The sequence below is a fragment of the Hippopotamus amphibius genome, chromosome 16, assembly GCF_030028045.1.
Source record: "Hippopotamus amphibius kiboko isolate mHipAmp2 chromosome 16, mHipAmp2.hap2, whole genome shotgun sequence".
Taxonomy (NCBI): domain Eukaryota; kingdom Metazoa; phylum Chordata; class Mammalia; order Artiodactyla; family Hippopotamidae; genus Hippopotamus; species Hippopotamus amphibius.
In genome coordinates this window covers 12,301,810-12,578,318 of record NC_080201.1, presented here as the reverse complement: position 1 = coordinate 12,578,318, position 276,509 = coordinate 12,301,810, and the positions used below count along the sequence as shown (strand labels likewise).

Below are 276,509 nucleotides of genomic sequence, written 5' to 3'. Positions count from 1 at the left end.
TGGTCCAATGAATAAATGCAAAAAGCATATGTCATGCCCTCCCAAGTGCTGTCTACATCAAAAGGATGCCTTCTGTGACACCAAAAGCAATTTCTAAAACTATGCAAAGTCTTTAGTTGTAATTCTTTACATCCAGAAAGAAATACAGAATCACTAATAGTTCTCCCTAAAATCCCTTGCTTTCTTTCTCATTCACCTATCACTTATTATACTCACCCAATGCAGCCCTTAAAAATCTCCTCCAGGGACTTCCCTGGTGGTGCAGTTGTTAAGAATCCGCCTGCCAATGTGGGAGACACAGGTTCCATCCCTGGGTCAGGAAGATCCCACACGCTGCAGAGCAACAAAGCCCGTGTGCAGCAACTACTGAGGCTGTGCTCTAGAGCCCACGAGCCACAACTACTGAGCCTGCATGCCACAACTACTGAAGCTCACGCCTAGAGCCCAATGAGAAGCCCACACAACAAAGAGCAGCCCCCACTCGCCGCAACTAGAGAAAGCCTGCACACAGCAACAAAGACCCAATGCAGCCAATAAATAAATGTATTAAAAAAACAAAAAAGAATAGTTTCTAGGTATGTTTATGCCATCACCTAGGAATGAATGAATTGGTTCATTTTTTTTTTAAGTTCATTTTATTTTATTTATTTTATTTTTTGGGGGGTACACCAAGTTCAATCAACTGTTTTTATACACATATCCCCGTATTCCCTCCCTTCCTTGACTCCCCCCCTCGAGTCCCCCCCACCCTCCCCGCCCCAGTCCTCTAAGGCATCTTCCATCCTCGAGTTGGACTCCCTTTGTTATACAACAACTTCCCACGGACTATCTGTTTTACAGTTGGTAGTATATATATGTCTGTGCTACTCTCTCGCTTCGTCTCAGTTTCCCCTTCACCCCCCACCCCCTCCCATACCTCGAGTTCTCCAGTCCATTCTCTGCATCTGCGTCCTTGTTCTTGTCACTGAGTTCATCAGTACCATTTTTAGATTCCGTATATGTGAGTTAGCATACAATATTTGTCCTTCTCTTTCTGACTTACTTCACTCTGTATGACAGATTGTAGTTGGTTCATTTTACACATCATATTCTTATTTATTTGCCTATTGCTTAGGATATAGTAGGTGCTCAATAAATATCCACTGAATGGGTGATTAGGAAATTGTAAGGTGTAGCTGTAACATAGGGTAGATGACAGTATGTGACAAAAAGTACAGCCAGAAAAGTTGAAAAGGGCTAGTTAGAAAAGGCCGTGCTTAGGCTTTGAAGTTTTATTTTGGGTAGAGACAGAGATAGAGACAGAGATTTCAAAGCTCTCTGTCTATCTATATATAGCTTGGTAATTCCTTTCCCACTAAAACCAGTAGGACTGCCCCTGTACGAGCATCTCTGCAACCCTCCCCCGCTCCCACCTCTTTAGTTCATTTTTGTCTAGTTCTCAAAATCTGCTTGTCATGGTTATTAGGTACAGAAAGTACTTTGGGTTTCAAGTCCTTGGTTCTCTCTAATGTTTTCTTTCTTGAATGTGAAAAGGGCAAGGTAGAATTTTGAAGAGAAGGACCATGAGCCCCTTTCTAACTGCCTCCTCAGGCCTTCTTTCCTTCTCCCACCCACTCTGTCACCACGAAAGAGTAGGGACTCTGGAGCTAAGTGTAGAGCTCTCTGCTTGCTTCTTCACTACTGTGCTCCCCTGATATCTGCATATGAATGTCCTGTCTGAGTCAGAGACTGGAGACCAGGAGGGGTTTCTTGTCAAGCAGACCTCAATCTGCTGACCTGGCCGCAGGGCCCTTATCACCAAACAATGTCTTTTCAGAAGGTCACTTGCTAGCCATGTCACAGGAAGGCAGGGTATGTGGCCAACCCAGAAATCCAGGGCTCTGGCTGGCTCTTATCAGCAACTAGCCTTGCAAGTCTGAGCACCATCATTTACCTTCCTGGTCCCCTGTTTCCTCGTCTGCAGAATGTGGAGTTAGCTGACCCCTCAGTCTCTCTGCATCTGGGAATCTTGGAATCCTCCCCTGAGTTCTACCAGTAATCTCTCTCTCTTCATCAATCAACAAATATTTGTGGATGTGCTCACATGCTCTAGCTCCTTGCTGCATGCGTGGTTGATCATCACCCTGTTTTTCTCTTTTCAAGCGAAACGACTAAAAACCTAAAGAGCTATGAGAGGCCTGGGAGGAAGTTTCTTACTTGGAGATACTTGTCCACCCCCAGAGGCCATGGGAAGTCATCCCCACCCTGGCTACTTCCCAGGAGTAGGCCCTAACAAGCCATCTCACCCATTTTCTGAACCCTTCAAGTCCCAGACTTACATTCTTCCAGGTGATGTTCAAAACTGGGATTTTGCAGCCTTGTTATGCACTCACATTGCAAAGGCAGATGGCTTTGGCAATGCCGATTTCTTTTTAACAATTGAGGTGACTTCCCTGGTGGTCCAGTGGTTAGGACTCTGTGCTTCCACTGCAGGGGGCCTGGGGTTTGATCCCCGGTCAAGGAACTAGGATCCCACATGCCACACAGCGTGGCCAAAAATAAATAAATAATAAAAATATTTTAAAATTGAGGTAAAGCTGGTTTACAATATTACATAAGTTTTAGGTGTATACCATAGTGATTCACAAGTTTTAAAGGTTATACTCCATTTATAGTTATTATAAAATATTGCCTATAGGCAATGCTGATTTTATCAGCTCTCTCTCCTGACTATTCTGGTAGGTGGGTTAGTGATTTATTAACCCTGTTTCACAGCTGAAGGAGAGCCACAAAGCAGTTCACCCAGGGTCAGTGAGAGCATGAAGATAAAAAATAAAACAGAGGGGGAGGGTGGGGGGGACTCGAGGCGGGGGGAGTCAAGGAAGGGAGGGAATACGGGGATATGTGTATAAAAACAGATGATTGAACTTGGTGTACCCCCAAAAAAATAATAAAAAAATAAAAATAAAAATAAATAAAACAGAGGTCCCAAGTCTAGCTGGGGCCATTCTTGCATCTGATATCCTTGCATCAAGGGTGTCCAGAATGGGGAATCCCCTGGTGGTCCAGCAGTTAAGACTCTGTGCTTCCACTGCATGGGGCACAGGTTTGATCCCTGGTTGGGGAACTAAGATCACACGTGCCACGTGGTGAGGTCAAAAAAAATTTTTAATAAATAAATTAATTAAAAAAAAAAGAGAGAGTGTCCAGAATGACTTGCCATTCTCTTCAGACCTGTTAACTGTAAATCAAAAACCCTGGGGGGCTTCCCTCGTGGCGCAGTGGTTAAGAATCCACCTGCCAATGCAGGAGACATGGGTTTGATCCCTGTTCTGAGAATATCCCACCTGCCTCGGAGCAACCAAGCCTGTACGCCACAACTAGTAAGCCCGCGAGCCACAACTATTGAGCCCGATCTCCACAACTACTGAAGCCAGAGCACCCAGAGCCCCTGCTCCACAATAAGAGAAGCCACCACAATAAGAAGCCCATACACTGCAATGAAGAGTAGCCCCTGCAGTCTGCAACTACAGAAAGCCCGCATGCAGCAACAAAGACCCAATGCAGCCAATAAATAAAAAATAAAATAAACTTTAAAAGGTATTTTTAAAAAAGAAATATTGGGTCCTTATTCCTAAAAATAAAAATAAAATAAAACAAAACAAAATGAAAATAAACCAAGAACCCACAGGAGAAACTTGGAGCAAAATACATGCAAGACTTTTGATGCAACAAACAATGAAATGAAGCTAATCTGAGGCTTCAGGTCTCAGTGTATGCCTGTTGCTATGCCATGAGTCACTCTTTCTAAGATGTACAGGATGGACTCAAGCTACTGAATGAACAACTTTCCCTGCTCTGTATCTTAATATTTTCATTTCAAGGGGAAATTTGTCACCTGAATAACTGCATAAGGGGATAACAAGGGCATTGCCTGCGGAAGGCTGTCACTCAGGGTCCCACAGGCCACCTAAACTTAGTATCATCACTTTGCAGACAGCGGGGGCCTCACATTTGCATACCAGGTGCTCAGCTGTTCAGTGGTGCCAGATGTGGGAGAGACTGGCTTATGATAACTAGTAAACCGGAATATACACCTTAAGGACAAATTATTAATATACAAAAAGAAATAGAGCTGTTAAGCAGATCTAATCTTTTTCACCCCACTGGAAAGCATAGAGAGAAAATGAAATTGTCATGCAAAGATTCCTTGATGAGCATGTACACTGTAAAGCTTAGAATCCTGCTTTGCTCCTTCCAGTGTGTATGTGACTTTTCAGTGTGTATGTGGTATATACTTTCTATATACTGCTCTCTCTTCTTTTCTTAAATAAATTTATTTGTTTATTGGCTTTGTTGCTGCACATGGGCTTTCTCTAGTTGCAGCAAGTGGGGGGCTACTCTTCATTGTGGTGTGTGGGCTCCTCATTGAGGTGGCTTCTCTTGCTGCAAAGCACAAGCTCTATGCACACAGACTTTAGTAGTTTCGGTACATGGACTGAATAGCTGTGGCTTACGGGCTGTAGAGCACAGGCTAGGTAGTTGTGGTGAACAGGCTTAGTTGCTCCAAGGCATGTAGGGATCTTCCTGCACCATGGATCAAACCTGTACCGCCTGCATTGGCAGGAGGATTCTTAACCACTGCACAACCTAGGAAGTCCCTACCTCTATCTCCTTATCTATCTCTCTCTGTTTAAATTTACATGGCTCGTGAGGACTTCCCTGGCGGTCCAGCTGTTAAGACTTTGTGCTTCCACTGCAGGGGCATGGTTTTGATCCCTGGTGACTAAGATCCCCACAAGCTGTGCAGTGCAGCCAAAAAAAAAAAAAAAAAGATAAATTTACATGGTTCAAAAAGGTATATAATGAAATTAAACATTTCTTATCTATTCTATCACCCAGCTCTTCAGTTCCTACTGCCCATCCCCCAGGAGAGTACATTACATGTTTTCATGTTTCCATCCAGTATCTTTATGAATATGTACCTTTATTTGGGGAGAGGATAAATTTCTTAATTTTTCAAGTTGGAATCTTCACTAATCATTGGCCTTATTAATCATTATTTTTAATGCGAATGATGTTGATAAATCTTTCCACAGCTCCCCATCCCCGCAGGATATGGTCCATGCTCCTTGCCATGGCTCCCTGGACCCTCTTGTCAGCTCCTGAGGACCAGCTTCATCTCTGGTTCCCACTTCCTCTCTTTGCAGCTCTACTGCATCTTTCAGTTACTTCAAACATGCTGTTCCCTTTGCTTGGAACAGTCTTCTCTTCCTGAAACACAGCTAATCCCCCACCCCACCCCGCTTTCCCTGGCTAATCTCCAACTCATCTTTTAGGTCTTGGCTTAGAATTACTGTATCTGTGCCTGTCTCCTTCCATTAGCACCATGGTCTTGAACTCTCATAGCACTTAGTCATTCATTCATTCATTCATTCACTTCATAAACATTTATTGAGTGCCACCTACTTGCCAGGCACTGTTCTAGGCTTATCTACCACACTGTATTGTCACTGCCTGCTTTGATACTTCATATTGCACTGTAATTTATATACCATCAAATTCATCCTTTTAAGTGTATAACTCAGTATTGGTTTATTTTGTTTTTTGTTTTTGTTTTGTTTTGTCTTTTGGTATATTCACAAGGTTGTACAACCATCACCATTATCTAATGCCAGAACATTTTCATCACTCCAAAAAGAAACCCAGTAGCGGTCATTCTCCATTCTTTCCTCCACCAAGGCTTTCTGTCCGAATGGATTTATCTATTCTAGACATTTCACGTAAGTGGAATCAGACAACATATGGTCTTTTGTGATTGGCTTCCTTAGTGTTTTCAAGGTTCATTCATGTTGTAGCATGTATCAGCACTTTATTCTTTTTATGGCTGAATAACAGTCCATTGTACAGATATATCACATTCCCTTTATCCATTCATCAGTTGATGGACATTTAGGTTAGCATTTCTTCTGAAGCCCAATGAGAACAAGATTCCACATGTCTTGCTCACCATCATATCCCAGAACCTAGGGCAGTGCCTGGCACTTATTAGAATTGGGAATTCCCTGGTGGTCCAGTGATTAGGGCTCTGTGCTTTCACTGCCGTGGCCCAGGTTCCATCCTTGGTCAGGGAACTAAGATCTCACAAGCTGCGCCAAAAGAAAGAAAGAAAGAAAGAAAGAAAGGAAGGAAGGAAGGAAGGAAGGAAGGAAGGAAGAAAGGAAGGAAGGAAAGAAAAATTCATATTTTCTTCAACATTAAAAAAAAAGTGTTGAATGAATAGGTAAATCAAAAGCTAGTTAGATGGTTACAATACTTATTGATAATATATTTGTCTCCCAACAGACATCTGTCAAGGGATCTAGTATCCTCTTTTCTGCACAGTACTGAACTACCCCTCTTCTTTCTTCAGGGAGGAAATTGGGTTAAATTTCATTTTTAAACTTACTTGTTAAAATCTTGTTTTTCTTCAGATCACACACATGGATCTTAGGTGTACACATTTAGGCACTTACAGATTACTTCCTGGGTATTAAAACATTCTGTTTTTTCCTACATCATTTCTTATACAGAATTCTCAACTTCCTTCTACAGGGCTTTTTGCTCAACCCCCAAGTACTCCATGCTTGCACATAGCCTTCTTCCTGTTTCTTGCCAAAGCTTGTCACACTAAGACAATCAATATTTGTGACAGATCAATGTTTCTTTTTTTTGGTTTTAATATTTCTTTACACCCTGTTTTGGCTCCTTGATTTGCAAGTACCTAGAGGACATTTAGAGCAAGGAAGTCAGTTAGGCCAGGGACTGGGTGATGCTCATAGCCAGCACTCAGCACTTGAAAAATAGTTGTTGAACGAATGAATGAACGAATGAATGGATGATGAACGAGTGTGAATATGTGAGAGAGACATATTGCAAAATGCAGTCTTGGTCAGCAAATGTTTATTGAGCACCTGCTGTGTTGCAGGCCCTGTGGTGCGTGACAGGATAAATGGTAAACAAAACAGGCGTCCTGCCTTGGACTAGGGAGTTTCTAAAATCACTACTTCTAGCTGCATTATTCCATTTCCATGTCTATATCCTTTCACTTTTTATTGTGCACCTAACGATTTTCAAGATCACATTTTAGCTAAGGAATCTACCCATTTGCTTAAGCCCAAAATAGGAAGTTCTGATCTACTGTCAGCAAAATCTGGAGTTATAAGTGCCCCAGTGTGCTGTTTACCCCCGAAAAACTAAAAATCCCCTAAATGCTAAGCTTCCTGATTTAAGGGTTCTAGGATGGGGCACCTCCGATAGAACGGACAACGTGTCCACCAGAGGGTGCTGTGGGGGCAAATTTGTGCCGGGAGGGGAGCTTGACCAGTGACCCTCAGAGCCAGGCTGGCGTCTAAAGTAATTTTTATCCTTCCTTGCGTTTCCTTCCCACCCCTCGAACCATCGTCGCCCTTCCCCCACAGGTGGTTCCCCTCTGAATTATCAGCTCCTTTCGGGGGCAAAGAGGGCTTGCTTGGAAAGACGCCTTGCTTCTGTTCCTGACGCCCCACGGCTCAGGCCACTCAGGTCCCAGGCAGGTCGGGGCGGGCTGGGTGGGTGGGACCTCCCGGGCGTCAGCAGCCGGGCGCCAGCAGCCGGGCGCCGCAGGAGCCTCTAAGGGGTTAACCCGACGGGGGGGGGAGGGGGCGCGGGCCGCGCCTGCGCTCTGCCGCCCTCCATTGTCTCCACGGCGGCGAGGAGCGCCGGCGAGCGCAGCCCGGGACCGAGCGGAGCGGGGTGGCGCGGCTGGCGGGGCCGGCGGCGGCTGGAGCGAGAGCGCGACGCGACGCGACCGCGGCCTCCCGAGCTCCGCCTGGCCGCCCAGCGCCGCAGCCCGCTCGAGGCCTGGAGGGGTCCGGGCCGCCGTCCATGGTCGCGGCGTCCTGAGGCGGGGGACGCGCCCGGCGCCCCCAGGGCTCCTCCGCCTCCTGCTGTCGGGCGGGCGGCCTCCTCCGGCGCCTCCCTGCGCCCGCCCGCCCGCTCGCCCGCCCGCCTGCCGCCTCCCTCCCTCCTTCCCTGCAGCTCTCCCGGCTTTCTGGAGCCCGGGGGCGGCCTGTGGCGCGCCGAGCCCGCGCAGGACTGCGCCTCTTTGGACCTTGAGGGGAAACATGCGTTTGGCTTGGATCGTTTTAAATTCTTAGTTTGGGATCCCCGCCCGCCTGCCTCTTCCGCCCGCGGGTTTTTTTTTTTTTGTTTGTTTTTCTTTTTTCTTTTTTTCCCCCTTTTTCCCTCCCGGTCTCCTTTTTGACTTCCTCCCCCTTTATGCTCGCCCAACCCTCCCCGGGCTGCTGAGAAGTGGGGGAGGGTCTCGGCCTCCAGGTTCCCGCCCCATCGGGGCCCGGGCGAGCATGGGGGGCAAGCAGAGCACGGCGGCCCGCTCCCGGGGCCCCTTCCCGGGGGTCTCCACCGATGACAGCGCCGTGCCCCCGCCGGGAGGGGCGCCCCACTTCGGGCACTACCGGGCGGGCGGCGGGGCCATGGGGCTGCGCAGCCGCTCGGTCAGCTCGGTGGCGGGCATGGGCATGGACCCCAGCACGGCCGGGGGGGTGCCCTTTGGCCTGTACACCCCCGCCTCCCGGGGGACCGGCGACTCCGAGAGGGCGCCGAGCGGCGGAGGGTCGGCGTCCGACTCCACCTATGCCCACGGCAATGGTTACCAGGAGACGGGCGGCGGTCACCATAGAGACGGGATGCTGTACCTGGGCTCCCGAGCCTCGCTGGCGGATGCTCTACCTCTGCACATCGCACCCAGGTGGTTCAGCTCGCACGGTGGTGAGTCCGCGGGTGGTGGGGGCCTCGGAGGGTGGAGTGCAAGGGAGGGCGCGCAGGGGCGCCCCACACCTTCGCGCGCGTGCGAAGATTTGGAGGTGGGGTGCGCGACCTGGATCTGTCTGCCTTTCCCTTGGTTCCCGAAGCCAAGGGATGAATGGGATACGGGATAGCCACCCTCTAGAAAAGAGGCTTTGTGAGAGGCTGCGGAGCCGGGCGTATTAGGACTCCAGGCGTATTAGGACTCCAGGCGTTGGTTCACTTGTGGATGCCTATTGAAGTCTCATTCATTGGCATCCCCATCCTCAGAGAGGTCTTGCCTGGCTTATAGCAAGTCAGCCTCGCCGTTTCCTTTCTGTTATTGCTGCATTCTGCTTGCCTCACCGGTAACAGAGAGAATGATCCAATTTAATCAAGCAGTGTTTCCCAAACAAAGGGTGTGAAAGGAAAATTGGGGCCAAGTGGCATTTGGATTAGGGCTCTTGCTTTTGCTGAGAGAGGTGGGTGCCCAATTTTGTCACCCCGCTGGAAATCTGTTTGAATTGTTTAAAATGGAGCGGCCGCCAGGCTGCTGGCATAGACAGGTGTGGCCTGCTGGATGGAGGGCCCAGCCAGGGAGCCTCCCTGAGAGGCTTTGCAGGACCAGGGCTCTGGTTACCCATGCTGCATGCAGTAGCCTTGGCTCAGTGACTCTTGCATCCCTCCATCTTTCTTCTTCCCCTCCATGCTAAGTGCTTGGTCTTCCGGGTATTCTGCATCTTTTTGTAACCAAGAGGTGACATTTTATTGCCCCGTCGTTGGCACATGTCAGCGGGAAGGGAGGATTCAAAGAACCTGGATGAATTCATTTTGTGAACTTCTGGTGACAGGTCAGCGAAAAGCTGGAGATGGATTTCCCAGGCTCTAACTGGCAGGGCAGAAAATGCACTGGCAGGAGCTTTGAGAGGAAAACAGGTCTGTCTGCTTAGCTAACCAGAGAAGCCGGGTTAGGCTTCTAGAAAATTGGTCAGAAGGGGTGTGGGGCCGCTATTTACTAATTGGCAAGTTGGAAGTTAACATATTCTTACTCCTTTGGGAGACTTCAGAAAATTTAGATACTGTGTAGAAGAAAGATTGCTTTATGGGTGATTTATATGTTGGATCACTGTTCTAGCTATTGTGAAATAGGGTAGACTTTTTGGATCTCTATTTCTGAAAATAGTCTTACATTTTTTTCAATTCTTTAAAATAATTGTGAAATAGTTTTTAGGGGGAAATAGTGACTAATTTAGGGTAACACTCGACAGTGGCTTTTAATGGCTAGAATGGAATTTTAATCCCTGAACAAACCTCTAGATATCATTGAAACTTCTCTGACCAGCATGCATCCAGCTCTGCCCAGAATGAGATGCAAGGCATGGTTACCTTTGCCACTTTTAGACATTTGATCAGCTTTAGACATCTTGAACTTAATGATCTTTCTTATAAAATTTGGTCCAGAAAGAGTCGGGTGTATTTCTTAGATGATTGTAGTTAAGTTTTTAAAAGAACTGTCATTAGTTTCTGATTCTAAACTGAAAAGCACTATAAGGAGGTCTCAAAAATCACAGGTAGAATTTTGTGTGTTGCAAAAGTATAATCTTACAGAGGTTTGTCTGGAGAAGGAGTTCCCTTTTTGCTTCTTGTCTGTCTCTTACTAGAAACATCTTATTCCTGATTCCACCACCAAGTTCCATGCTGGAGTTGGGAGCTTACAATTGGATTTCAGAATTCTGACACCTCAGCTGTAAAACCTAAATTTTTTTTCACCTAGTCGTAGTGAGGTTAGGAAGAGCCACTGAACCGGGGACTACAGGAAAAGTTGGAGCATATTAATCCCTTGAGAGATTAATATTAAATGGGGGGGGCTGCTGTTAATATTTTGGGTAATAAAGTCGTTATAGGACCGTCCTGTCCTTTTGCAGAACATCGAATATACCTTGCTCTGCGGGCTCAATACCCTCACAAATTTCAAAGTACTCTTGGTGGGGGCAGGGGATCACCTGATTCAAATAAAGTACTTAAGTTTTTCCTGTGCAGCTCATTTGAGAGGAATTTTGATATTTCCACTCTTCTGCAATGGTGGCTCTATCTCAGCTTCTGGAACAGGCCATAGGCTCTTCCTTCCAGGACATCCCTTTCCTCTCTTGTTCGTTGCTGTAAGAAGAGAAATTTGTTTATTTTGGAGCCCTTGGGTAAGGTCCCAGCAGTTTTCACTCTTGTGTCTTAAGAGTAGAAGAGTGAGGATTTCAGTGCACAGTTGACTGAATGCCTGGATGTTGATGTGATGTCGTTGCTTGTGTTTTCAAGGTGCTTTTGGAACTCTTCATGGGCACAAAAAACAGTTGTCAGTGAAATAAGTGGGGGTGTTCAGTGAGCACAAGGCTTCCTCAAAGAGTGAGCTGATGTTGTGCCAGGAGGTAGAATACTGGGGTCCCAGCTTCTCGTTGGAGGAGCTGTGACCTTGGACAAGACACCTCACCTCTCTTGAGCCTTATCTTTGTTATTTTTATTTATTTATTATTATTTTTTTAAATTTATTTTTTTATTTATTGGCTGCTTTGGATCTTCCTTGCTGCGCGCGTGGGCTTTCTGTAGTTGTGGAGAGCGGAGGCTACTCTTCCTTGCAGTGAGCAGGCTTCTTATTGTGGTGGCTTGTCTTGTTGTCGAGCACGGGCTCTAGGCACGCAGGCTTCAGTAGTTGTGGCTTGCGGGCTCAGTAGTTGTGGCACATGGGCTTAGTTGCTCTACGGCATATGCGATCTTCCCGGACCAGGGCTTGAACCCGTGTGCATTGGCAGGTGGATTCCTAACCACTGTGCCACCAGGGAAGCCCTGTTATTTTTAAAATACAAATACAGCCAGCCTATAAAAGTTGTTCCCCAAATCCTGTGAGGATACACAGAAGTCACATTTGCCTTCCCCAGGCTGTGACCATTGCACACCCTGTTTTCTTTGCCTGGAATGCTTTTCCTTCCATTCTGCACATGGATAGCCTTTTATGATCCGTTAGGGCTCAACGTGAATTTCTCCTTAGAGACCACTCTTAAAAATTGGCTCCCTCCTGTCAGTCTCTCCAGTCACTCACTGTTACCTTGATAGCACTTAACATGCTTTATTTATCCATTTACTCTTTTTGTTTAATTTGACTAAATTTTAAGCTCCATGAAAGCAAGACTGTGCCTCTTTTTTCTTTTTTTAGGCTCTTTTTTGGAATATAATTGCTTTACACTCTTGTACCAGTTTTTGAGGTACACCAAAGTGAATCAGCTGTATTTAGACAAATATCCCCATATCCCCTCCCTCCCACGACTCCCTCCCACCCTCCCTGTCCTGGCCCTCTAAAGCATCACCCATCATTGAGTTGATCTCCCTTTGTTATACAGCAACTTCCCACTAGTTAGCTATTTTACATTTGGTAGTACATATATGTCTATGCTACTCTCTCACTTCGTCCTAGCTTCCCCTTCGCCACCCATCCCCAACGCCATGTCCTCAAGTCCATTCTCTATATCTGCATCTTTATTCTTGCCCTGTCACTGGGTTCATCAGTACCATTTTTTTAGATTCCATATGTATGAATTAGCATACGGTATTTGTTTTTCTCTTTCTGGCTTACTTCACTCTGTATGACAGTCTCTAGGTCTATCCACCTCATTACATATAGCTCAATTTCATTCCTTTTTATGGCTGAGTAATATTCCATTGTATATATGTGCCACATCTTTATCCATTCATCTGTTGATGGACATTTAGGTTGCTTCCATGTCCTGGCTATTGTAAATAATGCTGCATTGAACATTATGGTACATGTTTCTGTTTTGGTTTGTGGTTTTCTCTGGGTATATGCCCAGTAGTGGAATAACTGGGTCATATGGTAGTTCCATTTTTAGTTTTTTAAGGAAACTCCAAACTGTTTTCCATAGTGGCTGTACCAGCTTACCTTCCCACCAACAGTGCAGGAGAGTTCCCTTTTCTCCACACCCTCTCCAGCATTTATTGTTTCTAGATTTTGTGATGATGGCCATTCTGACCAGTGTGAGGTGATACCTCATGGTGGTTTTGACTTGCATTTCTCTGATGATTAGTGATGTTGGGCATCTTTTCATGTGTTTGTTGGCCATCTGCATGTCTTCTTTGGAGAACTGTCTATTTAGGTCTTCTGCCCATTTGTGGATTGGGTTATTTGCTTTTTTGTTAATAAGCTTCATGAGCTGCTTATATATTTTGGAGATTAATCCTTTGTCCGTTGCTTCGTTGGCAAGTATTTTCTCCCATTCTGAGGATTAAGACTGTGCCTCTTGATCACTGTTGTAACTCCTGCATTCTGTGTGCCGGGCACAAATATTTGTTGAGTGAATGAATTTGAGTGCCGTATGTTCATCATCTCATTTAATCACCACTGTAACTCTAGGAGGTAAATTGTTTTTATTCCCATTTTACAGGTGGGGAAACTGACGTGTCAGGGGAGGTTAAGGAACTTACGCAAGGCCAGATAGCTAACAGGTGGCAGAGCTGGGATTGGAATGCAGGTCTGCCAGTATCGGAATCCACCTGATCTCTTAGCCATCACCCTGTACTGCCTCTCTACCTAAAACACGAGGAAGCTGGGTAGCATCATGAAAATTGCACTGGCTTGCGTGTCAGAGGGCTAGGCTCCTCTCCTGGTTGGGCTGCTAGTTAACTGCCTGTCAAGTGAGTCATTTAGCCTCAGAGTCACCATTTCTCCACCTGTGAGATGGAGATAATACCTGTTCTGCTTACCTTGCCGGGTCACTGTTGTGATCTCATGAGATGGTGTTTACAAAAGCCAAGTAACATAGGAATGGGAAGTGGTATTCTCACAGGGGCACTTTTGTGGTTCTCTGCCTTCTTTCATCTCCTCACACTTTGCTGGGCAGAGAGATTTAGGATCATGTGAACTCTTTCCCCAAAATGGAAGCTAGTGCTCTCTTCTGAAATCTGACCTGTATTGAGGGGGCTGACCATAATAAGAATGCCATTTGAGAAGAGCTGCTTTATAGAATCCGAGTAGAGTCCCTTCTTTTCCACATTAAAATGAGTTTTGCTGTAAGGTGTTGACTCCTAATGGTTGTCTGGGTGGTATTCTGGAGGTCTGATCATCCTTTTGTAGTCCTGTTTATCTCAGAATACAGATTTCTAGATGTGGGGGGAAAATATAGAGGATCCACCACGTTGGAAGGAAGAAGTTGCCTGTTTCCTGGGCCCTAATGTAAAATGGCTGGTCATTGAGGTTTCCCTCCAACTTCTTAGTCGTGTGGGTGTACACGTGCCTGTGCAGAAAACTAAACTGTTCTCTGTTGTCACCAAGCCATCAACAGGGGCTGATAGAAGGTGACTTTTTGGTAAGTCTTTGAACATGCTAGCAGGATATCTCATGGGTTCTATTTTGCTGCCACTCTAGGGTTCTCAAGTGACTTAATTTTCTCTACTCTTAAACAATTAGGGAGAGTCGCCAGTTCCATCAGAGTGGGTCAGAAAGCCTCTTTGTGCCTCACTATAGGTGTGCTGGATGTAATGGTCCTTTCCATGGTTTCTGGAAAAGGAAAAGCATTCCGTGGCCTCCAGATAACATGATGGGTGCCTGCCCTGCAAAAGTTCTATTCTTCATGAAGACTGTTTGTGGGTTTTGGGGGAAGACTTTTTAAAAAGCAGAGTTTTTAGTTCTCTATTACCATGAGGGCTTATTTTCTGTAAAAGAAAAAAAAAGTTCCCCTGAGGAGAAGATCATTTCTTGAAGGTCACAGTTAATTCTTCCTCATTGGGGTTTGAAAGGTGTTGCAAGAAACAGTGGTTTCACTCTTAAAGTGTGTAATTTATAGGATGTGTACATTTTGCCATTAAATAGAGACACACCCCAGATAGGTCACAAGGAATACTCTCTGAGCCAAGCCACTCTTTACCAGAAATGCGATTCTAGTTCCTTTTGGGGAAAGGAACATGCTTTGTATTTTTACAGATGTGACATTCAACCCAAGCTTATTGGGCACTTACATTTTAGCGGACCCAATTTTAAAACTAAACCTCAATTTTGACAGTTCCAAAATTGGAAAAAACGTCACAGGGAAGTGGTGGTAACTTAAATGGGCTCTTGGTCTTGCTCTTACTAACCCTTAAGTAAGGGATGTTTTTAATGACTGAGTCACTGAGGTTGTGGTACCAAAATCTTGAAGTTAGTTCAAAACCTAAATCATATTCCCAGTCTTTTAGAGTGATGGATGTGTACAAATTTCCATCTGTTTCTCCTCCAAGCTTTGTCATGGCCTCGTCTCAATCAAATGGTTCCTAGTGATTACTGTGGGTGTAGGCTTGAGTATGAGAATGGTCTTCTCACAGACCTGGCAGTTTTCACCTCTGAATCTTATTTTCTCATAAGAACACAGGTTTGTCCTTGAAACCAGCAGTTGGGTTCTGACTTTGATAGGCTAAATGGGTGAGGGGTGAATTGTGGGTGTGAGTGAATAACCTGAAGACCAACCCTCAAGTGTGAAGCAAATAAAGAACTAAGTTTAATCTTAAAGCAGCATCTGGGGTACTTTGTGGACAGATGAGACTGTTTACCTTGAATCTCCCTGGGGTTGTTGGAATTGAGAGTACAGCCTTCCTCTGTTGGGAGTAAAGAGGAAGAAGGAATTCGCTGCTCCCCGTAAAGTTAGAGGAGGCATGGTGAGAATTTATAGCACACTCCTGGATCTGTAAGGCGAAGGAGGCAGATGCGTAGAGGAGCTCTCCTGATTTCTGTGAATGGTTCAAAGGGTTTTCAAACTTGACTCTGCCCAGTATTCTCTAGGGCCTCTTTAACAATGCAGATGACAGGACTCCATTCCCAGAGTTCAGTAGAATCTGAATTTGTAACAAATGATTCTAAAAATGTAGTCAGAATACAGTCTGTATCTGAAGCTCACCCCTTACCATGGATTTAATTTTTCTCTCCCCAAACAGAGAAAGAACCCTGAATGCTTTGCTCATGCATTCATTAGTATTACTTTCAATGTCACTAAACAAGTCAGATATTTCCCAGGCAGAATCCATATAAATCTTCTTTTCTATTGCTCCCAGAGGGTAGATCCACCCAGCAGGAGCATTGTTCACTCTTTAACCGTTTTCTTTTACATGGTACTAAGCATTTTTGTCCTACAGATAGTCCTGAGCCAATCTGCCTTGGTTCTGAGTTGCTCCGAACAGAAGGTGGTTGTGGCAGGGTCCCCTATCCTTCTGTGCTTGTCTTCCCCTTGATTTTTCTCTGAAGGCACAGCTGCCGTTGGCTGCTTGTGCTACAGAAGGGCTTCCTGAGTTACATCCTCTTTCTTATATCCCCAGCCAGGCAGCTAGACAAGCCAAAATCTTAGGATGAATCCAGACTTTAAAGTGGACAAAATTTTATTTCGTTCATTCGTTCTTTTTCTTTCTTTCTCTTTCTTTCTCTTTCTTTCTTTCTTTCTTTCTTTCTTTCTTTTTCTCTTTCTTTCTTTCTTTCTTTCTTTCTTCTTTCTCTCACTTTTTTCTCTCTCTCTTTTTTCTCTTTCCCTTTCTTTTTTTCTCTCTCTCCTCTTCCTTCCTTTCTTCCCTCTCTCCCTCCCTCTCTCTCTTTTTCCTTCCTAACTTCCTCTCTTCCTCCCTCTCTTTCTCTCTCTCTCTCTCTCTCACTGAAAGTATGAGGCTTTGTGTGCGTGGAGACCTGTTGAGCTAAGACATTCATTTATTCAACTGAGATTGATTGAGTGCTTCCAGTGTACCTGGGACCTGTGCTGGGAATGTATATTTATTATGAGGTGATTAGCATTACTTTGTACTTTCTAAGAATTTTTGCTTCCTCACTCCTTTAGGACAGAGCCTGAGTGTTGCAGCTTGTGGAAGATTTTACCTTCTCCATCAGTTGCTCTGTTGAATAAACAGACAAATTCAGGTGCTTGTCCATGAGGCTCTACACGGATGGTCTCTTCTCTACTCTTCACTCACACTGTTGTTCCTTCTTAACTGAGTCCTCTATCTGGGCTGGCGCAGGTGATCTTTTCTCTGTGGTTCCAGTCAAGTACCTGCTAAGAAGAAATTCCTTTGACTTCAGTATCTTTGTCATCCCTAGAGCCACTTTTCTTTCTGGTCACTGAATACTGTTTTCTAGAAGCCCGATCCGCCACTTTTTAAATCCATCTCTGCAAAATTTATCCCAAGCCAAAACGTCCACAAGGAAATGTAAGAGTTTTCTTCCTTGGTCTTGTGTTTGTCTCTGAGCTCCACGACATTGACACTTTAGTGCTGTTTTAATTTCTAGAGCCTTGTTTATCACAGGCAACACTAGTGATGGAAATGTCATTTCCTCCTGGAATAATTATTAAGTCCATGTTATAGTTGAGTATTTTTTTTGCCCAAAGTAAAGAATTTAGAAGAATGTTCTGTGCTGAGAGACTTTATGCAGGCTTTGACTGTTAAGGTGATACCTTCCTCTCTGAAGGATAACCTTTGGAGAGGTCCCTCCTTACATTTCGGCACATGTGGTGCTCTTGGTCTTGGTGAATTAGACTTGGCTAGCATGGCTCCACTTTGCTTGTTGGCAGTACCTCCAGCCCTCTACAAAGTGTAGTTAAATAAGCCATGCTTCAAAAAGAGTTGTTCCGAAATTAGTCATCTCCGTACTGTACAGTATCTTTTAAGCTCAAAGTCGATTTGTTAGCATGTGGGAGAAACTTAAATCTGGAGTCACCCAGGTGATCTGAGACAGACTAGGAGGAGAATGCAAGACTGAGACCCTGAGACCCCGACCAGCTTGGTCATTTTGCCCATATTTCTCCAGTCTTTAGAGATCTTTTCATTTGTTTCCCTCTCAAATATCACCCCCCCACCCCACCCCCACCCCCCGCCAAGGTGCTTTTCCTTAGAGAAAGCTATCAGGATTCTTTCATCTTGATGCCTGCCTAAGTACCCCAGGAATCCTACAAGGATTTGAGAGGGCCCTTGTGATTCCAGCCTAAACCAATGAAGTATTTGGTCTACCATAAATTCAAATGAGCTTTCTGTAATATTCTTCTGTTCTGTTTAGATCATACACACTTTTAATGCCCTCACAGGTATAGCACCATCTAAGTCAGCTTTTCAAAGGAAATGGCTGAAACATTCATACCATTGCGGCCAGTTGCCCTGGCGAACTCTGGTAAGTCCAAGGCCTGTGACCAGGGCTGGCTTGCAAGCTAGCTGCCTTCCATCTTCATATCTGACAAGCCCAGTCATGTTGGCTGTGTTTAATGCATCTGTTTCCTACCTCCTCTCAGCCCAGAGGCCAAATGCAGTGTGAAAGGACAGTGAATCTAAGCATCTCCAGTATTTTGAGGTATAGGAATCTCCTATGAAGTGTAGACCTTTGAGAAATAGTATTATGAGCTGTTCTGTTTTTGCTCTGGCTTTGGAAAACCTTTGGATTCTTCTACTGAACATTTGTTTGAAAAAAAAAAAAAAACTTTTTAATGAAACAGTGTGAGTCACAAAGCAGCCACTCCTTCTCATAATAGCATTTCTCACCAGGGGAATTTTTGGTAGCTTTTGGGGGAGGGATTTGAGTAGGTTGTGGAAGATAAATCCCTCTGTTGAACATAACCAAAGGCTGCCATATCAGAACTCTGGTGCTTTCCGTGCTGACAGCAAGCCCTGAATTCAAAGTGCAGGACAGCAGAATAGAATGGGGAGGCCTGTGCTCAGTGAATTGTCGCAGTAGCGTGACCAATGAGATTGGAGTTTCGGCATTCAAACTCAGTTCATTAAAACTCTATTGTAGTGTAAAAGGATCATGAAACGGAGGCCTTGGGTCAGAGGGCCTGAGACCATTTACAAGAACAACATTATATTTCTGGATTAAAGGATGGCTGCGGGCGTAGTGATGAGAATATAAGAGCCATGAGTGTGCCTCCTTTTTCCATATTGTGAAATGGTGGCATGGCGCTTGGCACTGACCGTGGGACTACTTGACAAAGAGAGGGTTCGTACAGGGTCTGTGCTCTTAAGACTTTAGGTCTAGTAAAGCCCTTAAAATGACATCCAAAGTGAATGCTTCATCCAGTGTCTTTGTCGGAGGATGAAAAAGACGTGCTGGGTATATTGAGAGTTTAGAACAAGCCAGGATTATATGACCAAAATCCAAAATGCCTGTCCCCTGCCTCTCTGCCTGCCGGAAACTGAGTTTTCACTGTTTCCAACTTCAGTGACTTACAGTACTTCTTGCGTCCTCATGTCTGAACCACGTCTTATGTAAGCTACAGACAGAGGAAAGTCTGAAAGGTTATTACAGCTTGAGATTTACTTTCCTTTGGAAAGTCATAGCTGTCTCCATTCCGTGTTTTCCTGGCTTTGTACTTTTCTTCAAAGTCTGTTACCAGTTCCAAGTCTCCAGAGCTCCATAAATGGGAAAAGGAAGCCAGCATTTGATGCCTAAGAGCCAGCAATAACTAAGAGAAAAGGGCAGAACCACGGAACTGGGAGGGAGAGTTCTGGGCCTTAAAGGTATCCAGGCCTCTAGGATTCTAGATACATCCTGCAGAGATGACTTTAACCAACTTCTTCAAACAAGGAAAAAGCAACAGGAACCTCTGTTCTGAGAGGACAGATTTCTCTTAGGTTATATAGTAGAGGCTCAACATTTTTAATTGATGGCATAATTACAAAGTATCTTTTGCCTAAAGAGTTCAAAACAATTAAGAAAAAAGTGATTATTACTTTTATAAAATGGCAGGAATAACTTTCCTCTCTTTTCCCTGAGGGTCCCCAGGGTATATCTTGTCACGGGATCCAAGCTGGAGCCTGACCCTTCCTTTTCCTGTCCATTCACATTTATTAGATGAACTCTGTAAAGTTTCAGTCCTGTAACTGCAAGATGGAAGGGTCACAGGGGTTTGTGCTATTTCAATTTTGGTTTCACTTGCACATTTTAGGAAATCAGATAGTGGTGTGACTGAATAGGAGTTCTTGTCTCTTGGAATCGTTTCAAAAAATGAACTATTTCAGGCCTTTGAAAGAGATAACGTACTTACCTACCAAGCAGATTGATATTGGGTTGGCCAAAAAGTTCGTTCGGGTTTTTTCCATAACATCGTATAAATAGAACAGTACAGATGTAATTGTATGGACCTCGCTCATTCCTCTTTTTCTGCTTCCCTTCCCAAAAGTAACCACTGCCCTGAGTCTCCTGTTGATCACCCTGTATGTGTTCATACTTTTTACTGCCTGTTTCTATCCAAAACAGTATTTAACTTACATAAACTTTACATCTCTATACATCTCTATCCTTTCATATCTCTATCTAAAGATATACCTCAAAATGGATTTGAGATCTGTAAATCCATTGTGCAGTTTGCTGCTCTAACATGTTCATTTTTGCTGCTCTAGTCTATTGTACAGATATACCACAAACATCACCATTTATCAATCCATGCTCTTGTCAGTGGATATTAAAGTTATTTTCAGTTACTTCGAGAACGTTTTGCTGTTTCCTTGTGTAGTTGAATGAGAATCTTTCTTGAGTACATCCTTAGTCATGAAATAGCTGGGTCATAGGCTCATCTATGTATATCTTCAACACTTGATTAAATATTGCCCGGTAGATTGCCAGTGTGCTTGTACCAATTTATACTCCTCAAATAGCACATTTTCACTTGTCTCATGTTCTTGCCAACACTTGATATTGTCATACTTGAATTTTTGGCAAGCTCTGGTGAGTGTGAAATGGTATATCATTGTGATTTTTGTTATTTATATTCTTGATATAATATGTATTTACATATAGTGAATATCCTAATGTTGTATATTTAATCATCATGCTTGTTCATGTCTTTTATCCATGTTTATATTGGATGCTTCATCATTTTCTTACTAGTTTGTATGAATTTGTTTTTGTGTCATTTTGTTTCCAGATATACATCTGTATATTCCAGTTTGTGGGTATATCTTTATTCTCTTTGCATTCTTACTGTTAACTTACCTTTAATGTAATTGAATATTCCAGTGTTTTCCCTAATGGCGTGTGCATTTTGTGTCTTAAGAAAGATTTTCTTTCCCTGAGGTCATAAAGATTGTTATCTTATATTTTCTTCTAAAAGTTTTTAAATTTTGCCTTTCATATTTAAGTCCTTAATCTATGGAGAATTAAATTGTTTGAATGGAGTAAGATAAGGATGTATTTTCCTTCTTCCATATGAATAACCAGCTCTCCCAGCAGCAAGTGAGGAATGGTAAGTCTTTTCCTACTGATTTGCAAAGCTACCTCTATCAAGTTTCAAGATACCTCTATCAAAATATCAGGTTTCCTTCCAGGCATGGATTTGTTCCTGGGCTTTTTTGTTCTGTTCCATTGGTCAAATTGTCTATCCTTGTGCTAATACTTTCTTAATTACTATAGTTTTGTCTTGCTGTGTAGAAGGGCAAATCCTTTCATCTTGTTATTTATTCTCTTTCAATGCTGTGTTGTCCAAATAAAGCTTTCTAGGGGACAAATAAGGGAATCCGGATAGAATCAACAAAATGAGTACAGAGTACCAGAAACTGCTCTGTTTATAGCTGTTATTCTTAATGACAGGACATCTGGCAGACCGACCCAAATGGGCAGTTTCAAATTTTTCCCCCTACTATATTGCACAAACAATAACATTTCCCTATGTCTTTGTATTGCAAACAGCAGAATAAACAGATCTCTGTGTTACAGACAACAACAATAAAAACAACAAAAACTGGTTAGCTATTTTTGGCGCTTTTTGCTTCCAGATAGATTTTAAAATCAGCTTTGTCAACTTCTATGGGGGAAAAATTGTTAGGATATTTATTGGAGTTTTATGTTGAGTTTATCAGTTGCCATCTTTATAAAATTGGGTCTACCCGTGAACCTGATGGGAATGGACTTGGATATAAGAATAGAATTTTCTTACATTTTAAAAAACTTTGAAATAATTGCTGACTTACAGAAGAGTTGCAAAAAATGCAAAATAAATATTGCATTTCCGTAGCCAGAATCTTCAAATGTTACCAGAAAGACATAAATAGTTAATAGTCCATTAAGATCTTGACTCTGCGAAGCAGCTTAAGGTCTTAATGAAATATCTCAAGTCTGAGGAGTCTACATTGACCTGTTGCTAGGAATGGGAAAGCCACATGATCTTAAAGTGACATGGTGTCTGAAGGGATGGCTAGGCCTAGTATGGAGATTTACTTTCTTCAGAGTTGTTCTGTATGCTTATGTGATTTAAAGTAGATCAAGTCCCAACCTCTGCTCCTGCGGTGTGTGCTGGTATCTCATCTGATCGAAAAGGGGCTTCTTGCCCTTCAATTGAGAATCTTCAGTTGACAGCTGGAGGCTGGGTAATTTGGGTCAAGTCTGCCTCAGTATCCCCTGAGAATGTCTTCTGGGGGTTTGGCTTGGCTGAGCCAGAGGTACCTGCATGGGAGGTGCCTGCAATGAGACACCCCTTCTTGGAAGGCAGCTATGCTTATCACTATACCACCAATGCACACAAGAAACCCCTTTTTGGGAGAGGCAGTGTGGGGTAGCGGTTAAGGTGAAGTGAGGCTTATAATAATTATGTCTATCAGATAGTACTATTGTATCAATTAAATGAGCTTATAGGCATATCCACATCACTCAAAACATTGCCCAGCAGATAGTGATCAGTAAAAGTAACCTCTTATTATTATTTAATGTCTCTGGGTAAGTCTTAGTAATTATCTAAAGATCTTGATTTTTTTTTTTTGTTAGATCTATCCCTAGGTACCTTATAGTTTTTTTGTTATTGCTATAAGTAGTTTGTTTGTTTATTTATTTATTGACTGCATTCGGTCTTCATTGCTGCACGCAGGCTTTCTCTAGTTGCAGTGAGTGGGGGCTACTCTTTGTTGTGGTGCGCAGGCTCGTTGCCGTGGCTTCTCTTGTGCAGCACGGGCTCTAGGCGCATGGGCTTCAGTAGTTGTGGCACATGGGCTCCAGTTGCGGCACATGGGCTCAATAGTCGTGGCTCACAGGCTCTAAAGCACAGGCTCAGTAGTTGTGGCACATGGGCTTAGTTGCTCCAGGGCATGTGGGATCTTCCTGGAGCAGGGGTCAAACCTGTGCCCCCTGCATTGGCAGGCGGATTCTTAACCACTGGGCCACCTAGGAAGCCCCTAAATAGTATATGTAATATTTGTTATAATTATTTTGGGTTTCTGGTATATTCAGCAGACTTGTTGGGCTCTTACATGTCTAATAGTTTTAATGGGAAGCATCTATAGGGGAAATCCAGGAGAATCATGTTGGTAAATAATGACTGTTTTGTTTCTTCTCTAATTCTCTGTGTATCACTCCTCTTTCTTACTTTAGGATTGCTGGCAGTTTCCTCTGGTGAAAAGTTTATTTGACTTTATAACTATGGGCATCCTTATTTACCTCCTGTTAAAGGAAGTACTTCCTTTTTTTTTTTTTTTAAAGATTTAATATTTATTTATTTGGTTACACTGGGTCTTAGTTGTGGCACATGGGCTCCTTGGTTCTGGCATGTGAACTCTTAGTTGTGGCATGCATATGGGATCTAGTTCCCTGTTCAGGGATCAAACTTGGGTCCCCTGCATTGGGAGCACAGAGTCTTATCTACTTTGCCACCAGGGAAGTCCTAGGAAGTGCTTCTTGCATTGGAAGTATTGTGTATGTTTTTGGTGGATAGCTTTTATTCCCTTCTATTCTCAAGTTATTAAATTAAATATCACAAATGGCTATTTTATCAAAATTTCCTTTGCTTTCATATTGTCTTTCTCCTTTAATTTGTTACTGAGGTGAATTATATTAATAGATTTTGTAATGTTAAACTATCCTTATATTCTTTAAATAAACTCTGCTTGGTTGTGATGTGTTCTATTTTTATACGTTGCTAAATTTAATATGTTAATATTCTGCTTGGGATTTCTGCGTATGTTATAAAATTTCACTCATTTTTATACTCCTTTTCTTGTTATTAAAGTTAATGTAGCCTTTTAAAGGTCATTTAGGAGTATATGTTCATTTTTTTCTTGAAGAGTTTGTATAAAGGTGCATTAGAGTTCTGGCTGCAAACAGATGGCACACTCAGAGAGGTTATTGAATCAAATTTAATTGAACAGACATTTTACAAAGGTGTGGGCAGGATTAAAGGAACTAACAGTAGATGGTAAAGCACCTGGAGACTGGCCACAGTGGGAAGCTGTCATATAACACCTAGCTCTGAAGTGCATGGGGAGGGAGCCATTACCAAATATGATGAGAACTGTAGTCCTGGGAGAGATGTCCCACAGAACTAGGAGAAAGAAACCACTGCCATACCATGGCAAAGCACAGAACGCGCCAGGTAATAAGTACTCCCAATCTCTCTATCATCTTGTCCTCTGATCTCCTGCTTCCCATTGGCCAAACACAACAGGAGTTTGGGAGGCAAGGAAACCTTGTCCAGACTTGTTAGCCTTCTGGAGCATAGAACAGAGAGGAAAGTGGATCTGGAGGAAACAGATAGAGACAAAGGAAATAGCTATATTTTGAATGCTTGGTGGAATTTACATGTAAAATTCTCCTGTAAAATGGTCTGGGCCTAGGACTTTTTTTGTTGAGTAGGCTTTTATCTAATGATTCAAGTTCTTCAGTGTTATTGGTCTATTCAGGTTTTCTGTTCTTGTGTCATATATTTCAAGACAGTCTCTGTGTCTATCTCTATATTATGTCTCCCTTTTCATTCCTAATATTATTTGTATGTTTTCTTTTTATTCTTGATAAGTCTTGCCAGACCTATTTTTTATTATTTTATTTTCAAAAGAGCAGCTTTTGATTTTGGCCATTGGCTCCACCACCCCGCCACCCCACCCCTTTTCACTGCTTTATACTCTTAACTGTATTTTGTCTTTCCTTCTACTTTCTTTTTCTTTTCTTTTTTTATAAATTTATTTATTTTATTGGCTGTGTTGGGTCTTCATTGCTGCACACGGGCTCTCTTTAGTTGCAGCAAGCGGGGGCTACTCATTGTGGTGTGCGGGCTTCTCATTGCAGTGGCCTCTCGTTGCAGAGCATGGGCTCTAGGCGCATGGGCATCAGTAGTTGCGCCACATGGGCTCAGTAGTTGTGGCGCATGGGCTTAGTTGCTTCACGGCATGTGGTATCTTCCTGGGGCAGGGATTGAACCTGTGTCCCCTGCATTGGCAGGTGGATTCTTACCCACTGTGCCACCTAGGAAGTCCCTTTCCTTCTACTTTCATTGGGCTTCCTGTTTGTGTTTTTCTAACTTAAGTGTACCCTATGCTCATTGACTTTTTAATCTCCTTTTCTAATATAGTCATTTAAGGCTCTAGAATTTTCCTCTGAGCACTTCTTTAACTGGGTCCCATGATTTTTTTTTTAATATTTATTTTTGGCTGCGTTGGGTCTTAGTTGCGGCATGCAGGACCCTCCGCTGTGGCGTGTGGGCTCCTCTCTAGTTGTGGTGCACAGGCTCCAGAACACAAAGGCTCTGTAGTTATGGCACATGGGCTTTCTAGTTGTGGCCTGTGTACTCAGTAATTGCGGCGGGCGGGCTTAGTTGCCCTGTGGCATGTGAGATCTTAGTTTTCCCTCACCAGGGATTGAACCTGCATCCCCTGCATTGAAAGGTGGAGTCTTAACCACTGGACCGCCAGGGAAGTCCTTGGATCACATGATTTTTGATCTATAGCGTTTTCTTTATCATTCATTTCTAGGTATTTTCTAATTTTTAGTATTCCTTTGATTCATGAGTTATTTATTTTAAAATTATTTTAAAATTTCCAAAAAATTTTAAGTTGGTCTCTAATTTAATTGCATTATAGTCAGAGAACAGTCTGTATAATCCTGATTGTTTGGTTTTATTTTTTTTTACTTAGTTAATTAATTAATTAATTAATTAGGCTGTGCTGGGTCTTAGTTGTGGCACACAGGATCTAGTTCCCTGACCAGCGATTGAACCTGGGCCCCCTACATTTGGGAGCACAGAGTTGCAACCACTGGACCACCAGGGAAGTCCCCATTGGTTTTTATTGATATTTGATTTGTGGCATACTACATGATCAATTTCCATAAATATTTCATTCATTCTTGAGAAGATTGTGTTCTGATTGTTGGGTGAAATTTGATTCTGATATCCTTAGATCAGGCTTATCAGTTGTGTTGTTCAAATTTTCCTTATTTTACTGAATTTTGGTGTTCTTGATCTACCAATTCCTGAAAGAACTTTGTTAAACTCTGATTGTGGCTTCTCCAACTTCACTTTATAAAATTTTGGTCAATTTTTGCTGTATGTAATTTGAACTTCTCTTAAGTATATAGTTGTTTTAGAATTGTTTCTATCCTTCTAGAGAATTGCTTTTGTAGAGAACATCTTTATCTCGAATAATACTTTTTTCTTTGGTCATTTTTGTTTGGTATTAATGCCAGCTTTCTTTTTGTAACTATTTGCTGGTATCTTTTCCTGTCCTTTTATTTTCAGTCCCTACGTCCTAACATCTTATATGTGTCTCCTGTAAATGACAGATTTTTTTTTTTTTTTTTTTGGATTTTTTTCCAACCTAATCTGAGACTTTAATTGGCAAGTTTAATCCATTTAAAAAGTGTTGTGAATACCACTGTATGTTAATTTAATATCTTATTAGTGTAAATATATTATTATTTCAAATCTTATTAAATATATTATTATGTAGTATGTTGTTTTGTGTTACATACCATGTATTTTGTTTGCATTTTTCGCCTTTCCTGCCTTCTGTTAGATAACTTGGGTTTTTTTTAATCACCATCTGGAAGCTTTCAGTTCTTTTAGAGGCTACTCTTAAATTTTTGGCCTGCATACTTGAAAAAAAATCTGATGTTAAATCATTATCTCTACTCTCCTCCCAAATAAAAAAGAACCCACAGTGTGTCTTACACATTGTTGAGATTCATTATTCTAATTCTACTTTGTTTTTTTTTTACTCTAGAATTAGTTGTTCCTGTTCTTATTTGATAAAATCTGCTTTTGGAGTCACCCACCTGCTTACCAGATTCTTTGCCTAGTGTTCCTTCTTTCATCATACTTCACCCTTCTGAGTTAAATTTCGTTCTTCCAGAGGTAGGGGTTAATTTTTTTTTTCAGTGAGAATTCATTAAACAAACACTTTTTTTTTTTTGCTTGCAAATGAAAAAGTTTTTATTTGTTGTTAACTATTGAGTGATAATTTAGCTGGGTATAAAAATCTGGGTTGGCAGTTATTTTTTTCTCAGCAGTTGGACAATGTTATTCCATTCATTATCTTTTGGCTTCTGATATTGCAGTTGAGAAGTCTGATTCTCAGCTCTTACAGTTAATTTGTTGTTTCTCTTAGCTGCTTTATAGTTTTTTCTTCTTTTTTTTACAAAAAAATATTTATTTATTTATTTATTTGTCATTTGGCTGTGCTGGGCCTTAGTTGTGGCATGCAGGATCTTCATTGCTGCATGTGGGATCTTCATTGCAACACATGGGATCTTTAGTTGCGGCATACAGGCTCTTAGTTGTGGCATGTTGGATCTAGTTCCCTGACCAGGGATTGAACCTGGGCCTCCTGCACTGGGAGCGCAGAGTCTTAACCCCTGGACCACCAGGATAGTCCCTATAATCTTTTCTTTGTTCATGGTATTATGCAAATTTACTGTTGTGTGTTCAGGGTTTGATTTATTTTTATTTTTCTTACTTGGTATTTGTCCTTGAATCTGTGAGTTCATGACTTTCCGAGCATCTGAGAAACTCTCAGCCATGTATCCCTTCAGATTTTGCCTTTGTTTTATTCTCTCCCATCTTTCCTTTTGGAAATCTTAGAATTCATGTATTGGACATTTTTTTCCTATCCTTCATGTTTCTTAAACAGTTCCATATTTTCTAACTCTTTATTTCTGTATGCTGCATTCTTGGTAATTTCCTATCTCTACCTTTCAGTACAGTAATTCTTTCTTCACCTGTTTTTTAACCTGTCCATTGAGTTTTATGTTTCATTGAACTACATTTTAAATTCCTTGTGGGTTGTTTGCTATTTACCTTTAATTGTGTAAAAGAATTTTTAAATGACTAAGTCACCTTACTTTCGTGGTTCATTTTTCTCTTTGGGAAAATAAGTGGGGTTGGCTAGCTGCTTTCTGTTCTCTTCCTGCTTGGAAATTCCATAAAGCTCTATCACTGGCATTATACTGTTGAGCAAACAAGCACTATGAACAGGGAGGCAGGAAGCTGGAAGCCCATCATCATTTTGTTCTCTACTCCCAGAGGAAGAGCAGCTCCTGAGTCATATAGGGAAATCTTTCAGCACTGTACCTCTTGGGGGCCCACAGCTGTGGCAAGAATCTGTTTCTATGGCAACAGAAGACTTAACTCTTCCTCTGTACTCAGAATATGCAGAGGGAAGTTACAGGATAAACTTTTAGAGCTTTCCATTTTCTAGGAAGGCTGGATTTATTCTCTTTCTTCTGTGCTATATAGTAGCACTGTCCAATATAGTAGCCACTAACCACATGTGGCTATTTAAATTGCAATTATTTAAAATTTAAAATTTCCTTTGAGTCGCACTAGCCATATTTCAAGTGCTCAGTAGCTGTGAGTTGATAGTGACTGCTGTAATTGGACAGTACAGATACAGAACATTTCCATCATTGCAGAAAGTTCTGTTGGACAGTGCTGTTCTGAACTCTTCCATAGTATTCTTACAGTAGACAGAGAGTTGCTAAATGTTTAGTTTCAGAAAATGGATCAAGTGAACTTGTTGATAACCAGAAACTAGAAGGCTTTCTTTAGAGTTACCACCATTCTGTACTATCTGTATGTGGGAAGAATTCAGAGGGTGTTGCATTCTGAGAATGATTTATGGGATGAAATGATAAACCCAAGCCTACTTGTCTTACCTGTAGTTTGATACCATGGGAAGATGGTAAGTAGAAAGGTGAATGAACCTGATGTTGAATAAACTTTGGGGAACATGGAGAAAAGTATTGCATGGGTCTATTGATTTTTACATAATCATGATTAAACTGAGAATAGGGAGGATGAGTTTGTGAGTGACTGGAGATAACAAGCCCAAGGTCTTATTACTTGAAATTTGACTCAGGTTGGAAATTCCTTGTAATGAAATCATCTTTCTCCACCCCCTCAAATTGCCATCTCATTCTCCTTTGAGTTGCAATAGAACAGTTAAAGATTCTCAAGAGAAAAGAGGTACCTTCTTCCTCTAACCTCCCCCTCTACATACACACACCCACACCTTCTTCAAATTTAGCAACATTTCACAGTGACTGGACTCAAGATAGACCAAAAATAAGAACAATGTGGGTCATGCCAGCCTGACCCCAACAGGTTGTGAAGAGAGGAAAGGGCCAGTAACCCTATCCTTGTTCTCTGCCTATGACAAAGAACTACTAAAAAAACGTACTTCACTCTTTATTACGGAGCTCTACGTGGACTCAGAATCCTTCTCAACACAGTGCTTGGGTGCCCAATTCAGACTAACTAGCTGGAGTTGGCATTCGAGGCTAAACCTGTTTATTGTTCTTTGCTAGGGATTCAAGGCTTGGAGTTTTCTGTTCTGAGAGGAGACATTGTTCTCATTGATTGCAGAGTTCCTATTATGAGCCAAATGTGGTAGTTGAGGAAGGTTTTTTGTTTTTGTTTTTGTTTTTTAAAAATTCTATCTGGAGTATTCATGGCTCATGGTATATAGAGTAGGTACCTAAATAAAAGTTGTTCAGTGAAGACACATATGAAGAAGATGTTAATTTTAGAGGTGAAGATAAAGGTAATTTTTATGAGAAAGTGTCCATTACTTATTAGTACATCCTGGTGGGATTTTATAGGGTTGGCAAAGCTAGCTTGGAGTTGACTTTCTGGGAGAAATTAGTCCAAAAGAAAAAGATGGCTTGTGAGATGACTGGGAAGAGTTTAGAAAGAATTCAGAGGCAGCATTTGTAGAAGAAAAAAGAAGAAATCGTAAAAGAGAAAAACGTGCTATAGCAGGTGAAAGTTGGAAAGGATGAACTAATAGGTGCTCTGCAGAAACAGAGAAGTTAACAGACCTTTGTGGTTTCTAGATTAGCAGTTTTTTGTTTTTCAAGCAAATCTGGAAGCATGGGTTCTTCTGTTTGTTTTTTTTTTCCTGATCACAGAAATAATCAGAATATTCATTGTGAAGATTTCAAACATTGATGTATTGATAGAAAGCAAAAGTTGCCCATGATTCCTTTGTTATGTATTTCTCCAGATTTTTGCCCCTGCGGACTAATAGGTATGTTTAAAACAGTAGAAATCACGTTCTGCTTATCTCATTTCACAATCTCTGTCTTTTATTTAATGTTTTCTTCATTGTTCCATGTCATGCTGTGTGCATATCAGGATTTTGTTTTTTGTCTGGTGTAATTTCTAGAAACTTGTTGTGCCTGCAGGGGGGAACCTATTCAAAGAAAATCCTTCCCACCCTCCCCCCAACCATTGTGCCTGTTTGGATGAACTCATGATATAATAGGTTGATGCCCAAGAAGTTTCCCCAAAAATGCTTTTACCCTTTTCTCTCTTTGCTAGAGAGACCATGTCTCTCATTTGGTCAAAACTTCTCTGTAAGTTGTTATAAGAATGCCACAGGGAATGGTCACATAGCCCCTCCTATAAATTTAGTTTGTTCTCAGCAGAGCAATTAAATGATAAACTATAAAGAACCCAGTGCTCAGCCTCAAATGCGGAGAACATTAGGTAAATAAATAGCACCAGGCAATAGGATTCGTAGGGCCCCTGTTGTCTCCTTCAGCCTTCAATCCTGAAACAATCTGACTCTGTCCAGCTTGTTCCAGAATTCACTGCTTCTTCCCATTTTTTCCTTCTGATGGGATGCTTGCTTCTGCCAGTAACTAGACTTAGAACATAAGAAATTTTTATCTTGGATCCACAATCTGAGCCACCTTAGAAGAAAACAACAGGCAGGGGTGGAGACATTTCAACCCAGGCCCCTACGAGGCAGCTAATCTTAGGGCTCTGCACTCAGCGGGTGCTTTTGCTTCCTCCGCGCTGCAAACAGAAACAGAAACTGTCAAACAGGCAGCATGCCGGTGGGGCCTGCAGCCATCCACTGGGACCGGACGCTGTCTGGGATTACGTCCCACAGGGGAGTCTGTCAGGTGACAGGCAGGCGAGTGTCTGACTATCCTCCCCCCTCCAGTGACCTATGGAGTAATAAAATGACCAATAACCAAGCAAGCATCTTATTTGAACTGTAAAAGAAGTCTGGTCTGTTTCTAAATGGACATGTGAAATGTTCCTAAATAAGAAAAACATTAAATAATAAGGTGGGGTTTTTTTTGGTTTTTTTGTGGGGTTTTTTTGTTGTTTTTTTAAGATGTTGCTGTTCCATGTGACTATCAAGGCCACCCGTGTGGGCAAGAAGTAAAGGAGCTGGCACAGAACCTAGAAATTGAGTTTTGGGTAAAGTTGAACCCATTACCCAACAGCAAAGTTAATGTTTGTAGAGCTCCTGTGAGCTCACAGCCCTTTTGGATGGCGCGTGCTCTTTCTTCCGTGTCCCCAGAAAGTGGAGACACAGGAGCAGAGCGGGACAAGTACGTGGAAGAATTCTGTAATGACTTGAGCCTGAGCCAGGCTCAATACTTGAGTCTTTGAACTCTTCCCTACTGAGACTGTTGCTTTTATAACAGTGTGTTTTGGTTGGTTATTGCAGCTTTTAGAAATAAGAAACATGCACAGTCTTAAACAGTAGTATGTAATAGCAGCATTAGCAATAGCGGACATTCATTTATTGCTTACTAAGTGCCGGACAGAGTTGTAAGTGCCAGGCTTCTTAGATATTAACTCTTTTAATCCTCAACCTGTAAGATGGCTATGGTTATCTTCCCCATTTAACAGATGAGAAAACTGAACCCCTGCAGTTATGGAACACGTCTGCCTAGCTAGAAAGTGATGTGACTCTAATAAATGGTATCTCATGTTAGATTGCAATCAGTTTGGCCATCAGAAATTGTTATGGGAATCTTTTTCAGCCCTGTGTCCTTCCTACCAAGTACTACCAGTGCCTATAGCATTCTTTGTATTTTCATAAAATGATGGAGAAATAAAACACATTTTCTTACTATGTCAGCCGTAAGAGTTGCCACCAGTGACTGCATTTTCCTGCTTTTTATCATAACATCAATCCTCTCAACAGGTTCCTTCTTTTTTTTTTTTTTAATTAAATTTATTTATTTAGGCCACGCTGGGTCTTAGTTGCGGCATGCGGGATCCTCATTGTAGCATGCAGGATCCTTTAGTTGCAGCATGCATGCAGAATCTAGTTTCCCAATCAGGGATCAAACCTGGGCCCCCTGCATTGGGAGAGCAGAGTCTTATCTACTGGACCACCAGGGAAGTCCCCTCTCAACAAGTCCTACAGTTCATTGATCCTGTTTCCTTCTCCATCCCTCACCCCGTCATGCCCTTAGTATTCTCCTTAAATAATGTAAGTTCCAAGGTCAGTCATTATAATCACTGCCTCTTGTAGTACACTATCAGTCCCCTTCCCCCCTTTTGCTTTGTTATACTTGCTTGGCTAAACCGTAACTCCAGTCAGATTCAAACCTCTGCCTGCTCTGTGGGTGTTCTCCTTGGCTGGAGGGAACTCCAAACAAGTTCTCTGGCCTCACTGGTTTTTTTTTTTTTTTTTTGGGCCATGCTGTGCAGCTTGTGGGATCCTAGTTCCCCAACTAGGGATCAAACCTTAGTCCTAGGCAGTGAGAGCTGGGAGTCCCAACCACTGGACCACCAGGGAATTCCTTGGCCTCACCGTTAATTCACAATCACTAACCTCAAGAAGACCCTTAGTGCTGCCCAGGAAAATTCATTCTCCTGCCATTCTAGAGGACTGTTCCAGACCTTCTCTTCTCTTCTCAAAACTCCTTTCTCAGCCTTTGCTGATGACCTTACTTCCTATTTCATCGAGAAAACATTGTTGACACTTACCACCCTGTCTAACTGCCTAGTTGCATCTGTGCTGATTCTCCCTTTCCTAGTAGGTCTGAGCTGTCCATACTCTCAGCAAAGGCCAAGGCCTCCACTTGCGCATTAGGTTTAGTTCCTCTTTGCTGAGTCAAGAGCATTGCTCCAGGCTTCCTCCTTTCTCTTAAAAGTTTTGCTTCTCTAGTGGCACATTCCTATCAGCATACAAACTGTTGGTGTTTCTTTTATCTTGAAAATAGCAACCAAAGATTCTCTTAACTCTATTTCTGCTCCAGATACCACCCCATTTCTTTACTTCCTTCTATAGCAAACTCCTTAAGAATTCTGTTTACTTGATTCTCTGATTTTTCTCCTTCGAATCTCCTTGAACCCACTGTAGTCAGGTATTTGCCCTCACTTCTCTTTCAAAACTGCTCTTCTCAAGGTCACTGAGAACATTCATGTTGCTAAATCAGTAGTCCCTTCTCAGTTCTCAATTTAGGATAGCCAGATGCATTTGACAAGTTGGTCTGCTTGAAACACTTTGTTTGCTTGCTTCCAGGGTACCACACTCACCTAGTTTGCTTCCTGCCTGTCTCACTGATGTTATCGCCTTTGCTGATTCCTCATTACCACTCTACCTCTAATGTTGAAGGACATGGAGGCTTAGTCCTTTGACCACTTCTCATTCTTTCGTATAGCACAGCCCTGGAGAAGCCTTCGAGGCTGGTGGTTATAAGTACTGTATATACACTGATACCTCCAAAATTTATCTCTCCAGCTCGATTTCTCCCTTGACCTTTTTTTAATTTAACTGCTTTATTGAGATGTAATTAATATGTCATACCAATCACCCATTTAAAATGTACAATTCAGGGGTTTTTATTGTATTAGGAGAGTTGTGCAGTGATCACCACAGTAAATTTTAGAAGACTTTCATTACCCCCAAAAGAAACCCTATAACCATTAGCAGTAACTCTGTTTCTCTCCATCTACCCCAGCCCTAGACAACTGCTAGTTGACTTTCTACCTGTATATATATGCCTCTTCTGGACATTTTAGAAAAATGGAACCATATAATATGTTTTTTTGTGTCTGATTTCTTTCACTTAGCATGATATTTTCAAGGTTTATCCGTATTGTAGCACATATCAGTACTTCATTCCTTTTTATGGCTGAATGATATTCCGTTGTATGGGTATATCACATTTTGTTTATCCATTCATCTATTGATGGGCATTTGCATTGTTTCCACTTCTGGGGCATTAAAAACAAATGCTGCTAAGGACATTCAAGTACAAGTTTTTGCGTGGACATATGTTTTCATTTCACCTGTGTACACCTTGGAGTGAAATTGCTGGGTCATGTGGTTACTATGTTTGATCTCTCTGAGAAACTCTAGATTATTTTCCAAAGAAACTGCACCATTTTATATTCCCACTCACAGTGTATGAGAGTTCTGGTTTTTCTGCATCCTCTCCAGTACTTGTATTATCTGTCTTTTTGGTAATAGCCATCCTTGTGGTTGTGGAGTGGTATCTCATTGTGGTTTTGATTTGCAATTCCCTAAAGACTTTGGGCATCTTTTCTTGTTTGTTACCTCTTTGAATATCTTCTTTGGAGAAATGTATATTCAAGTCCTTTGACAATTTTTTATTTGGGTTGTTTGTCTTTTTGTTGTTGAATTGTAAGGGTTCTGTATATATTTTTGATCCTAGTCCCTTTTCGTTTACATGATTTGCAAAAATTTACCCATTCTGTTGGCTTTTCATTTTCTTGATAGTGTCCTTTGAGGCACAAAAGTTTTTAATTTTGATGGAGCCTAACTTGTTTTTTCATTTGTTTCTTGTACTTTTAAGAAATTGTTGCCTAATTCAAGGTCAGAGAGATTTACCTGTGTTTATTACTTCTAAGAGTTTTATAGTTTTAGGTCTTTGGTCCCTTTTGAGTTGATTTTTGTCTGTAGTGTGAGGTAGGGGTCCAGCTTCATTCTTTTGCATGGGGATATCCAGTTGTCCTGGCATCATTTATTATTTTTTTATTTTTTAAATAAATTTATTTAATTATTGGCTGCATTGGGTCTTCATTGCTGCATGGGGGCTACTCTTCATTGCAGTGCGCAGGCTTCACATTGCAGTGGCTTCTCTTGTTGTGGAGCACTGGCTCTAGGTGCTTCAGTAGTTGGAGCATGTGGGCTCAGTAGTTGTGGTTCCCAGACTCTAGAACGTAGGCTCAGTGGTTGTGGTGCACGGGCTTAGTTGCTCAGCCACATGTGGGATCTTCCTGGCCCAGGGCGCGAACCCATGTCCCCTGCACTGGCAGGCTGACTCTTAATCACTGCGCCACCAGGGAAGTCCCTAGCATCATTTATTGAAAACACTGTTCTTTCTTGGTTGAATGATCTTGGCAACCTTGTCAATCGACCATGGATATATGGGTTTATTCCTGTACTCTCAGTTCTTTCCTTTGGTCTGTATGTTTATCCTAAAGCCAGTACTATCATAATTAGTATAGCTTTGTAGTTAATTTTGAAGACAGGAAGTATGAGTCCTTCAACTTTGTTCGTCTTTTTCAAGATTGTTTTGGCTATTTGAGGTTGCTTACAATTTCATTTGAATTTTAGGATCAGTTTATTCATTTCTGTGAAAAAGGTAATTGGGATTTTGATAGGGATTGCATTGAATCTCTAGATCAGTTTGGGGAGTAGTAATATTTAATAATATTATAGTCTTCTAGTGTATGAACATGGAATGTCTTTCCATTTTTTTAGATCTTCTTTGATTTCTTTCAGCTATTTTGATGTACAAGCGTTGTCTTTGCTTTCATAGTTCATTTTTCCCCTTAGTTGTTTCAGCACAAAATGTTGAAAAGAGTGTGCTTTCCCCTATTGAATTATCGTGGAACCTTTGTAAAAACTCTCTTTACAGATAAAGAAGACGTGGTATATATACAATGGAATACTACTTAGCCATTAAGTAAGATGAAATCTTGCGATTTGCTACAACATAGATGGACCTTGAGAGTATGATTTTACTCATATGTGGAATATAAAGAACAAACAAACAAAATGAACTAACCAAGGGAAAACCAATGCATAGATACAGAGAACAGAGTAGTGATTACCAGAGGAGAAGAGGCAGGGGAGAGGGGGAGGGCAAGACTGGTAAAAATGATCAACTGTATGGTGACAGAGGGAAACTTAATTTTTGGTGGTGGGCATGCTATAGTGTATACAGAAGTAGAAATACAAAGTTGTACACATGAAACTTACATAATGTTATAAAATAACAAAATGTTACTGCAATAAGAAGGAAAGGAATAAGGAAAAGAAACTATTCACCATATATATGTGGGTCTACCTCTGGACTCTATTCTGTTCTGTTCTGTAGGTCTGTCCTTATGCCAGTTCCACACTTTTTTAATTATGGTGGTGTTATAGTAAGTCTTGAAATCAAATATTGTAAATCCTTATTTTTTGAAATTATTCTTTAGAGTATTCTCAGTCCTTTGAATTTCCATATACATTTTTAGAATCAGCTTGTACGTTTCTAGGAGAAAAGCCTACAGGAATTTTGATTGGGATTGAGTGAAATTTATGAATAAATTTTAATATTGCAGCCTCCAATCCATGAAAGTGGTATTTCTCTACATTTATTTAAGTGATCTTTAATCTCTCTCAGCAGTGTTTTACAGTTTTAGAATAAAGGTTTTGCACACATTTTTAAACATTTATCTCTAAGAATTTCACATAAAAATTTTTTTTAAATTTATTGTGGTAAACATACACAAAACATAAAATTTACCATCTTAACCACTTTTAAGGGTTCAGTTCAATAGTGGCAAGTATATTCATATTGTTGTGTGACCAACAGTCAGAACTTTTTCATCTTGAAAAACTGAAACTTTATGCCCATTAAACAACAACTCCCCATCTCTCCCTCCCTCAGCCCTTGGAAACCACCATTGTACTTCTGTTACTATGAGTTTGACTACTCTTGCTACCTCATGTAAGTAAATCTTATGGTATTTGTCTTTTTGTAACTGGCTTATTTCACTTAGCTTGACATCCTCAAAGTTTATCTATTTATAGCAAGTGCCAGAGTTTCTTTCCATTTTAAGGCTGATTAATATTCTGTTGCATATATATCACATTTTGTTTAACCATTCATTCATCGATGGACACTTGGGTTGCTCCCATCTTTTGACTGCTGTGAATAATGCTGCTAAAATGGGTATACAGATATCTCTCTGAGACCTTGTTTTCAGTTCTTTTGTATGTATACCCAGAAGTGGTATTGCTGGACCATCTGGTAATTTTATTTTTAATTTTTTGAGAAACTGCCATACTGTTTTTCATAGTGGGCTGTACGAGTTTATATTCCCTCCAACAATGTAGAAGGGTTCCCTTTTCTCCACATCCTTCCCAGCATCTCTTATCTTTTCGATAACAGACATCTTAACAGGTGTAAGGTGATACTGTGATTTTGATTTGTATTTCCCCAATGATTAGTGATGTTAAACATCTTTTTGTGTGCTTGTTGGCTATTTGTATATTTTCTTTGGAGAAATTCTGTTCAAGCCTTCTGTCCGTTTTTTAAATTGGACTATTTGATTTTTGTTGTTGAGTTGTAGAATTTCTTTATATATTCTTGATATTAACCCCTTATCAGACATATGATTCGCAAATATTTTCTCCCATTCTGTAGATTGCTTTTTCACTCTGTTGTGTCCTTTCGTGGACAGTTTTAAATCTTGATGTGTCTAATATATCCAATTTTATTTTTGTTGTCTGTGCTTTTGGTGTCATATCTGTTGAGGGTACTTTTAAAAACTTCATTTTCCTATAGTTTCTTGCTGTATAAATACAATTGATTTTTCTATGTTGATTTTGTATCTTATGGCCTTTCTAAGTTAACTTACTGGTTCTTGTAGCTTTTGAGTAGTCCATAGAACTTTCTACACACATAATTACACAATCTGTGAATCAAGACAGCTTTACTTCTTTTCAAATCTGTATGCTTTATTACTTCGTTGCACTGGCTATGATCTCCAGTACAATGTTGGATAGAAGTGGTGAGACAGGCATCTTTGGCTTGTTCCCAGTCTTAGGAGGAAGCATTCAGTCTCCCATTATTAAGTATGATGCTAGCTGTTTCAAAAGATTCCTTCTATTTCTAGTTTGCTGAGAGTTGTTATTATCAGTGGCTGTTGAGTTTTGTCAAATGCTTGTTCTGCGTCTGTTGAGATGATCATAAGACTTTTCTCCTTTATTCTGTTAATATGATGGATAACATTGATTTCTAAGAGGAAATGAATCCAATTGGTCATGATATATTATTCTTTTTATATGTCATTTATTTCAGTTTGTTAAAATTTTGCTAAGGATTTTTACTTTTATGCTGATAAGAAATATTTGTAATTTTCTTTTCAAGTAATATTTTTGTCTTGTTTTGGTACCAGTAATATTGGCCTCATACAGTGATTTGAGAAGTGTTTCTTTTCTATTTTCTGGACAATGTTGTGTAGTTTTTTGTTTTTTGTTTTCCTTTCTTTCTTAAATGTTTAATAGGATTCACCAGTAAAGGCTTCTGGGCCTGGAATTTTCTTTGTAGAAAAGTTTAACTAAAAAATTTAATTTCTTTAACAGGTATAGAGCTGTTCAGGTTATTTGTTTCTTATCAAATAAGCTTTAGTAGTTTGTCTTTTTCATGTAATTTGTCCATTTCATCTAAGTTGTTGAATTTATCAGCAAAAAGTTGTTTGTATTATTTCTTTATACTTTTAGTGGCTGTAAGAACATTTGCCCGTCTTTCATTCCTGACATTGGAAATTTGTGTCTTTTTTTTTGAGTCGTCTGACTAGATATTTATCAATTTTATTAGTTGTTTCAATGAACCAGCTTTTGGTTTCATTGATTCAGTTATTGTTTTTCTGTCTCCTATTTTGACTTCTGCTTTTTATTTCTTCCTTCTTTCAGTTTAATTTGCTCTTCTTTTCCTAGCTTCTAAAGATTGATGCTTAAATCATTGATTTTAGAACTTTCTTCTTTTCTAAAATAATCATTTAAAGCCGTGGATTTCCCTATAAACCCAGTTTTATTTAGCTGTTTAAAAATATTCTGTGGGGACTTCCTAGGTGGCACAGTGGGTAAGAATCCACCTGCCAATGCAGGGGACACGGGTTCCATCCCTGTCCCAGGAAGATACCACATGCCGCGGAGCAGCTAAGCCCCTGTGCCACAACTGTTGAGCCTGCGCTCTAGAGCCCATGAGCCACAACTATTGAGGCCATGTGCCGCAACTGCTGAAGCCCACACGCCTGGAGCCTGTGCTCTGCAACAAGAGAGGGCACCTCAATGAGAAGCCCGTGCACCACAAGGAAGAGTAGCCCCTGCTCACCACAACTAGAGAAAGCCTGTGTGCCGCAGCGAAGACCCAACACAGCCAATAAAATACATAAATAAATTAATTAATTTAAAAAAATTTTGTTTTCTATAGATTTTGATATGTTGTGCTTTTATTTCCATTCATTTCAATATATTTTCTAATTTTTTGTGATTTTTTTTTTCCTATGACTCACAGGATATTAGAAGTGTCATATTTTTTTTAATGTCTTTTTTTTAAAATTTAATTAAATTAATTAATTTATTATTTTTGGGGGGTACACCAAGTTCAATCATCTGTTTTTATACACATATCCCCGTATTCCCTCCCTTCCTTGACTCCCCACCCCTCCAGTCCCCCCCACCCTCCCCGCCCCAGTCCTCTAAGGCATCTTCCATCCTCGAGTTGGACTCCCTTTGTTATACAACAACTTCCCACTGACTATCTATTTTACAATTGGTAGTATATATATGTCTGTGCTAAGAAGTGTCATATTTAATTGCCAGATATTTAGGGATTTTCCAGATATCTTTCTGGTGTTGGTTTTTAGTTTAATTCTGTTGTGATCAGAGAACATACTTTGTATGACTTGAATCCTCATAAATTTTTTTGAGATTTGTTTTGTGGCTCAGAATGTTTTCATTTGTGAACACTCAATACACATTTGAAAAGAAAGTGTTTTCTACTGTTCTTGAGTGGATTTTCTATCAATGTCAGTTAGGTCAATTTGGTTGACAGTGTTTTTCAGGTCTTCTGGAACTGTGCTGATCTTCTGTCTACTTGTTTTATCCATCAGAGAGGGGTTTATCCCTGGGATGCAAGATTCTTAAATATACGCAAATCAATTAACGTGATACATCATATCAACAGATTGAAGGATAAAAACCATATGATAATCTCAATAGATGTGGAAAAAGCTTTTGACAAAATTCAACATCCATTTATGATAAAAACTCTCCAGAAAATGGGCATAGAAAGAAATTACCTCAACATAATAAAAACAATATATGAGAAACCAAAAGCCAACATCCTTCTAAATGGTGAAAAACTGAAAGCATTCCCTCTAAGAACAGGAACAAGACAAGAGTGTCCATTCTCACCATTATTATTTAATATAGTTTTGGAAGTTTTAGCCACAGCAATCAGAGAAGAAAAAGAAATAAAAGGAATCCAAATTGGAAAAGAAGAAGTAAAATTGTCACTCTTTGCAGATGACATGATATTATACATAGAAAACCCTAAGGACTCTACCAGAAAACTGCTAGCACTAATCGATGAATTTAGTAAAGTATCAGGATACAAAGTTAATGCGCAGAAATCTCTTGCATTCCTATATACTAACAACGGAAGAGCAGAGAGAGAAATTAAGGAAACTCTCCCATTTACCACTGCAACAAAAAGAATAAAATACCTAGGAATAAACCTGCCTGAGGAGAAAAAAGACCTGTATGCAAAAAACTATAAGACACTGATGAAAGAAATCAAAGACGATACAAACAGATGGAGAGACATACCATGTTCTTGGATTGGAAGAATCAACATCGTGAAAATGACTGTACTACCCAAAGCAATTTACAGATTCAACGCAATCCTGATCAAATTACCAATGGCATTTTTCACAGAACTAGAACAAGAAATCTTACGATTTGTATGGAAACGCAAAAGACCCCGAATAGCCAAAGCAATCTTGAGAAGGAAAAATGAAGTTGGTGGAATCAGGCTTCCTGACTTCAAACTATACTACAAGGCCATAGTGATCAAGACAGTATGGTACTGGCACAAAAATAGAAAGGACGATCAATGGAATAGAATAGAGACCTCAGAAGTAAGCCCAAACACATATGGGCACCTTATCTTTGACAAAGGAGGCACAAGTATACAATGGAAAAAAGACAGCCGCTTCAATAAGTGGTGCTGGGAAAATTGGACAGCAACATGTAAAAGAATGAAATTAGAACACTTCCTAACACTATACACAAAAATAAACTCCAAATGGATTAAAGACCTACATGTAAGGCCAGACACTATCAAACTCCTAGAGGAAAACATAGGCAGAACACTCTATGACATCCATCAAAGCAAGATCCTTTTTGACCCACCTCCTAGAATCATGGACATAAAATCAAGAATAAACAAATGGGACCTCATGAAACTTAAAAGCTTTTGCACAGTGAAAGAAACCATAAACAAGACTAAAAGGCAACCCTCAGAATGGGAAAAAATAATTGCCTATGAAACAACAGACAAAGCATTAACCTCCAAAATATACAAGCAGCTCATGAAGCTTAATACCAAAAAAGCAAATAACCCAATCCACAAATGGGCAGAAGACCTAAATAGACAGTTCTCCAAAGAAGACATACAGATGGCCAACAAACACATGAAAAGATGCTCAACATCACTCATCATCAGAGAAATGCAAGTCAAAGCCACAATGAGGTATCACCTCACACCAATCAGAATGGCCATCATCACAAAGTCTGGAAACCACAAATGTTGGAGAGGGTGTGGAGAAAAGGGAACTCTCCTGCACTGTTGGTGGGACTGTAAGTTGGTACAGCCACTATGGAAAACAATTTGGAGGTTCCTTAAAAAACTACAAATAGAACTACCATGTGATCCGGTAATCCCACTCCTGGGCATATACCCAAAGAAAACCATAATCCCAAAAGAAACATGTACCATAATGTTTATTGCAGCACTCTTTACAATAGCCAGGACATGGAAGCAACCTAAATGCCCATCAACAAATGAATGGATACAGAAGATGTGGCATATATATACAATGGAATATTAGCCAGCTATAAAAAGGAATGAGATGGAGCTATATGTAATGAGGTGGATAGAACTACAATCTGTCATACAGAGTGAAGTAAGTCAGAAAGAGAAGGACAAATATTGTATGCTAACTCACATATACGGAATCTAAAAATGGTACTGATGAACTCAGTGACAAGAACAAGGATGCAGATACATAGAATGGACTGGAGAACTCAGGGTATGGGAGGGGGCGGGGGGTGAAGGGGAAACTGAGACGAAGCGAGAGAGTAGCACAGACATATATATACTACCAACTGTAAAATAGTCAGTGGGAAGTTGTTGTATAACAAAGGGAGTCCAACTCGAGGATGGAAGATGCCTTAGAGGACTGGGGCGGGGAGGGTGGGGGGAACTCGGGGGGGGGGGAGTCAAAGAAGGGAGGGAATACGGGGATATGTGTATAAAAACAGATGATTGAACCTGGTGTACCCCCCCCAAAATAAAATAAATAAATAAATAAAAGAATGAAATTAGAACACTTCCTAACACCATACACAAAAATAAACTCAAAATGGATTAGAGATCTACATGTAAGGCCAGCCACTATAAAACTCCTAGAGGAAAACATAGGCAGAACACCCTATGACATCCATCAAAGCAAGATCCTTTTTGACCCACCTCCTAGAATAATGGAAATAAAATCAAGAATAAACAAATGGGACCTCATGAAACTTAAAATCTTTTGCACAGCAAAAGAAACCATAAACAAGACAAGAAGACAACCCTCAGAATGGGAGAAAATACTTGCTAATGAAGCAACGGACAAAGGATTAATCTCCAAAATATGCAAGCAGCTTAATACCAAAAAAGCAAATAACCCAATCCACAAATGGGCAGAAGACCTAAATAGACAGTTCTCCAAAGAAGACATACAGATGGCCAACAAACACATGAAAAGATGCCCAACATCACTAATCATCAGAGAAATGCAAGTCAAAGCCACAAGGAGGTATCACCTCACACTGGTCAGAATGGCCATCATCAAAAAAATCTAGAAACCACAAATGTTGGAGAGGATGTGGAGAAAAGGGAACTCTCCTGCACTGTTGGTGGGAATGTAAGTTGGTACAGCCACTATGGAAAACAGTTTGGAGGTTCCTTAAAAAACTGAAACTAGAACTACCATATGATCCAGTAATCCCATTCCTGGGCATATACCCAGAGAAAACCATAATCCCAAAAGAAACATGTACCATAATGTTTATTGCAGCACTATTTACAATAGCCAGGACATGGAAGCAACCTAAATGCCCATCAACAAATGAATGGATGAAGAAGATGTGGCATATATATACAATGGAATATTAGTCAGCTATAAAAAGGAATGAGATGGAGCTATATGTAATGAGGTGGATAGACCTAGAGTCAGTCATACAGAGTGAAGTAAGCCAGAAAGAGAAAAACAAATATTGTATGCTAACTCATATATACGGAATCTTAAAAAAAAAATGGTACCGATGAACCCAGTGACAGGGCAAGAATAAGGATGCAGAAGCAGAGAATGGACTGGAGCACACGGGGTTGGGGGGCAGGGGGTGAAGGGGAAGCTGGGACGAACTGAGAGAGTAGCATAGACATATATGTACTACCAACTGTAAAATAGATAGCTGGTGGGAAGTTGCTGTATAACAAAGGGAGATCAACTCAATGTTGGGTGATGCCTTAGAAGGCCGGGACAGGGAGGGTGGGAGGGAGTTGCGGGAGGGAGGGGATATGGGGATATATGTATAAATACAGCTGATTCACTTTGGTGTACCTCAAAAGCTGCTACAAGAGTATAAAGCAATTATATTCCAATAAAGAGCTTAAACTAAAATAAAATAAAATGAAAAAAAGTGAGGGAAATTTCAGTATAACAGGGACAGGTGAAGACTGGGCTGTAATTAGTAGGAGGCTGCCAGTATCAATTTGGTGCCAGTTAGAGTAGAAGATTCAACTTACTACCTTATGTAAGAATCAAGGATCTTACCGGGAATCTTTGGTCTCCTACACCCTAGCAGAACTAAGCTCGTTTACCTGTTAGCATCCTTCTGAATATGAAGACTGTCTGTCCTGTTTCAACCAAAGCCTTTCTCTTTCTCAAGCAGTAAACTGAAGGCTTGTTACTTTCCAGCACTGAAGTGTTCACTAGCCAGCTCTCAGTTGTGATTCGGGATCATTAACACTTGCATAGCTGCTTTAGGCTCAGAGCTCATCTCTGCACTTCTCCTTTTAAGGATCTATCTCTAGACAAGCACGGCCTGTTCTCCAGCAGCTAAGTTATCTGCTCTGTCATTTAAAGAATTTTGGATGACCTGTCCAGAAATATGGAAGCAATTTCACTAATTTTCTTTCTTAGATGTTGAAAGTATAAACACTTAAAAGGGATAGCAATACCTGTATGGTCCTTGGATGAGTAAGATTTATTCAGTGTACCTGGATACTTATGTTTAATTCCCCTGAGCACTATGAACTGAGCTATAAGTGATTCAGTTTCTTTATTGTATTTGCTTAGAGCACATTCAAGAAAATCCTTTGGCTATGCAATACTTTATAGGTTCAGTTGCATTGATTTGGGAGGGAAGAGAGAAGGTAAACATGAACTTGACATTTTTTGAGTGTTTGTTCAGTGCCAAACTTCCCATCTTATAGGTGGGAAATGACGAAGCCAGAACTTGAATCTGCCTGATTCAGCATCTGCTTTTGCAGCCTTTGTGATGGATCACATCTTAGATGTGATTGGGTTTAAACTCTCTTCCCTACTATAAAATTGACAAGGTGCTGGTATGTAGAGGGAATAGCAGAATGGAAAGAAAGCTATGTTTTTAGGGTCTGTTTCAGTAAACTCTTAATATGAGTGGAATCACATTGATAGGTTGGTGTGTAATGGCAGTCCTGTGCCTGATTTGGCCTTTAGAAAAATATAAGAGTCATGTAACTTGATTTCTTAGTATAAAATTTGGGAAGCAACAAAATCGTTTGCTGACAGATGTGGAAAAGCCTATGAAGCAGATTGGGTCTGGCTTATGAACACTTATTTTCTTTCTCTGGTAGCTAGATTCCAGGCTTCTCCCACCTCTGAGGTGAAGAGACGAAGTCCGTACATGTTAACTACAATCTGCACACCATTTACCTAGAAAAACGTTTTAGGGCAGACTTGAAACCTATTTTTGTACTCTGTTGTTAGGTAACAAAACCTACTGCAAAACTTAATGGCTTAAGAGCACAGCCATTTTATATTTGTGCCTAATTCTGTGGCTCAGGAATTGAGGCAGGGCTCAGCTGGGTAGTTGGTCTCTGTGTGGCCACAGGTGGGGCATCTCATGAGGTTGTAGTTAACAATGACTGCAGATGGAACATTTAGGATGGCTTCACTCACACACATCAGGTACCTTGGTGGGTGTGACTAGGAGGCAAGGATCTCTCCCTCTTCATGTGGCTTTCTCGCCACTTGTCTAGCTTGGGTTTCATTACATGGCAGCTGGATTCCAAGATCAAGCATTCCAAGCAGTGAAAGCAGAGCTGAAATTCTTTTAGGGTTCAGCCTCAGAAGTTACTTGCCGTCATTTCCTCCACATTCTGTTGGTCAAAACAGGAACCTGGGCTAGGAGAGGGGCCATTGCAGAGAAGCCTGTGGGATGGACAATATCGTTGGGACTGTGTTTTGAAACATAATTTATCATTGAATCCTTCCCCTGGAGAGCTTGAGCCCCACCCCAGGCCATTTCAAGTCAGAATCTGAAGAAACGGTGAGGTGACTTGCTCTTAGGGAAATCCCATGTGTGCTCTTCTAAGCACTCAGCCTGGCTCTTCCTGGCTCATGCAGTGTGGCATTCAGTGTACGAGACCACTCCCTTTCCTTTGAATCATACTGATAAGAGAAATTGAAAATAATTTAAGCACTGTTACATTTTTTTCTAGAACACAGTCCTACCTATATAAAAATTTCCCCCGTCTGTTCCCGCACACGATGACATTGAGTACTGTTGTTTGCATGATACTAAAAAGTATGGTGAATTCCCGGTAGGAACTAGGTCTTCTGCTCTAATAGCAGAGCATTAGACTCCAATAGTCACTGAGTTGAACGGTTGAACATGGCGCTACTGCTGCTGAGTGTTACCCGTGGCCGTCAGAATTGTGATCCTGTGGATCAGACAATTACATGTCCCTGTTAAGAATTCAGAAAAACATGTGATCTTGCACCTGAACAGATTTAAAATTAGATTCAGCCTGAAAAGTGGCCTAAACTTTTTTAAAGAAGAAAATTTTTTTTGGTGTGGAGGCATATTTAGAATACCGTGAGTAAATACGATTTACTTCCCTGCAAATTACTTTATTTAGAAAGGCCTAAGGCAGAACCCCTTCTGATTTTGAACCATTTAAAATATAGGACATTTACTTGGTCATTTTCAAAATAGGAACACACAGATTTTACTTTTGAAACTACTTTAAATCATGGGAATTAATTGTATACAAGAGTGTTGTAGCTCATGAAGCCCTGAACTGAGATTGAGCATGAGATTCTCCCTATACAGTTGGCCCTCTCTGTCCACAGGCTCCCAATCCATGGATTCAACCAGTTGTGGATAGAAAATATCTGGGAAAAAATGCCAGAAAGTTCCAAAAAGCAAAACTTGAGTTTGCCACTCACTGGAAACTATTGAATATTTTATACAGCATTTGCATTGTATTGGGTACTATGAGTAATCTAAAGGTGATTTAAAGTGTATGGGAGGATGTGTTTAGGTTTTATGCATCTTATGTAAGTGACTTGAGTGAGCATCCATTGATTTTGGTATCCATGGGGGGTGGGGGTGTGGTCCTGGAACCAATCCCCTGTGGCTGGATACTGGGGGACAACTGTACCTATAAGAGGTGTAGGTTCCCAGGTTCTCCTTTCCTAAAGATTCTGTGTAATAGATCTCCGGTGGGACTTTGGAATCTGTTTTTACTGAGTGTTCCGGGAGCTTCTTAAAAATGCAAATTCATGGACCCCATCCCAGACCTACTGAATCCCTATCTGGGATGGGAGGATATCTGGGGTGTCTGTGTTTTAATAGGTTTTCCAGGTGATTCTTACATTTGCTAAAGTTGGAAAAGCACTGTTATAGAGAAATCCCTTTCTTAGTTCTCTGCCATTTCTACTAGAAAGTATCCCAAAAGGTTTTCACTGGGTATAGGAACCTGTAATTAGAGACACTCCAGATAAGGTGGGTGATGGTTGTTGTTTGTTTGTTTGTTTGTTTTAAGCTGAGGTAAAATTCATATACCATAACATTCATCCATTGTAAGTGTACAATTTGGTGATTTTTAGTAAACTTAGGGAGTTGTACAACTATCACTAAAATCCAATTTTATAACCCTTCCGTCCCCCCAAAAGTTACATTATATCTGTTTGTAGTCAGTTGTTGCTCAGTCACACTGATCTGTCCTGGATTTCTGTTTTCTGGATTTCTGATTTCTTCATAAGCGAAATCATACAATATGAAGTCTTTTGCTTTGGCTTCCTTCTTTTAGGTTCATCCATGTTGAGTGTGTTATTCCTTTTTGTTGCTAAGTAGCATTCCGTTGTATGAGTTTACCACATTTTTTTCTGTCCATTCACCAGGTGGTAGGCATCTGGATTGTTTTTAGATTAAGGCAGTTATGAATGATGCTACTGTGAACATTCATGCATAAGTTTTTGTATGGACATGTATTTCCACAGGGCAGGTCTTTGTTTAACCTTTTAAGAAACTGACAAACTTTTCTGTAGTGGCTGTACGTTTCAGCAATGGATGGGGGGTTCCAATTTTGTCACATCCTCAAAACACCTGGTATTGTCAGTCTTATGAATTTATAGCTATTCTAGTAGGTGGGTAGTGGTATCTTATTGTGGTTTTAATTTGCATTTCCCCAATGACTAATAACATTGAGCCTCTTCTCATGTGCTTAATAGCAATTCATGTATCTTCTCTGGTAAAATGTCTACTCATATCTTTGCCCATTTGTTTTTTATTGGGTTGGCTATTGTCTTACTGAGTTGTAAAAGTTTCCTATATTCCGGAAGGATATGTGATTTGAGAATATTTTCTCCTAATATGCGGCTTGTCTTTTCAATTTCTTATATGGTGTTTTTTAAAGAACAAATATTTTAAATTTTGATTGAGTCCAGTTTATCAGTGTTTTTCTTTCATTGATCATACTTTTGGTGTCATATGTAAAAACACCTAGTCAAAAGGATTTTGCCTAGTCCAAAGGCACTGAGATTTTCTCTTGTGTTTTCATCTAGAAGTTTTATAGTTTTAGCTCTTACATATGTTTCTGTTGCATTTTGAGTTAATGTTGGGGTATGGTGCGAGGTAAGGGTCTAAATTACTTTTTTTTTTTTAAAGAACCACTTGTACATTTAGTTGTCTTAGTACCATTTGTTGAAAAGACCATTCTTTCTCCCCACTGAATTCCCTTGGCAAAATCAACTGGCCATAAATGTAAAGGATTATTTCTGAACTCATTCTGTTCCATTGCTTTATATGTCTATCATTATCTTGGTTACTTACACCTTTATAGTTAAGTTTTGAAAACTGAGAGTGTATGTTCTTCAAATTTGTTCTTTTTCAAAATCATTTTGGCTATACTAGGTCCTTATATTTTCATCTAAATTTTTAGGATCAGCTTGTTGATGTCTACAAAATGATTATCTGATTTTGAATCCTGACATTTTTTATTCCGGAGTCTTTGTGACTTCTCAGAGAAAACTAAAACTGACTCTGCTCTTTGGGAGGTTATAATAAACGGTTCCTGAGAGACAGTTGATGTCCTGGCCTCTCTCCAGGTTAGGCATATAGCAGGTTGAACAGCTAATGAGAACACAAGCCAAGGCTGGCTCCTGAGTGGGGTGTTTCCCTTCATCTCCGTGGTTCACCAGTAATTGGCACTCCCTAAACACTTAATAGAAGTAAGAGAGCATCTACAATAAAGAACGAGTTGAAGATAATGCCTTTATCTTCTGTGTTCTTTTTGAGCCTTCCTTATTTTAAAGCCACCTTTGTAGCCATGAGTTGTGAAGCAGCCTGGCCAAGTCTGCTTCCCTCTTCATTGAGTTACCAGCAGCTTCATGGTTTTATCAGATTTTTTTCACCTATTCTTGCCTAAGCCTGTAACACATTATCACTCAAACCAGACATGCTTTTATCTTTTCAGAAGCTTGCCAGAGGAAACTCTGGTACTTCCCTTCCTCAGTTTTACTTAGAGGAACATTTTATCTCTGTCTTGCAGAGGATGGCTGTTCATCTTTTAACATTTTAAATGTGTATTTCTTTTGAACAGCCTGCCTTCCAGACTGTAGTTCTTATCTTCCTTCTCTTTCATAGTGCTCTTTGGGCCGGATTTGCTTAAACCCAGCTAATGTTTATTGAGCATTTGACTATATACAGGGTATCATTTTAGGCCCTACTAGATGTGCAGAAATGGCTAAAACATGGTTCTTGTCCTCATGGAGCTTACACTGTAGTCAAAGAGACAGTGTGTAGTATGAGTACACAGATAGCTATAGAAGGGAGCATACAAGAGATGAGGAGGATCTCGGGGTCGAATGGAGTACTGTTTTCCAAAGAGTCTGCCGTGAATCAGAAGCTATCTTTGGTGCATATTTTAAAACCCAGATCCAGACTTTCAGAATTTAATCCTTGGAAGTCTCTTGCGGTGGTGGTTTAGCTATCAGCCTTGCTGGGTAAAGGATAGGCCCCCTTGTCCTGTTGACTCACTTTGCTGCCATTGATTTTACAAGGATTAAATCGTTTGATGGACCTTCTGCTTTCCTTGGCAAAAAAGGCTGTATATATAACAAATGAACCAATAGTGACATACTTATAAATGGAGTAGCATAGTATTTTAAGCAACTCATCTGTTATTTAATATTTTATTCTTCCAGGGGAGCTTAACATGTTTCTTTGTCATCCATTGGCCTCTTGAAAGTGGGATTTTTTTTTCTCCAACATTGCTTAATACTTCCATCTGCAGGAGACGGTGGAAGAGGATTTGAAATAGTGAATTGTTAGCTGCCTCCCTGTCCTTTGTGTATTGTGGGAAAGCCTTGTCTTTAGCAGAATCTCCTGGCAGGTGTCCTGGTTGGATCAGTGGGCAGTGCTTGTCTGGTGGCCTCATGGATTTGGTTAGAGACATGTTCTTTGAGCACCTGTTGTGAGAGTTTTGTTTGTTTCTTTGTTTTTAATCTAACCGACACCCATGCAAAATAGATTCCCCATGCCAGTACCAGAATAACTCTGGCCAGTGCTCAAGAAAAACCTGGTAACTGACCTAAAATTAAACGCATGAACTCTCCCTGCCCTTTGCATTACAGTTTTTTATTAGGTATTCTTGACTGTTTTTCCCCCCACTTGGGAAAAGGCTAGGAAGTAGAAGCTTGAGTCATTATCCTAGGCGTAGAGAGAGGGGATGGATGAGTGGGGAAGGTTACTGCTAATAAGTATAGGTGGGGCCAGTGCAAATTTTACTGGATCTAAGATTTCTTTTTTAACCTAGCAGTAAAGATTCCATGACATTATCCATCACTGGTTTTATCCAAGGGATCCCTATTATGGTCCTAACTTGACTTTGAACGTGAACCGTATCGCACCTGGTGCCTGTAATCCTGCGTTGCTCTTTTGACTAGGCTGAATCTTCTCTTTAATGATCTCCCTGAGTACTCCCAGGAGGAGAATGTGGTATATTTATCCCTGACACCTTTCAGATTACAGGCAATGGGATACTATCTAAAGTTGGTTTTTATTCTGACATAAAAACAAGTGTCTTGGAAATTAAATTGCTTTTTTTGCTGGTTTTACCTTCCTGCTGGGGTAGTAGTAGTGTGGAAGTGAGCTTAGAGCTCATCCTCTGAAAAAGCATGTGTGTACAGATAGTAGAGAATAGTGTTGTGGAACTTTTTAAACATCATGAGCCCCGTAGAATTTAATGTTTGCATTTATCTGGACCTCAAGATTTTTTAAATTTTTATCCAGAAAAATGAAGTCTTTCAAATATACAGAACAGTACAGAAAATAATATGGCAAACATCTATGTGCCTATCACCAAGATGAAATATTTAATTATAAACACCCTTCCTGTTAATTTATCTGTGCTTAAGACATATATATACTACCAACTGTAAAATAGTCAGTGGGAAGTTGTTGTATAACAAAGGGAGTCCAACTCGAGGATGGAAGATGCCTTAGAGGACTGGGGCAGAGAGGGTGGGGGGGACTCGAGGGGGGGGGAGTCAAGGAAGGGAGGGAATACGGGGATATGTGTATAAAAACAGATGATTGAACCTGGTGTACCCCCAAAAAAATAAAAATAAAAATATAAAATTAAAAAAAATTTATCTGTGCTTATACTTATATGAGTCTCCATGATTTTGTGTGTGTGTTAAAAATGAATAGATAGGGACTTCCCAGGTGATGCAGTAGTTAAGAATCCACCTGCCAATACAGGGGATATGGGTTTAATCCCTGGTCCGGGAAGATTGCATATGCTCCAGAGCAACTAAGCCCGTGCGCTACAACTACTGAGCCTGTGCTCTAGAGCCCGTGAGGCACAACTGTTGAGCCCACATGCCACAATTACTGAAGCCCACGTGCCTAAAGCCCATGCTCTGCAACGAGAAGCCATAGCAATGAGAAGCCCGTGCACCACAATGAAGAGTAGCCCTCGCTCGCTGCAGCTAGAGAAAGCCCGCACCCAGCAACAAAGACACAATGCAGCCAATACATAAATAAATAAATTTATTTTAAAAAATGAATAGATAGAATATACCTATTTCTTTGTAATTTGCTTTTTTTTTGGTTTCTAATTCAGAGTTGTGCTTTTGAGATATATTTGTACAGGTCCAGCCCATTTATTTTAACTGCTTTGTAGTGTTCCCTTCATATCTGAATAAATATGTCTCAACTTCTTCACCTGTCTGCAAAGTGAGGGACAGTTAATTAACGTACCTGTTTGTTTTCTAATTGTTGTTGGTATATTGGGAGGGGTGCTGTTGACTTTCTTGTGCGTAGATCTCACATCTGGCAATTTTACTGAGCTTACATTAGTTCTAGCAATTTGTAGATTCTCCTGCCTTTCCTAATGCAGATAGTCATATCACACTTGTGTTTCTTCCTTTTTAGTCCTTATATCTTTTGTCTCTTTTTCTTATTGTGTTAGTTTGCTAGATTGCCATAAAAAGGTACCACAAACTGAGTGGCTTAAACAACAGAAATTTATTTTCTCACAGTTCTAGAGGCTGAAAGTTCAAAAGCAAGGTGTCGGCAGGGTTGACTTCTTCTGAACCTCCCTCCTTAGCTTGTAGATAGCTGTCTTCCCCCTGTGTGTTTAGATGGTCTTCCCTCTGAGTGTCCTAATCTCTACCTCTTATAAGGACACCAGTCATATTGGATTCGGGCCCATCCTATTGACCTAACTTAACCTTAATTACCTCCTTAAGGGCCCTATCTCCAAATACAGTCACATTCTGGGTTACCGGGGGTTAAGACTTCAACATAGAACTTAGGAGGGACATGATTCAGCCTGTAACACTATGCTGGCTCAGTTGTCTCCTACACCACTGAATGGAAGCAGTTATGGTGGGCATCCTTGGTTTGTTCTGACCATAGCGGGATTTTAAAGAGAATGTTCTTAAAGTTTCACTAATGAAAGTGATCATTGCTGTGGCTTTGTATTGATAGATGCTTTTCCCTGAATTAGAGAAGGTCCTTTCCGAACCTCCTTTCCTCTCAGGAATGGATGTGGAAGACTTTCCAACCCCGTGAGGGCCTGCCATCATCAGTTAGAGCTCAGAAAACTTAAACACCTGGCTTTCCTCACAGCAGGGTCCAGAGAGATGGCCTGTGCCCTGTCCCAAGGCTAATTTGGAAAGAGCAACTTGAGGCCATGGAAGTGGCATGTTGACAGGGTCAAATTCTAGCATGTAAATGGCATTGGGGGTGGAGAGTGTGATGGTGGCCTTTTTCTCAAGCGTCCCCGAGGTGAAAGACTCCTCATCAGTCTAGTTTTTGGTGTGGTGTTTGGCCTTGTCCTCAGAATCGTAGCTTCCCATCCATGTTACTGTGTTACCATTAACCTTTTTTCTGCCTAAACATCACAGACATTTTCTGCTGGTTGTTGTGGTTTGGGCCTGTTTGTCCTCCCTTCCCCTCTATTTGGGTTTGCTCTATAGTTCTTTACTAGGTTTTTGAGTTAGACACTCTCATGAATGATTTTCCATTTTTGTTTTCTAGTACATGCATTTTTCACAACTTTATTGAGATACAATTCACATATAAATCATCCATTTAAAGTACAGAGTTCTTTTAGTATATTCAGGGTTGTGTAACCATCACCACCATCAATTTACCCCAGAAAAGAAGCTTCACACCCTTCACCTCTTCTGTTCCCCTCCCCAGTCTCCCTGCACTAGACGATCTACTTCCTATCTGTATAGATTTGCCTTTTCTGGTATATGCATTTTAAATTTCCCATAGGTTCTGCTTTGCTGTCCCACACGCTCTTTTAATCCATAGATGAATTATTTTTTTTTATCCCCTTGTATTGTTTCTTTCTAAAAATCTCTTTGACATTACCATAAGAAGCCTTTTGCCAATTTAGTATTCAGGATTCATGGCTGTAGAATATCTAGTGAAAATATTATTCTTAGATCTTTTGGTGAAGTTGGCAATTACATTTCCTTAGATGATCCAATACAAATGCATACTATTATCTGCTCTGTTTTAAGTAGTATGGAAATGAGATCCCATCAAATGATCTCCTGGGGACTTCATTCTTTCTATAAGTTACTTGGATGGGAACCATATTAAATCATTCATTAAGTGCTTCTAGTTCTTTCATTCTTTTTTTAACCCCCACACTCATTACCATATTTAATTGCCTTGATACATACATTGGTTTTTATGTTATAAATGTATAAGATATATTTTTTTTCCCAACTTATTATTTTGAAAAATTTCAATCCTACTGAAAACTTAAAGACCAGGACAATAAACACCTATATTCCCCTCACCTAGATTCAGCCAATTAACGTTTCATTGTATTTGAACTCTCTTCCCTCTCGCTCCCTTATCTCTCATGTATAATTTTTTCTGAACCATTTAAAAGTTAAGGTGTAGGGACTTCCCTGGTGGCTGTGGTTAAGAATCTGCCTGCCAGTGCAGGAGACACGGGTTCAGTCCCTGGTCCAGGAAGATCCCACATGCCGCTGAGCAACTAAGCCTGAGTGCCACAACTACTGAGCCTGCACTCTAGAGCCTGCAAGCCACAACTACTGAAGCCCGCAAGCCTAGAGCCTGTGCTCTGCAACAAGAGAAGCCACCGCAATGAGAAGCTTGCACACCGCAATGAAGAGTAGCCCCCACTCTCTGCAACTACAGAAAGCCGGTGTGCAGCAATGAAGACCCAATGCAGCCAAATAAATAAATAAAATAAAATAAAATAAAAGTTAAGGTGTAGACATTATACATATTTGCAGGATCTGTCAGACTGTATTGTTTTTGGATTCTTGTCTGCAGTGGATTGTTTCTCCCTGTGTTTTATAATTTTTGACTGCGAGCTCATCGTCAGCAGAGTAGGAGGTACAGGCCTGCAGCTACAAGAAAGGCTTTTCTTCTCTCTGTAGCTTGAGCAGACCAGCCTCTTCCCCACCCTCACTTTCTCTTTTCAGTTCTCTTGGTTTCTCACTCTTGGGGATTTCCAGTTCTTTCTTTTATTCTCCAATAGTATTAGGTATTTGTAGCAGTAGGGTTTCTGGTTTTCTAGACTATCATATTACTGTAACTGCAAGTTCCCCTGGTTTTGATTTTCAGAATTGAGACTTGGCACTTCAAATAATTTTTAAGGCTTAGGTTTATTCTTCTGTGAACTTTCATTGAGTGACTAAAGTTGGTATCTTTCTCATGATTTAACAAGTCCTGGAATCTTAGCTCCCAAATTATTATTAATCCTGTTAACAAAGATCTTACAGATTATTTTTTCTTAATGATTGGAGAAGGGATGGGGTGGTGAAAAGTAGCAGGAAGGATGATGAAGTTGTTAAGTTGTAGAAGCCCAAAGTGTCCTGTTTTGCTTAATCTTCCAGTTCTTAAGGGCATCAGCACATCAGCATTTAAATGTGTCAGAATGGTTTCCTTTTCAGTATGATCAAGCTGGAGCAAAGTTATTACATTTTAAAAGATGAAAAGGATTGAGCTTCACCTGCCTGCTGGGGTTGTAGTTTGAAGGATTTATGACTTTTTAACATTTTCTTTTTTTAGACAGGATCTTATTTTCAACAACAGATGGAAGCAGCTGTGTCTAGGGCATGTCCCTTTCTGCTTCTCATGAAATTTACTAGCAAGTAATGGCCTAGAAGCTCTGAAAGCTGAGAGAACCCCCTTTTGACAAACCTAGATTGGGTATGATGGGTGTGAAACACTCAGTTTTTGAAAAACTTCTCGATAATTTTTAGTTCGCAAATTTGCAGCTACCCCAGTGTAACTTAGAAAGCATCTCTCTCTCTCTCTCTTTCTCTGTCTCTCTTCTCCTCACTCCCCCCCCCCCCAACTTTGGTCCACTTGACCTACCTCTTTTTCCCCCAGATTACCCATTTAGTTGATCTCAATCCTAATATTTCATGTAATGCCAAGATTACTATCCCAAGGAAGGAAGGGATGATGTCTTTAGGCAAATTGCTCAGAAATATCAATGAACATTTTTGGTAACTGATTGTTTACTTTAGTTTTAGAATTTGAAGATAAAAGTTTTTTGTGCTTGAGAGACCTCTGTAGACTTTTGATTTTTCTTCTCTACAGTAAATGATTAGACTAAATGAGTAGTCCTTAACTTCCATTAGTACCTTTGGGATGATCCACAGACCTTATTCAGATTTCACCAATTGACACCACCCGTGGTGTGTATGTGTGCTTGTGTAGTTTTATCACGTGTGAGTTGGCATATCCACCACCACAATCAAGCTATGGAATGCTCCATCATCACTGAGATCCCCAGTGCTTCCCTTTATTGTCACATCCATCCTTCTCCCTGCATCTTTAACCCCTGGCAACCACTGATCTGTTCTCCATCTTTAAAATTTTGTCATTTTGTTAATGCTATGTAAATGGGATCATATGGTATATAACCTTCAGAACTGGCTTTTCTCATTTAGCATAATTCCCTTTCCAAGTTGTTGTGTATATCAAGAATTTATTCTTTTTTTTCTTTTCTTTTTGTTGTTGTTGTTAAGTAGTATTCCATGGTACAGATGGACCACAGTTTGTTTAACACACCTGAGGAACTTCTAAAAGATACTTGTTTGCAGCCATAGCACCATTACCACCACCACCCACCCCAAATACATCTTTTTTACTATGCTTGTTTTATCATTGTGTTTCATCTTGCCACTCTTCTGTGCATCCATCAATCTAATTTTTCAACACATTTCACAGTAAATGCAGACATCTTTATACTTTCCTCTAAATATTTCAACACGCCTACCATTAACTGGTGTTCAGTATTTGTTTGCAGTTTCTCTTGGTATAAAATTCACATACAGTGAAATGTGCACATTTGAAGTATACGTTCACTGAGTTTTGACAGTGTATACGCAAGAACAGTGCAAAACCACCATCAAGATAGAAAAATTACATCACCCTGCCAACCTCAGCTTGTGGGTCAGGAGACTTTCAGTGGGGCCCAAGCATGGGTCGTTTGTAAAACTTCCTAATTTTGAGGAGGCTGATTCTGATGCTCTTGTAAAGAACCTTTGGTGACCTGACAAGCCACCTTCAGGCTAGAAAGCTTATTTAAGGTGAGGCTAGTTCTTCCGATCTCACAAGTGTGAGCACCTCCCTTACTCCTCCTGCACGGCCACCTCCATCCTCAAGCAGATGAATCCGCCAGAGACAGTGACATTGCGAGAATTATGCAGTGAACGTCCACATAACCACCACCTAGACTCCACAATCAACATTTTCCTGTATTTGCTTTATCACAGACTCTTCATCTGTGCAGTCCTCCATCAGCCCATCGTATCATTTCGATGCGTTTCACCAAGTACAGTTTTAATCTCTCCATGATCTCTGTGATTCTGCTCCTTCGTGAATTAGAAATAAAAACAGAGCTGGTGACCTGTGTGAAAACGAGGAGAATCTGAGCCTGCAGATCGGAAAAGCATTTTCATTTGCTGCCATCAGGGATATGACACACGTGTTCCCGAGGCTAGACATCCTGTGACTTGGCTCCACGAGGCGTCTGTGCTGAAAGTGAGGGAGGAACTTCCTGAGGAAACGGACTTTTCTTTTCCTTAAAGTCCTGCCCCAGGTAGGCCAACTGCTTTCCTGAAGCTCTATTCATAGATCCCAGCGGAAGTTTTGGGGATTTTTATCTCACTGCCCACGCCACCTTATAAAATTTAAATTAGTTCATGTGGATGGCTATAACCTTAACGTTAAACACCAATTATCTAACTATATGTGTAGAATGGGAACAGAGGGTCAGAAAAGAATATATTCTCCAACTTGAGGACTCCAGCTAGAGAGATGAAAACTGCAACCGTCAAGGGCTACATGTGGGCCCAGAGGTCTTCCTCTCTTTGCATCTGTCATTCCTGTCACAGGTGTGCCTCCGTGCTGCAAAACAATGCACGTATTGAATAAGCAGACGACTCAGAAATAGAGTCTTCCTCATGCGCTCAGATGATGTCTTTTCATTTCGTGCATTGGGGTGATATGTCACATTTTCAAGAAAATCTGGACTTCAGAAACAATCCTTTAGGGGTTTCCTGATTGCTCCTGGGCTCCCTGTTCAGGGTGCCTCTGCTGTAGCATTGCCCGCTGGCTCGTCTGCCTCGTCCTGGTAGCTCACGTTCTTCTGTTACATTCCCTTCAGTGACCAGTGTCTTCCCAAGCCCAGGTCAGAACTTTGCTTTTTGTTGACCTAACTTTGTGTCTCCTCCTTCAACTCATAGGTTTGCTTCCATTTTAAATCCTTTCTTCCCTCCTTGTTGACAGTTTGCTTCCTACTCCCTCTCCCCAGCAGGACCACTTAGTTCACTCTGGGTTTGGGGTTCCTGTGGAGATGGCAGAGCCCGTGTGGAAAATCATCGGCCTGCTGTGTTTCAACAGCCATAGCATTTTCATGGACGCTTTTTGTCTTCCAGAGTGTGAGGCGCCTTGTTAACTGTATTGATCCAGAAATGTGGTTCCTGGTTTGGAGAAGGAAAATAAAACCCAGCAACTGTTGTTGTGAGGGGTGGTATACTTTCAGGGGTCTGCTTCTGAAAGTCCGGTCGTGGCCCTCCTGGGAGAAGATGACACCCCTTTGCCTTCCTGATACCCTGGCTGTTCTGCCACCTTGCTGGCCTCCATGGATCCGGGGACAAGCTAGGCACTGGCTGGTGGTCGCTGGTCTAAGATCCTGGGCAGAGAGAAAGTGTGGCAAGGGCATAAGGGGTGGAGCCGGCACGGGGGAGGTCACTGGGTTTCTCAAGTCTTGTGCTGGATTTTCAGCCCTGACTCTGATCTCTGAATCAGGCATGTCTAATTAAGGGTCTAGAGTCATTGCTTTTTACTTTAAGAAGAGATTTAATAATTCACCAGTCATAATAGCAGCGTCCTGTGCTTCCCTGACCATCTCCTCCATGTCTGTCCTGGATGGCATTACTGCATCGTGCGGTGGTTCCTTTCCTGATATTAATTCCACAGGGGCAGTGGCCTCACCTATTCACAGGGAGTGTCACCTCTCCTGGAGCTTGAGACTGGCTCTGTGGCGATGGTGCCTTGGCTTTCACTGTCTCCATCAGCTGGATGATCTCAGCCCCTCCTTGTCTCTCACACCTGGCCTTCCATACTGGTCAAGGCCAAACAAGAGGGTCTGACTGTCTCCCTGGTCTGTTCTCCTGGGTAGCTCTCTTGTTTTGGGACAGTAATTAAAGGAGCAGGGTGTCTGGATTGAACCTGTTACTGTGATCTTATCAGCTTCCCAGAGAAAATGCTGAAAGAAGGCTTTGAAGGTGGCAGAGCAGGTGGGCCGACATCTTCGTCGTCCTTGCTCATTTGTAGAGCTGGCTTCCCTCTCCCAGCAGGCAGGGCCAGGCGTTGTCCTGTGCTGCGTTGATGCGAGAAGAGAGTTGAGAAGTGTGGGAACATCATTTGGGCTTTTCCCCTTGCTTCCATTTTAGTGTTTTCCAGAGGAACTATTTCTCTGGTTTGAATAAAGAGGTAGTGCTGGCTAAAGAGAACTGAGTACCCCCCCTCCCTTTGTGCGTATTCATTCCACTCTCCCAGCCCCGCCACGTGGGATTTAGAATTTCTCCCTTCTTGTGCAGAACCAGGGTCCTGATTTAACGCCATGGGTGTCTCTTGTTGGTCCCCAGCACTTGCTGTGCTGTTGGACCAGCTACAGGTCCTGTTCTGTCCTCAGACAGTGACACCGTCTTGGAAAGGCTGCGGGCTTGATAATGGCACTGCTCCCTCTGGGAGAGAGCCTTTTCCTCTGCCCACAAAGCCAGAGGCATCATGGACACACCAACTGCTGTCTGGAGCAAGAAACCCCTTCCTGCCATTCTGTAGAGAGTCACTTCTGCTGTAAAGGCATAGGCATGATGCCCATGACTTCTTCAAGTGAGCCTGGAGACAAAGGACCTTGATTTTACAGAAGAAAAACAGCATAAACACATAGTCTGTAAGAGGGTGATTACTGCCTTTCCTACCGAACTGAGCTTGCCCTGGGAAAGTCGGCCTCATCTCTAACTGGACATATCCTCGAAGGACCAAGACAATGTCATTCCCATCACAAGCTTTGGGGAAAACAAGTAGTGTTTCTGCTCTGGTATTTCCTCAGTAAAGACGTTCGGTAGCCAGTGACACAGAGCCATCCCGGAGCTGCTCAGAATCTAGATTCATCCCTTTGCTGAGCTGGCAGGTTATATTTATATGTGATAAGGACTATTTTCTGCTTTAGGAAGTTTCTGCTTTAGAAAATTCTGAGGGCCACAGCCATCTAGCTATTAATAGCTGATGGTTATTTCTATAGGTCCCCCTCCCCATTTCACTTCAGAAGTCTTTTATTTTTATTTTAAAAAATTTTTTGAAATAGAAGGTTCCGTAAAGATGAATTAGAGGGCTTCCTAGGTGGCGCGGTGGTTAAGCATCCGCCTGCCAGTGCAGGGGACACGGGTTCGATCTCTGCTCCAGGAAGATCCCACATGCCGTGGAGCAACTAAGCCCGTGCGCCACAACTACTGAGCCTGCACTTTAGAGCCTGAGAGTCACAACTGTTGAGCCCATGTGCTGCAACGACTGAAGCCCACGTGCCTAGAGCCTGTGCTCCACAACAAGAGAAGCCACGGCAATGAGGAGCCTGTGCACCACAATGAAGAATAGCCCCCGCTCACTGCAACTACAGAAAGCCCACGGGCAGCAACGAAAACCCAACACAATCAATTAAAAAAAAAAAAAAGATGAATTAGAATCTTCCTCTTCAGAGGTCAGGGCTTGTGGAACTTGACTGTGGAACTTGATTTGCCTCCTTCCATAGGTCCCAGTGGCTGTAATGTTAGTTCACGTGTCCATCTGGTGGCTCTAGTCAGAGACCCTGGAAATAAGGTATTGGGCTGAGGGTTTCATCATTTTCGATGACAGTACTGCTCATAAGTTCTAGTGGTCATGGCCAAAACAGGTTTGAAAGTCAGGTATACAGTTCTGTCGGATGCCAGTGTTTACCTTTCTTGGTTAAAGAATGAATGTGGCATAAGCACTCTTTAACAAGAGTGTCCTTGTACAGACTTTAACAACTGTGTCCTTGTACAGACTTAAAGGGGCTGAAGTTCTCAAGTAGTGCGTGGGAGGGGAAATCGCCACGTACTTATCTCATGGAAGAAACTTTTAATACCACTAAGTTCAACCATCCACTTTGGGAATTCCCTTGAGAAGCAACTAGAAAACCCAGCGCTCTCTGACTCTGGCCATTTTATTGCCAGAAAAAAGAAGGCAAACAGGATTGCCATGCACAGACATCCTTTATTTCGTAGCTGGCCGAAGTGAGAATGAGTCAGGGTGTCTCCTGGTTTACTGCTTTGAGAATCCGTTGATGTCCTCCCGTTTGTTCAGAGGTAAAATTTCCCCGCAGGCCTGCCTCTGGTTCTTGGAGCGACATTCCAGTGACAGAGTGAAGTGTTCAGTCTTTGAAGGGCAGGTGAGAATCCCCTCATGAACCCATGGACTAAGCTTGCTCAAGGACGGTAGTGAAGATGACACTTGGCTCCACCTCTTAGACCCCTGGCTTTTGTTTAAACTTTTCAGTTTTCTCAGGAAAACTTTCCTCTCCCAGTGCATTCATTCAGTCCTGTGGTTTCTTCCTGTTCAGTTACTTGCCTTGTTGGAACTCAAGACTTAGAGCTCCTGTTCTGATGGAATTTCTCCTTACAGAGTCGTGCTCTGTATTTTCTTTCAGATTTGTTCAGAATCTCCTGGGGTTTTCTTTCATTCAGAATCCGATGGCTCCAGGGGTTCTTTGAAAACCTGCACCCTGCCAGCCTCCTCCTCCATTTCCCTGCTCCTTTGACTCCTGTGTAACACCAGTGCTTGTTTTGTGCTTATTCATGCCAAGCAGATTTCTAATCTAAACAGAATTTAGTGGGTTATTCCAGTACAAATACTGGTGGCGACAGAGTGTTGTTTTGTTTGCTCATCAAGAATCACCAGGTTTGATCAATACATGGAGATTTTTTTTAATGATTTTTTTGTTGTTGTTTTTTGCAGATTTTACTTTTTAGTTTTTTTTTAAGCTCTTTATTGGAATGTAATTGCTTTACACTCTTGTACCAGCTTTTGAGGTACACCAAAGTGAATCAGCTGTATTTATACATATATCCCCTCCCTCCCGTGACTCCCTCCTGCTCTGCCCGTCCTGGCCCTCTAAGGCATCACCCATCGAATTGATCTCCCTTTGTTATACAGCAACTTCCCACTAGCTATTTTACAGTTGGTAATATATATATGTCTATGCTACTCTCTCACTTCATCCCAGCTTCCCCTTCACCCCCCGCCCCTCCAACCCCATGTCCTCCAGTCCATTCTCTGCATCTGCATCCTTATTCTTGCCCTGTCACTGGGTTCATCAGTACCATTGTTTATTTTTTAGGCCGTGCTGTGTGGCTTGTTGGATCTTAGCTCCCTAACCAGGGATTGAACCCAGGCCCTCAGCAGTGAAAGGTCAGAGTCCTAACCACTAGACCACCAGGGAATTCCCTTTTTAATGATTTTAAATGATTTAATTTGGTCCTGGATTGAGAGGGGCTTGAGGAAGACAAGTGCCTTCAGCCCCGAGACTAAAGAGCCTTCCCTTAGCCGTGAGGTTGGCTGGTTCAGGGCAGCAGGATGACCAGATTCCTTCTGTTCTTTCCTCTGCTTTCTCTGAGTCTCTATCCGTTTTGAACTTTCTTCTCGTTCAAGTTCCAGAGTCCAAAGTCTTAGGAAGTACGATTGATCATAACTTTACAGGAGAAAATGAGAACTTCATAAACAAGGGATTCGTCACTGCAGGCCTCAGGATGGTCATCCACGGCTGCTTTGGAAGGAAGATCGGTGGAGCTGGTGCTGTCTACCTGCCTTGGGAACCGCTACTTTAGCCTTGAGCTGAGTATGGAAGGGGGGGGGGCCAACCATTGTAAACCCCTCAGCAAACGTGGGGTCTGAGAGACAAGAACCTCTGTTCTGCCCTTCTGGTCCTGTAAATGCTCTGATACTTGACCTGCCCCCTTCCCTTTTCTTTCTCTGCAGGAGTGTATAGATCCGATGACAGCCTGGGGCTGTCCCATTAGGTGGGCTGCTCTCATCATGGGTGTGCAGCTTTTTGCTTTTTTGGCTTTCAGTAGCAGTGTGGCAAGGGGCGCTCTGAGACTAACACAACAGTAGCAATTCACTCCAAGGATTGTTTCCCCTCACCTGCTGGCCCAGCAGCACTGCAGGCAGCCGAGGCTAAGGGGAAGAAAAGCGGCCAAAGGCCTCGCAAAAGAGTGAGGGAAATGGTTACAGTTGGGGGCAACCTGAAGGGGAATTGGAGCCCTGCTGGACAATTGGGGTCCCAACCCTTCATGTTGCACTTGGGCACAAAACAAGCAGCAACTCTCATCGCGCTGCTTTGGACAGAAGTGTTTGGATTGAGTTTGGTAACTTGGTAAGAGGGTAGGTAGTAGTAGCTGGCAGTACTTGTGCTTGCTTTGGGTGCAGCTTTGGCTGGCTGGAGCCAGGAGAATTGTTCCCTTTCCTTTTGTCCCCTAAATAAATCAAATCTCTTCACCCAGAAGATGCACCAGGCTTTCTGCACACCTTCATTGAGGTTTCTGACCACACTGGTTTTCGCTTGTTCTGATTCTGACCTGCTGCATCCCAGGGGCAGCTGCCTGCTAGGCTTTTCACATTTGAATGTAAATGACTACATACTGGCCTTGATCTCCAGCTGGGTAACATTTGGGAGCTGTGAAGGAAGCCCTCAAAGTGTCCCAGACCTGCTGCTGCAGGAAGCACCCACTCTCTGGTTAGACACCGGGACTCCTTACAGACACCTGGCCGTTACCTTCCCCATTGCAGGCTTGGTATCAAGTATCCGTGGGATTTGAAAAAGAACCACATAATAAATCAAGGTGAAGCATTAGTAAATCTCCGGTACTGTGAGCGTATCAGAAAACGGTATTCTTTTTATTTTTGTTTGTGGTGAAATGGCTTCAATTGCCTAAGAACCAGTTTTCCTGCCATCAGAAGACTCCGGTTCTTGAAGTTTGTTATTAAGTCTTATTTGATCCTCCCAGTTCTCCATGTGAGAAGTATCTGGAGCCAAAACCTTGAGTTTTTTAAACCTCCCTGTAATGATTGGAAGTTGCATAAATCAGTTTAAAATGGACTAAAGATCTTAGGCTGACAGATTTGACTGCTCCCCCCTCTCCTTCAGGCTGGCTTTGTTTCACCTTGGAAGCCGTGTTGTTTACATGCCTTCATCTTGCCTGCCCCCCGCACTTCTCCCATCTCTCTTTTGCACTTTCAGAGTCTAGCGACGTGGAGAGTTGGGACAGGGTCATATGACTGGATAGCCTAGGTAAGTAAGGCCGATCCAACCTTGCCTGGGCCAGAAATAGGGGGATACATTCTGTCTACACATTTGAGCACCAGGACCGTGAAATCCACTAGCACGCCAGCCTCGAAGGAGAGTTTAGGAGTCCAGACACTTGGGTATTAGTTTTGGCTGTACCCTTGATTTGGGGGAAGACTTCTGAGGTTATCTCTTAATTTCTTCTCTGTACTGTGAGGGTGCTGGAGTTTTTTAACTCCATGAGGAGGAGGCTGAGAAAATGAGGCAAGAAGATCTCAGGAAGGCTGCCCAAAGGTGACCTCCTTTCAGGGGACACGGTAAATTCAGACCTGCAGTGATGCTCCGGTTTCATGCTGCAGGTTTTGTGATGGCTTAGTCAGAAGTGACTGAGGGAAGAGGACATGAAAAGTATGGGAACTTTGCAATTGATCCCTGTACCCGAGTATAACTTCCACCCCATCAACTTTCTTAACAGAATTAATCATCTTGCCAGAGCTTGGTTTAAAGTGTTAATACAAGGAATCAGCTTTGTCACAGCTTGTGACCTGGCCAAGGCCTTTTAATGAAAACTGGCCTAAGAGCAGTATTATGGTGAGAGGCTCCCCTTCTGAAGAACCTGGCTGCTGGAAGACCCTGGTTTATGTTGTGTTTCCCTCAAGTTAATCTGTGAAACAAAATGAGGTTATACTTTTGACTTGACAAAGTATCAGTGTTCTCGCTGTTGCACTGCTTAGAAGGATCTAAGCAAATGTCTGTTCAGTGACTTCAAAAAGAATCGAGACAGCTTAAAGAACCTGCTTTGACAGACCTGTTATATCTCATTTACAGTAACATGCTTAGAACCGTATTTGTTTAAGAGCATCTCAGAAGAAAGTAATGCCTTGTAGTTGTTCCAGTAGGAAGCGCTCGGGAAGTGAGGGTGTCAGAGGCAGACACCCCTTGTCTCTTCAGAAAATGCGTTTCTTAATCATGTGGGAAATACTGCTGCTCCCTCCATAGAACCTCTGTAGGCCTCTCTGAAGGCAGCTCAAGGTTAATCCTTTGACCTTTTACGAAAGTTGACCGTTTCTGAAGTGAGATGAATTATTTATCAGAAAGGGTTGATTAAAAGAACTAAGTAAAAGGGAGTGCAGATATGGAATATGTCTTTACCTTTTCATAGCAGCTTTGGCCGCACGCAGCTGCGTTCTTTGTGAGAGTCTCTCCTTCATGTCAGTGTAGGTGATGGAGGCTTCGTAAACGGGGCTGGGGGGTGGGGGTGCTGCACAGTGGTCCAGGTGCGACCTGGCGAGGTGTCAGAGGAGGAATCTTCTGAAGTTTAACAGTCAGCATGTGAATAGCAAGTATCTCCTTGCCTTTTCTAATAGGGGCTTTTTTTTTTTTTTAAACAGAGTTATCAATTCTGAACATATTTTAGAATATTTACCATGTGTGAGGCCTTGGGCTTCCCAACTCCTTTATCACCTGGAAATAATACTGCCTTTCTTCAGGTGCAGAAGAAACCAAGAGCCTTCCTTAACTGAAGGGGACCCCCAGTCATCACTAACTTTAAATCAGTAAGCCTTAGAATTAGAAGGACTCTCCGAGGCATAAGCTAGTCTCCTTGCTTCACAGGTGAAAAAGTGGAGACTCAGAAACGTCAAGATTTACCCGAGTCACACAGACCCTTGCTGAGAATGCACATATTTTAGCTTCCTGCTTAGTGCCTTTCCCACCACACAGGCTGCAAGCTGTATACTTGGAGCCTGGAGATAAACAAGGAGTGCCTTCAGGGAGATCGGGAAGGAGCCTCTAGCCTGGTGGTGGTGGTGGTGGTGAGGGTTTTTCACATTTCTGGAGGCCAGGGATAGAGTGCAGCCTAGATTGGGGTGGGTGTTGATAGCCAGGCTCCACTTGGTTTTACTTTTACCTTATCCCCCTTCATCTCCGACTTCCCTCCTGCCTCACCCCTCTGGGTTCACCTTTTCCTTGGATAGGTGTTCATGTTATGTTACTTTAAAAAATATATATGGTGGCATTTCGTGTGTATATTATAAATTTTGGCCCAAAGATCTTGATCTATACTTGAAAGTGTTCGGATTAATAAATGAATGGAGACAATGTGCTGGTGGCTTTGAGCGTGGATGTTGAAGTCTGTGAGGTCACTTTGTGAGCTCTGAAGTTCAGCAGCTGTCAGAGAGGTGGAGGCTTGTCCCCCTGCCACTCAGTTCAGCAAAGGGAGGGACCCGTTCCTATTAGAATGAGAGGAGGCAACGCTGGGCGCAAAGAGTCACTGCTTTTGTCCTCAGAAGAAAGGTGGGGAACAAGCTGGCTGTGACCTGCCTGTGTGTGTCTGCCTCCCTCCTGCCAGGTGGACTAGGGGAGGAGTGGAGGTTGTCTTCCAGCTCAGGGCTTTTGTTAAAACATGAGTCCTTTCCCCACTATCCTCATAGTTCTTCCTCTATATCTCTAGATACCCAAAGCAGTATAGAAGCATTATTGCTGACAATTTCTCCCCTACCTTGAGTCTCACATTGGCTAATCTTTGACTTAAGGGCCTGATTTTCAATCAAAACTGAGTTGCTTTGCCCTTGATTGAAAAGGGGGAACCGGTCAGAGCTTCGGTTGGCTTGTTTTATTCCTTCCTCCCTCCCCATCCCACTTCCCCATCTGGTTCTCCATGTTGTTCTGAGGTCAGTCTGCCTGGGCTGGGATTCGGCTCCACTCACTCGAAACTGTCTGACCTTCATCTCCCTGGGCCTCGATTTCCTCACCTGTAAAGTAGAAATAATAACGTGCCCAGCACAGAGGTTCAAGAGCTCAAATGCAGTAATGCAAATAAAGTGCCCCGCGCCCGTGCCAGGCATGGCTCCAGAAATGCGGGCCACTGTCCTCCTTTTCCTTTCCTCCTGCTCCCCTTCCCACCGACCTCCTGGGTAGATGGAAACCCTACATGAGCAACAGGCTCAGAGCTGCTGTGGCAAGAGCACTGAGACCTTTCCTGGCTGCTCTTGGCTATTCTTGCAGCACTTGGCACCAGCATGTCTTGCATCGGTGAGAAGCCAAAAGGGGCTCTTCCGAGGACTGACGGCCCCACCCTGCCCTGCCCTGGGCTCACTGTGCATCCTCCCTCAGCGCCACATGTGCCAGTCCCGTGCCCCTCAGAGGGCCCTGTGAACAGCGCTTGGAACACCAGCTGGTGCGCAAGGCTCAGAGCTGGTCGTGTGGGAGTGCGGTGCTCAGTGAATTCAGCCGTTGCAGCTGCTCTTCCTGGAGGCGTGGAGGTGCTTCTCACCTTATCTTACTCAAGGGATGGGCTTTGCTGCTGTGGCCCTTGCTCAGTAGCTCTTGTGCCTTTAAATAATGGAGAAGGAAATGTGCTTGCATGGAGTGAGGAACTATACCAGTTTCATTGCTTTGGTAATTATAGTATAGCACGTGCTAAAGGCAGGCAACTGGGGCTGAAAACGGGGAAGAAGGAAGCAAAAATAACATGAAAGCCTGGGGAGGCTCTGCTCTGCTCCCGCCCGGGCTTGTTGCAGGGCTGGTTGTACTAAGCAGCAACCTTGTGCAGACTCCCCTAGGATTTTTCAGCCAGAGTCATTCGTCCAGGCCCAGACTGCTGGTTTTTTCTTAGTAAGTAGTAGTTTCAACCACTATGATTTTCACCTAGATCCAAGGATAACTGGGGTGGGGCTTAGGGAGTGGGAGGACATAACAAAAAATCTTCTTTGGTTCTTGTAATTATGAAAGTAATTTGAGTTCATTATCACAAAATCAAATAATACAGAGTGTTGAAAGTAAAAGCTTGTGTCCCTTCTCCTATCGCAGCCTCCTGGGCTGTGAAACATAGGTGTGTCTGCAGATGTGTGTCCGTGCTTATGCTTCTGCAAGCATGTGTGGGTTTCTTTGTTTCCTAAGGGCGTCACAATCTACATATTGTTTTGCAACTTTTTTTTTTCAATTTGTGGACGAATTAGTATATGGAAGTTTTGCCTTTTTACTTTGGCTGTCTAATAGCCCATCATATGGACATTCCACAAATTATTAACCGGACCTCTATTAACCCTGAAAATAAGGAGATAGTGTGAAAGTCTGAATAAGGAAGCACTTACATCTTCTCCATCAGGTGACTCTCCTTTCCCAGCTCTGCAGCAGTTGGGAGGTGTTGTCTCTGGAGAAACTGAGCAGGCGTTTATGGACTTGGCCAGACACCAAGGAAGAGAAGGTGGGAGTGAGGTACCAAACCAGAGATAGGAGGATCAGATGAGAATCCATCCTGTACCAGGAAGCTCCAGACTTCTTTTCCTGTTCAATCCCAGAACTCCTAGAGTAGAGACAAGAGTTGGAAGGATCTGTGTTTGAAGAAACTGAACTTACTACAGAGAAAAGATCTATAGATACTAATGTTTGGTCACAAATGAAAAAGCTCCCTTGCACTTCTGTTACCAAAATCCCCAAATAAAATATCAGCTAACCAATTCAGTAGTGTATTGAGAACATGTACAAACAAGTACTATTTCCCCCCCAAATACACAGATGGTTCAACATCAGAAAACCTATCATATCAATAGACAAAAGGAGGGAAAACATGATCTCAGCTGATACAGAAAAATAATTTGATAAGTTCAGTAGCATTTTATGTTTTAAATAGTAAAATGATGACAGGAATTTCCTTAATTTGACAGAAGTTATATAATAGAAATCTATAGCAAACATTATATTTAATTGAAGAAGCTTTGTTTCATTTACTGGAGGTCCTGATCAACAGATTAAGGAAAGAAAAAGAAATTAAATGTAAAAGTTGGAAGGGAAGAGATAACACTTTATTTTCACATGATGTAATCAGATACAAGATGAATCTATCAAATTAAATTATATTTCCCTATGCTAGTAATAATCAACTAGAAATTTAGGAAATAATAGCAGAAGAAACCATAAAGTTTCTGGTATTTAACAGAAACAAGAGTATGAAGAACCTCTGTGGGAAAGCCAAATAAATGGAAAGGCGTTCTTTATTCTTGCATGAGATCTAATATTATACAGATCATAATCTTCCTTTCACATTGATTTATAAACTCAGTGCTATTCCGGTAACTGTGGAGTAACAAATTACTTCAAAATTGAATAGCTTAAAACAACAATAATCATTCTCTCTCACAACTTTTGTAAGCCAGTAATTTGGGAGCAGTTCTCCCAAGCATTTTTGTCTTTGGGCCTACCAGGAGGTGGCAGTCAGATGGTGGCTGTGGATGGCACCATTGCAAAGGCTTTTCACTCACATGCCAGTGCCTGGTCCGGGAAGACTCAAGTAGTTGGGGCTTGAACACCTGGGGATCCCTGGGTATCGCTGTTTATGTGCAAGCTTTGCGCGTGATCCTCCCCAGCATGGTGTCTTCAGAGTAGCTGGACTTCTTACAAGTTGGCTCAGGGCTCCCACATCCCTTGTCCCAAGAGAGAACCAGGGGGAAGCCTTTTTTGATCCAGCCTTGGAAGTCATGTAGCATCACCTCTGCACATTATCGATTCAGGCAGTTTGCGAAGGTCACTCTAGGTAGAAGGGAAGGGAACATAGACCCCGTATATCGATAGAAGAATGTTAATATCATTGTAAAAAGAGCGTGTGGCATGAAACATGTACTGGTGCGGCCATCTTTGGAAAACAGAGTCTGCCAAAATTGCAGTTCCATTCAGAATTGTAACTGGATTTTGGGGGGAAGAATTTTTATTCTTGAATGAATTTGAAATAACAAAGAGCCAACTTTTAGAAAGAAAAAGGGGACTTTTGCACCAGATACTGTAAGCTACCGAGCCATAGTACTAAAAGCAATATGGTATCTATGCAAGAACAGATAATAGACAAAAGTGGAATAGAATAAAGATCTTGGAAATAGAGCCATGTATATATGAGAACTTAACATACTATAAAAAGGTACTACATATCAATAAGGAAAGGATGGACTACTCAGTAGATAGTGTTGGGAAAATTGACCTTCTAGATGGAAAAACATAAACCAGATCACCACATAATATTACGTACAGCGGTAGGTTGTGGAAGAATTAAAGGCCTAAATGAAAGTGGTAACACCACAAAATTAATAGAGGTCCACTTTCCCTTACCCACAAATGTGAAATCCAGAAAGCTCTGAAAACCAAAAGCTCTTTGATAACCCACGTGGCAGCAAAACTTGAGTTGAGGTGAAGCTCTTTTTAATCATTTATTTATCCTGTTTAATGTGAATATCACACATTTCACTGCAGTGATTTTTCAAATTGTTATTATGAAAGCTTTCAAACGTTCAGAAAAATTAAAAGGATAGCCCGGTGGGTACCCACATATAAATGGTTATCATTGATAACTCATTGCTTATCATGTTACTGTATTTGCTTTATCTATATATGTGTATATATATATTTTTTTCTTTTTTTGCTGAGCAATTTGAAATGTCGCAAACATTGTGATACTTTACCTGTATATACTGCTAAGAATAGGTATTTCCTAAGGAAAATGGACATTTTCCTACAGAATCATAATAGTCACATTTTTAAAAATTAACAGTAATTCCATAATATCATCTAATACCCATATTCAGCTTCCCCAATTATCCCCCAAATGTTTTCCCCACTCAACACGTTTACTGAGCATTTGAACATTATTTGTTTACTGTTCATTGAATAATATTTAGTGAACATTATTGAACACCTATTATTGTAAGTCACTATGGAAAATACAAAAATAGACATGTTTGCTGTCCTTGGGAACAATCTAGTGTGGGAGAAACAAACATTCACAAAAAATAGGATGCGGGATAGGCTGCAGTAAGTGCCATAATCCTGGCAGAGACAAGACTAAGGGCGTGAAGCAAGGACTCATCGATTCCTTCCCGAGGGGCCTTCCTCCTGCTATCGCGTGTTGGGAAAACGGCTGAATCCTCTTCCTGGTCCCAATTCTTTCTGTCTCTTTTCAGACCTTAGAGTGATTCTAATTTGAGGGATATTTGGCCTTTAAGAGACCAAAAATATATTTTTTTATATGGTTTTGTTGAAGATCCAGGCAAGCAAGTTTCATACATTGTATTTTGGTTGGTACGTTTCTTTCATTTCTCTTGATCCAGAACTGTGTGTGTGTGTGTGTGTGACTTGACTTCTTGTGATGACCAGAACCAGTCGACTTATAGAATGTCCCTCATTCTGAATTTGTCTGATTGTTTTCTCATGGTGTCATTTAACCTGTTTCTCTAGATCCTATCCTTTGTATCTCTTTGTAACCTGGAAGCGACGTCTGGATTAGTTTCTGTTTAAACACCTTTGTCAAGAATACAGTGTCGTTGCTGCGTACTTCATATTGTATGATGTAAGGAAACACGTAATGAACGTCAGATTTTTCCACCGTAGTTCTGTTAAGTTTGATAATTTGGTTAAGATGGTGCCTGCCAGATCTTTCCTTTATAAAAGTACTTTTTTTTTCCTTCTTCTTTGCAGTTAGCAAGTTACTTATGGAGCGATTCATTGATGACTTGCAAATGTCCTGTTCTCCAGCAACCGAATTATTTTAGTGTTCTGATAATATCTAATGTTTATTATCCATTGGTGAGCTATACCTTAATTATTTCCTTGGTGGGTCACTTCAAAGCTATTAATGTGTATAATCTGTGCTGTCCTAGACGTTAATTAGGAGTATTACATGACATCACCTTTCTTAAATCTGGAACAATCTAAATTCCAAAACTCCTCTAGCCTCAAGGTTTGCAGATAAGGGATTATAAAAAAGTAGGGAAGAGTACAGAGTATCTTTGTGTCACAGGAGCAAGGAGGAACTTTGCAAAGCACAAATAAGGCAAAAAAACACAGATGGTATTTAAAGCTTTGAGACTCAGAAGGGAGAGGATGTAGAAAGAGAATAATAGGGGTGGGGTGAGGACTGAGCCTTGAACCATAGACCATTATTATGTGCTTGGGAGGAAGAGGAGGAAACAGAAAAGGAGACAGAGCAACCAGTGGGGTTAAGAGGAAAACCAAGAGAGTACAGTTTAGAAGCCAAATGAAGAAAGTGAGTCACAGAGGAGAGAGTGATGACCTGGCCCTGCTCCTGTGAGAGCTCAGGTAGACAAGGACCAAAAGGTGACTCTTAGGTGTGGCAGCATGGATGCCAGTGGTGCCCTTGACAAAGCAGTTTTGATGGAGTGGTAAAGGCAAAAGTCTGATTGGAGTGGGTTTAGGGTGTGAGAGAAGAAAGGCGTCATCAAGTATAGACAACCTTTTGGAGGAGTGATTGATACAAAGCCATGAAGAGAAATGGGAGATAGCTGTCAGGTGAAGCAGAGTCAAGAGAAGGCAGTTTTCCAAAATTGGAGAAATACTAGCGTATTTGTTTGCTGATGGGAAGGATAAAGAGGAAAAAAAAGTAAGAAAGTCACATAACCAAAATAATAATCCACATTTTGCAAGCACACCTATCAACCAGTGTGTGCGCGTAAAGTAGATTTAAATGCTCGCTTCCAGGGGAGAGGGTCTGCAGAGAGGAGAATGGAATGACCCTTGGGGGTAACAGGATGCAAGAGAGAGGCCTTGCTCAGACCAGTGTGCCATGAATTGTGCAGCGTGATCCAATCAGCCAGTGCACTGGGAGATTGAGACAAAGGTCGGGGAAGAGCAGCCTGACATCTTGCAGTGAAACCAGTCAATCAGCCTCCGCTCACAGACATGTGAGGGTAGAATAAAGCCATTTGCAAGGTCTCAAAATGTAAGATAATTATCAATAATTACCTCTGGGGAGTTGAATTGGGGACTTTTACTTTTCCCCTTTTACCTTTTTGTAGTGGTGGTTGTTGTAAAGTACCCAAGGATGAAATTGGACAAGTGCCCAAGGTGCTCAGGTGTTGCCAAGATGCAGTGTTGTTTCTATTACTGAAAAACTGAAGACACCCTAAATGTCTGGCTCTAGGAAAGCAGCTAAATAAATTCTATCTCCATACAGTAGGATCCTACATAACCGTTTCTTGAAAGAGATGAGGGAGATTATATTATTTCCATGCAAGAAAATGTATTTTAGAATGAAAAAAGTAGATTTCAAAATAGTGTGGATGTAACGAAGAAGAAGAAAAAAAAAGCCTCAATATATAAATATTTTAATCCAGAAATATATTTTAAAAATAAAACCCATTTCAGTCGCATGAAACTGGCCTCAGAGTTTAGAGTTGAGTGCCAGCTTTCCCCAAGAGGGCAGTATACTGGGAAAGCCTTCAACTGGAGGAAGGTGGCAGTTAGAATTGGTGAACATTTCGTAATATGCTTAAGTGATTGGGAAAAAATATCCGCAAGCATTACGCCATCCCCAGCAGTGGAAAGAAAGAAGGTGGCTTGCCAGGCCAGAGGGTCTCGGCCTGTGTGGAGAGCAGGCGGTGGAGCAGCTGCACTCCTGTGACAAATCCCTTTCTCAGGAGGCCAGGTTGGGTTCTAATCCATGCCTGCTGTTCCTTTTTTTTTTTTTTTTTTAATAAATTTATTTATTTATTTTTGGCTGTGTTGGGTCTTCATTGCTGTGCACGGGCTTTCTCTAGTTGGGGCAAGGAGGGGGGCTGCTCTTCGTTGAGGTGCACAGGCTTCTCATTGCGGTGGCTTCTTTTGTTGCAGAGCATGGGCTCTAGGCACGTGGGCTTCAGTAGTTGTGGCACGTAGGCTCTAGAGCACAAGCTCAGTAGTTGTGGCACACGGGCTTAGTTGCGCCACGGCATGTGGGATCTTCCCGGACCAGGGATCGAACCGTGTCCCCTGCATTGGCAGGTGGATTCTTAACCACTGTGCCACCAGGGAAGTCCCCGCTGTACCTTTTTTGTGGTTGACTGGTTTTGCCTATTAAAGCCAAACTCAAACATTTGTTGGTCCAAAAAGTTAAAGAGCCAGTGGTCTAGTTTTGGAGTGTGACCTCTGGAGCAAGAGAGCCTCAGATGTGTGTGGGGCCCTCCAGTACCAGCCACAGCCCAATCACTTCAGCGTATTACGAAATGTTCACCAATTCTAACTGCCACCTTCCTCCAGCTGAAGGCTGGAGTGAGGCCAAGGATGGTTTTAGGATCTGGAGTCTGTACACCAAGGTTCACATCTCTAGCCATGTATCCTGCCTCCCTCCAGGGCAGGGAATGTAATCTCCCTAATCCAAGTTTAGGAGGTTGTAAGAACATACTTCCCCTTTCACCGTGTATTTATTTCCTTACTTGTCTGATCCTTTTTTCTCTTCTGTGAAATGGACCTGAAGCTCCCTCACCGAGTTATTTTGGGTGCACTCAAAAAGCGTGGGGGTCCACTCCCTTCTCCCTGGTTTCATTCAGCAAATGGATGGAATCAGGCTGATGCCTGAGGAAGATCAATGGGGCTGGAGAAAGGGGGGAATAAAAAAGAACAAAAAGAAAGAAGGTAAAAAGAGTTGCTTTACAGATAGCTGTCTGCAGTTTGGGGACTTCATTTGTGGTTTTGGTTTTTGTTCTGGACCCCAGGGATATGTACTGTAAATGTTATTCTTAGCTGCTCCCTTTTACTTCCAGTAGCCACCATATTTGCACACGTGTTTAAGTGTGGTCCCTTCAATGTTATTTTCCTTCAAGGCTCAGACTTGGGTCCTTATGTGTTCTCCCGGACTGGGCTTATCTGTTCCCATGGCCTTTTTTTTTTTTTTTTTTTTAAACTGTTTCTGGCCTAATCCATATCTCCAGTCCAGATCTTCTCTCTGGGCCTCAGTTCCTTACACCAGATACACCAGATATCTCTGTTTCCATTTCCCTCACGTTCCCCTAACTTGACATGTCCCAAGCTGAACCATTATCTGCCCTGCTCCTTTTCCATTCGCCATCCTCCTTCTAGGGTTTGTATATCCAAGAGAACCACTGTCTACTCAATTTCTGAAGCCAGAAACCTGAGCATCATTGTTAACTACTTTTGCATTCATTTCCCCTGACCTCTAAGATAAAAAATCCAGGAGAATGAATCCATTAGAGAGATTTTTTTGGTTGTTTGTTTGGCCACACCGTGGGGCATATGGGATCTTAAGTTCCCCGACCAGGGATCAAACCCGTGCCCCCTGTAGTGGAAGCACGGAGTCTCATCCACTGGACTGTCAGCAAAGTCCCCGAGATCTTTTTAGTCCACATAATTTTCCACCAGGATTGAGCACAAAGTGTAAGGAGACACCAGAAAACTCAGTAATCAAGATAAATAATTGTTTAGAGTTGAGTCAGCCAGATGTCCCTTCTGAATTCTGAGTCCACCAGATGGCCATTGGGCAGCCAGTCCGGAGGCCCCAGTAGCACAGGGGACCTTAAAGTTTCCCCGGGGTTGGCAGGGCAGCAGTGTAGTCTGGCCAGGCCTGCTTCTCTCCATTCACCCCACCTTTGGCCTGAATGACTGAGCAGCCCCCCTGACTGTAGGAAATGGATTCATCCTTCAGTGTCCACGCACTAGAGACAGTGGCCTATGCACAAAATTGAGCATTAACAGTTTAACACATAGGATCAGCTATGTTGTCTCTCTCTCTCTCACACACACACATACACACACACACCCCGCCCCACAAAAGCACCAAGTATTAGAGCAGGGAGCAGTTTTAGGTTTAGATTGTCCTGTCAACCTCCCTGCTTCTTTTGCAGGTACAAAATGTAAACAGAGCTGTGGCATGAGTCATCCAACCGGAAGCTGGTGCCTTGGGGACCAGCAGTCCCAGGCCCACACTGTGGGGGAGGCATTGCAGTTGATGGGACTCCCGCCTTCACCTCTGAGATGCGGGGTCTGTGTTGGCTCAGTGATGAAGCCCAGGCTTTGTCATTCGTCATGCCAGCAGCAGCGAGGAGGAGTGAGGCATCCTTTTTCAGTCCCCCTGCTCTCTCCCTCCCTGGTCCTGGACCATTTGTCAACCAGTTATCTAGGTGGGTGAAAGAAGGCATTTTAAAAATTGAGATCAGGCTTCTCTTCACATATTGATCATTTGCTGGCTTTTGTAGTAATGAGCTTTTTTTTCCTATTTCCTTTCCTTTTTTTCTTTATATTAAGACCTCCCCCTGGTGCAGAGGGTTGAGTTAACACTGTTGTTCAGTTTGTGGCATATTGTCGTTGGTCTGGATAAGGCTGTTCTCTTGATTTTTGTCACCTGTACATTGATTTCCTCGCTTTTATTCCTGTTCTCCATTCCCTTCCTCTCTGTAGCTGACCATGGAAATGTGCTTGATATATATCTTCTTGTTGGTGTGTTAGGAATTGTTGCTTTGTGTGCATATGTGGAGTTTTTGGTTTTGGATTTGGATTTTAGTTGATCACGTACATACATTTTTAACTTAAACGGCTTGGAACTCCAGGTCCTTTTGTGTCTCTACTTGGCACTGTATTCAGATCTCTCCTGTGTGTGTGTTTAGTCCACTGCTGATGCCTGCCGCACAGCACTCCCCAGTGTACAGGCTCCACATGGCACTTACCCACTCCCGTTCCGCAGCCCACTGCCCCCCACTCCGAGCTGCAGTGGACTTCCTGTGCTGATTGGCCTGTGGGAGGATTTCTCAGGGAAACGCCAGAAGTGGGCTTGCTGGGTCATAGACCAGTGGACTTTCTACGACCATTTCTTCTGGGATTCAAGAGGTGATTGTATCCCATTTCTCTCCCTGTTTTCTCCTAAGTGCTAGGAACGTATGTGCTTAGATGTCCCCCGGCTTTTAGCCTGGTTCTGGAGTTTTGCAGTGATACCATCCAGAGCACAGAGACAGAGGTTGGGCTTAGTCTCTTGTGGGTCAGTTTGAAGTGTGCGTTCTTTTTCTCTGAATTGTTCAGACTCACTCTGCTCCTTCTGTGTCCACGTATAAAATGATCTGCGATTGCTGAGGGCTGTTCCGGTGTCCCGTTGTCCATGGTGTTCTAGACCTCTTGTCTGGAGGCAGCGTGGTGTAGTGGAAGGAGGCCGTACCGTGCGGTCAGGCCGGCGTGCATGAGCGCACGTTTGGCTCCTGCACGTACTTGGCAGCCCAGTCCATGAGCTGGAACCATGCCGTCAGCCCACAGAGTGGGTGTGGAGGGCCCGAGGGAAAGGGCATATAGCACAGAGCCTTTCCATGGCCCATACCTGTTCTCCCTTCTTGGCTCCCCACTTGTGAGACACGAAAGCCCCCAGCAGGAGTGTTGAGAGGGAAGAGCACAGTGGTCCATATTGATGTCTAAAGAGTGTTGAGCTGTATTAAAATCTTTGGAATCACATGGTGAAATATTTATGGATAGATTTATTATCCAGAATTGGCTTCAAAATAATCCAAGTGTCAGGGGTAGTGAGTGGGGTAAAGATCAGGTGGCCGTATATTTTGCCGTCCAATCCCAGGCATGTTTGAGACTGAAAGGGGGCTATTAATTACACCAGGACAACACGTTTAAACGTGATTGTCCCCGCAAACCGAGAAATGGACACCCTGGGGGGAAAATGAGACAGACTTGACCCCGAGTTAATCACTGTTGGAGCTCGGTGATGAGTCCCTGGGAGCTCGTTATATATATTTAATGTATATATTTAAAAAAATATATATTTTTTGTTTGTCTGAAATTTTCCATACTAAGAAGGCTTTGTAAGAGGAACTATGTCTATCAGACTGCTGAAGCGTTCAGAAGCCCCCTGTACAGGAAATGGCTGTTGCGTCCCTAGGCAGCCCCCACCTGGGGTAGAAAGCCCAGGTCACCCGGTGCTGCTCTTCCACTGCGTCTGGGCACTGCCCTGTGGAGGCAGGGTGGGGAGGCAGGGCCCTGCCTGCTCTTGTTGGCAGGAGGAATGAGAAACTTGAGGGTGTTTCAGCTCAACATGACTTGGTTTGGGGGCAGCATGGGGGTAGGGTTGACGTTTTTCCTGCCCCCAGAACTTTCAAGGCTGCCCAGGTGGCAACCGAAGCACCACATCCGCTCCACACGGCAGTGCTGGCGGCAGGGGTGCCTGCAGGCTGTGCACATGCACATGTGATGAGTACTCGCACCCTGGTCAGGACCACAGGCTTGGGCAGGAAGCAGCGTGACCGCAGTGGGTTCTTAACCGACATTCTGTCTCACACATGCTGTGTGATCTCACTTAACCCTGCCTGTGGTGTGGCAGTTGCTGGAGCCTTGAGTGGTAGAGGGTAACCTCTGCTGGGAATGGACTCACCAGTCTGACATACCCTTAATTTGTTATCTCTTTCCGGTTATGCAGCTGGACCTTTTTCGTACAGTTCCACAAAGTATGATGTTTATTCATGCAGCAGATGTTTTCAAGAGCTTATCGTATGCCACACTCTGGGGACACGGCAGTAAAAGAAAATACTGCCTTCAAGGAGCTTACATTGTAGTGGGGGTAACAGCAGATGCAGCAGTGGTGAGTGCTAAGAAGAAAAAATGCATTGAAGGGGGAGCGGATTGAGAGTGGTGGCTGTTTTAGATGGGTTGTCTAAGAAGGTGAGAGGAAACTAGCAGATGTCAGAGAGGGGGTCTTTATGGGGGACCAAAAAGCAAGTGCGACAACACGGGGGGAGCAGGTGGAGTAGGGTCACCTTTCTCAGGTGCTGCTGATTATTGGAGAATTGACTTTCGGATACCACCATGTGGAAGTCATTGGTAACCTTGGTAAAGGCGATTTGGGGGTTTGGAGTAGTTCAAGAGGGAATGGAAGGAGAGGGAGTGAAGAAGGCCATTGCCGACAACTCTCTGCAGGTGCTTTTCACTGTAAATGGGCAGTTGCTAAAGGTGGGGGTGGGACTGAGAGTATTGTGTAAGGTGGGGACTAGCACATGCGTGTTGACCCAGTAGAGAGGAAAATGCACTTGATGGACCTTGTTGTGAATGGCCCTCTGGTGTGCTTTAGCAAGTATTAAATAACCCTAGTTGTGAGGAAGAGGGCCTGGTTCAGTTCCCTCTTCTTTGGGCTAAAAGTAAGTCACAAATGTTTGGACTGTTCTCAAATATCTGTTTTAACATGCTTTCATCTTCTATTTATAATCTTTCTCTTGTTATCCAAATGGTTCTGAACTTTTGGGTTTTAAACCCAAGCCCTTTTGACAGTCGAAATCTACAGATCCGTTCCCGAGAAAAACACAACTGTATCAGCAGAACCTGGTGTGTTATTTCAGGAGGTCAGTAGATCCTAGGCCAGGAGCATCCAGGTCAAGAGGCTGCATGTCAGATACATTCCCTACACCATCGGTCACTTAGGGCTCCAAAAATGGCAGAAAAAAAGAAAGCCCTGTGGCCTTGTCTTCTCTCTTCTTCACTAGTAGATCATCAGTTCCTTGAGGGTAGAAATTATATTTAATGTTTTGCCTTGTTTCCTTACCACTTAATAACTGGAATAAAAATGAGTGAACAGACAGACTGACTCACTTGGTTGCTCATCCTACTTGAGGTGGCAGATACATAGCTGTACACTTTTCAGCGATGCCCCAAGAGAGGATGCCATATTTTGGTAATTTTCAGTAGAGCCAGGGAACCCCAACGACTTCCCGCTTTAAAAAGTTGATCCTTTAGGAAAATAACCACATCTCCTATTGTATTTTGTATTGGTTTCCTGTTATGGTGTAACAAATTATCACAACACAAATTTATTCTCTTAAGTTTTTGGAGGTGAAAAGTCTGAAATGGCCAAGGTGTTGCCAGGATTGAATTTCTTGTGGAGGTTCCAGAGGAGAACCCGCTCCCTTGCCTTTTCCAGCTTCTGGAGGCCTCCTGCTTTCCTTGGCTCATGGCACCTTTGTCCGTCTTCAAAACTGACAGCTAGCATTTTCAGATCTCTCTCTGACATCTGCTTCCCTGGCTGTGTCTCCTTTCCTTTATAAAGAGCCTTATGATTCCATGTGGCCCACCTCAATGATCCAGGATAGTCTCCCATTTTAAAATCCCTTCTTTATCACATCTGCAAAGCCCTTTTCACTATACAACATGTGCAGCTTCCAGGGATTAGGATGTGGACACCTTTGGGGGACCATTTTTCTGCCAACCAGACATTTCTGTAGCTATTTACACATGTTCTCATTTAGTGGCTAGGTTGGTAAAATTATTCTTGTTTTACAGGTGAGAAAAGGGAAGCTCAGAGAAGTTAGGTGACTTCCCTTTGGCCCCAGAATTCATGACTTGAACACTGGAATTCTGACACCTGTCCAGCTTGTTCTGTTCTCTTTGGCTGCTTGTGTTTTAATTCTCATATCTTCCATAGATTTCAGTTAGTGATATTTGTCAGTACTTAGGTTCTTGATGCCAATATTTGGGGAAGTTGATGTGCCGACTCTATGAAATAAGGGAATGTAAGACCTGTGTAAACATGGTCATCAAGGCAAAATATCAAAAGTGAAGAAAGGACTTAATTCCCAGTCCGCATGGCCTTCCCATTGCCCATAAACATACATGTGTAAGGCCCAGTACAGAGACTGCTTAGTGGTTTAATATTTTGTCTACTGACATACTCTTGATTTTCATGTTACAGCATGTTACTAATATTTTGCTTGCCAGCCAGCCAGATTACATATCATTAGGAGATCCCTGACTTTTTTCTAACCTTGAAACTATTATGAGTGAAGATTTAGGAGGTATTGCCATGTTCCTGCTACCATGCTGGAGTCTTCCTCTGCCCTCCTTGCTCCCCCAGATCCCCTTCTCCCATTTTTGTCTCCCAGACTCCAAGTAATCTGAACCAGTGTAGTATAGTAGGACACTTTACACGTCTTTTTTTTTTTTTTTTTGCAGATTTTTTTTGGGGTGGGGAGGGGGTGTGCTGTGTTGAGTCTTTGTTGCTGCACGTAGGCTTTCTCTAGTTGTGGTGAGCAGGGGCTACTCTTTGTGCAGTGCGTGCGGGCTTCTCATTGCAGTGGCTTCTCTTGTTGCAGAGCATGGGCTCTAGGGCATGCGGTCTTCAGTAGTTGTGGCTTGCAGGCTCTAGAGTGCAGGCTCAGTAGTTGTGGCACACAGGCTTAGTTGCTCCACTGCATGTGGGGTCTTCCCGGACCAGGAATCGAACCTGTGTCCCCTGCATTGGCAGGCGGATTCTTAACCACTGCACCACCAGGGAAGTCCCTACATGTCTTGATAGAAGTCATTCACTGCTTCAGGGGGCTTAGAATTGATGACCCTTCTTGCCCATGCTTTGTGTCTGGAGGGTCCCTGGGACATCCTTTTTAACTCACTGGTCAGTACCTCATAGCTCCCTAGGGTCTCCCCGTCTCTTTCTCTGTGGCACTCAAAGCTGTGGATGACAGAAAAGCAAGGACTTCCCTTGCCCTGACAGTTCTCTTTCATAGGATTGATCACTCCACTGCTCTTGAGCTCTCAAAACAACCCCATTCTATTCTTTCAGCTTCTTCCTCTTTAGATGCCGTTTCAAAGCACAGTTGTGGCCAACAGGACCGTGTCCTCTGAGTTCCTGCCTGCATCTACTTCTTTGTTGAAGGTACAGATGAGCAGAGGATGCCCTGCTGAGAAGGGGCCAGGTCTAGGTCCAGGCAGGAAGCCAGCCACCATTCATTCTGCCAAATAACCAAGCTCAGCCTGCAGTGTTGCTGCGTGCCAGGGCCCAAGCCAGAGCTGATAGTTTTTATGGAGTGAATTCAGCAGCACGTGTTCTGCATCCTGAGATTATATTGGGAGCTGTGGAGGAGCCTTCTAGCAGACCTCTGGTGACACGAAAGCCGGGGCTGTCGACATGAATAGATGCAAGTTCCACAGTGCTAGGCAAATGGCATTTTTCAGTATGAGCAGTCACTTAGATGTGAGTGTCATGTCTGTTCACCTGGTCTGTCAGATACTGGCTGAACATGATCTGATAGTGTGTTCAAGCATTTTCTTTTTTGTAAGTGAAAAATCTCTATCAGACATCTGTGCATTGGGATGGACAGTCCCTTTAGGAACCCAGAAATAAACTCTTGGTCTTGTATGGATTTTGTGCAAAAATTTCCTTCTTTGTGCTTTTTCCTTTCCTAACTCTCCTTTTCTCCTCCAACTCCACCTCCAAACACACACACACACATACCCACACACACCCACACCCCTATAAAAAAAAAAAAGTTACTTAAAGGTTGGAAACTTTAAATATATCAATAAAGGCCCCAAGACTTATGGCACAGGGAACTCTACCCAGTATTCTGTGATAACCTATATGAGAAAAGAATCTAAAAAAGAATGAATATATGTATAACTGAATCACTTTGCTGTACACCTGAAACTAACACAACATTGTAAATCAACTATACTCCAATAAAATATATATATATATATAGAGAGAGAGAGAGAGAGGGAGAGACCCCCAGGACTTGGAAAAGAAACTTGGAAAAGAGTATAGGCCAACAATAGGACTAGTCTAAGCATAGTCCCATTTCTCTGGGAAAGTCTGCTGAGGGCACCTGTTATCAGTGAGGCTAGACCTGCATGGTTGGTGTCCTGCTCACATAGCGTCCCCCTCTGGAATCTGGAGAAGTGAGGCTCCCTTCTGTTGTTAATGTGGAGGGCAATCCACAAATCTGCTGGGGGAGATAACTGCCTTTTTGGCCTAAAACCCAGATGTTACATTCCCTTTGTCTTTTTCGAGGGAAGGGGGTCCTTTCCCCTACTCAGTGCTGTAGAGTTTGTGGGGAAAAGGCTGGGGAATTCTGCCTACTCCTAAGATGTGCTCTGGCCTTGTCCAAACACTAGAAAGCCACCTCCAGCAGTGGCTGTGGGTACCCCCTCTGGCGGCATGGCTGTGTGGTGTATTGGGGATTGGAATGAAGGCGGGACAGCCATTGAGAGGAAAGCATGGCATCCAGGTAAGTAACAAGGCATTTCTATCCTATTGCTTGTAGGTAATCCCTACTATTTAAGCATTTAAAGAAATTCTGGCTTGACCCTTTGAATACTACACCATCTTCCTCTTTCAACAGATGGTCTATCCTCTAATTAAGACATCTCTAAAATAAAAGCCAGATGATCATCTGGAGACCACATCCACACTTTTTGAGTCATGATTGGTAGCCCAAGCGTGGTAGCCATGTGACAAGGAGTTATAATTTCACATTCATGTTTCCTGGTCAGTAGCTGGGGACTTGATCACTCTCACGCTGAGGCTTTCATCTTTTTGGTATTTGCACCTACGCAGGCTCAGACCATCAGACTATCATACTTGCCCCCTCCCCATAATCCCTCTTCCCAGGGCCTCTCTCTGGAAGAAATGGGTTAGAGGGTCAACGGGAGCAGGACCAATTAGTAGCTGTAGTTTCTGCTTCTGGCAAGCACTTTTCCCATTCTTCTCTTGGCTGGAATGCTGGTGTTGGGCTCCACCTGGCAGGAGTGCATCCCAGACTTGCTGTGGCAGCGGGTGGGTTTAAAGTCATCAGGCACACGTCCATGTGCACAGCCTGCAGCTTTTCCCTTTGTTCCCACTGTAGATACCTCATTGAGCCTGTTCTCATTGGTAGTAAATGAACAGGATAGATGTATTGAGTATGTGACTGGGATTCAGTCTGTATATTTTTAAAATATTTACATATGTGTTTTTCATATATTCATTGATTCTAAGGCACATATATTTCACAATTTAACAACTAACACAATTTAACTCTAAAATCAGGATGTGTCATAAAATCATGTGTTCAAATTATAATTGGCGGCTTTTTTCTCTCTCTCAGAGGTTCATAATGCTGCCTCTTAAAATTGATGGCATCTTAAAGTCCACAAAATACATTATGTAGGGTCAGCTCCTTTTTCAGTTCTTTGCCTGAAGAATTTGTGGATTTCCTTAAATAGGCAGATTTACCAGCAAGCCTTAGTATATTCAAGTTGCACTGGATGCAGCCGAGTAAGATGGCCACCTCACATTTCCCATGGCTTTGCTCTGCACAGAGCACTCACACATCCACCTCTGGTTGGGTTTTAGAACTATATTAGACAGTAGGCAGGGCACTACGCAAATATTGCTGAGGAGTTTGTACAAGGCCACCTGGCTAGGGATTGGGAGAGCCTGTTTCTTCTTGATTCCTAATATAATTTTCTTTCTTCCAAACCAGTCAGCCTACAGTCCAGAAACAGCAAAAATGTGTTGGAAGTGGAATCGACCATGCTTAGAGTAGAGAATGGAGATCACTACTGAGAGAATCTTTATAGTAGGCAAAAATTGGGAATCCGAACACCCACAGAAGAAAATAGCTAAGCACAATGTATTATCACTATAGAATGCATAGACATTGAAAATGACAAGTATGTGGATTGTTGCTAATACAAAGAGAATGTATATTTAAAAGAGGGAAATATGGATATCCAGACAGAGGATTCTGGGAAAGTGTGACCTGAATACGTGTCTCATCTCTTTGATTCTGATGCCAGCCATTGACCTCTGCCAGCAAGCAGGGGCAAGCGGGGCCCAGAGGAGTCAGAAAGACTGAGCTCCTGAGCAAATGCTAAGACAGAGAAGTTACAGAAGAGGAGACAAGAGACCCAGAAGATGGAACCAAGACACTTGACATACCAGTAATAGGAGTACTAGAAGGAGAAAAAGTAAAGGAAGAGTGTATCAGTCAGGACAGGCTAGAACTAGGTTAAAATGTAATAGCAAATGGTCCATAAGCTTAGTAGTTTAAATCAACAAGTTTATTTTTCCCCCATGATGCAGTAGCCAGTATAGGTCTGGGAGGAGGGGGCTTTACTCGTTGTTGTTATTCTGGAACAAAAGGTGATAGATGTTTTGTCTCAACACGGTGAATCATGAACTATTACTTAAAGTTGGCTTGGAAGCTCATAGATCACTTCTGCTCCTATTCATTGGCCAAAGCAAATCACAGTCCCACTTTTAACTTGAAAGGGAGGCAAGTATGGTGCTACCATAGAGCTGGAAGGAGGAAGGCTAGAAATATTTGGTGAATGGCACTCCTGTCTTACCACTAGGGGAAGTAACATAGTACTGGAAGTCCTAGCCATAGCAATTAGGCAAGAAAAGAAATAAAACATGTCCAAAATCAGAAAGGAAAAGTAAATTATCAAATGATACTTTTTCCAGTGTTTTATTATGAAAATTTCAAACATACAGAAAAGTTGAAGGAAATTTAACTTATGCATCTTACTTTTTGATGCATTTTGTTTTGATGCAGACATTAGTACACCTCCCTCTAAGTGCTTCATTCAGCCTGTCTGTCGTTAACTATAGTTCAGTATCTGTTTACACTTTTTTTCTGGTTGAGGTAAAATTTACAAGCAATGAAATCTCAAACCTTAAGTGTACATTCACTGAATTTTGACAAATGCATGCATGTGTGTAACTCAAACCCTCCTTATGACACACAACATTTTCATCATGTCAAAAGGTTCTCTGAATTCTTTTTCAATCTCTGCCCCAACTGCTACCCCTAGAGACAGCCACTGTTCTGAGTTTTTCCACCATAGATTAGCTTTCCCTGTTCTAGAACTCTGTACAATTACAATTATATGTGCTCTTTCATGCCCTTCACTCAGCATGTTTTTAATATTCATCTGCATTCCATGTATCAGTAGTTCATGCTTTTTCTTGCTGAGTAGTGTTCTTTTGCATTCCACGATTATACCAGTTTAATTATCCATTCTCTTGATGATCAGTTGGGTTGTTTCTGGGTTTTCTTGTTAAGAATAAAGCTGTAATGAACATTTTGATAAATATCTATTTGTAGACATATGTTTTCATTTTTGGGGGGTAAATATTTAGACAGGAATTCTTGGGTTAGGCTAGGTGTGTGTTTTGTCTCACAAGGAACTACCAAACCTTTTCCCAAAGTGATAGTGTGTTTTTACACTCCCTCCAACAATACGAGAGTTCCAGTTGCTCCACACCCTCACCAACATTTGTTGTCAGTATTTTACATTTTAATGCTTGGCATGTTAATAAACAAATGTGTTCGAGTTCTCCAGAGAAACAGAACCAATAGGAGTTGTTATTAGGAATGGGCTCATGCAACTGTGGTAGCTGAGAAGTCCTGTGATCTGCTGTCTGCAAGCTGAATACCAGGAAAGCCCACCAGCTTTAGTTCCAGTCCGAGTCTGAAGGCCTGAGAACCAGGAGAAAACTGATGTTGTACGGCCCAGTCCGAGGGCAGGAGAAGATCTGTGTCCCAGAACAAACAGGCAAGGAGCTTAAAATCTTCCTTCCTCTGCCTTTTTGTTCTCTTCAGGTCTTCCACAGATTGGATGATGCCAAATCATACTAGGGAGAGCCATCTGCTTTATTCAGTCTACTCATTCAAATGGTAATCTAATCCAGGAACACCCTGACAGACACACCCAGATATAATGTGTAATAAAATATCTGTGCACCCCATGACCCAGTCAAGACGACACATAAAGTTAACCAACACAACAGATATGTTAAGTACATACACAGACAGACACACTAATGTGTTAAATTGATTCTAAGTGTTAGTGTGGCTCTCTCCTGATACCTGCTTATGAGAATTTTATTAGCTCCTGGGGCAACAGGTGGGCCCCAGACCCTAGAATGAAATCTAGAGGCTGAGTCGGGAAGAGAGGTGTTGAAAGAAGCAACAGTCAGATCTGGTGGCCCTTTCGCTAGTCCAGAATGTTCTCTAGGAGAGACTGATGCAGATGTCAGCAACTTATAAATTGTACGTTGGTTTCCAGTTATTTCTGTGATGGAGGGAGGGAGAGAGAGTGAGAGTGAGTACTTACAGCCTCTGCTCTTGGGGACACATTTCTTCCATATAGAACTGTAAAAGAAAGTCATTCAGTGTTACCCCTTGACCTTTCATTTGTAATAAATCCCATTTAGCAAAATTCATTTAGTCAAGTCTCATTGAACAGACATTAAACACCACAAGGATGTGAGAGGGAAAAATCTGGGCTGGAAAATAGGAACTGGACAGTAGGGATGGAGTGTGGGAGTGGTTCTCCCTGCGCCCCTAGAAGAGAGGGGTTACATCAGCCCCTTACCTGGACGGAGGGCCTACGTGGATGGCATGGCTTCCTATACCCTGGTTGCTTCTTTTAATTCTCTGTTTAGGTGATCCCAGAGACAGGCAGAACTGGGGCATGGCTAAAATAGCGCATTGGCATAGGAGGGAGGGTCCGGGAGGGAACTGGGGCAACGTGTAGAGCACACAGTCCTGCCCGCCCTAGAAATCAGGTCTTAAAGGAGAAGATTGCGGTTTTGGAAAATGAAAAACACTTTCATTTGTATTGCAAGATAAATGCTGTAGAGGCTTGAGAGAATTGTTGTAACTTGAGCCGGTTGCCCCCAGGCCTTTACTCAGTTGCTGTCAGTCAAATGGAAGCACCTGGGTGAAGTCCAAGGGGCCCAATTGACCGGACCCAGGAAGATGCTTAATGCACATGACATGTGTACATTTCTGGGTCACTCTTGGTTCACTTGCCAGTGGGCTCACCCTGACACCAACCTCCCTTTAACCCATTGGTAACAGGGTCAAGGCCCTGCACCAGGTGCAGGCGTGTCTTTTCTCGAGAACTTCAGTCTCTGGTCCAGCCAGTCGAATGGCAAGGATTCCCCCACTTAGGCCAGACACTTGTTGAAAGACAGGAAGCATCTGGGCTCTGGCTGATCACCTCTCTCTATAACCTTGGGCTGATCCAAAAACAGGAGGAGGAAGGAAAATGAGGTCTCCATTAGGATCTCTCTCTCCCTCTTTGATTAGGGGTGGGGGGATCCTGCAGCAGCATTTGCTTGGTAGAGCCCATTCAGCACAGAATTGGGAGATTGTAGACAAATTCCCTTTGGTGTTCTGTCATTCTTTCCTCCCTCATTTTGAGAGGCTGGCAGAAAAGGACTAGGAACCAGGTGAGTTCCCTGCCTCTGCTACAGCCTGGTCGGAGCAGACAAAGGCTTAGGGGAACCAGTGTCAGACCTGGCTGGCAAGCCTGAGCCAGCCAACGCCTCCCTTCACTCTGTCAGATGTTAAAGATGCCACAGGGGCAGGGCTGCCTCTGAAAAGAGATTAGACGGGAGAGAGGAAGGCAGCTGGGCACACGTGCTGTCTGCTCACCCGGCTTCCAGGGTGTGATGGGCAGAGTCGTCTCAGTGCAGTTGGGGAGTGTCTCCAAAACTCCACCTGTAGCTTGTTTTCTCATGAAGGAAAATAAAGCGTCTCTTATCCGTGTTTCCTGAGTGCTGATGTGATCTCATGAAAATTGGTAAGAATCATGTCAGTTGGATGACTTCGCCGACCATTGCTTGCTCTTTGTTTGCAGGGCTGATTTTAATTCTGTTGGGACTTTTTTCCAAAATGGTATCAAAATTTCCTAGATTTTTTTTAACCTTCAGATAGCTCATAAAGATCACAGTATTTATAATTCCGTAGGGCTATTGATGCTGAATTGTGCATGACTGGACAATTACGAGAAAAGATTGGGACGGTAGAGTGGTAGTATCCATCTTGATCATCGGATTGATTTCTCAGGAAAGAAGGTGGGGACATTAGTCCCCCCACCTCCCCAGGCTCTCCATATTTTCAGTCCCTCTTACCTTTTGCCCTTTCTTTTCCATTTAAAAGGTAATGGGCAAACTCAGCATCTTACAACCAATGCTATAGGCTCAGTGCCGAGTGGAAAGCAGAACTCTGTCCTTCTGTGTTAACAGAATTCCCAGGAGAAAAAAATTATCAGTTGTTACAGTTTATGGGATTATCCCGGACCATGGGTGCTTCAGGAGAAATTGCTGGGGCTATATGGAAGGTTTGAGGTGAATATTTGGTGATACCTTGTGTCCGTGTAGCATTTCACGTCCTTTTTTGCCGTGTGACTCCTCCTCCAGTCAGGCTGTCCCACAGCCTGGGGAACATGGTACAGCCCAGGTGGTCAGACTCCCTGGCTCTTGTGTGCCAGTTCTGGTGCTCTGGCTGCGTTACCTTGGGCAAGTGACCTACCTGGGTGTCCTCTTCTGCAAAATAGAGTTAACATTAGTACCCATGTCATATTCCAGCAAATGAGAAGATGCGTAAAGCCCAGTGGCTGCCTCTGGCAACGTACATGTGAGCTGTCATTTATCATCACGTGCAGGAGCGGGTGCCAGAGAGGTGAGACAGGGACCTCAGCGTGCGCAGTGCCACGTCCGCTGTGCAGAAAGTGCCACACACAGTGCTCTGAAGTTCTGTGCTCTGAAGAGATGTGATCAGCAGTGATGGCCACTGGCCACCCCCAGCACACTTTTGCACCTGTGGCCAAGATGCCCTGCTGGTCTGTCACCCCCATCTCTCACCCAACTCCCCAGATCCCTTCTCCAGCCCTGTTCCTTCCTCCTCATTAAGCACTGCCAGGCTTGATGATGATGATACCACTGTTCATTTGTTTAGCTTCTTTTTAGCGTGCTTTCAGGTTTCTTATCTCATTTGATCCTCACAAGGGAGGTAAATGTCTCCATTTTTCAGATGAGGAACTGAGGTCCAGGGAGAGTAGATAATTTGCCAAAGTCTTGAGGCTGGAAAACCCAGGTCATCTAGGCCTTTCCCACTCACATAATAGACCCTGAGCTATTTTTACACACACACACACACACACACACACACACACACACACACACACGCACGCACGTGATGCAAGTGGTACCGACCCTGCTCTCAGAATATAGGTCTCTCCCTACTATAGTGGCGCTTCCTCCAAGACATAATACTTCCCAGCCCACCTCTTTCTCTTTTTCCGCCGTGATCCCTGCATTGGCAGATGGAGTCTCTTTTTTAATTAATTAATTAATTTGCTGCATTGAGTCTTCATTGCTGCACACGGGCTTTCTCTAGTTGCGCTGAGCGGGGGCTACTCTTCATTGCGGTGCGCGGGCTTCTCATTGCGGTAGCTTCTCTTGTTGCAGAGCAGAGGCTCTGGGTGCACAGGCTTCATTAGTTGTGGCACGTGGGCTCAGTAGTTGTGGCTCAAGGGCTCTACAACACAGTCTCAGTGATTGTGGCGCATGGGGTTAGTTGCTCCGCTGCATGTGGGATCTTCCCGGATCAAGGATAGAACCTGTGTCCCCTGCATTGGCAGACGAATTCTTAACCACTGTGCCACCAGGGAAGTGTCCCCCACCTCTTATTTTAAAACCCTGTTCTGATAAGCTGGTACAAGAGTGTAAAGCAATTATATTCCAATAAAGAGCTTAAAAAAATAAAAAATATAAAAAAATAAAACCCTGTTCCAAGGTATGTTTCCCAACACCACCAAGCAATTAACTTAATTCTGATAGCATCTACCTGAAGATCCCACAGGTTAAGGACTCAGATCCACAAGACTGCCCCCACTTCAGGTGCCAGTGATAAGCCCGGGTTGTCACCTCTGCTTCTGCTCAACTGGCTATTATTGGAGGTTCCTCTGCCCCTCTCCTCACATTTGTTTAATATGCTAGAGTGGTTCCCAGAACTCAGAGAAACATTTTACGTACTAACTCGGGTTTATTATAAAAGGATGTAACTCAGGAACAGCCCAAGGGAAGAGATGCACAGGGCAAGGCATGGGGAAAGGGCTCCGGGCCAACCCTGTGTCCAGGCACTCCACTCTCCTCAGATCTCCATGTGTCCACCAGCCCTGGGAGCTCTCCAGACCCTGTCCTTTTCGGATTTTGTGGGGGCTTCATTACATAGGCATGATTGATTAAATCGTTGGCCATTGGTGATTGTTCCAACCTCCAGGTCAAGGGTGTAACTGAAAGTTCCAATCCCCTAATCACAAGGTTGGTTCCCTTGGCAACTAGCCCCCATCCCTAGGTTACCTAGGTGCTTTCCAAAAGTCACCTCATTAACATAAACTCTGGTGTGGTTGAAAGGGGTTGGCTATGAATAGCAAGACATTCCTTTCATCCTTTCACCTTTGGCTCTGGAGCTATTTCAGGAAGTGATAAGATACCAAATATTATTGGTCTTATATTAGGGAATTCCAAGGGTTTTAAAAGAGCTCAATGTCAGAAACAGGACAAAGAGCAAATATATACTTCTGATTATAAATCACAGTATCACACCTGCAGTCAACTCTTTCTTCCCTAATGGCAAGGACTTCAGGTTGGGAGCTAAGAAATCTGATTCTGGTCTGAGTTTTGCCCCTCAGTTGTTTGACTGCTGGCCTCACTGGGGTCTCCTTCTTTATTTGTACAATGAGAGGATCGATCTAAACCTGGGCGTCTCAACTTATTTTTTCCTAGGACATAAAGGTCCGGTGACATCCCCTCCTAGACCTTCTTGTGGCCTTCTTCCCAGCACTGTAGCTGTAACTAGACCCCTTTCTTATACTCAAGGAATCACATTGGGATGTGAGGGTTTGAATGATGCTGTTGTAGCAACAACCATGACTCTGTTCTAAGTTTTCAGAAAGTGAGTAATGTACGAGGTGAAGGGCTTTTCTTTAGTAGGAAATCATTTTAACACCTCCCAGTGGCTGCATTAGGACATGATGTTAGAGGACCTGTCAGGAGCACGTCCATCCTGGCCTGGCCTGCCTGTAGCCCTGAGCCCTCAGCTGGCAGACAGATGCTAACTTAGCAAGTTTAAAGTCCTGTAGTCACTTAAGGTGTTGCAAAACCTTGGTCTTTTAAAAATTTTATATTATATATAATTATATATATATATATATTTTTTTTTTTTTTAATCTTTTTGGCTACACCACACAGCATGTGGGATTTCAGTTTCCTGACCAGGGATGGAACTTGTGCCCCCTGCATTGGAAGCTCAGAATCTTTTTTTCTTTTTCTTTTTTTATAAATCTATTTATTTATTTGCTTGTTTATTTATTTATCTATTTATTTATTGGCTGCATTGGGTCTTCATTGCTGCATGTGGGCTTTCTCTAGTTGCAACAAGCAGGGAGCAGGGGCTACTCTTCATTGTGATGCATGGGTTCCTCACTGCGGTGGCTTCTCTTGTGGACATGGGCTTCAGTAGTTGCAGCACATGGGCTCAATAGTTGTGGCTCACGGGCTCTAGAGCACAGACTCAATAGCTGTGGAGCACGGGCTTAGTTGCTCTGCAGCACGTGGGACCTTCCTGGAGCAGGGATCGAACCTGTGTCCCCTGCATTGGCAGGTGGATTCTTAGCCACTGCGCCACCTAGGAAGTCTTTTTTTTTTAATATTTATTTATTTGGCTCTGACAAGTCTTAGCTGCAGCATGTGAACTCTTAGTTACAACATACGGTATCTAGTTCCCTGACCAGGGATCAAATCCAGGCCCTCTGCATTGGGAGTGTGGAATCTTAGCCACTGGACTACCAGGGAAGTCCCTTGGAGGTGTGAAGTCCTAACCACTGGACTGCCAGGGAAGTCCCAACCTTGGTCTTTTGAGTCAGAAAAAAAGGGTCTCTCAATGGCTGATCATTCTGTGGAATGTTAATTAATATAAGTATTAATTTATTTGCAGGGCACAGGCATGAGGGCAGATCCAAGGGTACAGAGGGACTTAGGTTAGATATGAAAAGCATCCTGGTTCTACCAGACTCAAGTTCATTACTCACCTGTGCCTAGAAATGAGGATGTACCCTCCTCCATCACATTTCTTTCCCATCTTCTGGTTTTGTCATTGATGGATTCATAACCACCCAGAGATCAGAAAATACAGCCTTTTCTCAAAGCTTGGCCAGAGTCCTTGGGATGGTCGCATTTCCAAGACTTTTTAGCCAAGACACTTAGATGCTAAAGATCTTTGAGGAAAGGGATTGGAGGAATGGGGACAGTGCCATGGAGTCTGAGGTCCACTTTCCCTGGAGTAACCAGGCTGGAATTTCTGTCTGATCCTGTAGCTCAGAGCATTGTCTCTCAAGAGAGGAGGGTTTGGAAAAGACTTTATGCAAAGTGCTTGTGCCCTACACGGGAACGTGGGAGCCAGCTTACTTCCTGTCTCAGCACCACCAGCTGGCAGAGTCAAGGGCTTTCCATACAGAATGAGCGAGTCTCCTCAGGAAGGACACTGGTGAAGGTGTGAACTCCTCCTGGAGCAGCTACCCGTCAACATGAATTCTCACCTCATAGTAGATATTGCTGATAGATATTACCAGCTTCCAGTGAAACTGTGCATGGGACACTTTGACTAAAAATTAACAGAAGACTCATATCTTCGCAACAATATTTAGGGGTGCTGTATTTGACCTAGGAATTCCAGACTGGGAAAGTAGGGATTGTGGTCACAAAAGGGAGAAGCTGTGATGTTTAAAATTTGATGTGGACAAATAAATAGATAACTTTTCAATCTTTTTGGCAGAATGGAAAAGAAGTGATCCGTTTGAAAGTAATTTTTTTTTCTTTTTTTGGCTGCGACATTCGGCTTGTGGGATCTTAGTTCCCCGACCAGAGAGCAAACTCGGGCCCTCAGCATTGAAAGCGCAGAGTCCTAACTACTGGACCACCAGGCAATTGCCCATTCGAAAGTAATTTTAATAAAAATAAAATGGAGGAAATTGGAACTAGTGGATCTGTATTGGTAAAAATTAGATAAAAAATAATTTATAAAAAAAAAAAATAGATCAAGGGACTAGGTTTACTTAATGGAGTTCAGCTCAGAAGGTTCTCACCAAAATCTCCAATACTGATACCAATGCAACTCCCTGGGGGTATGAGCAAACTTCCTCAGAAATGAAAGGGCAGGGTCTGCCGCCTATCGATGTGAGACAGCTGTTACTGTTGGTGGCATGTGGCCAAGGCATGTGTGGCATTTGAGAGTGCTCTGGAGAGCCACCCTGCAGCTCGCACACTCTCGGAGGACAGCTGCCTGAGCCGCAGGAGGAAAGGTGCCCTGGGTGAGGGATAGGGGTGCCCACGACTGGAGATTCCTTCCACCAGGGATCCAGCCCAGTGGTTTGAGGGCTGTGAGGCGGAAGGGTGTTAAGGTAAACTCTTTCTTATTCAAAGACAGATTATTCGGTCGCCTTGTTTCCATCGATGCCTCCCTATCCCCACTGCCCACTTAGACCTGCTTGGGAAAGGGTCTACAAGAAAATAAAACTCAAATCAACTGTCAGTGACTTCTGATACATTTCAGCAAGGGGCACGACAAGGATGAGCCCCAGTGAACAAATGGGAGTTGGAGGCTGTAATAAAAAAACAAAATGTTGCCTGCCTTAGTAAAGAAGTCAGTCGTAGGGTGTGTCTAGACTGTAATTCCCCATGTTGACTCTGACCCGACATGGCCAGAGTCACAGAAGAGTTTCCACATTTATGATGGATATACTTGGTTTGGAAAAAAACATTTCATTCTATTTCCTCTTTTTCAGGTTTCAAGTGCCCCATTTGCTCCAAGTCCGTGGCTTCTGATGAGATGGAAATGCACTTTATAATGTGTCTGAGCAAACCTCGCCTCTCCTACAACGGTAAGGGCTTGGCTGGGGAGACCTCTGAGCAAGGGTCTTCCCAGCCTTGTGTGGCCCTGGGCAGCGTTTCCAACCCCCTTCTGGCAGGAAGAACAGAGGAGTGGGGCCGGGAGGAAGGCATGGGGGTGGGGTCCCGAAGTCCCTTGGGTGGCCAGTTAGCCCTATCCTTTCATCCCCCTGCTTATTTCCTCTCACCTCTGCTCGGGAGACAGGCCTTGGTCACACAGCTGACAGTAGAGGGCCCAGAGGGAGTGCCAGCTTTCTGTGGGGAAGGGGAGTCTGGGCCATGCTTTGCACGCTGTGCTTAAGCCTGACTCTCCACGGCAGAGTCGGTGTGATATGTGGACACGTTTGGGGATTAAGAATGCTGACATGCCACCTCGTCGCTGCCCCAAGCCTGTGCTGCTTCCTGCCTCGGAGGCTGCCTTGTGGCTGAGCAGTGTGTACAATGGGGGCTCCGTGAAACCCAAGTCCCCCTGCCACGGCACCTCTGTGGACAAAACGAGGGTCCGCACCTGCCTGGTTTGCTATGGGGAAGGCTTGGAGCCCAGCTGTTCTGGATTCAGAGCCTGCCTCAGCCACTTACTTACTGGCTGTGTGGTCTTGGACAAGTACTCAGTTTGCAGAGCCTTGGTTTTCTGGTCCCTAAAATGGGCATCTCAGTACCTGGTTCATAGGATTTTTGTCAGAATAAAGTGAGATGTTACACATAAAAGCCTTCAGTCCAGAGCCTGACACATGGCCAGTGCTCAGGAAGTTACAGCCGCCCCAAGAGATGCAAGGTCATCCCTGGGTTTCTTTTCATCCTTTTCCGCAGTGGACTGACGGCTCTTGGTGTTCCTTGCACCCTGTGCCACCAGTGACTCTTGGGCTTTCCATCCTTATGTGCTTAGTCTGGTCTTCAAACCATGTTCCTCAGAGGACTGTGTCTTCTACAGGAATGGGCACTGAATCTGAGAGGGGTGTACCCAACTCCAGCCCACCTCGTAGGTTAGAATCGCAGCGATGCTTAGGAAAAGAGCGATGCTGAGATTTCTCAGGGCCCGAGGACTGGGCAGGAGGTGGGCCTGTATTACCTGATCACCATCCTGTCCATGAAAATTTCCCATATCCACTCTCCTTATGAACCTGAGGCTCCCGCCTCCTCAGACCCAGCTGTGTGTTCCTTCCCCCAGCATTAGCCTGGGGAGGCCAGATAATTCCAGATTGTTCCTACAGAATTCATCTGACGAATCTGATCCACTTGATTTTCCTGAAGACGTGTCCTGATATTCTCTTATCTCTTTTCTCGTACAGCCAGCAGATTCTGGACATGGGCCGGCGGGCCGGTTACCTATTGTCTCAGATACGCACAGTCTGGTGATCTTTGCCATCTCTGCCCCCAGGTGTCCTTCCGCTTCATCTCCTCCCTGGTGAACAGGGAGCCCCCCTTCTCCCCAGCGACAGCCTCTCCCGTCCCTGGGGACCAGCTGATGCTGAGTCTCTGAGTCTTGTCCCTCGAGCTTTGGGCTCGCTGTCAGCCTCATTGAGGATGCTGGGCTCCACTTTGCTCGTTCCTTGTCTCCTCCTGGGACTGGGGAGGGAGAGGAGTCTTCTCCCAAGGCCAACAATCCTCCCCAGCCGTGGCCTCCGCAACTGTGTTCACTTATTTCCCACGTGCGCAGCGCCCCCGTGAAGGCTGCATTTTGTCACGTGGGGCGCTGGGCAGAGTTCTCTGTGGACACTGCCTTGCTGTCACGAGAACACAAAGCAGCTTCAGAGTGGGCTCACCCGACTCGCCTGGGCTCTCAGCGTCATCAGGGAGACCTCTGCAGGGCAGCTGAGGAGGGCAGAGCGCTCTTGGGGCCACTTTGGGAGGAGGACCCACACGTCCTGCTCAGACAGCGGGGGAGGTGCAGGCAGGGGCCCCTCTCCCGGAGAACTGCCCGGGGATGCCTGCAGCGCCTCTTCCGTACGTGCTGCTGCTGCCCTAGCTGTCCTCCGTGCCTTTCCTCTCTGCCTCCAAAGAGAGGCAGCCCTGAGGAGCAGGCCTGGCAGCCCCGCCTGAGCACAGGTCACCTGCAGAAGCCACACTTAGAGCCGGAGTCCCCTTAGAGGAAGCAGAGGTTGGCCAACCAGCCTGAGGCATAACTGTGGCTGTTCTTGGTCTGTTCCCACTTTTTTCCTCCTCTCATTGAAAAGTCGCCTCTTTTGTGGAGAGGGGGGTGCGTGTGAGTGTGTGTGAGTGTAAATTAGAAGCTTTAAACTGGAAGATCTCTTTTGCGAAAGCCAGTCCTTTACCACCTGAGGCAAAGAGAGGCATGTTGCTTCTGGTCCCATCAGTGGAATTTGTCTTAAGGCGAGGAAGGTGCTTCAGAAACAGTGGCCTGGCCCCTCTGTGTGCACTGTTAACATGAATAACATGAAAAACGAGGCAGGATTCCTCACATTCAGTCTTTGTCTTTTATAAAGACACCTAAACCTTCCAGATAAGAGAAAGGCACTTGCCACCTGGGGTTTGTGTGTGGCGTGTGAGTCTCCAGGCTGGTGAGGGGCCTGTTCTAGTTCAGATAAGGTACAGGCCTTTAGGGCCCTTAGGCCAAAGTCCCAGGTCAGACCTCTAGGTGTTTATTTTGGTTTTACCAGTAACATATTTTACTAATGATTTCTCATCATGCCAGCCTCCCCAGTTTCACTTTATTTTTTTGCTACCCACCACCCCCGCCAAAAAAATGAAGAGACAAAGCATTTGTGAGGCATAGAACTCTCAGAATCTTTCTGGAAAGGGGACGATCTGAGACGTTCTTAGTGGTTTAAGACGTGCTATAGTATTGTGAAGATTCACTGGAATTCCTGCTCATTCCCTGGAGATTCCCATCTACACACAGACACAGACACACACACATGCCCTTTCTGTAGCTGCTGGCACCAATCGGGGAAATTTTTAGGAAATTTATAGCGGTTATATAAGATGAAGTTTAGTTAACCACCAAAGGAAAAAAAAAAGTAGCAACCTCCTAAATGAGGCAGATAGAGAGTAGTATTTTTCTTATTATGAGGGTTGGCCTGAGCCATGGGTTGGAAGGCCTCCAGTAGCCGCCTGCCAGATTTAAAAAAAAAAAAAAAAAGCCCAGTTTAGGAAAGGCAAGACTAGTTTAACTGGTTCACCCAGTGCTCAAGAGAACTGTGAAGGCCAGTTACTGGTACTCCTGGGCAGGCACCTGGCATGTGAGACTGGGTGACCCGTGCGAGACTGGGTGACCCGTGCGAGACTGGGTGACCCGTGCGAGACTGGGTGACCCGTGCGAAGGGGCAGGGAAGGGAGCTGCACCCCAGAGCGTGGAATCTTCTATCCTCCGTTCTCTTCAGTGGGCAACTCTGAACCCAGGTCTCCTCAAAGATGAGGACAGAGTTGGGGGTAAATGCGGTCAGCTTGATTGGGCCTTGTAATTACAAGATGTTGGCCTTTCTGATATCTGTGTGTGCTTCTAAGACTGGAGGAACTTGAATCCTCAAGAACATGCACTCAAATTTTGACCGTCATACTGTTCAGCTAGCAGAATGAGCTTCAAGATGAGGGGCCCAATTCTGTTGTGAACAGAAGAGAGTCACAGTACTGGGGCAGAGGGAGCTCGTGACAGATGACCCATTGTCCGTTGAAAGCCAAGGTGGCCCTGGTTCCAGGGGTGCTTAGCTCTGGGAGAGTCTGGCCTGTGGCAGGTCCATTTGCCAGCAGTATTAAGAGAGCTTGGTAGCTCTCAGAGCAGCTTCAGAAGTTCCTCTCCGCTCAGCTTTCTCCTGGGGCACAGAGCCCATGCCCTGCTAAGTCTTAGGTCCTCACCGCCCACCCCTCCTCTCTGCTGAAGGTCATTGCCCCCAGCTTGAGGGTTCTTGAAATGCTAAATGTCACACAAGTTTTCTTTAAAGGAAAGGGAATCTGGCTCCCCCACCAAAGCAGGAATGCTTCCTGCTGGTTTACCCCCAGCCCGCAGACCTGTGTAAATAGTGCTTCTTTGGCCTGTGTCTCTGCTCTCAGCGACCCTGTGGTTGGGATGGAAGTGCCTTTTCTTGGGCTTTGGGGAGCCAAGTCCTAGCCAAGGGGTTTGCCCAGCCCGGTGGGGTGCTGCTATGAGCTATTGTTCAGTGCCTAGCAGCAGCTGAGTCTGACTGCAAGGTGTCTGTCTGCAGGTGTCTGTCCAGGTGCTCTTCCTGCAGGAGGGGAGGGAGGAGAGAGCTCCCGGCAGGCCACTTGGTGAATGAGGAGTGGGTGGGAAGGAGACCGGAGGAGAGGGGCCTGAGTGAGGTCACGGGGCAGCCTCTGTAAACATGAAGCTCTCCGGGCCTGAGGACTCCGCTCTCTGCTTGTCGTGATCAGCCCACCTCGCAGCCTACCTCACCGGAACAATTGGATCCGGAACAATTGGATCGTGCCTCACAGTCCGGAGGTTGGGGTGGAGACGCCACTGCTGGTAGGGGTACCCTCTACTCAGAGTCTCCCCTTTGCCTTGAGATTTCCCAGGAAGGGAGCTGGTGACGCCTGGTGTTGGTGGCACTGCCCCTTCCTGTTCCCCAGGAGATGGGACCAGCAGCTCTTTGCGTGTCAAAGAGGCTGCAAGGCTAGGCCCTCCCACACCTGGGCTGGAAACAAGGCTGGGGGTGGAGCTGTATCTCTGAGTCATTTGCTGGGGGTTCTCCCTCTGGCTCCCACCTTCCTTCCCACCAGGGCTGTGACTGCCGTCAGGCACCAGGGAAAGTGGGTTCTGTACAGCACTGCTCAGCTGCTGGCTCCCAGCTGCGCCACACCAGCGTCCCTCCGTGCCCGCCGGCAGCTCTGGGGGTCCCCTCGGCAGGTATCCGGCCTGCGCTCTCCGCAAGGCAGCCGTACGGCCCCCTCAGCCTGGCCTGTTCACGCCGAGCACCCAGGTTCCTCCGCCCACATTCACAAAAAGAGAAAGATCTGAAGCTGTCTGTGACACGGGTGGCGGTTTCCAGCCCCAAGGAAGAGACTCTATCACCTGGTCTTTTAAGGAAGGAGGCAGTGTGGTCAAGGGGAAGGAGTGGCGTGGCAGTCATGGCCACTTACCAGCTGCATGAGCTGAAGCACAGACCCCCACAGGGTCTTCAGGATTCACTGAGATGTGACTGTGACATTTGTGGCGCCCAGCTGGCCCCAAAGAAGCGAGGGCTCCTTTTTCTCCTCCTCCTCAATCGTTCTTTGATAAACAGCAGCTGTCAGGGAGGGGGCAGAAGTGTGCCGTCACCTCCCACCCCAGCCCCGTCACAGAGAGCATTGCCTGCCACTCTGGGCTGCTTCTCTGGTCTGGCTAGAGGGCCAGGCATTGGCACCATCAGCGCCACCCCATCAGGCCAAATACACTTCCACACTGCCCCCCGGGCAGGGACGTTGGCTTTGCACACAGTGTCAGGAAGCTGGGGGTGTGAGGGCTTGAGAGGTAGTACCAAAGAGGAAGAAAGTACAGCTTGGTTTTGTGTTCTCATCAACTAGCATTGGTTGAGCCCTGCTCCTCTGGAGACCTGGGAGTGCCCAGGAGCATTTGAGTCCATCTGCAGAGTGGCCTTACCTTGTGCCAGTCTTGGGGTCCTCGGCTTCTGACTACAAGGTCCTCCGACAGCGGACAGCAGGCACCCGTCACAAGTGTGGAAGTCTCGCGGGATCTGGGTGACAGCCGGGCTTCAGCTTCAGCCACCCCCCAACCCCCCACTAGACGCCCAGGGACATCTGGGGGCTGCAGATTCCTGGAGCCCTGGGGATTGGGACAGGAAGTTTTACGCAACCCACGCAGGCCTGTTGCCGGATTGGGGCTCCTCCTGCCTTCCGCCTGGGGAGATGCTGCTCCCTGGCCATGGCGCCGGGTGTGGTGCTGCCCCACGTTCTCAGGGCGTGGGGTCCTGGTGAAGTGTGCTCCCCGCTGTGCCAGCCTGGCGGGCAACTGCGCTGTTTAGTTATTCCCACCCGAGCCGCAGACCCAGGCAGGCTGCTGAGGCACAAGCAGTGCATGGGGATGCTTTGTAGTGGGTCGCGTGATGGCCGTCAGCTGTTCGTGGGGAAGGTAGCGGCTAGCTTCCGTGGGCTCACGTCTGAGGCCTTGATAAGAAGTGCACTGCCCTCGTGCCCTCTTCCCCTAGTGATATCTAGTGAGAAAAGAGTCGAGTCCAGGCCCACTGAAGAAGCGAGCCCCAGGTCTCCTCCCTGTGCCTGGCTCCCGCCACCTGTCCCAGCGTGGATCCTCCTGGAGTTGACAGGACAGACAGAGCACAGCCCATGCAGAAAGCTGTTTGGGACCCAGGGAATTCTGGCTTGCCCCTGGGCTCACAGCTGAGTTACCAGTCAGAAGGGGACTCGGATTCGGAGTCAGTCATGGTGCCGTGCTCCCGAGGAAATCATCCGTAAGTGAGGAGAGAAGCGCGGAAAGGGGCTTGCATCCCAGACCCTCACTTTACAGATGAGGTGCTGGAGACAGAGACACTGGGAATAAATGCCAGAGAAGGTCTGCAGTGTGACCACCTTCTCAAAGCTGTTCTTCCTCCCATCTTTATTGAAGTTTTTTCCTCCCAGTATTTTATTATGGAAAAATGTCAAACGTACAGCAGAGTTGTGAGTTTTGCGGTGAACACCAAAATACCCCCCACCTAGAGTCTATATTATACTGCACTTGCTCTATCACATATCTCTCCACCCACCAATCCATATTATCCTTTTGATACATTTCAGAGTAAAATGAAAACAGTAGTCTGTTTCTTTATTTGGGGGGTTTTAATGATAAAAGTAAATGTCTGTTCAAACAATTCAAAAATATATGAAGTATATATTTTTCTTCTAATCCTCCTTTCCTCCACCACTGTTAAAGTTTGCGTTTCCTTTCAGACTTTTTTCTGTGCTTCTGCACGCACACATACACACACACACACAAATATTTAAATATGTATGGTATCTGGTGCGTTTGAAGAATGTGGTCATACTCTTTTACAGATGCGCCACTGGCCACGTTTAAAGTCTGAGATTACTCTCCAGTGGCTGGCTGACTGTGTGCTGTCTGCCTTCCCTTCGCGTCGCCCTTTCAGGTGGGCTTTGGGTTAGGCAGATCTTAACAGAAAAAGTGCCCACAGGCTGTGCTGGTGGCCTGGAAGCTGAGAGTGGTTGCTCTCCCAGCTCTTGTGCACAGGGACTTAAGTAGTGAGTTGGTTCTTAGTTGTTTCCCTTGGGGTTCCCAGTGGGGTGTCTGAGTCACCATAGCCTTCCAGGCCATGAAGAATCCTCATTTTATGGCCCCAGATGTTTCGCCTTCCACTAAAGTAACAGAGGGCACAAGGAAACAGCAGTGGCGGAGGGCAGCCTGCAGAGGGTCCCCGGCCCTGCCCCATGCACGAGCCCTCTGACTTCTCCATCAAGGAGTCTGATTCTCTGGCAGCAGCGTCCCCGTTTGCAACACAGGAATAACACTACCTGCCCCGCCTGGCTCAAAAGATCGTGCAGCTCACTGCACACACACACACACACACACACGAAATCTCAGTGTGTATCACTGGCAGTGTTACGATCAATTAAAATCTTTCAGAGGTGGGAAATCATCCTGCTTCAGGCTCTGCTTTCTTCACATCCAGAACCCACTCTCTGGGTATTTCTCCTGTGGATTTGGGAACTTCTGGGTAACCTTTTGCTGACTTCACCTCTTTCACCTGCCTTTCAAATGTTGGAGTTCACCCCGGTTCAGTCGCCTGCCTTCTTCGGCTTTGTCTAAGCTCTTTATCCCACATCTCTCCCCTAAACCCCAGATCTGGACTTGAATGGACTCCAGGAGGTTTCCGTTAGCGTGTCCCGGGGGAGACGCCGGGTCAGCACCTCCCACCCAGCTCTGAGCTCATTGTTCCTTCCCAAGCTGGGCCTCTTCCTGAGCAGCCTCTCGTTGTCACGTGTGTGCACCGCGCCCCCCAGCTGCCCAGCTGACCCAGTACGTGCCATCCTCCTCCTCCTCCTCCCGCTGCTGGTTCCCGCCTTAAGTTCATCTCTCCTGCAGCGCTGCGTTAGCCTCCAGAGCGGGCTCCCCATCTGTGGGCTCTTCCAGTCATTTCCAGTAGTTTCAGGAGACCAGATGTGATCGGAGCGCGTCTCCAGGGCCCCTCAGTGAACCAGAGAAAGCCCAGGCAGCACAGCAGGATACAAGTCTGTCCTCAGGACGTTGGTCTCGCCTCCCCCACGTGGCCCCACGACTCTGCACCTACCACAACAAGTGACCTGCCTTGCCAGGTGCACAGATGCTGTCCCCTTTGCCTGGAATATCCCTCCCTGAACAGTCCGCACCCGACTAGGCGTCCCCCGCACTTCTCGCATCTGGGTCTGTGTGCGTCGTGCATCATAAGACTTCCAGGAATTCCCGTGCTGTTCATTTCCGTCTTCCTATTCAGCCGCCCCTGCTAGGTTATGAGTTTCTTAAATCCTGAGACTGTGGCTTATTCACTGAGTCTCCGGTGCCCAGAATGCCACAGAAATGTCATTGGGGATGCTGGCTTGGCTCCCCTTCTGCTCGGGCTGTTCTGGTCACAGCTTTGCTCGGGGCTGTGAGGGGCAACAGCTTCCTTCCGTTCTTTTCTGGCCGGGGGTGTGGGGTGTCTTTTTAAAATATTTAATTGAGTTAGAATATGTATAACATACAAGTAACCAATTTTACATGCACAGTGTAGTAGCCTTTAGGACATTCACGATGTTGTACAACCACCGTCTCTGTCTAGTTCCAGACATTTCATCACCCCGGAAGGAATGCCTTGCACGATTCCTCTTACATGGAGGATCTAAAGCAGTCAACCCCATAGAACCAAAGAGTAGAAGGGTGGTTGACAGGGGAGAGGGAAACAGGCAATTGCTATTCAGCTGGTAGAAACTTTCAGTTATGGGACTTCCCAGATGTCCAGTGGTTAAGACTCTGCACTCCCATTGCAGGGGGCCCGGGTTCAGTCTCTGCTGAGGAAACTAGGTCCCACATGCCACAACTAAAGATCCCTCATGCCACAACTAAAAAAAAAAAGATCCTGCATGCTGCAACTAAAGATCCCACGTGCCGCAACAAAGGCCCAGCACAGCCAAATAAATATTTGGGGGGGAAAAGAGCTGATAATGTGACTTTTGAAAAAAAGAAAAAAGAAAGTTTTGGTTATGCAAGATGAATGAGTCTAGAGGTCTGCTCTACAACATGGTGCCTATAACAGTAGTATATTGTACACTTTATTAAGTGGGTAGATCTCATGTTAAGAGATCTCATGTTATCACACAAAAGAAAGGAAAATCCTTTACTCACTACGCAGTCACTCCCCAGTGCCCCCTGTGCCCAGCCCCTGACCTACTTTTTGTCTCTGAATGTGCCTCTTCTGGACACTTCACATAAATGGAGCCATACAGCAGGCAGCCTTTTACGTCTGGCTCCTTCCATTCAGCACCATGTTTTCAAGGTGCACCCACGTTGCAGCACGCGTCAGCTCTGCACGGTTTCCCTGGCTGAGTGATACTCCGTCGTGTGGGTGCACATGGCTTGTTCCTCCATTCATCCGCTGATGGACGTTTGGATTGTGCCCCCTTTGGCTCTTGTGAATGACGCCACCATGGACGCGCATGCACGTGTTTTTGCTGGAGTACCTGTTTCTTCCCTTCATTCCTGCCTTGTACCACTCTCTTCATCACCTTTTCTTTTCCCCAAACCAGAAATCAGTGCACCTGGTCTGTGTGTATGTTTAGGGAAAGAGTCTGTTCAGGGAGCCAGTCTGTCTCGTGGCTGCCTCTGCTACATGTCTCTTTGTCTCCAAGCCTTTTTCATCCTCCATCGCCTGGACCACTTATTTGGTGATTAATCCCATTTTGCCTTCAGATAGTTAGTGTGTGGTTTGCATGTCTTGTGTCCACAGTGAGGACCTTCACATCAAGGTCCTTCTTGGGCTTTCACTGACTCAGGTGGCCCAGGCAGTCCCAACCAGCTCCTAGACTCGTGCCTGCTGTGTGCCACCTGCCTGCTGGGTGCCACCTGCCTGCTGGTGACTGACCCCCCCCCCAATCCCCCGTTTGCAGATGACGTGCTGACTAAAGACGCGGGTGAGTGTGTGATCTGCCTGGAGGAGCTGCTTCAGGGGGACACGATAGCCAGGCTGCCCTGCCTGTGCATTTATCACAAAAGGTATGAGAGAACTGGCAGAGCCAGTTCAGCCGCGCCCCAGACCCCAGAGGGCTCCTTCCCTGTGGGTGGGGGGAGAGAAGGGTGGACCGTCACTAGCCACCCTGTCCTGAGTGGGGTCAAGGCAGAGGTCAGCAGGCGGGGAGGTCCAGATGTGCTGAGCGCAGAGCCTGGGTGTCAGGGCCGACGGGGAGGGCTGTGGAACCCCTGTCCCCTGGAAGGTTGAGTCTCCATCCATCTCCTTGAGTCCCTCTGCTTCACAGTGTGCGGCCCCTCGTCTGTGCGGGGGGGTCGGTACGGAGGGGTGTGCTGGCTGTCCCGGCCCCGCCCCTCCTCCCCAGAGTCCCAGCGGGCAGCAAGAGCCACTACCTGTGGGCCCCGGCGCTGTGAGCCGCTATAATTAGCAGGGCCGAGATTCGTCTTCAGGCTCCAGCATGAGCCTCGTTCTTGTTTCCAACTGGAAAGAAGACACCTCCTTATCCAGGATGGGAGAACGCTCTGTGCTGCCTGTGGCTGCCACCTGCTCTCAGCCCCTGGAGCCCCAGGGCTGCTTCCTGACACACGGGCTTTTCCAAAGCCTGACTCACGGGGCCACTGGCTACAGGGCGGCACGTGGATGTGGCTGGTGCTGGAAAGTCGCAAGTGAGGCCTGGGGGAGGGTCTTGGCCTGGGCCCAGCACCCAGGGGTCCAGTGTCCCAGCGAGGCACTGACCAGAACCAGAAGAAGGGAATCTAGCTCTGGGGGAGACTTATGCAAATAATCTGTCTGGTTCCTGTTTTGAAAATACCCAGATGTTGTTTTACGGAAAGCTTTCTTGGGGCAATTTCTGTTCCCTCTTTGTTCAGAGAGTCTTTTCTGTAAACACTAGAGGCCAGGATTTCACGGCCAGCCTCTTGTCTGGCTCTCCTGAGCAATGTCACTAAGCCACAGGGCCAGTCCTCGCCTGGCCCACCTTCTCCAGGAAGGGCCGTTGCTGGCTGCCCACCACAGCCAACCAAGCCAGGTAGAACTTGGGGGTCTCCTGAGAAGTCACCCACCAGGGAGGGAGCCTCCAGGCTGCTCCTGTACTCAGGAGGGGGTGAGCTCAGGGCCCGGAGCGCAGGGTGATGCCCAGCCTGCCGGGGCTTGGTTCCCACTTCCTTGCCCTTCAAGCCTTGGAGATACTTGACTGGCTGCCCCACGCAGCCCTCACTCCCACCTTCTCACCTGTTGCTGTTGCCAGGTGAAGATGTTGCCATCTTCCTGGGCCCCACACCCCCGAGGCCTTGTCCCTCTCAAGGCTGTAGTCCGCACTTCCTGCAGCACCTAGGTCCACCCCCACTGCATTCGCACTGCACCGGGTCTCTGGCTGAGCCAGGATCCATCTGGGTGTCCTCCCTTCTGCTGGCAGACAGGAGGCATCTGGGGTCCTCACAGGTGAGAGTTAGGAATCCCCTGCGCAGAGACCTGAGCCTTGGAGAGAGCCCCCAAAGAGCAGCCTGGTCAGCCAGTAACGTGTTTCCCATGCCGTGTCCCCCTCAGTTGCATAGACTCGTGGTTTGAAGTGAACAGATCTTGTCCAGAACACCCCGCAGACTGACCCTGCTGGGCTCGCTTGCTGACTCCTCTCAAAGGTGAGCCCGTGGTTGGGGTCGCATCACCCCGGGGCCTGGAGGCTGGGGCTGAGCTGCCCTCACGACCCATCCCCCCACCCCCAAGGCCGAGAGGGTTCGGGGGAGAGGGGAGCATCTTAGTAGCGGTGGTTCTGTGCGGTGGGAATGGTTCCTGGGAAGGACAGGAGTCCAGACTTGCACCGTTGTGAGGAAGAACCTGCTGGGTAGACGTAGGTGAGTTGGGGGAAAGACCTGTGTGTTCCAGACGTCCAGGGCGAATCTCCCTGAGGAAGGTTCAGAAAGATCCCTCAGAAAGTGCTGGGCGGGAGAGGCGGCACGAGCCCTGGCACGGGACCCCGGCTGTGCCCCATGCTGGCCGGGTGGCGCGGCGGGGGTGCTGTCTCTGCTGCTCCTTTGGGAATGGGATAATCTCACTTGCGCCCCCCTGTGGACATCACACGCCTTGAACAAGACAGCGTGTGGGATGGCGCATCGTCCCTGCAGCGCTTGTCAGCAGTCCTCTCTCAGCTGGTTCTTCCTGCCTGTGGCCACCTCCCTCACCCCCTTCCAGATGAATCTGAGGCCTCCAGGCCAGACTTGGGGCCCCGCCACCCACAGCCCAGATCCCAGCTTGCACAGCAGACCAGCACAACCAGCTTCCTCTCTGGATGTGCACATGTGCTCCCCTGTAGCTTTCAGCCAACCCCGACTTCTCCCCCAAGCACCTTGCCTTACTGCTGACTATCCTCTCCTGTCCCCATCCTACCTGTGCCTTCCGAGTTCTGGGCAGGCACATTTCTTTTTTCTCCAGACTAAATCCCCAGGGAAAACAAAACCCACCTCATCTCACGTGGAATCCAGGGGTTTGGGGGCCTCTTTTTGCTGGCTCTCGCTCTCTCTTTCTCTCCCCCCTTCCCTCTCGCTTTTTCTCTCGTTTTTTTGTTTTGTTTTGTTTTGTTTTCTTTTGTTCTTTGTTAGGTTTATTTTATTTATTCCAAGTAAACTCCCAGAACAGCTGATGATGTCAAACTATTCAGGGACATTTGCTCTTTTTACCTTCACCTCAAAAACTGAGGATGTGGGGTGAAGAAAAAGCAAGGGGAAGAGTGAGGCAGAGGGAATGGAGCCCGGCGCTAGCTGCGAGTCCAAGTTCCCGGCATGACGTTTGGCTTCGGGGCCCCCGGACCAGAACCACAGGCGCCCCGGCCCCGCCTCAGTGGGATGCACGCGGCCGGCCTCGGGCCAGACAGAGCACGACTTACATCTTACGGTCCCCACAGGGACAGCCAGGCCCCCATTCCCGAGAGGAGGCTTCGGACACTGGGGCAGAGCTGAGCTGGGGACACCAGTGGGAACAGGGCACCCCTCCTGCACTGACTTCCAGAGAACGGTTCTCCCTTTCTCCCCGAGGACACCAGATTGGATGAGAGCGAGTTTGAGAGAAGAAAGAATCACCTGCTATCCTTCCCCTCATCCTCATCCCAGGAGGGAAAGGGCATTTTCTTTTTCACCTTTGAAAGGCATTGTGGGTCTGTCTCTAAAGTGTTTACAAAAAAAGAAAATTATAAAAAAACAAAAAGTCTAGTGTCGACTGGTGTTTTCCCTTGTGATGTTTACAGATTGCTGTCTGCTGCCCGGCCAGAACCCACTCAGTGACAAAACGAGCAGAGCCGGGTTCTCGCCACTCATGTCCCGATGGCACAGAGCAGAGCTCACGGCCCTCCTGTGCCCGGCGCCCGGCAGCCTCTCCATCAACCACTCTGCCTTGGTTTTTTGTTTATTTGTTTCCCCCATTTTTCTGGCTTGGTTTTGCACTTTTCTCCCCTTGGGACCCTGATATCTTGACTTCATTGCCAAAAACCAATCCATTGAGGACCTTCTCCCCTTCCTTTCCATTTCTCCCCCGCTCTTCCCTCCTGGTTCTGGTCAGTTCAGAGGATTTAACAATCACAAGTGTCCTGCAAAAATGCCTGAACGTTTTTCTTAGAGCCTTGTGGGGTTTTTTTTTTCCAGAAAACTTAAAGACTTGTTAAAGGGATATGTACAGCTGCCCCTGTTTTCAGGCATTCTGTTTGAGAACATTCTAGCCACTGATGTTCACACGTGGCATCAGCCCCTGCAAGATAGGTTTCTGTATTTATATATTAAAATACAACCACAGCAAAAAACCTTACAAAATGTTTTAAGAAAATGTTCAAAGCTGGGGGAAAAGGCTTTCTTCATTAGTCAAGGTGTTTTGATATGGTATTAAAATAATGTCTAATAAAAGATGCACTGTGTGACTTCATTTTAATCAAGTATTGTTACACAATCAAGAGATGGGCGTTGAAGGTCTGTCCCCTCTTCCTTCGCCTACCTCCTTAGCCTTCCTTCTGGCTAGTATCGGGACTACAGGTGTATGACGTGGTTCTCAGCGGTCAGGCCCGGGTGAGGGAACGTGGCACGTCAGGCCGGAGTCTCACAGGTTGACGAACCCGCTCAAGCTTCATGGAATCTATCTGCCATCACCTGTGGAGTGGGCATGACAGAACTCTTCTGGAAAGATCGGCAGGGCAAGGATGAAGGCTGCAAGGATGTGGGTTCTTCCAGGCACTAGTCCAGACCCGCACCGCCCCCCATCCTTGGCTCCCCATTCTGCACCCTGCCCTTCCTGTTGCTCCGGCCGTGTCTCAGTGCTGACTCATGGGCATGCCTCCTTGTGAGGCCCAGAACGAGGCCCTGCTTTGGGGCGGAGCCAGCTCAGAGCCCTTGAACTAAAATCAGCCACTCAGGGCTCACCAAAGTTGGCACACCTTGGGCTGGGCGGGAAGCTGAGGGCAGGGGGTAGCAGTGCACATCTGGCCTCTTTCCCTGTGCCAGACTGGCTCCCGGAGCAGCGTTCCAGAGCCTCCTGCAGAGCCTGCGAAGGAAGCTTTGGAGGGAGATGCCTGCTCTGCCCCTTCTCTGGCCTCCTGTATGCTGCTGCCTCTGTGGGCACTGACCCCACCAGGCCCTGGCTCTGCAGTCATCTTCTGTCAGACTCTTGCTGAAGCACCTGCTCTGTGCAAGGGCATTGCTGGCTGGTGGGCAAATGTGAGCCAAGGCACCGGCATGCTCAGCATTTCAGAGAAATACTCGCGGAGTTTGTGGGTCTGAGCTGGTGGGGTAGTGACCCCAGGGACCCGCAGTTGCCATGGTGGCAAGAACCTGTCTAAACTGTGCAGGGCTCCTCTGCCTGGCAGAACCATGCTGGGGAAAGACTTCATCTGAACTTTAGATGCCCCACACGTGAAGTGCAAACAAAGTCACACAGCTCGGAGGTCACCATGAGAGTCAGAGAATCTGCCCAGAAGCCCCTGGCACACACACAGCAGGCTCGCTCGTGGCTTTGTCACTGCAAAGAGCACTGTTCTATTCACAGCACCTCCTGCTTCTGCCTGGCAACTGTGTCTCCCTGTTCTATATTTAATTCCTCCAGCAAAGCTGGCCCCGAAGATCTCCTTGCCTGACCCCTGGGCCTGCAAGCAGAGGAAGCCTGTGTGCCCAGCTTGGTGGCTTAGGCCCGGCCGCCTTGGCAGCGCCCTGGTGAGCTGAGTGGTCCTGAGCTGGGTGGGGCAGGGCTGGAGCCCACGCTGGGTGCTATTCCAGGCGCCTGGGGCTGGTGCTTATCCCACCCCCAGCAACTTCACTCCCACCTGGCACACTGCAGCCCTCTGCTGGCTGCTGTGTCCTCCGAATTCAGATCCAGATTGCCAGCTCCGGGGCCGGGGGTGGGACTGGGGTTGTCTGGGCTTTCCAGATGGAACTGGTGTCTGTCATCCTCCATCCAAATAGCTCTCCTGAGCTTGCCTTTCTGGGAGGGCTGGGAATTGGCAGGAACTGTGGGGTGGATTCCACCCACCCTCTCTGCTAAGGGCCCAGCACACTTTGGCGGGGGGGGGCGTGCTTCCTGGAAAGGGGCACCTCACTAAAACCAGTCATCTAGGAGCCATTTAATGGTGTTGAGGTTTTTAGGTCCTTATTCCTAGGAAATGCTGAACTATATAGGTGAATGATGTCAACAAATTGTAACTCAGTTCCAAATGGTTCCCCCCAAAATACACATATGAAGCAAGTAAGACAAAAATATTCATTGTTGAATCTTCAGTGGCTGGTATTTCAGTGAACAGTTTAAACTCTCCTGCATGTTTGGAGTTTCTCCTAATAGAGTTGTGGGGAAATGGCCATTTGCTGAGCACCTGCTGGTTGCCAGGCACTGGGAGGCACATCAGAGACGAGCCCTGCCCTGTAGGGGAGGAAGCTGCCCCTGCAGGATGCTGCCCGGGGGGCGCTGCTGGTGGCAGGCAGCCTGTGTGGAGGGGAGGGTGCTGGTGAGCTGTATCACCATGAATTCGTATTAGAATTGGATATTCTAATTAGATCGTTAGATCCCGTCTCCTTTATTGAGTGGTTTGGGGGGAGGACCCGTGAGACTTGCCCCACACCACCCCCGGAACATCCAAGGGACAGAAACGTCACAGAGGAGCAAACTCAGGGCTCACACCAGAGTTAGCAGAGATGAGGGGTTCCAAGAACCGAGCTGGTCTCAGGAGTCAGAGGGGCTACCTCTGCTGGGGGCCTGAACAGCTGTTGGGGCAGGGTGGGGAGGGGTAAGGGGGTGGAGGCAGGGAAGGAGCCCAGCGGTGGCTTGGGAGAAAGAGAGGCGAGATGGAGGGTGCTGCTGGCTTCCCTTCACCCCTTGCTCAGCCCTTAAGGGCCAAGGCCTCGGGGTGAGGGAGATGGGCACTAGAGGCTCCTGGGACCTGCAGGGGGGTGGAGAGCTTAGAGATTGGTTTCCAGGACTCCAGGCATTTGCTAGACCCTGGGAAGTGGGGGGCCCAGAGCTGAGAGCTGTAGGTCCCTGCAGAGGTGAGGGCTGGGCACAACTGCCCCAAGCAGACCCTGGTGTCTGAGCTTTGTGGTGTCAGGCGCCCTCTTGTGGGCTCAGGGGGAACAACTGCCAGGTACCCGGGACAAGGCACTCTTGGTCAGGAATCCTGACCAAGGCAGGGCAGGGTGGACGGAGCCTGACGTTGAGGGCAGAAAAGCTGGTAGTATAATACATCACACGGAGGAGAGGTGTTGTACCAGGAAAATCACTTCCAGTTACAAGGATTGTAGCAGCCACTTGAAGGACATGTTCAGAATGTTCTAGAGCCCACTTGGGGCTCAATGGGAGAGTCTGTGGTAAGTGATGATGGCCGTGCGCAAGTCCTCAGGCCCCAGGGTTCTGACAGGCAGAGCAGCTGGGACAGATACCTGGGTCCCTGGAAGAGACCTTCCTTCTGCAGCCTGAGCACCCTCCGCTCCCGAGGCTGCAGCATGTCAGAGGGCAGGCCCAGGAGGAGGGACAAGGGCGTCACTGGCCAAAGGACAGAGAACTTGGAGGAGGTGGGGTGGGCAGGCCCAGGGAGCCATTCACAGGTGCCGCCTGCTGTCTCCAGACAACTGCAGGTGGGGTTCAGGTTTATTTTGGGGGGCAATGAATGTGCAGCAGAAGATCCCTTCCCCCACCAGTAAAGAAGCACTCCTGTCACCAGGCAGATGGAGTTGGGTTATAGGTGCTGCCCCAGCCTTTATTCTCCCACCCAGCAACGGGGAGGCCAAGATGGAGGGGAGTCGTCCTAGTCTTTGGGGTGACTGACCCACACCGCCTCTCTCAGGACAGGATGTGCAAGTGAGCAGGGAGGAAGTAGCTTCATCGGGAATGACCTTGAGCCATTTAGGGGCCAAAGGCTCCTGAGGACAGCAAGAGGGCCAGGGAGAAGCCGGCCATCCAGGCTTCCCCCTCCTCTCTCTGGCCTTGGCTCTGAATAAAAGGGCTACAGGCAGGCGAACACCCCTGCAGGGTCTAGGCAAAGGCAGAGCTGTTCTGTGGCATGAAAACAGGTTCTGGAACAGGAGATGCCACTCTCTGGGGGCTTGGGGGTCAGGTGCTTGGAGCCCCTCACAGCACCTTGCCTGGGTTCATGAGGCCTCGAGGGTCCAGCATGGCCTTGAGCTGCCGCATGGTCTCCATGCCCACTGAGCCCACCTCCTCCTTCAGCAGCTGCCGCTTGCCCAGCCCAATGCCATGTTCCCCAGTACACGTGCCATGGAGTGCCAGTGCATGCCTGGGAGGCAGTGGGAAGAGGTCCTCAGCAGGTGCTCCTCCCCACTTCCCTCAGCTCTCCCCACCTCCCCCGGGCTTCCCACTTGGCCCTTACCTGGCCAGCTGTTCTGCAAAGGCCTTGACCCTGAGGAGCTCCTCATGGTCCTCCGGGTCTGCCACCAGGATGCAATGGAAATTGCCATCACCCACGTGCCCAGCGATGGCTCCTGGGGGCCAAGATGACAGAGCTGCTGCCCCAGCCCTGCCCCCACTGTCCCCTCCCCCATCGCACCCTGCAGGGGACAGGCAGAACCTGTGAGTCCGGAGGCCTTCAGGTCCTCCTTGGTCTGCACCAGGATCTCTGGCAGCCGAGAGATGGGCACACACACGTCGGTGGAATAGCCCTGAATCGGGGCAGGCCCGTGAGCTACCCTCCCTCACCCAGCCTGCCCCGGAGGTAAAGGGTCAAGGCTACCAATGGGCTCAGGGAGCTCGGCCTCACATGAACGTGCCCTGCTCATCTCTAAGCCTGTTTCCCCTGTGCAACAAGGCGACTGGCCCAGGTGGACTCCAAGGGCTCTCACCCTGCTCCCCCACCCCTGCTACTGTGCAGGACCTCCAGCACCTGGAGCCCAGCCTCCCCTTCCTGTTTGCTGTCACCTTCTGCTTCACCACCTCTTCCTCCAGGAAGCCTCCCTACTGTGTTGAAACTGCTCCTGCTCAGTCCCTGCACCCAGGGCCTGACTTGAGGAGGGACTCCCTCCCCAGGATTTGGCAGTCCTGCCCGCCGGGGCCTCAGCCTGCTGCCCTGGACAGCAGGGTAGTAGGCTGAGGAAAAGCTCCCGCGTCCACCCCAGCCCGCTCACCTTGCAGCCCGGCCGCAGCGCCAGGGCTGCGTACCAGGCGTTGTGCCGCGCGGCCCAGAGCCGACTGCGCTCCTCCGTCTCTTTGGCCCAGGAGAACTGGGAGCCTCCATTGTGCCGCGTGATCTCCTCTGTGGGGGCCGGGGGGTTTACACCTGGCCCTACTCTGGGGCAGCCCGTGCCCCCCCCCGCCCCCGCCTACAGCACCCCAGCACACCTGTGCGCTGCACCTGCTCTGCCAGCGCCTGCTCGGAGCCGTGGAACTCAATGAAGAGCGTGGGTGCCACGCAGCAGTTCAGTCCGCTGTGCCTGTTGCAGGCGTCCATCATGACGTCATCCAGGAACTCTGGCACCAAGGAGAGGCCAAGTGAAGTGAGGCGTGGCCTTCAAAGGCGGCCTCCTCCGGGGAGCCCACCTGGGCTGCCCAGTCCCCGGCTCACCAATGCGGGCCACTGGCACTGCAGCCTGGAGGATGTGTACCGTGCTGTCCACGGCCGCTTGGACACTGGGGAAGGCACAGGTGGCGGCCACCGTGGCCTCAGGGGCAGGGTGCAGGCGCAGGGTGGCGGCTGTGATGAGGCCCAGCGTCCCCTCGGAGCCCACAAAGAGCCCGGTGAGGTTATAGCCAGCTGCGCTCTTCCTGGGTCCCGGGGACAAGAGGGAGGTGAGCGCCCAGGCCACGTGACGACGGATCTCTGCCAGAAGCCAGGTGGGGAGCTGAGCCCGAGGTTTGGGCTGACCCCCTCGGCACAGACTGCCACCCAGGCAGCCCTGCCCTGGCACTGCCCAAATCGGCCTCTGGACCGCCAGCGGTGGCGCACATGACCGTTTCCGGACCCGCCTCTCCAGGAGGCCCCCGTCGCCGCCGGTAGAGGGCGCTCACCGGAAGCGGCGGCCGGGGCCCGCGGTGTGAAGCAGCCGCCCTCCCGGCAGCACCACCTGCAGGTTCAGCACGTTGTCGCGCATGGTGCCGTAACGCACAGCGTTGGTGCCCGACGCCCCGGTGGCCACCATGCCGCAAAGAGAGGCGTCTGCGCCTGGGTCTGGAGGGCAGAGGGGAGGCAGAAGGCAGCCCGGGGTGGGTGCCTGTGGGCAGAGAGGTCCCGCAGAGCCCCCCGAAACACCCCTGCCTCCAGGGAGCCCTCCAGGCCCTGGAGAGGCCTCGAGCCCCAGCCTACCCACAGGGAACCAGAGACCGCTGTCCCGCAGGTGGGTGTTGAGAGCTTTGCGGGTGACACCCGGCTCCACCACCACAGAGAAGTCTTCTGGATTCAACTCCAGGATTCGGTCCATGTGGGTAAGGTTGACGCAGACGCCGCCCTGGCAGAAGGCATTCAAGGGGTCACTGACCTAGATCTTTCGCCAGGACACAGCCCCCTGGACCCCAGCTCGTGGCTGACCTCCCAGCAGCCAGCCCAGAGCCCCAAAATGGCAGGTAAGGAGGCCCGGACCTGTCCAGCCAGGCCGTGTGTGGTGGAGGAGGCAGCCGCCAGTGTGGCAGATGTGATGGGACTAGAGCCTGGCCGGGGAGGAGGCTACCCGCCATACATACCTGCACGGCACAGACTCCACCCTCAAGCCCGGTGCCCGTGCCAAATGGGATGATGGGCACGCCTTGGCCATAGCACAGGGCTGCCAGCTGGCTGACCTGCTCCACATTCTGGGGCCACACAACGGCATCCGGAGGTTGGCACCTGAAACCAGACTCTCAGCAATGTGGGGTGGGGGGGTGGTATCCCCTGGTCCTGCTCAGATTTGAAGGAGCCAGAGGTATTGCAGGGCCTGAGGCTGCACAAGAGGCGAGGGGCAGAGAACATCCTTCTGGGGGCATAGAGGAGAGGTGGGGAATGCCAGAGCAGCCAAAAAAACATGGCAGGGGGGCGGGGAGGAGCAGGAGACAACCCATGACCCTCACTCCCAGCCAGGGGTCCTGATGGGGGGGGGGGGGCGGGAGGAACGGAAGGGGGGCCCACCTGTGCATCGACTCATCGTGCCCGTGTTGCTTTCGGACCGCAGCAGCCGTAGACACGTGGGGGCTCCCCACAACTGCCTTCAGAGCCTCCACAAAGCCCTTGCTGAGTTCGCCCTGCAGGGGAGAAACACGTTGGCAGGGTCACTCAAAGACACCTGGGGCTGCCTGGCCAGTAGGAGACGTGGGAATGGAGCTTCCAATGCCTGTGAACAGAGGCACCCACACCCTCACCCCGCCTTGCCCGGGGGCCTGTAGCATTCTTGGAACCCTTCTGGGGATTTTTTCCCATTTTACGGATGGGGATAAGAGGCCAGCAAGTCCAGGACAGGGCCTGGGGTAGAATCCAGCTCCCTGCCTTTCAAGGAGCTGGGTTCTTTCAGAAGGTGTGTGTATATTCCAGGGCCTCAAAGGGCTGCCCTGGAGTCGACAAATCTTTCCGTTGACAGCCCCCAGCCCTACTCATGGTAGCTGTGGGGGCCTTAGCCCGGCTCACTTAACACATATGACATGGGGTGAGCCCGGGGAGCCTCTGCTCAGGTCTCCTGGTGCTGGGGCAGCATAGAGCCTGGCCAGAACTCGGCATCGGGTCCCCCACCCTCTAAGGGACTCCCCCATTCCCTACCTGCGTCTCCCTGGAGCAATAGCCCCTCCAGGGGGACAGCCCCCAAGTGGCAGCCCGGAGCAGCCTGGCCATAGCTGGGCAGCAGCTGGTGACCAGCCCAGACTATTGGTTGTGCTGGGGGCAGGGCTGCTTAAGGTGGAGTGGCCTTAAGGTGGCCCTGCCAGTGGAGCGGCCTTAAGGTGGCCCTGCCAGACCTCGTTGAGTCAGTACTTTTTTTTTTTTTTTAATTTTTGTATCTCTTACAATAAACTGCATATATTTAGAGTGTATAATTTGGTATCCCAATCTCCCAATTCATTCCCCCCCCAACCCTCCCCGCTTTCCCCACTTGGTGTCCATATGTTTGTTCTCTACATCTGTGTCTCTTTTTCTGCCTTGCAAACAGGTTGATGTGTACCGTTTTTCTATAGTCCACATATATGTGTTAATATACAGTATTTGTTGTTCTCTTTCTGACTCACTTCACTCTGTATGACAGTCTCTAGGTCCATACATGTCTCTAAAAATGTCCTAGTTTCATTGCTTTTTACAGCTGAGTAATATTCTATTGTATATAAGTACCACATCTTCTTTATCCATTCATCTGTTGATGGACATTTAGGTTGCTTCCATGTCCTGGTATTGTAAATAGTGCTGCAGTGAACATTGGAGTGCATGTGTCTTTTTGAATAATGGTGTTCTCTGGGTATATGCCCAGTAGTGGGATTGCTGGGTCATATGGTAGTTCTATTTTTAGTTTTGCAAGGAACCTCCATACTGTTCTCCATAGTGGCTGTATCAACTTACATTCCCACCAACAGTGCAGAAGAGTTCCCTTTTCTCCACACCCTCTCCAGCATTTATTGTTTGTAGATTTTCTGATGATGCCCATTCTAACCAGTGTGAGGTGATACCTCATTGTAGTTTTGATTTGCATTTCTCTAATAATTAGTGATGTTGAGCAGCTTTTCATGTGCCTCTTGGCCATCCATATGTCTTCTTTGGAGAAATGTCTATTTAGGTCTTCTGCCCATTTGTGGATTGGGTTGTTTGTTTTTTTGATATTGAGCTGGATAAACTGTTTATATATTTTGGAGATTAATCCTTTGTCTGTTGATTCATTTGCAAATATTTTCTCCCATTCTGAGGGTTGTCTTTTCGTCTTGCTTATAGTTTCCTTTGCTGTGCAGAAGCTTTGAAGTTTCATGAGGTCCCACTTATTTATTTTTGTTTTTATTTCCATTATTCTAGGGGGTGGATCAAAAAAGATCTTGCTGTTATTTACATCGAAGAGTGTTCTTCCTATGTTTTCCTCTAGGAGTTTTATAGTGTCTGGCCTTACATTTAGGTCTTTAATCCATTTGGAGTTTATTTTTGTGTATGGTGTTAGGAAGTGTTCTAATTTCATTCTTTTCCATGTAGCTGTCCAGTTTTCCCAGCACCACTTATTGAAGAGGCTGCGTTTTCTCCATTGTATATCCTTTCCTCCTTTGTCATAGATTAGTTGACCGTAGTTTATCTCTGGGCTTTCTGTCCTGTTCCACTGATCTATATTTCTGTTTTTGTGCCAGTACCATAGTGTCTTGATCACTGTAGCCTTGTAGTATAGCCTGAAGTCGGGAAGCCTGATTCCACCAACTCTGTCTTTCCTTCTCAAGATTGCTTTGGCTATTTGGAGTCTTTTGCGTTTCCATACAAATCGTAAAATTTCTTGCTCTAGTTCTGTGAAAAATGCCATTGGTGAGGAGAAAAAGATGGCGGCGAAGTAGAGAGACGTGGAGTGCATCCCTCTCCACAGATGCATTGGGAATGCACGGAAGGACGCAGTCATTCCCACAGAGAACCAGCTGAACACCAGCAGACGGCCTCGGACACCGGAAAGGGCTGCGAAGAACCTGACATAGCCGGTAGGGAGGCATCTACGAGGGCTCAAAGAGGGTGAAGCGGCGGAGCTGTGGCAGACGGGAGGGAGTGAGAAACATACGGAGGGTCCGCAGCGCAGCTCAGCGTTCCCGGACCGAGACATCGATCCGCGGCTGAACGGAGGGTCCAGGAGCGGGAGCGTGGGAACCGGAGAGCTGGTTCAGGGGGAGAAACATTGTTCCCGGTAGGGTGATGGACCGAGAGGACAGGAGGGAGGAGGTCCGCGGAGAGGAGTGCCGATCCCTGAGAGCTGCCCAGCCATGATGGCGGCTGGAGGCTGCAGGCTCCCGGGCGCGGGGGAGGAGCCGCGCGCATAGCCTCTCTCTCTCTTTCTGCGCCTCTGCAACAGGCAGCGGAGAGACGCCCTGCGGGGCCACATAAGGCGCTCAGGGATAACAAGCACCCTCAGGCGCTCGGGCGGGGCTAGATTAAAACTCCTTGCAACGCCAGCAGCAGGGAGGCTGCCGAGAGAAAAAAAAAAAAAAAAACCAGCATCAAAAAGAAAAAACCCCGAGAGAGGCCCAACTCTAAGACTTTCTGTGTACGCCTGAGCCACCAGCGCCCTCTGCAACAGGCACCTCCAAGCCTGACTGAAGCAACAGTGCGCCACTGCTCACTCCCTCCCAGGAGAAGGAGCCACTATTGCACCTTCTCCCTCCCCACACACCGAGGCTTACAGACGAACAATAAAGGAACCTCTGCTGGTCACAGAATAACGCAAAAAAAAAAAAAAAAAACCCAAGGCAAGGAAAAGGACACTTACAGCTGAGACGCTAAGGAAACAGAAATAGTAGTATCAATACCTATTGAACTGGTCCATTCGGGGATCAGTTCTGGATTTTTTTTATTTTTTATTTTTTTTCCTTTCTCTTTTTTTCTCTTTTTCTTTTTCTTTTTTTTTTGATTTATTAAATACGATCTTAGCCCTAAGGGATCTACAAGTTTTACAACATAATTTTATAAGGATATTTTTTACTCTTTTTTTTTTTTTTTTTTTTTTTTTGCCTTTTAAAATACTTCTATATCTAGCTAAGTTTTTGGTAGTACGGACAAAATATCTTTCATACTTTCCTTTCATCCCTTTCTTTTATACACTTCTATTCCTTTCTTTTTCTTTGCATATTTCCAACCACATTACGCTCTTCTGTTCCCCTTTCTTCCAGCCATTTTAAGTGTATTTTATCTTAACATACTTATAAGCAACACTATCGGTCTGCTCAGACTCCTTGCTCTATTCTCCAGATGATGCACTGCCTTGGTATTAATATTAGGCTTTTGTCTTTATCTTAGTTCTTAGTACAGTTGTCTAATTACATTCTGAGAATCTCCATTCTCTCTGGTGGTACTCCAGCTCATTTCTATATTTGATCCTAGCTTACAAAATCTCCCTGGATTGATGTTTGTATGAGTAGGGTGTTATTTGTTGTTTGTTTGCTTTTGCTTTTGTCTCTGATTTGTTCTGTTTCAGTTGTCAATTTCTGCTGGGTTTCTCTCTGAATATCTGATAGCACACTGGGGTTCTGTCAGGTCTTTCTAGAGCCTTATGTCCTAACGGATTCAATAATTGTGTGTCTTATACATGTATGTGTTTCCTAGACTGAATATTCGTCTAATCCAATACTTGGACATTAGTCTGAGGCTTGGACAGTCTTCTATAAACACCTCTATCACCAGGACAAGCAACCCCAAAAGCTTGGACAACCATGAGGAAACAAAGAAACACCATGCAGGCAAAGGAGCAGGAAAAAAACCCACAAGACCAAATAAATGAGGAGGAAATAGGAAAAATGCCTGAAAAAGAATTTAGAGTAATGATAGTAAAAATGATACAAAATCTCGATAACAAATTAGAGAAAGTACAAGAAACAGTTCATAAGAACTCAGAAAAACAAACAGCAATGGATAACAAAATAACTGAAATTAAAAATACTCTAGATGCTCTAACCAGCAGAATGACTGAGGCAGAAGAACGAATAAGTGAGTTGGAAGATAGAATGGGAGAAATAAACGCCACAGAGCAGGAAAAAGATAAAAAAATAAAAAGACTAGAAGACAGCCTCAGAGACCTCAGTGATAACCTTAAACGTACCAACATTCGAATTATAGGCATCCCAGAAGAAGAAGAAAACAAGAAAGGGTCTGTGAAAATATTTGAGGAGGTTCTAGTGGAAAACTTCCCCAACATGGGAAAGGAAATAATGAACCAAGTCCAAGAAGCACAGAGAGTCCCATACAGAATAAACCCAAGGAGAAATACACCAAGACACATATTAATCAAACTAATGACAATTCAACACAAAGAAAAAATATTAAAAGCAGCAAGAGAAAAGCAACAAACAACATATAAGGGAAAACCCATCAGGATAACAGCTGACCTTTCTACAGAAACTCTGCAGGCCAGAAGGGAATGGCAGGATATACTGAAAGTCCTGAAAGAGAGAAACCTACAGCCAAGAATACTTTACCCAGCAAGAATCTCATTCAGATTTGAGGGAGAAATCAAAAGCTTTCCAGACAAGCAAAAGTTAAGAGAATTCAGCACCACCAAACCAGCCTTACAACAAGTGCTAAAGGAACTTCTCTAAGTAGGAAACACAAGAAAAGGAAAACACCTACAAATACAAACCCAAAACAATTCAGAAAATGGTAATTGGAACACACATGTCAATAATCACTTTAAATGTAAATGGATTAAATGCTCCAACCAAAAGACACAGACTGGCTGAATGGATACAAAAACAAGACCCTTCTATATGCTGCCTACAAGAAACCCACTTCAGACCAAGGGATACATATAGACTGAAAGTGAAGGGATGGAAAAAGATATTCCATGCAAATGGAAGTCAAAAGAAAGCTGGAGTAGCAATACTCATATCAGACAAATTAGACTTGAAAGTAAAGACTATTAAAAGAGACAAGGAAGGGCACTACATAATGATCAAGGGATCCATCCAAGAAGAACATATCACAATGGTAAATATCTATGCCCCCAATATAGGAGCACCTCAATACATAAGGCAAATGCTAACAGCTATAAAAGGGGACATCGACAGTAACACAATTATAGTGGGAGACTTGAACACCCCACTTACATCAATGGACAGATCATCCAAACAGAAAATAAATAAAGACACACAAGCTTTAAATGACACATTAGACCATCTCGACTTAATTGATATTTATAGGACATTCCATCCAAAAACGACAGACTACACTTTCTTCTCAAGTGCACATGGAACATTTTCCAGGATAGATCACATCTTGGGTCACAAATCAAACCTCAGCAAATTCAAGAAAATTGAAATCATATCAAGCATCTTCTCAGACCACAACGCCATGAGACTAGATATCAATTACAGGAAAAAAACTGCAAAAAATACAAACACATGGAGGCTAAACAATTCACTATTAAACAACCAAGGAATCACTACAGAAATCAAAGAGGAAATCAAAAAGTATCTAGAAACAAATGACAATGAAAACACAACAACCCAAAACCTATGGGACGCAGCAAAAGCAGTTCTAAGAGGGAAGTTTATAGCAATACAGTCCTACCTTAAGAAACAAGAAAATGATCGAATAAACAACCTAACCTTACACCTCAAACAACTAGAGAAAGAAGAACAAAGAAACCCCAAAGTGAGCAGAAGGAAAGAAATCGTAAAGATCAGAGCAGAAATAAATGAAAAAGAAAGGAAAGAAACCATAAGAAAAATAAATAAAACTAAAAGCTGGTTCTTTGAGAAGATTAACAAAATTGATAAACCATTAGCCAGACTCATCAAGAAAAAAAGGGAGAAGATGCAAATCAACAGAATTAGAAATGAAAAAGGAGAAGTCACAACGGACACCTCAGAAATACAAAACATCATGAGAGACTACTACAAGCAACTATATGCCAATCAATTGGATAACCTGGAAGAAATGGATACATTCTTAGAAAAATACAATCTTCCAAGACTGAACCAGGAAGAAATAGAAACCATGAACAGACCAATCACAAGTACAGAAATTGAGGCAGTGATGAAAAATCTCCCAACACACAAAAGCCCAGGACCAGATGGATTCACAGGCGAATTCTATCAAACATTTCGAGAAGAGTTAACACCTATCCTTCTCAAACTCTTCCAAAATATTGCAGAAGGCGGAGCACTCCCAAACTCATTCTATGAGGCTACCATCACCCTGATACCAAAACCAGGCAAAGATGTCACAAAAAAAGAAAACTACAGACCAATATCACTGATGAATATAGATGCAAAAATCCTCAACAAAATACTAGCTAACAGACTGCAACAGCACATTAAAAAAATCATACACCACGATCAAGTGGGGTTTATCCCTGGGATGCAAGGATTCTTCAATATACGCAAATCAATCAACGTGATACATCATATCAACAAATTGAAGGATAAAAACCATATGATCATTTCAATAGATGCAGAAAAAGCTTTTGACAAAGTTCAACATCCATTTATGATTAAAGCTCTCCAGAAAATGGGCATAGAAGGAAATTACCTCAACATCATAAAAGCCATATATGACAAACCAAAAGCCAACATTGTTCTCAATGGAGAAAAACTGGAAGAATTCCCTCTAAGAACAGGAACAAGACAAGGGTGTCCACTCTCACCACTGTTATTCAACATAGTTTTGGAAGTGTTAGCCACAGCAATCAGAGAAGAAAAAGAAATTAAAGGAATCCAAATTGGAAAAGAAGAAGTAAAATTATCACTCTTTGCAGATGACATGATACTATATATAGAAAACCCTAAAGACTCTACCAGAAAACTGCTAGCACTCATTGATGAGTTTAGTAAAGTAGCAGGATACAAAATTAATGCACAGAAATCTCTTGCATTCCTATACACTAACAACGGAAGAGCAGAAAGAGAAATTAAGGAAACTCTCCCATTCACCATTGCAACCAAAAGAATAAAATACCTAGGAATAAACCTGCCTAAGGAGGCAAAAGATCTGTATGCAGAAAACTTTAAGACATTGATGAAAGAAATCAAAGATGACATAAACAGATGGAGGGATATACCATGTTCCTGGATTGGAAGAATCAACATCGTGAAAATGACTGTACTACCCAAAGCAATTTACAGATTTAATGCAATCCCGATCAGATTACCAATGGCATTTTTCACAGAACTAGAGCAAGAAATCTTACGATTAGTATGGAAACGCAAAAGACCCCGAATAGCCAAAGCCATCTTGAGAAGGAAAAATGGAGTTGGTGGAATCAGGCTTCCTGACTTCAAACTATACTACAAGGCCATAGTGATCAAGACAGTATGGTACTGGCACAAAAATAGAAAGGAAGATCAATGGAACAGAATAGAGAACTCAGAAGTAAGCCCAAAAACATATGGGCACCTTATCTTTGACAAAGGAGGCACGAGTATACAATGGAAAAAAGACAGCCTCTTCAATAAGTGGTGCTGGGAAAATTGGACAGCAACATGTAAAAGAATGAAATTAGAACACTTCCTAACACCATACACAAAAATAAACTCCAAATGGATTAAAGACCTACATATAAGGCCAGACACTATCAAACTCCTAGAGGAAAACATAGGCAGAACACTCTTTGACATACATCAAAGCAACATCCTTTTTGACCCACCTCCTAGAATCATGGAAATAAAATCAAGAATAAACGAATGGGACCTCATGAAACTTAAAAGCTTTTGCACAGCAAAAGAAACCATAAACAAGACTAAAAGGCAACCCTCAGAATGGGAAAAAATAATTGCCTATGAAACAACGGACAAAGGATTAACCTCCAAAATATACAAGCAGCTCATGCAGCTTCATACCAAAAAAGCAAATAACCCAATCCACAAATGGGCAGAAGACCTAAATAGACATTTCTCCAAAGAAGACATACAGATGGCCAACAAACACATGAAAAGATGCTCAACATCACTCATCATCAGAGAAATGCAAGTCAAAGCCACAATGAGGTATCACCTCACACCAATCAGAATGGCCATCATCACAAAGTCTGGAAACAACAAATGTTGGAGAGGGTGTGGAGAAAAGGGAACTCTCCTGCACTGTTGGTGGGACTGTAAGTTGGTACAGCCACTATGGAAAACAATTTGGAGGTTCCTTAAAAAACTACAAATAGAACTACCATATGATCCAGTAATCCCACTCCTGGGCATATACCCAAAGAAAACCATAATCCCAAAAGAAACTTGTACCATAATGTTTATTGCAGCACTCTTTACAATAGCCAGGACATGGAAGCAACCTAAATGCCCATCAACAAATGAATGGATACAGAAGATGTGGCATATATATACAATGGAATATTACTCAGCTATAAAAAGGGATGAGATGGAGCTATATGTAATGAGGTGGATAGAACTACAATCTGTCATACAGAGTGAAGTAAGTCAGAAAGAGAAAGACAAATATTGTATGCTAACTCACATATACGGAATCTAAAAATGGTACTGATGAACTCAGTGACAAGAACAGGGAAGCAGATACAGGGAATGGACTGGAGAACTTGAGGTATGGGAGGGGGCGGGGGGTGAAGGGGAAACTGAGAAGAAGCGGGAGAGTAGTACAGACATATATATACTACCAACTGTAAAATAGTCAGTGGGAAGTTGTTGTATAACAAAGGGAGTCCAACTCGAGGATGGAAGATGCCTTAGAGGACTGGGGCAGGGAGGGTGGGGGGGACTCGAGGGGGGGGGCGTCAAGGAAGGGAGGGAATATGGGGATATGTGTATAAAAACAGTTGATTGAACCTGGTGTACCCCCAAAAAAAATAAAATAAAAAAAAATAAAAAAAAATAAAAAAAAATAAAAAAAAATGCAAAAGTAAAAAAAAAAAAAAAAAAAATGCCATTGGTAATTTAATCGGGATTGCATTGAATCTGTAAATTGCTTTTGGTAATACAGTCATTTTCACAATGTTGATTCTTCCAATCCAAGAACATGGTATGTCTCTCCATCTGTTTGTGTCGTCTTTGATTTCTTTCATGAGTGTCTTAGAGTTTTCTGAGTACAGGTCTTTGACCTCCTTGGTTAGGTTTATTCCTAGGTATTTTATTCTTTTTGTTGCAATCGTGAATGAGATTGTTTCCTCAATTTCTCTTTCTGATCTTTCATTGTTAGTGTATAGAAATGCAAGAGATTTCTGTGTTAATTTTGTATCCTGCAACTTTACCAAATTCATTGATTAGCTCAAGTAGTTTTCTGGTGGCATCTTTAGGATTTTCTGTGTATAGTATCATGTCATCTGTGAACAGTGACAGCTTTACTTCTTCTTTTCCAGTTTGGATTCCTTTGATTTCTTTTTCTTCTCTGATTGCTATGGCAAGGACTTCCAAAACTATGTTGAATAGTAGTGGCAAGAGTGGACATCCTTGTCTTGTTCCTGATCTTAGAGGGAATGCTTCCAGTTTTTCACCATTGAGAATGATGTTTGCTGTGGGTTTGTCATATATGGCCTTTATTATGTTGAGGTAGGTTCCCTCTATGCCCACCTTCTGCAGAGTTTTTATCATAAATGGGTGTTGAATTTTGTCAAAAGCTTTTTCTGCATCTATTGAGATGATCATATGGTTTTTATCCTTCATTTTGTTTATATGGTGTATCACATTGATTGATTTGTGTATATTGAAGAATCTTTGCATTCCAAGGATAAACCCCACTTGATCATGGTGTATGATCCTTTTAATGTGTTGTTGGATTCTGTTGGCTAGTATTTTGTTGAGAATTTTTGCATCTAAATTCATCAGTGATATTGGTCCGTAGTTTTCTTTTTTTGTAGTATCTTTGTCTGGTTTTGGTATCAGGGTGATGGTGGCCTCATAAAATGAGTTTGGGAGTGTTCCTTCCTCTGCAATGTTTTGGAGGAGTTTGAGAAGGATGGGTGTTAGCTCTTCTCTAAATGTTTGATAAAATTCACCTGTGAATCCATCTGGTCCTGGACTTTTGTTTGTTGGGAGATTTTTAATCACAGTTTCAATTTCATTACTTGTGATTGGTCTGTTCATATTTTCTGTGTCTTCCTGATTCAGTCTTGGAAGGTTGTACCTTTCTAAGAATCTGTCCATTTCATCCAGGTTGTCCATTTTATTGGCATATAGTGGCTTGTAGTAATCTCTTATTGTGGAGTCAGTACTTTTTTTTTTTTTAATGGTGGGATCTTCCTGGAGCAGGGATCGAACCCATGTCCCCTGCATTGGCAGGCGGATTCTCAACCACTGCACCACCTAGGAAGCCCCGAGTCAGTACTTTTTAAAGGAGAGGTGATGCTTACTGAACACAAAGGGAAACAGAACAGCAGCCACTCCCTGGCTTAAGACTATGCAGTGGCTTCTTGTGGTCTGAATACCTCGAGCTCCAGCCGGGCTTAGGGGCTTGGCACACACCGTTGGTCTTTCTCATCCTGCAAGTCTCAGCTTAGGTGTCACAGTTAGAGTAGGACTTGATCAGGGCTTTAAGGAGGAAAGCACAGGGAGGCTCTTGGGGGATGGAATGGGGTAGGGAAGTAAGGCAAGCCAGGAAGACTTCCTGGAAGAGAAGTGCTACAGATGAGCAGCTGTTTACCAGATAAGCGAAGGAAAAGACTGTTGCATCCCTTTGTCTCCACTCTCCCACTAGGCATATCCCAGGATTGTGGGGAGTGATGTGGCTGCTGCTCTTGAAACTACTCCAGGCTTGGTTTTCCTCCCACAGCAAGTTTGAAGAAGCATGTTGCTAACATTACTGAGATAAAGCTATTCCTGGCTTTGTTTTTCTTCCCAGTCAAACCAGGAATACAAACTCCTACTTGGGTCTTTCTCCCCAACCACATTTGAATGAATCCACATTTCCACTCTCAATGTGTTGCTTAACTGGCTTAACTCAAAAAACATCTCTTTTACAGTTGGTTAGTTCAAATCAAGATCCAGGGAAAGTCCATACAATGCATTTGGTTAATGTGTCTCATAAGCCTCTTAATCTACAACAGTTTCCCTCTCCCCCATTTTTCCATGCCATTTATTTGTTAAAGAAACTGGGTCACTTGTTCGGCAGAATTTTCCACATTCTAGTTTTGGATGATTGCATCCTTGTGGGATTGTTTAATATTTCTCTAGCCTCTGTGTTTCTTGTAAACTGTTAGATCTAGATGTGGTACTGTCCAGTACAACTTTCTGCACTGATGGAAATGTTCTGTGTGTGTGGTTCCCAATATGGTAGCCATTAGCCACATGTAGCTGATGGTACTAGAGCTGTCTGTGGATGGAGGAGAGATGCCAGGTAGTTTTGTGGCAAGTCCTAAAAAGAAGAGCCGTGATATAGATCCCTAAGGTTCTACAGTGGGGTCATGACATTTGCAACACACTATACAAAAAACTGCCCCAGCCTACTGCTGGCTCCTGGTTAAGAGTGTGACTGCAGGATATCGTTGAGTGATCATGTGGCCAGAGCTGGTTGTCATGGGCTGTCTTCGATCAGACCCACGAAGTCATAAAGTCAGACGGGTCCAAAACAAAAAGGGGGACAAGAAAACTGGGCACAAGCAGGGCCAGAGGGCAAAGGGAGGTGCGTGAGTAGATGGCCCAGACCCCCATGTTACTCACCATTGCCTGGCTAGCACCTCTCCCTCAGCTCACACCGACAGCCATATGGGGGCTCTTTTATGACCCGCTGATGGAGGAGGAAAAAGTTCAAGCTTGATTTGTGAATGGATTGGCTCAATATGGGGGTGTGAGCTGAAAATGGACTATTGTACCACAGCCCCACTGGGGGGTAACCCTGAGATCCTCCCGATTGGCAGAACTCCAGGTCATGCACCTGGTCATCACCTTTTGTAAAAAGAAGGGGGTCCACCAGAGGAATATATATGGGCCCATATGCAATGGTGAGTGGCTTGACTGGTTGGTCAGAGGCCTATAAGGAGATTGGAAAATCAGGGTCAGGGAGATTTAGAGAAAAGGCACGTAGCTGGGATCTTGAGGCGTAGGCACAAAGTGAGGTCTTTATAGCACATGTATCATATGTTAATGCCCACCAGAGAGCATCTACCATGGAAGAGACTAAACCAAGTAGACAGCATGATTCAGCCAGCTGTCATCGGCCAATCTCTGTCAATGACCACCCCAGCACTGGCACAATGGTAGTAAGGAAGAAGCTAGTAATGGGCCTGCCGACATAGACACCCACTCACTAAGGCTGACCTAGCTACTAACACTGCTGAGTGTCCACCCTACAGCAACACTGAATCCCGCATGTGGCACCATTCGTCAGGGAACCCAGCCAGCCACTTGATAACCAGTTGATCACATCAGACCCCTTCCACTCTGGAAGGGGAGCAATTTACCTTGACTGAAATCAACACAGTACATGTTATGCGTATGGGTTTGCCTCTCCTGCCTGCGTGGCCTCAGCCAGCACCACCGTCTGAAGGCTCACACAGTATTTGACCCACCCACGTGGTATATCACATACCATCCCCTCAGGCCAAGTGACCACTTTTTAGTGAAGGGGGGACAGTGATCGACAGATGACCATGGGAGCCACTAATCCTAATGTCTTCCTCCCCATCCAGAGGCCGCTGACCTGACAGAGCAATAGAAGGAATGGCCTTTGGAAGAAACAGCTAACATTCCAGCTCAGAGATGCTTCAACTTAACCAGAGTGCGGGAAGAGGAAGACATTTTCCTATGACTGATGGATGAAGGGTGAGTACCCAAATTATTTTTACCTTTTTATTTTGAAATAATTTTAGACTTACAGAAAAGTTGTGAAAATAGTACAGAAAGTTTCTATATACCCTTCCCTTAATTTTCACTAATGTTTACATCATACGTAACCACAGTGCAATTATCAAAATGAAGAGTTAGTGAAATGCTAATCGATACAATTAGAGAATTGGTACATTACTAAACTGCAAAATTGATTTCACCCATTCTTCCACTAATGTCCTCTGGTTTTTTGGGGTGTTTGGTCCAGGATCTAATCTGTCATCCCACGTTGCATTTCGTTGTCTTGTCTCCTTCGTCTCCTACTATCTGTGACAATCCCTCCATCTCTCCTTGTCTTTCCGACCTTGACACTTTGCAGAGTATGGATCAGTTACTGTACTGAATGTTCCTCAGCCTGGGTTGTCTGCTGCTCTCTCACAAGTAAATGGAGGCCATGTGTTTCTGGCAAGAATACCACAGAAGTGATGTTCCCTTCTCAATATGTCATATCAGCAATATAAGGGATCAGTATATCTTATTACTCATGATAATAGCCTTGATCATCTAGTTTAGCTCTGTGGTGTTTCTGCTCTAGGACGTTACTATTTTTCTCTTTGTAATTAATAAATACACTGGGGTAGAAACTTTAAGGCTGCAAATATCCTGTTTCACCTCACTTCCACTCGTTATTTTTAGCATCCACTGGTGGATCTCACCTGTGTTTGTTGTTATCGTGGTGTTCCAGCAGTGGTTTTCTACATCTCTTATTTCTTCTGTATTATTTAGTTAGAATTAGGCTCTAAGGAAGAGCCATCCTTCTGCTTCATTTATTTATTTACTCAATTATTTGTACATTACCAATGTAGACTCATGGACATTTTTTTATTCCATAGGTGATAATCTAATACAATCATTATTTATTTTGTTGCTCAAATTATTCCAGCTTTGGTCCCTGGAGGCCTCTGTCATATGGGCTTGTCTGCCCTTTAGACTGGCCCTTACCTTTTTTGGAGCACTGTCTTGCATTCTAGTACCATAAGATGCTCCAGGCTCGTCTTGTCTTTTCCCTGCCCAGATGAGTAATCAACTGCTTTTCCAAGGAGTTCTGGTACTTTTAGTCAGGAATAGTTTTTAGAAACCAAGATTTAGATGCTAGTTGTGCTCTTTTTTGTTGTTTTTTGTTTGTTTTTGGTTTTTTTTAAGAATTTTATTGAGAAATAATTGACATACAATAAACTGCATATATTTAAAGTGTACAATTTGATATTTTTTTCTTATTTGTAATGTACATATGGCAATCCCAATCTCCCAGTTCACCCCCCCCACCTCCCCACCCTCCACTTCCCCACCTTGGGGTCCGTATGTTTGTTCTCTACATCTGTGTCTCTGTTTCTACCTTGGGAACCAGTTCATCTGTATCATTTTTCTAGATTCCACATATATGTGTTAATATACGATATTTGTTTTTCTTTTTCTGACTGACTTCACTCTGTGTGACAGTCTCTAGGTCCATCCATGTCTCTACAAATGACCCAATTTCATTCCTTTTTATGGCTGAGTAATACAACATTGTATATATGTATCACATCTTCTTTATCCATTTGTCTGTCAATGGACATTTAGGTTGCTTCCACATCATGGCTATTGTAAATAGTGCTGCAGCGAACATTGGGGTGCATGTGTCTTTTTGAGTTATGGTATTCTCAGGATATATGCCCAGTAGTGGGATTGCTGGGTCATATGGTAATTCCACTTTTAGTTTTTTAAGGAACCTCCATACTGTTCTCCATAGTGGCTATATCAATTTACATGCCCACCAATAGGGCAAGAGGGTTCCCTTTTCTCCACACCCTCTCCAGCATTTATTGTTTGTAGATTTTTTGATGATGCCCATTCTAACCGGTGTGAGGTGATACCTCATTGTAATTTGGTTTTTTTAAAATTAATTATTTGTTTATTTTTGGCTGCATTGTGTCTTCGTTGCTATGCACAGGCTTTCTCTAGTTGTGGTGAGTGGGGGCTACTCTTTGTTGTGGTATGTGGGCTTCTCATTGCCTTGGCTTCTCTTGCTGTGGAGCTCTAGGCATGTTGACTTCAGTAGTTGCAGCAGGCAAGCTCAGTAGTTGAGGCTCGCAGGTCCTAGGGCGCAGGCTCAGTAGTTGTGGCACATGGGCTTAGTTGCTCCATGGCATGTGGGGTCTTCCCAGACCAGGACTCACACTCGTGTCGCCTGCATTGGGAGGCAGATTCTTAACCACTGAGCCACCAGGGAAGTCCCACCTCATTGTAGTTTTGATTTGCATTTCTCTATTAATTAGTGATGTTGAGCAGCTTTTCATGTGCCTCTTGGCCATCTGTATGTCTTCTTTGGAGAAATGCTGGTTTAGATCTTTTGCCCATTTTTTGATTGGCTTTTTTGTTTTTTTGATACTGAGCTACATGAACTATTTATATATTTTGGAGATTAATCCTTTGTCTGTTGAATGCTAGATGTGCTCTTAAAACAACAATAAGAAAACAAACAACCTGATAGAAAAATGGGCAAAAGGTCTGAACAGACATTTCTCCAAAGAAGATATACTGATAGCAAATAAGCATATGAAGAGATGCTCAATATCATATGTCACCGCGGAGCTGTAAATTAAAATGAAACAAGATGACACTACACACCTATTAGGATGACTAAAATTTTAAAAACTGACAACATTGATTACTGATGAAGACAGAGCAACAGGAATTCTCATTCATTGCTGGTGAGAATGCAAAATGGTACAATCATGTTGGAAGGCAGTTTGGCAGTTTCTTACAAAGCTAAACATAATCCTACCATATGATCCAGCAATCACCTTCCTAGGTACTTACCCAATTGATTTGAAAACTTCTGTCCATACAAAAGTCTGCACACATATTTATAGCAGCTTTCCTAGTCTCCAAAAACTAAAATGTCAACAACCAAACAACCAAAATATCCATCCAAAGGTGAATGGTTAAACCAATGGCAGTCAGTCCATTCATACAATGGAATGTTTGTCATCTAAAAAAAGAAATAAGCTATCAAGTCACAAAAAGACATGGAGGAACCTTAAATACACATGGCTAACTGAAAGAAGCCATTCTGGACTTCCTAGGTGGCGCAGTGGATAAGAATCTGCCCGCCAATGCAGGGGACATGGGTTCAATCCCTGCTCTAGGAAGATTCCACATGCCGTGGAGCAACTAAGCCAGTGCACCACAACTATTGAGCCTGCACTCTAGAGCCCATGAGCCACAACTATTGAGCCTGTGTGCTACAACTACTGAAGGCTGCACGCCTAGAGCCCGTGCTCCGCAACAAGAGAAGCCCCGGCAATGAGGAGCCTGTGCATCGCAACGAAGAGTAGCCCCTGCTCGCCACAACTAGAGAAAGCCCGTGTGCAGCAACAAAGACCCAATGCAGGCAATAAATAAATGAATGAATGAATAAAAAAAAAAAAAAAGAAGTCATTCTGAAAAACCTACACACTGATTCCAACCATGTCACATTCTGGAAAAGACAAAACTAGGGCCACAGTAAAAAGACCAGTGGTTGCCAGGGATTCGAGATGGGGGTGTGGTGATGAATAAATGAGGTACAAGGGTTTTTAGGGTGGTGAAACTCTTCTGTATGATACTGTGATGGTGGATACATGACATTATGCAATTTTCATAACCTATAGAACTTTACAACACCAAGAGTGAACCTTAGTGCAGGCAAATTTCTTCTTTTTTTTAAAATATTTTTTTATTTTTTTATTTTGACTGCACCAGGTCTTAGTTGCAGCACGTGGGATCTTTGTTGCGGCATGCAGGATCTTTAGTTGTGCCATGTGGGCTTCTTAGTTGCAGCATGCAAACTCTTAGCTGCGGCATGCATGTGGGATCTAATTCCCCAACCAGGGATCGAACCCGGGCCGCCTGCATTGGGAGCATGGAGTCTTACCCACTGGACCACCAGGGAAGTCCCCAGGCAAATTTCTAAAAAAAATCATTTAGGAGGTTGGCAGATCCCAGGAAAGAATGCAGGCTGTGACAAGAGAATCTAAGTATATCTTTCTAAATGTCTGAAACAACCTTACTCAAGAGGGTGGGGGAAATAGGCGCTGACCTAAATGAATGGAGTTTATTAGACTAAAGGCAAAAGGAATGGCTCATAAGCACTATACTCTAATCAGTCAAGCGGTTTCCCACAGGGGTACAAATTAACACTTCTGATATAGCTTTACATGTAACTGGATTGATTGAATAAATTAGTGAGTGGGAAAAAGAGACAAGTCATGCAGAAGAATTCCAAATAAATTATGTAGCTACTCTACCCTAAAGGGAGGAAGCATAACTTCCCACTCCCTAGATGTGGGCTTCTCCAAGTATTTGTTTCCAAAGTACAGTATGGAAAGTGGGAAAGAAAAAGGGTCACATTGTAGTGGAGAGACCTGGCAAATGCTACTTCAGACAGATGATCAAGGTCAACATCAACAGTCAAAAATCATGTTGATGGTATGTACCTTTACTGAGTTGAAGAGCATCCTCCCAAAATTCATGTCCTTCCCAGGACCTCAAAATGGACTTTATTTGAAAATTAGGTCTTTGCAGATATAATTAGTTATAGGTTGGAATTGATTAGTGTAGGGTTGGCCCTTAGTCCATTGTGTCTGGTGTCCATATAAGAAGAGGCAGAGACACAGAGACAGGAGGAGAAGAACGTCATGTGACCATAGAGGCAGTGATTGAGATGCTGCAGCTGTGAGTCAAGGAAGCTGGGAAGAAGCAAGGAAAGATTCCCCACTATGGGTTTCAGATGCTGCGTGGCCTTGCCAACATCTTAATTTCAGACTTCTAGCCTCCAGAACTGTGAAAGAACAAATTTATGTTGTTTTAAGTCACTCAGTTTATGATACTTTGTTACAACAGCCCTAGGAAACTAATATAATACCCTTGATATGATATGATAAAAATGGCCCTTTTTACCTCTGATGTCTTCCTTCCCAAAACACATAACCTCAGCCCAACCATGACAGAAACACCAGACATGCACCAATAGAGGAGCATCCTACAAAATCCCTGACTAGTACTGCTCAAAACTGTCAGTCATCAAAAACAAGGAAAGTCTGAAAAAGCCACAGCCAAGGAGAGCCCATCTTAGTCCATTCAGGCTGCTGAATGGACTTCAGCAACCCATTAACAACATTTATTGGCTTAAATAATATTTATTTCTCACAGTTCTGGAAGCCGGGACGTCCAGGATCAAGGCTCTGGCAGATCTGGTGTCTGATAAGAACTGTTTCCTGTTTCTTAGACAGCTGTCTTCTCGCTGAGTCCTCACATAGTGGAAGGGGCAAGGGAGCTTCCTGGGTCTGTTTTTTGTTGTTATTGTTGTTTTCAGATTTTAAAAAATATTTTACTTATTTATCATTAATTTATTTATGGCTGTGTTGGGTCTTTGTTGCAGCATATGGGATCTTCATTGAGGCATGTGGGATCTTTTGTTGTGGGACGCAGGCTTCTCTCTAGTTGTGGCATGCAGGTTCTCTCTCTCTAGTTGTGGCGCACAGGCTCCAGGGTGCGAACCCAGTAGCTGTGGCTCGCAGGCTTAGTTGCCCTGTGGCAGGTGGGATCTTAGTTCCCTGACCAGTGATCAAACCCGGGTCCCCTGCATTAGAAGGCAGATTCTTTACCACTGGACCACCAGGGAAGTCCCTGGTGTCTGTTTCATAGCACTAATCACATTCATGAGGAATCTGCCCTCCTGACGTGATACCTCCGAAAGGCCCCACTTCCAAAAGACCCTACCTCCAAATACCATGACATTGGGGATTAGGTTTCAACATATGAATTTTATGGGGCAGAAACATTCAGTCTGTAGCAGAGCCTAAGGAGACGTGAAGACTAAATGTAATGTAGCATCCTGGATGGAATCCAGGAACAGAAAAAGGGTATTCAGTAAAATTAAGGAAATCTGAAACAATTATGGATTTTAGTTAATAATATACTAATATTGGTTCATTAATTATAACAAATGAGCCATACTAATTAATGTAAGGTGTTAATTAATAATAGATGGAGGGACTTCCCTGGGGGTCCAGTGGTTAAGACTTTGCTTTCTAATGTAGGGGTTTCGGATTTGATCCCTGGTCGGGGAGCTAAGATCCCATATGCCTCACGGCCAAGAAACCAGAACATTAAAACAGAAGCAGTATTGTAACAATTTTCAATAAAGACTTTAAAAATGGTCCACATTAAAAAGAAAAATCTTTAAAAAAAAGTGGATGGGACTTCCTAGGTGGCGCAGTGGCTAAGAATCCGCCTGCCAATGCAGGGGACACTGGTTTGATCCCTGCTCCAGGAAGATCCCACATGCCACAGAGCAACTAAGCTTGTGTGCCACAACTATTGAGCCTGTGCTCTAGAGCCCGTGAGCCATAACTATTGAGCCCATGTGCCGCAACTACTGAAGCCCACACACCTAGAGCCTATGCTCTGCAACAAGAGAGGCCACCTCAATGGAAAATCCCCACACCACAATGAAGAGTAGCCCCTGCTCGCCACAACTAGAGAAAGCCCGTGTGCAGCAATGAAGACCCAACACAGCCAATAAAATAAATAAATAAATAAATAAGTGGATGGAAACTGTGTGCTCTTGTTGCGGGAGGTATGGAACTCTATCTGCTCAGTATTTGGTAAATATAAAACTCTTCTGAAAAAATTAGGTCTATTAAAAAGTATATAAATTAAAAAGGGGATTAATGAGGGGGGATTGGACCCTAGTGGATAATTAAACATATCATAAGACACAGTAATTAAAAGTGTGGTATTGTTGCATGAATAGACAGAAAGACTAATGGAACGGAACAGAAAGTTCAGAAGTATAACCAAATACAAATATTTTATGTATGGTGAAGGTGGCACCGTAAGTCAGTGTAGTAAAGATGGACTTATTAACACATGGTATCAGGGAGAAAAATAAAATTGGATCCATATCCAAGGTAAATATGAAAGAGATAAAATATTTAAATGTAAATAAATGAAATCACACAAGTATTAGAAGTAAGTGGCATTTTTTGAGTTATCTGTTGATTCAGTTGATTACTCATGACAGGTATAAAATTTCTCTTATTCAAAATGAATAAATTCTAGAAATCCACTGTATAACATTGTGCTTATACAGAACACTACTGCATAGTACACTTAAAAATCTGTTAAGTGGGTGGATCTCATGTTAATTGTTCTTACACTTAAAACAATTTTTTAATAAAAAAATTTTAAAGATCTAGTAGACAAGTAAAATGATGCAAGAACCTTTTTTTTTTTAATTAAAGAACAAGTATTGCTGATGCTTCATTGCCACATTCCTTAGAACCAGAAATGTTTGGTTGATAGCAGTGTGTTGAGGAAATATGTCACGACAGTTGTCTGATGTTTGTTAATACACTTTAATTTTAAAAAGTACTTTTTTCCCTCCATTTACAACCCCACTGTATCAGTTAGCTATTGCTGTAGTTTAACAAACACCTAAAACTCCATGGCATAAAACAATAAACATTTATTCTTTTTTTTAATCTCTTTTTTTTAATTGAAGTATAGTTTATTTACAATGTGTTAATTACTGCTATACAGCAAAGTGATTCAGTTATACACACACACATGTATATATACGTTCTTTTTTTTAATATTCTTTCCCATTATGGTTTATCATAGGATATAGAATATAGTTCTCTGTGCTATACAGTAGGACTTTATTTATTCATTCTATATATAAAAGCTTATATCCGCTAACCCCAGCCTTCCACTCCATCCTTCCCCAATACTCTTTCCCCTTGGCAACCACCAGTCTGTTCTCTATGTTCATGATTCTGTTTCTGTTTTATAGACAGGTTCATTTGTGTCATGTTTTAGATTCCACATATGAGTGACATCATATGGTATTTGTCTTTCTCCTTTTGACTTACTTCACTTAGTATGACAATCTCTAGGTCCATCCATGTTGCTGCCAATGGCATTATTTCATTCTTTTTTATGGCTGAGTAGTATTCCATTGTAAATGTGTATCACATCTTCTTTATCCATTCATCTGTCACCATCGATTTGGTTGTTTCAATGTTTTGGCTATTGTAAATAGTGCTGCTATGATCATAGTGGTGCATGCATCTTTTTGAATTATAATTTTGTCTGGATATATACCCAGGAGTGGGGTTGCTGGGTCATATGGTAATTCTACTTTTAGTTTTCTGAGGAACCTCTATACTGTTTTCCACAGTGGCTGCACCAATTTACACTCCCTCCAACAGTGTAGGAGGGTTCCCTTTTTGCCACACCCTCTCCAGCATTTATTGTTTGTAGTGTTTTTAATGATGGCCATTCTGACTGGTATGAGGTGATACCTCACTGTAGTTTTAATTTGCATTTCTCTGATAATTAGTGATGTTGAGCATCTTTTCATGTGCTTTTTGACCATCTGTATGTCTTCTTTGGAGAAATGTCTGTTTGGATCTTCTGCCCATTCTTTGATTGGGTTGTTTGTTTTTTTTGACATAGAGCTACAAGAGCTGTTTGTATATTTTGGAAAGTAATCCCTCGTCAGTAGGTTGGTCACTCTGTTTGCAAATGTTTCCTCCTGTTCTGTAAGTTGTCTTTTTGTTTTGTTTATGGTTTCCTTTGTTGTGCAAAATTTTCTAAGATTGATTAGGTCCCATTTGTTTATTTTTATTTTCATTTCTATTGCCTGGGGAGATTGACCTAAGAAAACATTGATATGATTCATGTCAATAAACATTTATTCTTTTTTTTTGTTTGTCTTGTTTTGTTTTTTCTTTGGTTGCCTGTGAACCAGGGATCAAACCCGCGCCCCCTGCAGTGGAAGCGTGGAGTCTTAACCATTGGACAACCAGAGAAGTCCAATAAACATTTATTCTTGTTCATGAGTCTGTAGGTCAGTTGGGTGGTTTTTCTGGCCTTGGTTGGTTTTACTTGTGCATTTTTGGTTAATTTGAGGGGTTGGGTAGGCAGCTCTGCTGATCTCAGTTGGGATTTCTCACATATCTGGGTGTCAGCTGGTTTAGAAGGGACTAGGCAGGGACAGCTTGCTCTCTTCCATGTGGTCTCTCATGTTCCAATAGGGTTCTTAGAGAAAGTAGGAACATATGAGGGCCAATATATCATCATTTTCATAGCTTTGTAGCCCAAGCAAGTCACAAAGCCAGCCTCAATTCAAGAGGCAAGGAAATAGACTGCACCTCTTGATAAGAAGACCTGCAAAGTCAAGTGTGGAGACAGGTGATCTGTTAATTGAGGCCACTGCTTTTCCGTAATGACCTCTAAATCCCACTGAGGTATCAACTACTTCGATACAAAAATAAACTTCTTCATGCGATTTAGCAAAATGTGACCAACAGCTGGACACAAAGAAATGATTGCTTGTGTATGGTGAATACCTCAATGTTCTTCAGGATTGCTTTCCTGGAAAAACAAGACAAAATACAAAACCAGTTTCCCGTGGCATAAAAAAAGGCACTGTAGGGCCTTAACTCAGTAAAAGGTCTGGGTTGTCTAAACCTTGTACCTTCCAAAGAAAGCCTTGACTGTTGCCCAGCTCTTGGGAGGTAACCTCTAAGCTTGTGGAATATCCTGTCTGTTAAGAGTGTTTTTCCTTACCTGGAGGCCTTGAACCAGCCACGTGGTTCTCATCTTGACTGGGGAGGGGCTGGAGACTAAGGTCAGCCATGTGGGCAGTCAGACAGGCCTATATGACCAACCTGCAATAAAGACCCTGGACACCAAGGCTCAGCTGAGCTTGTGGTTAGCAATAGTCCACATACCATTGCTGGGAGAATCAAGCACTGTGTGCATGACACCACTGAGAGAGGACAGCTGGAATCTTGTGCCTGGTAACTAAAGAACCTTGGCCTTTGTGCCTTTTTTCCATTGCTGATTTTAATCTGTATCCTTTCACTGCAGTAACTGTAACCCTGAGTGCAACAGCTTGCTGAATTCTGAGTCCTTCTAAGGAAAAATTGAACCTGAGCATGGTCTGGGGGGCCTCCCTAAAACAGTCGTATTATCATTTTGAAGCCATAAACAGATTATCTTTGTCAGAATTAAAACTTGTTGTCTTATCTAGGCTTTTGTTTTTCCATTTGTAAACAGGTATTTGGACCAATAGACTCCTGATCTGTTCTATTCATGGATCTACTCATCAAATAGGGGAAGCTTTGATTTTGTTGCTTTATTTTGTAATAATATTTTGCCCAATAATACTCAAAACCATGTTTCTGACTTGTATGAAATTATCTCTAAATTCTCTATAAAAAACAATGCACCCAGTAGTAAACCTGATTCAGAATGACTATGATTTTTTCCCCCCAAGGTGGGATAAATAAGATATTCTTTAGGTGTCTCTCCGCAAGAAGGAGATAGAGCAGGGAACTAGCTGGAGTTCTTTGCAGTCCCAAGATCTGGCCAGCAGGAGAGAAGGGCTCAAGGAGCAGCTACCTACTCTGGTGCTATGCAGAGTCTCTACCGTTCCACTGAGGTGGGCAGCACTGAGTTGGATGATGCTGGAAGTTGCCCACTCCAGTAGGATGCAGGATGCGTAGGCAACACTTGGTACATTCAGGTGGACAGGACTACAGAACTGCATGATACCGACAGTAGTTGGTTTCAAGCATCATTGCTTCTTGCCCCAGTCATTCATTCATTCCTCATCTATACCAGGCACAGTGCTGGAAAGCCCACACAGTCCTCGTATGCCCAGAGGATCCTTGAATAAAGACTTTTAAGCCATTGACTGTGTAAGGCCTCTTCATTCATTGAGGAGAAAGATGGCCTTGTCAAACACTCAGTTAAGATCACTGAATTTTTCAAGCTTCAAGTTGGTTCCATTCTCCAGAGTTAATTTATGTTAAAAATAAAGGAAAGATAGCATGAGATAGTCACTTTGCTCCAAATCAGGAGGATTTTTGCAGGCTCCCTAGTTTGTAATTTTGGGTGTTTTTTTGTTTGTTTTTTAAGTATTTATTTATTTATTTCCGGGTCTTAGTTGTGGCACATGGGATCTTCATTGCCACATGAGGGATCTTCATTGAGGTAGGTGGAATCGTTTTTTTTTTTTTTCAGTTGCGGCATGTGGGCTCTTAGTTGCAGCACGTGGCATCTAGTTCCCTGACCAGGGATGGAACCTGGGCCCCCTATATTGGGACCATGGAGTCTTAATCACTTGACTACCAGGGAAGTCCCTGTAATTTTGCCATTAAAAAAAAATAATAAAGGCCACTTCTCAGAGTCCCAAATGAGGAGGGAAAAGCTGTGATTATTTCTTTCCATCATCTCAGATATAAAAAAGAGTGGGGCGGGTTGACTGGCTGGGAGAAATTGGTGACCAGGTGGAGTGGTGTTGTCAGACACTGGAAATGACACAAGGAAAGGAACCTCCACCGGTAGGGGTCTGATTTTGGAGTCTTGGGGTTATGATTACAGGGATTATGGAGACTTATACCTGATTATGAAGTCTTGGCTCAAGCCTCACCTGCTGAGTAAAGTCTTCTCTAGCCATTCTACTCAAAAATACACCCCCCACACACTCCTGATACGACTGTCTTAGCAGTGAACGCCATCGGACATGCTCTTTGTTTTACTTACTGTTTATTGCCTGTCTCCCCAAGCAGAATGTAAGCTCACAAGGGGAGAGATCTCTGGGTCGCTCACAGCTGTGCCCAAGCACAGGACCTGCCACCAGCAGGTGCTTGACAGATGTTGATGGCAGGAATGCTGAATAGAGGAGTAGAAAATAAAGACACTTGGGGGTAAAATCTGAACCTCTCAGAAAAAGGATCGTTTCAAGACCTGGCAAGGAGTAAGGAATTGCTGTTAATATTTGGCCAAAAATTCTTAAACCTTGACCTTCTCAGGTGCAGAGTCTAGATGAAGGAACAGAAGATTGATAATTAAAATTTAAGGTGATCAGGAAAATGCAGTGGAAGTTCTTCAGAATAGACAGTCCAGTGTTTCCAGCATATAAATGGCAAAAGACAAAAAAGATATGGATGGGGGACCTATGAATTAAAAGACATGAACCATGGGACATGGATTCGTTTGGATCTTGAGTTTTAAAAACTTGAAGAAATGTATGATGTTCATGGAAACAATTTGGAAATATCCAACTGGATATTTGAGTACTATTAAGGAAACGTAAATTTTTTAGGTGTGATAATGGCACACAGTGACTGTGCTTTAAGTGTGATCTACAGGCCCCTGGGGTCTCAAAGACCCTTGCACGGGATCCAGGAGATCAAGATTATTTTAATAATAATACTTTGGTATTATTTTACTATTTCCTTGAGTTGACATTTGTACTGATGGTACAGAAGCAGTTGGTGGGGGAGCCTGCTGGTACTACAGCAGGACTCCAGACCGTGGCACCAAACCACACTGGAAGTCACTGCCCCCCCCGCCTTTTTTTTTTTTTCCTGGCTGCACCATGGCATGCAAGATCACAGTTCCCTGACTAGGGATCGAACCCATGTCCCCTGCAGTGGAAGTGTGGAATCCTAATCACTGGACCATCAGGGAATTCCCTGGCAGTCACTGCTTTCTGCACTCTCACACAGTTGCAGGAAAGAAGTGCCAGTATCACTTAAGAATGACCTTAATGTAGCAGTAAAAATGATTAATTGTATTGTCTCAACCTTTGAGTGTAGGTCTTTTTAATATTCTCCCCCATGAAACAGGAAGTACATACAAAGTACTTCTGCTGCACACAGAAGTGCAGTGTTGCCTCCAGGAAGACCACTTGTGCAGGTTGTTTGAGTTGTGAGCTGAACTAGCTGCTTTTCTCAAGAGGCATTTTTTTTTTTTTGGGGGGGGGGGTACACCAGGTTCAGTCATCAAGAAGCATTTTTACTTGAATGGCTGACAGTAAAACGAGTCAAACGAAGGCTGGGTGTCTGGCAGACATTTTCTCAAAAATGAATGAAGTGACCTGTTATTTCAAAGAAAACAAGTGACTGTATTTGTTGCCCAATGATAAAATGAGCTTTCAAGTGAAAATTCGAATTTTGGCAAAAACCTGTTTCTGCTTCACGATACTTATTACAGCTTTTCTGATGAGACCAGTGGTGATGGTATTGTGGTCATTTGATACTATGTAATAAAATGTATCAACATTTCAAAGATCTTTATGACTCAATAAGCCAGTATTTTTCAAATGACCAGGGCATGATGTTACAAAATCATGCCAGTATAAATGATCCATTCCAAGTACAAGAAAGACCAATGGATTTTAATATAACAGAGTACACAAGTTCTTTGATAAAATCATATGATCTAGGATCTGTGCCCCATGGGAATGTCATTTGAGCAAGTAAACAAAAATAAAATTTTTTGTCAGTATCTATGCACAAACCACGCTGTTATTTATGTGCTTTGGGATATTTGCTCCACTTTATTTTATTATTATTATTTTTTGGCTGCATTGGGTCTTTGTTGCTGCCCATGCGCTACTCTTCCTTGCAGCGTGAGGGCTTCTCAGTGCCATGGCTTCTCTTGTTGCAGAACGCAGCCTCTAGGCGAGCAGGCTCAGTGGTTGTGGCGCACAGGCTTAGTTGCTCCACAGCATGTGGGATCTTCCCAGACCAGGGATCAAACCCTTGTCCCCTGCATTGACAGGTAGATTCTTAACCACTGCACCACCAGGGAAGTCCCTGCTCCACTTTAAACAGTCACTATTATAACAGTTTATAACAGTCTCTTTACATCCAGTAACTGCCATCCAATCATGTACGTACTGTTGGTGCCAGTGCTTGTTGCAACGGAAGTGGATATTACAGTATGCTTGGAAGAGCAAACGACCACCAGGACATGCTGGGTAGTTGATTGAGAAGAGAGTGTGGAACCTTAGTGGAAGGTCAAGAAAATTAAAAGCAACATTTAAATTAAAATATGCAATATTTTTAAAAAATATCCTCTATACTTTTCCTTCCTTCCTAAAAGAAAATTAATAGAAAATAATGTGGTTTTGAATTTTGCAAGGTCTCAGAAACAGTCCATGCACCCAGTACTCTACGTTGTTATGCATAAGGCAGTAGGGAATTTATTTTGTGTGCGTTTATTGGGAGAAGAGTGTGTATTTCTTCTTTTTGTACATTTCAGTAGTCTTTTAAAAATATGCATAATTTTTACAAAAATAGAATCATTCTGCATACTCTTGCGTGACCTACAGTTTTTGATTTCTCAATGCATTCATTGTCTCCCCAAATTCCATTTACATATCATAATTTATTTTAATTATATTTGTTGAAAGATTTTTAGATTTTTTTTCTAGTGTTTTGCAGATATAAGCTACAATGTGAGAACATTCATGTATATACATCGTACAAGATTAAAATCTATGATAATTTAAAAAAATTTTAACTTTTCATACAGTGAGGCCTTCAGAAAGATTTTATGTGTTATAGTCCTATCAGAATTGTATAAAATTTCTTTTTTCCTAGTTGTTCCAGCCCTGGGCATCATTAGTCTTTTAAACATTGGCCAGGGACTTCCTAGGTGGCGCAGTGCTTAAGAATCCACCTGTCAGGGGAGGTTGTTAGTTTATGAAGTTAGGCAATAGATGGGAAATCTCTTCCAATAAGCTTCGCTTTATGCCTAAAACTTCTCTAAAAAAAAAGAAGTCTATTTTAAAAAATCCTACATAAATTACTAAGAAAAATAACCCAGCAACACCCTACAAGAATACTTGATAAAAAACAATTCATAAAAGAAGATCTAGGGAAAGATGTATATATTCTTAATATGATAAAATATACCTCAGCCCAAAGATATCACGCTTAACAGTGAGATACTAGTGACATTCTAATATAATTACAGAAGAGAACGAGGTTACCCATCATCCCCACCTTGATCTGACACTGTACCAGCCAGTAAAATCAAACAAGAGAAAAAATTAGAATAACGTAAACTATCTCTGTTTTAAAAAAGCATGCAAAGTCAAATGCAAATGCAGTGGTTTGCTTTTAAGGCCTGGGGCATTGATCAGCTCTCTTCTGCACTCCAATTGGGAAATTAAAGTTGAAAATCCTCTGAAATGAAGTACCATATGAAGGTTTCATCTCCAGCCCTGGGGTAGGATCTTTCCCATAATTTTAACACAGGTTCATTTCAATTTCAGTAAAACGTTCTATGATGTTGTTGTTATAAAAAAAAAAAAAAAAAAAAAAAGAATCCACCTGCCAATGCAGTGGACACGGGTTCGATCCCTGCTCCAGGAAGATCCAACATGCCGCGGAGCAACTAAGCCCATGAGCCACAACTATTGAGCCCATGTGCAGCAACTACTGAAGCCCCTGTGCCTAGGGCCCATGCTCCACAACAAGAGAGGCCACTGCAATGAAGAGCCCGCGCACCACAGTGAAGAGTAGCCCCTGCTTGCTGCAACTAGAGAAAGCCCGTGTGCAGCAATGAAGACCCAACACAGCCAAAAAATAAATAAATTTATAAAAAAAAAATTGGCCAAACTATAGGTCAAAGTTATATTACATATATTATCGTACTGCTTTTTTTTTATTTTGAGTGGAGAGAAAACTTTTTTTATTGGAATATAATTGCTTTACACTCTTGTACCAGTTTTTGAGGTACACCAAAGTCAATCAGCTGTATTTATACACATATCGCCATATTCTCTCCCTCCCTCAACTCCCCCACACCCTCCCCATTCCGGCCCTCTAAGGCATCATCCATCATTGAGTTGATCTCCCTTTGTTATACAGCAACTTCCCACTAGCTATCTATTTTACAGTTGGTAGTATATGTACTATGCTACTCTCTCACTTCATCCCAGCTTCCCCTTCACCCCCTGCCCCCCCCAACCTCGTGTCCTCCAGTCCATTCTCTGCATCTGCATCCTTATTCTTGTCTTGTCATTGAGTTCATCAGTACCGTTTTTTTTTAGATTCCATATATATGAGTTAGCGTACAATATTTGTTTTTCTCTTTCTGGCTTACTTCACTCTGTATGACAGACTCTAGGTCTATCCACCTCATTACATATAGCTCCATCTCATTCCTTTTTATAGCTGAGTAATATTCCATTGTATATATATGCCACATCTTCTGTATCCATTCATTTGTTGATGGGCATTTAGGTTGCTTCCATGTCCTGGCTATTGTAAATAGTGCTGCAGTAAACATTATGGTACATGTTTCTTTTGGGATTATGGTTTTCTCTGGGTATATGCCCAGGAGTGGGATTACTGGATCATATGGTAGTTCTATTTTTAGTTTTTTAAGGAACCTCCAAACTGTTTTCCATAGTGGCTGTACCAACTTACAGTCCCACCAACAGTGCAGGAGAGTTCCCTTTTCTCCACACCCTCTCCAACATTTGTTGTTTCTAGATTTTTTGATGATGGCCATTCTGACTGGTGTGAGGTGAGATACCTCATTGTGGCTTTGACTTGCATTTCTCTGCTGATTAGTGATGTTGGGCATCTTTTCATGTGTTTGTTGGCCATCTGTATGTCTTCTTTGGAGAACTGTCTATTTAGGTCTTCTGCCCATTTGTGGATTGGGTTATTTGCTTTTTTGGTATTAAGCTGCATGAGCTGCTTGTATATTTTGGAGATTAATCCTTTGTCCATTGTTTCATTGGCAACTATTTTTTTCCATTCTGTGGGTTGCCTTCTAGTCTTGTTTATGGTTTCTTTCGCTGTGCAAAAGCTTTTCAAGTTTCATTAGGTCCCATTAGTTTGAGAAAACATTTTTGATAAATTAATTTTTCTGTATATTTCGTATTTAACTGGCTCTTCATATAATTAGCTTATTTTCCTTATTGGGATTAAATTAACATATAAGAGGAGTTCATAAATTAAAACCACCCTTTTTCTTTCATTCATGTACCATGTATGTTTTCCCAGCTTATTTGTCTTTAACTTTGTTTATAGCATCTTTTTCAGAATTTAATTGTCTCTATAGTTGAATTTGTCAATTATTTCTTTGATGATTTCTGCTTTTGGTGCCATACCTTCTCTCCCAAAGAATATAAAAAACATTCCCTTCTCATTTCTTTATAACTACTTTGATACTTTCACTTTAAAATTTAAATCATTAATCCACCTTATATTTAATTGTCCTAATATGCAGTCTTAGAAATCTAACATTTTTTCCTCCAAATTGTTAATTAGTTGCTCAAGAACAATTGTCAAAAATTCCAGTCTTTCACAAGTGCTGTGAAAACAGACACTAAATTAATATATACTTTTGAGTCTTTTGTTTGTTTTGGAGCCAATACTAAAAAGTTTTCATGTTCTAGCTTTGTGATACACTTTTTTTTATAAATTTATTTATTTATGGGCTGCATTGGGTCTTCGTTGCTGCGTGCAGGCTTTCTTTGTGCTGATTGGGGGCTACTCTTTGTTGCAGTGCGCGGGCTTCTCATTGCGGTGGCTTCTCTTTGTTGCGGAGCACAAGCTTTAGGTGCACAGGCTTCAGTAGTTGTGGCATTTGAGCTCAATAGTTGTGGCTTGTGGGCTCTAGAGTGCAGGCTCAATAGTTGTGGCTCACAGGGTGTAGAGCTCAGGCTCAGTAGTTGTGATGCATGGGCTTAGTTGCTCCGCGGCATGTGGGATCTTCCCAGGCCAGGGCTCAAACCCGTGTCCCCTACATTGGCAGGCAGATTCTTAACCACTGCGCCACCAGGGAAGCCCCTGTAATATATTTTTATATCTAATAGTTATTAGTTTCTCTTTTTAAAAAATATCCTGAGTATTCTGTTTTTCTTTCTGGTACAGTATGAAATCATTCCATCAAACAAAAAATAATCAAAACAGTACAAACAATAACAAAAATACCTTGCTGAGACTTTGCATTTTAGTAATTTATAGGGTTATGCAACAATCACTTCGTCAGCTTATTTTTTTAATTCTGATAAAATATACATAATATGAAATTTGCCATTTTTACATGTACAATTCAGTGGTGTTAAGCACATTCACAACGTTGTTTATCCATTACCACTGTATCTTTTCAGAACTTTTTCATCATCCCAAGTAGAAACTCCCTGCCCATTAAGCAATAACTCCCATGCCTTCTCCTGCTTTGGTCCCCAGTAATCTTTACTTTTTCTCTATGAAATTGCCTATCCTAGATGCTTTATATAAGTGGAATCATACAATATTTGTCCTTTTGTATCTGGCTTATTTCACTTAGTGTATTTTCAAAGTTCATCCATGTTGCAGCATGTATCAGAACATTCTTTTTTTTGGCTGAATAATATTCCATTATATGTATATACCACATTTTATGTATCCATTCTTCTGTTGATGGGCACTTGGGTTGTTTCTATCTTTTGGCTAGAATAATGCTGCTGTGAACATTGATCTACAAGTACTATATCTGAGCAGACCCCTATAGGGCCTTCCCAGGAGAGAACGACCCCCCCACCAATGTCCTCTGCCTGCCTTTTGTTTGTAGAAAACTGTAGCCACATAGCCCTTCCCCCAGTTCCAAAGAGCAAATTTAACCAGAGAAATGAAAAAATACAAAAACAAACAGTAAAGCAAGACAAAATAATAATTGTTTAGCCATTAAACAAACTCAAGGACCTTCAGTTCCTCCTCAAGGGCTACAGATAATATTTTAAACCATATCCTTGAGCTATTTTGCAAAGCCTGAAACCTCTGCCAGGTGGAAGAAGTTAACTATGTGTTGACCACAAGCATGTAGATCACAGATCAGGTGAAATCAGAAGGTTGATGATGTTGACTCCTGATTATCTCACCACCAATCAATCATATAAATGTCCATGAGCTGATTACCCCACACCCAACAACCCTCTCTGCCTCATCCTGTCTTTAAAAATCTTTGCCTAAAAGCCATTGGGGAATTCTAGTCTTTTAAGCATTATCCCCCCCATTCTCCTTGCTTGGCCTTGCAATAAACCCTGCACTTTGCTTCATCACAACCTGGTATCAATAGATTGGCTTCACTGTGTGCATTCAGACCCAAGTTTGGTTCAGTAACAGCAGCTTTTTGAGACTATATATTGCTTTCATTAAAAACTAGTTGCTACCACTACACACCTATTAGAATGGCCAAAATCCACAACACTGACAACACCAAATGTTGACAGGTATGTGGAGCAACAGGAACTCTCATTCATTCTGGTGGGAATGCAAAATGGTACAGCCGTTTTGGAAGCCAGTCTGGCAGTTTCTACAAAACTAAATATATTCTCATCATACCATCTAACAGTTGTGTTCCTTGATATTTACACAAATGAGAAACATTTTATTTCCACACAAAACACTGCACAGGGATGCTTCCAGCAGTTTTATTCATAATTGCCAAAACTTGGAAGCAACCAAGATGTCCTTCAATAGCTGAATAGATAAATAAGTGGTGTTACATTCAGACAATGGAATATTTTTCAGTGCTAAAAAGAAATTTACTATCAAGTCATGAAAAGACATGGAGGAACTTTAAATGCATATTACTATGTGAAAGAAACCAATCTGAAAAGGCTACATGCTGAATGATTCCAACTATATGACATTCTGGAAAAGGCAAAACTGAAATAGGGAAGGAATTTCGTATTCTATTACAAGTTAATCACTAAAGGGATGTTGCCTATATGCTTAAATTATACATAATAGCCCATCTCTGGGAACCCTGCTTCCCAGGTAATGTGCATTAAACTAAAATACACTTCAGCTCACAGGAAACATTTTGACCAGGCACACCTGTGAATGACTGTGGGAAGAAGGAATTAACACATCCCCTCAGAGGCTGAGGGGAACCAGGAAGTGTTTGACTTTACTCCCTCCCCTTTTAGTCTAAAAGAAGCCTGAGTTCTTACTCAGTCAAGATGTTTCTTTGGGATACAAGTTCATCATTTCTCGGTCGGCTAGCTTTCCGAGCTATTCCTCGCCCCAAGAACTCCTCTCTTGATTTATTGGCCTGCGGTGCAGCTTGGACTTGGTAACAATCCTGGGGGTACAGTAAAAAGGTCAGTGGCTTTCAGGGACTCAGGCAGAGAGAGGGAAGGATGAATAGATGGAGCACAGGGGATTTTGTGGGCAGTGAAACTATTCTGTATGATACTACGGTGGTGGATACTTGTCAGTATGTATTTGTCAAAATCCATAGAATGTTCAGCAACCAGAGTGAACCCTAATGTAAACTATGGACTTTGGGTGATTTGTCAGAGTACATTTGATTGTAACATGTACCACTGTGGTACTGGATGTTGATAGTGGAGGAGGCCATGCATGTGTGGGTGCAGGTGCCATGTTGGAACTTAGTGTATTCTCTTCTCAAATTTTACTTTAAACCTAAAACTGAAAAAAAACAAACACACACACACACAAAACTAGTTGTAGCACGAAGTATCTTTACGGCCAATTTTATTTTTTTTAAATATCAGAAAAGTGTGAACTTAATGTTACATACAGTTATCTTTGAAAAGTGAGATTATGGGTGATATTTGCTTTATTTTTATACATACTTTCTAATTTAAATGATGTTATCATAGATTACCTGTGTGATGTTTAAAAGCCAGGATTTGTATTGGGGGGGAGGTAGTGGTTATAACCCGCTCTGGTGGAAATGAAGTCCAGGCCAAGGGATTATCTTGGTCAGCGCTCATCCGACCGGCTAAACAAGGTGAAGACTTTCCTGAGAGTCCCTACAGTGAGGCCCTGCAGGCTTATGGGAAATGTAGTCCCGAAGTTCGATGGACTACCCCTCGGAGGACCCTGGGACAGCGAGCAGCTCCTGCATCTGCGCATGTGCAATGCTGCGAGCGCGCCGGTGGCCGCCCTTCCCCCACCTCCAGCCGCGAGTGGGTGACAGGGCCCCGGTCTCCCCGCGTCTAAGCCGCCCCGCGCCGTGACCCTGCCTGGCACTGAGCCACGGGCTGAGGCTGTGCCCCTCCAGGTATGAGGGGGCCTGCCAGGCAGCTCCACGGGGTGTGGGAGCCGAGGGGAAGGAGATGAGGAATGGGCTCGTGCCCGCGCAGGGTGGGAGCCCAAACTTCGGCGACTCGCAGGCGGCTGCGACCCTCGGGGCGGTGTCCAGGGCGGCCCGGCCCTCTCCTCGGCGCGGGACCGGCGGGGCCCGCCTGGCTGGATGTGCGGGGGCGGGGACGGCCGAGGGCGAGGGCGGTGGTGAGGGCTCGCCTTCCTCCCTTTGTCAGGCAAAGCGCCTCCGACCGGCCGCGAAGCTCTCCGGCCCGCGCAGGAGCGGGTCCGGAAACGCGGCGGGCGGGCGCGCGCGTGACCAGGCCGGGCGGGCGCGGGGCGAGGCCGGGGGCGGGGCCGAACACCCCTGGCAGCGCCCGGCTGCCGCGTGCGGGGACCCGGGCCTTCGCAGGCTGGAGGGAGGCTTGAAAGCCTCAGCAGGTTTCCTGATGCGCACGATGTGCCGAATGAGAAAGAGCTGTGACCTCTTTGCAAGAACCTTTCCAGCTTAGTGTTCACCCAGTCCTCACATCTACCCTGTGTCTTCGCTTAGCTCCTCAGTTTCAACAGAAGGGAAAGCGAAGGCTGGTACTTTGTCGTATGAATGGCACATATTTTTTCATTTGCCTTTTAATTTTGCTCAGTGGTAGTTTCTGTCATGGAGGCGTTTTTAATTTCTCCATGGTTGAATTTACTGCTCTTCCTTTTTATGACACCCAAAAGCCTTCACCACTTTGAAATTATACAGGTTTACTAATGATTCCCACTGGTACTTTAGAATAAATTATATTTTTAAAAAACTGTTGGTACTTTTATTATGATCCAGTTAATGGTTACATTTAATTAGGGAGAAAAAATTAGGGGGAATGGACACCTTTATGGTGTTGGATTATACTATTGGTCTTATCGTTTGTTCAAGTCCTCTTTCCCTTTTTCCCCTTACCAGGACTTTATAAGCTTTTTCATAAAATATTTGCATTTTTATTAACTTTATGTAGTTTATTTCTATTGACGTTGAAAGTTTTTCCCATTATTTCATCTTTTTTCTCTTGAGTTTGTTGATATTTCCCACTTTTCTTATTTTGTGTATTTGCGATTGCTCCTTTTTCTCCTTAATTTAGCTAATGGTTATCAGTTTTTATTGTGAAAGAAAAACGTTTTTAATGTCTGTAGCATCTGTAGTAATGTCTCCTTGGTTATTCATGACATTGATTTTAAAACTTCCTTGTGACTTCCCATTGGTTATTTAGAAATTTGTTGTTTAATTTCCAAACATTTGGGAATTTCCTAGATCTTTTTGTATTATTGATTTCTAGTTTAATTCTCTTTTGGTCAAAGAATATACTTTGTTACATATTTCAGTTCTTTAAAACTTGTTGAGATTTTCTATGGCCAAAGATATGACCTACATTGGGGATGTTTTTTATGTACTGTGATGACTGTTGTGCTGTTGGTGGTAGAGTTGGTTGATAGTGTGGTTCAGTTCTTCCGTATCCTTTCCAGTTTTCCATTTACCTCTGTTGTCACCTGCTGAGAAAAGAATATTGAAGTCTCGAGCTACAATTGTGGATTTATCTGTTTTTTCCTTCATTTTTATCAGCTTTTGCTTCTTGTATTTTTAAGTTCTTTTGTGCATATGCACTTAGGATTGTTAAGTATTCTGGTGATTTCATACATTTATCATGTGTCATTTATCACAGTGACAGACATTATGTAATGTTATACTTTATCCCTGGTGATATTTCTTATTGTCTACTTTTATATTAATCAGTCCAGCTTTCTTTTGATTAGTGTGTGCAAGGAATATCATTTTTTAATTTTTTTACTTATTATTATTACTATTACTATTATTATTATTATTATTATGGCCATGTGTGCAACATACAGAATCTTAGTTCCCCAACCAGGGATCAAAACCATGCCCCCTGCATTGGAAGTGCAGAGTCTTGACCACTGGACCGCCAAAGAAGTCCCAAGGAATATCTTTTTTTATCCTTTTACTTTTGATCTAGCTATTATTGGTGAAAATTCAGTTAACAATCAAGTTAAGGAGAAAGAGAATTTTATTTGAGCTAACCTGAGGATTATAACCCGGGAGACAAACTCTCAGAAGTTCTGAGAACTGTTCTGCCTGTTAGAAGTTGAAGTCACAGTCATATACAGTTTTGAGACAAAGGATCATACATCAAAAAGACATACTGACATAAAGTTCACCAAATACACAATAGTCCAGGTAAGCACATACAAAGTGAGCAGCAAGATGTCATGACCCTTTACAGAGTTGAGAAAGAATGTTAATATTCTAAGAAGTTACATTGCTAGAATCAGAAAAAAGAAAAAAAGATATTTATGGTCAAGTAGGCATTCACATCTTTAGGAGGTCTGGTTAATGTGTAATGCAGATAGATGTTGCACACTGAACAGGGAGGGAGGAGGCCCAAAGGACAGAATTTTATGTTTAAATTTCCTATTGTGCCTTAAAATAAATTTTGTCACTGTGTTTTTATATTTAAAACACACTGGTTTTAGATAGCACATAGTTTGGTCTTTTTTATCCAGTTTGGCAACCTCTGTCATTTAATTGGTGTGTTTATACAATAATTATTGATATGGTTGGGTTAAAATCTACCATCTTGCTAGTTTTTTTCTACTTATCCCATCTGGTCTTTATTCCTATTTTCCTCTTTTTCTAACTACTCTGGATTTGTGGTACTTTTTCATGATTCCATATTTTTTTCCACTATTGGGTTATTGTTTATACCTCTTTAAATTTTTTCATGGTTGCCCTAGGTTTAAATAAACTTCTTGAGTGAATCACAGTGGACTTTTAAATACAGTCTACTGCTTTGTGTGTAACATAAGATCCTTAAAACAATACACTCCTGTCAACAATTTTATCATCTCATGTGCTATTATTGTTATGTATTTTACTTCTACATATGCTATAAGTTCACAAAACTTTTCTACTCTTTTGCTTTAAACAATCAATTATCTTTTAGATAGATTAAAAGTAAAATATATATATAAACGATTTTATATTTCTCTTCATTTTAACTGTTCCCAGAGATCTTTATTTCTTTGTGTAGATGTTTTTGTCTGGTATCATATTGCTTCTATCTGAGGAACTTCTTTAAATATTTCTTATAGTACAGGTCTACTGATAATGAATTCTCTCTGTTTTTGTTTGTTTGAAAAGGTTTTTATTTCACTTTCATTTTTCAAAAGATGTATTTGCTGGGTATAGAATACTGGATTGGTAGTTTTTTCTTTTTCTTTTTTTTTTTTAAGCACTTTAAAGATGTCACTACATTCTCTTCCAGCTTGTATAGTTTCTGATGAGAAATTGTCTGTGGTTCTTTATGTTGGTTTCTCTGTACAGGCATACCTCGAAAATATCAAAGATTCAGTTCCAGATCACTGCAGTAAAGCAAGTCACATTAATTTTTTTGGTTTCTCAGTGCATATAAAAGTTATGTTTACCTTATACTGCAGTCTATTAAATAATGTGCAATAGCATTATGTCTAAAATAACAATGTGCATATCTTAATTTAAAAATACTTTATTACTGGGACTTTCCTGGTGGTCCAGTGGTTAAGACTTTGCCTTCCAGTGCAGGGGGTGTGGATTCAGTCCTTGGTTGGTGAGCTAAGATCCCACATGCCTCATGGCCAAATAACAGAAACCTAAAACAGCAGCAATATTGTAACATTCAATAAATACTTAAAAAAAATAAAATAGAAATAAAAATACTTTGTTACTAAAAAATGCTAATCATCATCCGACAATGCAGAGTTGCCACAACCTTCAATTGGTTTAAAAAAAAAAAGCAATCTTTGAAGAGCAATAAAACGAGGTATGTCTCTATAATAACGTGTCAGGTTTTTTTCTGGTTGCTTTCAAGAATTTCTCTTTAACTTTGGTTTCCATTGGTTTGAATATAGTATGTCCAGTGTGTCTGTTTTATCTTGTTTTTTGATATTTATCCTTTTTGGATAAAGTATGTGAGTTTCTTGGATCTGTGGTTTAATATCATTATTTTTGGAAAATTCTTGGTCATTATGTCTTCAGTACTTCTTCTATCCCATTTTCTCTTTTGGGATTCCAATACATTTTTGTTAGGCCAGTTGGTACTGTACTACAGCCCTTATATTCTGTGGTGTTTTTTGTTTTTTTTTTTTCTTCCTTTTGCTTTCTCTTTGTGTTTCAGTTTGGATAATTTCTTTTGACCTATCTTCAGATTTACTGAAAATATCCTCAGCTCTGTTGTAGTGCCTATGGAAGGTATTCTTCCAACTTTGTTACTGTGCTTTTCTTAGCATTTCCATTTTTTTTCTTGAAATTTCCATCTCTTGAAATTCCCTATTTGTTCATTTTGTAAACCTTTTCCTTTAAAACTTTAATATATGAATCATAGTTTTAAATTCCCTGTCCAATAATTTAATCAGTTATGGTTTCTGTCAGTTGATAGTGGGTTGTCATAGTCTTACCTTTTCAGGTGTTTCATAGTGTTTGATTGAAGTTGAATGCTGCCAACATGATCCTTTTTGCCCCTTCTGAACAGGCAAAAGGACTGGCCCAGGAGGTGGTATTTTCTAAGGTGATGTGTAAGGATTTCATGCTAGAAGTTCTGAGGCAGGTCAGATCTTTAATAACAGTACCTTTTTCCTCTATTTCAGTTCTGCCTTCATCGTTCTCTGCCTTTACCCAAAAGCTGCAGAAAATGAACAAATCCCAGGTGAGTTGTTTGTTTATTCCCAACTTTATTTTTGTGTACATTTGAGAAGTTTATAAGGAGCTAGAAAATGAAGTAGAAAAGTATAAATGAGTAAAACTTAGGAAAACATAGTAAGAATAATCAGTACCAGCAGACAAAAAGTAAATCAAGTTAATTGTCTTGCATTGATTATGAATACCATTTCCTTGGTTCTCTAGTATTAAGTCTGAATAAATTTAATGTACCTTCATATAGATGCTGTTTTGAACAGCATACCCAGAAAATAGCCAAATTAAACAGGTAATTATTTTGTCTCTGGTTATTTCGTGTAGCATTCTTCAGGGTAATATAGTGTGTATTTTGTTTTTCCAGTCAGATTAACATGATGCTAAAGAACTCACTAAATATCTAGATGTGTATTTAAATTCTCCCCCTAACTTCCATGAGTTCCATTGTCATTACTTTCTTGAATAGCGGTCCAGAGTGTATTTGTACATATTTACACGAGTATAAGTACAGGTCATTATAAGATAGCATACTAATCATATTGTTCTGTTTGTGTTTTGTTTTGCTTTTAATGAATAGACTTAATTTTTTACAGCAATTTTGGGCTTATAGAAATTTTGAGTGAAAAGTACAGAATTCTGATATACTCCTTCTCTCCCTGTGCACAGTTTCCCGTTATTAACTTCTTGCATTGATGTGGTATACCTGTTACAATTGACAAGCCAATATTGTTACTTTAAAGTCCATAGTTTACATTAGCATTTGCTTTTGGTGTTGTGCATTCTGTGGGTTTTGACAAATACATAATGACATATATTCACCATTATTGTATCTTACAGAATAGTTTCACTGCCCACAAAATCCCCTGTGCTCCATCTATTCATCCTGCCCTCCGTCTCTTGAGCACCTGGAAACCACTGATTTTTTTTTTTTCTTTCCCCCTAGTTTTGCCTTTTCTAGAACATCATACAGTTGGAATCAGTCAGTATGTAACCTTTTCAAATTGGTTTCTTTCACTTAGTAATATGCATTTAAAGTTCCTGTGTGTCTTTTCATGGCTTAATAGCCCATTTCTTTTTTAGCACTGAATAATATTCTATTGTCTGGATGCATTGCCATTTATTTACCCATTCAGGAATTTGAAGGACATATTAGTTGCTTCCAAGTTCTGAGAGTTATGAATTAAGCTTCTATAAACATCTCTGTGCAGTGTTTTCTGTGGATATAAATTAATCATTTGGATAAATTTTAAGGAACAGAATTGCTAGTGTGTACAGCAAGAATATGTTTAGTTTTGTGAGAAAGTGCCAGACCGTTTTCCAGAGTGGCTGTAATATTTGCATTCCCACCAGCAGTGAGTGAGAGTTCCTTTTGCTCCACATCCTTGCTAGCATTTGGTGTTGTCAGTGTTGTGAACTTTAGCCACTTTAATAGGTGTTTAACGGTATCTTGTTGTTGTCATTTGTAATTCTCCGATGATGTGATGTTCAGTATCTTTACATGTGTTTATTTGCTATCTACATATCTTTTTTTTTTTAATATTTATTTTCTTTATTTGGCTGCATCAGGTCTTAGTTGTGGTATACGGGATCTTTTGTTGCAGTGCACAGGTTCAGTACTTGTGGCATGCAGACTCCCTAGTTGTGGTGTGTATGGGCTGTAGAGCACACAGGCTCAGTAGTTGTGGCATGTGGGCTTAGTTGCAGTATGTGAGATCTTAGTTCCCCAACCAGAGATCAAACCCAAGTCTCCTACGTTGGAAGACGGATTCTTAACCACTGGACCACCAGGGAAGTCCCTGTATATCTTCTTTAGTGAGGTGTCTGTTAAGGTCTTTGGCCCTTTATTTTAATTGGTTTTATTGAATTATAGTTGACTTACAGTATTGTGTTAATTTTTGCTGTACAACAAAGTAATTCAGTTATAATACAATATACATTCTTTTTTTTAAATATTGTTTTCCATTATGGTTTACCATAGGATATTTAATATAGTTCCCTGTGCTCTACGGTAGGACCTTGTTGTTTATCTATAGGTAATAGCTTAAATCTGCTAACCACAACCTCCCATTCCATCTCTCTGCCTACCCCCTCCCCTTTGGCAACTGTTCTCTATGTCCGTGATTCTGTTTCTGTTTCATAGATAGGTTCATTTGTGTAATATTTTAGATCCCACATATAAGTAATGTTATATTTATCTTTCTCTGAGTTATTTCACTTAGTATGATAATCTCTAGGTCCATCCATGTTGTTGCAAATGGCATTTTCTTGTTCTTTTTTATGGCTGAGTAGTATTCCATTGTATATATGTACCACATCTTTATCCATTCCTCTGCTAATGTACATTTAGGTTGCTTTCATGTCTTGGCTATTGTGAATAGTGCTGCAGTGAACATTGGGGTGCATGTATCTTTTTGAATTATAGTTTTGTCTGGTGATACATGCCCAGGAATGGGATTGCTGGATCACATGGTAATTCTGTTTTTAGTGTTCTGAGGAACCTCCATACTGTTTTCCATAGTGGCTGCACTTTGGCCCATTTTCAAATCAGGTTGTTTCATATTGTTGAGTTTTAAGAGTTGTTTATATATTTTGGATATCAATCCTTTATCAGGTACGTGTGTTGCAAAGATTTCTTTGTCTTTTCATTCTCTTTTTTTTTTTTTTTTCGCAGAAATTAAGCAGAAATTTTATTTCCAAGCTCTTCAAAGATTATAACAAACACAAATAAAGTATTCTTTTAAGTGTCCCAAATTAAATCAAAGGCACATCATCAAAGTAAAACACTTGTGACATTAAGAATTCATTTAGGTTGTAATATTTTCTACATTACTTTTTAAAAATCATTTGCTATGTTCTGTAGATCACATTTAAATACTGTTTTAAAGATATGAAATAATTTAGTATTTTTTAAAGTAAAACCACCTCTATAAAGCAGAGGAACTTAAAAAGACAAAGACCAAATTTGCTTCATATACAGGACAGGGCAATCTAATACACAACACAACATTAATCTTTTCAAACAAGCTCCCATGTTTAGTGTTAAAAAAAAAACAATCCTCCCATTTAGAAAAATCAACACATCATTTGATTAATAAAGCCCATTCTTCCCCCAATTTTATACTTGCTTGTCCTCATTTAGAAATTACAAATTCAGGAGAAGAGAACCAATTTTGTTATGGTATAAAAATCTTAGTCGGGAACAACAAATGACAAATATTCAATTTTTTTTAACAAACAATACTGTTTTCCTCCCAAAAATGTAAACATCTAGTAAATAAAACATAACATTCCAGGTATAGAAAACTAGTAATTCACTTAATGAAAGAGGTGTATTTTGGTATATTTGGTGGTAAGGTTTTTGTTTAAGTATAAAGCACTTCAACAAAGACCCAGGCCATTATTATTTAAAATCTACTCCTTCACCCAGTTTCCTTATTTGAGTAGAAACTCATCAATTTCTGTAGAATTTTGGCTAAAGGACCAGGCCACAGGAAAAATCCTGTGAAATATCTAAAAGTCATTTGGCTGGAGAAGTGTTTTCTTGAGATTTGGAGGCAGTCATTCATCACTTTGTGCTTGAAAGCATTCCTCAGGGAACTTCTTCCCTACAGTCTTCAGAGTAAAGCACAGGATCTGGGCTCCCAGAAGGGGTTGCTTCCAGCTGGAACACCTACCAGCAGGGCATCCTTGCAGGCGTTCTGCATGCAGTATTGCTGAAGCTCTGCAGCCGCCTGAGAGACCTTGATCCTCTCCACGCCGGCCTCCAGCTTGAGCTGCTCCACCAGGCGCTGCAGGGCGCTCACCTCATTCTCTTGATTATGTGTTTTTATCACTCAATAACATTTTTGAATCTTTATCAGAGCATAGTTTCCTCATTTTTTTCTGATTTTTTTATTGTATAATGTAACATGTATACAGATGAGTGTATAAAGCCTTATAATACTCTTTATACATGTAATAATGTGTATAAAAATATGTATACATTAAAGAATAATAAATGGCCATTCACATTAAGAAATAGAACATCTCTTCTTTGATACATTCTCTGATTGAATCCTGCTAGTAGGTAACCACTATCTTGACATTTTTGTTACTTATTCCCTTGCTTTCCTCAAAGATTTTACCACTTATGTGTATATCCCTAATCAATATAAAATTCAGTTTTGAAAAAGTATAACTGAAGTTTATATTGCATAATTTTTTGTCTGGTTGGTGTAGTATTTTTTCTTTTTCTAGACGTATGCGGTTTAAAAGATGCCCTTTTGTGCACCCATGTTCCCTTTATCAAACTTAAGATTTTTATCATTGGTTTTTCAAGTTACATTAGCCAATATTAGCTATAGAGAGGTGAAACCACTCATGCATTGTTTGTGGTAGTAAAAGATGGTGCAAACTTACTGGGGAGAAGTGGCAAAACTTATATCAAGCAAGTGTAAATCTAATTGTGTCTAGAAATTCTGCTAGTATTGGATAAAGGCTCCTAGGAGATAAACTGAGTAGAGTCTCTGGGTCATAGTCTAGCTTCAGTTTTTCCGAGAGTTTACAAAAATCTCATTTGGAGAAGTCATTGGCAAGGTCATGAGAAACAGGAAAACATAGGGCTCACATGGTTGGGCCATCTGGCTGGATCAAAGTGTGAATCAGGTATTGAATGTCTGACAAGAATGTAATTAGAAGTGAGTGGTGTACCCCCCAAAAAATAATAAATAAATTAAAAAAAAAAAAAAAAAGAAGTGAGTGGGCTGCTCAGTGTTCTCTGCTTCTTAGCTCACTGATCAACTGCCAGCTCTCAGGAGCAGATCAAAGCAGAGTACTTCCTTGAGATGAAATGAGTGTTCTCACCTGATCCAAGGCAGCCTGGTGTGGAGGGGAGAGATAGATGTCGATAGAACTTGTTCAAGACAAGCCAAACCAAAGTTAAACCAAGCTCAACAGATGAGAATCTGGGCCAGGCTCACCAAAGCATTCTGCTCTCAGATTCATAGGTGATGCAGTGTCCTTAGGCATCGTATGACAGCCCTCAAAATGCCTGCTTTTGAATCACACTATTCCTATCTGTATGACAAACAATTTGGTATTGATAGAGAATCACTGCCGTCCCGCAGTCTCCTTCAAACTCCTTTTAGGGATTTCCTTCAACTTTCTTATCCATCTTTTGTTTGCCTTTTCCTATCTTTGTCTTTTTTGAATTACCATTGTTTTATTGGAGTACATTCTTCAGAAGCTTCTTGAGAAAGGGTATGGGAGAAATACATTTTTTTTAAATTTTGCTTTTCTGAAAATATCTTCATTCCAATCTGATACTATGAATGTGGATTTGTCCATGTTTCACTTTACTTCTGTCTGTTTTTGCTTGATGTAATTTGAAGCTGTATTGAGTTCATATACATTTATTGAGTGCATGCACACTATGATTGTCCTATCTTCCTGATGGATTTACTGCTCTATCATTTTGGGATGTCCCTCTTTATCTCTGGTCATACCCTTTGTCTGATTTAAACATAGCCATACCTATTTTATTTTATTATTTTAATAATTTAATTTTTATTTTATATTGGATTATGTTTGACTTACAATGTTGTGTTTCAGGTGTACAGCAAAGTGATTTAGTTATACATACATATAGCTATTCTTTTTCAGATTCTTTTCACATATAGGTTATTACAGAGTACCCTGTGCTATACAGTAGGTCCTTGTTGATTATCTGTTTTATATAGAGTAGTGTGTATATGTTAGTCCCAACCTCCTAATTTCTCTCTCCCACCAACCTTTCCTTTTTGGTAACCATAAGTTTGTTTTCTAAGTCTGTGAGTCTGTTTCTATTTTGTAAATAAGTTCATTTGTGTTATTTTTTTAGATTCCACACATGTGATATCATATAATATGTCTTTTTCTGACTTACCTCATTTAATATGATAATTTCTAAATCCATCCATGTAGCTACAAATGGCATTATTTCATTCTTTTTTTTATCACTGAATAATATTCGTGTGTGTGTGTACCACATCTTCTTTATCCATTCCTCTGTCACTGAACACTTAGGTTGCTTCCATGTTTTGGCTATTGTAAATAGTGCTGCAGTGAACATTGGGGTGCGTGTATCTTTTTAAAGTATAGTTTTCTCTGGATATATGCTTAGGAGGGGGATTGCTGGGTCATATGGTAGCTCTATTTTTCATTTTTTAAGGAACCTCCATACTGTTCTCCAAAGTGGTGGTACCAATTTACAATTCCCACCAGCAGTGTGGGAGGGTTCCCTTTTCTCCACATACTTTCCAGCATTTGTTGTTTGTAGACTTTTTGATGATGGCCATTCTGACCGTTCTGAGGTGATACCTCATTGCAGATTTGATTTGCATTTCTTTAATAATTAGCAATGTTGAGCATCTTTTTCATGTACTTTATGGCAATCTGTATGTCTTCTTTGGAGAAATGTCCACTTAGATCTTCTGCTCTTTTTTGATTGGGTTGCTTTTTGCTCTTGAGCTGCATGAGCCATTGGTGTATTTCAGAGATTAATCCCTTGTTGATAGCTTCATTTGCAAATATTCTCCCATTCTGTGGGTTGTCTTTTTGTTTATGGTTTCCTTTGCTGTGCAAAAACTTTTAACTTTAATTAGGTCCCATCTGTTTATTTTGGGTTTTATTTTCATTTCTCTAGGAGGTGGATCAAAAAAGATATTGCTGCCATTTATATCATAGAGTGTCCTGGCTGTTTTCCTCCAAGAGTTCTATAGTATCTGGCTTTACATTTATCTGTTTAATCCATTTTGAGTTTATTTTTGTGTATGGTGTTAGAGAATGTTCTTATTTCATCCTTTTACTTGTAGCTGTCCAGTTTCCTAGCACCATTTATTGAAGAGCCTGTCATTTCTTCATTGTGTATTTTTGTTTCCTTTGTCATAGACTAATTGACCATAGGTGTGTGGGTTTATCTCTGGGCTTTCTATCCTATTTCTGTTTTTGTCCCAGTACCATACTGGTTTGATTACTGTACCTTTGTAGTATAGTCTGAAGTCAGGGAGCCTGATTCCTCTAGCTCCATTTTTCTTTCTCAGGATTGCTTTGGCTATTCTGGGTCTTGCATGTTTTGGTACAAATTTAAAAATTTTTTGTTCTAGTTCTGGGAAAAATGCCATTGGTAATTTCATACGGATTGTATTGAATCTGTAGATTGCTTTAGGTAGTATAGTCATCTTGATAATATTGATCCTTCCACTCCAAGACTATGGTATATCTCTCCATCTGTTTGTGTCATCTCTGATTTCTTTCATCAGTATCTTATGGTTTTCTCAGTACAGGTCTTTTGCCTCCCTAGGTAGGTTTATTCCTAGGTGTTTTATTCTTTTTGATGAGATGGTAAATGGGATTATTTTCTTAATTTCTCTCTGTGTGATTTTTTGTTGTTAGTATATAGGAATGCAGCAGATATGTGTATTAATTTTGTATCCTACAACTTTACCAGATTCATTGATGAGCTTTAGTAGTTTTCTGGTAGCATCTTTAGGATTTTCTATGTATAGGATCATGTCATCTGCAGATAGTGACAGTTTTACGTCCTTTTTTCCAATTTGGATTCCTTTTGTTTTTATTCTCTTATTGTATGGCTAGGACTTCCAAAACTACGTTGAATAAAACTGGCAAGAGTGGACATCCTTGTCTTGTCCTGATCTTAGAGGAAATGCTTTCAGGTTTTCACTGTTGAGAATGATGTTAGCTGTGGGTTTATCATATATGGCCTTTATTATGTTGAGGTAGGTTCCCTTTATGCTCACCTTCTGGAGAGCTGTTATCATAAATGGATGCTGAATTTTGTCAAAAGCTTTTTCTACATCTATTGAGATGATCATATGGTTTTCATTCTTCAGGTTAATTCAGTGATTTGCAGATACTGAAAAATCCTTGCATCCCTCGGATAAATCTCACTTGATCATGATCCTTTTAATGTATTGTTGGATTTGATTTGCTACTATTTTGTTGAGAATTTTTGCATGTATGTTCATGGGTGATATTGGCCTTTAATTTTCTTTTTTTGTGTAGCTTTGTCTGGTTTTGGTATCAGGGTGGTGGCAGCCTCATAGAATGAGTTTGGGAGTGTTCCTTCCTCTGCAGTTTTTTGGAAGAGTTTCAGAAGGATAGATGATAACTCTTCCCCAGATGTTTATGTGTGATAGAATTTGCCTGTGAAGCCATCAGGTCCTAGACTTTTGTTTGTTGCAAGTTTTTTAATCACAGTTTTAATTTCAGTACTTGTGATTGGTCTGTTTATATTTTCTATTCCTGGTTCAGTGTTGAAAAGTTGTACCTTTCTAAGAATTAGTCCATTTCTTCTAGGTTGTCCATTCTGTTGGCATACAATTGCTTGCAGTAATTTCTTATAATCCTTTGTATTTCTGTGGTGTCTGTTGTAACTTCTTTTTCATTCCTAATTTCATTAATTTGAGCCCTCTCCCTTTTTTTTCTTGATGGGTCTGGCTAAAGGGTTCTCAGTTTTGTTTATCTTTTCAAAGAAACAGCTTTTAGTTTCATTGATGTTTTCTACTATTTTCTTCATCTCTTTCATTTATTTCTGCTTGATATTTATAATTTCTTTCCTTCTACTAATTTTGGGTTTTGTTTGTTCTGATTTCTATAGTTGCTTTACATGTACAGTTAAATTATTTATTTGAGATTTTTCTTGTTTCCTGAGGTAAGAATGTTTTGCTGTAAACTTCCTTCTTAGAACGGCTTTTGCTGCATCCCATAGGTTTTGGATTGTCGCGCTTTCATCTTCATTTGTCTCTAGGTTTTTTTCGACTTCCTCTTTGGTTTCTTCAATGATCCATTGGTTGTTCAGTAGGATATTATTTAGTCTCCATGTGTTTATGTTTTTTAGTTTTTTTCTTGTGGTTGATTTCTAATCTCATAGCATTGTGGTCAGAAAAGGTACTTGATATAATTTCCATTTTCTTAAATTTGCCAGGGCTTGCTTTGTGGCCCAGCATGTGATCTATCCTGGTGAATGTTCCATGTGCACTTGAGAAGAAAGTATATTCTGCCACTTGTGGATGGAATGCTCTATAAATATCAATTAAGTCCACATGGTCTAATGTGTCATTTAAGGGCAGTGTTTCCTTATCAATTTTGTCTGGATGATCTGTCCATTCATGTAAGTGGCATGTTAAAGTCCCTAACTTTTTTACTGTGTTACTATTTATTTCTCCTTTTATGGCTGTTAGTATTTGCCTTATATATTGAGGTGCTCCTATGTTAAGCACATATATATTTACAATTGTTCTATCTTCTTGGATTGATCCCTTGATCATTATATAGTGTCCTTCTGTGTCTCTTTTAACTGTCTTTATTTTAAAGTCTATTTTGTCTGATATGACTACTGCTACTCCAGCTTTCTTTTGATTTCCATTTGCATATAATACCCTTTTCCATCCCTCACTTTGTCTATATGTGTCCCTAGATCTGAAGTGGGTCTCTTGTAGACAGCATATATATGAGTCTTGTTTTCGTGGCCATTCATCCAGTCCATGTCTTTCAGTTGGAGCATTTAATTCATTTCAGTTTAAGGTAATTACCAGTATGTATGTCCTTATTACCTTTTTGTTAATTGTTTTGGGGTTGTTTTGTTAGGTCTTTTTTCTTCCCTTCTTCTTTTGTTCTTCTCTTGTGACTTGATGACTGTCTTTAGTGGTGTGTTTCAATTCTTTTTCTTCTTCTGTGTGTATCCATTGTAGGTTTTTGGTCTGAGTACATGAGATTTTGGGCTGTCCAGTGGGGCCAGGTCTTGCTGTCAACATGGTGGCCTCCAAAACAGCTCACGCCCATGAATACTCCCCATTTCCTCCACTACCAGTGTCCTTGTCCCTGCAGTGAGCCACAGCTGCCCCCCACTTCCTAGGAGACCCTCCAAGACTAGCAGGTAGTTCTCACCTAGATTCTTACAAAGTCACTGCTTTTTCCCCTGGGTCCCAGTGCACACGAGACCTTGTGTGCACCCTCCAAGAGTGACATTTCTGCTTCCCCCAGTCCTGTGGATTTCCAGTGATCAAGCCCCACTGGCCTTCAAAACCAAATGCTCTCAGGGTTCCTCCTCCTAATCCAGACCCCCAGACTGGGAAACCTGTTATAGGGCTCAGAACTCTCACTCCTGTGGGAGAATCTTTACAAATATATTTTATAGTTTGCGGGTTGCCCACCCAGAAGGTATGGGATTTGTTTGTATCACAAATGTGCTACTCCTACCATCTCATTGTAGCTTCTTCTTTGTCTTTGGAAGTAGAATATCTTTTTTGGTAGGTTCCAGTCCTTTTTTGTCTATGGCTGTTCAGCAGTTGGTTGTGATTTTGATGTTTCCGTGAAAGGAGGTGAGCTCAGGTCCTTCTACTCTGCTGTCTTGTCTGGGCATCCCTGCTTCAAGAGTCATGGGCCATATACCTACCTTTTTATAATTAGTGTTTTCAAGGTATATTGTTTCCTTTTGTTGTTGTTGTTGTTGCTTCAACCTATTAGTGTTCTTATATTTATAGTGTATTTGCTCTAAATAACATATAGTTGGGTCATAGTTTTTATCCAGCCTGACAGTCTATCTTTTAATTGACTTATTATCTTGTTTATAATTAAGTTCATTATTGACACAGTTGGATTTAAGTCTGTCATGTTGCTGTTTGTTTTTTACCTGTCCTATCTGTGCCTTTTTCCCTTTGTATCATTCTTTTTTTAAAAAGTGGTTTGTCTAGGGATTACAGTTTATATTACGAATCACCTCAAATTAGTACTATATCACCTCAGTACAATTCAGGAGCAGAATCCAGTATATTGCAGTGAATTCTTAGAGCTTTTGTTTATCTGTATATGCCTTTATTTTGCCTTCATTTCAAAAAAATACTTTCCCTGGGCATAGAATTCTAGGGTTAATTTTTTCAGCACCTTAAACATGACATTCCGTTTCTGTCTCACATCTGTGGTTTCTATTAAGAAATAAGTCTTCATTTTTATTGTTCACTGAAGGAGTCTTTTTTTCTGGCTACTTTTTTTGTTTTTGGCTGTGCTGCATGGCATGCACACTCTTAGTTCCCCAGTGAGGGATTGAACCTGCACCCCCTGTAGTGGAAGCATGGAATCTTAACCACTAGACCTCCAGGGAAGTCCCCTTCTGGCTACTTTTAAGATATTCTCTCTTTCTGTGACACTCAGCAGTTTGAATGTGATGTATTTAGGTATAGTTTTCTTTGTATTGATTCTGCTTGGACTTTACTGGGTTTCTTAGATTTGTGGTCAATGCCTGTTATCAAATTTGGAATATTCTCAGCTGTTACTCCATTTCTGTCTCATTCTTTTTTCCTCCTCTTCTGGGACTACACATTATCCTTTTTTGTTTTATCCTTTTAGCATTTTAAGCAATGGTGCATTAGACTTTTTTGGCCATGCTTCACATGTTGTTAATGCTTTGTCTTTTCCCCCATTTTTTTCTCTCTTCTGCTTCAGTTTGGATATCTTCTATTCACCTATCTTCAAGTTCACAGTTTTTATCTTCTGCTGTGTCCAGTCTACTTTTAAGTCTATACAATGAGTTTTTTTCATTTTTTTTAGAAGTTTCTGTTTTGTTTATTATTTTTTATTTTAGGGTCTTTGTTGCTGTGCGCAGGCTTTCTCTAGTTGCAGTGAGTGGGGGCTACTCTTGGTTGTGGTGTGTGGGCTTCTCATTGTGGTGGGTTCTCATTGCAGAGCATGAGCTCTAGGCAGGTGGGCTTCAGTAGGTGCAGCATGCGGGCTCAGTAGTTGTGGTGTGCAGGCTCAGTAGTAGTGGCACATGGGCTTAGCATGTGGGATCTTCCTGGGCAAGGGCTCGAACCCATGTCCCCTGCATTGGCAGGCGGATTCTTAACCACTGTGCCACCAGGGAAGTCCCTACAATGAGTTTTTAATTTCAGTTAAAAACTACATTTTGCAGTTCTATAATGTCCATTGGCTTCGTTTTTGTAGATTCCTTTGTTGTTGTTGAAATATTTCCATATTTTCACTGCATTGTTGATCTTTTTTCCTATATTTTTAAAATATAACTTTACAGTTAATCTGAACTCTTTGTATGCTAACTCATACATGAGTTTTCTCCTACTGTTTCTGACAGTTTCTTGATTTTTTTTGTTTTTTTCATTGGTTTTTGGTTTTTTGCATGTCCAGTAATTTTTGTTGGACATGTTGTATGGTGCATAATTCCCTCTAAAGAATGTTAAGTTTTATTCTGCCAATAGCTGTCTGGCAGAACAAAACTGCTGCACTCTACTAGTTCTCCTGGAGGCCTGCCTTCCACCTGCACGTATTAGGAACCAGCCAAAGATCTGAGGTGACATTTTATGCAGAATTTTAGAGCCCCTTCTGGATGGCTTCCTTATCTCCATTACCCTGCCCCCAAATGCCTGTTGTTTTGCAGACCCAAATGCCAGTTTTCATTTGTTCCATGTAGCAGTACTGTCACTTTCTGCTTGATCTCTGTTTCTCTCTGCCACGGTTTAGAAAATACCTTTAAGGACATTTTGCTGGTTATAGAATTCAAGGTTGATCTTTTTTTTTTTTCCTTCAGCACTTTTATCATCAGTGTGAATGTGGAGTTCCCTTCATGTTCACCTGTCTCTCAATAATTGTAGCCCTGCAATGGTTGCTTTCTAGTGCCTGCAAACTGTTTCATTTATTTGTCCAGCTTTTATTGTTGTTTTTCTTCTTTTAGAATTTTAAAGTCATTGCTTTTTGGTGTTGTATTTAATAAGTACAAAGGCCTATCTGTTTATCAGAATGTGACCAGTTCTCTCCTGAAACTTATAGGCTTTTCTCTTCTTTTCCCAATATTCTAAATTTTTCTTATTTTTCTTTCTGTTTGCCTAGTAGTTCATAAAATATTTTTATTTTTTGTTACCCTTTTTGGTTTGATTCTGGGAAGTATGAAAATGCACAGAAATACAAATAGAAGCATATTAGGTTGAGCTATATGAAATTGCCATTTTTGTATGTCCAAATAGTTGAATGTCATCACTTTCAATATGATTCAGCCTAATAACTGTCAACCTGTTACACTGTCCAGTAGTCAGTACTTATCATCTTGGCTTATTTGCTCCCACACACATGTTTTTTTCTTTATGTTACACAATTCATACATGAATTCTGTCTCTTACTCTCTCTCATCATATTGTGGTTCTGTCCTCCTAGCATGCTGTCACTCTTAGTATTATTAGGTCACCTCACTCAATGTTAAAATATTTTTGACTACTAAAGCTAGTCTCCTCACTTTAGAGGTAGTCAGTTTGCTTTTCTAATATTTTTATATTCACTAAGTAGAATTTGAGGGTTGTGGTATACACATTTTTTTTAGAATTTTGTTTTAACTAATTACTGATGTTCCTGTGCCAGCGTTTACGGTGCTTTTTATTTTCAGGCTTGTGTTATTTGTCTCTTCTAAAAAGTATGTTGTTGTTTTTTTTAAACTTCTCTGAAGGTCTTAATTTTATTTATGAAGTGTTTTCAAATCTCAGTGTCTGTAGATCAAGTTTTTTTGGTCTGTTTTTGTTGTTTTTTTTAATATAAATTTATTTATTTATTGGCTGCATTGGGTCTTCGTTGCTGCACACAGGCTTCCTCTAGCTGCAGCGAATGGGGGGCTACTCTTCATTGTGGTACATGGGCTCCTCATTGCAGTGGCTTCTCCTGTTGCAGAGCATGGGCTCTAGGCACGCGGGCTTCAGTAGTTGCGGCACATGGGCTCAGTAGTTGTGGCTCATGGGCTCTAGAGCACAGGCTCAATGGTTGTGGCACACGGGCTTAGTTGCTCTGCAGCATGTGGTATCTTCCTGGGGTGGGGATCAAACCCGTGTCCCCTGCGATGGCAGGTGGATTCTTAACTACTGCGCCAGCTAGGAAGTCCTGTTGTTTTTTTTAATATTTATTTGGCTGTTCCCGGTCTTTGTTGCCATCGGCGGGATCTTTAAGTTGCACATGTGGGATCTAGTTCACTGACCAGGGATCAGACTTGGGGCACTTGCGTGGGGTGTGCAGAGTCTTAACCACTGGACAACTAGGGAAGTCACCATAGGTCAAGTTTTGGAACACAGCCATGTCCATTTGTTTACATATTGCCTGTGCCTGCTTTCATGGTAAAACAGTTGACTTGATTAGTTGTAGTTGAGACTACATATGGTCTACAAAACCTAAAATATTTACTACTTGGCCCTTTATAGAAAAAATTGGCCAACTCAATATTCTAGTATTATCAGCACTTTGAAGGTATTCTGTTATTATCTGGCTTCCACTGATTGTATTGAAACAATAGAAAGCAGTGTATTTTTTTTCCTCTGTTAGCAGTTTTTCTTTTTTTTAATGATGTACCTAAATGTGGTTTTCTTTATGTATATTCCTGGGGTTAGTGGTATTCTATAGTCTGATGTGAGCTGTTTCAGAAAATTCTAAACCATTATCTCTTCAAATATGTTTCTGTTACATCTTGCTTCTCTTACTGGGACTCCTGTTGCAAGTATATTTGACCTTTACTTTGTCCCATGTATAAGAGATACGTTTTGTTGTGTTTCCCATCCTTTGTTCTTTTCCTGTTTGAGTCTGGATATTTCTTACTGAGTTATCTTCTAGTTTACTAATCATCTCTTTAGTTGTAGCTAACCTGCTGTTAAATCTAATTATATACTTAGAAAATATTTTCTAACATTTTTTTCTACTCAGTTTTATGCTATGCTGTTCCTTTCTTTTGTGAAAGATTATTTAGTCCATGACTTACGCCTGTGTGATGAGTCACGTTGTGTCTTTATTACACTGTGCTGACAGTGTAGTGATGATTTTACTTTTTCCATGAATGGAGTGACCATATCCTGGATGCTGAAGAACTGAATAACCACTAATAAGACCAATAACCAAATGCAAATAAACTGTCAAGTACAAGTTCAACCAGAATTGATCTGGGAATCATGTAGATTACAAACAATAAAAAGTATTTTTAATGAAGAGACAAGCATACTAGGGCATGCTTGACATCTCAGGAAAATGAGCCACATTTTAGGATTTACCAAATTTTTTATATAATCTGAGTGTGAACAGTACAGATGCTACGTTATTTTAGCTAGCTACTTAGGATGTTGTTATAGGAATTATGTGGCATGGCTCTTCAGGAAGCAAGAAGATAGTGGGGGGAAAAGTTGAATACTAAGCACCATTCAGTTAACATTGTTTTTATTTTATTTGAGTACCTAATTTGTACTCAGGTACTTTGTGTTAACAAATACAGAGATACAATTTCTGGTCTAAAAAATCATAACATCTAATGGGACAGTAAGAGAAATAGGCACATTTTTTTTAAAAGGAAAGAAAAAAGTAGAGTGAAATATTTGCCACAAGAGAAATACAAAGTACTCCAGGGTTTAAAACAGAGCAGGGACTCAAATTATGGAAGATCACATCTAAGTGATCTGTGATGTGACTTAAGTGGGAGGATCTGTGCATAGAGAGGGGAGCCAGGAGAAAGAGGGATGGAAGAGGAATTTGAATGGCGTTGAATGCTGGGCTAGTCATAGTTTATTTCAAGAGGTACTGGATGTTAAGAGGCACAAACTACCAGTTATAAATAAGTCACAGGGATGTAATGCACAACAAAGGGAATATAGTCAATAATATTGTAATAACTTTGTATGCTGTGTAATCTACAAAAGCATTGAATCACGTGTACACCTGAAACTAGTATAATATTGTAAGTCAGCTATACGTCAATAAAAAAAGGATATTTAAACACTTGAAAAGGTAATGGATGATGTTTCTTATCAAGGTAATCATGTAATTAGAGCTATACTTTAGAAAAATCATGTTAGCTTTATAATGTGGAGTAGATGAGAATAAGAAGAGACAGAAAATAAGAATTAGGAAGCTTTTGTAATAGCTGGGGAGGCAGTGAAAAGAGGAAGCAAAAGTTAAAACTTGAGGGTAGAACCCTATAGCTTGCCTGTAGGGGTGAAGACTGATCTTGGTCCTTGTGTCTTTGATACTTAATTTAGTCCCTGGGAAATTTCCTAGTGTTCCTATTTTTGAAACTAATTTCAAAAGAGATCTGAAAATGGGAATATTTACTACTGGGAAAATTTCGACTGCATGGTGATTGACCTCAATGTCAATGATCTCAGGCAGAGATGACCCACCGCTGACATTCTCTGCTCCCATGCTGTGTGGCTAAAGATTCTTATGTCATAAAATAATACTATTGGGTTACCTGAAAATTTGTGCAGTATAAGTAGGTCATTTGTAGTGCTCAGACCTTTATCTCATATATTTTTCTTACTTCCTATGACTTTTCCTGAGGCTACGAGTTATGAGTGGGAGATGGTGGGAAGTCACTGGGACATGGGTTTTAAAGATGGTGCTAAGCATAATGTCGATTTTGGAGGTATTTGGGAAAAGGACGGGTTAAGGAACTGGAAGTCATAACTGAAGATGACAGTTATACAGATTTAGAAGACAGGGAATGTGAGTAGGTTAAGGAGGATTCTTATACTCAGAAGTAAATTCATACGTGAAGATTTTAGATGTTTAAGTTTGAAGAGTTGAGGTCTGCTCTGGGTGTCAAATACACAAAGTACACCTCTGTTCATGGCCATAGGATTTCTGCTCCAAACACCAAATTTATTCCACATCAAAACTGCACCTGTCATTGACAAAAGTAATTCTTTGAGGACAGTCATGTTTGACATTGCTTTTAATGCTATACTAACAATTGTGTTTCACCTCTAATTTTTGAAGTAATTTTTTTGTTTGTATATTGTATGGAAAACAGCATTGTGAGGAATACAGAATATTTTCATATTTGATGGTAGAATCATTTCTGAATCATTATAACTTGAGCCAAAATGATATGCCACAGGTTTACCCCCCTTGTCGGTCTGGCAGCGACACAAAAGTTGTTATTGTACTTACCCTGTGGCCAAGTGAATGCAGGTGATTTTTGAAAGTTATCAAGTGGGCTTTAGTTTTTTTCCTTATAACCTCTTCTTGGTTTTGATTAAAGTCTTGGTTTTCTAGTTCATGACTCTTTTCATGTTTATATACTTCAGCATGCCTTTTGTTTCATGGGGATTGTTTATTATAGTGAAAATTATCATATATACATTCAAGCCAAGAAGTAAAATTTGGCCAGCGTTCTTGAAACCATTGTGAAATCCTCCCTCTCTAGCTAGAATTAGTTCCTTTTCATTGCTTTGTAATACTCAGTTGTTTAAATATACCACAAGAAATTAATCTACCACTGATGAATGTTCTCCAGTTTGGGGCTCTTATGTAAAATGCTGCTGTGGATATTTTTTTTTTAATTAATAGACTTGACTTTTAATTTTTTTATTGACGTGTAGTTCACATGACATTTTCAGTTGTACATTATTTGATATTTGTATGTATTGTGATCAGTGCAAGAAGCCTAGTTAACATCCATCACCATACATATTTTTCTTATGATAAAAACTTTCAAGATCTGTTCTCTTAGCAACTTTCAAATCTACAGTACAGTATTATTAACCACAGTCACCATACTATACATTACATGACTTAGTTTATACCTGGAAGTTTATATAGCCCCTTTCACCCATTTCTCCTACCTCCACCCTCTACCCTTTGGCAACCACCAAAAATCTGTTCTCTGTATCTATGTGCTTGTTTTCTTTTTAGATTCTACATATAATTGAGATCATGTGGTATTTGTCCTTCTGTCAGACTTACTTCACTTAGCGTAATGCCCTCAAGGTCCATCCATGCTGTCACAAATGGCAAGATTCCCCTTTTTTATGGCTGAATAATATTCCATTGATGGATACTTAGGTTGTTTCCATATCTGGCTTTTGTAAATAATGTTGAAATGAACATAGGGATACTCATCCCTCAGTATCCTTGGGGAGTTGGTTCCAGGGCCCCCCCTTGGATACCAAAATCTGCAGATGCTCAAGTCCCTTATGTAAAAGGCATAGTATCATCTCTAGGTTACTTGAAGTACCTAGTACAATGTAAATGATGTGTAAATAGTTGTGAATGTCTTTTTTTATATAATAGCCTTTCTTACAGGTGTGATGACATTTCACTATGGTTTTGATTTGCATTTCCCTGATAATTAGTGATTTTGAACACCTCATGTACCTGTTGACCATTTGTATGTCTTCTTGGGGAAAATGTCTATCTCCTCTGCCCACTTTTTCATCAGATTGCGTTTTGTTTCTTGGGGGGTTTTTTTGCTATATTAACCCCTTATCAGCTATATGATTTGCAGATATTTTCTCCCATTTGGTAGGTTGCCTTTTCATTTTGTTGATGGTTCCTTTGCTGTGCAGAAGCTTTTTAGTTCAATGTAGTCTCATTTGTTTTTACTTTCCTACTCTTTTTATGGCTTGGATATGGTAGTGAGATCTTTACTCATGCCTGAGATTTTATAATTGGAATTTCATTTTCTACCTTTAACATTAAATACTGCATATTAATATTTATGTGACTGTCTTCATATGTACATCTTCAGAGGCGAAACAAAGTTTTAGTAATCTTAAATACCTGCTAAATATGACAGTGCCAGAGATATAGGGGAATCTGAATAAATGCTTTAACTATTTCTAAAAGTATTTTCTGGAGACATGACAAAACAGTGGAATTTTACAGTTGGTGTCATATGTAAATTTTTTAAATGATTCTTAAACAGCATGGTAAGAGTAAGTTTTCATGTCTTTCCTACATCACCAAATGCTGATCATTTCCAAACGAATAGCAATATGCCATTTCAGGGATCAGTTTCATTCACGGATGTGACTGTGGACTTCACCCAGGAGGAATGGGAGCAACTGGACCCCTCTCAGAGGATCCTCTACATGGACGTGATGTTGGAGAATTATAGCAACTTACTTTCAGTGGGTAAGGACAGCTTTCAGGTGTAGTTAAATGTTGCCTAGTAGTGTTTAGGTCCTTTCTCAGTTACCAAAAACTATGAGCTTCTGAATTACTAAATGGTTTTTGTCTCAAGCTTCATGTAGTAAAGCTGAGATAGAGTGCAGACTATACAGTTCTACCTTCTTTATTTTCAGGCTTTCTGAAGTCCAGGCAGTTAAGAGCTGTGTTCCATTATCAAGCTCTCTGATGTTATCAACCAGATTATCATGTTGGATCAGTGAGAAGAATTATGGATACCAGAGTTAGAATTTCCAGTTCAGAACTTTTTAGGGAAGATGTGGAAGGTAGGAAGGAGAATCAGATAGAAGCCAGTGGAAGTAATATCCTAGAGATTATGAATGGGTTGGTATCTTTGAAGTATTTTTTACGAATCTGTTTTTCAAATCCCTAAACCTTTAGAGATAGCTGAGAACAGATGACTTGAGCACCTCATATCCTGAGTCATAATCAGTCTCTCCCTGATTAACTTTTCCTGTTGAATTTTTATAGCTGTTAGCCTCACACGCAACCATTGATTCTTGCCTAACATGTTTTAAACCTTTGTTTTGTGATTAGTTCCTCTTTCCTTAGTATTTCTCATTTAGCCAGAATGGTGACTTCTATATTTTAGGTCCTGGGACTTGGTATAGTAGCCTCAAGGAAAACAGAGATTTTTTCAACACAAGAATGACACACATGGCAGCAGGATCACAAGGGTCGGGAGTAACCAGTAACACAGAGATGAGAGCAAAGGTTCTTAAAGCATCGGTTGAGGCCGGGTAAATTTGGTCCTTAGGATTCCTTCAGATAAAAGCAGGGATGAGACTGGTTTGAGGAAGAACTTAAACACATTAAAAGGAGAAAAATAAGATACAGTGATGAAAACACTTTAACAACTTTGATAGAAAAAAGTAGTGCAAGCAGTAGTAGCAGTGAGCACTTCTGTCAAAAAGATCTTGGATCCATTTTATATTTCCCACAGAATATATGAATTTCTGGATTTTGCCTTCCACTCGCAAAAGTGTTACTTAGGAGATTTGGTGCTCTGCATACGGTTCTCTTTCCAAACCTGTGAGAAACGTTGCTTTTAGGAAGTTATTGGTACACATGAACAGAGGAGAGAAAAGGGGAAAAAGCCTCGAGCATATAGATGAGGTGGCCATCTGAACACAGTAATTTGGAGACTGTGTTGGCTGCTCAGCTTAGATCTGCCTTGGTTTTTTCCCCTTAACATCGACTTACTTTCTTCGTCTGTACCAACTGGTGTCTTTGAGGACACCAAATCGCCTTTGTCTCTGGAATTGCCAGCCTTCTCACATCGTTCGTTTTTATTTCACTTCACCCACTTTTAAGGCTGTTTTGTAATCTGGCAGTGCTGTTTGTGTCCATTTTGCCACAGGCTTTGTCTTTTTCTTTCAGAGTCTAAGAGCTAGGAAAACTTGGAACTGGGGACTTTTTTATACTGGAAGACTGGGTCCCAAACTAAAGAGGCAGCCCTACAACGGAACATTTGTGGAGACATCACACTCGGTAACATTATGGTGAAAGGGTTGACAGAGTATTTCATGTGCTCTTTCCTAGAGGTATGGAAGGCTGATGACCAGATGGAGAGAGACCACAGAAACCCAGATGAGCAGGCAAGGCCATTTATAATCATTAAGAACCAAACCCCAATTGAAGAAAGAGATAATCTCTTTGGAAAAACATTTAATCTTAGCCCAGACTTTGTTTCTTTAAGACAAATACCCTATAAATATGACTTATATGAAAAAACTTTGAGATATAACTCAGACTTACTTACTAGCAACAGAAGCTATGTAAGAAAGAAAGCTGATGACTGTAACGGATTTGGAAAAGCACTCCTCTATCTGAAGCAAGAGAAAACCCATACTGGAGTGGAATACTCTGAATATAATAAAAGTGCAAAAGCCTTCAGCCATAAAGAAGCCATTTTTAAACACCAGAAAATTAGAAATTTGGTGCAACCTTTTATCTGTAATTACTGTGACAAGGCGTTCTCATTTAAATCACTCCTTATTAGTCATAAGAGAATACATACTGGAGAAAAACCTTATGAATGCAATGTGTGTAAGAAAACCTTCTCCCATAAGGCAAACCTCATTAAACATCAGAGAATCCATACCGGGGAGAAACCCTTTGAATGTCTTGAGTGTGGCAAAGCTTTCACCCACCAGTCAAACCTCATTGTACACCAGAGAGCACATATGGAGAAGAAGCCCTATGAATGCAGTGAATGTGGCAAGACATTTGCCCAGAAATTTGAACTTACTACACACCAGAGAATTCATACGGGAGAACGACCCTATGAGTGTAATGAATGCGCAAAGACCTTCTTTAAGAAATCAAACCTCATTATACACCAGAAAATTCACACGGGGGAGAAACGCTATGAGTGCAGTGAATGTGGAAAATCCTTTATCCAGAACTCACAACTCATTATACATATGAGAACTCATACAGGAGAAAAGCCCTATGAATGTACTGAATGCGGCAAAACATTCAGCCAGAGGTCAACGCTTAGGTTACATTTGCGGATCCATACCGGAGAGAAACCCTATGAGTGTTCTGAATGTGGGAAGGCCTTCAGCAGGAAGTCCCGACTCAGCGTCCATCAGAGAGTTCACACAGGAGATAAACCCTGAGACTGCAGCCAGGTCGCACTGTGGAGAACCCTCCCATTGGGGAGAAACCTCGTGAAGGTGCTGAAGGAACATGGGAACTCATCCTGAGATACAATCTATCAACTCAAAACTGTGTAACAGTGGGGTTCCCTAAGAACAATATTGTACTGATAGGTATGATATCCAACTAAAGAATACATATCAGAATATATCCAAATGTAAATAGATATACTTAGCTGTGTTACAGTGAGCTTCTTGAAATCTGGAATGAATTATTCAATAATGAAATATTCTGGGCAGCAAGCAGCATAAAGGAGCTGGAGACAGTACTCTAGGAATTCAGTGGTTGTGTGCAAGAATATGCCACAAAAAACCCTGTGTATTTTAGATCTGCACATATAAATTTAACAGAGTTTGAGATCCTTGTCCTGATAATTAAGACACATCAAACACAATTTTCCATACTGAACATCACATGTGTTTTTCAGTACCTTAATAATCCAGTATGCATTCCAAATGAAATATGTAACAGATTTTCATAGCATGTAGCCTGTTTTCTCCTCCTGCTTGCTGGCATATATAAGTTGGTATGACCAGTGCTATTGAGCTGCCTCTTCAATCAGTAGAAGACAATGTTGTTGAAGTTTTAACCTTCCGGGTTTGCTGAAGATTTCCTAGAAGTGTTGACATAAATATGCAAGTGTGAGATAATTAAGAGAGAGTGAAAGGAGGCAGACTTGGGTTCTGTCACTCAGTGTGTGCCACAGAATAAATGGGCTGTGTAAAGAATAGCCACACCCATCATGCTCTTGTCATTTTCCACTGGGATATTTGCATACAAATGCATGTCTTTTACCAAAATATTGTGTAACCCAGAAACTACTTGTATTTTGGGGTATTTCCCTATTTCTCTTAACATTTTATAAATTGTCTTGCAAAAAAATAGGATGTGTATGTAGTTGAAATGTTACATTTCAGAGACTTTAGAGGAAAAATAATTTATTTTAAGAAACTGTCAATAAATGTCTTATATTGCTTTTTAAATTTTCCATGTGCTTAGTCCACTTCAGAAATAAATTTTTGCAGAATTCTGTTTAAAGGAGGCATTTCTACTTCCATGAGTTTCACTATCATCAACCGAAAGCATTTCCCTTTGGAACCTGACTTAGTTTATGTCTTTCCTTTAAAGGCTCACAACACTTTGTAAGTTAGACTTTAGTGATCTCTCCACATATTGTTTGATTATTAACCTAAAAAAATTTCTTATTTTTGTGTACCTCAGAGATACCACTTTAGGCTTGATTTCAGATTCACAACTTCCTTTCCTTATCCATCACAAATCATGCGTGAGAATTGTAAATGGCCACTGTAACTGGCTTTGTTTAAGATTATTGATGTATTGTGACCGTACATGAATGTGAGTGATTTTCTGAACAAATGTATCAGAATATCCATAGTCCAGGAAGTCTTTCTTTCTAAATTGTCATCTTATCTGCTAAAGGCAAGGGAGCAAGGGAAGAGGTTAATAACTTCATTCACTGCTGTTAGAAATACAGATTGTGACAACCTCCTTGGAAACAATTGTGACTGTCTTTTTATGTTAAAAACACACATACAATTGACCCTTGGACAGCACCAGTTTAAAATATGCAGGTCCACTTATACACGGAGTTTTTTCAGTATGTACTGCAGTCCTACACAATCTACAGTTGGTTGAATCTGTAGATGCACAGCCTCAGATACAGAGGACTGACTTAAGGTTATACTTGGGTTTTCAACTACACTGAAGGTCCGTGCCTTTAACCCCTGTGTTATTCAAGGGCCAACTGTACTGTTCTACCCAGCAGACTCACTTCTGGGAATCCATCCCTAAGAAAAAAATAAAATGCCAGTACCTAAGACTGTATGTTTATCAGTGTATATTGTATTTTTTGGTAAGGACAGAAAAAGGAAACAATGTGAATGACCATCAGTAAGGGAATGACTGAATAAACTGTGGTAAAGATAGACCACAGCTGGATGGTATTCCATGGAAAAGAGCGTGTAGGGCAAAGGCTGCCAAGACAGATAGGTGGAGGGGGGAGAGAAAAAGAGTGTGTGTGTGTGTGTGTGTGTGTGTATACACAAAATTTTGTAAAATAAAAATCTAAAAATGTGTGTATTTGTATATGATTTTTATGGGCCTAGAGAATAAAATTCTCTAAACTCAAAAAATTTCAGTGGAAATTTTTTCATGCAGTCCTTAGTCTGTAACATTTGTTTATACTGGAATACCAGCACAACCCATTAAAGTGGACACAATTAGTTAACTAACATGAGTTAGCATGACGTAAGGCAGTTCCCTTACTCTGCACACCGACTGGCTGCTGTGCTCCACTCCAGCTTTCATGGCTGTGTTGTACTCTTGAGCCTGTGTTCTCAACAAAAGCACACATTTGACATTCATTGTTCACATGATGGAAACTTCAATACAAAAAGAAAAAGACTAGTAAAGACAGAAAAAACAAAGAAAAAAATGCAGAGAATGCCAAGGTTATTACTATAAGTTAGCAAATTACAGATGCTTTGAGAAAATTCAACATAACCACCTTTACAATTGCACAAATGACCACAGGGGTAACTGTCCTTTCATAAGCTTTTTGCTCCCAAGGCCCTGGAAGTCCGGATTGGAACTCATAATTTTTTTTTTAAGTGCTTTGTAATCCTCATACACTGAATTGGTTTTAGAGGAAACTCCTCCTAAAGACCAATTCTTATAGCCTGAACATATGACTGCATTTCATCAACCTTACAGCAAGCTGGAAGACAAGTCAAGTGGTCATCTCACTGGTGAGGTGCAGGCCAAGAGACGGGACAGTTTGCACAACTGACTCTGCCTGACTCCAAAACCCATGCCCAACTGTACTTGGCCCTGTGACCTGTCTTTACTCCACTGATTTTAATTAGACATTTTCTTTCCATTTCTGTAGATATCTTTTTCATAACTAGAGTGCTTAAGTATTTTAGCTTTTCCACATTGTTGTATGTTCTATAAATCTAAAGTTGGGATCATCTTGGTATAAAGCTGGCATGTCTAAATGGAATTGGCGTTACTCTACTGTTGGTGAGTCTCGGGATTAGTCAAATGGGGGATGAGGTGATGGCACCTTTGGCAGGAGGCACAAAGCTTGCAGGATGTGGAAATGTGAGACGTTGTGGGTTCTCAGGAGGCGGGGGCTTTGGGGGATGCAGCTGGAGATGTAGTCCCAGCCACCCTTCAGCTGAGTGACCTACATGGAGCCCTGTTCCCAGCCAGGCAGCTGGTCTGGGAAGTCAGGACCCTGCGCAGTCCCCAGGCCATGTTTGGCTCAACCCCTTACCTGATTGTCCCATCAAATCCCGCTGGCTAAAGTACAGTGGACTATTGGGACCTGATCTCCACTTGACACTCCTCCGACTTCATCCAGTCTCATCTCTGGTGTTTTGGAGAAGGAAACTCCCATAGCCTATCTTGCTGAGCATAGTCAGGGGATCGTGGCTGGGATCCCTCTGCTCTGTTTTCCAGCTGTCAGCTTGGTGTTAGTGACCGTCTTCTCCTCAGGTCTTCCCTCTCCTCATGCCCCCAGAGAGAGGCTGCCCTTCTGCCTCAGACACACACATTGAATCATTTCATGTGTGCCACATGTTTGAGTAAAGGAGAATCCACCTCAGTTTTATAAGGACTGGCAGATGTTAAACAGAATGCAACAAACAAGCTGAAACACACATACAAATGTTAGGGACTCGTGAAAGAACCCAGAGATGGGTACTGAAGAACTTAAGGGAGCGTAACACCCCATGAGACGTCTGGACCATGGCTACTGACACTAATCATGGCAGCAGCTGGGGGGACATTCATTCATTCCAAAAAGAGGTCTCTTTGAACAGCAAAATACAAAGAAACTATAAGGGACTAAAAATAACCGTGTGCATGTGCAGTTGGGGCAAATTATGACCAACAAAAGACAAAGGGAAAAAAAAAACACCCAACTACCACTTCTGAAGAGCTGGGAGCAAAAATAGGGTGTCAGGAGCAAAAGCTGGGTACTGCATATGCCCCCTGCACACAACACCATCAAAGAGGTTGGCAGACCACCTAAGCCACCCCTCCAGCCCGACCCCTGGACACAGCCCTACCCTCACCCCATATAAGGAACCAGCTTGCCCCCCACCTCAGGGAGCGAAGGGAACCTGTTACTTATTTTCACTCCCTCCTGCTGTAGCAGGGGGCCTAATAAAGCCTTACCTGAATTCCTTGTCTGGCCTCTATTGATTGGGGAAGGCCAGGAACCCTGTTCTGTATCAGATTTAGTGGCACCCAATGTGGGGCACTTGTCCCCTTCAGGGAGAGGATCTGGGTACCACCAGAACTACCGAATGCCCCTTCCCTGTGGATGACAAGTGGCCACTGGAACCTCTTGTTTCAGTGTCACCACACTTGGTAAGTCTGCCTTCCTGGACCCTGGAGGCCTCAGGACCCTCATTCAGGCAACACTTTCCCTCTCCTAAAATCTGCTTCTCCTCTCTCTGTCCTCTCCTTCGGAGAGAGTGGACATCAGGCAGCTACAGCATCACTCCTCTCAGCTCATGAGACCTGCTCCCTCTGTCTGGCAACAGTTCACCTTGAAGGGTGACAAGCAGAGGCGGGAGAGGCTCACCTCACACTGTGCAGATGCTGGTCCAGCAGGCTCTCCCTCACAGGAGAGTTATGAGTGTGATGGAAGTTCAAACCTCATATGTGTAGTGGCTGGAAGCCCTATCATCCCAGTGTTCTCACCTTTATTTTCCTGCAGTCTTTTTTTTCTTCTCCCTCTTTTTCTTCTCCTTTACTTCTCCCTTGATCCTTATACCTGCACTCCCATCCCCTTTATTCTGAAAACTTGTTTGGTTTTTTGTCATTGATGTCTTTGTTTTATGTAGTTTTGTCTGTCCAACTGCTCCTACAAGTCTCTGTTGCAATTGTGGGCATGGTGGAGCATTTAAGCCTTGAAATACAAACACAGCCCACATTACCTGAGACTCCAGCTTTGGGTTACCTGGTGGGATTTTAAAGAGCAAAAAAAGAAAAAAGAGGTGCTTCCATTTCTCTCTTCTGCCTTCGCAATGTAGCTATTCTGCCTGGGCTCTCAGGAACTACCTGATCGACCTGTAGTCCCCCAGACTGAGGGAAAAAAAGAGAGGTCTTTTTAAATTCAGGTAGGAAAACTATGAGATCTCTGGTTCTATCTTTATGTAAAAACTAACTTGTAAATGAGCTGTATTTAATTGGCTTAATGGAAAATGACCACTTACATACATCTTCAGAAATATTTTTTTAAAAACTCACCAGCATACATTTCAGATTCCTGTGATCTAGGAAGTATTCAATATTGAATTAGTATCTGGTATTAAAGTCAGCTTAAGCTTGTGGGTTTAATTAATACAGACCTATCTTTAGAGTCATCAACATTATGTATAATACTTTTATTTTACCTAGGGTTACTGAAAGTAAATGTACATTGTTCTGAAATTTGTTAACAGGGAAAATAACCTGATAGGATTAAACTTTTAAGTAAATGTAACTGAGATAAGAGCTTTTTGGTAAACTCTATAGGAATAATTATGTTTTAGAAATGTCCATCTAAAACAGTCCTTCCAGATTTTGGTAACTTGAAACTAAACTAAACTAAGTTTAGCTCCCTGCATTGGGAGCTCAGAGTCTTAACCACTGCACCACCAGGGAAGTCCCGGTGTATTAATTTTGTATCCTGCAAATTTACCATACTCATTGACGAACTCTAGTAGTTTTCTGGTAGCATGTTTAGGATTTTCTGTGTATAGTATCATGTCATCTGTAAACAGTGACTGTTTTACTTCTTTTACAATTTGGATTGCTTTTCTTTTTCTTCTCCTATTGCCATGGCTAGGATTTCCAAAACTATGTTGAATAAAGGAGGTGAGAGTGGACGTCCTTGTCTTGTTCCTGATCTTAGAGGAAATGCTTTGAGTTTTTCACCATTGAGAATGATGTTAGCTGTGGGTTTGCCATATATGACAGAGGTGTGTTGAGATGTGTTCCCTCTCTGCCCACCTTCTGGAGAGTTTTTATTATAAATGGGTGTTGAACTTTGTCAAAAGCTTTTTCTGCATCTATTGGGATGATCATATGGTTTTTATTCTTCACTTTGTTGATGAGGTGTATAACACTGGTTTGTGGATATTGAAGAATTCTTGCATCTTTGGGATAAATCCCACTTGATCATGGTGTGTGATCCTTTTAATGTATTGTTGGATTTTGTTTGCTGCTATTTTGTTGAGGATTTTTGTGTCTATGTTCATCAGTGATATTGGCCTACAATTTTTTTTAATTATTTATTTATATATTTATTGGCTGTGTTGGGTCTTCACTGCTGCATGTGGGCTCTCTCTAGTTGTGGTGAGCAGGGGCTACTCTTTGTTGTGATGTTCAGGCTTCTTATTTCAGTGGCTTCTCTTGTGGAGCACAGGCTCTAGGCACACAGACTTCAGTAGTTGTGGCATGCAGGCTCAATACTTGTGGCTCGCAGGCTCTAGAGTGCAGGCTCAGTAGTTATGGCACACAGGCTTAGATGCTCCTCAGCATGTGGGATCTTGCCAGACCCGGGATCAAACCTGTGTCCCCTGCATTGGCAGGCAGATTCTTAACCACTGTGCAACCAGGGGCGTCCCCTACAATTTTCTTTATTGTGTGGTATCTTTGTCTGGTTTTGGTATCAAGGTGATGGTGACTTCATAGGATGATTTTGGGAGTCTTCCTTCCTTTGCAGTTTTTTCGGAAGAGTTTCAGAAGGATAAGATGTTAGCTTTTCTCTAAATGTTTGATAGAATTTGCCTGTGAAGCCAATCTGGTCCTGGACTTTTGTTTATTGGGTGTTTTAAAATCACTTTCAATTTCAGTATTTGTGATTCCTTTTTCATTTCTAATTTTACTGATTTGAGCAGTCTCACTTTTTATCTGATGAATCTGGGTAAAGGTTTATAAATTTTATCTTTTCAAGGAACCAGCTTTTAGTTTCATTGATCTTTTCTGTTGTTTTCTTCATTTCTATTTTATTTACTTCTGCTCTGACGTTTTTGATATCTTTCTTTCTACTAACTTTGGGTTTTGTTTGTTCTTCTTTCTCTGGTTGCTTAGTTGTAAGGTTAGGTTGTTTATGTGAGATTTTTCTTGTTTCCTGAGGTAAGATTGTATTGCTATAATATTCCCTTTTAGAACTGCTTTTGCGTTGTCCTACAGGTTTTGGATCATCATATTTTCATTTTCTTCTAGATATTTTCTGATTTCCTCTTTGATTTCTTCAGTGATTCATTGGTTGTTTAGTAACATACTGTTTAGCCTCCAAGTCTTTGTGTTTTAGTTTAGTTGGGTTTTTTTTTTTTTTTTTTTTTACTATTTTTTCCCTGTAATTTCTTCCTTCCTTCCTCCCTCCTTTCCTCCCTTTCTTTTCTTGGCTGCATTGAGTCTTCATTGCTGTGCATAGACTTCCTCTAGTTGTGGCAAGCTGGGGCTACTCTTTGTTTTGCAGGTGGTTTGCAGGCTTTTCATTGCAGTGGCTTCTCTTGTGGACCATTGGCTCTAGGCACATGGGCTTCAGTAGTCGCAGCACATGGGCTCTAGAGTGCACAGGCTTCAGTAGTTGCAGTGCATGGGCTCAGTAGTTGTGGCACATGGGCTTAGTCGCTCAGTGGCATGTGGGGTCTTCCTGAACCAGGGATCGAACCTGTGTCCCCTACATCGGCAGGCAGATTCTTAACCACTGCACCACCAGGGAAGTCCCTTTAATTGATTTCTAATTTCATAGCACTGTGCTCAGAAAAGGTGCTTGATATGATTTTAATTTTCTTAAATTTACCAATGCTTGGTTTGTGACCCAAGATGTGATCTATCCTGGAGAACGTTCCATGTGCTCTGCTGCTTTCAGATGGGATGTTCTATAAATATCAATTCAATCCTTCTGGTCTTATGTGTCATTTAAGGCCTGTGTTTTCTTATTGATTTTTCTGTCTGGATGAGTCCACCACTATTATTGTGTTACTGTCGATTTCTCCTTTTATGGTTGTTAGTATTTGCCTTATATGTTGAAGAGCTTCCATGTTGGCTGCATATATGTTTACAATTGTTCTATTTTCTTCTTGGATTGATCCCTAGTTCATTATGTATTGTCCTTCTGTGTCTGTTGTAACAGTCTTTATTTTAAAGTCTATTTTGTCTGATATGACCATTGCTGCTCCGGCTTTCTTTTGATTTCCATTTGCATTTCCATTTCCATTTACTTTTTTTCCATCTCTTCACTTTCAGTCTGTATGTGTCCTTAGATCTGAAGTGAGTTTCTTGTAGACAGCATATATACAGGTCTTGTTTTTGTATCCATTCAGCTGGTCAGTGTCTTTTGGTTGGAACATTTAATCCATTTACATTTAAGGTAATTATTTATATATTTATTTATTTATTTATTTGTTGGCTGTGTTGGGTCTTCGTTGCTGCACAGGGGCTTTCTCTTGTTGCCTCAAGCAGGGGCTAACTCTTCATTATGGTGTGTAGGCTCCTCATTGCAGTGGCTTCTCTTGTTGTGGAGAACTAGATCCCACATGCATGCTGCACCTAAGAGTTCACATGCCACAACTAAGGAGGCTGTGGGCCACAACTAAGGAGCCTGAGCCACAACTAAAGGAGCCTGCCTGCTGCAACTAAGACTCGATGCAACCAAACAAAAATAAATATATTTTTTAAAAAACAAAATGAATACACAGAAATCTGTTGCATTCCTATACACCCACAACAAAAGATCAGAAAAATTACGGAAACAATTCCATTTACCGTGTCATCAAAAAGAATAAAATACCTAGGAATAAACTTTTCTAAGGAGACAAAAGACCTGTACTCCAAAAACTATAGGATGCTAATGAAAGAAAGCAAAGATAACAGAACAGACAGAGACATATACCTTGTTCTTGGATTCAAAGAATAATGTCTGGACTTCCTAGGTGGTGCAGTGGTTAAGAATCCACCTGCCAATGCAGGGAACACGGGTTCAATCCCTGCTCCAGGAAGATCCCACGTGTCATGGAGCAACTAAGCCTGTGTGCCACAACTATTGAGCCTGTGCTTTAGAGCCCGTGAGCCACAACTATTGAGCCCATGTGCTGCAACTACTGAAGCCTATGCAACTTGAGCCCATGCTCTGCAACTACTGAAGCCCACGCACCTAGAGCCCATGCTCCACAACAAGAGAAGCCACCACAATGAGGAGCCCCCACACCACAATGAAGAGTAGCCCCCACTCGCCACAACCCTAACTAAGGTTAGGAAAGCCAGTGTGCAGCTATGAAAACCCAACACAACCCATAAATAAAATAAAATTAAATAAGTAAATAAGTAAATTTATTTTTTGAAAAAAGAATATCGTCAATTTGACTATACTACACAAAACAATCTATAGATTCAATGCAATCCCTATAAAATTACCAATGGCATTTTTCCAAGAGTTAGAACAGAAAATTTTACAATTTGTATGGAAACACAAAAGACCCCAAATAGCCAAAGCAATCTTGAGAAAGAAAAATTGAGTTAGAGGAATCAGGCTCCCTGACTTGAGACATTCCTACAAAGCTACAGTAATCAAAACAGTATGGTACTGGCACAAAAACAGAAATATAAATCAATGGAACAGGATAGGAACTCCAGAGATAAACCCATGAACCTACGGTTAACTAATCTATGACAGAGGAGGCAAGAATATACAATAAACAAAATACAGGCTCTTCAATAAGTGGCACTGGGAAAGCTAGAGGGCTACATGTAAAAGAATGAAATTAGAACACTCCCTAACACCATACACAGAAATAAATTCAAAATGGATTAAAGACCTAAATGTAAGGCCAGATACTATAAAACTCTTACAGGAAAACACAAGCAGAACACTCTCTGACATAAATCACAGCAGTATCTTTTTTGATCCACCTCCTAGAGGAACGAAAATAAAAAACAATAAACAAATGGGATCTAATTAAACTTAAAACTTTTCAGACAAAATAAACTTTAACACAAAGGCCATAAAGAAAGATAAAGAAGAACACTACTTAATGATAAAAGGATCAATACAAGAAGAAAATATTACACTTTTTAACATATATGCACCCAATATAGGAGCACCTAAATACATAAATACTAACAGACATAAAGAGAGAAGCTGATGGGAATACAATAAAAGTAGGAGTCTTTAACACCCCACTGACATCAATGGACAGATCTTCCAGACAGAGAATCAATAAGGCAACAGAGATCCTAAATGACACAGTTGAACAGTTAGGCTTAATTGATATTGTTAGGACATTACATCAAGAAACAAAAAACAAAAAAACTTTTGCACAGGGACTTCCCTGATGTCCAGGGGCTAGGACTCCATGCTCCCAATGCAGGGGGCCTGGGTTCAATCCCTGGTCAGGGAACTAGATCCCACATACTGCAACTAAGAGTTCACATACCTCAACTAAAGATCCCACATGCTACAACTAAAAGATCCTGCACGTGGCAACGAAGATCCTATGTGATGCAACTAAGACCTGGCACAGCCAAATAAGTAAATAAATAAATAAATATTTAAAACAAAAACAACTTTTGCACAGCAAAGGAAATCATAAACAAAATGAAAAGACAACCCACAGAATGTGGGGAAATATTTGCAAACAAAGCAACTGACAAGGGATTAATCTCTAAAATATATAAACAGCCCATACTGCTCAATATCAAAAAAACAAACAACCCAATCAAAAAATGGGTTAAAGATCTAAACATATTTCTCCAAAGAAGACATACAGATGGTCAAAAAGCACATGAAAAATCTAAACATCACTAATTATCAGAGAAATGCAAATCAAAACTACGACATATCTCCTCACACTGGTCAGAATGGCCATAATCAAAAAATCTACAAACAATAAATGCTGGAGAGGGTGTGGAAATAGGGAACCATCCTACACTGTTGATGGGAATGTAAATTGGTACAACCATTATGGATAACAGTATGGAGTTTCCATAAAAGACTAAATATAGAACTACCCATATGATCCAGCAATCCCACTCCTGGGTATATACCCAGAGAATACCATCATTTGAAAAGATACATGCACCCCAATGTTCACTACAGCACTGCTTACAATAAGCAAGACATGGAAGCAACCTAAATGTCCACTGACAGAGGAATGGATAAAGAAGATGTGGTACATATTTACAATGGAATATTACTCAGCCATAAAAAAGAATGAAATAATGCCATCTGCAGCAACATAGAAGGACCTAGAGATTATCATACTAAGTGAAGTAAGTCAGACAGAGAAAGACAAATATCATGATATCACTCATATGTGGAATCTAATTTAAAAAATTATATGAACTTATTTACAAAAGAGAAACAGACTCACAGATGTAGAAAACTTATGGTTGCCAAAGGGGATATGTTGGGGGAGAGAGAAATCAGGAGCTTAGGGGATGTCCCTGGTGGCACAGTGGTTAAGAATCCGCCTGAACAATGCAGGGGACACAGGTTTGATCTCTGCTCCAGAAAGATCCCACACGCTGTGGAGTAGCTAAGCCCATGCACCACAACTACTGAGCCTGTGCTCTATAGCCCACGAGCCACAACTATTGAGCCCATGTGCTGCAACTACTGAAGCCTGTGTGCCTAGAGCCCATGCTTCACAACAAGAGAAGCCACCGCAATGAGAAGCCTGCGCACCACAACAAAGACCCAATGGAACCTAAAAATAAATAAATGTATTAAAAAAATCAGGAGCTTGGGATTAACATACATGCACTACTATATGTAAGATAAATAACCAGCAAGGACCTACTGTATAGCACAGGGAACTCTACTCAATATTCTGTGATAACATATGAGAAAAGAATCTGAAAATGAATATAAGTGAATCACTTTGTGGTACACCTGAAACTAACATGACATTGTAAATCAACTATACTCCAATAAAATAAAAAAATAGATTTTGTGCAGCAGGAAGGAGAGAAGGGAGCTGATTGGCTGTTACTGGTGTGGGGGCCAGGCTCTGAATTGTTCTTACATCTGCCAAAATGCATCAACTGGCCAGTATCTCTAAAGACCCTAAAATCCATAACCTTCTTTTTCGTTTTGTTTTTTATTTATTTGCTGCATTGGGTCTTCATTGCTGTGCGCGGGCTTCCTCTAGTTGCAGAGAGCAGGGGCTACTCTTCATTGTGGTGCACAGGCTTCTCATTGTGGTGACTTCTCTTGTGGAGCACAGGCTCTAGGTGTGCATGCTTCAGTAGTTGTGGCATGTGGGCTCAATAGTTGTGGCTTGCGGGCTTTAGAGCACAGGCTCAATAGTTGTGGTGCATGGGCTTACTTTGCTTCAAGGCATGTGGGATCTTCCCGGACCAGGGATTGAACCTATGTCCCCTGCATTGGCAGGCAGATTCTTAACCACTGTGCCACCTGGGAAGCCCCACAACCTTCTTAAAGATCCATCCGAGCTACATGCTCATTCCCTCCAAGATACCACAGATCCTGCACCCCCTCGACCTTCCTCTGAACAGGGCAGAACCAAGAATCATGCCTCAGGAGGCGTCCCTGCTGCCATGGGAAAGGCTGACAAGGGTATCAAGGCCTCTAGTAGAGGAGAGAGAGGAGGGAAGGCAAAGAGCCCAGAGCCACTGGTGTTCATACCAGGGTCTTCCTCCCTCACTTGGACATTCACTGCCTGGTGCCTGCCCATTCTTCTATCATAGCAATCACTGGGAAGGCTCACAGTGAATGGAACACAGTAATGAGGCCCAACTGCTACTATGCAAAGTTGGCACAAGCCAATGGTGAGTGTTGTGCACCCAATTCCCCTGAGTATGTGGGAGAGGGGGTTTCCCCAAACCAACAGGCATTCTCAGGCATCAGCTAGGTGTCCTAAAATTCAACTAAATTCTGATGCTATCTAGCTAGAGATAACATGAGATTCCACAGTTTAGGGTTCAGTCTTCCAAGACTCCCCGCTCCTCAATTCAGAGGCCAGTCTTAAATCCTGGTTTTTACCTTTGCTTCTGACTCATGGCCTATCAATCAGAGGTTCCCACAACTCCCTCCCTTGAGTGCAATTAATTTGCTAGAGGAGCTCACAGAACTCAGAAAATCTGTTTACTCACTAGCTCACTGGTTTATTATAAGAGAATATAACTTAGGAACAGCCAGACCAGAGAGATGCACAGGGCAAGGTATGGGGAAGGGCAAAGAGCTTCCATGTCCCTTCAAGGGGCACCACTCTCCCAAAATCTCCACCTGTTTGCCAACCTGGAAGCTCTCCAAATCCAATACTTTTTGATTTCTATGGAGGCTTCATTACATAAACATGATTGATTAAGTCATGGGCTGTTGGTGATTGAACTTAATCTCCAGCCTCTCTCCCCTCCCTGGAGGTCACAGGTGGGGGGTGGCAGGTGGTGCTGAAAGCTTCAACCCTCTAATCATGTGGTTGGCTTCACTGGCAACTCACCTAAGCCCCCAAACTTAGTGAGTTCCAAAAGTCACCCTGTCAACAAAAGACACCTTTATGGCTCTCATCACATTGGAAATTCCAAGTCTTATGAGGTTCTTGGATTGAAAGAAGCAACATTGTCAAAAAGACTATACTACCCAAGGCAATCTACAGGTTCAATGCAATCCCTATCAAATTACCAATGGCATTTTTCACAGAACTAGAACAAAAAAAAATCTTAAAATTTGTTTGGAGGCACAAAAGACCCTGAATAGCCAAAGCAACCTTGAGAAAGAAAAACAGAGCTGGAGGAATCAGATTCCCTGACTTCAGACTATACTGTAAAGCCACAGTCATCAAAACAGCATGGTATTGGTACAGAAACAGAAATATAGATCAGTGGAACAGAACAGAAAGCCCACGCACCTAAGGTCAAGTAACCTACAGCAAAGAAGGCAAGAATATACAATGCTGAAAAGACAATCTCTTCAGTAAGTTGTGCTGGGAAAACTGGAAAGATACATATAAAAGAGTGAAATTAGAACATTCTCTACCACCATAACAGAAACAAACTCAAAATGGATTAAAGACCTAAATGTAACACCAGATACTATAAAATTCCCAGAGGAAAATCTAGGCAGAACACACTTTGACATAAATCACAGCAATATCTTTTTGGATCTGTCTCCTAGAGGAATGAAAAACAAAAATAAACAAATAGGACCTAATTAAATTTAACAGCTTTTACACAGCAAATGAAAGCATAAATAAAATGAAAAGACAACCTACAGAATGGGAGAAAATATTTGCAAATGATGCAACTGACAAAGTATTAATCGCCAAAATATACAAACAGCTTATACAACTCAGTATCAAAAAAACAAACAACCCAATCAAAAAGTGGGCATAAGATCTAAATAAACATTTCTCCAAAGACTTACAGATGGCCAAAAAGCACATTAAAAGATGCTCAACATCGCTAATTTTCAGAGAAATGCAGATGAAAACTACAATGACGTATCACCTCACACCAATCAGAATGGCCATCATCAAAAAGTCTCCAAACAGTAAATGCTGGAAAGGGTGTGGAGAAAAGGGAACCCTCCTTCACTGTTGGTGGGAATGTAAATTAGTACCACCACAATGGAGAACAGTATGGAGTTTCCTTAAAAAAAAATAAAAATAGAGTTGCCATATGATCCAGCAATCCCACTCCTGGGCATATATCCGGAGAAAACTATAATTCACAAAGATACATGCACTCCAGTGTTCACAGCAGCACTATTTACAGTAGCCAAGGCATGAAAGCAACCTAAATATCCAGTGACAGATGAATGGGTAAAGAAGATGTGGTACATATATACTCAGCCATAAAAAAGAATGAAGTAATGCCATTTGCAGCAACATGGATGGACTTAGAAATTATCATACTGGGACTTCTCTGGTGGTCGAGTGGGTAAGACTCTGTGCTCCCAAAGCAGGAGGCCCACGTTCAATCCCTGGTGGGGGAACTAGATCCTGCATGCATGCCTCAGCTAAAAGTCCACACACTGCAACTGAGAAGACTGCCTGCCACAACTAAGAAGCCCACCTGCTACTACTAAAAGATCCCGCATGCCACAACAAAGATCCTACATGCTGCAACTAAGACCCAGAGCAGCCAAAATAAATACATAAATATATTGAAAAAAAATTATCATACTAAATGAAGCCAAGTAGAGAAAGATAAATATCATATGATATCACTTATATGTGGAATCAAAGAAAAAAAAGATACAAATGAACTTATTTCCAAAACAGAGACTCACAGAGACATAGAAAACAACCTTATGGTTACCAAAGGGGAAAGAGGGATGGGGCAGAGAGATAAAATAGGAGGTTGGGATTAACATATACACACTGCTATTTATACAATTGAACGCTCGCTTCAGCATCACATATACCAAAATTGGAATGATACAGAGATTAGCATGGCCCCTGTGCAAGGAAGACCCACAAATTTGTGAAGCGTTCCTTATTTTTGTCCAGAGAACCTAGTGAAGGTGAAGATTCACCAAACAAGCTCTATACGTTGATTACCTATGTTCCTGTCACCACTTTGAAAAATCTACAGTTAATGTGGATGAAAACTAACTGCTGATTGTTGAATAAAGTTATAGACTTGCAAAAAAATAATTAAAATAAAATACAATAGATAACCAACAAGGACCTACTGTATAGCACAAGGAGCTATACTCAATGTTTTGTAATAACCTATAAGAGAAGAGAATCTGAATAAGGATATATGTATATATATATAATTGCTGTGCTGTATACCTGAAACTAACATGATATTGTATCAATAAATTAACTACACTTCAATTTTTAAAAAAATAACAAAAATGTCTTAGGAGCTCTGTGCCGCAAATGGGGATGAAGATCAAATATTTATTTATTATAAATCACAATATCACAGTTGTCAACCAAGAAATAGTGCAGGAGGCTGCAAATAAGAAAAGAGTTTATTGGGGGTCCTCACAATTGCAATTCAGGAGACACAGGTTCAAGTAAAACTAAGAGTGTTCCCAGGAAGAGAGTCAGAGCTTATACAGGCAAAAAGCCACAAGGTGAAAAGTTGCCTGGAAAGAATTGTGATCAGCTCTGACACAAGCTGGAAAACACTTGTCCTTAAGGAATCATGCATTATTTTAGGGCCAGGTCTGATAAGTAGATAGGCTATCATGAGTTATTTTAGGGTAAGGATCTGATAAGTCTCTTTAGTTTCTGGCAGATATTCTGAATGACTCCATTAGGATGGTAAGTGGTTCCATCCAGGCTGAGATGGGCATAAGTCACAATTCCTTACTGGCCTCCAGGCTCTCTTAGCAATGGCAACTGCACTTTCCTTTTCCTTTCACACAGTCCACCCCTGGGTCTTCAACACGGATCCCTTGTAGCAAAACGATCTTAAAAGTCAAAAAATACTGGCACGTTACCAGAATTCCATTTAGTCATTAATAACTATCCAGTCCACCAGCATTTCATATGAAAATGTCTCCCACAGTGAGGTTGAAACCGAGGGCAGCCAAGAGTTAGATGCCTTACTGGCTTAGTAGCATCCCATGACCTGCCCTCACCAATCCAGCTTATCCTAACTGTTGCTGCAAACTGCATACCCTCCAAGCTTCATGTAGCTTAGACACATAGCTTATAAGAGTCCTTTAACTGCCCCCAATAGAAAACACCTGTGATACAAGGGTCACTATAGTAACAGTTACTTACATTGTTTTTTAGGCACATGGAGTTAGCCTCACCAGGTTCAAACTGATTGGGACCACTGACCCTCCAGCTGGGCCTGCATGCATGTCCAATGGATGACTTTTTGATGTCAGGACCAAAATCTCCACCCTTGGATCATGCTAACACCATTTTCTGAACATGCGTCCCATGAAGAAACACGTAACTCAGATATGCCTGTACAGAGCAGCCACTACCTCACCTTTCTCCTGCCTCCAATCAGCTGGAAAGTCAGCTGATAGCCTTCTGGGAGTTCCCTTGTACATAACTTGTTGCTTTTCCCTTGTTCTTTTAAGATTCTCTATCTTTAATTTTTGCCATTGTAATTAGTGTGTCTTGAGGTGATTCTCTTTGGGTTGATCCTGCTTGGGACTCTCTGTGCTTCTTGGACCTGAATGTCTGTTTCCTTTCCCAGGTTAGGGAAGTTTTCAGTTACTCTATCTTCAAACAGTTCTCCGCCCCTTTCTCTCTCTCTTCACATGATCCCTATCCTGTGAATTTTAGTATGCTTGATGTTGTCCCAAAGGTCTCTTAAACTGTCCTTATTTCTTTTTATTTCTCCTTTTTTCTGTTCAGCTTCAGAGATTTACGTTACTGTATTGCAGCTCACTGATCTGTTCCTATCATCAAATCTACTTTTGATTCCTTCTAGTTTTTTATTTCAGTTATTGTATTCTTTATATTTATAAAGAACCACCAAACAGAGCTAAAGGCTCTTTGTTTAACTCTTTATTAAACTTTCCCCTGTTTTCATCCATTCATCTCTTGAGTTCTTTGATCATCTTCACCATCATTACCTTGAACTCTTTATTGAGTAGATGGCCTAGCTCCACTTTACTTAGTTCTTCTTCTGGGGTTTTATCCTGTTCCTTCGTTTGGAACATGTTCCTCTTGTTACCTCATCTTGCCTAATTTTGCTGTTTAGTTTTGGTATTTGGCAGGGGTGGGGGGGGTGTTTTTTTTAATCTTTTAAACAAGACTTTTATTAGTTATCTATTTTATACATATTAGCGTATATATGTCAACTCCAGTATCCCAATTCACCCCACTCCCCACGCCCCCAGCTGTTTTTATTTTTATGTATCTGGTACATTGGTAATGTTTCCTGACCTGAGAAGTGGCCTTTTGTAGGAGATGTCCTCAGCCTCCCAGTAGCACAGTCCCCTCTGCTCACCAGTTATAGGCTCTAGGGGTGCCCCTATGTCCATGTGGGCTCAATAGGTCCTTCTATTGTGGCGGGCTGACCACTATGGATGGTCTGGCAGGCATGCCTGGCCCCTGGTCCAGTTGGTAGCCAGGTCCCCCTTGTGTGGAGGCTGCTGGCCATGGTTGGTGGAGCTAGATGGCAAGGCGGCTGGCTGTGGAACCCTGGGAAGGAAGGACCCCGGGGCTAGTGCTGGCCCACTGGTGGGCAGAACAGGGTTCTAGGGTGAGTAGTTGCGGGGCAGAGGTTCCCAGATCTATTGTCAGCCTGTTGGTGGAGAGGGTCAGTTCCCGACACGGCTGGCTGCAGCTTCCAGGATATCCCAAAGCTGGTGTTGGCCCACCGGTAAGTGGGGCTGGAACCTGGGTGACGGGTCCAAGGTGTCTCGGAGCTGGTGTTGTCCTGATGGTGGGCAGAACTGGGTCCCAGGGTCTCTGGCTCCAGAGGCCTGGGGGTCCCAAAGCTGTTGTCAGTGCACTGGTGGTTGGGGCTGGATCCTGGGGCCACTGGATGAGGAGTCCAAGGTGTCTCAGAGCTGGTGTTGGCCTGCCAGGGGGTAGAGCTGGGCAACTGGGAGTTCTGGGCAACCCTGGGGATGGTTCTGGCCTGCTAGTGTGTTAGCTGGGTCCTAACAAGGCCCCAGCTCCTGGGGCTGGTGTCTCCTCACTGGTGGGTGAAACCAGGTCCTGGGACCTGTGCCAGCCCACTGGAAGGGACAGTCAGGTCCTAGGATCTCTGGCTGCAGGGCCCAGGGGTCCCAGAGCTGGTGTCAGCCCACTGGTGGGTAGGGCTGAGGCCCAGGACATCCTGAAGCTAGTGCTGGCTCACTGGTGGCTGGATCCAGGTCCCAGGGTCTCTACTGCAGGCCCCTGGGGGTGTCCCTGAGTTTGGATCCAGTTTTCATTGTGTGTGTAAGGAGATTTCCCCCACACCAAACAACTCACCTCTGAGGTCATCTACCTTAAGGTATAAGCAGCTTTGGGCAGGAAAGAGCTCTTTGCAGGAGGCCCCTTTGTCTTGTCACTTTAGCAAAGCTATATTCTAACTAATCTTAAGCCAGGCACCCCATGCTCTACTCATCTCCCGCCCAAGCACACCTTTCAAATCTTTTGATCACACAATACCGTGCCTAACCTGTTGGTTCTTTCCGTAGATCAAAGAAGTAGAAATGAAGAATAAGTAATTAACAGATGAGCAGATCTCTTCCCTAGCTTCCCCTTCAGTAATCTCTCAAACTGTGTGAACATGATGGCATCTAAAGAAAGATCACAAGGAGTCCATAAGCCTGCACACAGTGGGAGATGGCGACAAGTCTGATCTATTTCAATGATTACTGAGATCACTTCCCCTTTCCCTTTAAAAGCTTCCATGGCCAAGCAGAATCTTCAGAGTTAGATTTGGGACACGAGTCTGCCTTCTCCCTAGAATGCTAGCTTTCTGATTAAAAGGAACATTTTCCATTTCTACCAGCACTTGCTTCTTGAGTATTGATTTTCAAGCAGTGAGCAGCTAGACCTGAGTTTGGTAACAGAGATAGCCTCAGATTCCACAGTTTAAGGGTTCAGTCCTATCAGACAGCACCCCCACTCATTTCAGACTCCAGGCACTGGTCCACATTGTTACCTGTGCTTTTGAACAACCAGCTATAAATCAGAGGCTCCCATGACCCCCTCCTTGGGTTCAATTAATTTGCTAGAGTGGCTCACAGCACTCCAGAAACTCATTTTTACTCACTGAATTTCTTATATTAGAATATAGGTCAGCTGGAACAGAACAGTAGTCTGTTGAAAGTCCAGAAATAAACCTGCAAACTTACAGTCAATTAATCTTCAACAAAGGAGGCAAGAATACACAATGGAGAAAAGACAGTCTCTTCAGCAAGTGGTGCTGGGAAAGCTGGACAGCCGCATGTAAATCAATGAAGTTAGGACACGCCCCCACACCATACACAAAAATAAACTCAAAATAGCTTAAAGACTTAAATATAAGACATGACACCATAAAACTCCTAGAAGAGAACATTGGCAAAATGTTCTCTGACATAAATCGTAGCAATGTTTTCTTAGGTCTCCCCAAGGCAATAGAAATAAAAGCAAAAATAAACAAATGGAATCTAATCAAACTTACAAGCTTTTGTACAGCAAAGGAAACTATAGACAAAATGAAAAGACAACCCACACAAATGGGAGAAAATATTTGCAAATGATGAGACCAGCAAGGGCTTAATCTCCAAAATACATATAGCTCATACAGCTCAATATCAAAAAAACAACAACCCAATCAAAAAATGGGCAGAAGACCTAAATAGACATTTCTCCAGAGAAGACTTATATATAGCCAACAGGCACATGAAAAGATGCTCAACATCACTAATAATTAGAGAAATGCAAATCAAAACTACAATGAGGTACCACCTCACACGGGTCAGAATGGCCATCATCAAAAAGTCTACAAATAAATGCTGGAGAGGGTGTGGAGAAAAGGGAACCCTCCTATGTTGTTGGTGGGAATGTAAAGTGGTGCAGCCACTATGGAGAACAGTATGGAGGGTCCTCAAAAAAAAACCTAAAAATAGAGTTGCCATATGATCCAGCAATCCCACTCCTGGGCATATATCTGGATGAAACTATAATTCCAAAAGATACATGCACCCTAATGTTCATTGCAGCACTATTTACAATGGCCAAGACATGGAAACAACCAAAATGTCCATTGACAGATGAATGGATAAAGATGTGGTACATATATACAATGGAATATTACTTAGCCATAAAAAAGAACGAAATAATGCCATTTGAAGCAAGGTAGGTGAACCTAGAGATTACTTTCTGAAGTCAAAAAGACAAATACCAAATGATATCACTTATACATGAAATCTAAAATAGGACACAAATGAACTTATCTATGAAACAGACTCACAGACATAGAAAACAAACTTGTGGTTGCCAAGGGGGTGGGGGGGAGGGATGGATTGGGAGGTTGGGATCAGCAGATGCAAACTATTATATAGAGAATACATAAACAAGGTCCTACTGTGTAGCACAGGGAACTATATTCAATATCCTGTGATAAACCATATGGAAAAGCATATGAAAAAGAATGTGTGTATATATATATATAACAGAATCACTTTGCTGTACAGTAGAAATTAACACGACATTGTAAATTAACTATACTTTAATAAAAATTAAAAAAAAAAAAAAGAATATAACTCAGGAGCAGCCAGCTGGAAGAGATGCACAGGGCAAGGTCTGGGGAAGGGCATGGCGTATACATGCCCTCTCCAGGTGCACCACTCTCCCTGAATCTCCACATGTTCACCAGCCCGGGAGCTCTCCAAACCCTGTCCTTCTGGGGTTTTACGGGTGCTTCATTACATAGGCATGGTTGATTCAATCTCCCTGAAGGTCAGATCCCTCTAATCACGATTGGCTCCTCTAGCAACCAGCTCCCAACCTTAGGTGAGTTCCAAGTCACCTCATTAACATAAAAAAAGACACCTTGGGATTTACCTGGTGGTGCAGTGGTTAAGAATCTGCATGCCAATTCAGGGGACGTGGGTTCGATCCCTGGACCAGGAAGATCCCACATGCTGTGGAACAACTAAGCCCATGTGTCACAACTACTGAGCCTGTGCTCTAGAGCCCATGAGCCACAACTATTGAGCCCACATGCCACAACTACTGAAGCCCACATGCCTAGAGCCCGTGCTCCGCAGCAAGAGAAGCTACCACAATGAGAAGCCCGTGCACCACAACAAAGAGTAGCCCCCAACTTGCCGCAACTAGAGAAAGCCCGTGCAGCAATGAAGACCCAACACAGGCAATAAATAAATAAATAAATAAATAAATAAATAAATAAATAAATAAATAAATAAATAAATAAATAAATTTATATTTAAAAAAAAGACACCTTTATGACTCATCACTTCAGAAATTCTAAGAGTCTTAGGAGGAGCTCTGTGCTGGAAGTGGGGATGAAGACCAGATATTGGTGTGTTATAAATCACAGGATCACAAATGGGTTTATCATTTCCATGACCATAGTGACCCAAATGACCCCATCATTCCCAATCCTGAAGAGGCCCAATTTGACACTCAATCCAGAGAATTCTTTTTACAGGGCACTCCCCCTAGTTACAAGGCAGCAGGACTACATTTTATTGGGATGCTGAAACCATCCGAAAAGCACTGGAGGGCGTAGACGTGGTTGCTAGACACTGAGGAGATTCCCACCCAAAGGCCCCCATACTTCAGATTAATTCGGGAAAATCTCACTAAAATGGAGCCAAGAGGCCAGTAGGGGGAGCTCTCACCCACATACCGCTCCACCATCACTACAGACCTTGACAGGAAGATACTTGATTGGCATCTCCCACAGGAAGTGACAGTACCACCTCCAGCAGGAGGAAGATTTTCTCCTTGCCTGGCAGCAGCTCAGCCGATGAGAGACTGTCCCCACTCAACCATGAAAACCCACTATACTTCAAACTCCCCATTTCCCCCAGTGAACTTTTTGTTTATAACAACCCCTCCCAACGTCCCCTTCTCCTCTAGGAAAGAGGTTCTTCTCCTTTGTTCTACTGAACTTGCATGTGGTTTGCCACAGTTGCATGTCCCAAATTGCAATTCGTGGCTGTTCTCGAGTAAAGCCAATTCTGATGAGCTGTTTTACTGTTGTAGGTTATAGATGCATGGCCCTCTACGCCAGTGGCCTTGGAAGGGTCTCCCTTGAACAAATGTCTCTCAACAAAAAAAGGTTGCCCACTACCTCTTCAATAAACCCCCAACTTAATTTTGCCACTTATGGGACTACTTAGGCAAGCCTCTACTGGGAGTTCCAAAAACTCAGGGATCCTGGCCACTTGATCTCTGGACAGCCAGTCTCTAAACTCCAGGCCCTGAAACCTGCATTCTCCAGCTACAACGCCACTCTGCTGTCCACCTTCTTGCCACACAGCCACATTCTGACCCTGACCCTGACCCCAGTACTCCCTCTGCCCCTTTCCCTAACCTCCAGGACTGGCAGCTACCTAAGCCCCTACCCCAGAAAACTGGCAGTTCCCTGGGGCTTGTCCCACCCCCTGAAGACAATCACCCTCATACCACTCTGGTGGTCCACTGGGACAATAAAAATTCAGTCCTTTTGGCCTTATTAGGCGCTGGGGCCCAAGTCACTGTCATTCAAGGCAATTCCTCTAAATTCCTCAAAAGGAAGTCCTTTGCCTATAAATCAAAGGTGTACAAACCCATTCGGATGTAACTATTGGGACCATTCACCTCAAGCAGCTAGCTTCCTCTGGTGGTGGCCCCCCTGGTTTTTTCTTTTCCTATTACAGGCATGGACCAACAGACACAGCACCATGCCCCATGGACTAAGCCCAAGCTCTTGGCCTTTCTGGTAGGACTCGCCAATTGGACACCTGTAACTCTTCCTCAGGGGCAAGAGCGTAAACACTCCCCAGTACTGATTTAACCAGGGCACTGGAAGCCCCTGCCCTATCAATAAAGATACACTTGAGCTGAGAGCATCAGGCCCACAGTCTTCTGTGCAGTCGCCCCATCTGGCTGGGGCTTATGCCAGCCACTGATGACGGCAACTCCCCACTGACAATGGAAACCTCAGTGCTCAGGTCACCCCAGTTAAGGCTCCGATTCCTAATATCATAGAACTGAGGACATACAACGGGTCCAAGGAGCATCCTCCGCGGGCATCAACCTACTCACACGTCCTATTCTGTTCCCGTCATGGAGGAATCCCAGGCCCAATTTGCTTCCACTTTTGAAGGGGCTCAGTTTACATTCACCATTGGAGGAGTGCCATTTTTGGCATTACAGTGAGGACATTAGGCTGAGGGGTCCCTCTGAGGAAGCGGAACAGTGACTTCACCCTCTCAGAGACTACCTACTGGGCTGTCACCTCCCACAAGATCCAAGGCCCAGCCTCGTCTGTCAGATTTCTGGGCCTCATCTGCTCCTCTGGGGGCTGAGGAATTGAACACCAACTGCTCACCCCTAAACCGCCTACCACACTCAGACCAGCACCACACGTATTAGGCCCTTTCAAGCTCTGGAGGCAACGCACCCCCCATCTCTCACTAATTCTACCCCCCCACACGCAATCACACGCCAGTCTGCCGCCTTCCACTGGGGTGAGCCGGCGCTGTGCTTTGGAAGCTGCCCAGCAGGGAGTCCAGCAACCCTTACCTTTAGTTCCTGGCCCCCCCAAACACCCCCCACCCCGCCACTGGCTCCACAGTGTGAATTGAGTTCTTGACCACACCCAACTACACCTCCTGGTGCCACTCAGCCAACATGAGTCCATCTGGCTTCCTATGCTTTTATTGTTTGTGTGTGTGTGTGGTATTATTGTTATTCAGTTGCATTATATATCATACAAATGCAACAATAAATTGTTACAATTATTACTTTATATAATTGTTTTTTGTTTTTGTTTTTTACACATCTTCCTATGCCGTTTTGCACTAAGCACCTAATCCAGCCAGCAGCCAATACACTCCCCCTTGAGCGCCGGCTATTGGACTCTTTTAGTAACTGAGCTGCTAACTAGCCTCCACCCAGTACTACTCATTTTATTGGGCTTTGCTTTATTACACTTTGCAGATATTGTATTTTTTACAAATTGAAGGTTCCTGGCAACCTTGTATCAAGCAAGTCTATTAGCGCCATTTTTCCAACAGCATTTGCTCACCTCGTGTGGTGTCACATTTTAATAATTCTCATGGTGTTTCAGATTTTTTCATTGTTATTATATTTGATATGGTGATCAATGATCTTTTTACTGCTGCAAAAGGATTACAACTTGCTGAAGGCTCAGACAATGATTAGCATTTTACAACAATAAAGTATTTTTTAATTAAGGCACACATTCAAAACATTGTACTTTTTAGACAATGCTATCGCACACTTCTGTGTAGTGCAAGCATGACTTTTTTTACCTTTTTTATTGAAGTATAGTTAATTTACATGTTGTGTTAGTTTCAGGTGTAAAAACATAACTAAAAAAATTTTTTAATGGTTCTTTATTCATAAACTTGATGCAAGTTTACAAAATTTACTGTGCATCACCAAATAAATCTGCAATGAAAAATAAAGTAAAAAAAAATACCCAAACCAAAAAACAAAGCATGCCAAATGTGCAGCTGTCAATCTGCTAGCCATCAGGATATTAAAGAATTCAATCATATATTCAAGATTTTGCCTGAGGTTTAAGGAACTTTAATGCATTAAAGAACTCTGCCTTGTCCAGAAATAGACACAGATGTAGAGAACAAACATATGGACACCAAGTGGGGAAAGCGGGGGTAGTTGGGGGGAAATGAATTGGGAGAGTGGGATTGCCATATATACATTACTAATGAGAAAAAAAATCAAATTGTACACTTTAAATATACGCAGTTTATTCTATGTCAAAAAAATTTAAAAAAAAAAGAACTCTGCCTTGTCACTTGTTATCTGAGCAACTGGCAATCAGAACTTTATACAAATAAAACATAACTTTTATATGCACTGGGAAACACCCAGATTCAAGTGACTCACTTTATTGCATTACTTGCTTTATTTTGATGGTCTGGAACCAAAGCCACAGTATCTCCGAGGTCTGCAGGCACTCTGTACACGAGTTCGTGTAAGGCCCTGCGTTAGAGGTGCCTCCCAGCAGAAGCTCAGCACGGCCACAGGTGCCTCTTCGGTAAAATGGAAATGGTACCTTCAGGTGAGCGTTAAACCTGACACCAAATGCCTTTCCAAATTACTGGAGGATGTGGCTTCCCCCACGCTCAGCCCCTCAGCCCAGAGCCTTGAGGAAGTGATCGCAGCACACCTGCTTCCCCCTCCTCTGGCTCATCGGGGAGCCCCTTGGGACCAACTGCCTGAGCTGGGCAGGAGTCGGTGTTCTTCACCAGAGGCAGCGCCACCACGGTGGGCAGTGCCCCTCGCTGGAGGCCACCCCTCCCCCCAACTCCCTCACCCACCCTGTCCCCGACCCAGGCACCTCTAGTTGAGAAGCGTGCCCCCAGCTCAGCCCACTGGGCAGAACCTGCGTCTGTTCACCGAGCCCTTAGGGAGGTTGTAGAAGGGGGCCGTTCATAGATCCACATTTTCACAGATTCCTGGGTTGTTGCTAAGGCCCTGGTGGTTTGATCAATAGCTAAAGGACAATTTTCTCATATAAGGCAAGCCCAGGTAGGGGGCCCAGAGATAGCAAAGGCCCCGGTTCTATCATTGTTACTCCCGTTTCCGCACGTCATAACCCCTCCACACCGCTGAGTCCTCCTCAACGATATCACACACCCCCTAAGCCCTCCACACCCCACCCGGTACAGACCCTTCCCGCCTGCCCCAGAAGTGGGCCTCATGACCTGGACGCAGCGGGAATTCACATCTTAACACCTTGGGTTCAAGGGAGGGGAACCCCCTCTCCTCAGCAGCCGCCAAGCTACAATAGACGATTGCATCCTCTGCTCCCAGAGCAAACAAGGGAGGCCATGCAGATGGGGACAGGTTCCCGGGAGACCCTCCACTCCCGCCGGCAGATGGGTTTCCTCGGCCGCTGCCCCTCCTGCAGCCTAACCCCTCTGCGCGACCCCCACTCGGGATTCCTCCTCAAACAGGCCTTTCTTGACTACATTTGTCTTGTGCCCTTTGCATCACCAGACATTATTGACTCTGACCCCGGGACCCACTTTGCTGGCTTCACCAAGCATGAGAACGGCCTTTTTTCTCCTTTTTTCTTTTTTTCTTTTGGCTACGCTGTGCTGTGCTCAGTGGCTTTCGGGATCTTAGTTCCCCGAGCAGGGACTGAATCCGAGTTGGCAGTGAAAGCGCTGCATCCAAACTACTGGACCACCAGGGAATTCCCAGAATGGCCTCCTTAAAGAGGCTCTCCTTACCTTGCTGTCAAGCAAGCAGTCCCTGAAATGGACCAAGCTAGGTCCCCATCTTGCTTCTCACCCACTGGGCTTCTTACCCGTGTAACAATTACTGTCCCCCCCCACCCACCCCAGAAGTGCCACATTCAGTTATCTCTGGCAGTTCTCAAGCTTGCAGCCTCCAAGACAGTGTCCTTCTTATTCTGTCCTCTGACACCACTTCCCCCCTTCTGCTCCAGTTTTTCTATCATTCATCATCTGCTTCATGCTGGTTACCTGATCAACGGCAGATAGTCCAATGTGACCCCTCACCACTGCGTGTCCCCCAGGCCAGAAGCCCAGCAAAGTAGCGCGAGATCATTTCTTCTGAAACCCTGACAGTGGAGGGGCCACCTCCATGGTGGCCGCTCTCCTTGTTTATAGAGGCTACAAGTGCTGGTGAATGACACTAGATCCCCTACTAATTCACAGGAAGTAAAAATTATTGCCTGGGGACCAATCTCTGGCACAGTTTGAGTGTCTGAAAGAGGGAAACAAACTCTCTGCTTGGTAGATTTGAGTCAAACTTGAAAATGAGAATATGGCAAGAAAGCTACAAGTCGTGGCCGTACCCCCATGCTCAACGCGGTAACCCACAACCCACAGCTTTCTCCCCGAGAACCACCACACTCAGCTGTTCATCCATCCTATACAAATAGCTCAGCCACAGGACCAACGCCACCCCATCCACCCAAGCTCATCAAGCATCAGTACTCTACGTGGCTGTGACTACTCTTATGACTCTGCCGGGGTGATGGGGTTACTGGTAGACCCCTCGGGCCAACCATCATGCAGATCCAGTGCTGGAACATACCACTCCCGCCTGCGCCTGCACCACGGGGTAGAGAAGTGGGGAATGTTGGAGAGCCCTATTGGAAGGGCTCAGGCCACTATGCCACCCAGCCTTGGGCAAGGGATGGAATCCCTTTATAGGCAATGGTCATTTGGAAGCAGTGTCTGATACTCACTTCCAGGTTCCTATGCATGGAACACTGCTACCAGCTAGCCCTGCCGGTACTAAAACTCCTCTGGTTATGGGGACTGTGCTCCCATGGTTTGTCCTTTGCCCTCACGGGTCAGTCCCAGGAAATAGCATCCCTAAGATCCCCTCTGGCCTGGAATATAAACACACACAGGATCTTCACGTGCTTTGGATGAGCTCCTCGGGGAACGAAAGGGCAGCTGCCTGTCCTGTGGCTGGACGTGTCCCTGAAGACCCTGGGGAGCTCTTCACAGTTTGGTCCCCTAGGAACTGCCTCAGTCCCCAGGGAAGCCTCCAAGTCACATCAGGGTAGCCTACACCCAGCCCATGACCAATACCCCAACTGACAGCCACATGGGAGGGTCGCCCACTGCCTGGGTGACCACCTCTCCACAACACCTCCCCTCCGAGTGAGATGGACTCATCGCTGGAGAGGACACCATCTCAGATGACATGGCTCCAGCCCAAGTTCACCGCTAGAGATGCCCATGACTCCTGTGCCAGAGATGACACCCCAGGGACATACTACCACGTCGGACACCTCACCACCTGCCCAGATGTTGAAATATTGCTTGGTGTTACCCAAATCTTTGAATATATTCCCAGGGTCCTGGAGATCACGGATCTATTTTCATGGCTAGACGCTTTAAGTTTGGGACAACAGCTGTGAACTGCTTTTCAGGATGCATGTATAGGATTTGCACACTTAGGATTTAGAGGTGTACTTTGTTAGTTACAACCTGCCCTACCCGACTTTTAACTTATCTGCTACCCAGGCTGTTAGTGTCCTTACCATTGACTCCAATGCCTCAGCATCACTGGGTGGACTGTAGTGTAAGTATCAGACAGCTAGGGCTTTTTCTGTTTTTTTGTTTCTGTTTGTTTGTTTAATTTTAGGGCTTCCCTGGTGACACAGTGGTTAAGAATCTGCCTGCCAATGCAGGGGACATGGGTTCAATCTCTGGTGCAGGAAGATCCCACATGCCAAGGAGCAACTAAGCTTGTGTACCACAACTACTGAGCCTGTGCACCACAACTACTGAGCCTGTGCTCTGGAGCCCAAAAGCCACAACTATTGGGCACACGTGCCACAACTACTGAAGCTTGTGTGCCTAGAGCTCGTGCTCCACAAGAAAAGCCACTACAAGAGAAGCCCATGCACTGCAACAAAGAGTAGCCCCCACTCTCTACTAGAGGAAGCCCGTGCGCAGCAACGAAGACCCAACGCAGCCAATAAATAAATTTAAAAAAAATTTTTAATGCAAGCACCTGACAAACTTTTGATTGCCAAGACATCTACTTCAAAGACAACTATGCCAAATAAACACATTGCCAGTCGCACGAGGAGATAAAGAGCCAGCCTACCCCCATGTGATGCTGCAGCTGCTGGGTTGAAGACCCCACTTTGAGAACCCTGCTCGTGATTAAGAGCAGGGCTTTGTCAAGTAAACAGGTGAATCCAGTGGAGCACACGTAATTAGCTTCTAGCAGAGGGGACGCGAGGCCCGTGAGAGCTCGGAGGAGGAAGCAGCTAGCTTTGGTGGAGGCAAAGGAGGCCTGATACAAATTCCAGGCGCCACAGAATGCCAAGTTGTTTCCTGAGGCCACTTGGCCGGCTGGTCACCTGTCCTTGATTTCTTTCAATCCCACAGACTAAGCAGGGCCCCTGTTAGCAGTCCATCTATTCTGCCCCAGGGCTTCCAGGCCGTCCTCACCATCCCCATCGCTCTGTGGACCAGGACCGGCTGCCCCTCCCACCTTGCCGCCATCATGGTAACTGCCTCCTCCTGGCCGTTACCTGTAGCAGCATCTCCTACCGCCCAGCCTGGCCTAGAGAGGGGAGCAGGAGATGAACTTCTCAGCCAGGCTGGTGCCCCTCCCCCCAGCACATTCCTTCCTGCTCTGGTGCGTCTTCCAGACCTTCCAGTGGAACAGTCACCCACTGGGCGTCTCGCTTTACAAAGCACGGCCACCCTACCATGCCCGCTTCTCTCAGCCTTAAGTCCCTTCTTCCACCGTCTGACATGCTCATTCTTGCATCCGGCCCTCATTTAATGGGGTCCTAGTTTCTGGCTTCTAGGAGCCATCCAGGCAGTATGTTGGTACCATCCCTGGGGGACCCGGCTAGGGTGTTAAATCCTATATCCTGGGAGAGGCTCCCAAATCAATAAGCTCTCCCTTATCCGATCTCATGTTCTGACCCCGCTCGACCCAGGGCTCACCTGGCCTTGCTGGCAAGGTCCTGCAGCTCCCTTAGGACAGTTTCTTTCCTCCTTTATCAGACCCAGCACAGCTTCAAGGCCAGGAGTGGAGGTGGGGCTGATGCTGGGGGAGCCTGTGGTTCTGCAGGGCCCTGACCCTGGCCTAGCAGACCTGCCTGGGGCTGGGGGGCGGTAGGCAGCTCCTTCTGTGCTCCCAAGGAGGCCCTCTGGCCCTCACACCTAGCTTTTAATTGCCAATGAATCACTATGAGCTTTTTCTTTTCTTTTTCTGAAGCCTGTTTCACCAGCCTTACAGTTTCTCCCTGCTCCCACATTTCTCAAACTCCTGACATGTGAAACTCACTAGTGAATTCTCTCCCACCCCACTACCATCCCAGTTCGTCAGGGGTGAAAGTTTTAGCAATTTCATTGTTACCTTGTGCCGCAGGCAGTGCACCTCCTACCAAGGGTGAAGGGGGTTCTCATGGCCAGCCAGCAGAAAGCGGTCCAGCTCCAGAATCCCGTCCTAGCATCTGCTCTCTGGAGTCCACCCACTCCTGGTACCAGCAGTCATAATTTGAGCTTCCAGGGAGCGGACTCTGAGATGAAGGTTAGCACCAGGAAGTGCATCCGGCAGTGCTTCCAGGATCAAAACCTGGGAAGGGAAGGGATGGGCCTTTAAAACCCTGCTGACCAATCAGGGATGTGGGCTGCACAGAAAGGCGGCATGACCTTGGCCAGGATGATTCTCTGCAGCTGAGGAAACTGCCAGAGGGGACTGACAGCTGAGGGCTGTCTGCTGGCAACACGCCCTGCACCTGGGATGTCGGTCAGCCCTGGAGGGGAGTGTGGGCAGCTCATCATGGTGTCCACCAGCTGTGGGTACGGATGCAGGCTAAGGGATGGGTGAACAGTGTGACACTCTCCAGATGTGAATAATGACCATTCTCCTCTGATCGGTCCAGACATTTCAGTTAAGTAGGAAGTTGGATCATCTGTAGACAGAGAAGGTTGGCAGCACGCACTAACTGTGTCTAACGCAGAACAGAAACGCTGTATGGGCCAAGTCAGAAAGAGAAAGACAAATACTTTATGCTATCACTTACATGTGGAATCTAAAATATGATGCAAATGAACCTGTCTATGAAACAGAAACAGAGTCAGGGACATAGACCACAGACTTGTGGTTGCCAAGGGGGAGGAGGGTGGGAGAGGGACAGATTGGGAGTGTGGGGTTAGCAGATGCAAACTATTATATATACACTAGATAAACAGCAGGGAACTGTATTCAATATCCCGTGATAAACCATATGGAAAAGAATATGAAAAAGAATATATATGTAAAACTGGATTACTTTGCTGTACAGCAGAAATTAACACAACATTGTAAATTAACTACACTTCAATTTAAAAATTAAAAATAAAGAGCTTCCTAGGTGGCGCGGTGGTTAAGAATCTGCCTGCTAATGCAGGGGTACATGGGTTCCATCCCTGGTCCAGGAAGATCCCACATGCTGCAGAGCAACTAAGCCTGTGCGCCACAACTATCAAACAAAGACCCAACACAGCCAATAAATAAATAAATAAATTTTTAAAAATTAAAAATAAATAGTTTAAAAAAAAAGAAAGAAAAATCATGCTGTATGAGGCAGCCTCAGCAGGGCCCATTAAGCAGACGCTGCCCTACAGTGGGTCTGTTTGCAAACGGAGACTCCCGATTAATCATGGAATTTTTTTAACTATACTTTTCAGTGTAACACCTAATTGGAAACCACTTGGGTATGCAAATCTACTTTTGCAACTGCAATTTTTTATGAAATTGAAATACAGATCAAGTATTCCTGATGAAAATTTAGCATCCTAATTGAGATGTGCTATAAGTGCAAATTACACACTGGACTTCAAAGACTTGGTATGAGAAAAAGAATGTAAAATATACCATTAATAACTTTAGAACATGTTGAAATGATATTTGGATATACTGAGTTAAGTAAAATAGATAAATAAAATTAATTCACCTATTTCTTTTGATTTTTTTAGACAGGCTATGATATCATCTAAAATCACCCGTTTGGAGACCTCCCTGGTGGTGCAGTGATTAAGCATCCACCTGCCAATGCAGGGGAGACAGGTTCAATCCCTGGTTCAGGAAGATCCCACATGCCGTGGAGCAGCTAAGCCCGTGCGCCACAACTACCGAGCCTGCTCTCTAGAGCCCTTGTGCCACAACTACTGAAGCCTGTGCACCTAGAGCCCATGCTCCACAACAAGAGAAGCCATGGCGTTGAGAAGCCTGTGCCCCGCAACCAAGAGTAGCCCCCGCTCGTTGCAACTAGAGAAAGCCCAGCGCAGCAACAAAGACCCAATGCAGCCAATAAATTAATTAATTAATTTAAAAATACTTTGTTTACAAAGTAAAAAAATAAAATCACCCATCTGGCTCATATTACATTTGTAAGTCAGAAGCCAGGCACAGCCTTGCAGTTTTCACAAGGGCCACCAGGTGACAATCTTTTCCTGGGATTGTGGTTTCCACACACCACGGGACAGGTTGGCAGAAGTAAAGGCAGGTCTTGCTAGTAAGTGAAGAAGTAACTTAACCAGGCTTGTGCTTACTACTCCATTTTTATACAAATCACATCCCACATTCATTTGCATGTAAATGGTTTTTGCTGTAGATATAAAATGCTTGCACTTTGCTCTCCAAGTTTGAGTGGTCCCCACACCCCAATCCCACAGTGTTCCTTAAAACACTGGGCTTTAAATAATACTTTAAATAATTTATTTCATGCCCACTCCTCTGCCCACCCCCTGTCTCTCTTTTTTTCTTTTCCCCTTTCACATGTTTATTCTCCAAATCAGGTTTAGCTATTTGGGGGCCTTTTTCTGCATCTGTAGTAATTAAATTGTATATGTAACCTTAATTTCAACATATTATGACCCACTATCAGAAAACCTAAAATTCCACCAGGAAGAGAAGGATATTAGGAAGAATATGGAAAGGGAAATACAGCAGGGAGGCCAATGCCATTCCTTCCCCAATGCCCAGTTAGTGTGGACTACCTGCTGCCTCCCCAAAAGACTAGCCTTGGGGGAACTCTAGAGGGAAAGAAACACTGAGATATGGACCTGGGAGAGGATGATGTGAACCGGGGTTGTGTTTGACCAGTGTGTGCTGTGACTGATGGCGGAGGCTGTAGGCCTGGCTATGGGAGGATAAATGGGAAATGAACTGTCATAATTCTGTCTACTTCTTCCCTAAACCCAGTGCTTTGGGACAACAGATGTCTGCTCCAGGCCCATCTATGATAGAGTACAGGTGTCGTGGGGATAAATGGGTCGTGCAGAAATGTGCAGGTGAGAAACTGAGGAGAACAGAAAGACCATCTCCCAGCCCCACCCTGCCTTCCCAGTGACCATCTCTGGGGACTGCACAGCCTGACCAAGCCTCCTGCCTTACAGAAAGCTCCATGGGCCAAGCTGGCTCCAGCAATTAGTCCCTGGGTTCTACCCCAGGATGGAGTCCTGAGCAGGGAGGATGGGTTACAAAGACTCGGCTTCCTGAGAAGAGGGGGTGGGTGGTGTTGCTGGGGTACCAGCAGCCTGGAAAGGGAGCAGTGAGTGACACCTCCCCTTGGTGGCTGACGGAGAGCACTGCAGTCCCACATCACCCAGGCCACACGGGAGATATGTGCAGATAGTGCTTCTGTACAGATGCTTTTATTGGGGACTCTTGGGGTTGGGATGGCAGGAGCCCTGTGCTCATTTGGCAGCCAGGATCTCCTGCACCCAGGAGACAAGTGCAGTCACACGGGCATACACGGTGGGTGTGGACATAGAGCAGGTGCTGCTGCCCCAGGACACGATGCCCACCAGGGTCCAGGCTCCATCCTTCTGGCAGACCAGGGGGCCGCCAGAGTCACCCTGCAGGAGGAGAAAGGACTTGTGTCCAAGCCTGAAAAGGGAGTGCTGGGGCCTGGTGTGCCCTGACCTGGCCAGGTCCAGGGGGTGCAGACAGAGGACCAGTGGAGGCCCAGTGACTGTGCACAAGATACTCAGACCTGCTCAAATGGCAGCCCCAGCTCTGCCACCTACTCCTGGGGGGCCTGGGGCCCATGGCTTATCCTCTCAGCCTCCCCATCATCTATAAAATGGGCTGAAACATCCAGCTTGTGGGGTTGGTGTGAGATTAAATGCCCCCGGAAGCCCCACACCACACCTGGCCAGAGCCAGCCCTCACCAGGGGCATGTTCGTGCTGCTCCAGCCCTTCACGGGGGCACCGGGCAGAGCGTGAGGTTAAACAGGTCACCACAGAGAGGGGTGGGCCGAGGGCGGGCACCGGGGCAGGGCCAGGCCTACCATGCAGGAGGAGACGCCGACGGCACCTGCACAGACCATCACGTCGGTGATCCTGCTGCCCCAGAACTGCTTGCAGTCGGCGTTGGACATGATGGGCAGGGCCGCCTGCTGCAGCTTGTCAGGGGTCTGGAGGGCTGCAAGGACCGAGGGCGTGGGTCAGGGCCCTTCATCCCCCCAGCCCGCCCCCTCCCTCCCCGGGGAGAAGAGGCCAGGGGCCGCCTGAGCCCTGCGCTCCCCCTGTGTGGGCCTCGTCCTCCTCCACCACGATGATCGTGGATGCCGAGCTCTGCACCATCCCTGACACCTTCAGAGATTCTGGGACGTGGCTCCCCTGCGATTCCACACGAGGCAGTGGGGACCGTGCTTCCAGCACAGCTTTTCGACAAGCCCTGCCTCCCAGCCTCGGGCGTGGGGCCATCCTTCCTCCCCAGGAGAGGGGATGGACGTCCTTCTGCCTGGGGACACTGGAGGGGACCCACGAGGGAGCACCTCCCTCCTGCTGCTGTTTGCCGGCTGCTTGCGTCCTGTTAAGGGACCAGCGGGTGGGCGGTGGGCGGGGCGGAAGAACTCCGGACGCGGAGGAAGAGCCTCAGGGGCAGGGAACAGCGAGGGGAGGGGAGCCCTGGGCGCTCAGGCCTTAGTCCGACCTGGACTTTGGACTCCAGGCCGGGAGTTCAGGGGCGCTGGACACACCCGCCTCTTCTCATTCTGGAGGGAAATCTGGGCTGTCCATCTCCTTGCAGGTTAGAGAGGCGGGACTTGCTGGTACTTAAGTGTTTCTTCAGAAACTGTCTGTTCGCGTATATATTATTAAACCTTATTTTTATTCATGTTTGGTAGGTTTTTAATTAAGGGTGTTTTAAATAATGCATTGGAAAGTTGATGATGACTGTATAGGAACTTAGACCAAAGCATTTTAAAAAGAACCATACGTGTCCCACCTGGAGACCCCTGCGGCTCAGGTGGCCTCAACCCCAGACACGGCTCGTGGGTGGAAAGGCCACGGCCCGCTCACCGCTGTACTTGGTCTTCCCCAGCCCGTGGTGACGCACTGCATCCCGGAGGGACAGTCGTCACTGGCGCTGGGCAGGCACACGGCGGACACGGTCTCGGAGAAGCGCGCGGGCGTGGCCAGCGTCAGCAGGGCGATGTCGTTGCGAATGGTGAGTATGTTGAACTTGGGGTTCTTGAAAACCTGTGGGTGGGGCCCAGAATGACGAGGTGAGGCCCTGGGATAAATCGAGGATCTCCAGGTTTCAAAGAGACGACCTCCTTTCCTGGTGACCCATTCAGGGGAAACAGACCCACAGGAGCGTGTAATGAGAGTCCTCAGACCCGCCCCATCCGCACTTGACTTCTGTCTCTCAAGCGGCTGAAGCATCTTCGCCCCCTGTCCCTGCCCGCAGCCCCGCGGCTGATCCCATCCGGCCCAGCAGGCCCTGGGCGTACCTTGGCAATCTTCAGGACCTGGATGTCCTCGGTGGCTGAGCCCTGGTCAAACTCCCCGGCCACGACCAGGTCAGAGGTTCTGGGGGAATCAAGCGGCTGTTAAGGACTGAGAATGTGCCCGGCTCCCCTCCCTCACCCCAGACTGGAGCCTGGAGCAGAACCCTGAGCTCCTGTTCTCGCTCCCCTCCTCACGTGACCCCGCAGTGGGTGGCAGTGACCATCCAGTCCTCACTGATCAGGGAGCCCCCGCAGAAGTGGAAGCCAGTGCTGTCCTGGAGGAAGATGGGGAGGGTCAGCCCTGCCCGGACACCAGCAACACCGACCTGGACAGCAGCCCCCAGCCCGACCGATACCCCAGTGCAGGCCCCGCTCATGCAGAGAATCCCCCCTCACCTGCAGGGACACCTGCCAGGGCCAGGAGCCAGGGACAGCGTTCTCCCCATTGACGATCCTGGACAGGCTGCTAAGCACAGGTTGGATGGCGGGAACCCCACAGCCTGGGGAGGGAGAGGGGAGGGTGAAGAAGGGCTGAGACCCAGAGCGGGTCTGCAGAAATCCTGACGTGTACCTCAGCTGCCCAGGCTGGCTCAAGACTCTGCCACATTCCCCCCTCCTCCAAAAAGCTCCCGGTGCCTCCCACCTGTGGGCTCAAGGATCCCCAGTCACCCATCCAGGGATGCAGAGGGACGGGGCTGCACCCAGGGCCACCCTGCCTGACGGAGCAGAACACAGGCTGAGAAATCGAACTGTCCTGCCCGGACTCCTAGGCCCACGGTTCTTGCTGTGAGGCCTCAGACCAGTCACTGAATCCCTGACGCTCATTTTCCTCCTGGGGAACCCGGAACTCTGACAGCTGATGGGAGTATGTTTTACACTGAATTCTCTATTCCCAGAGATTTCAGGAACTCTTCATCGTATAAAGTTTTGGTTAATTATTTAATAAAATGGGACTTTGATTCCATGCCATAAAAGGACACATGGAGGAAACAGAAAACAAAGGACCTGAATTGTCATAAAATCATCAGAAAAGTCAGGTGTTCTTAATGTGTCCATGTACGCATTTGCTGTGTCAGGACCAGGTGAGTTCTTGCCACCTGTACACAGGTTTTACAATTCAGTGACAGTAAGGAAAGCTGGGCTGGTACAGCCCCTGTGACCAGCCAGGCCACCCAGGGGTCACGCAGGCCTTGCTGCAGGCCCAGACCTGTGCCTCCTGCCCGTGGAGACAGGGAGATGGACCAGCCACTCACGGAAGGTTATCACCAAAACTTATGTCATCAACAGAATCCATTTTTTTTGTAATAGCAAGATTAGAATAGCAACTGTGATGTATTCACACAGCTGAGTGCTTTATAGGGATTAAAGGGAATGAGCTGGGTCTCCGTATCAATGCGGATAAATCTAAAACTATGTGGGTGGGAAAAGGCGGGTTGTAAACCTGACGTATCAGATAATACTGTTCATATAAGTTTTTTTTTTAAGAACTTTTATTGGGATACAGTTAACAGACAATAAACTGCATATATTCAGAGTGTACAATTTGGTATCCCAATCTCCCAATTCATTCCCTCCCAACCCTCCCCGCTTTCCCCACTTGGTGTCCATATGTTTGTTCTCTACATCTGTGTCTCTATTTCTGCCTTGCAAACGGGTTGATTTGTACCATTTTTCTATAGTCTCATATAAGTTTTTATAAATGTTATACTGTGTTTATGGATTTATAAATGTGTAGTCAGTTTGTAAAAGCCCGTGCAAAAATGATACACAGTGAGTTCAGAATAGAGATCACCTTCCAAGGAGGAGAGAGGGGACTTTAGCTGAATCTGTTCTATATTTTAAAAAGAAATACTGAAGCAAATCTGGAAAAAGATAACATTTGCTAAACCCCAATGGAAGGTACGTGGATATCATATTATTTTCTGTATTTTTCACTATCTCTCTTTTTGTTTTTAAATAGAAAATAAAATGCTTGGCAAGTGCCCAGAACAGTAAATAAAAACCCTGGGTGGAGGCCACGGGAGGGCTACTGTCACCACACGCTGCCCACAGCTCCTCATCTTGAGCCACTTCTGGGGTGTCAGACCTCGGTGCAGCCCATACTGGCCTTTTCCAGCCTCCCAGTGCAGGGTGTGAGGGCTCAGAAAGCTCCAGAAGGACCCCTTTCCTCCCTGCAGGCTTGCTTGCCTGTCGCGGTATGAGGCCCAAGGGTGCAGGGACAGGGGCTAAGATCTCCCTCTTGGCCAAGCCCCAGGGCTCGCTCCGGACAGAGCCCCTCAACCCCCTGGTGGGGCCTGGCTGCAATGCCGTCGGGGGCTCCAGGACCTCCTCCTCAGCCCCCTCCCAGACCTGGCTGGGCCCCCAGCCCTGGCACTCACTGAAGGTAGCCAGCCCCCACGAGGGTGAAGCAGGAGAGGAGCCAGAGAAAGGCCATGCTGCTACAGTCAGGGCGATATGGGGCACCTGCCCCAGGGGCTCCTTTTACATGCCCTGGAACCCCACAGGCCCCACCCAGCCAGAAAGGCCTGCGTGCAACCCTCCTGTTATCCAGGAACCTTGGACGATAAGGGGTGGGGGGACCAAACCCCCCTCAAAGCCTGTACTGGCTCTCAGTCTGGGACACCCCAGCCCCTGGGAAAAGGGCAGCTGCCCTGGCACAATGTCACCCAGGAGCCTTGGTAACACCTGGCATCCCTGGGAGCTCAGGCCCTGCATAGCCCAGCTCTGCAACCAGGATGGAGGGCCGGGGGCTCTGCCACTCCCAGTGCGCCAGGGAGGATTCCCAGCTCCTAAGGACAGGCAGTCCCACCATGGGGTCCAAAGAAACCCAGCTGCTCATCACTGGGGGCCTTGGGTTCTCAGTGAAGGGTGTTTTCAATGTGAGACTCATCGAGGGAGGGAGGGAATACGGGGATATGTGTATAAAAACAGAAGATTGAACTTGGTGTACCCCCCCCCAAAATAATAAATAAATAAATAAAATTATTAAAAAATAAAAAAATAAAAGTACAGTATTGGGACTTCCCTGGTGGTCCAGTGGTTAGGACTCTGTGCTTCCACTGCAGGAGGCATAGGTTCGATCCCTGGATGGGGAACTAAGATCCCACGTGCTGTGATTCTGCGTGCCGAGCAGCTGGGCAAATAAATAAATATTTAAATATTTAAAATTAAAAGCACAGTATCATACAGAGATGCTGTGTCATCCAGAGAGTCACCTGAAAACCAGCCCAGCCAAGCAGCTTCAGAGCCTGCGTGAGGACACGTGTGGGCAAGAAGGAATCGCCCCCACGGATGGGCGCAGGCAGGTCACAGGCTGGCAAACACACTGACCGGCTGTCCCCTAACTGCCCACTGAGCTCAACCGAATTCTCTCCTCCTGTGATAATTCACAACTTAAGGAACTAGTCATTGCTGAATACGTGAGTTTCATAAAAACGGAGCTTTGATTCCACACCATCAAAGGACACATTGAGGAAACAGAAGAGAAATGATTTTAATCGTCAGTGAGAAGAGGACAGATGTAGGTAATACAACAGTGATGTATCTGCCGTAAGCGGAGGCCAAAGGACTCCTCAGCACCACGGGCACAAGTTCCTTCTCTCCCCTGGGCCAGCGCCTGATCTGGACACCGGGGCAGCCACAGGGACAGAGCACAGCGCCCTTGCCCTCGTGGGGCTAAGACCCCAGCAAGAGACACAGACACGAAACAAACAAGAACAGAAGGCGGCGAGCTGGAGAAACCGGGAGAGGGTTGGGAAAGCTGCTCCCCTGGACAGTCCAGCCTGGGCCTCACTCATGAGCCAGTTTGAGAAGGAAAATGCACCAACTGGGTAAACTGCGTCTTTTCCCAAGGCTTCCGGGGCTCTGTGGTCACAGGGCCATGGTCACCTAGCGAGAAGCTGGTCAGAGCAAGCAGGACAGCGTCACAGGCCTTGATTTGGACTCGATTAGCTTCAAAGTTTTATCTCCGAGTTTAAATTTAGTTTTGTTTTAGAGCCGTGTGTTCTCTGCAGAAGGATGTTAAAACTATTCCGCCACTCTTGAGCAGACGCTCTGGCCAGTGAGGACAGTGGCCGCGGCAGGGAGGCCCGAACCCTGCCTCTGGGGGAAGGTGGACACAGCCAGATTTCAGGGGGCAAACAGAGTCGGGCCAGCAGCCGCTTGGTGACCGGGTCTGAAGCTTTTGGGTATTTTAACAGACTGGGTTCAGGCCAGGGATGTCAGCCCTGGCTTGGAGCATAAGGATTCCATATTGAATTCCAGACCAAGTTAATTTATGGAAATATTAACATTTGCTGTTTTCGTGTTGTTTTTCCTTCACTCATTCTAAGCAGGTAGCAAAGCCGTTTGTATTTTTCTTGCCTCGGGGATTTTTCCAGAGCAGAAAACAGCAGCAGCCTGAGGTTACTGGCTCTTGAGGTCTGTGGGGAGAGTAAACTCTTGGCCTCGTAGAGTACAGGAGAGATGAGGCCTCCGAGGGGACAAGACAGGGAGCGAGTGCTTCCCCGGCCTGCAGAGATTGGTGCACTCTTGCCAGTGTGCTTTTTTCCTTGAACGATTCCTTTTAGCGCCAACCCATCCCCTCATTCAAACCAGACCATAAGGGGAGCACCCCCTGGGAGCAGGGTGACCGTCTTGTCACAAGGAGGGACAGCCTTTGCCACCTGCTGAAAGCCATCTCCCCCTTCTCGTCCTCACGGAGGGTGAGGAGAACCCCAGCCGTTCCCTTCCTGCGCTGTGGCCGAGTCCTGTGGGAATGTGGTGCTCGGTGCCTGGCCGCCATCTAGAGACCCGGAGAGCAAAGATGCTGGCCCAGAACCACGCCACCGCGCAGGGCAGAGCGAAAGCCTATGGCGGCACACCTCCAGAGCTCTGCTGTGGGAGAAAAGCGCATCTCTGTTGTTTTGCCACTGTCAGCTACATGTTTTATCACGAAAAGCAACTTAAGTGGCACAGAGTAACTGTAAGAATGGTTCTGGATGTCTTCCGTTTTCCCCTTCAGGTCCACTCTCCGCCCTTCTCCACCTTGCAGGCCTCCAGCAAGACTGACCCTCAGGGACGGACGAGACTGCATGACAGCTTCCCAGGCTCTCAGGCTTCCTGTTGGGGTCAGAGCCAGAGACGGGGGAGGAGAGAGCAGTTGGGTGTCTTTCTCTGGGTTCCCTCCCTGAGAGGCTGCTGTGGCTGGCTGTCTCCCTCTACAGAGGCCACGGACGGCTCCTTTCAGGTGACCCTGTCTGCACAGCTACCCTTACTGGGTTCTATAATTGCTCCCCCCGGGTCCCTTCAGCTCCAGGTGTGTCTCCATTTTTGCTAGAACCCTGTGTATCTCACTATCCTGTTGGTTCCCTAAACCCTACCCATGCCTTTGTAAAAATTCCCTTTATTCAAACTTTCCTTAAGTAACCCAGTTTGAATATGCTACCTTTTCTCAGGCAGGCCCATGACTGATACAGTAACAGTGGCCCCAGGACCACTGAACACGGAATTCTGGGACTGGTCAGCTCACACCCTGGAGTGGTCCATGGACAACCTCTTTGCCGGGGAAGGTGAGACCTGGTGGCGCATGGCACACAGTGGCATCACAATTACTCAGATTAACACGGGAGGCGGCAGAGGCTGAAGTGCAGGTGGGCACAGGCACTGGTGGTCCCGAGGCTGTGGCCCTGAGTCCCTACAGCGTCACTGGTGATGACGAATGGGGGGAGGTGTACAGATGGCCAGCGAGCACATGAAAAGGTGATCGAAACTGCCAGTCTTTAAGGAAATTCGAATGAAAACTACAGTGAGGCATCACTTCACACCTTTTAGGATGGCTAACAAACAAAGAACAGAAAATAATAAGAGCTGCAGAGGATGTGGAGAAACTGGAACCCTTGTGCACTGCTGATGAGAATGTAAAATGATGCAGCCACTGTGGAAAGCAGTATGGCAGTCCCTCCAAAAATTAAAAATAGATTTACCATATGATCCTGCAATTCCACTTACGGGTATATACTCAAAAGAATTCAAAACGGGATCTCAAAATGATATTTGTACGCCCATGTTCAGAGCAACACTATTTACAGTAGCTAAAACACGGAAGCAACCCAAGTTTCCATTGACCAATGAATGAATTTAAAAAAATGTGGTGTGTGTGTATGTATATATACACACGGAATATTATTTAGACCTAAAAAGGAAGAAAATTCTGACATATGCTACAAATGGGTGAACCTGGAGGACATCAGGCTAAGTGAAATAAGCTAGTCACAAAAAGACAAATACTGCATGCTCCCACTTATATCAGGTACTTAGAATAGTCAGTTCAATGCTAGTTGCCTGGGGCTGGGGGGAGACACTTTTCCAAAGAAGACATACAGATGACCAATAGGCATATGAAAAAAATGTTCAATATCGCCAATTACTAGAGAAATGCAAATCAGAACTACCATAAGACACTACCTCTCACCATTCAGAATGGCCATCATTAAAAAGTCTACAAATGACAAATGTTGGAGAGGGTGTGGAGAAAAGGGAACCCTCCTTCAGTGTGGGTAGCAATGTAAGCTGGTACAGCACTATGGAAAACAATATGGAGGTTCCTCAGAAAACTAAAACAAGAATTACCATATGATCCAGCAATCCCACTCCTGGGCATATATCCAGACAAAACTCTAATTCAAAAAGATACACACACCCCTGTGTTCAGAGCAGCACTATTTACAATAGCCAAGACATGGAAATAATCTAAATGTCCATCGACAGATGAATAGATAAAGAATATGTGGTACATATATACAATGGGATACTACTCAATCATAAAAAAGAATGAAAAATGCCTTTCGCAGCAACATGGATGCAACCAGAGATTATCCTACTAAGTGAAGTCAGACAGAGAACAACAAATACCACATGATATCACTTATATGTGGAATCTAAAATATGCCACAGATGAACCTATCTCAGAAACAGACTCACAGCATAGAGAACAGACTTGCTGTTGCCAAGGTTGGTTGGGAAGGGGGAGGGATGGACTGGGAATTTGGGGTTAGTAGATGCAAACTATTACACACAGAATGGATAAACAACAAGGTCCTACTGTACAGCACAGGGAACTCTATTCAATACCCTGGGATAAACCATAATGGAAAAGAATATTTTAAAAAAGGTATATATGTGTATAACTGAGTCCCTTTGCTGTACAGCAGAAATTAACACAACATTGTAAATCAACTGTACTTCAATTTAAAAAACAAATTAATAGGGACTTCAATTTTAAAAATAAATAAAACAGATGATTGAACTTGGTGTACCCCCAAAAAAATAATAAATATAAATAAATAAATAAATAAATAGCCACTGATGGTCCAGTGGCTAAGACTCCACGGTCCCAATGCAGAGGGCCCAGGTTCGATCCCTAATCAGGGAACTAAATCCTGCATGCTGCAACTAAGACCTGGCACAGCCAAATAAATAAATAAAATATTGAAACAAAACAAGACAAAAAACAAAAAGCACTAAGTATAAAGAAAAAGATCAATAAATTAGACTTCATTTTTTAAAAATTAATTAGTTAATAAAAATAAATATAAAAGAAGATATTTGTACACTGATACTTATAGCAACATTATTTACAGTAGCTAAAACATGGAAGCAACCAAAGTGTCCAATGACAAATGAATGAGTAAACAAAATGTGGTATATATAATCAATGGAATATTATTCAGACCTAAAAAGGAAGAAAATTCTGACATATGCTACACCGAACCTGGAGGACATTATGCTAAGTGAAATAAGCTAGTCACAAAAAGACAAACACTGTATGATCCCACTTATACCAAGTACTTAGGACAGTCAAATTCTAGCTGCCTGGGGCTGGGGGCATGGAGAGCTTTAGGTGAATGGATATAGAGTTTCAGTTTTGCAAGATGAAAGGAGTTGGGGGGGAAGGGGCAATATGAGGGTAGGAGATTAAGAGGCACAAACTATTATGTATAAAATAAGCCACAAGAACTCATTGTACAACATGAGGAATATAGCCAATATTTTGCAATAACTATAAATGGAGTATAACCTTTAAAAATTGTGAATCACTTTATTGTATACCTGTAACTTATATAATATTGTAATTATATACTACACTTCAGTGAAAAAAAAAGAGTTCTGGAGATGGATGGCGGTGATGGGTTGTGCAAAAATGTGACTGTACTTAGTACATTCTGAAATCATTAAGATGGTAAATTTTATGTTATATGTATTTTAGCACAATTTTGAAAATTGAAAAAAAAAACACAGTGAGATGCCTCTTCACACGTATAATTTTTTAAATGGAAAATAAGTTTTGGCGAGGTTGTGGAGAAATTGGAATCCTTGTACATTACTGGTGGGAATGGAAAATAGTGCAGCTCCTGTGGAAAAGAGTCTGGCAGATCCCCAAAAGGTTAAACACAGAGTCACCATGTGACCCAGCAATTCCACTCTTAGGTATATAATCCCTAATCTTTGCCCCTGCTTCCAATTTAGGGCTAACCACAGAAAACCAAGGGTGTACCCCTAACCAATCCCATAGGACGCTCTGCTTCTAGTCTGCTGCCTAGCTTCCCTGTGCCAGCATGGCCAGTGGGCACATCTGAAGCCCTCCCTTCTTCACTGTAAAGTTTTCCGTCTCCTCTGCCTGCCTTTGAGTCTCTGCCTGCCTTTGAGTCTCTGCCAAACACAAGTGATGCTGCCTGACTCCCCGGCTATAGCAAGCTCTGAATGAACAGACTCTAAGGGTTCTCACTGGGGTGGTCTTCACTGATTTCCACAAAGGCCAAGCTCCTGCTGGCAGCCTCCCCCTAACATGTCACCCTCCCCAGGGGCCAGGTAACCACTCTTGCATTTCCAGCCCCACTGACCTTAGCCCTGAGCACTGCATCTCCTTACGGTTTCCCCAAGTCCTGGCCACACCTTTAGAAACAGTCTCTTTGTTACACTCTCCAGTGAGACTCCTGGCAGAATAAAGGATCAAAATGCAAATTTCAGGGACTTCCCTGGTGGTCTGGTGGTAAAGAATCCATCCTGCAATGCAGGGGACTCGGATTTGATCCCTGGTTGGGGGAACTAAGATCCCACATGCTGTGGAGCAACTAAGCCCGAGGGCCGCAACTACTGAGCTTGCATGTCTCAACTAGAGAGCCCATGTGCCGCAAACTACAGAGCCCACGTGCTCTGGAGACTGCTCCACACAACTAGAGAAGAGAAAACTGGCACGCCACAACTAGAGAGGAGCTCATGCGCCCCCCACCTCCCCGCCCCAACGAAAGATGCTGTGTACTGCAACAAAGACCCGAGGCAGCCGAAAATAAAAATGAAGGAAGGAAGGAATTTTTTAATTCACATTTTATTCTCTAATAGAAAAATAAGGAAACCTGTCTGTGTTTAGGGTTGAGAATCCCTTCATTACAAGGAACAAAAAGGGAGTGGGGTGAGGTAACAGCCCAAATGTCCCAGTGGGAGAATGGGTGCATACAATGGGGTGTACTTAAGACATGAAACACCCCTCAGCAATAAAAAGCAACACTGCTGATACACGCAAGAACACAAATGAATCGCGAAACCATGTGGTAGCGTGAAAGAATCCAGTCCCAAAGACAGCATACTGTATGGTTCCATGCACATAAATTTCTAGAACAGATAAAACTAATCGACGGTGAAAGAAATCGGGACAGCGGTTGCTGGCTGTGTCCGAGGAGGGGGAGGTGGAAAGCAGCATGAGGACACTCTCGGGGGTGATAGTACTATTTTATATCTTGGTTGTGGCGCTTGTTACGCTATGGTATATATATGTCAACATGTATCCGTCTTTTCACTTAAGATCTGTGCATTTCACCATGTGTAAATTATACTTCAATATATCTCACTTTTATTTTTTTTTTTAAAGGGTTGGGATTTGACCCCCTCAGTGGCACGACTTCAAGAGGCGTGCCTCCTTCACCCAAAGACACTGACTTCTGGGCTCCTACCTGGAGGGACTCACGCGCAATGCCCCGCACCCCTCTGCACCGCCTCGACGCCGCGCAGGACCTGGAACCCTGACCCCACCCCACCCAAGGCCAAATCCCAGCAGGTGGCTGGGCAGGGATCTGATCAGGGTCTCCTATCCCCAGCAGAGCTCTTCCCCCAAGCCCAGGCTGCCTGGGAGAGAGCCTCCCCCATGCGGGTCCCCGTGCGCAGATGGATCGCGTCATCTCCTGAGTGACTTTCTCTGAGTTACCACCTGTTTGTGGGCTGGCTTCAGCACTGCCCATTACACATGCTAGACGCCACATACCTGCAACGAGGTGACAGGTGCAGAGTGAAGGTTTTCTGACGTGGCAGACAACCCGCGAACAAGGCCATACCTTCTCCCTGGGAGTGTGCATGGGCAGAGATGGCTGGGCTCCAGGAATCTAGAGATGAGGCAGGTTCCAAACCCGAGGATGGGAGAGGAAACTATCAGCGAGACAGTGAACCCAGGAAAACGCTCTTTACTGTAAACTTGATTAGCTAAACAACTTCTGGGTCCAGAGATCCACCGATGGCCACCCAGGCCATCCATCATCCACGGCCTCTGACTGATGCCTGCTTTGCCCCTCGCCAGCCACAGCCCAGGCTGAACCGCTGCCTGCGACGAGGCCTCACGGCCAGGGCCGGGGCCAGAAAGGCGGTGGGAGTTCTAAAAGTGAGGGAACAGCTCGGGCAAGGGCCCAGAGGCAAGAAGTTCGGGGCCCAGATAACGTGGAGATTGCCCCGCACCTAACACGCGGCCCTTAGGGGTCCTTCCTCTGGGTCGGAGGGGTCGGCGGAGTGCGCAGTCTCGGGTCGAGACGCAAGGCGGGAGGGCGGGGCGGGTGGAGGACCGTGCGCCCCGCCCCGTCCAGCTTTGGCCCCGCCCCCAGCAGGAGTCGACGGCCTGCGGGGGGCCCCCTGCCCCGCCGGCAGCTGCAGCTGCGCGAGTTCCCAGGTCTCTGCCAACCGTGCGCGGGCAGCGCTGGGCGGGAAGGACCCCGGCGGGCTGTCGGCTCCCCAGGTCACGGCCACGGGTCGGCTCCAGCCGCCGCGTGCCCTCCCTCGCCGGCCGTGCCTCTCCCCCACTCAGGTCCGGCAGCTGCCACCTTGGATCTTGGCAGCCACTCTGGACAGCCCTGTCTTCACCAGGGCCCCCCTCCGTCGGCTCCTTGGCCTCTCCGCCCTGCCTCGTGCCCTCTTGGTGCCACCCAGCCTCGCTCCACCAGGCCTTTGCTCTCCCTGGACACTGTCTCCACCCAGATAGCTTGGCAGACTCAGATCACAACTTAATGTTCCCTTCGGAGTGAGGCCCTCCTGCCTCGGTATTAGTAATAATAATAATAACATCAACAATGATAATGGTAACTCCTTAGCTGGTAGTAATGTGTTTGTGTGTGTGTGTGTGTGTGTGTGTGTGTGTGTGTGTGTGTGTGTTTAACTCTTTTCGGTAAACTCTCCACCCCTTTCCCATGTAAGTTTGTAAGGCAGGAATTTATATTTCTTTCTTTCGTTTGTTCCGTTGCAGCAGGGACCTGGTAAGCGCTGGTTGACAGGATAGATGGAATTGCACAGGTGGTGGGTTTCATACAGATGGGGCCACCCTCTGCATCCTGTTTCGTGCCCTGCTTTGCCACCTAATGCGTTGTCACTGGTGTCTTCTAGAATGCACAAAGGGCCCCCGCAGGCAGGTCGAGAAGGAAAAGTACCAGGTCTGACCAGCACGGATTGTGTTAGGTCTGGTCCCAGAATGCTCAAGAAGGCCCATGCCCTTTCATAAAGTGGCACCCATATTCTAAGCATCCCTGTTTTACATACTTAGAAATGGGATTAGAGAGGGTAAGTAACCTGCCCAAAGCCTCACAGCTGTTTTGTGCTGAAACCTGTGAACCACCACGCTACAGTCATCAGTGCAATGGAAATTAAAAATAGCCATGAGCTATCATTTTACCCATGTGTTTTGGGGCGCTTGCCCTGTGCCTGCAGGCTCACCTTCAAATTTCTCCCTCCCTAGTTTCACAGTCACTGGGAAAGGGCCCTACTGCCCGCCAGAAAGAGGCCTCCGTGCCCCCGGCCTTCCCACCTGGTGCAGCCTCCACTAGCTCTTGCTGGGACGATAGCAGGGGCCCCCTGGCTGGCCCTGGGCCCCGTCCTGCCCGTGGATGTCATGTGCTCAATTCCAAGGGCAGATGCCTGGGTGGAGGGGCCTGGCCCCATGTGAACAGGCAGTGGGCGGGCTGCCCACTGAACCAGCCCACCTGACTGCCACTGATACTGAACTGAGCCTTCATGGAGCCTCCTTGGCCATCCCGAGACTAGGGGAGCATCTTCAGCCCACGGGTCCCACGTGCCCTCACCATGCTTCGGTTCCTGCCCCTCCCCCTACTTGACCACGCCACCCGTGGGTCTTTGAACAACTGTAGACCAACTAAATTACTTGTCCCAGGTCCTCCAGACCATAAGAAACTTGGCTGGGCCTCAAATCCTGCCCAGGCCTGGCTGCTGCCCGCAGGGCCCCTCCAGAGGCAGGGCCTGGAGGAGGAAACCTGTATGTCCCCTTCCCCTTAGCTGTGGGTCAAGAGCCACCTTGGTCGGCCCCACCTCTGCCCTAGATCCTGGCCCCAGGCTCAGCCATGACTGCAGCTGCTGGCATCCCAGGCCCTGATGCCAGCCCTGCTCTGGCACATCCTGCCCACTGGGACATATGCCCAGGAAAGGGATTATCACCTCAAGGTCTTCAGATAACAGCCTGGTGCACAGGGATATAATGGGGAGCCCTCCAGGCTGGCACCCTACACCTCCCTGACTGCCCAACCATGACCTTCCTCTGGCTTCTCTCCTGCTGCGCCCTCCTGGGCACAGGCTTAGGTGAGTACCAGGTCAGGCAGGAGTTGGGAAGGCTGTCTCCCCTTCCACCAACTGCTGGTCAGCAGGGAGCGGCGGGGTCCCGACTCCCAGTTCAGCCATGCGCGGTGGTGTGAGCCTGAGCGAGTCTTTTTCCGTCTCTGAGCCTCACCAGCTCCATCTCTACAATGAGGATGCTGGGAGGACTGGACCGCGCCAGCCGGTGTGAGGCCCCCAGGGTGGAGGTGGACCTTCCTGGGGCCTTGCACCCTGTGCAAGGAGGAGCAATTCTAGAGGCAAAGAAAGTTCTGTGAACAGTTGGTGGCCCCCACCAACTTGCCTGCTAAGCAAGGGACCTTTCATCCTTATTATACCAACTCTGTGAGGTTAGCAACTATAAGATCCCCATTTTGCTGACGGGAAACTGAGACTCAGCGTGGTTAAGCTGGGCAGTGATAGGGCCCCGCCTCCCAGCCCACGCTTTGGCCCTGCCACCACGTGGCACTCAGCCTGTTGGGCTTGTCTGGGCTGGAGCACACGTCAGCCTGAGTTGTCCCTGGGGTATTTCTGGGACAGGGAGTCCTGGGTGGGACCTTGACCTCCACCTGTTACCCCATACTCCCCCCCTCAGGCTGTGGGGTCCCCGCCATCCAACCCGTGCTGAGCAGCCTGTCTAGGATCGTCAATGGGGAGAACGCTGTCCCTGGCTCCTGGCCCTGGCAGGTGTCCCTGCAGGTGAGGGGGGATTCTGTGCCTGAGGGGCGCCTGCACTGGGGTATCGGTCGGGCTGGGGGCTGCTGTCCAGGTCGGTGTTGCTGGTGTCCGGGCAGGGCTGACCCTCCCCATCTTCCTCCAGGACAGCACTGGCTTCCACTTCTGCGGGGGCTCCCTGATCAGCGAGAACTGGGTGGCCACTGCTGCCCACTGCGGGGTCAGGTGAGGGCCCGGGGTCCCCAAGAAACCCCTTGGGTGGTTTCCTCCAGCACTGAGGACTTGTCCTTTAATGCCTTCAGTTCCCAGTTTCTCATTTGGAAATGTGTAGCAAACCCAGGTCCTGCCCGTCTCCTAGGGGTTGCTGGGAAAACAGGCGGTAGGCTGTAGGCACAATTGAGATTCTGAACTTCCATCTCTGATCAACACCACATCCCTGTGCGCACACGCACAGAGACACGCTCCCGCACATGCCTGCACATGTGTGCACTCACACACATGTGCGCCTTGCACCCCGAATGCCCCCCTCACAGCAGTAACCCCTCCTTTCTCTGACCCCCTCCAGCACCTCCCACCGGGTCGTGGCTGGGGAGTTTGACCAGGGCTCAAACTCCGAGAGCATCCAGGTGCTGAAGATTGCCAAGGTATGGCGGCCCCGGGGTCCAGGTGTGACCCCAGGCCGGGCGGAGTGTGCCGCCCAGGCTAACCCCCAGGCGCCCCGGCTCCTCCCGGTCACCCCAATACCTCCTCATGACGGGGCAAAGCAGAAAGCAGGGTGTGCGCGGCTCCATGAGGGGAAGGGCTGGGCCTCGGGCTCCTGGGGCCGCGGAAGGAGCTGCCGAGCTGGAAGGGCTGTTGTCCAGGAAGGAGCGTGGAGGCCGTGAGGGGTAGTCCCGCGCCGGGTTCTGCCTGGGTCAGCTTCTTCCCGGACCCCAACGGCGGCTGTCTGGCCTCACCCCACAGGTTTTCAAGAACCCCAGCTACAGCTCGCTCACCACCAGCAACGACATCACCCTGCTGAAGCTGTCCACACCCGCGAGCTTCTCCAAGACCGTGTCCGCCGTGTGCCTGCCCAAGGCCAGCGATGACTTTCCCGCCGGGATGCAGTGCGTCACCACGGGCTGGGGCCTGACCAAATACACCAGTGAGTGACGAGTGGCCACTGGCTGGCTGGGTGGGAGGCGGGGGCAGCCATTGCTAACCACCCTGCCCTTCCAGATGCCAACACCCCCGACAAGCTGCAGCAGGCGACTCTGCCCCTTCTGTCCAACACCAGCTGCAAGACGTACTGGGGCAGCAAGATCACCAGCAGCATGATCTGCGCCGGTGCCAGCGGCGTCTCCTCCTGCATGGTATGGCCTCCCGGGCTCCCCTGGCTCCCTTCCCTTCCAGCCTGGCGTGGGTTCAGGCCAACGCCCATGCCGAGGACTTGGGCAAAGAGAGAGGAAAAGGAAGTAGCAGGCAAACGCTCTCTCCCTGGGCACTCCTGCCTGAGTAGCTGGGAAGACAGGGCTCCTGGAGGGTTATCAGTGACCTCAGCAGAGAGGTGCCAGAGCAAGGGGCTCTGGTCTCAGAGCCACCATATTGCAAGAGTCCATTGATATCAGTGCCTGAGCAATGGCACCTCCTGGAATTGTGCAGTGCACAGCCTGGGCAGCAGAGCATGGTGGCCCAGAAGGGCTCCAGAAGGGGTCCGACAGTCCTTCCTTCCTCACAGTGGCCCCATGGCCAGCACCACCCATGCTTTCCTCCTATCAATCACACCTGCTCTATTGAGCCTCTGTTACAGGACCCCACGGCAGGGGGTGGCCCAGACTTCCAGGGGCACAAACCACAGGAGTTGCTGAAGTTTCTTTCATAATCCCTCTAATATGCATGTGCTGAGCTTCTACTGGCTGTCAGGCCTGGGACGGGGCTCTGGGAACAATGTTCAGGGGCCTTGGAGCGAGGCCACCTGGCCTGCCAGATCCTAGCCCCCTTCTCCCTGTCCTGCAGGGTGACTCTGGCGGCCCCCTGGTCTGCCAGAAGAATGGAGCCTGGACGCTGGTGGGCATCGTGTCCTGGGGCAGCAGTACCTGCTCCACCTCCAGGCCTGGCGTGTACGCCCGCGTCACCGCACTCGTCTCCTGGGTGCAGCAGACCCTGGCGGCCAACTGAGCCCCCAGCCTCACCCTGGCCTCCCTGCCGACCTGGCTTCCAGAAAGCCTCAATAAACCAGTGGAAGACATGTTGATGGTGTCTGTGTCCTGTGATGGGGCTTCTGGGAGTTCCCTCTGCCCCTGACCTCGGACCTTCGCTGGGTCAGGTGGCAGGGGATGGTGTCTGGGAGAGCCCCTCCTTAGTCCACCTTCTAAGAGTGGCCAGGAAGGGCACAGGCAGATAAAGGGGGACCTGGCTCCCACCTCCCACCTCACCATCCCCCTGCGGCGCAGTGTGCTCAGGGCCTGCCCTGGGGAGTGGGCGGCTGGGGTTGAACCCAGTGCTGGCCCCACACACCTGTGATTCTAGGAAACCTTCCCAGGCGTCGCCCCCAAGGGCTGCCTCTTCCCAGGCCTGAGCTGGAGCCAGGTGCATCTCAGCCCAAGGTCTCATGATAAGGAGGGGATGGCGTGGCAGGCTGCAATTGGTTGGCCGGGGGAATATATTGGGGGGGGTCCCTTGGGCAGACGCCATCTCACCTGCTGAGCCACACACCATGGCCCTTCTCTGGGTGGTCCTTGGCTTCTTCCTCTTTGGCAGCAGCTTTGGTAAGTTCAAGGCTCAGGCAGGCTTGGCAGCCCCACATCGAGCCTCGCTCACCTCCTGGCCCTCACACCCAGAAGCAGGGAACGGGAGGGTCCAAGTCCTCGTACCTCTAACTGCCCTGCCACCCACCCCTCCAGCTGCCCCTTTGAGCCTCTGTGGGTGTCTCTGCCCAGCTCCCCACTCCTCCGCTGGACCTGGAGCCCTCTCCATCGCCCGGAGGTCCCTTGAACCCTCTGACTCAGTCTCCTCCATTCACCCAGAAGCCGGGGGGCAGTCTGGGCTCCTCCACCCTCCAAATGTGCCACCGAGCTGTGTGAATTCTGCCTCGAGAATGTCCCCCAGGTCCGTCCCTCTTGCCCTGCCCCACCACCCTCTGGATTTGGACAGCGTCCTGGGTCTGTGCCACCCCAGCTGGGGTAACACCCTCACCCAAACCTGCTCCCCCTGCAGACTCAGAGGCCATAAGAGCACCCAGGACTCAAGCAGGACATCCCAGCCCTCAGGACAGGATCCTGGGCTCAGAGGGACTCCCTCAGGGCACACAGCAGGCTGGGGACCCTGGGCCCCAGCTCCAGATACCCTCAGCCTCGGGGACTGTCCACAAGGGGACCTAAGGGCAGCTGTCAGCTGGACGAGTGGGAGACTGAATGCCCTGCAGCAGACAAAGCTCTGGGGGCCAGGGTGCCACAGAGGCCTGGAAGTGCTGAGTCTTCCCCCCGACCCCCTTGGGGCAACATCCACGGACCAGTTGCCCTGTCCCTGCCCCTCAGGCTGCGGGGTCCCTGCCATCGACCCCGTGATGCACGGCCTGTCCAGGATCGTCAATGGAGAGGACGCTGTCCCTGGCTCCTGGCCCTGGCAGGTGTCCCTGCAGGTGAGGGGAGGCTGAGGAGGGACAGCTGAGACAGGGAGGGGTGAGGCGAGAGGCCAAGCTGACTCTCCCTTCTCTCTCTCCTCAGACCAGCTCTGGCTTCCACTTCTGCGGGGGCTCCCTCATCCGCGAGGACTGGGTGGTCACTGCCGCTCACTGCGGGGTCAGGTGAGGCCTGGGCTGGAGCAGGAGGGGCCCCCACTTCACCTACACGAAGGAACCACCTTCACCCGCTCCCGTGCCCAACCAGGCGCCATCACGCAGTGGGAAAGGGTCTGGCAGAAGCTGCTCCCGTCCCCCAGCTGCAGGCAGGGACACAGTCAGAACTCTCCCGCCCTAGCACCCCCACCTCCCCAGAGATGCCAGGTTGGTCCAGGACAGCTGGTCTGGGCCTCTGCCTTCACTGTATAGATGGGGAAACTGCGGTCCAGACCAGAGCGATACAGGAAGGCCCCAAGGTCACCACGAGATGCAGTGGCCCAGCTGGGGCTCACCCCTCCTGCCACACTCCCGGGCGCCCCTCTGAGGAGGTGGCTGTGGGCCTGCGCTCCGTCTGCCACCCCCTTTCTCTCCAGGAAGAACCACCTCGTGGTGGCCGGGGTGTCTGATCACTCCTCCGAGGAGGAGGATGTCCAGGTGCTGAGGATCGCGAAGGTACAGACGGCCGGGCGGGCAGCGAGCAGGGTGGGCCCCTGGGGCGCAAGCAGCAGGAGGGCAGAGGGAGGGAGCGGAGGACCCTGGCCAGCGGCTCAGGCCGCACCCCACCCGCACCTCTCCAGTCCGAGCTTTCTTTTCTTCTCTTTCCCCAATAACAAAGCTCCTTTACAAACACTGAAGATTGTTTCTGATTATAAAACAAGTTTTGCTGATCGTAGAAAAAAGCAAAATATGTCACATGCCATCTCCCCCCCACTCCAGACATCTGATCTGTTCCGCCTCATCTGTGTTCCCTTCTCAACACCCTGTCCCTTTGGTACTCGGTCCCCCTCCCCCAACCCCCATGCCTCCAGGCCTGTGTCCCCCCTTAAATCTCCCAAGTCCTCCCTCTGCGGCCTGAACAGCCCCCACCCTTTCCACGCAGGTCTTTGAACACCCGCTGTGGGACGTGCGCACGGTCTGCAACGACATCGCCCTGCTGAAGCTGGCCACGCCCGCAAGCCTCTCCGGGACCGTGTCCCCCGTCTGCCTGCCCAACGCCAACGCCAGCTTCCCCGCGGGCGCCCTGTGTGCCACCACCGGCTGGGGCAAGACCCGCTACAACGGTGAGTGTCCCTGAGCACTTTTTAGGAGCGACACATTCTGTTTTATGGTCTAAATTCCAAACACAACCCTAGATTGTAACAGTCAATAAATCTTCTGTTATTTTTACTTAAAACCCTCAATTAGAAACCTACCAAACATAAATAAAAACGAGGCCTAATAATATATATGTGAACAGTTTCTGAAGAAATACCTAAGTACCAGTAAGTCTCGCCCCCGCTAACCTGCAAGGAGATGGACAGCCCGGATCTCCCTCCAGAATGAGAAGAGGCGGGTGTGTCCAGCGCCCCTGAACTCCCGGCCTGGAGTCCAAGGTCCAGGTCGACTAAGGCCTGAGCGCCCAGGGCTCCCCTCCCCTCGCTGTTCCCTGCCCCTGAGGCTCTTCCTCCGCGTCCGGAGTTCTTCCGCCCCGCCCACCGCCCACCCGCTGGTCCCTTAACAGGACGCAAGCAGCCGGCAAACAGCAGCAGGAGGGAGGTGCTCCCTCGTGGGTCCCCTCCAGTGTCCCCAGGCAGAAGGACGTCCATCCCCTCTCCTGGGGAGGAAGGATGGCCCCACGCCCGGGGCTGGGAGGCAGGGCTTGTCGAACAGCTGTGCTGGAAGCACGGTCCCCACTGCCTCGTGTGGAATCGCAGGGGAGCCACGTCCCAGAATCTCTGAAGGTGTCAGGGATGGTGCAGAGCTCGGCATCCACGATCATCGTGGTGGAGGAGGACGAGGCCCACACAGGGGGAGCGCAGGGCTCAGGCGGCCCCTGGCCTCTTCTCCCCGGGGAGGGAGAGGGCGGGCTGGGGGGATGAAGGGCCCTGACCCACGCCCTCGGTCCTTGCAGCCCTCCAGACGCCTGACAAGCTGCAGCAGGCGGCCCTGCCCATCATGTCCAACGCCGACTGCAAGCAGTTCTGGGGCAGCAGGATCACCGACGTGATGATCTGTGCAGGTGCCGTCGGCGTCTCCTCCTGCATGGTAGGCCTGGCCCTGCCCCGGTGCCCGCCCTCGGCCCGCCCCTCTCTGCGGTGACCTGTTTAACCTCACGCTCTGCCCGGTGCTCTGCCCGGTGCCCCCGTGAAGGGCTGGAGCAGCACGAACATGCCCCTGGTGAGGGCTGGCTCTGGCCAGGTGTGGTGTGGGGCTTCCGGGGGCATTTAATCTCACACCAACCCCACAAGCTGGATGTTTCAGCCCATTTTATAGATGATGGGGAGGCTGAGAGGATAAGCCATGGGCCCCAGGCCCCCCAGGAGTAGGTGGCAGAGCTGGGGCTGCCATTTGAGCAGGTCTGAGTATCTTGTGCACAGTCACTGGGCCCCCACTGGTCCTCTGTCTGCACCCCCTGGACCTGGCCAGGTCAGGGCACACCAGGCCCCGGCACTCCCTGTTCAGGCTTGGACACAAGTCCTTTCTCCTCCTGCAGGGTGACTCTGGCGGCCCCCTGGTCTGCCAGAAGGATGGAGCCTGGACCCTGGTGGGCATCGTGTCCTGGGGCAGCAGACAGTGTGGCCCATTCTCGCCAGGCGTGTATGCCCGGGTCACCGAGTTTATTCCCTGGGTTCGCAAAGTTCTGGAGGCCAACTGAGCCCCTGCACTGCCCCAGCCCCCACCTGTGTAAAACCCAAATAAAACTGCTTGCATCTTCATGTCTGTGTTTTTGCCGAGGTGGGTGAGGGGTGGGTGGATGGCTGCCTTCACTGAGGTCCCCCTGGAGCTCAGAGCTGAGAGAGACGGCAGATCACCTTGCCCTATTCCTTCCTCAAAGAGACGGGGGAAATGAGGCCCAGGTTCACAGGCAGAGCAGTGAGAGCTGGCAGCAGCACCACTGGTCCCCAGGGCTCTCACCTTATTTAGGTGCCAGACATACCCGACTTCTGGGAGAGGGACCGCCGACCCAGGGTGAGGGCCCCTCTGGTCCCCTACCTCACAACTGGGAGGCCAAGTCCACATGTAATTCAAATGGGATACTTGTGGAGAAGTTCCGCAAGCTGAAATTAAGAGCTTCTTTCTAAGAGCTAAGTTCTGGGTAAGGTCTGTCACGGCGAGTTTCTCTGCATGGAATGGTGCATCTCCCAGTGGTGTCCCCAGTGGGGAGTTCTCTGCCTTGGGATGTAGAGGCCCCAGCAGGGCTCACTGGCTCCTGGAGCTGCTCCCGCCCCCACATCCATCTTCTCCTTGGCTGCCTGCCCAGGCACTATGCTGGATTTTCATCAGATCTCAGCACCGGCTGCACCCTTGGCCAGTGCACTCACACTGGGCCTTTCTGGCCTCAGGCCCCGGACCCTGACAGCTGCTCTTCAGCCTTCCTCCAAGCAGCCCAGGCTCCCCCACCTTATCTCCTGGCCCAGCCCTGCTTCCCCAGGCCTTAGTTTTCTTCTGAAGGGACCCAGCTTCTCTTCACCCTCCTGAGAGGCTGCCCACAACCTCACCACGAATCCCTCAACCCGCCACTCCCGCTGCGGCATCCGGAGCGGGGAAGCACCTGCCTCCCACTCACAGCTCCTCTCGCCTCTCACACCGCGGGAGGACACGTTTCATTTTTAAAATTTTATTTAAATGTAGACTATTAGTCAAATGATTGGAAAATCAATAATGAAAAATAGTTTTTTAGGGTTTTCTCCTGGTGCAGAGAAAATACACCACAGCTGCACTTGTCCGGTCGGGGGGACACGGCACCCTCATGGGGCTGGTCAGCCCAAGGGGTCACCTGAGGCCACGTGGGTTGAGGTGTCCGTGAGCCCCCAGACCGGCTCCGAATGTTGGGCCCCCCGGGCCCTCAGCGTGCTTAGGAGAGACCACCAGCCACTCCTGGCCTGGCCTCCCGGGCCCAGCTCTGCTCAGGCTCCTCCGAGGAGGCACCGGCCCACATCCTGCCCCATCATAAATATACACAAATCCCTGGACAGTCTGGGGCACCAGGCCCAGGTGGAGCTGGGATCTCCTGTCCCCATGCCCACAACACGGTGGCTCTCGGAGGCCCATCGCCGCCCTCCTCCCCTGCCCTCCATCCCTTTGGCTGACGGCTCTCAGGCAGCTGCCAGCTGGCCCAGAACCCGGCGGAACTGCTGGGTGCTGTGGCCCAGCTCCTTGACCCTGTCCACCATGTCCTGCGCGGCGGCGGGCGATGGGTACTGCAGGGCGGCGGCCTTGGTGGTGGCCACGATGCCACGCAGGAGGTCACACAGCAGGTTGCTGTAGTGGGTCACCTGGCTGCGCACGTCGGCCGCCTTGGCCTGCCGCGACAACGTGTCCCCGATGAACACCAGCTTGTGGGCGCTGAGGATGACAAACTTGCTGTGTGCCACGAAGATCTTGGGGGGCTGGTTGGTGGCCACGGCGGTGAAGAAGGCATCCACTGCGTTGGTGAGCGTGGTCAGGTTCGCCTCGCACTGCTCCAGGTAGAAGAGCAGCAGCTGCCGGTCCGAGGGCCCCAGGCCACCCGTCCGCCCTGGGGCCATGGGCTGGGCCGGCGTCCAGCTGGCCAGGTCGTGGTCTATGGGTCGTGACACCTCCTGCTCCAGCCGCTCAAACTGCTTCAGCTGGGGCAAAGGGAGAACAGAGTGAAAACCGCAGCCACAGAGCAAAAGGGACAGAAAGGGGGCCCTTCTGGAAAGTGACAAAGCTCAGTCAGTGGGCACGGGAACAGGCCACCTCTGTCCTACTGGCCGAGCATATACCCCCGCCTGCCTTTTGGACATTCTCCAAATAACTTTCCCACCCATCTCAAAAGGTGTAATTCCATTTATATAACATTTTTGAAATGACAAAATGCTAGAAATGGAAACAAATGAGCAGCGGCGGGGTGAGGGGTGTCAGTCTCTTGGTTTGGGTGCTGTTTTCTAGTTACTTCAGATGCAATCATTGGGGGAAACTGGGAGAAGGCGACATACGACTGCTTTGTACTTTCTTTCAAAATTCCTATGAATCTGTAAATATTTCAAAATAAAAAGGTAAAAATGTTTTTTCTCCTTAACATATGCAGTATAGAGAGATTCAAATATACCAAGCAGAGGGAGTTCCCTGGTGGCCTACTGGTTAGGATTCCAGGCTTTCACTGCTGTGGCCCATTCAATCCCTGGTCAGGGAACTGACCCCGCAAGCCACGCAGTCCAGCCAGAAAACAAAGCAAAACAAAAAATCACAAATACACCAAGCAGAAAAAAAGATAGGTATCACTTGGAATCCCATACATCCAGAAATCCGCTACATCTCTGGTAAATTATCTTTTAGAACTATACACTCAAGTATTTGCAGACGAAATGATGTAACATCTTCAAAATGATCTGGGGGGCAGGGGGCTAATACACTGGATGAGTTGTGCTGAGAATGGTAACTGGGGTTCCTTTTCTCTAATGGGTACTTGGGGGACTACTTTCCTCAATTTTATACATGTATTATATTCCCCAAGGAGTTCCCTGCTGGTCTAGTGGTTGGGATTTGGCGCTTTCACTGCCGTGGCCCAGGTTCAATCCCTGGTTGGGGAACTGAGATCCCACAAGCCGCGTGGTGCGGCCAAAAAAAAAAAAAAAATTTTCCATAATAAAAATTTTTTAAAAAGCAAAAAGGTCATGGTATTTGCAAATTTCAGAAAACAAAAATTCACACCAAAAAGTGGTGAATGTTCTTCAAGATGTTTTCCTTTAAGCAGGAATATTCCCCATTTCCTTTTTAATCAGAAAACTGGAAACACACAATATATAATATTTTATAGCCTACCTTTAGCACCCAACAACAGGTCATTCATTTCGTGTCAGTGAGTACGTGCTGATATAAAGCATGTGGTAAAAGTTTCTGCCAGTGGCAGCCTTGCCCAGGCGTCCGCAGTGTGGACGGACGCGTCCTCACCACAAGCTGGTTCTGGCTGGGTAGCTGTGACCAGCTGTGCACAGACTCCGGGACTCACTTAACCAAGGTTTCAGGCTTTACTTTAGCAACCAGCGTGAAACTGTCTCTCCCTAGCACTTGAGACCCTCTGACTTTCCCTCTCAGGCAGCGAAGTGGTGAACCTTGCTTGGCTCTCCTGTCCAGTGAGAGAACACACTCAGTTTTGCTGTTTTACCGCTGGAGAGTCTTTTTCATTCTTTGACAAATTAATTAATTAATTAATTAATTAATTATTTTTATTTATTTATTTATTTAATTGGCTGTGTTGGGTCTTTTTTTGCTGTGCGTGGGCTTTCTTTTAGTTGCAGTGAGTGGGGGCTACTCTTTGTTGTGGCGCCCGGGCTCCTTCCTCATTGCCGTGGCTTCTCTTGTTGCGGAGCACAGGCTCTAGGCACGTGGGCTTCAGTCGTTGCAGCACATGGGCTCAATAGTTGTGGCTCACGGGCTCTAAGGCGCAGGCTCAATAGTTGTGGCGCACAGGCTTAGTTGCTCCGCAGCATGTGGGATCTTCCTGGAGCAGGGATCGAACCCGTGTCCCCTGCATTGGCAGGCAGATTCTCAACCACTGCACCACCTAGGAAGCCCCCACAAATTCTTAAGAGCTACATAATATTCTACTGCATGAATGATCACACTTTATTCAACCAATACTCTACTGTTAGGTATTCGGTGGTGGTGGAGTTTCTAGGTTTTTCACCGATGAGGAAATGGAGCAACAAACATTCCTGTCAATACGTTTTATGTTCCTGTATTTTATTTATACTTGATGTCCCTTGTTTAGGAACCCTAGATCTTTAATTTCTCATATACATTCCTTTTATTCCAGCTTCTAGTAATTTATCTAAGTGACTGACGAGATATGTGAAGAGATTTACAGTCACCACAGCTTTGTTTACAAAAGGAACTCTGGGGGCTTCCCTCGTGGCGCGGTGGTTAAGAATCCGCCTGCCAAAGCAGGGGACACGGGTTCCATCCCTGGTCTGGGAAGATCCCACATGCCGCGGAGCAAACTAAGCCCATGTAACACAACTACTGAGCCTCTGCTCTACAGCCCTCGAGCCACAACTATTGAACCCACGAGCCGCAACTACTGAAGCCCACACACCTAGAGCCTGTGCTCCGCAACAAGAGAAGCCACCACAATGAGTAGCCCACGCACCGCATGAATGAAGAGTAGCTCCTGCTCTCCATAAGTAGAGAAAAGCCCTCGTGCAGCAATGAAGACCCAATGCAGCCAAAAATAAAATAAATTAATTAAAAAAAAAAAGTAACTCTGGGAACAAACCAAATGTACACTAATATGGGAGGGGTTAAATAAATGCTGCAGGAGTCCAGGGGAAGAGAAAGAAGATAAAGCACATGCCCATTTCCTAAGTCAGTGGCGATTCCACACACATGTAATTATTAACATCGATACCTTTACTGAACATGTTCTATTTCCCCAGCACTTCCTAAGCATCATATATTGTTTACTCATTTAATTCTCACATCGACCCCAAGAAGGATACAACTACGCCCCCCACTTGACAGCGGGGTAAACGTGGCTGAAAAACACACACCATGTCCCAGGTTTCAGGGTGAACCTGGTGGGCTCTCTCCTGCACCAACCTTCCCCATGCCCAGGGAAGGCGGGGTGAGGGACACTTTCTGGGTGACATTTCTGTGTTTATTTTGTACTAGACTATATTTTAATTTTTAAAATCTTCATAATCAGAGTAAAACTCCCTTAAAAAAAAAAAAAAAAAAAAAAAACCACTTTCCTACCCTGTGGAAACAAGCCAAAATATGAAGACAATCCAATTCCTCAGATAAACACACCGGTATTACTTAAAATAAGAAAAACTGGGTACAATGTAAACATTCAACCATAATAGACGTAAGATAACTTTAAAAACAATTTATGAGGAATATTTAATGCCATGGAAACATCTTGTGATAAAAGCAGACGTAACTGTTCACACAAAGTGGCATCTCAAACACGGACAGGAGAGGCAGGAGCAGGACTGGAAACCAGCCCCAGAGCATGGCCAGCGCCCCTAAGCGTGAGTGACTTCTTTTTTGTTTTCACATTTTTCTGTGTGTGCTCAGATAGCTACCATGAGTACTCTGATAATAACCTAAACATAAATCCAATGAACACATGGAGACAGTCATGCAGTTGACTGGGGACAGGCTGAGCAGGGAGGGCCCTGGGAGGCTCAGGTAGGAGACAGATGCTTAAGGACGCCTGTGCCAGCAGAGGCTGGGGACCCTGAGTGTCCTCACCTGCTGCAGCTCCAGCTGGCCCTTCCCCTGCCGCATGATGTTGCCCTTTTCCAGCAGCTCCTTCTGGGTCTTCTCAAACTCTTCCTTGCCCTGGAGGGGAGACACAAGGATGGAGCTGAGCCAGAAGCCCCCACAGGCCCAGTGGCGTGCAGTGTGAGGCCCATGGCCACCAGGTGGCGCTGCAGCTGCACCCAGGCTCGCACTGTGGCCTCTGGCTCAGGGTGGGGCAGCTTCCTGGGCAGCCTTCACCTCCTGCCCCCAGGAAGGGTCTAGGCACACTCCACACGGCTGTGTCATCCTCCCTGCACCAGGTTGCACGGCAGGAATCACATCCAAACCTCTCCCCTGGCATACAGGGTCTGCCCACCCAACCCTGACCACTGGGCCTTGGCACCTGCCGGCTCTCAGCCCGGAATGCCACTCAGCAGGATGCCCACCCGGCTGGCACCCTGGCCTCTGCCCAGAGGCCCACCCCACCCTCCCATCACCTTGTTTGTTTCCTCCATGCCTGCAAGTATCTTTGTCTTTGCTTGTACTTCAGAATTCACCTCCCCAAATCCCTAATCTCTGGCCTGGTCACAGGAGAGGCCCAGCCCTTGCAGGTGTTGAGGAGCCCTCCCTGGCTGGCCCTGCAGGATCCCTGATGTGGCGGCCACATGGGTCCAAAGGCCTGAGACAGGTCGAGGATAGGCTTTCAGGGGCCCATCTGGCCTGGAAGGTCAAAGTAAGGAGGGCACAGGGACTCACCAAGGCCTTGCTGGGGACCACATCTTCCTTTGGCCACAAGAGCCCTCTGTGGAGGGGATCAGGGTCCCCACAACAGGGTGGCAAAGTCGGAGCCCCAGGAGGACCAGGGGACTTCCCCAGGGGCCCAGGGAAGCCGGGCAGAGCGGGCACCCACCTGCAGGTGGACGTAGTCGTAATCCTCCAACCAGCCCCCCTCACTGTTCTCGTACTGCCCCTCAGGTGAGTCCTGGGAGGTGAACTTGGGGGGTGAGGGAAGGGGCCGGGACTGGATGCTGCTGGCCTTGTCAGTGGGATTAGGGTGCAGGGGGCCGCCCCCCTCAGGCCCTGGGACAGAGGCCTTGGTCCGTCTGAAGAGCAGCGAGGCATTGCCATGCAAGAAGGAGGCCAGCTGCTTGGCGTCCTCAGGCACAGCCCGCGAGCAGGCCACGAGGTGGTCCAGGTCTTCGGGAGTGGCCCCCAGGCCTCCCCGGCTACTGTCAAGGGCCTGACCATGGGCCACCAGCGTCTGGTACACATCCTCCATCTTCTGCAGCTGGCGGCTGAGCTTGGCATGCAGCGTGCGGTCGGAAGTGTGGGCAGCACTGCCCACAGCGCTGCGGGCAAACTCCAGCAGCTCATGGACGGCCCCATGGACGGCGGCCACGGCGGCCCGCAGGTCCTGTGCCGGAGGCTCCTGAGGCTCGGGGGCGCCGCGCCAGCCCCCACACCCGCCTGCACTGCCTGCCAGGTCCAAGAGGTGGGCCACGGTGGCACTCACGCCCTGCTGCAGCCGCGCCAGGGCCTCCACGGCCACCTCCAGCTCCAGGGGCTCGCGGCCCGGCACCGCCGCCTCCAGGGAGGAGGCCGACTGGCTGCTGCGCGTGCTGCCCGTGCTGGAGGCCGACAGGCGCTTGGCGTCGGCCAGGGCCTCTCGCTCGGCGGGGGGGGGCACTGCGTACACGCCGTCGTCCGCCACGCTGCTGTCGGTCCCCTCGGGAGGAAGAATCCGCTCTCGGGGCACGTCGTAGAGGGTGCCCGGGCCAGGCCGCCGCAAGCCAGGGGGCACGTCATAGAGGTCAGGGGCCGGGGGTGGCACGTCGTACACATCCTCAGCTGGTGGCGAGTCCGGAGGGGGTGCAGCGAGCACCAGCGGGTGGCGGGTCAGGTCGAAGGGCTTGGCCTTGGCGAAGGCAGGGGGCACATCATAGGTCTCCTCACGCAGCAGCGGGCCGTCGGGCACGTCCTTGCTCACGGACGGAGGAACGTCGTACACCTGGGGGCCGAGAAGCGGTCAAGGCTGCCCGCCCACCTGCCCACCCGGGAGCCTAAGCGCAGGACCCGGTCACACACACACACACACACACACACACACACACACACACACAGCCCAGCGCACATCCGTCATGATTCTCATTCATGCAGCTTGCAGTTAAGAGCCTGACGCGGGAGCTAAACCAGAGTTCCAAATCCTGGCTGCGCTGCTTACTAGCTGTGTGACCTACGGCACAAAGGGACTCCGCCTCTCTCTGCCGGTCTGCTCCCTTACAAGATGGGGAACTCCCTCACAGGTCTGCTGGGAGGGTCCTGAATGAATTCACTGTGTAACCGCACACACTCAGTGAGAGGTCCGCTATCATACCGTTACTGCCGCCGCCACCAGCACCACCATCAGCACCGCCTGTGTACTCGCTGCTCTGTGGCAGGTCCTTGGCTGAGCTATGTGCAGCTTGTACTCAGGGTGACGACACCCTGGTTCGCCCAGGACAGTCCTGGCTTGTGCCTGATGCCCCCTCGTAACTACTGGTCATCCTCTGCTCACGCTGAGAAGTGTCCTGATTTGGATGATAAACTCTGTGGTCGCCGTGCTGATATCCTGTGTGACCCTCTCATGAGCCTCCTGCAGAAGGCCCTACGAGGGACCCTCTTACAGACCAGGACGCTGAGGCTCAGAGAGGCACTTGGTTTCCATATATGTCGCAGAGTGTGTGAGGGGTGGGGCCAGGGTTTGAAGTCAGGTCTCTTGACGCCCCCGGCTCTGCAGACTGGGTCACCACCCCGGGGCACACACACAGTCGCACCCAGAGCCCCGCGCACAGATCAGGCCTCAGCCTGCGAGGGCCCGGCAACCCCTAAATGCTTACTGCGTGATGGCTGGACGGCAGCAGGCCCTTCTCCACACTGGGAGGCACATCATACACGTCCAGCGATGGGTCCCGACCATTGGGACCCTTGACAGCCATGGGGGGGGTGTCATACACCTGAGGGCAGGAAAGGTGCAGTAATACAGGTGCCAGAGGGGGTGGAAAGAGCAGAAACTCACAGCTCCACCCCAGGACCACCCTGGCCGGGGCCGAGAAAGCCCAGCTCCCCATGCAGGGCCAGACTGAGGGCCCCCTGTGCCCACCAGCCCTGACACCTACCTCCTGGCCGTACTGGCTGGGAAGCAGCCCCCTAACAGGAGGCACGTCGTAGATGTCCTGGGGCCCCGGGGCCAGCAGGTGGCGTGGGATGTCGTACTCGTCCTGCTCAGGCTGGGAGGCCTCGAACACATAGCCTTGCCCCACGCGGGTGGGCACCACCACCTGGGGGCAGACAGCCAACTGTCACCTCCGGCCCCGGAAGCCAGCCTCCCTGAGCCAGCCTCAGGCCCCCAGGGAGACTCCACTGCCTCGTAAGGTGAGCAGGACATACGTAAAGGGGCTCCCCGAGGGTGGGCTCAGAGGCCACTCGGAGGCAAGGGTGTCCGCATCCCTTCGCACTCCCTGCCCCCTCTTCGATAAAATACAGTACGCGGGGAATACAAGGACCCCCACTGTTTGTTTAGAGCCGTCTGGTTCTGGGAGGAAAGAGAGGTGGTCTCTATACCTGAATAACCCAGAAGGTTCCAGAGGAGAGTACATGTGCGCTGACGGAGGAGGGGCCACCCTTGACTGGGCACCTCCCAACCGCACCCTCCTTAGAGCGGCCTGCCCAGCAAGGGGCTGTCCCTAACAGGACCCAGCAGCCACCTTCAGGCTCCAGGACAGATGGAGGTGGCGGTGCTGGGCTGTGCCCTCCTCAGGCTGGGCCTAGAGGAGTTGGCCTGCAGGAGATCCTGACAGTCAGGGCCTGGGACCTCCAAGCCCTGCCTTCCTCATCCCCCCAGCACTCTTCGGGAGATTCCTGAGAACGGAGCCACCAAGAACCGCCAGCCCTCGGGGCCACTTCTCCTGCCAATGGAAGGAGAAAAGCTGTTTTGGCAAGTTTTGTGTGGGTATGAGGGAGTGACCAAGACCAGAACCAAGACCCGTATTCCCCACTGCACCACACCCTCAGGGCCACAGAGACCACCATTCACCCAAAAGGATAAGGCCTTAGTGGGGGGATGCTGGCCCAGAGAGCAGGCCAGCCCTTTCCCTCCCTGGTGCCCTTGCGCTGGCCTGAGGTGCAGGGCGGGGCTGGGTGCCCACCCACCTCTGGCAGGCAGTGCTGGGTGGGCGGCCTCCTTCCCTGCAGGCAGCTGGCCCTGTGCGAGGGGTCAGCCCTGTAGGAGGGCCCGGCAGGATCAGGATCTTCTAAGCCGGCTCAGGGCACACCTCCTCCACAAGGCTCCCAGCTCAGCTCTTCTGACAGAAAGGCCTTTTGTTCCCTAATCAAACGGGAGGTCTGGGACAGTGGTGACTCAGGCCCTCCCCACACACATCCCTGGGGGCAGCAGGGCGGAGGCAGGGCCTGCCCTGGGGCTCATGCCCCCAGAACCCTGCATCCTGAGCCAGTGCCCAGCCCCCATGCCACCAGCAGCCAGCTCTGCAGGCCCACGCGCCCTGGAGGGTGCAGGCTGTGTGCAGGCCCTGGGCACCGCGGCGCACCCACCGAAGCGCGGGCACCAGCACTTTTCTGATCCGCCCGGGACTCAGCAGAGCCTCCCAGGCAGCGCCGGCGGGGCTCTCCGTCAGCTGCCGGGGTGAGCGCCTCCAGGGGTGTTCCCGGCCCACCACACCCCACCCCCGTTGGGTGTGGGAGTGGAGTTGGCGGCCCTTCCCAGACTCATCTCCCTCCTCAAGCCCCAGACTTGAGTCTCCTCCAGAGCTATTTTTAGACTCTGGAACCTGCCAACAGCAGGGAGGGGGCGGGGGTGGTGGCGGGGGCTGGCGGGACGTGGCAGGTTGGCGGGGCCTTGAGGCGAGGCCTGAGGTGTCTCCAGGCCCTGCGGCCTCGGAAGGCAGGTGGGGACCCGGCCCAGGACAGGCGTGTGAGCCCCTGCCCCAGGCTGGCGAGGGCTGGGCGCAGGCGGAGGGGCGCAGGGGCCGGACTCCAGGCCTGGGTGCGGGCAGCTCGCCGCTTGCACGGCTGACTCCGTGAAGGTGAGCAGCCTTACTGGCCAACAAACGTTTTCTGATAGAAAAAAAGGCGGCTGCCGCCAGTGGGGAGAGCATTGGGGAGGCCAGCTCCCCAGACAGCCACTGAGCCGCTCAGCACAGGCCCCCGGTTCCGCACCTGAAGACCCATTAGCAGGACCTGGAGCCCCAGGGGGCTGGGGGACAAAGCCAGAGTCTGGGAGGAGACACACCCCCAACCCAAGACCCCCACGCTCTCTCACACACATCTCAAGGGCGCAGAAGACAGACACACAGAGGCAGAGAAAACACACAATACCCACTGCCAGACGCACCCCCCAGACCCCCAGACCCAGGCAGGGCAGGCCCATCAGGGTGCCTGCAGGAGTGACAGGTGAGGCTGAGGCTCCCAAGAACCCGGGGACGGGGCAGGCCGCCTGCTGCCCTCTGCCTGGGCCCCCAACCACCTCCGGGCGGCCTGGCTGCCTGTCTCCCCTTCTGCGCCATGGGCGTCACCCCAGGTGGCCAGGCTGGCTGGCTCTGCCACCCCCAGCCTCACCCCCATCTAAGAGCCTGGGTTTCCTGCTCTAGGAAATGGAGCACCGCTGGGGGTGCTGGGGGACAGAGGCACACGCCTGACGTGGGTCCCCTCCCTCCCCAGCTCCTGTCCTCCCAGAAGGAACAAGGCTGAGCTGAGCTGTGTCTCCCCCAGCCTGACCCAGTGACACAGCTGTTCCCTCAGGCCCAGCTGCAGCCCTAACCCAGAGGCGCTCCCCCAAGAGTGACCTCGCAAAACACCTCCTCTTCTGGGGGCCCCACTTGCTTCTGCTCTTGGCTTCCTAAAGCCATGCCCCAGCCCAAAGGGTGCTGACACCCGGTGTGGTCCTGACCTCCTCCCCACCCAGCCACGTGGGCCACCCTGCTCCAGGCTCCAGGCAGCTGACCCCTCCTGGCCACCAGCCTCGTCACTCGCCCTCTGTTTTCCCCAAGGCTCCACCCACCCAGTCTTGGCAGGGTTCCCCTCAGCCCATCCGACCTCCACCCCTGGAACCAGGGTCCTCAGTTTCCCAGGCTTCTGAAAGCAAAGCCCGAAATGTGGGCACAGATACGCACTCCAAGATGCTTACGGCCTTGCCGTCTGTAACAGAGACACTCGCCATCAGAAGCCACCTGGGGCCTGCCCCCAGCAGAGGCGGCGACCCAGGGGCCGTCATCGTAATCACACTTAGGGACGCAAGAACATGCTTTTGATTTCTAATGTGGGGTTTACAACCTCAAAATGCAAAGGATGTGCACAAATCTGTGAAAGATAAACAGAGAGCATGCTAGACAAAATATGCTAAAATCCCCCAGCCATCCCCTCTGGATTGGGGAAGCTCATCTCCAGGCTTTCTCATGCATTATGCATTTCCTGTGACAAGCAAGCATTGCTTTCATGACCATAAAATAAAAGCAGATGCAGTCGAGGCTGCCCAGGCCGGGAGCAATGAGGCTTCTCAGGGGAGGGCACCCAAGTCCCAGGACATAGGGCTTTCCTCCTTGGGCCACCAGCCAGGTGCGGGCCCTCAGGGACGCAGGCTATGGGCAACGCCACGAGTGGGCATGCGGAGGGCGCTCACCAGCCAGGAGAGCCCAGCAGCCATCTGAGAGCAAGCCCCTCGCACGGGAGGGAATCAGTACCGACGGCCAAAACGTGGGCTCAAGTCTGCAGCCCGGAGTGAGGGCCTGGCTGCTGCTTCCTGGGCTATAGGGCTTCCACGGCCTGTCCTGGCCTTGGAGTCTGACCACAAAGACTAAGGAAAGGAGCGTATGGAAGCTGGAAGGGCGTGCCCCCAGCCCCGCCCCCGGGAGTGTGCAGGATGTGGATATTTATGCAGAGGGATGAACCATGACCTGTCCCAAGGCTTACCAGCCAGTCACTCCTCCTCCCCCAAAGCCATCTTGGGAGCGGCCCCAGCCTGGGCTTCCCTGGTCCAGCATGACTCACTTCTGCCACCGGCCTGTCTCTGGCCAGGCGGCTGAAGGCACAGGTAGGGAAATGGGCCAGTGACCCAGAGTCCGCTGATGGCCAGTGTCCATGGAGCCCCACCCTCAGCCAGCCATGACCTCTGTCCAGGTCTCCTGGCTGCCAAGCTCTGCCTGGGGCAGGGGCAGGGCAATGCCGCACACTGAACTGCTGCCCAGCTGGCATCTGAGCCCTGGGCCGGCTCTGAGGACAGAGGCTCAGCACCACGGGGTGAGTGTCTTCAGACTCAGGGGGCTCTCTTCCGTCCTGCCTCCTTCCTAGGCAGACCTCTCTGTGATGGGCACGTACGCAGGTCCGCGTGGAGCTGAGGTGCTGGGCTCAGTGCCTTGCCCCCCACCCAGCCTCCCACTGGCTACAGCCCCTCTCAGGACAACCCTACAAGCCGGCAGGCAGTGTCCTCCCCACAGTCCAGGAGTCACGAGCAGGTCACCCTGCAGGCACCCGCAGCCCAGTGACACGGCTCAGGAGAGGAGAGGGTCGGGGTGCCGTGGAGGCGAGCTGCACCCCCGAGAGGACCCGCCGTGGGGGCCCCTGGGCACGCGGTGGCTGGCCGCTCCCCTCTCTCCCCTCCTGCTTTCCCTGCTGCCTGGAGCTCACGCAGCTACCGTCCTGGCCCACGAGCCCCGTGATGAGGTGGCAGAGCAACAAGACGGGGGGACCACAGGCTCTGACAGCCTCGGAGGTGCCGCCGGCCCCACAGCGCTCACTGCCAACCGTGCTACGTGAGAGAGAAACATCTCTGTTGTCCAGTCCATGCTTCTGGGTTTCCGGCCACTCTGGCCTGCGGCTCTGTGCTCCAGACTCTGTTTCTCCCCTTCAAGTGCCTCCCAGCCCCCCTCTTCTGGGCTCCCTGCACCCTCCTCTCTGGGCAGAATGGTTGGGCAGGTCACTCCTACCCAAAACCCTCCGCCCTCAGGAAGGGACCAGGCCCCTGGGGGTCTGTCTCCAGCCTGCTGCTCAGGCCTCCTTGACCAGGCCCCACCTGCCACACCAACCCTTGACAGGCTGTGTCCTCTGCTGCTGACACCCTCACATTGGGGTTTGTCAGCTGAAGGCCACTTCTTAGTCCAAGGCCTCAGCTCAGTGTCTCCCCTCGGGCTGCTCACACCCGCATCAGCAGACATATAAACACATCTCCTAGACACTCACTGCCCACCTCGCCCCAGATCAAACGCAGGCCCACTACTGGAGCCCCAGAGGTCCCAAGGGTGCCTGGCTGGGCCTGTTGCGCCCAGAAATTGGGCCTACGTGAAAGCCACCAGGAGGGCTGCCTGGCCACCCAGGGAGGCCTTACCTTGACTGGCGGCTTCGTCCCCTCCCAGCTCCGTGCGTCCATGGATGGGGGGACCTGGTAGATGTCGTGTCCTATCCCAGCAGAAGGTGGCACCTGGTAGATGTCCTGGGCAGGGCTGCCAGGCCCTGGGGGCACCTGGTAAAGGTCTGGGGCTGGGCTGGGAAACGGGTGATGGGGCATCTGCTTGGAGAACGTGGATGTCTGCTTGGCCGGGGGAGACTGGAACTGTGGGCTGGGCCCAGGGGCTTGGTAGAGGCCTTGCTGAGTCTTGCTGGGGGTGGGCACCAGGTAGACGCTGTCGGGCTGGGGCTGGTACGTAGCAGGCAGCATGGGCGTATACTGCGCTGCAGGGGCGTGGAGGCCGGGCTGGGGCGGGGTCGAGTTGGCGGGCGGGCCTGGGCCGGGCCCCGCTGGCTTCTTGTCATGCATGCCCACCAGGATCTTGAGGCGGTTCCCGGGCACGATGCCTTGGCGCCCGTGCAGGGAGCAGAGCCACCAACCATCCAGGCCCTGTGTGTCCCGCTCCAGCACCGTCATGATGTCACCCTTGCGGAAGGAGAGCTCATCTGGGGACTCGGCCACATTGTCGTACAGGGCTTTGGCCAGCACATTCTGGGGAAAGAGGACACAGGTGGGCATGAGGGCAGGAGGACGTGTGCTGGGGGCTCGGCAGCCCGCCCAGCTCCCACCCCCTCCGGGACGGGGGAGGTACCTGGCCTTGGCGCCGAGAAAGAAACTAAGTAGGGTTTGGCGAGATCCCTGCACCACTGCCCCCACTGCCCCTGGCAGAAAGGCCCAGCTGATCCTGGCGGTTTTTCAAATGAGCCTGGATAGTCTTAAAATCCTCTCGACCGCAGCCACCACCTGCACTCCGGATGGCACTCAAGATACTCTAAAAAATAAAAAGGACTCCTGGAGTCACGCTACAAGCTGCACCCAATGCTGGGGAGGCGGCAGTAATGCCGATAATGGTCACCACGTCCTGGGGAGAAAACAGGATGCACACCCTCCCTGCTCCAGCTCAACTCCCTGCTAGCCCGCCAGTGCAATGGGCCAGGAGGAAAAGACCAGAGAGTGGGGAGGGGACACACAGGGACAGAACAGTCATCATCTGCAGACCATATGTCATCTACGTAAAGATTCCAACAAATGAGAAGAGTCAACACTGCTGAGAAAGGAACCTCACAGCAAAGACGTCAACAGATAACAAAAGCTACAAGTTATCCAGGAGTTAATCCAGCAGACTCCAGGAGACCTCAGAGGAGAAAATGTACCAATGGGGCCAAGCTTACTTAATAAGTTGCAATTGCAATGAGAATGCTAGCAGAATTTTTTTTTTTTTTTGAGGTATTCAACCAAAGAAAAAAGAATCCTTCTATAATTAAGCAGAGGAATAGAGATCCACGGATAAACAGGTCAATTCTGAAAACGAAATGCAAAGAGGCATTTCCTTCCTGTCGTGAGGACAGGCCACAACTCCAATCCGTAAGCAGGACAGAGACCAGCTGCTGGGAACCACGCAGTGATGGGGAGGGCAGGACTTGCATCCCAGATGCTACCAGGAAAACTCACTCACTGTAGGAAGAAGTCAGTTTGGACACTTGCCTCATGTTATAAACAAAGGGCAATCAAAGACCTAGAGCTGATAAAAGAAAATATCTCTGTGACCTTGAGGTGGAAAAAAATTATAAAACAAAACTCTAGGAAAAAAAGACCACAAAAGCACAAAACATAAGGTAACAACAGAAGCAAAGAGAGGGATTCAACCTCACCAAAGTGAATGGTTTCCGTTGGATGGGGGAACAACAGAACGCTGATAGGGTGACAGGCCACCAAATGACAAGAGTGACTGATACAGAATCTGGAGGTGTCCTACCAATCAGCAAGGCAGAGACAACACCACCAACAGAAAACCAACAAAACATGAAGAGTTCTGTGAAAAGGAAACCAGAATGGCCAAGACGGCCACAAAGGACGCTCAGGGCTCCAGCCAGCAAAGCGGGACATACGTCCGACTCTGCTCTGTGCTCCAGCAGGTGCCCAGGTGTCTGGTGAGGAAGGCCAGCCACACCCTCCCGCGTTAGAGCAACAAACAGGAGATCTACCGCCCAGAACACTTTACGTACGCGTTACGAACACCTACAAAACAAGTCTACGTATTTTTCATAGACACTTGCCCAAGGACAGATTCCAGACATGTCGCATTTGCATGGGTGCTTCTGGAAGAGGGCCAGGAATGAGACAGGAATCAGGAATAAATGGGGAGAATAAGGCAAAACAAGAAAGCAGTCCCACAGACTGAGGACGGCCACAGAAGGACAGCAGCACCCGCCCCTCCAGCCCTGCTCTCTGCTCCTGTAATCCTTCTGTCAGTTCTCACAGGCACCCGGAACTGCTGCCACGGGGCACTGCTATGGGCTCCGTGAGTCAGCAAACCTCCCGGAGCCTGGACACACGCTCCACGCAGAGGCCCCGCAGCCCAGCAGCCTGCGCAGGCCTTGGGGAGGCTGCGGGGTCAGACGGGAGGAGCCCAGCACCGGCGGACAACGTGCTGGCAGGCCCAGAAACTCACTGGGGCCGGGGGACCAGGTGGGGCGGCCCCGCGTTTTCAGTTCTTGGCTGCTGTGGCTCGCGCAGGTGCAGGGCTCAGGCTGGGCCCACAGATATCACAGAGGGGCCCTAGCCAGAGGGCCAAGGTCAGTCCAGCAGAGGGCAGGAGTGAAGCAGGTGCCTGGCTGAGAAGGCCAGGGCTGCTTCGGTCTCCAGAGGCAGCAGAGAGCTTGGCAGGACTCAGTCGTGGCCCAGGCCTCAAACACGGGGAAGCCGGGCCTGTGGAGAGGATAGCACCAGGCCAGCTGGGATCCGACCCACCAGCCAGGCCTCAGCTCTGGTCACCCTCCTCTGAGTCTCCTGGGCACTGAAGATGCAGAGCCTGGTCTAGACCTGACTCAGAAATGGGACCCGGGTTCAGACCAGCCTTCCCCACCTGGGCCTGAGCCTCGTTCCCTGGATTCCATCTGGGGGCAGAGAGAAGTGGGGGTGAGGCCCCCCGCCTCACCGCAGTCTAGAGGGCCCACCTCCACACCAGCATCAGGGGCCAGAGGGAACCCCTCGCAGCGCCGTCTCCCCTGCCCGTCACGCGGAGGATCAGGGAAGAGGACGCAACACCCCCAAGGGGGACGGCAGCCCGCTCCTCCAGAGCAGCTCCGAACAGAGAGCTGGGGGCCAAGAGGGACAAGGTCCAGGGGAGAAGCCAGCCCAAGGAGGCAGCGCGCAGAGAGCAGAGCAGGCGGACTCGCCCCGCACCAATGTGATCGCCAAGGGCAAGGGCCCTCGGGACTCCCGGCTGCGGCAACCCTGTCCACACCACGATCAGGACGGTTACAAATGCACTAGGAGGGGATGATTCCTCCATAAAATGTCACCCGAACTTAAAAAATGGGGAGAGGGTAATGTCTGAGACAATGGGGGATGCTTTTTCTTCCTGTTTTTCAGAATTTTTCAATTTGTATTTAATGAGCACTTCTTGGTTTGGGGGTTGAAAAAAATATACATCCTGAAAAAGAAAACAGTTGACTACCTAGCACCAGGCGCCAAGGCAGGATGGGACGGACAAGGCCGACGCAGGTCAGAGGCCAGAGCCCCAGGAGGGGCGGATGCAGCCCACTGAACGCACGGGTCCCATCCCAGGGCTGCCGGCAGGAAAAGCAAGTTTCCCAAATATGGTCTGCAGCCTGCCTCCGGGAATCACACCCCGTCAAGGGGGTGGGACGCCCAGCCCACCCTCCCCCAGTGACCCCAGAACACAGAGCCACCCCGCTGGGTCCCCTCAGCCCCTGCCCTGTGACCACAGGAAGTGCCAGCAGAGTGAGTCACAGGAAAATTCCCCTCCAGCCCAGTCAAAGGGGGCGGGGTGCAGACAGAGGGGAATGCCCCTCAGAGGCCCCTCACCTCTTAGAGGAGAGCAGCCCAGGGAAGGCTAGCAGAGGGGCTTCAACCAGGCTCTGCTGGGCAGGGCTGGGCTCTGAGGGAGGCTGGAGAGCTCTGCCAAGGGCAAGGTCCAGTGGGAGAGGGGTGGAGGGAAGGTCCCCTGGACCCAGGAGAGCTGCCCAGGAGAACTACCGGGGCTTCCTGCACCCAGGGTGGCCAGCCCTCACCTCCCGGGTGTGAGCTCGTGGAGCAGTCAAGGCCAATTCCGGCTGCAACTGTACAGTCTGGGGCGGCCAGAGCCAGGCTGGGAAGCACCTCTGGGGTGGGCACGTGGCACCAGGCGCCTGGCACCAGGAGCTCCTCCGCCTGCGTCAGCTGGTGCCCCCCCCCCCCCAACCAGCCCCAGAGGCAGGCTCTCCACAGTCCTGGGCACTGCTGGCGCCGCAGCGCTCCAGCTGGCCAAGTACCCGCCCCTTTGGGCCTCTAAGCCTCTCCAGCTGCTCCCGACACACTCCTCCCTCCTCCTCCCTCCAGTGCTAAGCAGCAGCAGCTAAGACCAGACCTGGGCCTGGCACTCCCTCCCGCTGCTGGGGACCTCGGGCGGGCAAGGCCCTTAGCCTCTCTGAGCACCCAGATCCTTTGTGCTGAGGTGACAACACTGGTTTCATAGGACAGTCCTTTTGTTTAATAAAAGATTCACCTGTGGAGCTATATGTAATGAGGTGGATAGAACTACAATCTGTCATACAGAGTGAAGTAAGTCAGAAAGAGAAGGACAAATATTGTATGCTAACTCACATATATGGAATCTAAAAATGGTACTGATGAACTCAGTGACAAGAACAAGGACGCAGATGCAGAGAATGGACTGGAGAACTCGAGGTTTGGGAGGGGGCGGGGGGTGAAGGGGACACTGAGACGAAGCGAGCGAGTAGCACACACATATATATACTACCAACTGTAAAACAGATAGTCCGTGGGAAGTTGTTGTATAACAAAGGGAGTCCAACTCGAGGATGGAAGATGCCTTAGAGGACTGGGGCGGGGAGGGTGGGGGGGACTCGGGGGGGGGGGAGTCAAGGAAGGGAGGGAATACGGGGATATGTGTATAAAAACAGATGATTCAGCTTGGTGTACCCCCCCCCCCCAAAAAAAAAAAAAAAAAAGAGTCACCTGGCACCTGCCCTCTGCCAGCTGCTGGGCCAGGCTCTGCAAGACGGTGCAAGCCTAGCTCGACCAGGGCCTTGTCTGCACAGGGCTTGCATCCCAGCAGGGCAGGCAGACACAAAACAATTTGCCAGGACAGGGGGAAAAGTGGGATGAGCAACAGGGCCACTGCACACAGGATGATCAGAGATGGCCTCCCCACGGAGAACATTTCAGGTGACTCAGGAAGAATGAAAACCAGGCAACCATGAAACCAGCCACAAAAGGGCATGTGAGCAGAGGGCAGGCATGAGCCAAAACACTGATATAGGGGAAGGCTGGAGGGGAGACAGGATCGTGGCCCTGGACAGGCAGGCAGGCTGGGGCCAGTCACACCGCAGGATGCCTTGGGATGATACAGGGAGAGCTCAGTAAATGCCACCCAAATGGTGGCACCCCGTGGCAGAATAAGGCAAACCCCATGCCACCTGAGCATTCCTGCTCTGGACATGCTCCCCAGGACCCAGTGTCTTGCCCCAGCTTGGAAGAGGGGGCCGGTCTACCCAGACCCTGGCTTTGCAGCCTACCTCACTGTTGGGCCAATCGAGTGCTTCCCCCAAGCTCAGTAGGGGGCACAGCTGTGACTTCCGGGAGGGACGCACCACCAGGGCACCATCGCAGTCCAGGCAGACTCTGCCAGCCATCTGGGTCCAAGGCACCACGGAGGCTGCTGCTGACTGCCCGAGTCTCTGGCCACCTCATTCCAGACCCTGGGAAGCCTCTCCCTGTGTCCTCCTCCTCCTTCAGGATGTGACGTGGGTGTTGCCCCCCAGGAAGGCTCTCACGGCCTCCTCCGGGAAGTGCTGATCAACACCTCCTGTTACTGCACACTTTGTGCCCCCCAACCCGGGTGCTCAGGAACGCTTCGGCGTGGAACCCCACCCCCGCCGCCGGCCCCGTACTCAGGCCTGGCCCAGAGCAGGGCTGAGCAGGGGGCTGCTGAATGGGTGGCTCACCCACCCCCAGAGGGAGGGGACTGAGGAGAGCCCCTCCCCCTTCCCCCCCATGCCAACACTGCCCAGGCAGCGGCCTGCCAGTCAGGCCCGCGCAGAACAACACCCTGGTTGTTGCACATGGGAGCTCAGAGGGCTGCCGCACAGGCCCTGTCTGCTCTGAGAATGGCCCTCATTGTGTGTGCCATACCCACCCGGGCTTCAGACACGGAGCAGCTGGGCCTAGGCTGCCAATGGGCACGCGTCTGGGAGGACAGTGGCCATCTGATGGGCTGCCCCTCTGCCCGCTGCCCCAGGGAGCCCTGGATGTGCTCTGGGTATCCCCAAACCCCGACTCTGGGGGACGGTGCTACCTGGCGGCAGGCAGACCGAGGGGTCCACGACGATGACGGTCATGACGACAATCGGAGGCAGGGCTCTGTGGGGCACCTCAACTATCTCTTTCAACCCTAGGAGACACTGCAATCGATCGCCTGCCCCCCACGAATGGGGAAGCTGAAGTGCAGGGCAGTTACCTGACTTGCCAGGGTCAAGGTCAGGATGTGGCAGAGGCAGATCTGGGCTGTATGAAAAAGTATAGCTGGGTGGCTCCTGGGGTACTGCTTAGGTCCATGGAAGCCAGGAGTGGAAATTTAACAGGCCTTTTCCATCCCTCCCTGTCCCCCACCCCCAATACACACCCCAGCCCCAAGCACAGAGCCCCACACACAGCAGTCACTAGGGAAACACTAGTTCTCTTCATACAAAGAACCATCTAAAACCTGGGCCAAGTTTATTTCTGGGGTATTCTGTTTGCTTGTCCCCAGGAGCCCCTGTGGCCAATGGATACAGGCCCAATGTGTGTGTGCCCAAGTGGCAGTCTGCACCCAAACCCCTGCTCACTTGTTTCCCGGGCATCCCCCCGGAGGGGCAGGGCTATGGGCCCACTGCCCAGGGTCCTGACAATCCCCTGCTCTGCCTGCCGGCTGCGGTGGGGCTGGGAGGGCAGCGCCTCTTCCCTTCCCAGACGTCCCCACGCCTGCATCCTGGGCGGAACTCCGGAACAGCCGGCCTTGGCATCACCCTCCCCTTAATACTCCCCGGAAAACTGAGTGACCAGGGTCTGGGCTCAAGTTCTCAGTGCTCAGCGTGACAGGAGTGGATGAGCCATTCCAGAGCCGCCCCAAGGGGACAAGGGGAGCATGGCTCTTTCCCTGTCTCCCTCGGCAGTGCCTGAGGCTCTGAGGACAGAGCAGGGGGCGTGTGTGGGTCCTCAGCCCTGTGCCTGACACTCAGCAGCCAGAGGACAGGTCCACACAACACAGGACTAAAAACCCACCTGTGGGTGGCCACCGCCACCAGCTCCCTCAGACAAGCAGGAGCCCCGACCTGGCCTTGGCTACAGTGGCAAGAGCCTTTGTGTTCAGCTCTTGGGCCAGAAGCAGGCCCCAGGCCTCACCCCTACCAGGGTGTCCCAGGCACTGCCTCTGGGAGGCTGGGCAGAGGAAGAGAGGTGGCATGGGGAGGGCCCTCCTGCCGCAGGACATGGCATCTGCAGCCCCCAACACACCACGGATGGTGGGAATAGGTGGGCCTGGGGCCAGGGCACCAAGAAGCCCATGTGGGTGGTAGGAGAAAAGAGCCCTCTGCCCTCCAGCCCACCCCAACTGCCGACAGCTTGGAAGTGGTCCTCAACCCCTTAGAACCCTCACCACTGCCACCCAGTCCAGGGAACCGATCCAGGCTGGCAGACCCCAGACATGTTTGAGTAAACTGGCTTGTTCAGTCTTGGGATTTAGTCTTTCAGCAGAGGGCCTATCAAGAGGTTGACCTTCACTTCAGAGACAGCACCAGGCCCTGGTAACCTGCTGTGGGCAGCCCCAGATTTGCCACTGGAGGGGCAGGGGCAGAAGGGACAGCCCAGGTGGGACATTAGGGACTTCACTCCTTGTGAGGCCTTGGTTTCTCCACCTTGACATCTAAAGCCCCCTGAGCTCTGCCCCCTCCAGTCCTAAATGATAACTTTCAGCAGTCCTTTTTAAAGCAGCACTGTCTGCTTCAGCAGGAATGCAAGGGGACACACTGGCACAAAGAGCAAGGTTCTCCTGCTCAAAAAAAAAAGTACCAAGCCTCTGACCTAGGGACACACAGTGGAAATAGGGGCCTGAGGTGGGGCACTGCCCCTCCACCCTCTGACCTGCTTCCACAGCAGGCCGGTACTTTGCCCCACTCCTCACTCAGACGGGGGAGGAAGTTAGCACAAAGAGACGGAGATGGAGTCAGGGCCTCTCCCCAGTGCTAGAGGGCCCAGCCTGCCCCTTGAAAGACCACCTTGTAGCCCCTTATTAGGGGGCCTTAAGGACCCAGAGGAGGCCATTGTCTCTGCTGGAGAAAGACCTTGTCACCCCTACCCTACACTCTGCCCTCCAAACATGACTCTAACACTGCTCCTCCCCCTTTCACCTGCTGGCTGGTTCTGGCTGTGGGCTCCTGGGGGATGGTGGAGGGAATTTTCCAGGCCTGAGAGAAAAAGGGTGGTGGGATCTCCTAAAAGAATGATGGAGGCCAGGAGGGGGCCACTAAGGCACAGTTGTGGAGCCAGAGAGACTCCACCGAATTGGCAGACCCAGCCGGGCATGGCAGCACCCCAAGGGCCAGAGCACCTCCAATCCCAGAGCGGGGGGAGCATATGGCTAGAGCATGGGGCCATACCAGGAGACTATGTTCTGGATACAGTTTTGTGAGGACAAGTAACTGTCCCTCTCTGTGCCTCGGTCTCCCCTTCGGTACCATGTGTATGACTGGTGGGGAGAGCAGGTGTCTCGGGGCCTTTCCTGCTCAGGCAGGATTCCCTAGCAGCACTGTCCTTAGTTCAAACCTGGGGAGACCGTGCCAGCCCATAGTGCTAACGCCTCTATTCAGCACAAGGGTGGAAGTCAGAGGCTCCAGCCCTCCTCCGGAGCTGAGGGTGACTATCTTGGCAGAACCTGGGGCTGCCCTGCTCTGCCTCCACCCAGCACCCACTGGACTCTTTTCTTGCCCAGGGCAAGCGGGTGGTGGATGCCAGTGCCAGGAGGGCTTGCCAGCAGCTCCTCCCAGACCTCCCTTCCTGCCAGGCTCGACCTGCACCTGGGGCCCTCTCCTGCTTTTCTAAGCCTGTTAGCCCTGCCATCCCTCCACCCCCACCACTAGCTCTCCACCCTGGAAAGGAAATGGTCATGGGGGGGGGGGGCGTGTCCCCCATCCCGGGGGGATAAGGAACATCTCCCCGCCAGGCTGAAATCTGCACAACAAACCCAGAGAGTACCTCCCAGCTTACACTCTTCCTCATGCTAAGGGTGCGGAGAAAATAAACTCCCTGTTCATAAGACCAGTTAGGGAGCCACCGCCCCTACTCCGGAATGGAAGACTCCAACATCTCCCCAGGCTCGAACCCCCTCACACTCCCGTCCACCAGCTCTCAGCAAATCTCTGCTTCTCCAAATCCTTCAACACCGCCCTGTGCTCTGCCTCGCACAGCAGCAACAAGGGGCTGGGAGCCCAGGCTGCGGCCACCCGAGCAGCGGCCCCGCCCGCCCCGGCCCCCCCCCCCCCCAGCTCCCACGCTCTGCCCGCGGAGGCTAGAACCCCGGGGTCGCCGCGCGGCCCTGGACCCCCTGCCAAGATTCGGCTCCTACAACCATTTTCGCAACTAGGGTAGGTAATAACCAAGAAGCTCCCGCCCTGGGTCCCAGCATCCAGAGCGGGCGGGCCGGGGGTTAATTATTAACTTCTCCGCTGACACCACGCACTGGCTCACCCGGGCCCTCAACCCCTGGCCTGGGGGCAGGGGCAGCCCTCACTCCAAAACACAGGGATCATCACCCCGCTTCCGGGAAGCTCACGCCTCCTGGAAGTCCACGGTCCAAGGGACCTGAGACCGCTCCTCGTAGCAATGGAAAGTGAGGCTCGGGGACAGGGCTCAGAGGCCCAAGGTCACCCAGCAGGCGGCGGCCGGCAGGGGGAGAGCGGGCCTCCGGCCAGCAGCTTTCCCGGATCCAGGAACTTTCCTGCCGGCCGGCGGCCCCCGAGTCCGGCCCTCCCAACCGCCCCCGGGGCGCGCGGGCTCTGGGACCCTCCGCAGGCCTGGCCTCTGCGAGCCCCGGCCAGGGCAGAAGGGGGGTTTCCAGGACCTCGGACCCCCGCCCGGTCACGCCCCCGCGGAGGCTCCAGCGGCCGGCAGTTCCCAGGACCCGCAGGTCCGGCAGGAAATGCCGCTCACTTAACTCTTTCCCGCCTGGGATCGCCCCGACGCGGGCAGAGCTGGGCGGCCTCCAGGCCGGTACGCGGACCTCGGCCGACGCCCCCCGGCGCGCGGACCCCGCCCCGGCCACCGCGAGCGGACTCCCGGCCGCGCTGGCCACACTCACCAGGTAGTTCATCGTGTTCGGTCGGCCTGGGGCCCCGGCGCCCCGCAGGGGCGCACAGCGAACTCCCCGCGCCGCGCGCTCTCGGGGTCCCGAGCGCCCCGAGCGCCCCGAAGCCGCCTGGGTCCGGCCGCCTCAGCCACCTCGCCGGCCACGGCCGCCGTCCGGCCGGCCCCGCCCCGCCGTCCAGCCGGTCCCGCCCCGCCCCGCCCCCGCCGCCGCCGCCAAGGCCGGCGGACCCAGCCGGGCTCCCGGCATGCCCGGCCGCGCGCGCCCATTGGCCGCCCGGGCTCCCCATGCAAATGAGGCCCCGGCTCGGGGGCGCGCGTGGCTACGGGAGCGCGTGGGCACGCACCACCCAGTGGGACCGCCCCCACCCCGCACCCTCCCTAGGCGCCAGGCGCCTGCCAGATACGCCGGATACCGCCTCTTCTCCATACGCCGGCCCTGCCCTCCACCGTGGGCGAGGACGCGCCCCTCCTCAAAGGCCTAAGCCTTCTTCTTCTGGGAAGACTGCTGGGATTGCCCTCCTCCTTCGGAGGCACCAGCCTCCAGTCTGCCTACGCTGCCCACCAACCTGGGGCATTTCATACGTGTCCATCTCAGATCTGCATCTACAGGCGCATGCCCCAGCTGGCAGGAAACTAATAATACGACCACCGCATCGACTCTGGTCAGGCCTACGGTGTAAGAGCCCCAGGATATGAAGACACAGCAGGGAAGCTAGGGACTGCGGCTGTCCCTGTAACCTAGGGAGAACAGAACCGGAGTTCATCATGTTCTACAGGCGTGTGCGGGAGGCGCCAGTGCACCCAGGGACAAGAAACTCACCATCTCCCACCCTCTCCTCTGAATTGCATTCGGTCTCCCTTAAGTGTCCGCCCACTGTCTCGGTGCTGCTCTAGGAGATCTGTCCCCATCCCAGGCCATCAGTTAGCTCTGTCCAGGGCTAACACCCGTGCCCCAGCAACTCCTCTGTTTCAGCAACGGGGTGGGAGGGATGCTGATGAGAATGAGGGGCAAGGAAGAAGCACCACAGGGAAACTGAGTAGAGGGTGCCTTGGTTCTCCTGAGTTCCCCCTCCCTAGGAGGCAATTTGGTGACTGTCACCCTAGGTAGCCGGCCAGAGTCCCTGAGCATGGTCCAGGATTGCACGGTGGTCTGCAGGGAGATCCTAGGATGGAACCTGCTCCAGAACTAGACTGTCTCCTGCCTTATCTCTGGAATTCTGGGACAGTTGACATCTTGGGTCACTTGCTGAGTGTGTACGGACACCATTATGCAGCTGGAAATGCCGGGGAAGCAAGGGGGCACACCCTGCAGAGAACCCTCGAGCACGGCCTATACAATACATACAAGCCCCAGGTGGACCCACAGGTGCCTCTCCACCTGATATCCAGGGCTAGGCTGACTCAGCCCCTCACCAGGTGTGCTATCTTGGTCAGGCCCTCCCCAATCTATAAAAGGAAGCAGCTAAAAAAAAAAAAAAAAAAAAAAAAAGGAAGCAGCTGAGCTAGGGCACCCCAAGTCTGGCTGGCCATGGGTCCCCTGGAGAACTTGTTAAAAAACAGATTCCTAGGTCCCCTCCCTCCTCCAGAAAAACTGGGTGTGGGGGGCATCTGAACATCTGCATTTCCCCCAAGGTTTCTTGGGGAACCATTGGACAGAACTCCCAGCACAAGGTGTGGGTAAGGAGCAATGGGATTTGGATACAGTGTGACCCAGAGTCCTCAAGAAGGATGGGACAACTAGCTGCCACCCTATGCCCTCTTCAAGCCTGGCCTTCCTGTAGCCTTCAGAACAGCCCTGTTCCCCACACAAGAGCCAGCTCTCAGGGGAACACTACCTAGGGTATCCCCTCCTGCTTGTTGCCAAAGCTGTGCCCTCAGCCCAGGTTCCAAGGAATCAGATCAGAACCAGCTGGGCCATGCGTGAACATCTGTCCATGCTGGGAGCTGGAGGGAGTCCTTAGGTTTTCCCCGGGTCTCCACTCCCGTGGGGAGTAGGGTGGAGACCAGGCTTCACAGCCAGACAGCAGGAGGTCTCTGCAGGGATGGGCAGGGACACAAAGGGCTAGCCCTACAGGGGCTGGCCTTACTCCGCCCTAGCTGGCCTTGGGAGAGAGAAGGAGGCTGCCTGGGAGGAGGAAGACCGGAGACCCTCCCTCTCTGGGGCTGGATTAAAGCAGCGCTGGGGGCGGGGTTGCTTATGTGGGCCGGCAGGCGGGGGAGGAGAACCCAGCTCCTGCCCAGGCATTTCAAAAATTTGCTCCTTTTCCACTTAAACTACTCCCCCCAAAAACTGTGCCTCCCAGAATGGCATTTCCGCTTTGGAATCAAGGCTCCAGCATCTGTGCCCCACTGTGCTGGTAGGGGTGTAGCTGGAGGTGGGGAGGAATGCCCCCTCCCAGGCCTGCCGTTGGGGAGTGGGGGAGGGGCACTCACTGGGCAGGCTCTGGTTGGGGTGTACTGGGGAGCAGACCCATCCGGGCCAACTGCTAAGTGATGGAGCCCCCAGGACAGCGTCCAGCCTGGCCCTGGGCCAAGGTCTGTAAGACCACGTGCTCATTTCACGCTGACAGTGATCCTGCAAAACGGGCTTCCTGATTAGCCCCATTTTCCAGATGAAGAGGTTGAGACCCAGTTTCCCATCCCTTGCCCCATCCCACAGACTTCAGCCATGGAAGAGACAGAACTTGTGGCCACGGAAGGGATGGTGGGGCTGCTAGAGTGCAGGCCACTCTGACTCCCCTGTGGCACCTTCGGGACAGGGCAGAAAGGGACTCAAGGGGCAGGACACCCAGGAAAGCCAATGACCCTGCCGCACTCAGAGACCCCAAAGGACAGGCATCTGAGACCCACGCATCACCCTGAAACACAACTAAGTTCAGAACGGAGGCCCAGCAGCATCACCCCCACACTGAGGGCCAACCCCACATGGTGCAGGAGACTGTGTGGCCGGGAAGGAGAGAACAATGATAGGACAGGACTGCTGGAGAAGACAGCAGAAGCACGGGCACTCCCAGACCACTGCTAGTCACCCCAGGTGTGGCCGGGCACCTAGCCAGGCTGAGGATGAGCTCACAGGCTGGAGGGGATGTCCCTGATCCCCCTCCCCGCCAGGATCTGGAGGGAATAGCTGTCTGTGCCGGGAAGGTGGTGGGTGCAGCACACGGGGACGCTGGTTCTCACCTGTCCATTCAAGTGTCTGCTGGAGTGAGGGCTGCTGCTGCTCCCAGACCCCATGTGGGGAGAGCTCCTGCTCTCTGGGCTTTTGGGGTCTTATTCTCTAGGTCAGACCCACAGCACAAAGAACTCTGCTTGCTTTAGCCCCAACAATGTCTGTGGCAGCATTTATAACAGCAAACAAAGAGGGGGCATAACCTCAATGCCCAACTACAGGGGATCGGTTGGGCGACCAGAGCCTCTCCATGGAATATTGTGCAGCTATTAAGATGGCCACTTTCAGAGAATAAAATCATGTAAGAAAATGCTGACAAGTGAAAAGAGTGGGCTGAAATGGCTTGCACAGTGTGACTCAGGCAGCCCCCTTCCCCTCCTAAAGCCTTGGGTTTCCCAGCAGCACAGAGGGTGGTTGGATGGGTCAGCGGATGGCCGGCTCTGGGAGCAGCAGCAGGAAAGGATTTCCTGAGGCCGGAGGTGAGTGCTGCCAGCCTCAGGGACAGGAAGAAGTGATGTATCTGGAGGGCTACGGGTGTTGACGCCTTGCCCCTGGGCTGGCCAAGCACACTGGCAAGCTCAAAGCCAGCCTGCAAGCTGGAGCCAGCCCTGCTTGGGCAAGGGCGGAGGGGCCCCTATGGGTGGCCTGGAAAAGAGGCGAGCTGGCTGCCTCAAGAATCACTGTCAGTCAGTCCTCACTGCCCTCTGGGGACCAGGTCAGAACTACCACCACCTAGAGGCTCAGAGAGGAGCAGTGCCTTGCCCAGGTCACACCTCCAGGAAGTGACAAAGCTACAATCTACAAACCCGGCCTCCCAGGCATGTTCCCACAGAAAAGCGCCCTAGGTGATCCCAGACAGAGCTGAGCCTGCTCTTAGGGCGGGTGTTGGAGCCATAAAGAGCTTTCCCGTCCTCCCCTGCTCTTCGAGGGTGGAGCAACCATGGGGCAGTCCATTTGTCATTACAGGGGTGACTCTGACTGTGTGTGGGGGGGGCTCCAGTCCCCAGCCTTTGAGTCCCTTGAGCATCATCCCAGGCCAGTCCCCAGAGATCTTGGGTGCAAGGGCAGGACCAGGACCAAAGGTATGGCGGCAGAGCCAAGGGTTGGGGGGTGGGGGTAGACAGGCATGGATCCCAGCAAATCCAGTGCCCCCCACTTTCCCGCAGCTCCCTCCCCTTCCCCTCTGGCTCTTTCAAGGACTGGGAACTGGAAGCAGCGGCACAGTCTCCTAATTTTTTTAACTGCTTTTCTAATTTGAAAATTAAAGAGCTGCAGAGGCACCTGCAGGGAGGTGCCTGCTTCAGCAGGGGCTCTGCTCACAAGCCTCGGGCACTTCCCAGGGGCTCTTTGCCCCTGACCCGGTGACCTGAACCTTCTCTTCGAACCCCCCTCCCCATACGCCTTAGGGAACCAACAACCAGCCCCCCCCCACCCCGTGTGTGTAATGAGAAGGCTGCCCTCCCTGCTGCCACTGGGACACCACTCCCTGGGTCCTCACCCCACAGCAGCCCCTCAACACTGCCTGAAGGAGCACATGGGGGTGGGGGAAGGACGGGCTAGGGACAAGACCCTGTCCTCAGAGAAAAAGCCTAGCTGCTGGCAGCCCAGCTCGGGCTGACAGCCTGGGCGGGCAGGGCCAAGGGTGTGGTCAAGAAGCAGTCCTAGCCCGCCATCTGCTCCTGCCTCTCCCCATGGCAACCAGCTCCGGCATATCAGGGCAGAGGGAGGGGGGCGACTTCACATGCCATCTGCTGCCCCCCCCATCCTGCCTCCCCAGGAGCACAGGTGCCCACACCCACAGAGACCCCCAGAGGGGCAGCAGTGTCGCCCAGACATCAGCTGGGGTCAGGGGCCAGTGGGGTCCCAGGAGGGGATGCTGGGAGCTCTGGGGGCAGTGGGGTGGGAGTACAGGAAAGTGTGGATACAGAGAGCACAGCTACAGCAGCCACCAAGCCTGCTCCAACCTACAGAGAAAAGCCCCACGTGCCCCAGGAGACCAGGCCCAACCCTTGCCCAGGTTTAGCCTACAAGGACAGGAGTAGAGACCGTTAATGATTCCACCTGGCGTGGGACCCTCAGTGGTCACTGCATCTCTCAGAGCCTAGTTACTGTGTTCGTTAAGTGTAACCAGTGCCAGAAGCCCTGCCCATCACCAGGCTGTGAGACTGCAGACACACGCAGCCTGCAGTACACAGCGGGGCTCCTGCGCCTCCTCTCCACACACCAGCCCTGCCCCACCACGCACACCCCCTTGGGCCCACACCTTGTGCACAGGTGCGTGCAGTAAGCCCTCCCTGCTCTCCCAGCCCCTGCTCAAGCGCCCTGAGCTTCCCCAGCCCCTGAACCACAAGAGGAACAAAGCCTTAGCCTCGGCTGAGATTCTGCAGCAAAAATCTTTCTGTGAAGCCCTGTTGCCCCCAGACCCACCAGCCAACGCTGAGAGGTGGGCAGGGTCTCCCCTCAGCCTGGGGAGCGGAGACTGACTGGTTATGGGGTACCCACTCCCTGCTGGGCTACTGCTGCCAGGAAAACAAGTCCCTGTCCTCAGGGAACTTACACTCCAGGGTGTGTGTGGGGGACAAACAGGTAAACACAGAACATCTGTGGGTCTGTGGGAGAACGAAGCAGACAGCAGAGAGCAGAGTGGTGGCAGGGGCTACTTTATACAAGGTGCCCGGGGGCTCCTCTCTGAGGAGGTGGCATTTTGAGCAAATGTGTGAGTCGTTTGCTAAGGCTTATTATGCAGAAAAAAATAACAGTAAAGGTTTGTAAAAATAGCACAGGCATGCCAACTCCCTCCGTGTGAAGAGCGGAGCACGGAGGTGTTAGGGACTCAGGGAGTGGCTCTCAAGCAACCCCTCCCCCCCTTAGCTTCTTGAGCGGTGGGGTGTCCTCCGGGCTGGGGGCTCCCAGAGTTGAACTGGGAGCAGCCAGGAGTGTCTGCCTGGTGGGGTGTCTTGGCGGGCGGCGAGGGACAAAGAGGGGGCCCAGGAATCCATCCAGACCAGGGAAGCTGGAGGGACAGGGTCAGCTCCCAAGATAGACTCCATCCTCTCTAGAAGCCTCTCCCCACCAGGACCTCTGGCGGGGACAGGGACCGGGAGAAACACAGGTGAGTCAAAAACCTAAGACCTGTCACCTCATGGCCAACCTGGGAAGCGGGAATTCAAACCCTGGGTACCTGGGGAGGGCTGTGAACAAGAAGGCACATGGTCACACCATTCTGAACCATCCTTTAACTCTGGGGAATCGGGGATCTGGGGGTACAGACAACTCTCTGGGCCTGTCTCACGGCACATGTGATGGGGTATCAGGTTTTATAAAATACTGTAATAGGGCATCACACCACCAACAACTCTAGTATGCTCCAGTATAAAAAATACACAGCACACGAAGACTGGAGACAGATATCCATCAGCAAGAGAACAGATAAGCACATAAATTCATAGTCAAAAGCAGAACACTCAGCACAGCAATGAAAAGAGAACTACTGATACACACCATGTGGATGAAAATCTCAAAATCATTTTGCTGAATGAAAGAAGCCAGACCCCAAAGAGTATATACTATATGCTTCCACTTACATCAAGCTCAAGAACAGGTGAGACCATGCCAGAGAGAGGAGAGAGAAATGAGAATGCTGAGCACCTTACAGGGGGTGGGGCACACTTAACTGTATAGGAGGTACTTGCGCACTTTCTGAGATGATGGAAAGGTTCATTATCTTTGACTGATGATTAGAATGGGGTCTACATTGGTCAAAACTTATCCAACTGTATACCTAACATCTGTCCATTTCACTACATATAAAATCTCCTCAATAAGAGAGTCTCAACTGGTAAAAATAAAACAAAGCACAGAGGAAACAATATATAGCATCAGGAATACCAAAAAACAGGTACTGCAATCCTAAAACCACCATGTTACCCTTTTTGCCCTGGCTGTCAGGGAGCTTTAAGTTAAATTTGTACCCTACCTTCCCCAGACATGACAGAGTTCTGGATCTTCTGATGATCCCAGACTGTCTGTGTCTTTCGCTATAATCTGCTTCAAATCCTTACCGGAACTTGGCAGGGTTTAAATAATAAATTAAAATTACTAAAAAGTTCCCTCAGCCCCTAATTCCCCTTCGAGAAGGGATTAACTTTAGAGCCGCGACTTGTGACCACCTCTCCTGGCAGAGCGGGCATCCACCACCACCTCCGAGGTTCCCAACCTGTTCCCAGGTCTTTTTCTTGAAGAGAGGGAGGCAATGGCCCAGGAAACTAAGAGAAAGTCAAAGAAACAATGGGGTTAGACTAGGATACAATCAAAGCAAGCGGCTGTGACAAAGACAAGTCGGAGGCTGGGGAGGCAAAGACTGAGCACCGACAGGCGAGGAGACAGGGGGGCAGGTGCAGCTTATGCCTCACGCTGCGGGGAGGAGGGGGCCAGGAGGTGCGCTCCCACAGCCTCGCAGTCCACCCGCCTCACCCGCAAGCTTGCGCCTCCTCCCTTAAAGTGCCAGGACCCACCTCATGGGTGCTCTCCTTCCCACCCAGGACCCTGCCCGTCCCATGCTGGCCAGGCTGCTGCTGACCACATCTGAAGTCAGGCTTGTACCCACCGATCCAATAGCTTCCACTGCCTACAACTCTGCACCCACTCCTGGGGGCGCTCAGGGCAGGGCATCCAGCTGGCCTGGGGCACAGTGGGCCAGCTGGTGGCCCTACTGGAGGCCACTCTGTCTGTGGGGTGAGGACAAGTACCTGTCCATCCAAGGCTCAAGAGGCAGGGGTCCCGCAGGCAGGCGGGGGCAGGGGAGGGGCCAGAGTCATCCTACCACTATAGCTCTGGCAGGAACTGACCATAAAATAAAGGCTACTGGAGGCAAACTGCGCAGGCCATGGAGAATTATGGGGGCAGGGGGCTGATCACCTCTCCCCAAGCTGGTCGTGCAGGAGCCAGGAGTGGGTCTTGGCCACTGCACCCGCCAACGGTGGCAGGATTAAGATAATCACTTCAACAACAGTAGCTGCTAGAACTTATTAGCCTTTTAGTAAAAGCTTTCTGCAAACCTTACAAAGTTCTCATAAAACCCCAAGAGCTCAGTGCTGTTAACATCCCCATAGTACAGAGGACACAGGCTCAGAGAGGTCCAGTAATTTGCACAAGGTACAGACGAGCCAGCACCATTCATTCTGGAGCCCTTGCCCTGGACCCATCAAATATCCTCCCCACCCAGAATCAGCCTCTCTGGGAACCCACTCAGCCCCCAACAAGGCTTCCAGGACGGTAGCTGGGATGCAGGCTCTCTGTACAGGGACATAGACTCCTGTCTGGAGGGGTGCTCCTCGGTGCTCCAGGGCCACTTCCTTGGTGGGTGGCCATGGTAGGCTGGAGAGAGAGGAGCCAAGCAGGCCTGGGTCCTGCCCTAAGGAGCCTGATAGCAACCAGATATCCCCCAAATAAATGCACAATCACAGATGGGAATCCTGGAGGGCTTCCCAGCATGGTGCCCTCTGCCTGGGAGAGCAGGAGTGATGAGGTGAGCAAGGTAGCAGCTGGAGATCATATCTTGCAGAGGGAGTGCCAGGCAGAGTCCAAGGCCGGCAGGAGGGTGTGGCAGGAGGGGTGCTGGGTGCTTCGAAGACGGAACTGAGGACCTTGGACTTGGACACTGTGCCTTCCCACTGTTCTCTTTTGAGTCTGTTCTACCAGGCCCCAGCTGTCCATGGCCTGGCTGCCCAGGCCAGCGGTGAGCCCAGGGCAGAGCCTCCCAGCTCCCTAGCCAGCTCTCCGGTCACAGTGGTGGCTGACACAGAGCCAGGCACAAAGGGCGCCCTGGGACCGCTGGCAGAGGTTCAACCAGGTGCCACTCCTGCTCCACTGATCTCCATCGACTGCTGCTGGGGCCCGCAGGGCTAGACCCGCCTTGCTGCAACAGCAAGCTGCCTGGACGCCCTGAGGCCCAGCTGCTTCGTGTCCCAGGGGTGCCGAAGGGGTTACCCGAACTCATGCTCCAAAAGCCACGAGCAGAGGGTCACTCTCTCAGCTGCCCCGGTCTCTGTGGATGGCTCAACGGACCGCAGCCCCACAATTACAGAGGCCACGCTCATTTTCTGGCTTTGGATGCTACCAGACTTGGTTCCCACCCTGGCTCTGTCTCTCAGTGGCCAGGCGACCCTGGCAAGAGTACAGGTCCTCCCCAAGCACAGCGCCCGGCACACAGAATGCACTCAACATACATCAGCTCTTTGCTCTTTGAAAGGACCCGTCCCTCACTTAATAAAGGAGCAGAGGAAGGGCTGAGATGGCTGTGCCCACTTCACAGACGGGAAACAAGAGGCAGGAACAAACAGCAGGCAGCTTCTCTACGAGCTGGAAGCTGGCTTCCCCTCTGACAGTGCTGGGGTTGGGGGGACAGTATCACTCCTAAATACAGATCATGCCAACGCCCACCAAGGGTCTGAGATGGGTGGCACAGCTATTTTCCTTCCAAATGCTTCCTGCCTACCCAGAGAGAAGAGCCCTGGGCACTGAACAGCCATACCCAAGAGGAAGGCAGATGTCAGAGAACAGCCGGGACGTGCGTCCCCAGGTGCTGTGAGAACACTGCCCTCAGTTCTGGGGAGAGGAGAATGCACGAAGCAAGGAGTCAGGGGGACCCTGTGTGTCTTCCCCTCTCTGGGCCCCAGACCCCATGTGGGTCAAATGACACACTAAGACCAGCTGATCTCTGGAGGGTCCCCCAGCTCTAACACTCAGGAGGTCACTCCTGGCCCAACCTGGCCTATCCCAACCTCTTCTCTCGCCGCCATCGCCTCCCATTCCATTCCATTCTGAAACATCTTGTAATTGCTGTGGGCCAAAGTGCCTGCGTCAGCCCCATCCAGGAAAAGACTGCCTAAATGAACGGGTGTGCTTAAAACCCAAATGTGTCCGTGAGCACCACATGGGCGGTCACCATTCTGGGTTCCTAGAGCAGGGCTTGAGCAGGAGGCTGGCCTCACCACGCATCAGCATATGAAAGCAATTTTCTGAACATTTCACGGCTGCTCCAAAAATGAACTTCCTCTCCCAGTGCCACCGGCTCACACATCGCCCAAGGGCCCAGGAGAGAGCCAGGGTGATCTGACAGCCCAGCATGTAGGGGGCAGAGGGTGAGACCCCTACTCCCCCCCTGCAGAATCTCAAGGGCTGTGGCTGCAGGCGGGAGGGTGGTGGGAAGCAACGTGGGGCTGGCAGTGGTGTGGACAGAGGGAGCAGAGCAGGACCACAGGTCTCCACAGCACGTGTCCATAGCAGTGCCTGTCTGTCCAAGTCCCCCGCAGAGTCTGGCCCTCCCACCGTCCCTGTCTTGTTACAGATGGGGCCACTGAGGCACAGAGCCCAGGAAGGCTGCCCAAAGTGCTATAAGGCAAGGGGTCTGGGTGCCACCCCTGACTCGGTACCCAGACCTCTGCTGTGACTGTGGACAGCCACACCAAATTAAGCTCAGACCTCCCAAACCTAGGCTGTCCAGGCTCGGATGTGGCCCGAGTCACATTCCCTGTTCACGACTGCCCTGGAGACTCAGGTCCTCAAGCAGGCTCAGGTGGTGCACCTCGTCTCTCTGGTCAGTGCTCACAGGGTCAGGGCAGTTCCCCCAATGCCCCGAGCCAGAAGAGACCCAGAGCTTTGCAGGAAAGCAGAGCAGGAGAAGGGCTTAGCAGGCATTTTCTGTCTTCTTTCTTTCTTTCCAAAGATGAAGCAATTATGCTCTGAACCAGAACAGATGGGGGTGGGGGGTTCACGTCAGCACAGTCGGGAAGCCCTAATTTTTTCATCTGTAACTCTGCATTACCGCTTCTGGAGGCGGGCAGGAGCTGGGATCTTAATTCCGTAATAACAACGCTTTGCACTTACACAGCATCTCTCCTCCAGTAATCTCCACGCACTCTATGGTGGTTAATTAAAAGGCCACTTGCCCTGCCAGGAAGCCCCAACTGTCTGCTTCACCATGAGGATGGGGTCCCCCAAGTGAGGAGCAGTTCTACAAACAGGACAGGTGGACAGGCCCACTGGGCCACTGCCCCTTCCGGTCAGAGGGAAAGCCCCTAATGCAGCAGAGAAACAATGGCTGGAGGCCACAGCTTTCCAGCAGAAGGCGCCCCTTCCGGGCAGGAAGCAGGGTGTCAGCCCCCACCTCAGTCTGTGCATCTGTAAAGCGGGCTGGGGCCTGCGCCTGAGGCCTGGTGACCAGGGGTGGCCAAGATCAGCTGCCACCCTCAGGAGGTGGGGCTCAGATGCCTCCAGTTGCCAGCCTGAGCGTGGATCCCTGAGGGCTGCCCAGGCCTGCCTGCTGGGCGAGAAGGAGGGGGTGTCAGGTGAGAATAGAAGCCCCCATGGCTAGGAGGAAAGAAAAGGCGGGGCCCTGCACCCTTGGGGGATTCAGTCACAGAGAGAAACTTCCCGGGAAAGTGAACGTATCCGCCGGTTCTGGGGGGTAGGCGCGGATCCCCACCCCGCCAAGCCGTGCCGGGGGAGGGTGTCTCGGTCTCGGGAGAGGTACAGACCGGGCTCCAGGCCTGGCCATCCTGGGGAGGTCCCTGAGCACAACCGGGCAGCTGTCCTAGGTGGTTCCCAGGGGGACTACGCAGACCCCGCCCCCTCACCCGGCCCAGTCGTCCTGGAGGGGGTTCCCGGGGGGCGGCAGAGACCCCTCCCCACTAGGACGGGCCATCCTGGTGGTGGAGGGATTCCTGGGGGACAGCACGGACCCCAGCCCGACCCGGCTCTCCAGGGAGAGTATGGAAAGAAAGGCGGGGGCGGAGAGACCGGCTTCGGGGAGACGCCCCCAGGCTGCCCCCATCCCCCGACGCGAGAAGGCCCAGGTGGGGCGACCCCCCGCCCGGAAACCCCCCTGGCATTAGGCCTGCAGCGGGCGGCGCGAGGTCGCAGGCCCGGCCGGGGACAGCGGAGCCGGGGTCCCGGCCGGCGGTCGGTACTCACCGGCACGGACATCTTGCCCGCCGCTCCCGGGGCGCGGGCGGGCAACGGCGCCGGCAGGCTGGGGGCTCCGGTCCGCCGCGCCGCTCAGAGGCCCCCGCGCGGGGTCCCGGCGCTCTCGGGGCTCCCCGCGGGCTCCTGCGCGCTCCCGGCTGCCGGACTGTCCAGCCGCTCCAGCCTGCGCCGCGCATGCGCCGCCCCGTGCCGCCCCTCCCCCTCCCATCTCCTCTGCCGGGGGCCGCGTTAAAGGCGAGGACCCCGGACCCCGGCCTTTTTCTGTCGGCCCAACGCGGCGACGAGGCTCGGCTTCCACCCTTTACCCATCCTTCAGGGGCCACCTCGCGTCGCACCATCTCCTGCGCGTCCGTCTGGTCTGGAGGTCAGAACGCCCACCCTCCCACCCCCACGTTGCCCAGCCCAGGGTGCTGGGCGCCTGCCCGGTGGTCTGGCCGGGCTCCCAGTCCCTGTGTCTGAGGGCGATTGCGAGTCAGACGAGCAGGGCCCCTAGAAACCCTTCCCACTCCCCCAGCTGAAAGCCCAGAGACCCCCCAGTTCCCCCCACGCAGCGCTGCTCAGGGCTCCTCTGCCTTCTCTGCGCTCTGCGACTGCCCCTCCCCAGGGATGGGGAGCTCCGACTCCCCGGGAACAGCCTGGCTAATTGTCAGATCACCCTGACAGAGCTGGACTGGCTTTTAGGGAGGATCCTGTCTCCCGATAACCCTGACTCAAGGGCCACCCAGAGCCGTCCCTGCACCGGAGACCAGCCTTCAGACACTGGAAGACAGGCATTCCAGGGCCTGAGCCTTCCTTTCTCTGGGTTAAATCCTCAGTTTCTTCAGCTATTCAACATGTGACATGGTGTCCAAGCACTGGGCACATACCTGTGCATCCTAATTGCCCTGCCCTCTGCCAGGTAGGCCTTGCTGTTCCCATGTAACATTTAACAGATTGAGGGTCTGAGATCCAGAAACCAGTACAAGGGGTGTGACCACTTTGTTCTGCCACCCACCACATACAAACTGTCCCTGCTCCCTGGGGGCCCTTCCTGGGCTCGACAGGGCAGGCAGGGCCACAGCAAGCAAAGGGGGGGTCTGGGCTGACAGCTGCCACCCCCTCAAAGGGCCCTCTGTGTACATCTGGCAGGCCACCCTGCCCGTGCCCACCCACCCGCATCCATCTGGCACCGGGGCTCCTGAGCTGGGAGCAGCAGTTCAGCCTGGTGCCTGAGCTCCACGCCACACACGCCCGCTGTCTCAGACGTCCCCCCTCTGCCACCCTGTTCCCCCCGCCCCTACTGAGCCTTCCTCCTGTATCCCAGACCCCACCCCTCCTTTCGCTCCTACTTTGTCTGAATTCTCATTGCCCACTGTTCCTACCTCCTCTCCTGTCAGCCCCATCTCTCAGTGCCCAGGCCAGAGCTGGGTGAGCAGTGGGGAAAGACTCCTTCCACACCCCCGGGTACGGGGAAGTAGAAACCCAAATAGAAACCCAGCAGAGGGGTGTGACTGGGGCCACAACTGGCCTCCAAACCATCTAGTCCTTGCCTCCAACTGACCCCAGCATCTGCTTACTCGGGAAGGCCATCACTGACTCATCCCTTAGCTCAGGAAGAGGGATCATTCAGCTAGACCCTCACTCACTCCAAGGCAGGGACCCAGGGCCTTGGGTGTGGGGCTGGGGGCAGCCAGAGGAGCTCCATCAGGACACTGAGCATCCTCCCCAGCAGGACCAGACGTCTGTGAAAAAACAGCAGATGCTCCTCCCTCGCCTCCACCCAACATCCCCCACTGCCCAGCAGGCAAATGATCCCAGAATGACTCACTCAGTCCTGCAGAGAAGGACTCTGAGCACCTCACAATTAGCAGTTACACCACAAGCAACAGCTGGGCCGCCTGAGCAGGCACCAGTACCCTGAGAGGGTCCTTGAGGGCTGCCAGGGCCCCAGAGAGACAGGGGTTATTGTTGCACCTGGCACTGGGAGGGAAGGGAATTTGGACATGGACACAGAGTAAATCTGGGCAGAGACAAGCTTTATACCCAGTTCTCCAGACACCCACACCTGGCCTCTGTCCCCTGGGCTTTGCTGGAGGAGCCCCTGGCCTAGGAGAGCGCAGTGGGCTTTTGGAGGCGCCTGCAGGCAGTGTGTAATAATCCTACATTAGCATGGTGCCTCAGTCACCATTGATGAACCAACACTGATACATCCTTATTAACTAATGTCCACACTGTATTTGGATCTCCTTAGTTTTCCCTATTGTCCATTTCCTGTTCCAGGATCTCATCCGGAATCCCATGTTACATGTAGTTGTCATGTCTCCTTAGGCGCCTCTGGACTGTGACCGTTTCTCAGACTTTCCTTGTTTTTGATGAACTTAGTTTTGAAGAGTACTGGTCAGAGATTTCATACAATGTCTCTCAATTGGGATTTGTCCGATGTTTTTCTCACAGTTTGACTGGAGTTATGAGTTTTTAGGAGGAAGACTCCAGAGGTAAAATGCCATTATTATCACATCATTCAAGGATACATACTATGTGATGTTGACCTTGATGACCTGGCTGAGATAGTGTTTGTCAGGTTACTCAGCTATCAAGTGACTTTTTTTCCTTTTGAAGAAGTGAGGAGTTATGCTCCACCTCCTTGAGGATAGAGTATCTACATAAATTATTTGGATTTCTTTTGTATGGGAAATTTGTCTCTTCATTTATTTATTTATTCAATCACTTATATCAGTATGAACACATGGATATTTATTTTATACTTTGGATTATAATCCAGTATTACTTTATTTTCTTGCTCAAATTGTTCCTGTTTTGGCTGTTTTGAGTTCTTTCAGTTGGTGAATCAGATTTTTCAAGTGAATCTAGAAATCTAGATTGTTTTATAAAATCTCTAGGTTTTGAAACATTGACTATGTAAGCCAATGCTTCTACAGGCCAACCCTGGCAGCTCTAGGCCCTGGAATCAGATTACCTGCTTTGAACCCTGTTCCTCTGCTTGCAGTTGAATGATCTTGTTCATGTGAGTTAACCTACATGGGGCTCAGTTTTCTTATCTGTGAAATGGGAGGGTAATATTCTCTGGGTGGTTGAGAGCACTCTACTGGATGGCTAAGGTAAAGTTCAGGGCACTGGACCTGACACAGAATCCTTATTAAACAGCAGGGACCATCATGGCCACAGGCATGAGCAACTCCCTATGGAGGGTAAGAATTGAGGTTGTTTTGGGGAGGCCTAGAAGGAGACTTCAGGGTTGGAGGTAGCCAGCAGGGCCCTGTGAGCCCTGGAGTAGATGAAAAGGAAAACTACCCACCCCAAGCCTGGTTTTCAGCATGAGAGTTGAACTCTGCTACTCTGTAGTAATACCATATTGACAGGTGGAGTACGCAGGGCCAGCTGTCCTATCTTACTGATGCTAAAGTGTGAATGACTACCTCTCTCTGGGAAGGCAAGTCAGACTGGCTTAGTGGAGTGGATGGGGACCTCACTGGCCTGCCAGGTAAGACCTTGGGGTTTGGTCCTGGCACCACCTCACACTTATCCTGTGACCTTAAGCAAGTCCAGTTCCCAACATCCTTGAGGGTAATTTCACAGTGTGGTCAAGGGTGGGCTCTGGATGCTGGGGCACCTCCTTGTCTGTCCCTCATGCACAGAACCTTAGCTAGGCTCTGCCTGGAGGGCCTCTGGTTAAGGGAGAGGGTGACGTTCAGGTCATCAGGCTGCTGGGTGCAGAGGGAAACCCTCATCCCTTAGACAGTGAGGTTTCACAACCTGGTAGCAGGAGGGAGATGTATTAGTTTCTTATTGCTGCTGTAACAAATGACCCCAAATTTGGTGGCTAAAACAACACAAATATATCACCCTACAATTCTTGATATCGGAAGTCCAAAATGGGTTGGCAGGGCTGCATTCCTTCTGCAGGCTCTGAGGAGGATCCCTTTCCTTGCCTTTTTCACCTTCTCGAGGCTATCTGCCTTCCTTGGCTCGTGGCCCTGCATCACTCCAACCTCTGCTTCCATGATCCCATCTTCTTCTCTGACTCTGGCCCTCCTGACTTCCTCTTATAAGAAGCTTGTGATTACATTGGGCCCACTCAGGTAATCCAGGAAAATCTCCCCATCTCAAGATCATTAATTTAATCACACCTGAAAAGCACCTTTTGCCTTGTAAGGTAACCTAGTCGTAAACTCTGGGGATTCAGATGTACATGGGGGCGGACCCTGGGCCCCCCCAAAGATGCTCCCTCACTGGGCACTACAGCCTAAACTTCCGCCATGGCTACATTTGAGCAGCCCAGGAATCCTCTCACTCAGTTTGAGACATCCCTCACTGTTCATGGGAACAGCTATAAGTGATGTGTGGCTCCGGCACACAGTCTGGCAAAAACCCCTAACAGGCAGGGACCCTTTAACCCAGAAATTCCATGAATTTATCCTAAAAAATGCACTCACAAGTAGTCAAAGATATACGTGCAAGGATGTAACTTGCAGCTTTCCTTATGATCAGCAAAACATGGGAACAGCTTACAAGCTCAATAATAGGCACCAATGAAATAATAATTCACGGAACATTCCCGGGATAGAATTCAATCCTGGGCGCCACTACAAATGACACAGAATGACATGAAAATATGTTTACAATATACTGTAAAGCAAGGAAAAATAAGCTTCCAAATAATAGGTACAGATGGATCCTATTTTCATAAAAGTTCACATACTTATATTTATGTCAAATATATTGCATTGGGAAAAGTCTGGAAGGATAGATACCAAAATATCAGTTGTGGTTATCTTGGGGGAGGGGTAGGATTGTTTTCACCACTGTGTCTTATTTAGGGAGGGCGTATTCAGTGCTTGGTACACTGTGGATTAATAAGTAGAGCTTTTTCTGTCTTTATGGATTAAAATTTCACAGACTAGTTTGATTTTTGAGGAGAAGGGGGTTTTGGTGTAGCTAAAATTATTTCCTTTATTTCCTTCCTTCCTCCCTTCCTTCCTCCCCCTCTCTCCTTTCCATCCCTGCGTTGGGTCTTCATTGCTGTGCATGGGCTTTCTCTAGTTGCAGCGCGCGGAGGCTACTCTTTGTTGCAGTGCTCAGGCTTCTCATTGTGGTGGCTTCTCTTGTTGTGAAGCACGGGCTCTAGGCTTCAGTAGTTGCAGCACATGGGCTCAGTAGTTGTGGCTCACGGGCTCCAGAGCGCAGGCTCAGTAGTTGTGGTGCACAGGCTTAGTTGCTCAGCGTGTGGGATCTTCCTGGAGCAGGGATCGAACCCATGTCCCCTGCATTGGCATGTGGATTCTTAACCACTGTGCCACCAGAGAAGTCCTGATTTCCTCTATTTTCTAATGTTTCTTAAGTGAACATTAATTATTTGTGCAACCTTTTTTTTTTACAGTAAACACTTTAAAATTGTGACAAAACACATAAAATTTACCATTTTAACTACTTTGAAGTGGCAGGAAGTACATCCACAGTGACCTATAACCATTACTACTATCCATTTCCAGAACTTTCTCATCATCCCAAACAACTCTGCCCATTAAACAGTAATTCCCCTCCCCCCCACCCCCCAGCCCCAGCAACCACCTTCCTTTCTGTCTCTATGAATTTGCCTATTCTGGTACCTCGTATGAGTGCCTTTATACAATATTGATCCTTTTGTGTCTGGCTTATTGCACTTAGCAAAATGTTTTCAAGTGTGATTTTTTTTTTTAATAAAAACACCTTCTGAGGGGAAAATGCAATTGCCAATTTCTAGGAAATACAAGCCACCTGAACAGGTTCCCATGCAGTCCCATCATCTCCGAGCAGGCAGGAGACAGAGGGGAAGGGACGTGCCAGGGGCCCCCCCAAAGCAGACAGCTGAGCTGGGCAGAACCTCAGGCCCCCACCTCAGCTCCCAGGGCCCTGGCCACCGGCCTCTGGTCTTCTAGGATGTTTGTAAACACCCAGGGACCAGAGCCCCTTCCAGGAACAGGCCTCTATTCTCAGTGACTGTGACAAGTGGAATTTCACTCTCCACTGGAAACAATCCCCAGGGCATTGTGTTTCTGAATCCAGGGATGAAGCTGCCCGACTGAACAGTATACATTCTCTAAATTATTAAACAGCGGCAGCCACACTGGGGTCACCAGTGCAAGTCCCCAGAGCAGCAGTTTGGTTCTCAGCGAGGCAGGCACGCCAGGCCCCCACCCCCATCACTGCTGCGCTGTCTGGAGGCCAAGGGTCTGCACCAGGGACGCTGGGAAAGTCTCCCTGCTCCCCAGGAGTGACACTGACTCTCATGGAAATGGAAGGAACTCACTGTAGGGAGGGAGGTCTGTACTTTGGCCAGAACTGGACTCCCTTCCCTGTCATCTTTGACCTCTGGCAGCAGGGCGGGGCAGCCAGGTCTGGGCACCAGGCTGGCCATGTGAACTTCAGCACAATATTTATACTCTGTAAACGTTCCATCCCATTTGTCAAATGGGGCTTAATAAAGCAGCCAAGCATCCACAACTGTGGCGAGCCCCATCCCTATTTTATTCTTGTGACCACCCCCTTTCCCCCGAGAGTCACGCAAGTGCTGTGGCCTTGATTCAAAAGTCCTGGAAGGACTGGGATGTCAGTCTGGGCTAGAAGGGCTGGTGTGGCTCTCAGTTAAAGTATTTATATGCTGCTGCTGTCAGAATCGCTGACTCCAGTCTCTCCACCCTCCACCCACCAGCCTGCCTTGCTGGGCCCCAGCTTTCTACTTCTCAGGCTCCCCTGAGGCAGGAGCTGTTGCTCCTCCCTGGAGGCCCAAACTCTTCCGTGTTCAGGAAGGAGCCCCGGGGGAGAGGAAGATGCTTCACAAAGGCAGCACAGAATTGCAGCTAGGACCTCAGTGTTCTGAGAGAGCCCATGACAGAGCGCCCTGTAAAGAGGGGTGAGGGTGGGAAAGCTCCCTCTGTGAGCGGAGGCAGGCTCACTTCTTTATTCTCCGGCCTCTGGGCCTATTGGTTTAGGGCGGCTGTTGAATAACCCAGGCCACAGTAAGGCTAGGGAACAAGGATGCAGCCACCCTGGGCCAGCCAGCAGCCTGGAGGGACACTAAATGCTGTGACTCAGCTTGGAAAGGGGCCAGGGCAGATGCCCTAGAGGCTTTGAACGTTGTGGGGGTGTTGTTCTTGGGGCCAGCGTCTCAGGCTCTTGAGGAGGATGTGACTTTTGGTCTTAAACTGTTTCCTCGCAGATAACCCCTTCACCCATCTACAAGGAAGGAGTCTTCACCAGCCCTGAGGTCTATAGTGACCTAAGCCCAGGTCATCCCGGGAGGTCCGGGGTCTTGCTGTAACTGACAACAGGGACCAGTTCTCCATCTGCAAGCATAGAAGCCAGGCCAGCTCTGGCTCCCACTCGGTTTCGTCCTCGCTGGCTCCCCCTTGCCTAAGGATGCCCTGAACGGAGCAGATGCCACATGTCCAGTCTGTCTATGCTGCTTTATAACTGTCAACCCCCATTTTATAGAGAGCAAAAGTGAGGCCGCATGAAGCAGCCCAAATTGCAAAAAAGAGAGAGAGGTGCCAGAACTGATGCTTGGGGTCTAAAGCCCAATCTGGAATCCCATGTTCAGGTCTGATTGCCCTGGTCAAGACAGATGTGAGAGACCTGGAGGACACACAAAGGAGCAACTGAAAGGGGATGGGCAAGCCACGGAAAGGAAGAGGGGCCTTAGTTAGGAAAGATAAAGACTGAGAGGGGATGAGATGGAAGGCTAAGTGGTTGTGAATGGTAATTTAAGGCAAATGTGAACCTGCTTAATACCAAACCTCAGAACCGCTTGGGAAGCGTGAGAGACGTGAAGCCCCACCTTAACCGAACAAAACTCACTTACCCTGAGCAGGGAAAGGATAAATGGATTCAGAAAATATTTAGAGCGATTCACAGATGAATGTGCCACAAAACTAGGTTTACACGACTCAAGGGTCATTGGGGCATATTCCTGCTGCATTAGGGTTCTCCAGAGAAGCAGAACCAGTAGGAAATAGACAGGCTGAGGGTTCTGTTGCCTGCAAGCTGATGGTGCAAGTCCTAGTCCAAGCCTGCAGACGCGAGCGCCAGGAGTGCTGATGGACGGGAGGAGATGGGTATCTGAGTTCAAGCAGAGAGCAGATTCGCCCTTCCTCCACCTTTTGTTCTGTTCAGGCCCTCAGTAGGTTGGGTGATGCCCATCCACACTTGTGACTATGATCTTCTCAGTCTACCCATTTGAATGCTAACCGTTTCTAGAAAACCCCTTACAGACATGTTTTACCAGCTACCTGGGCATACCTTAGCCCAGTTAAGTTGGCACAAAAAATTTACCATCAACACACCTGCCCAGTCCAAATGCTTCTTCCAGAGACAGAGCCCTGGGTTGGTACCGCAGAAGGTGCTAGTACTCAGGGATGAGCTAGTCCAGTCTTCTCCACAGATGGCCATTCTCCTCCTAGTTCTGGACACATCTCGCCCAAAGCACTGGGCTCTGTACTCAAAGACAGGCAGACAGGGCTTCCTTGCTGAATCTTGTCTTCTCAGAGGGTTTACACAGGAAGAGAGGGGCACAACCGCTCTGCTGGAGA

At 46.5% G+C, this 276,509-nt stretch overlaps 7 protein-coding genes, 1 long non-coding RNA gene and 1 pseudogene across 19 annotated transcripts; 5 read left to right on the top strand and 4 right to left on the bottom strand.

Moving 5' to 3' along the window:
• The first annotated feature begins 7,632 nt into the window (after positions 1–7,632).
• ZNRF1 (zinc and ring finger 1) lies at positions 7,633–108,290 on the top strand. 4 transcript variants are annotated; one of them, XM_057711350.1, is made up of 6 exons: positions 7,639–8,787; positions 36,707–36,766; positions 94,175–94,270; positions 104,322–104,427; positions 105,947–106,038; positions 107,637–108,290. In XM_057711350.1, the coding sequence occupies exons 1-5, from the start codon at positions 8,364–8,366 to the stop codon at positions 106,002–106,004; spliced, it is 744 nt and encodes a 247-aa protein (XP_057567333.1). In that variant the 5' UTR covers positions 7,639–8,363; the 3' UTR covers positions 106,005–106,038; positions 107,637–108,290. The 4 variants fall into 4 exon arrangements, with proteins under 4 accessions (XP_057567335.1, XP_057567333.1, XP_057567332.1 ...); XM_057711349.1 differs by lacking the exon at positions 107,637–108,290 and adding an exon at positions 107,298–107,596 and having other exon boundaries at positions 7,640–8,787; XM_057711351.1 differs by lacking the exons at positions 36,707–36,766; positions 107,637–108,290 and adding an exon at positions 107,298–107,596 and having other exon boundaries at positions 7,644–8,787.
• A 3,122-nt stretch (positions 108,291–111,412) lies between these two features.
• On the bottom strand, positions 111,413–115,682 carry LDHD (lactate dehydrogenase D). The gene is made up of 11 exons (XM_057711348.1): positions 115,584–115,682; positions 114,963–115,075; positions 114,542–114,683; positions 114,168–114,309; positions 113,873–114,032; positions 113,430–113,629; positions 113,207–113,335; positions 112,993–113,120; positions 112,440–112,530; positions 112,242–112,353; positions 111,413–112,148 (listed from the first exon to the last, which is right to left on the bottom strand). The coding sequence occupies exons 1-11, from the start codon at positions 115,653–115,655 to the stop codon at positions 111,983–111,985; spliced, it is 1,455 nt and encodes a 484-aa protein (XP_057567331.1). The 5' UTR covers positions 115,656–115,682; the 3' UTR covers positions 111,413–111,982.
• A 33,290-nt stretch (positions 115,683–148,972) lies between these two features.
• On the top strand, positions 148,973–175,936 carry ZFP1 (ZFP1 zinc finger protein). Of its 6 annotated transcripts, none has more exons than XM_057710767.1 (4): positions 148,973–149,122; positions 153,823–153,881; positions 172,654–172,780; positions 174,377–175,936. In XM_057710767.1, the coding sequence occupies exons 2-4, from the start codon at positions 153,867–153,869 to the stop codon at positions 175,456–175,458; spliced, it is 1,224 nt and encodes a 407-aa protein (XP_057566750.1). In that variant the 5' UTR covers positions 148,973–149,122; positions 153,823–153,866; the 3' UTR covers positions 175,459–175,936. The 6 variants fall into 6 exon arrangements, with proteins under 6 accessions (XP_057566750.1, XP_057566754.1, XP_057566753.1 ...); XM_057710771.1 differs by having other exon boundaries at positions 174,215–174,511; XM_057710769.1 differs by lacking the exon at positions 148,973–149,122 and adding an exon at positions 154,812–154,851 and having other exon boundaries at positions 153,830–153,881.
• Positions 169,059–179,682, bottom strand: LOC130838010 (uncharacterized). Its single transcript, XR_009049624.1, has 3 exons — positions 177,785–179,682; positions 175,929–176,111; positions 169,059–170,546 (listed from the first exon to the last, which is right to left on the bottom strand). It is a non-coding gene; the product is annotated as an uncharacterized LOC130838010 (long non-coding RNA).
• An 11,207-nt stretch (positions 179,683–190,889) lies between these two features.
• Positions 190,890–190,989, top strand: LOC130839453 (U6 spliceosomal RNA; annotated as a pseudogene).
• Positions 190,990–209,266: 18,277 nt separating this feature from the next.
• On the bottom strand, positions 209,267–226,099 carry LOC130838008 (chymotrypsinogen B-like). The gene is given in 10 exon segments (XM_057710773.1): positions 209,267–209,483; positions 209,920–210,053; positions 210,935–210,949; positions 210,952–211,114; positions 211,369–211,447; positions 211,561–211,640; positions 211,762–211,865; positions 221,660–221,777; positions 224,250–224,507; positions 225,673–226,099. Coding segments are annotated over 8 exon segments (828 nt in total). The 5' UTR covers positions 221,751–221,777; positions 224,250–224,507; positions 225,673–226,099; the 3' UTR covers positions 209,267–209,321.
• On the top strand, positions 224,058–227,145 carry LOC130838009 (chymotrypsinogen A). Its single transcript, XM_057710774.1, has 7 exons — positions 224,058–224,241; positions 224,849–224,952; positions 225,074–225,153; positions 225,494–225,572; positions 225,892–226,072; positions 226,147–226,280; positions 226,924–227,145. The coding sequence occupies exons 1-7, from the start codon at positions 224,190–224,192 to the stop codon at positions 227,083–227,085; spliced, it is 792 nt and encodes a 263-aa protein (XP_057566757.1). The 5' UTR covers positions 224,058–224,189; the 3' UTR covers positions 227,086–227,145.
• A 463-nt stretch (positions 227,146–227,608) lies between these two features.
• On the top strand, positions 227,609–231,441 carry LOC130838987 (chymotrypsinogen B-like). Its single transcript, XM_057712749.1, has 7 exons — positions 227,609–227,675; positions 228,444–228,547; positions 228,633–228,712; positions 229,120–229,198; positions 229,626–229,806; positions 230,637–230,770; positions 231,219–231,441. The coding sequence occupies exons 1-7, from the start codon at positions 227,624–227,626 to the stop codon at positions 231,378–231,380; spliced, it is 792 nt and encodes a 263-aa protein (XP_057568732.1). The 5' UTR covers positions 227,609–227,623; the 3' UTR covers positions 231,381–231,441.
• Positions 231,442–232,336: 895 nt separating this feature from the next.
• BCAR1 (BCAR1 scaffold protein, Cas family member) lies at positions 232,337–268,113 on the bottom strand. Of its 4 annotated transcripts, none has more exons than XM_057710711.1 (8): positions 267,934–268,112; positions 246,019–246,198; positions 245,307–245,918; positions 240,091–240,252; positions 239,812–239,928; positions 237,846–238,943; positions 236,945–237,034; positions 232,337–233,334 (listed from the first exon to the last, which is right to left on the bottom strand). In XM_057710711.1, exons 3-8 carry the CDS (start codon positions 245,841–245,843, stop codon positions 232,822–232,824), a joined length of 2,517 nt encoding a protein of 838 aa, XP_057566694.1. In that variant the 5' UTR covers positions 245,844–245,918; positions 246,019–246,198; positions 267,934–268,112; the 3' UTR covers positions 232,337–232,821. The 4 variants fall into 4 exon arrangements, with proteins under 4 accessions (XP_057566694.1, XP_057566693.1, XP_057566692.1 ...); XM_057710710.1 differs by lacking the exon at positions 267,934–268,112 and adding an exon at positions 255,784–255,964; XM_057710709.1 differs by lacking the exon at positions 246,019–246,198 and having other exon boundaries at positions 267,934–268,113.
• Between the last annotated feature and the right edge of the window lie 8,396 nt (positions 268,114–276,509).

What these genes read in the sequence shown, in the direction of transcription:
- ZNRF1 (XM_057711350.1), top strand. Translation starts at nt 8,364, where the DNA reads ATGGGGGGCAAGCAGAGCACGGCGGCCCGCTCCCGGGGCCCCTTCCCG. An exon ending in ACCTCGCCTCTCCTACAACG is followed by an intron (nt 94,271 to 104,321) that starts GTAAGGGCTTGG and finishes CCCCGTTTGCAG; the next exon opens with ATGACGTGCTGACTAAAGAC. An exon ending in CTGTGCATTTATCACAAAAG is followed by an intron (nt 104,428 to 105,946) that starts GTATGAGAGAAC and finishes TGTCCCCCTCAG; the next exon opens with TTGCATAGACTCGTGGTTTG.
- LOC130838987 (XM_057712749.1), top strand. Translation starts at nt 227,624, where the DNA reads ATGGCCCTTCTCTGGGTGGTCCTTGGCTTCTTCCTCTTTGGCAGCAGC. An exon ending in CCTCTTTGGCAGCAGCTTTG is followed by an intron (nt 227,676 to 228,443) that starts GTAAGTTCAAGG and finishes CCTGCCCCTCAG; the next exon opens with GCTGCGGGGTCCCTGCCATC. An exon ending in AGGTGCTGAGGATCGCGAAG is followed by an intron (nt 229,199 to 229,625) that starts GTACAGACGGCC and finishes CTTTCCACGCAG; the next exon opens with GTCTTTGAACACCCGCTGTG.
- LOC130838009 (XM_057710774.1), top strand. Translation starts at nt 224,190, where the DNA reads ATGACCTTCCTCTGGCTTCTCTCCTGCTGCGCCCTCCTGGGCACAGGC. An exon ending in CCTCCTGGGCACAGGCTTAG is followed by an intron (nt 224,242 to 224,848) that starts GTGAGTACCAGG and finishes TCCCCCCCTCAG; the next exon opens with GCTGTGGGGTCCCCGCCATC. An exon ending in GCGGCGTCTCCTCCTGCATG is followed by an intron (nt 226,281 to 226,923) that starts GTATGGCCTCCC and finishes CCTGTCCTGCAG; the next exon opens with GGTGACTCTGGCGGCCCCCT.
- LDHD (XM_057711348.1), bottom strand. Translation starts at nt 115,655, where the DNA reads ATGGCCAGGCTGCTCCGGGCTGCCACTTGGGGGCTGTCCCCCTGGAGG. An exon ending in AGTGCCAGTGGCCCGCATTG is followed by an intron (nt 113,336 to 113,429) that starts GTGAGCCGGGGA and finishes CCTTGGTGCCAG; the next exon opens with AGTTCCTGGATGACGTCATG. An exon ending in GAAGGCCTCCGGACTCACAG is followed by an intron (nt 112,354 to 112,439) that starts GTTCTGCCTGTC and finishes CTTGGCCCCCAG; the next exon opens with GAGCCATCGCTGGGCACGTG.
- BCAR1 (XM_057710709.1), bottom strand. An exon ending in GGACGAAGCCGCCAGTCAAG is followed by an intron (nt 240,253 to 245,306) that starts GTAAGGCCTCCC and finishes GTCTGCCCCCAG; the next exon opens with GTGGTGGTGCCCACCCGCGT. An exon ending in GCCAGCTGGAGCTGCAGCAG is followed by an intron (nt 233,335 to 236,944) that starts GTGAGGACACTC and finishes CCTTTGCCCCAG; the next exon opens with CTGAAGCAGTTTGAGCGGCT.
- ZFP1 (XM_057710766.1), top strand. Translation starts at nt 172,573, where the DNA reads ATGGTAAGAGTAAGTTTTCATGTCTTTCCTACATCACCAAATGCTGAT. An exon ending in TAGCAACTTACTTTCAGTGG is followed by an intron (nt 172,781 to 174,376) that starts GTAAGGACAGCT and finishes GCTCTTTCCTAG; the next exon opens with AGGTATGGAAGGCTGATGAC.